Genomic DNA, 270,773 nt, shown 5'->3' on the forward strand with positions numbered 1-270,773 from the left:
AGTTGATACTAGAGAAGACGGTGAATAGGTCAAGGAAGGATTGGTCATCAAGGTTGGATGATGCTCTATGGGCCTACCGCACCGCCTTCAAGACTCCTATTGGCACCACCCCTTACAAGCTCGTTTATGGGAAATCATGCCATCTACCGGTGGACCTGGAACATCGTGCGCACTGGGCTATCAAAACCTTGAATTTTGATATCCAATCCGCCGGAGAAAAGAGGATGCTTGACCTCCATGCCTTGGAAGAGTTGAGGTTAGATGCATATGAGAGTGCAAAGATCTACAAGGAGAAGACCAAAGCATGGCACGACAAGCACATCAACAAGAGAGAGTTCAAGGAGGGTGACAAGGTCTTGCTATTTAACTCCCGGTTGAAGTTGTTTCCGAGAAAGCTAAAATCAAGATGGAGTGACCCTTTCACCATTACAAAGATATTCCCATATGGCGCCATTGAGATTTCCAACGACAAAGGTGAACCATTCAAAGTTAATGGCCAAAGGTTGAAAGCATACTTCGATGGTTTCGTGCAAGAAGAAACAAAGGTAGTTCATTTAGTTGAATTTGATATCCCTCGTGATTGAAAACGTAATATGGTCAAGCTAGTGACAATAAAGAAGCGCTTCCGGGAGGCAACCCGAGTATTTTATTAATTTTACTCAAAAAAAAAAAGGAGAGTAAACGTGCCAAAAGCAGCAACGTCCGTGCCGATTATGGCACGTCCGTGCTTTTACAGGCAGAAAGTTGAGAAGTATTCTGCCAAGTTAAGCACGTCCGTGCCAAAAACAGCACGTCCGTGCCAAAAGCAGCACGTCCGTGCCAATAATGGCACGTCCGTGCTTTTACAGGCAGAAAGTTGAGAAGTATTCTGCCAAGTTAAGCACGTCCGTGCCAAAAGCAGCACGTCCGTGCCGATAATGGCACGTCCGTGCTTTTACAGGCAGAAAGTTAAGCACGTTCTGACTTGAGCTGCACGTCCGTGCCAATGCTGCACGTCCGTGCATACCAAGTATTTAAGGCCGAAACTGCTCGAAAAAAAGAAAAAAAGCCACAATTTTTTGTTCTTCCTCTCAAACCCACGGTTCTCCTCCTTCTCTCTAACCCCTCTTACTCCTCCTCTCAACCCTCAAACACTCAAATTCTCACCCAAAATTCAACATTTCCCACCATAATCAACACTCCTTTTCAACAAAAACGCAAAATACTACTTCTTTCTCCAATCTTCAACCCAAAAATCACCCATTAACCGAAACCCTAAGAAGAAAAAAAATCAATTTGGGGGTTTTCTTTTGGATTGAAATTTTAACAATTGGTTGAAGGAAAAGGTTCAAGCAAGGGAAAGGAAGGCTAGGAAGGTTCATTTGCGGGTTTTACACCCACGTTAAGCTCGGTATAATCGTTCCTTCCACTTACTATTTCCATACTTGAAACTTGTTGTTTTGTGCTTATTTTTGCTTGCAATCTTGGTTGAATTGATAGTTGTTGAGTATTTGTGCTTTATGTAAAGCATTATGGGTTTAATTGAATATTGTGAGGATTAATTGTTTAGGTTTTGTGAGTTTTTGTGATTGTGTGGATTATTCTTTGTGGTGTCCTTTGGTGTGGCTAAGTCTTGGGTTTTTGACCTTAAAATTACTTGGTGAATTGGTTTAGTGTCTTGATCTCTTTGTGTGGCGGGTTTAGTCATTCTAAATAAAACAAAATAAAAACAACCATGCCAAGAAGAAACCAATCCCGAAACACCTCTTCCCTTAGATTTAGGAACCCATCGCCTCCTCCTCCCGTTGATCCACCGCAAGTGGACACAATGGGAATAGTTTTCGCTGACCAGGCCTTTTCGGCCAATTTCCTTAAAATCAGTAGGAGGCGGGTCAAGCCCACCAAATTCTATGATAGTGAGGTGGCGGACGCCTTAGGGGTAGGAGCTGACATCACAATGTTATTCGAGGGAGCCGACCTAGGTTCTTGGCTAGAGTTACATGCCTTAACCTATAGGAGACTGACCCTAGAATTCCTCTCCTCCCTTTGTGTGCACCGTGACACCACAAGATCCCCCCGTTACATGACCTTCCAGCTCATGAATGCCCAACATAGAATGTCCGTAGCGAGAGTTAACCAAGCTTTCGGGTGGCCTGTTTCTGGAACTATGGGGCCTAAGGATAGGCAACCCCGTAACTATATGGCGGGTGAATTTTGGAGAAGAATCACAGGGATGTTTGGGTATAACCCTAGAACTGATAAGGCCACAGCCATTATTCACCCTGCCTTTAGGATCACCCAGCGTACCATAGCGAACACAGTTTTTGCTAGGGGAGACAGTTCAGGGGTCGTGTCTACTCGAGAGCTTTACTTTCTATGGAATCTGAGTGAGGGTAGTACGAGTTTAAATGTGGGGTCTTGGTTTATGGACCACCTAGAAGATGTTGCCATAGGATCAGGCAACATCACCATAGGTGGTATGATTACTATAATTGCTGCTGCTCTTAACCTTGATTTTGCAGAAGAGCAGGTTGTTCCAGGTCCAACACAGTTGGATATGCAGTCGCTGAGAGCCATGAAATGGCTCACGGATGTAGAGGGGAACCACCCCTATTTGTGGTTGGTGAGTAGGCGCCCCTATGCCTACTTACCCGACCCCGAGGCCACCGCCATCTACAACCAAGCGAACTGGATCTTTGAGAGGGACTTCCCTTGGGCTCCCGGTCAAGAGGGAGAGGAACAAGGGCAAGAGCAGCAAGAGCAACAACAACATCATCAACAACAACAATTTCAGCAACAACCAGAATTTCACCAGCAGTACGAGTTCCAACAAGGGTACCAAGAGGGGTACCAAGGTCAGGGCATGGGTGAAGGCAACCCATTCCTCACCTTCGAGCAGCAGATGGCTAATATAAATGCGAACTTCGCCCGCATGACTTCCGAGTTTGAGACAATGAGGAAGTCAAATGAAGACTTGAGGACTTCTTTTGACGGAATGAGGTCAAGCTTTGAAGGTCTTCGAACGGAATTGGGCGACTTCCGCAGTGTATATCACCATCTCTACCCCGGGGGTTCGAGCTCCCAAGGGGGCCCGAACCAATGAGTTAGTATCTCCTTCCCCTTCTCTTTGTGCTTATATTGTTTCAACATTGGGGACAATGTTTATGATAGCTTGGGGGGGGGAGTATTTTCTCATTTACCATTGGTTCATGCTGTGTTCTCGTACGTATATGTTGATTTGCATGCCCCTATTCCCATTTCCCTAACATCCAAACCCTTTGAATCCAAATTGCTTCCTTTGAAATCCAAATCCCTTGAATTGTGAATACTTCTCCTATCCCTTATTTAGATGTATAGTTATTTTATGCCTAGTAAAAAAAAAAAAAAAAAAAAGAGAGAAAAAAATGAAAAAAAAAATGATGAAAAAGTGCCCAAGGATGAAACTCATATGACGATTATATGTTTTGCTTGCTTGACTCTTGAGTGATGAGTAAAAGTTTTTTTTAGAAGAGTGTGTGCACGAGTTGGGGGTCATTTAGAGGTCTATTAATCTTGATTGCATTGGAGTATATGAAATGAAAGCCAATGAATGCTCAATTGCACGCCTAGTATAAGATATTGTCTAATTTGCTCAAGTAGGATATGTTTGAATAAATTTGTGGTCCCTTGTGCCCTTGATGTGTCCCCTTTCCTCCCCGAAATGAAACTCTATTAGGGAATTGGTTCTACTTGTATCATGTGTAATAAGTGGCGTAATAAGCCACACGTTCTCAATAAAGAAAGAGCCGCTCACAGTTAAAAGAGGCGAGGGCATTGAAAATTGAAAAAAAAAGAAGAGCATAAAAAAAGGGGAGAACAAAAAACTACCCCAAAACTTCTAAAAAAAAAAAAAAAAAAATTCTCTTCTTTAGAGGTCAACTCGTGGATGCCTCCCACACCTTGTTTGCATTGTTGTTTCTTATGAAATTCCCGAGTTAGAGTGTAGTTAAGGGGCCTTGGGTGTGCATTTTGGGAGGTGGACTAGCATTTTGAGATTTTATAACCGAAAGAGGGCTTGTTACAACTTTGGAATATCTAGGTGTGCTCTAATGAAATAGTAAAAGGCCAAAGGAAGTATCCTAGTGCAACCTTGTTTAGTTCTCCTCTCTACCCCCAACTCATGTGTACATTTGTATGATTGGTAATTCTTGAAAGTTGTTCACTTGTCTTGCTTTTGAATCACATCCCGATGAGTTGACTTGGGCTATAAAAAAAAAAAAATCGTGTGTTGTGTTTGTGGGAGTTGTGGGTGATTCTCTTTGGAAACCCTCACGAGAGATGGACTCGTCCTACTAGGCGACTTGTAGGTTTAAACGGCTTCTCACTTTTGCTAAAAGTGATCGTTCGGTTTATTGTGTATGCCTACCCTTTCTTGGTTTAACTTTTGCTTCAACCTTCTATAACAAGTTAGTTCCCTCTATTTGTTTTGTCATGACTAGTTTGCTCGAGGACGAGCAAAAGCTTAGCTTGGGGGGATTTGATTACTTGCTATTTTATGCGGTTTTAGGGCGTATTTGAACCTAGTTTACCTGAACAAATTTGTGTTTTGGTTCACTTTTACCCTATTATTATGCAATTTTTGTGTATCCTATGCTTCACGGGTTGTTAGTGTTTTTGTTGAGATTTTAGGTCCAAAGACGACCAAATGAAGCCCATGGTTACCAAACCGAGGTTAGAAGCAAGGAAATGATGGAAAGAATCCAAGTACAAGAGCATCGTAGAAGAAAACACGAAGAAAAGGGCCCAGAAGACCCTGCACGGCCGTGCAAGATGTTGCACGTCCGTGCAGGAGTGCAGACTTGAAGCCATCTTTCTGCCAAGGCCTGCACGGACGTGCCAAATATTGCACGTCCGTGCAGATGATGCAGCACGGACGTGCTTCAGTGATTATGAGGCAGCACGGCCGTGCAAGATGTTGCACGTCCGTGCAGGAGTGCAGACCTGAAGCCATCTTTCTGCCAAGGCCTGCACGGACGTGCCAAATATTGCACGTCCGTGCAGATGATGCAGCACGGACGTACCAAAGGTGCACGCCCGTGCTGCAGCAGGTCGTCTTAAACTGAGTTTCTGCCTTGGTCTGCACGGACGTGCCAACTTCAGCACGTCCGTGCAGACCTACAGTTTACCCGTTTCTTGTTTTCACCGTCCTCTTATTTTAGGGGGTAATATAAATAGCCCCTTTGGACCATTTTAGGGGGTTCCCAATTTTTCCAGATTTTGATACTCCTCTTAGTTTGAAACACAAAAATCCTCAAATTAGCATAGATTTTAGTTCTTGTTTTGAAGGTTTTTCAATCCAATCATTGTAGAAGACAAGTTCCACCATTGTTAGTCAATTATTGAAGCTTCTAGTAATTTTTTCTTACTCTTTCTTTCTCTCTTCTATCTTTAATTCTTGCTTTTTATTAATTGTTTGGTTGTTCTTTGCATGTTTAATTGTTAGATTCTACTTAATTCTTAGTTTTAATTTGTTCATGAATTCCTTGAAATCTTTAATTGCTTTAACCTCCATGGATTGTGAGTAGTCTAAATTCTAGGGTTTGGGTAAACCCTCAATGTAGTCACTAATTACTTGTTGCATGTGCTAATTTGGTTGTTGTGGGATGATGATTAGTTGAGCTTAAGTGGTTTAATTGCTTAGTTCTTGTATATGGCCATTGCTAGAACTATTTATCCAAGCTTTCTCAACGAAGGATCGAGAGATGAACTTGAGTTAGCTCCCTTATGCTTAATTGACCCGAAATGCCATGAGAATAGGGATTACCGGTCAAGGGAATGTTATGTCATCGTGATTATGCTTTAACACTTGTTTTATGCTATGTAACCACGAGAGTAGGTTATGGTTTTGATGTCAAGTAATCCCTCTAACTTGAGAGAGTAGTTGGGTGCATTTGATAACTTCCCCTAATTTATCCCCTAAATCACCATTTCTATGCATGCTACTTGTGGTCCGTGATGAAGTTTAGTGGTGTAACCCATGCCCTAGGCCTTCTTAATATTGTTAATCACCTCTTAGAATTAGTTGATTTGAATTAGAATAGTGTGACGTAATACCAACTTAAAACCCCCGACTTAATCTAGCTTGTTTAAACAATAACATTTGGTGGTTGATTCAACGCCTCTCATGGGTTCGACCCTTTCTTGCCCTTGCTACTAGTTGAGTAGGATCGAGTTAGGTCTTATTTCTTGATAGGTTGACGACGACCTATCAAGTTTTGGCGCCGTTGCCGGGGAGGCAAAGTCACATTGAATAAGTTATTGTTGAATGAGTCTAGATTTGTGTATATGTATATAATCTTCTTATTTTGTTTTTGTTTAAGCGTGTTTACTTTGTGATAGTCATTGCTAACGTTTTCCTTAGCTTTGTTTGACTGTGCATGACACGGAGGAGTAAGCAATCACCGCTTATCCCCGTAGATCCGGAGTTAAATAGAACTTTGAGGAACGTAAGAAGGCTCCTACAAGGCACGCCGGAATTTTCTCTAGCTTATACGGATTCCGAGTCGGAGGATAATCTTGACAACGAGCAAGAGATGGCCAACCCACCGCCTCCTCCACTTCTACAAGACTATGACCACCCCGATGCATTCCAACTTCGGAGTGGCATACTTCTTCCCACCACCAATGCAAACAACTATGAGTTCTCTCCTCAACTCATAAGGATGATCCAAAGTGAACAGTTCGGGGGGAGTGCAAATGAGTGCCCTCTAGCTCATTTAGACAACTTCCTTGAGTTGTGCACTACCATCAAGCAAAACAACCTCACGGAGGAATTCATTTGGATGCATATGTTTCGGTTCTCTCTTAGGGACAAGGCTAAGTGTTGGTTGAGGTCCGTGAAAGAAGGATCCTTAACAACATGGGAAGAGGTTACCAAAGCATTTCTTGGGAAGTTTTGTCCGCCCGAAAAGACCGCGGAATTGAGAAGGAAGATTACAAGCTTCACTCAAGAGGATGATGAAACCTTAGGTGAAGCATGGGAAAGATTCAAGGATCTAAAGAGGAAGTGTCCACACCATGGGTTGCCTTTATGGATGATTATTCAAAGCTTCTACGACGGTCTCACTCCTACCTCAAGGGCCAATCTTGACAACGGAGCCGGTGGTAGTCTTAAAAAGCTACCGGTGGAAGAAGCCGAGAATATGATTGAAGAAGTTGCAAGGCATTACGCCTATAGATATGATAGAAGAGAAAGTCAACCGAAGAAGAAAGGTATGCATGAGTTGAGTGCAATAGATCTCATTGCCTCAAAGTTTGATATGCTAGCTCACAAGCTAGACCAAGCAACCTCCTCAAGCGGTACCTCCTCTTCACAACCACAACCACAAGTCATGTCTTGTGAGACTTGTGGGGGTAATGATCACATGGCTTCATATTGCAATGCTACTAATGAGCAAGTTGCGGCCATGAACCAAAGAAATGAGCAACCTTTCAATCAAGGTTGGAGGCAACAAAACCAAGGGTGGAGACAACCCAATCAAAACCAACAATCCAACTACAACAACCCTCCTCAAAACATCTACAACCAAAATCAACAAAATCACCAAGCCCCATACCGCCATCCAAACCAACAAAGACAGCAATTCAACCAACAACCTCCTCCACCCCAAAAGACTTCCCTTGAGGCCGCTCTTGAGTCTTTCATAAATCAACAAGGGAAGAGCAATGCAGAAATGAGCTCCAACATCCAACAACTTCAAGCGCACAACAAAATAATTGAGAATCAACTAGCTCAAATTGCACAACAAGTTGGGAGTTCTACCTCCAATGCTAGTGGTCAATTTCCAAGCTCAACGGTTGTGAACCCAAAGGAGCATGTCAAGGCTATCACATTGAGGTCCGGGAGAGGGTATGAAGGTCCGGTAATGAGTGAAGATGTGCCACAAAAGAGAGATGAGGGTGTGGAGGTGAGAAGTGAGAATGATGTTGAAAATGAGGTGGTAGAAGTTGAGAGAAAAGAAAAAGAAAAGAGTGTTGAGGGAGACACAAAGAAAGGAGAGGGAGTTGAAGTTGAAGTGGAGAAACCCCCAATGAGAGTCTACAAGCCACCTATTCCTTTCCCTCATAGGTTGGTAGAGAAAAAATTGAATGAGAAGTTTTCAAAGTTCCTTGAGGTCATGAGAGGGCTCCAAGTGAACATTCCCTTTCTTCATGCTATGTCACAAATGCCTACATATGCGAAATTTTTAAAAGATCTCTTGTCCAACAAAAGTAGGCTTGAAGAGAGTGCAACCATCTCCCTTCCAATGGAGGTGAGCGCAATCATTCAAAACAAGCTTCCCCGAAAGCTTGGTGACCCGGGTAGCTATGCAATTCCGGTGAAGATTGGAGATATGGAAGCCATGGATGCTCTTTGTGATCTTGGGGCAAGTGTAAGCTTGATGCCCTTCTCAATTGCGAAAAATTTAAAAGTTGGTGAGATGAAGCCAACAAGAATCTCAATACAATTAGCCGATCGTTCGGTTAGGTTACCAATGGGAATACTTGAAGATGTACCGGTACAAGTGGGAAGAGTTTTTGTACCTTGTGACTTTGTGGTGATGGAAATGGAGGAGGACAACAAGGTTCCTCTCATTTTGGGAAGGCCGTTCTTGAACACGGCGGGAGTGGTAATTGATATGAAACAAGGCAAGCTAACATTGAATGTGGGAGATGAGAAAATTTCTTTCTCATTCTCGCAAGCCATGAGGAAGCCTATGTATGAGGATATCAATAGAATCGATACTCTTGACCGAGAAGTGGAGGAATTGAAGATGATGAACAATAGCAAAGATACTCTACAAGCGATCCTCACGGAAAGTTTGTACAATGATGATGATGAAGCTAAGGGGTACAAGTTGTTGCTAGACCAACCCCTACATGGCAAGGCAAGGGAGTTTGAAGCACTTAAGGTGGAGGTAAAAGAGGAGAGGTCTACGCCTCCTCCTAAGGTTGAACTTAAACCCCTTCCCCCTTCACTTAAATACGTTTTTCTTGATGATAATGAGACTTATCCCGTTATTGTCAATACCAACCTTGATGACACTTCCCTTGAGAAACTCCTAGTTGTGTTGAGGGAGTATAGGAGTGTCATTGGGTATGCCATTGATGACATTAAGGGGATAAGTCCCACGATATGCATGCACAAGATTTTGCTTGATAATGATCATGACTCCTCAATTGAGCACCAAAGAAGGCTCAACCCCAACATGAAAGAAGTTGTTAAAAAAGAGGTTTTGAAACTTCTTGAAGCGGGCATAATCTACCCTATCTCCGATAGCAAGTGGGTTAGCCCGGTTCAAGTTGTTCCAAAAAAAGGGGGCATGACCATTATCAAGAACGATAAGGGTGAGACCATTTCTACAAGGTCGGTCACCGGGTGGAGAATGTGCATAGACTATCGAAAATTGAACAAATCCACTCGGAAGGACCACTTCCCTCTCCCCTTTATCGATCAAATCTTGGAAAGGTTGGCATCACATAGTCACTATTGCTTCTTGGATGGGTATTCGGGATTCCTCCAAATCCCTATCCTACCCGAGGATCAAGAGAAGACTACATTCACATGCCCTTTTGGCACCTTTGCTTATCGAAGGATGCCATTTGGATTATGTAATGCACCTTCTACATTTCAAAGGTGTATGATGTCTATCTTTTCCGACATGCTTGAATCATCAATCGAGGTATTTATGGATGACTTTTCTGTTTGCGGTTCATCTTTTGACACTTGCCTAAGTAATTTGATTAAAGTGTTAAAAAGATGTCAAGAGGTGAACCTTGTGCTTAATTGGGAAAAATGTCATTTCATGGTTGAAGAGGGTATTGTGTTGGGACATGTTGTTTCTAGTAGGGGCATTGAGGTTGATCGTGCCAAAATTGAGGTTATTGAGCGCCTCCCTCCCCCCACTAATGTGAAGGGTATAAGGAGTTTTCTTGGACACGCGGGTTTTTACCGCCGGTTCATTAAAGATTTTTCCAAAATCGCTAAGCCGCTCACTCAATTGTTGGTAAAGGATGCCCCTTTTGTGTTTTCTAATGATTGTTTGCTAGCCTTTGATAGGTTGAAGGAAGCTTTGATCACGGCTCCCATCATTCAACCACCGAATTGGGAGCTCCCTTTTGAACTCATGTGTGATGCTTCGGACTATGTCGTTGGATCTGTGCTTGGGCAAAGGAAGGATAAAAAGCTCCATGCCATCTATTACACTAGCAAAACTCTTGATGAAGCACAAAGAAACTACACAACGACTGAAAAAGAGCTCCTAGCCATCGTCCATGCTATCGAAAAGTTTAGGTCTTACTTGGTGGGCTCCAAAGTTATAGTCTTCACCGACCATGCGGCTTTGAAGTACTTGCTGTCCAAGAAGGACGCTAAACCACGGTTGATTAGGTGGGTCTTGCTCTTACAAGACTACGATATAGAAATTCGGGACAAGAAGGGTGCCGAGAATGTAGTAGCCGATCATCTCTCACGGCTACCGATCGTAGAAGGTGAAATTGAAGCTTTGCCAATTGATGATTCATTCCCGGATGATCAATTATTCGCAATCATTCAAGCCCCGGCCCCATGGTTTGCGGATATTGTAAATTACTTGGCTTGCTCCATCCTTCCTCCCGACCTCACCTATCAACAAAAGCGGAAGTTCCTCCATGATGTCCGCCAATACTTTTGGGATGACCCCTTGCTCTTCAAACAAGGTGTTGATGGTCTTTTTAGAAGGTGTGTCCCCGACGATGAAATTCATGAAGTTATCACAATGTGTCACTCCTCACCTTGTGGAGGACATATGAGTGCTAACAAGACATTGGCGAGAATATTGCAATGCGGTTTCTATTGGCCCTCTATGTTCAAGGACGTATGGGGAGTTGTTAAAGCTTGTGACCGGTGTCAAAGGACCGGTAATTTGTCAAGAAAGAACGAAATGCCTTTGAATAACATTTTAGAGCTGGAAATTTTCGATGTGTGGGGAATAGATTTTATGGGACCTTTCCCATCCTCTTTTGGGAACAAATACATTTTGGTGGCCGTCGACTATGTATCAAAGTGGGTTGAAGCGGTTGCATCTCCTACAAATGATGCTAAGGTAGTAGTCAAGTTGTTCAAGAAAGTCATTTTCCCTAGGTTTGGTGTGCCACGTGCCGTAATAAGTGATGGAGGATCGCACTTTGCAAAGCGATCTTTCAAGGCTCTCCTTGAAAAATACGGAGTGAGGCACAAGGTGTCATTGGCTTACCACCCTCAAACAAGTGGTCAAGCTGAAATTTCAAATAGGGAGATTAAGTTGATACTAGAGAAGACGGTGAATAGGTCAAGGAAGGATTGGTCATCAAGGTTGGATGATGCTCTATGGGCCTACCGCACCGCCTTCAAGACTCCTATTGGCACCACCCCTTACAAGCTCGTTTATGGGAAGTCATGCCATCTACCGGTGGAACTGGAACATCGTGCGCACTGGGCTATCAAAACCTTGAATTTTGATATCCAATCCGCCGGAGAAAAGAGGATGCTTGACCTCCATGCCTTGGAAGAGTTGAGGTTAGATGCATATGAGAGTGCAAAGATCTACAAGGAGAAGACCAAAGCATGGCACGACAAGCACATCAACAAGAGAGAGTTCAAGGAGGGTGACAAGGTCTTGCTATTTAACTCCCGGTTGAAGTTGTTTCCGGGAAAGCTAAAATCAAGATGGAGTGGCCCTTTCACCATTACAAAGATATTCCCATATGGCGCCATTGAGATTTCCAACGACAAAGGTGAACCATTCAAAGTTAATGGCCAAAGGTTGAAAGCATACTTCGATGGTTTCGTGCAAGAAGAAACAAAGGTAGTTCATTTAGATGAATTTGATATCCCTCGTGATTGAAAACGTAATATGGTCAAGCTAGTGACAATAAAGAAGCGCTTCCGGGAGGCAACCCGAGTATTTTAGTAATTTTACTCAAAAAAAAAAAAAAAAAAAAAAGGAGAGTAAACGTGCCAAAAGCAGCAAGTATTCTGCCAAGTTAAGCACGTCCGTGCCAAAATCAGCACGTCCGTGCCAAAAGCAGCACGTCCGTGCCAAAAGCAGCACGTCCGTGCCGATAATGGCACGTCCGTGCTTTTACAGGCAGAAAGTTGAGAAGTATTCTGCCAAGTTAAGCACGTCCGTGCCAAAAGCAGCACGTCCGTGCCAAAAGCAGCACGTCCGTGCCAAAAGCAGCACGTCCGTGCCGATAATGGCACGTCCGTGCTTTTACAGGCAGAAAGTTAAGCACGTTCTGACTTGAGCTGCACGTCCGTGCCAATGCTGCACGTCCGTGCATACCAAGTATTTAAGGCCGAAACTGCTCGAAAAAAAGAAAAAAATCCACAATTTTTTTGTTCTTCCTCTCAAACCCACGGTTCTCCTCCTTCTCTCTAACCCCTCTTACTCCTCCTCTCAACCCTTAAACACTCAAATTCTCACCCAAAATTCAACATTTCCCACCATAATCAACACTCCTTTTCAACAAAAACGCAAAATACTACTCCTTTCTCCAATCTTCAACCCAAAAATCACCCATTAACCGAAACCCTAAGAAGAAAAAAATCAATTTGGGGGTTTTCTTTTGGATTGAAATTTTAACAATTGGTTGAAGGAAAAGGTTCAAGCAAGGGAAAGGAAGGCTAGGAAGGTTCATTGGCGGGTTTTACACCCACGTTAAGCTCGGTATAATCGTTCCTTCCACTTACTATTTCCATACTTGAAACTTGTTGTTTTGTGCTTATTTTTGCTTGCAATCTTGGTTGAATTGATAGTTGTTGAGTATTTGTGCTTTTATGTAAAGCATTATGGGTTTAATTGAATATTGTGAGGATTAATTGTTTAGGTTTTGTGAGTTTTTGTGATTGTGTGGATTATTCTTTGTGGTGTCCTTTGGTGTGGCTAAGTCTTGGGTTTTTGACCTTAAAATTGCTTGGTGAATTGGTTTAGTGTCTTGATCTCTTTGTGTGGCGGGTTTAGTCATTCTAAATAAAACAAAATAAAAACAACCATGCCAAGAAGAAACCAATCCCGAAACACCTCTTCCCTTAGATTTAGGAACCCATCGCCTCCTCCTCCCGTTGATCCACCGCAAGTGGACACGATGGGAATAGTTTTCGCTGACCAGGCCTTTTCGGCCAATTTCCTTAAAATCAGTAGGAGGCGGGTCAAGCCCACCAAATTCTATGATAGTGAGGTGGCGGACGCCTTAGGGGTAGGAGCTGACATCACAATGTTATTCGAGGGAGCCGACCTAGGTTCTTGGCTAGAGTTACATGCCTTAACCTATAGGAGACTGACCCTAGAATTCCTCTCCTCCCTTTGTGTGCACCGTGACACCACAAGATCCCCCCGTTACATGACCTTCCAGCTCATGAATGCCCAACATAGAATGTCCGTAGCGAGAGTTAACCAAGCTTTCGGGTGGCCTGTTTCTGGAACTATGGGGCCTAAGGATAGGCAACCCCGTAACTATATGGCGGGTGAATTTTGGAGAAGAATCACAGGGCTGTTTGGGTATAACCCTAGAACTGATAAGGCCACAGCCATTATTCGCCCTGCCTTTAGGATCGCCCAGCGTACCATAGCGAACACAGTTTTTGCTAGGGGAGACAGTTCAGGGGTCGTGTCTACTCGAGAGCTTTACTTTCTATGGCATCTGAGTGAGGGTAGTACGAGTTTAAATGTGGGGTCTTGGTTTATGGACCACCTAGAAGATGTTGCCACAGGATCAGGCAACATCACCATAGGTGGTATGATTACTATAATTGCTGCTGCTCTTAACCTTGATTTTGCAGAAGAGCAGGTTGTTCCAGGTCCAACACAGTTGGATATGCAGTCGCTGAGAGCCATGAAATGGCTCACGGATGTAGAGGGGAACCACCCCTATTTGTGGTTGGTGAGTAGGCGCCCCTATGCCTACTTACCCGACCCCGAGGCCACCGCCATCTACAACCAGGCGAACTGGATCTTTGAGAGGGACTTCCCTTGGGCTCCCGGTCAAGAGGGAGAGGAACAAGGGCAAGAGCAGCAAGAGCAACAACAACATCATCAACAACAACAATTTCAGCAACAACCAGAATTTCACCAGCAGTACGAGTTCCAACAAGGGTACCAAGAGGGGTACCAAGGTCAGGGCATGGGTGAAGGCAACCCATTCCTCACCTTCGAGCAGCAGATGGCTAATATGAATGCGAACTTCGCCCGCATGACTTCCGAGTTTGAGACCATGAGGAAGTCAAATGAAGACTTGAGGACTTCTTTTGACGGAATGAGGTCAAGCTTTGAAGGTCTTCGATCGGAATTGGGCGACTTCCGCAATGTATATCACCATCTCTACCCCGGGGGTTCGAGCTCCCAAGGGGGCCCGAACCAATGAGTTAGTATCTCCTTCCCCTTCTCTTTGTGCTTATATTGTTTCAACATTGGGGACAATGTTTATGATAGCTTGGGGGGGAGTATTTTCTCATTTACCATTGGTTCATGCTGTGTTCTCGTACGTATATGTTGATTTGCATGCCCCTATTCCCATTTCCCTAACATCCAAACCCTTTGAATCCAAATTGCTTCCTTTGAAATCCAAATCCCTTGCATTGTGAATACTTCTCCTATCCCTTATTTAGATGTATAGTTATTTTATGCCTAAAAAAAAAAAAAAAAAAGAGAGAGAAAAAAAGAGAGAAAAAAATGAAAAAAAAAATGATGAAAAAGTGCCCAAGGATGAAACTCATATGACGATTATATGTTTTGCTTGCTTGACTCTTGAGTGATGAGTAAAAGTTTTTTTTAGAAGTGTGTGTGCACGAGTTGGGGGTCATTTAGAGGTCTATTAATCTTGATTGCATTGGAGTATATGAAATGAAAGCCAATGAATGCTCAATTGCACGCCTAGTATAAGATATTGTCTAATTTGCTCAAGTAGGATATGTTTGAATAAATTTGTGGTCCCTTGTGCCCTTGATGTGTCCCCTTTCCTCCCCGAAATGAAACTCTATTAGGGAATTGGTTCTACTTGTATCATGTGTAATAAGTGGCGTAATAAGCCACACGTTCTCAATAAAGAAAGAGCCGCTCACAGTTAAAAGAGGCGAGGGCATTGAAAATTGAAAAAAAAAAGAAGAGCATAAAAAAAAGGGGAGAACAAAAACTACCCCAAAACTTCTAAAAAAAAAAAAAAAAAAATTCTCTTCTTTAGAGGTCAACTCGTGGATGCCTCCCACACCTTGTTTGCATTGTTGTTTCTTATGAAATTCCCGAGTTAGAGTGTAGTTAAGGGGCCTTGGGTGTGCATTTTGGGAGGTGGACTAGCATTTTGAGATTTTATAACCGAAAGAGGGCTTGTTACAACTTTGGAATATCTAGGTGTGCTCTAATGAAATAGTAAAAGGCCAAAGGAAGTATCCTAGTGCAACCTTGTTTAGTTCTCCTCTCTACCCCAACTCATGTGTACATTTGTATGATTGGTAATTCTTGAAAGTTGTTCACTTGTCTTGCTTTTGAATCACATCCCGATGAGTTGACTTGGGCTATAAAAAAAAAAAAAATCGTGTGTTGTGTTTGTGGGAGTTGTGGGTGATTCTCTTTGGAAACCCTCACGAGAGATGGACTCGTCCTACTAGGCGACTTGTAGGTTTAAACGGCTTCTCACTTTTGCTAAAAGTGATCGTTCGGTTTATTGTGTATGCCTACCCTTTCTTGGTTTAACTTTTGCTTCAACCTTCTATAACAAGTTAGTTCCCTCTATTTGTTTTGTCATGACTAGTTTGCTCGAGGACGAGCAAAAGCTTAGCTTGGGGGGATTTGATAACTTGCTATTTTATGCGGTTTTAGGGCGTATTTGAACCTAGTTTACCTGAACAAATTTGTGTTTTGGTTCACTTTTACCCTATTATTATGCAATTTTTGTGTATCCTATGCTTCACGGGTTGTTAGTGTTTTTGTTGAGATTTTAGGTCCAAAGACGACCAAATGAAGCCCATGGTTACCAAACCGAGGTTAGAAGCAAGGAAATGATGGAAAGAATCCAAGTACAAGAGCATCGTAGAAGAAAACACGAAGAAAAGGGCCCAGAAGACCCTGCACGGCCGTGCAAGATGTTGCACGTCCGTGCAGGAGTGCAGACTTGAAGCCATCTTTCTGCCAAGGCCTGCACGGACGTGCCAAATATTGCACGTCCGTGCAGATGATGCAGCACGGACGTGCTTCCGTGATTATGAGGCAGCACGGCCGTGCAAGATGTTGCACGTCCGTGCAGGAGTGCAGACCTGAAGCCATCTTTCTGCCAAGGCCTGCACGGACGTGCCAAATATTGCACGTCCGTGCAGATGATGCAGCACGGACGTGCCAAAGGTGCACGCCCGTGCTGCAGCAGGTCGTCTTAAACTGAGTTTCTGCCTTGGTCTGCACGGACGTGCCAACTATTGCACGTCCGTGCAGACCTACAGTTTACCCGTTTCTTGTTTTCACCGTCCTCTTATTTTAGGGGGTAATATAAATAGCCCCTTTGGACCATTTTAGAGGGGTTCCCAATTTTTCCAGATTTTCATACTCCTCTTAGTTTGAAACACAAAAATCCTCAAATTAGCATAGATTTTAGTTCTTGTTTTGAAGGTTTTTCAATCCAATCATTGTAGAAGACAAGTTCCACCATTGTTAGTCAATTATTGAAGCTTCTAGTAATTTTTTCTTACTCTTTCTTTCTCTCTTCTATCTTTAATTCTTGCTTTTTATTAATTGTTTGGTTGTTCTTTGCATGTTTAATTGTTAGATTATACTTAATTCTTAGTTTTAATTTGTTCATGAATTCCTTGAAATCTTTAATTGCTTTAACCTCCATGGATTGTGAGTAGTCTAATTCCTAGGGTTTGGGTGAACCCTCAATGTAATCACCAACACTTGTTGCATGAACTAATTTGTTAATTGTGGGGTGTTAATTAGTTGAGTTTAAGAGGTTTCATTGTTAATTCTTGTAATTGGCCATTGCTTGAATTATTTATCTAGCTTCCTCAACGAAGGATCGAGAGATGAACTTGAGGAAGCTCCCTTATGCTTGATTGACTTGATTTGCCATGAGAATAGGAATTTCTAGTCAAGGGAATTTGCATGTTATCGTGAGGATGTTTTAACACTTGTTTCTTGCCCATAATCACGAGAGTAGGTTATGGTTTTGATGTCAAGTAATCCCTCTAGCTTGAGAGAGTAGTTGGGTGCATTTGATAACTTCCCCTAATTTATCCCCTAAATCACCATTTCTATGCATGCTACTTGTGGTCCGTGATGAAGTTTAGTGGTGTAACCCATGCCCTAGGCCTTCTTAATATTGTTAATCACCTCTTAGAATTAGTTGATTTGAATTAGAATAGTGTGACGTAATACCAACTTAAAACCCCCGACTTAATCTAGCTTGTTTAAACAATAACATTTGGTGGTTGATTCAACGCCTCTCATGGGTTCGACCCTTTCTTGCCCTTGCTACTAGTTGAGTAGGATCGAGTTAGGTCTTATTTCTTGATAGGTTGACGACGTCCTATCATGTACCCAAAGAAGCATGGCCAGAAGAGCTTGACGAGGAATCGTCCTCGGACGAGTCTGAAGAGGACGACTCCTCCCCTCTCCCGGAGGGGCCCGCCTTCTCTCTTTGAAAAGGAGCAGATTTGTTAACTGTTAAATTGGAAGGGGTCACTATGACTCCCCCCACAGAATTGCCGGCATCCAGGCCGCCTTGTCTCACTTCAACATCTGGCGCCTGGTCAGATGTTTCACTAATCGGCACCCTGTGGGAGGAGCCGTCTGAATTTGAGATCCTAGCTGTCTTTTTTGTTCTGGCCATCCTGCTCTGCATAGACACAGATACAGTCGGACTTTGTATAAAGGGCAAAGATGGGTCCGGAAAAGGGCAGGCGGCACTCCTAGTCCTAGATTCAGCCGTCCCCGGTGACCGGCTGATCACTAACCTAGGTCGTGTCGTGTGCTTCCGTGGTGCCATTTCAGAAAATAAAAAGAAAATTAAGAGTAAGAGAACTGAGTTACCTGAACGAGTGACGGTTGATGAAGTTCTGGAAATCCGGTGCAGTCGGCTTGTCAGAACAGGCGGTAGGCAGAAAAAGTCCAAAATGTCAGAGCAAGTTCAGGGGTCCGAATGTTCTCAAATAGTTCTCAAAGTGTGAAAATGACTCAAGGCAACTCTCCCTTATATAGGCGAAGTGAGAAGGCGAAGGGTCACTTCCAGAATTCAAAATTTGGGCGGGAAAATCTCTCGTCCATTCGCCGACTGACACCTGTAGCAGGCCGTCGCCCGTTACAGTGCGACACCTGTCACAGGTAACACGTGACCAATCACGTGCCACCTGTGATGGGCAAATGATTAGGGGATTTTGCTCCTACCAATCGGAATGCGCCACGTGGGCCAATCAGGACCTGCCAAGTGTCCCCTAGTTGGAACTGTCAGGGCTTGCCACGTGGCACGCGCTTATTCGTCCACCTTGGACCTGTTATGTCACGACATGTGGCATACTCCATGCCTAATGGAGAAACCGGCCACCCAGGCCCAACTTCCGAGGGAAGCCACCTAAACCTAGGATGGGCACGTTTCCCAAGGTTATAAATACCTCCCTTAATCCTCATTAAGGGGGGGGGGGACAAAAAAACAACACGCGAAAAACATTACGGAACACACTAATAACCGGTTGATCTCGCTAACAAAGCAGATTACCTACATTAAACATTCTCACCTAGAGAGACCTTATTACTTTAATTTCCGCATTAATTACTCCTTAATCAGGTACTAACTTGACCGTTGGAGGCGGAGCTCACAGGAGTCTCCGTTATTTTGCAGGTACAGGCGTCCGGTTCCAGTCTCGGAATTGTAACTCTCCCGCAGGACATCAGAAAACCCCGAAACAGGAGTGATGGATGATTTATTTTCCATGTTTTGTGAGAAATTTAATTTCCATAAATTTTCAATTATTTCATTTTTACTTTGTTTTTATTAACTACGCAGTAAATAACAATTTTATGGAAAAGTATTGACACATAGGTCTTGACGTCTTGTGTATTTGAGATGCAAATATGATGACATTTTTGTAAATAATGGGAATATGAGGGTGGAAAAGACGAAGGTAAAAAGCACCACTACATTTATAATAGTACACAAAAAGTAATATTTAAACAATTTATATTTTAATGATATATTATACATGCATAATAGCATACAAAAATATACCACCAAATGTCAAATTTTCCTCTTATATGCATGCCAAATACATAAACTCTATGCGCCTAGATCCACTCTAAATTTATTTGCAAATTTCCATAAATTTTACGTCCCATAATTTTTAAGGTTAAAGCATTAAAGGAAGCTACGAAAAGGCGGAAGGCCCCACCATCCCCACCATCCCAAACCCTTATGCTTCAACCCTTTTCCGCGCTCTATTCCACTCATTTTCCCGCCTTTCATCCTCCAAAAGGTCCGAGTCTCAAACTCAGTACACCAAGTAGCAGAATAACTTCCGCCAATTTTAGGGTTCAATACCAGAGGAGAGAGAAAGCTTTAGAGAGAGAAAAATGGGGGCGATAACTAGGAAGGAAGTGAGCAAGCAGTTCAAACAACGGCGCTACACTCTTCAAGCTGCTGCTCTTCAAGAAGTGCTTTCCTTCGTCAATCGCAATGGAATTGATGATCCTGAAGAAGCTTTGGAACTTCTCCTTGACCTCCTTGATCAAGAACCTCGTAATCCTTTTCTTCAACTTGTTATCTGTGGTTACAATTTTGGCAAATTAGGTTTATTTTTGTGATTTTGATTGATTTTTTTGGTGGATTTTGATAGTGAAATCGTCGATTTTGGATAAGGAAACTGTTAATCGAGTGATTTCTGAAATGCTTGATGTTGATGAAGTTTCTCCGGCGAATTCTCATTTGCGTTTCATTGATGCTTTCGTTGTTCCCAAATTTCGATTCGATCCTACTCGGAAGGTTTTTTATGAGTAATTTTCTTCCTTTCCTTTTATTTTTTTATTTTTTAATTTTAATCATTTTGGATTTAATTTGGTACTATCTAATAGTTTACATGAGACAATTAAGCTTCAATTTTACTGTTACGTTTTTTTTTTTGATGAATTCAACTAGGTTTAGGGGAGAAATTAGAAGATTTGATGAGTTTCCATCCTTGCCTTAAGTGGAATTATTGCAATTTGTTCATTGCCAAGGATATATCAAGAATTCTCACCTTAAGCACATTGTTTCGAAATAATGGGCTATAGTTTACTTTTGTGGTAGAAGTACAATAACTTGACAAAAAATTGTCAGTAGCACTTTGATATTTATCTTTTACACTTTTGTTGGTAAAACTCTCACATTGAAATTAATGGCCTAAATTGACAAGGTTTGACCAAAAGATTTGAACTTGGCTTATTTTTTAGGGATAGGAAAATGGGGAGTACACAAAATGTCATTTATGTAATCATGTATCATGTTGAAACTTAAATTGTTTTTACCGCAAGGGCATAAGGTATACCGTCAAAGCTATGATTTCAGTTGATACCGTAAAACCTAGGCAACATGGGTTATGGTTAAGATGAATGATAGTGCTTAAAAGTTGCGTGATATGTTGTGTTGATGGTTGCATTTTTTGGTATGTAGGTGTACGGGGGCACTTCCTATCCATGGTAATGCGCCTACAAAGGCAGGTTTGTATAGAGATAGATTTGAGCTATTGGCACAGAAACTTGCTCGCCATCCTCATTTCTCAAAACCTGCTTTTGAAACTGAAGCATCAAATTTTGGATGCTGTGAGGTATGCAATTATCTCCTTTATCCCAGTTATTATAACATGAAATCATCAGTGTATTTCCTTTCAACCTCCGATAAGATGCATGTCCTTATACTATAGGTTTTCCTTTTTCTTCTTACAGCCACAATCCCCATGTATGTTTATGTGATTGTTCCATGATATTGTGGGTTTGGCAGATAGTTCCAATTCAGAACCTAAATTGGCAAACAGGGAGAAGGTGGATAATGGGTGTAATATCCCAGCTGGAAGATGGGCATTTTTATCTAGAAGATCTCACTGCCTCAGTGGAAGTTGATTTATCGAGCGCAATATCCTTGCCATTTGACTAACTGCTTTATTCAATATTGCTCATCGCTGTGGTTTATTTTATAGTTTACTGCTAATGGGGATGAGTGTCAACATTGGGGGGGTTATTTTTGTCATCATTGTTGCTATTTCCTCTTGATGAAAATCATAGTTCTTTGTTGAAACTTTTAAGTAGTGAAGAGTTGCCAAGATCAGTAGCTGGTTAAGTTTCATGTAGTTTACTGCTTAGTAGGTCACCCACGAAGGAGTCTTTATTTGACGGAAAGGGATGTGTAAATGCTTCGGTTACATGACCTGTGTCTTATTCAGTTCCGAACCACAATCTATGTTTCCTTGACATGTATTACAAGGTCACCACTGGTTTCTTTACAGAGAATACAATAGTTGTAGCCGAAGGTGAGAAGCTTTCTGGTGGTATATTTAAGGTAAGCTTCTAAATGCTAATTATTATTTTGATGAATAACCTAATGTTGCTATTTTACTAGGTGCTAGAGTAAGGCACATTGGATGCATGAGTACTTTTAACCCTGTTATTATTAATTTTTTCTTGCTCTTTGTTCAGCATTCTGCCTTTCAGTAAAATTTTTACGTGCTTTTAAAATGTTTGAACCCCGGGCAGCTAGTATAATATATGAGAATATTCTTGTTAACTACTACATATGACCAGCTGATGTATCTTTCTGGTCTTCTTGGATAAAGCAAACAAATTTCTAGAACTGCCAATATAACGCTTCTTGACTTTTGGCAACATTTCATAAAAGCAACTGATAAGAATTTTGCAGCTCTATGTCAACCTGGGATGCAAAGTTAAGGCAATCGCTTGTGTGAAAAGGTACATAAAACACGGAAATAATAGGCATAGAATATACTGTTGCATGAACTATTGGTGATAGAATGATACTCTGTGACTGGGTTGAATTAGTATTATACAGTCCAAACTGCAGGGTAACTAATGTCGGACCTTAAAGTACTCAAAATTATTCGAACTACGTATCATTAAAGTCTGAATTAGAATGATTGGAAGATATGTGGACCTGCAGCAAGCCAGCAACCACATTTGCAAAAGGGGGTGGATGTATGCCAAATTTAGAAGAGTTCTGCGAAGTGATAATCGTTAGAGTTTATAGGCTTTGTTTGATACTCGCTCAAAATGCATGAAAAGTTTAGACCATATACTTGTATCTTGCTGATGCTAGTACTTTTGTTCTGCCTTTGTTAGTTCATCTTCTGAATGTGATTCCATTGGAGCTGTACAGGTCAATACATGTGGCTTCCCTCCCATAGAGAACAGGGAAGAGAGTCTTGCATTTATCTCAGGACTGGACTTTTTTGGTTGCGGCACATTTACAAGTGAGGAGACGGTAATTCTTGCTAACATCTTTCTTTTTTTGGTCAAAATCAATCAAGAAGTACCTGCTCTTGTGGGGCCGCAATTGTTTCAGACATTTTGACCTTTTATATTTTCACAACAGAGGAAACTAGCTGATATGGAAAGAAAAGCAGTTAATGACATGTTTGTGGTACTTTCTGACATATGGCTAGATGATGAAGAGGTAATGGGATATTAACACTTCTACTAGTTTCCTATTTTCTTTCTTTATCACTTTAATGAAGCTCGATTATCCCTGTTCTTAGACTATGGTAAAGCTGAAAGAAGTTCTGGAGGGATATGAAGCTGTGGAGGTGGTTCCTTCTTTGTTCATATTCATTGGGAGTTTCTGCTCTTCCCCATGTAATCTATCATTTCATTCTTTTGCTTCGCTTAGGTAAGGAGTTAATGCTTATCCCTGTTCCTTTCTCTCTTTTAACTTATAATTTACTGGATGCTAATGCATTTACAACTTTGAATGACAAATTTGCATGCAGATCGCAGTTTGGGAAACTTGGTAAAATGATTGCTGAATATCCTCGACTACTAGAGCAAAGCCGGTTTTTATTTATTCCTAGCATTGATGATGCAGGTGATTTCTGTTTATTAATTTATTGTTGCTTGTATATATCATCTCCAATGTCCATTCTTATGTTATATTGTTGTTACTATCAGGCCCCTCGTCTGTTCTCCCAAGGTGTGCTCTTCCAAAGTATCTAACAGAAGAACTTCAGAAAGAAATACCAAATGCCCTTTTTATGAGCAATCCTTGCAGGTAAATTGGTACACTTAATCGTATCTGCAGTTGCTTCATGATGTGAGGCAGCTTTGTCAACACTATTGTGTCTTTTTTATAAGACAGTAATTACTTTATCATTTTTTCTATATTTTTGGAAATTCAACTTCCTTTTTAATGCTATGCTATTATAATACCATCTGATGGAGCTTTTTAAGCATGTAGAATGAGAGTATAATGTACTTTATGACTATTCCTGACTAGTTTCCTGGTTTGGATAACAGAATAAAGTATTACTCTCAAGAAATTGTAATTTTTCGACGGGACCTCTTGTATAGAATGCGGCGTTCATGCTTGATTCCCCCTTCATCTGCTGAAACCAGTGATCCTTTCGCTCATGTGAGCTTATCATTCTACTTGTTCTGACTGTCTTTATATCTGCTGGTCATTTTCTGTTTATTCACATAAATTATTGTTGTGTTTCTTCTGCAGTTAGTTGCTACAATTGTCCACCAAAGCCATCTCTGCCCTCTTCCACTGACAATCCAACCAATCAGCTGGAATCACGATCATTGTCTCAACTTGTATCCAACCCCTCACACGGTATCATTTTTGCTCTTTATTTCTCGCATCATTCAATATCATAACTTGAATATCCTTGAAGAATTAAGAAACAATTTGCACCAAACAAGACTTGCAACCATAATTGGCATAATATTGACTTGATTTTTTGCTTACATTATAATCTGTTCTACAGATAATTTTAGGGGATAGAAGTGAACAAAAGGCATTTAAGTATGGAGGAGTTACATGTTTCAATCCTGGCTCCTTCTCAAGTGACCACACCTTTGTGGCTTACCGTCCTTGTAACCATGAAGTCGAGTTGTCTGCTATTTAACCCTTTTTTGTTTTCGGATAAAATTAACGTGAATAATCCAAACTATCAATCAATTATATTCAACCCACCTTGGAATAATGGAATGTAATACAATGAAATTCCAAAACCTTAGGGTGTCAAATTCTCATGTGATCCCAGCTCCTCAGAAAAGTTTTATGTTAATTTATTTATGTTTATAATCATAGAATGTAACTTAATATTTTATTTTGATTTGTGTTACTGCCCTTCAGAGAAAGCAGCAATCTTTGTATACCTCCTTAATAGAGTTATACTGTGAAATATGTACCAAATTTTGTATCAATGTAGAATTGTATCTTTATTACGTTCTTGTGAAATGAAGTATTTTTTTTTGTACTTTTGAAATTTTGGCTTTATATACTTCACTTAAAAAAATTGCATTATTTGGTTAAAAATGTGTGTTTTTTTTCAAGAGATTTCTGAAAATTTGTTGTTTATGCTTTATTACAAAGCAGGCAAAATTTTCAGAATTTATTTAACACTCAGCCAAAACACCCAAACAAATACGAAAATAACCTCTAAATAGTTTAATTTAGATTCGGAACAATTGTGTTTCATCCTTTATTACGATAATTATTTTAAACAAAATTTTCCGATAATTATTTTACACCCAACCAATGAACCAAACGCTCCGATCACAATCTAGATCTGATATCATTAGAGTCAGAACTCTGCTCTTGCTCGCTGCTGCTGCCCACAGTCCAAAGCTCATTCAAAATCCCGATCGCTTCTTGCACACTCCTTTGAATCTGATCAATCTTCGCCCCGATTCGATGTATGTTCACCAAATTACAAGGCTTACGCATACATTCCCTAACAAAATTGCCATGATCAACAATGAATTTATAAACACCGATCACATTCTCAATTTCTCGAACGAGTTTTTCGATCACCTCGAAATGAGTTTGGAGAAGCTCTTTGTTATAAATGTCTTGTTTCTTGACATCTTTAAGAAAGCTTCGCAGATATCTTAACTTGATTTGTAAGTTGCAGATTTGTTCCCCAACTCCATACAAGTACTTCACTTCTTCAATGATTAATGACCCCATTAAATCTACCACGAAGGCTACGATTGATTCTTTTATCATTTGCTTTTTATTAAAATTTCAGAATTGTTACATCAAATTCGACTGAAGTTGCAAATTCATCTGTAAAACAATTTCAAGACTTTAACAGTGTTCATTACCACACGAGATATTCGTGGGAATTGTGGGAAGTACGGCGAATTTTGTGTCGTATCTTTGTTGATTTGAAGGGAAAGGGGTGTTACATAATGTCCGCCTTTTACGCTAAATTGCTCTACTAGTCAACTGCTTTTTATGCAAACAAAATAAAAGCCAATAATGCAAAGTACAATAATGGCGATTAGTAAGGTTGAGGTGGTAAAGTAATGATATTTCCCACCTTAGATTATTGAGGTTATGACTTATGATGATCAAACTTTATGGTCATTTAAAAAATTAAAAGGTTTCCTTTTATCTCTTCAAATAGTTTGTTTTGCTAGGTATATGAAAAAAATAAGTAAGAAAATATGAATCCTTTGACTTAATTTATTTCTACTTGTATATTTTAATCCCCACCTCTTTCTCTCAATCGTAAATTATAAATAGTTCATACATTGCACAACTTAAAAAGCCAGTGCAAAGAGACCAAGTATATCTCAATTGTTTAAAAATCACACAATCTACAATCGATTAATTGTTACATCCATACAGTCTCCTAAATGAACATGTGGGATTTTCCCCCAAAGTGAGTCTAATTTTAAAAGAATTTTGCAAATTGGTTGTGTGGCAAAACTATTTACCAAACTAAACTTACAAGGTAAAACGCTGTCTCAGACAGCGTTTTATGCCCTGATTTTTTTTTAAAAAAAAAAAAATTCAATTTGTAAAACGTTGTATGGGACAACGTTTTACCTTTTGATTTTTTTTTTTAAAAAAAATTCGTAACCTGTTAAGCTGGAAATGTGAAAAAAATAAAATTAAAATAAGATAAAACGCTGTCTGAGGCAGCGTTTTACCTGTTTAATGAAACGCTGCCTCGGTCAGCGTTTTTATCGCTGAATAGATGCAGTGTCTTCTTCCTCTCATTCCCCTGTTCTTCCTCACATTCCCTCATTTCAATCCTCTAACCCAATCTTGCTCTCACTCAAGCTCTGTCAAGCAACCCAAGTCCCCCCAACCACCGCCGCCACCCTCCGACCACCGTCTGCCAACCACCTGCCGCCGACAGCCCCGAGTAGCCTCACATCACCCCGATTTTGGTACTTGCCCTCTCTTTCTTTGGTTTTTAAAATCTAGGGTTTTTTTAATGGTTTTTTTGTTTCTGGAATTGTGGTTAAAATCTTAATAATTGATGTGAATTTTAGTCCTAAAACTAAAACACACAAAGATATGAATCAAGCTTTATTCTATACAGGAAAATCCACTAAGAATGAAACAAGAAACTAGATTAATCAACTAAGAATCCACCTAATTAAACAATCTAAACGAATGTTTTAACTAAAACAAGCAAAACAACAATTGAAATCCATCAATTAAAACTCAAGTGTTTAAACTCAAAACAATGCAATAATAATCTCTATCTAAAGCCACGAAAATTACCCCTATTTATAAACATAGGAGGCAACTAATTCTACTCCTACAATGACTAGGACAAACCCCTAACCTTGTTCCCCAAGTATCCTAACTAAAATAGAATTACTACTTCTAACTAGAATAGGAAAACTTATCCTAATCAAACTCTAATTACTAACTAAAAACTTTCCTAACAACCTTAAGTAGTTTATAGCAACTAAATGACAAAAATTTAATCTTATCCTAAGTGCTTAAACCAAGAAAAATCCTTTCAAGTGAAAGGTAAAAACTTGCAAGCAAAAACTCTAGAAATAAACTAAGTCTATAAAATAATTCTTTTCATATCGCCGCCACCACACTACCACATGCGCCACCCCTGTTGACACGCGCCACACCAGCGTGTAGCTGGGCTCAGTTCGGTGCCGTGAAGGCGTGAAGCCGGCGCGTGGGCCCCATATCGGCGCGTGACCATCGTGCTCCTCGCCGGAAGTGAACTGCTCTATTTCATCTTCATGCTTCCTTCTTTCCCTATTGAACTAATGGACCTTTCCTTGATTATTTCTTTGTTTGGGCAGCCTATAATGAAGTTATTTGGACCTTCTAAAAGTGTCTTGGACCCTTCAAAAGAATTAGCCTCTTGATTCACATCAATAATGTTGAATTGTTAGTGTTGATAATGTTGAATTGTTATTGTTGATTATGTTGAATTGTTAGTGTTGATAATTGTTGGTATTGTTAGTGTAGAAAATTGTTGGAAATGTTGAATTGTTCGTGTAGATAATTGTTGATAATTGTTGATTTTTGAGTGATTGTGATAACCTACATTGTTGGTTATTAATGTTGATTTAGGGCTTCTAAGCTGTGTTAATTTGAAAAGTATGTATATTGTTGTTTAATTATGGCGGTTTAGGGATGATTTAGTGCCTTTAAGTGTAATGTGTTTTGGTTGTTATGTAGAATATGGCTGCACAAAATGTAGTTATGTTATGTCGGTGGGGAGGTGAAATTTTGTTCGATGGACCCCATGTCGAGTATAGTGGAGGAAATATGGAACCACTAACACTTGAACCGAACATGACTTTCAATGATTTGATGAACGAGGTTCATATAGTATTGTTTCAAACCTAAGGAATGAATGTTGAACTAAACATTAAAATGAGGTTTGAGACCGACAATGGGGTTCAAGAGTTATCTGTTTTTACGAATAAACATTTGAAAGCTTTGAGGAGCGTTGTTGCAATGAAGGGTGTTCCCACTAAGATATATGTAGAAATGATGCCTATATGTACCCAACAAAGTACTCGGCTAGAACAACAATCTACATATATTTCCGGTTACAACGCAGAGCCCTTCCAAGTGCCCTCACATGCCATTCCATTAACTGAATATGGGATGGGATCGTTCAGTCGAATGCTGCACGACGATCAATTTCACATGCCGTTTAGTTCTCATATAGCTTCACTTGTACATGGGGGGGGGCATATGTGGCAATGAATAGCCAAGCTGGGCCTTCGACATCAAACACCGTCACACCTTCACCGGTGCAATTGCATTCATTCTCCTATGCAAGATGATGTTCAAGCATCGCCGTCTCAACTTCTGCCAAATCATCTTGAAACTATTGTGAATAACGAATTGTCTGTAAATGATGTGTATACAGATGATGAGGCCGAGAGCGGAGAGGAGGAATATGGACTTCAAAACATGGATGTTGAACCTGCACACATGGATGTTGGCGAGCCCCTGGTTAGAACTCCCGTACCTTGGTTCAGTCAGGTAAACGAGAACTATGAAGTTAATCAGTATTGGGCCGAATCGGGTAGCCATACATCGTTTGTTCCCGAGGGAGAATTTGAGAAGGGGATGTATTTTGAAAGTAAGAAAATGCTTCAAGAAATGGTGAAGATGTATTCCATACAGAGGAATCAATTCTACACCACAGTGACATCGAATGAGAGTGTCCTTCATTTGCGGTGCAAGAAGAAATGTGGTTGGATGCTACTGGGTACCAAATCAAGTGAGCACTCGCGTGACTTTACCCTAGTCACATACAAAGGCCCGCACCGAGAGAACTGTGTCACTGAAGTACTATCTACTGATCACCCGCATTTGGATTCGTCCATAATATCAGAGTATGTGAAGTCCTTTGTGCGGAAATATCCGTCCTTGAAAGTTGAATTCATATAGGAACTCATCTCCAAGCAAATTCATTTCGATGTTCTGTATCGAAGAGCATGGTATGCCAAGGAGAAAGCAATAGCTAAAATATTTGTTGATTGGGAGAGTTCTTACGACAGACTTCCGCACTTCATGCAAGCACTCCAACAGTCAAACCTGGGAACGTGTGTCGTATGGAAACACAAAGCTCTGGTGGACGGTGTATACTACAGCAACATGGAAGTGCTTGAACGAGTGTTTTGGGCCTTCGGTCCTTGTATCGACGGTTTTAAACATTGTATGCCTGTTATCTGTATCAATGGGACACACTTGTACGGGAAGTATAAAGGAACACTGTTGGTTGCTACAAGTGTGGATGCAATCTTCCAAGTATTTCCGCTAGCATTTGCGATGGTTGAAGGGGAAAACACTTCTAGCTGGTCTTGGTTCCTGGGCTGCATTCGGGTTCATGTCACGCAACGAGATGGTCTCTGTGTTATATCTGATCGACATCCTGGGATCATTGCAGCAATGAATGATCCTAACGTTGGATTTACCGAGCTGCGAGCCTATCATAGGTTTTGTGTTCGCCACATAGCTTCTAACTTGAAGACTCACGTGCGAAGCAACGACATGAGAGATATGTTTAAGGCTGCGGCGTACCAAAGGCAGGAAAGAAAACTTCACGCTGATCTGTGTTTCATCGGTGAGGCATATACCAAGGCCATGGAGTATATTGTTCAAGTCCCGTTCACTATGTGGTCTCTCTTTCACGACGCTAGTCGCAGAAATGGGATATGTACTACAAACTTCTCTGAAACATTTAACAATGTGTTGAAGGGAGCTCGGTTTCTACCGATCATGTCCCTTGTCGAGTTAAATTTCCACAGAGTTAACAGGTATTTCACTTTGAGAAGGGAGTCTTATGAGGCTAGGTCTGAACAGGGACTTCCATACCCCCCCAAGGTCCTTGCCATTCTGGAGAAGAACACCGCAAAAGCCAGATATCATAGAGTGGATGCGTATAACCGCCGATTGCATATTTACCAAGTTACAACAGAAAGGGGAAAGCGACTTGGTAGTAAAGGAGGCCATAAACATACTGTTAACTTTCAGTTACAAACGTGTACATGCAACAAACCAAAGATATTCCACCTCCCATGTTCTCATATTCTAGCAGTCTGTACAACGTATTCACTATCAGAGCGGTCGTAGGTGGACCATGTGCTGCAATCGGAGGCCTACACGAACACCTATGCACCAAAATTCTGGCCTATCCCCTGTGAGACAACCTGAACGCAGTACGTCGGCTCTAAACTCATTCCGGACGGCAGTATGGTACGTGGAAAAGGGCGGCCAAGGTCAAGCGCATACGCAATGAAATGGATGAGACTAACCGGCCCCCAAGCAAATGCAGACGCTGTCACCAGCAGGGTCACAACCGGACAACGTGTCCATCTAGACCGACATAGGACCTAAGTTTGTATTTGTTATTTGTTGTAGTAGTAGAAAGTAGAATTATTTTGTATCAGATTTTCTAAAGTTTGTAACATTTGTAACATTTGGATCATTTCTATTTTCTACTTTGGATGTTGTTTGTAATTTTTTGTCTTTGCCTTTAACTCGTCCAACTTATGTTTAATTGCTAATCCAATAATTGTGTTGGTATTTGGTATATAACGTTTTCAATGAACAAATATCATGGACGAAGAAGATAGGACATCCGGACCTGTTGACCCTTCTGTCCTGACACTACAGGACGAACATCAGAGCGTTGACATAGGGGACCAGACGGTAATATTTCATCCGTTATTTCATGTACTTTTTTCTGATACATTGATATACTATCTAATATTAATTACGGCCATACAATGATTTTTCAGGTTGATGTAGCGAAGATGTTGGTTTGCAGGCACTACACTACCAGGATTATGGGTGACTGGGTTGTCGATCCACGCATTATTGTGTAAGTCGAGTACGCTAGCTTTGGTGGTATTCATCGGATGGCGTTCAGAGAGATAGATCGAGCGCTTGTCACTACGCTAGTGGAGAAATGGAGACAAGAGACGCACTCCTTCCACCTACCTGTTGGGGGAGGCGACTGTTACGTTACGGGACGTCGCAATACTCACACGCCTTCCTATACATGGGACTACGGTGACAGGACATGCATTAGTCGATCCCGTTGATTTGGTAGCCCGGGTTCTCGGGGTTTAGCTGGGTCCCGACGAGATTAGGGGCTCCGGGTTGAGGATCGGCTGGATACGCGATACTTTCCGTGCGCTGCCTGCGGACACTGATGATGCCACGGTTCAGAGACATGCTTGAGCATACTTGTTCCTGCTCATATCGGGCGTGTTGTTCGGCAACAAGAGCGGGAGCCATATCAAGCTTATTTACCTACAGCTGTTAGACCACAACTAGGATCATATCCATGGATACAGCTGGGGTAGTGCCTTTTTGGCGACGTTGTATCGCCACCTGTGTAGAGCCTCCCACCGTGGTTCAGTCGAGATCGGAGGGCCTCTGATTGTGCTTTAGGTAACCCACCTAATTATCCATAAGCTAGTTTGACAATGACTTACGTTATACTTAACATAGTTTTGTATTTTGGTATTACAGTTATGGGCTTGGGAGCACATCCATGAAGACAGATCAGGTAGGCCTGCTGTACATCATAGGGGGCAGTAGGACCGGGACGAGCAGTACCAGGCGTACATTGCTCCAGCGCTCCCTACACCTGGTGAGGCGTACGGTTGCAGGTTTGTAACATTTGTCATTCTTTTTTGCCCCCATACGGTTTCATTTTGCTGGATGACAAACTAAAACAATTTGTGGCCATAGGTGGGTGGTCCCCAGACTCACACATGCGCATGCAGCGAGGGGTCTTCCGTACTACCGAGACACCCTTGACTGACTCACCGAGGATCAGGTGGTAACTTAAAAGATACATGTAAACATTTATGTATTGTGTATACTGTTTGTGGACTAACCTATTCATGTTATTACTGTTGCTGTGTTATTGCAGATGACATGGGATCCGTATGTACTTGACTTGGTAGATGCCATGCCTGCACATCTGCTGGATCATCAGGCAGAGTGGCGTGCCAGGGTCCCCCTAATCTGTTTCGAGGTTATGGAGAGTCACCTACCCGACCGAGTCATGTGACAGTTTGGACTACGCCAGCCTATCCCCCAGTAGTCTGACACTAGTGTATGCCTTCACGGCATTGACCGTCGGGGAAAGGGGGTGACAAACTGGTCACTGGAGCATTGACGTTTCCTTGAGCTATGGCAGCAACGGTTGGAGTTCGTCGTAGGAGGTGATCCGATGCAGGGCGTTATGGATCCTCACGATCCGTACATGGTGTGGTATAGGCGTATTACACGACGTTTCATCAACCCCAGCTACACACCACCATCCACACACCACCATCCACACATTACCATCCGGCATATGACATCATTAGCGGATATGTGAGTTTCTTTTATTCTACTTATTGTCCTCAATTTTTAAATTTCTGTATCATACAACTGACTGATTGATGATTACTGTAGGCGGCGGATATGGTGGCGATGGTTGTACAATATCAGTCGCCGTTGCAGACGGACCCACCAGAGCCCAGGTCGAGCGGGTGCGAGATATGGGCGTCGCTACCTTACAGAGATATGGTCACGGCCATCTCGTTCACCAGCGGGACGGTCATGATGGCCACTCCGTCCATTCACAGTTCGAGCTCGGCCAGAGCAGCGGTGGAGGTGATCCTACGTTACCTAGAGATGCAGAGGATTACATCATCCACAGTACTGCGCCCACCGGTACCCAGAAGGACCCATCGTCCAGTCAGCAGACTCCCCCACCGCCCCGAGACCCATTCACCAACATTACTCATTACAAGCGGCGTCGTGTCAGACGGAGGGACGACAAACAGTATTATCAGTTTTATTTGATGTAGCCGGATATTCTAGAATGATGTATATAACACTTAAATTTAATATAATAAATGTTTTTTTGAATGAATCTGTGTGTGGTTTGAAGTTTAATTTCCTTATTTGTCCAAATCGGACTTATGTCAGTCAAAATAGATCCTTCTAGACCGATATATATTAAACAGCAGACATTTGGGCTCCATAATGAGAAATGGGGTAAAAGCGATGGCCCGTGGTGGTTAATGTGGTGGTTCATGGTGGTTGTGGTGCTGTTGGTGGTGGTTGGTGGTGGTCGACGGTGGTGGTAAGGTTGGGGCTGGTGGTGGAGTTGGTTGTAGTGTTGTTGGGGGTGGTTGGAGTGTTTTGAAGTGCAAAAGGGTGGTCGAAAATGCTGGAGGTGGTGGTTGGTGGTGGTCGACAGTAGGGGTTGGTGGTGGGGGTGGTGGTTGTGGGTGGTGGCTTATTGAAGGCTGGGGGTGGTGTGTTGGGGGAAGAAATTACAGAAGAAGCCTGCTGGCTGCTGGTATAGCAGTCCAGTAGAACAACGTTTTATGTACAAAAAAAATTGTACATAAACCGCTGTCCCAAACAGCGTTTATGTATAACAAAAAATTTGTACATAAAAATTAACAAAAATTTTGTACATAAAACGTTGTCCCAGACAACGTCTTATGTGTATTTGTTTTTTTTTTTTTAAAAAAAAAACAGAAAATAAGAATTTTTTTTAAAAAAAAGTCAAAAGGTAAAACGCTATCCCAGACAGCGTTCAAATTGATTTTTTTTTAAAAAACAGGGCATATACCGCTGTCCAAGACATCGTTTTTGTAAGCTTAGTTTGGTAAATAGTTTTGCCACGCAACCAATTTGCAAAATACTTTGTGTTTTAAGCTCACTTTGGGGAAAAATCCGAACATGTGTCCTATAAAAACAACAAACTTGTGATAATACTTCCTCTTTTTTTTTTCTTTTTTTTTAAAAAAAAAATACTTGCAACACATTTCTTTTCACGCTTATCAATAATTTATTTCAATCACTACTATATTTAATTATGGAAAATTGGCTAAAAATAATCTCAACTATTAACAATGTGTGCAAAATAATACAACCTTAACTATTTGCTATCAGAAGTACAACCTTTTGTGCTATATGTGCAAAATGGTACGCCAACCACCAAAGAAAACATCTTAAGAAATATTCCGTTCATATTTATTATTATATTATATTAATTATAATTTTTTATATTAGAGTATTACTTATTTTTTCAAAATACATTTTACGTTAATAATTTTTTATATTATAATATTATTTATTTTTTCAAAATACATTTTACTTTAATCATTTTTTATATTAAAGTATTATTTTTTTTTCAAAATACATTTTACCCAAATTAATAATGCTCCGCCCCATTGTTAGGCTAGTAAATTAATTTCAGTAAGGAAATTAATTACTACTATCAACCAAAAGTAAATAGGGTATTTAAGTGCATTATTATATGGATATAATTAGTTTCAAAAAATGTTTTAAAAACCAAAATTAACATAATATTCCTTTGTTTTCATGCCTACAACATACCTTTTTGGCATGCTAAGCTATTTGAAAAAGTGATTAGACTATGTAAGTGGACAAATTATGCTATAAATTTAAATCGTACCAACTTAACATGTACATTTTTTTTAATTTATTTTTTCTAAACATAACACTTTCTTCTTATTCATTGTAAAATTTTATTAATTAATTTGTCCATTTATCTAGTCTAATGTCTCTCTTAAAGTGTGTGTCAAGTCAAAGTAGTGTGTTATTGTACATAAAAATGTAGGAATTATGTATTTTGAAAAAAAAAAGTTAATAATTGATATAAAAATAATTTAATAATGAATATGGACGAAATATTCCTTGATATACCTTTTTCGATGGATGGCGTACCATTTTGCACATATACTATAAAAAGGTGGTACTGCTGAAAGCAAATAGCCGAGGTCGAATTATTTTTCACCCACTGCTAATAGTTGGGATTATTTTAAGCCAATTTTCCTTTAATTATCAATACATAAAAATTATAGACATTTGATATTCAAATAGTAGAAATCGATACAAATATAACAAGATCCCACATGGCTATATTTTTTCTTAGTTATAAATCACTAATGTTAGTCAAAGTGAAGTAAATGAATAGTGTAAAAGTTAAACTGTTGCAAGTATAAAAAATGGAGGAAGTATTATGCAACAATCATTTCCTTAATTGTTGTCTAATAATTTTGAAGGCAGCTTTAGTTTTTATATACTGAAAATTAGCAAACTCGGTCAAAACTCGTTTGTTACTTTTTTAAAAAAAAGGGAAAACAAAGTAAATGAGCTAAATGTCCAACTCCTTCATGTCTATGAACATCTTATTTAAGTTCATTTTTAACTTTGTTTTAGTCTGTTAAAAATCTTTAACCATTTATAAGATATTCTATCATCTTTATAGTATATCTTTTACAAAAATCTGTAATCACTAAAAGCTATTCAAACCACTACATTGCCAACCACTCATTTTTTTTCCTTTTTCTAATTAAGTAGTGATTTAACTTGGTCAAACCACTAAAAGCTAATTAAAATCTAGTGCTAACACATGGTCTAAGGCTTGTTTAAGCTTGAGCTCAAACGAGCAAGTTCGTAAACTTTATTCATATTATACTACGTAATATTTTAAAATTTAAAATGAAAAAAATAAGGTTTTTCTATAGAATAACCCTGTTAATTTCACTTTTCTACGTTGTGCCCCAATATATATCACTTTCCACACTGTAACCCCAAATAAATTTTGTTTTCATACGGTAACCTTGCCGTTACCCCGTCGTTAATAATTCTGTTAGTGGGGTACACTCTCCATTTATTACTATTTTTTTTATCGATTTGCGCATTGGAAAATGTTCCGTTAAAGGTTTTGGGGGCTATTATGATTCTTAAGGGTCCAAATTGAGCTTAGATTTGGTAAAAAATAACTTAAATGCCTCTTTTTGCTCATTAAGAAATGTCTCGATTTGCGTGTTCATGTTTTAATACGCGAAACGAGACTTTTACGTTAATCTGAGCTTAATTTGGATCCTTAAGGGCCAAAATAGCCCCCCAAAATCATTAACAGAGCATTTTTCAATGCGCAAATCGATAAAAAATATTAATTAATGGAGTGCGGGCCCCACTAACGGAATTTATTAACGGCGGAATAACGGCAAACTTACCGTATGAAAACAAAATGTATTAGGTTATAGTGTGCAAAGTTATATATGTTGGGGTACAACGTAAAAAAGTGAAATTAAGAGCGTTAAAAAACAAAAAAGAATTATGTAACTTTTTGGGCCTGCTAAAATTATTAGGCCCAAATTACAATGAGCTCTTTCCCTAAATAATGTTGGGAACTTATCTAATTCCCAAAATACAGCTAATCTTTTTTTAATTCCCAATCTACCGTCCACGTCAGCTAAGTGAAAAAAACCGGTTTTTTTTTTATCGGTCCAGCAACAAACCGCTACTTCAAGTAGCGATTTATAAAATTAAAACCGCTACTTTAAGTAGCGGTTTATAAAATAGAAACCGCTACTTGAAGTAGCGGTTTTTGATGTAATTTTTTTTTTAAAAAAACTATCAATAAAATACAAAGAGAAGGGGGAAGTGATTTTTGACCACCACCCACAATAATAAAAAAAAAAAGTGCCGAGTTCTCTACCACCAATTGTTCATGTACTCCAAAATCTGGAAACACAGATAATTTGATACCAAAAAAAAAAAAAAAATCACAAAATTGATTATGTGTGAATTTTGCTTTGCTAATATCGATTTGATTGATCTGGGCAAAAATCCTTCCAGTTTTTTATGAATTGACAAGATTTTAACAGAAATTATAACATTTGTAAACATACAGTAAAAACTACTAGTAGAAATCTTATACTTTGTGCGTTTTGTACAAATTATTTGTAGGAACTATAGCATCTTTTTAAGGCTCAAAACGCTAAGTACGAACTATCAAACCTGAAAATGTCGAATTTTCTGCATGTACACTGATTACTTCCTGCAGTATCAATCGCCAATAGAGTGGAACTAAATTGAAATCAAATCAAATTAACCACCACCACCACAACCTAGTAACCCCCACCTTAACCCACCCAAACACACCCAAACCAAACCAAGATCTACAACCCTAACCAAACAACCACCCAAAAATTAACAAAAAAAAAACATACCTTAACACCGAAATTGAATGTTAATTTCTCATCGAATTTGGTTTAATACGGCCAAATTCGATCATGAAGCCTCTAGATCTAGAGGTTTCATGGTCGAATTTGACCTGAATTACCATGCGACACCGGCGAGAAAGAAGGCAGACATCACCTCCAAGGAGCGTAGGTTGCGTAGACAGCACCTCCAATGGCGGAGGAGAGAGAAGGAGGGAGGAGAGAAGGAAAGAGGAGAGGAGTTCAGAGAGAAGAGGAAAGAGGAGAGGAGAGAGAAAGAGAAGTGAGGCGTAGAGAGAGAAGAGGAGAAGGGGAAAGTGAAAGGAGGTCACTTACCCAGCCTTTACCTCCCATGCGTAGTTGAATGTAAAAAAACTTAGTAAATATAAACCGCTACTTGAAGTAGCGGTTTCTATTAAGAAAACCGCTACTTGAAGTAGCGGTTTTATTCAGTACATCGCTACTTGAAATAGCGGTTTGTAAAAAAAACCAATTTAAACACCTAAAAACCGCTACTTCAAGTAGCGGTTTTCCTCAAAACACCAACAACCCCACTTTGTGAAAATTTGTTTAAATATAAACCGCTACCTCAAGTAGCGGTTTCTAATAAGTAAACCGCTACTTGAAGTAGCGGTTTTTAGTAGCACAACGCTACTTGAAGTAGCGGTTTTCTAATAAACCCGTTTTTAAAAAAATTCTCACTGAACCGGTGACGTGGACGGTATGGTGGGAATTAAAAAAAGAGTAGCTGTAATTTGGGAATTAGATAATTTCCCAACATTATTTAGGGAAAGAGCTCAATTACAATAGGGGTCAAACATTTTTGTTGATAGAAAATAGAAAAAAAAAAAAAAAACAAAAGGAAAATAGGAGGAGACAGTGGTGAGGAGAGAGAAAATCAATGGCGTCGATTGTCAGGAACACCTTCAAGGCGATCAAGGAGAAAGGTTTGGGCAACTTCCTTCGCGAGTTCAGAGAAGAAGGTTATCTGTAAGTATTTATTTTCACATTATCATTTCATCAATCAATTGAGAAATTTCGAGAAATTTGTTGTTGAATTTATAATTAAATTAGGGTTATTGGATCTTATGTCATTTCTTTTCGATTGAAAATTGGATGATTTTTTGTCAAATTGACTCCAAATCATATAATTTGGTAATTTTTTACTTAATTTTAAAAATAGTTTTCTGATTTTGATATTTTCAGGAGATGTCTACCGGACGGCAACCTTCTGTAAGTGTGTTTTTAATTTGTTATTATCTTTTATTATTCATGAATTTTATAGCATGATGAAGTAGAATTTATTTTGATGTGTTATAATCTGTAAAATTTGATGTTAGAGAAGATTGAATCTTATTAACTTGGTGCTACATTTTTTCGTTAAATTTTCAATTTGTTGTTATGAGGTGCCGAAAATTGATCTGATTCGAGCTGATTTGAACTGACTAACTAATTGAATGACTTCGAATCACTTGAAAATGACCCGAACCCCCGATTTGATAGATTTATGTAACTAGTATCTTTGGAGGACAGATGAATTATTCACGAGTATAAGCTTGACATTTCTTCCTACTGTTTCATATTGTGTGGTTTGACATTTTGGCTCTGGATCAACATGTTTTTGCTAGTAACTCATGAATATATGTTGAACCAGTGTGTGTGTGTGTGTGTTTTTTTTTTTTTTTTTTTTTTTTTTTTTTTTTTTTTGCTTTTTTGGCCCAATTTGTCCCCTTTTTTGTTGGAAGAGAAAACCAATTTTTACCTTGAGTTGTTTATCGTATATGTTAATTATCTTGCATTTCATGAAGGATTAGATGGTTTAGATCCAATGGAGTTTCTGCGATTCGGGGTTGTAGTGCTTAGGTGCTACTGGTAGGAATTGGTTTCTACCTCTAATCCTTATTACAGATTAAAGAACCATGGACTTTTTTGTGTTGTAAGAACAACAAAATGATTTCTTTCTTGATGGATGGGGTTAGGAGGCACATTAGGTTGGGGCGTTGGGCTTCTTTAGTTCTGCTTACTTTCTACCTTTTGACAATCTGTCTTTTGGGTTGATAACTATGATTTTTATATGGCCGCCATGAAAATACTTTGCTTCTTACAGTATGTATGTAATTGAGACTGTGCCTGCATTTACAACAAATCTCACATGATATTGCTTCATATCTCTATTCTGCTATTCCAGCCGTATAACACTGCTTGTTGAGCAATTGTTATTTTGTTCATGGATTTCTTATAACCTGGGCATATAACTGACAGTGATAACAGGTATCTTGATGTGCTATGTTATTTCATCTCTGTGTTTGTTTTGGCCATGAATTGGCACTAAAAAGTTTGTTTATAAAGCTTGTGAATCTTCCTTTTATATATGTTCAGGCAAACCAAAATCCACAATCTTGGGGCAAAGGTTGTGGGCGTTGATCAATATGGAAATAAGTACTATGAGAATATGAATGTTCAATATGGTTAGTTCCTTGTTTACTGCCACCCTCTCTCATTGCTAGTGTACTGTCACTACTCACTATTGAGCTTATCATTTTAATGATCTGGTTTTGTTTGTTTGTTTTCCCCACCTTTTTTTTAAAAAAAATATGTGAAACATAAGCTCTTAATTCTTCACAGTGGGGTGTCGACATTTTTTTTGCATGATTTTTCCTTGTTGCTAGTGTTATATTTTGGTAAGGTTATTTGGATAAATTCAGGAGTTATTTGAGAGTATATCATGTTAGACTCCAAATAATCATGAACTTATGCAGAATAATCTGAATATGTGTTACTAGGCTGTATGCATAGTTTATTTGTCTAGCAAAATATTTTTAATTCAGTAATCATTCTGAGGAGTCAGCCGAGTCCGCACTGCACTATGTCTAAATTCTCCTCCATGAATTACGGAGGGATTATTAACTAATATTGTTTAGTGTAATAAAAAAATTCAAGGTGCACTAAAGCAACAAAAGTCCTAGTGTGCCTTGGCGCACCTTTGGGCATGCTTTGGTCTGCTTCTTGAATTGAGGCACACAACCACACACTGTAAACACCTAATTTTTTTTTTCAGAAGTGCACCTCATATGCACCTTGTGCGCGCCTCAGGATGGTTTATTTCATGATACATACGTATTCCAAGCTAAAATTATGGCAAATGCATGTCAGGGTGTTTATGGGAATTCCTATATGGTAATGAGAGTGTAATCTCTCTTGTTTTGCAGGGAGGCACAGGTGGGTAGAATATGCGAGTAAAAATCGCTATAATGCTTCTCAAGTGCCACCAGAATGGCATGGCTGGCTTCACTACATCACTGACCACACCGGGGATGAGGTTAGTTTGACATCAAGTAGAAGAATTTTAATACTTTGTATTATGCCTGATATTGTATAATTGTGCCATTATCTGACTGTATACTATTACATTTGTTGCAGATTCTTATGCTAAAGCCGAGCAGGTATGCCATTGACCACAAGGAGAACTTCACTGGAGAGGGTGATGAAAAAATTTACCACTCCAAAGGCCACACTCTCAACCCTGGGCAAAGGGATTGGACCAGGTACCAGTCATGGCAACCGGGCAAGAGCTAAACTATCTTGTGCTCATTTTTGCTTGGCGAGGTTTTTTTCTCCTGGCAAGCTACCTCATGTGATGAATAATGTCCTGTTATGCTCGGAGCTACTATGGTCAAATCTCAAATGTTTGCTGTAACTATAAGCATAAACCAGGCAAAATTGAAAACTCTGATTATGTTGTCATTTTTATGTTTCAACGCGATTTATTGTATGTGAACCTAGTCTTTTTCTGTTTCAATTCTGTATTGCAATTTGTTCCTCGTGGTCAGGATTTTTCAATGTAAAAGCCTGCGTTATGGCCACCTCAATTCTTTTCCCATGACTCGAGAAAATATAAATTTCATGTGTTTAGAAGAAAAGGATGGATATGTTGTTATCCCATGTCTTGCTATTAATGCATAAACATATTCAATTAACATTAAAGTAGGGTAGCAATTGCTTTAGCTTTCAATTTTTTTTTCAAGGTTTTAATTTCAGAATCAGTGCAGATAAGAGCAAAAGTATGCTTATTTCTTTATGTTGGATTTTTGTTGGTTTACTTCTATCTAGTGAAGGGTAATGAATGATTGAGTGTTAAACCACGTTGGTTGATTTAGTATCATGCTTTTAGGCAAGTTGGTGGCGGAATAATTCTAAAAAGTCTTCTAACAAAAGAATTATTTTGATTTTTTTTTTTGGGTGTTTCTTATATACTTTGTAAATTCTTTCAAATTGGATACAGAGAATTTGTTATGCTAATTTACGGCTTCACTCTATAAAATTCGTAGTACTTTACCGTCTCTGGGCAATAAGGAAAAGGGGCATATTTAATTATTCATAATAGCACTGTACATAATTACATATGCATTAATGATCACGTATCCTATTAAAGGTAAAATTTAGGACTATTTTTAATCAACTCATTTATGCTCAAATCATATTATATTCATGGGTAACCATGAAGACATGATCGCTAGTTAATGCTACTTGGACGCAGATGTGTAGAACCAAGCTTGCTTGGTGGAGAATTGAACTTGTAACTTTGAGGTTATAAGTTCGAGTTCCACCATTTATATATGCTTAGCATATTCTCTTACCTTCAATCTCAAACGTTGAGACATTCTACTCAGAGCCACCAATGTCCTTTTTAATGAAGGTTGTCGGTGTCTCATTTTATTTTTTTCACGGTAAGATCCAGGGTGGGGGGTGCCCCTCCTATCATAGGCGGGGTGGGGTGAGGATCAAACCCAGGTCACTCTTGGGGGAGATGGAGGGATTAACCGTCCTTCCACACCTTGATCCTCGGTTGTAGGTGTCTCATTGTTACTAATAAGAGAGGTTTGTCGTCGAAAATTTTTTATACACAATTCTTCTAGCTTTAACTAAGAAAGGAGAAAATATGGGAAAACAAATATTGACAATGTGAGGAAGTCTCCAAAATCGTTTCCAATACTAGGGTCTTGTTTTATTTGTCTTAATGAGTTATTTAAAAACGTCAAAGTATTGTACTTTTTACCAATAAATGATATTAATCATAAAAAATGTACATAACTCCATAATATTTACCCCGTAAGAACAACCAAAACGGATTAATTTCATACCTATTAGAAAAGGAGGGAGTAGAGTAGATAGTAAACCAATCCTAGTAGGCTAGTATCACAAAATCCCAATCTTTTACTTCGTATATTACAATATGATAAGAAAAAATCTCAATTAGTTCTGATCGTTTTAAGCCATATCAAATCAAATCAAATCAGTCCACATAAGTTTAAATCAGATCAGATAAATAAACACAAGGAGTTGAAGAAGAAACCTTGAATTGTCAAATCAATCCTAGTAATCACAAAATCCCAATCATTGTTTTGTATGATAAGAAAAATCCAAATCATTTTGACAGGTGAAAAAAAAAGACTGGATATAATTTTTTTTTTCCCCCACATGTCTAGAATCTAGAAGACGCTTCTTAAAAAACAAAAAAGTAAAAAATAATAAATTTATACGGAGTATAAAAATGGCGCTTTTGCTATTGAAGAGTTGATCCAACCCAAAGCTTCTTGAGCTAAATATGGCTACCGCTACCTCCGATCATCAACAACCATTTCTTTCTACTTTTAGAAAGGTAGGTTTTCCATTTCTCCAAACTATTTTGCATGTCATTTTTCTCTAAATTGTGCGATTAAATTTTCAATTTTGCTCTCGTTGTAATTCGTTGTGATCGACTATGAATTTCCGCTTTAAATTGCAGGAATTGTGTTAATTTCTTTATATTTATGTGTGTTGTTTAATTTGGAAGTAAATTTAATTTGATGATTGTTTAATTTGAGTTTTTTTTTTTTTTTTTTTTTTTTTTTCAGACTTCAGATGAATTTAATGGTGATGCAGAACATCAACCTCTCTCTAGTGGAGGTCATCCTAATGAGGATTACTCCCTTATTTCCTGCATTTTACCGTGAGTATTTTCTTTATTCTCTTTTTCTGTGCCGAATGAGCTTCAAGGGCATTATAAATTACAATTAGAAAAATGGGATTCAAATATGTGAGGTATCGTACACAGACCCTCCGTGTTGTTTTTTAAGTTAGTAAAAGATTATGTTCATGATAAGCGTGTATGGACTGTTAAATTTAATTTGGAAATTTTGCGACCTATTATGATATTTTCATTGCCAAACACTTCATTTAAGCTAAAGAATTATCTAATTTGGCTTTAATTTGAATGTAACTTCATTCTAACTAAATTACCCAGAAGGTAAATAATCATTATCATTTTGCTCTTGGCTGACGAAATGGTGAGAAAATGATTGATAAATCTAGTGTAATTAAAATGTAAGATGCAAAAAACAAAAAGGTTACATAATGTTGTTTTTGACAATTAATTAAATAATTTAAGGTGGTTTGTATTTTCAAAATGTGTAATTTATATGTTGGTTTCTTGCAAAAATATGTCATCAACGACAACTAAAATCGCAATGAGACACTTAAATTTGAACGGAGGGAGTATGTGTTGCTGTGTGTGAGTTTTGCTTATTACCCTTGTTTATGGGGATGTGGGATGTGTGATGATTCTTAGCTGGAGTTTTTTCCAGCTTGTTTATGAGCTATATATGTGGATTACTGTGGCGCAAGATACTGCTCTGAGTACTTGACGCGCAAAAAAATTGCTTAAAACCTTTGGTGTACTGTTGAGCTTTGTAAACTTGATGCTGCTCCTATCAGGGAAAGTATGGTGAAATGTTTTCCTTTTGTTTTCACAGCTTTTTATTCCCAGCTCTTGGAGGACTACTTTTTGGATATGATATTGGTGCCACATCATCTGCCACAATTTCAATTCAGGTATGAGGATTATATGGAGCGATTTGATCATTTTGGTCATCTGCACGTAACTTTTTTTGCCAACTTGCATTTATTCTATAGTTTGACATTTGTACGATTTGCACCTTAGTCAATTTTTTTTTCAATGTTGAATTTCTAGCTGCAATAAATTAATATCATATCTTTCTTTATAATTCTGAAAGTCGCACCAGATTACATTTCCTTAGCTGAACCAGATAAAGTGCATTTTAAGGTCAGGAAATATGCATGTCTACTATGCTTTTCTTGCTGATTTATAGTTTTTATGCCTGAAAGGCTGTGATTTTCTTCTCCAGTCAAGTTGAAATGTAATACTTTTCTTTTAACTCTTAATTTATTTATATCAATCATCTTTGACACTCATACCTAAATATAACATCTTGCAATTTCTTGTCACTGTCTGTTATTGTTTAGTTGTGGTTTGTGATGCTTGAAGTCTTAGCGTCTCACCTTGGTGGTTAGCAGAATGTCTCACTGGCTTACAAGGGCCTTAGCTTCTACCTTTAGTAATGAAATGATCTCTCTGAGGCCGATGTTAGTGGTCCAAGTTGGCAATTACAGTACAGTATCTACAAATTAAGAAATTTATTTCTTTGTTCTATTATGAGTATTACTTGCATCACTTAGTCAGTATTTTGGCAAAAAGTAATTATATATCTTCAAGACGATATATAAATATATTAATTGATTGTTTTTTTTTTAATTTATTTAAAATGGCTATATTTGAGATTTGATAAGTCAAAGCTGTTAGAATATCATTCTTATCTTTGAGTTCTTGTGTATGTTATTTTGGGATGTAATTACATGGCTACTGTTTGAGTTCTGTCCTGTGAAGACTCTCTGGAGTCTGGACAGTCAAGACTGTGAATTTACGAGGTTCCTGGAGCTGGCTTATAAAATTCAGAAGCTATCTCTACAATCACTTACAAAAAAGGACACAGAGTCATAGGAAACATGATATTTTCACAAGATGTGTGTTGAAATGGAGACTTCATCATTTTGTATGGCTTGCAAAATATTTTCTTCTTTTGGTGAATTTGACAATTCCTACGCAGTGGTGAACGTTAGATACTTTCAAATGGAATTTGGACAAAAGAAACATTGGTTTGGTCATTAATCCTTCCCTCTTCTGTTGCAGTCACCAACTCTGAGCGGAACTACGTGGTACGACTTAAGTTCTGTTGATGTTGGCCTTATTGTGAGTCCTCTGTTTGTCTTGTTCATTATGTTCAATAGGGGAGACTATTTTGTCAACTCTTTATAGGAATATTATGTACAAATACATTGACATTTAACTTGATATATCTGTGGTCTTCTGCAGAGTAGTGGCTCATTGTATGGAGCCCTGATTGGTTCTGTCCTGGCCTTTAAAATTGCCGATTTCATTGGTTTGTACTTATGCATATATTAGAGTCTGACAATTTCTTATCTATTTTCTTTTCATTTTATGTGATATTTTTTTTTAATACACTTTATAGGTAGGAGGAGAGAGTTGATCATATCTGCTGCACTCTATTTTGTTGGGGCTCTAATTACAGCAATAGGTCCCAACTTTGTGATCATGATGATAGGGCGCTTTATTTTCGGCATTGGTATTGGACTGGTAATTATCCTATTCTTTCTCTTGAGTTTGCAGTGAGAGTATGATTCTAGCCGTGCTCACTGATTATTTATGTGAATATTCACAATAGTTACTTCCTCTTTCACTCACTGTTCTTTGCTCACAATATTCATAATTTCATATGCACCTGTTGTGTCTAACCACAGTTCTATGTATTAGCCTTTTTCTTCTGCACTCCACTCCCAGAGTGTTTTTGTTTGTTTATTTTTTTCTTTTTTCTTTTTTTTAGAGAGAGAGAGAGAGGGGGGGGGGGGTGTCTACAGACTAAGGCATACCTGTGACAACCTGTCTTTCTTCACTGAATAAGGATTTAGCATCTTCAAAGATGTTCTTGTTAACTAAGGCTGCTATGATGATGCGATTTTACATAGTTATTCTTTTAAACAGCATGAAAGTGTGTTCGCTTCTGTAATATCGTGCAATATGTTGTAGGCAATGCATGCTGCGCCAATGTACATTTCTGAGACTGCTCCATCTCATTTAAGAGGCCGAGTAATCTCTCTGAAAGAGTTTTTTATAATTATCGGCATGGTTGTAAGTATTCTGCTCCAGTTTCTTTGTTTTTGGCTAGTCCTTCTCATCTAAACAACTTGATCCCCGATGCTCTCAACCTCACAAATTCCTCTATTTGAGTCTTGCAACATTGCTTGATATGTGCAGCTTGGTTATGCCATTGGGAGCCTTCTAGTGGATGTCATTGCTGGTTGGCGTTATATGTATGGCTTGAGCTCTCCTATATCAGTTATAATGGCAATTGGGATGTGGTGGCTGCCAGAGTCTCCTAGATGGCTACTTTTTTGTGCTATACAAGGAAAAGGAATCATTCAGGATTTAAGGGAGAATGCCATTCATTGCATGTGCCGTCTTAGAGGGCCAGCTGTCAGTGCTACAGCTTCGCAGCAAGTGGATGATATCATGGATGAGCTTTCTCTTTCGGGTGAATTGACTGACATCTCTACAATTGAGATGTTTAGAGGAAAATACTTGAAGGCACTAATTATTGGTTGCGGTTTAGTCTTATTCCAACAGGTAGCATCTCTCTGTTTGGGTTGTAGTGCATGAATCTGCTATAATCATAAAATTCATAATAGATGTTCTGACACATCTTGTCCTTATGCTTCATAGATAACCGGTCAACCAAGTGTGCTGTACTATGCTGCCTCTATCTTTCAGGCAAGATGTTTGAGCCGAATTTATTAATGTTAATGACATTGATGAAGTAGTCTTTAGGGGATTTCATGTTACTGTTGATTAACATTTATCCAACAGAGTGCAGGATTTTCTGCAGCATCTGATGCGACAAGGGTCTCAATTCTGCTTGGCTTGGTTAAGGTAGATTTTTCAATATTTATACAGAAGCATATCTTCTTTTTAGGATTGCGACTGAATATGTCTTATCATCATTTGGAATAATTTACCAGCTAGTCTTGTACTCTTGCTAAGTAGTGTTTAATACTTTGATTTAATTGAAAAATATGGCTTGCATTCTATAAAGTAATGTCAATTCCCCTTACGGTACACTCTACTTGCAGCTGGTAATGACTGGAGTTGCTGTTTTGTTTGTTGATAAATTTGGTAGAAGACCTTTACTACTTGGTGGTGTATCTGGGATGGTAATCTTCCGTCCCTCTTTCTCTCTGGTTTCATGCACATTTCTGTGCTTCATACTTTGAAATGCATATTATAGCAAATTGATGCCTATTAATACTGAATTACAAGCCCACATACAGCATAATTGTGAAAGATGTCAACTTATTAGCTATGACTTCCTAATATTATAGTGCTCATGTCATCATGTGGCAGGTGATCTCTTTATTGTTTCTTGGAGCTTATTACACATTTCTTGGTGATGCACCGGCTATAGCTGTAATTGGTCTCCTCCTTTATGTTGGTTGTTATCAGGTAAAGTTAAAATCAATCTTGCATTTCAAGTTTGAATGCTGCATGTACATGTATTGAATTCCCTGCATTGCATGGTGTCTTGATTTTTTTCATGTAAATACTTAAAGGATCTATAGGGCAATTGCTTTGGAGTACAATTTGTGCAGTGCTGTTCATTATCTGATAAAAAATGATTTCCTGATCCTTAACTGATCTTACCTGCGTTTGCCATTTCAAGTTTGTCTGTACTTTTTCTTTAATATGCATGTAGAGCACTCACTTAAAAAATTTCAGTTATAATCCTACTTTAAATTGGGGGATTTAATGTGGATACTTGTATAGTATATATGCTTCCTTCAGGTTCTAATTTATATATGTGAGCCTGTGAGGATGTTATTTGGCTCTGAACTGTGTTATTGACTTTAATTAAACCTTGAACGGTGTTGCACTTTGTAATTAATGTTGCCCCTTTGCAGTTATCGTTTGGTCCGATTGGTTGGTTGTTGATGTCAGAAATTTTCCCTTTGCGCATGAGAGGAAGAGGAGTGAGTTTAGCTGTGCTCGTGAATTTTGGGGCTAATGCTCTTGTTGCTTTTGCATTTTCTCCCTTGAAGGTATCTCCTTCAATCACTATTCCTCAATGCTCCAAAATTCCATATATTGATCATTTGCAAAAATGAATAACAGCTCGAAATTATTTCATGTTCTCTGTTCCAAGTTTTACATATTATTGGATTTGGAGGAAGAATAAACCTTTGACCTGGGTTCTTATTGCAGGATCTCATTGGAGCTGCAAATTTGTTTTTTCTGTTTGGTGGCATAACTTTCCTGTCTGTCATATTCATATTTTTTATGATACCGGAGACCAAGGGGATGACTCTTGAGGAAATTGAGGCCAATCTGCTGTAACTTCTTTCAGCTATTAGCACCTTTTAGTTGAAACTACCGTACAGCCGTACTGGTGAATCTGTAAGAGCAGGTAGTGGCATGCCCTTTTCAATGGTGCAGCCTGCCCTTTTCAATGATACTTGTTGGTTGTGACATAGGATCAAAGTGTAATACATTCTTGTGCATTCTGCAATCCTATAACTAGATATTGGTTGTACATTTGTAGCAAAAAGTACAATCAGAATGACATTTAACAAGCAGCACAGCTGGCTGCATGATCAGTCGCCAAAAATCTCCACAGGAACAACAACCGTTGCTAAAATGGTGAAATCAATTCAAGTCCGTGACTATGATCTCCCTCTTTGTACTGATCAACGCAAACCTCATAAAATTATGAAAATCGCTTCAAATACTGAAGTTCTTCATTATCCTGGTAGGTGCACCGGGGGGCATACCGATGATCCCAGATTCCCAGCAGTGAATGCAAGCATTTTTCTATGATGTCTCAGCAGCATCTCTTTATTGCTCTCATCCACATCATGATATGGTCGTGCGCCATCTCAACTTTATAACCCAACCTCTCCATCTCTTCAATCAATTTGTCCAACCTCAAATAAATCACTGTGATTTGAGGATGTACTTGTTCTCTCCATCCATGAAACTATGGACTTTGCCTTTAATCTCAATTCAACTTTTACCTCTATACTTTTAAATCGATCTCCTTAAATAGCTGCTGCGACTTAGCAACTTTTGCCTAATTTTTGTTTGCTGCATATATGTTGGAAAGCAATACATGATACGCAGGAGGCCATAATATATTGTGGTTCCAAACTTATTTATGTGACTCGGGGATACCCCACAGTTTCACTTCAAATTGGAAATGAAAATTTCTCGAAATTGTTCTGAAAGCTTGGATTGTAGTCTTTTATTTTGGACAATTTTCAACTTTTTCGGATTCGTAAATAAAAGCAGCCGTGGTGCTTCCTATGGAAACCATAACACCACATGACGCCATTTGGGTGGTTGGCCACAATGAAACTTTAGGGGAAGTAGTAATGGAGTAACGTTATGTATTTGGGAGAAGGTCTGACACATAACTCCTATACGTTTGCATATAGAATGGCATTGTAGTAATAATGTTGAAGTTGTAGTGGGAGTATAAAGTACCATTTTAATATGTAAATAGTACCATTAAACGTTGTAGTGGTATAAATATTATGCTAATAGTACAAATAAGTATGTAAATGGTACATCAAAATATTATAACAGTGTGAGATATAATAGTACTACTAAGACATAATGGTACAATTTATATGCATAACAGTACAAAAAATGTACCACTGTAACCATAAAAGTACCACTCTAGATGTCAAACCTCAGTGCTTTTCCACTTTTGCCCTTCTATATGCAAAAAATGCATATAGAGACTATGCGACTAGTAGGACTCATGTATTTGTAAATACATAAGAATGATTAAAATATTCTAAAAACACATGGTAGAAAGAGAAAAGAGGAGAGAGATAGGAAGAGAGAGGCCTGTAGGTGGAACCCACCTATTTTATGGTCAAATTGTCTCACGTAATGGGGGATCGCATGCTGATTGTTCTACTGAAAGTTTATATAGTAACATTGAATGTTCAGTGGTACTATTTATGCATAAATTTAGTACAATTGAATGCATATACTTTCTCCGTTCTTTTATTATTGCATCTTAGGGGTTGGGCACATTTTTTTTTGGTAGTGGGAAAAAGGAAGAGAGAAAGGGTTAAAAGGACAAGATTATTCATGTAAATATAACTAAAGAATCAAGGGTTAAAAGTAAGGGTATATTGGGTATTTGTTATGTGAAGACATATATTTTGTTTCCTAAAATAGATATGGTGCAATATTTGTGAAACTTTCTTAAAAGCAAGAGTTGCAATAATTAAATAATGGAGGAAGTCCTTTGGGAATGCCAACCACCTAAATGGCTTTTCGAGGTCCTTTGGGAATGCCAATCACCTTGATGCATATCTTGCCGAGCTCAAAAATGTTTCTAGAGACCAAATTTGAAGGCTTATTTATTATACACGAAATCGAACCAATTTTGAAGATTTAATAAAATGAGGTGTATATGTAAATGACTAAATTGGCCGTTTAAAGGCAAATTGGTTGATTCCAACCACCCAAATAGCTTCCTAAGAAGTCGTGGGATTCACTAATCCCAAAATTTAAATTGAGTACACGAGATGTCCATGGGTCATATAAGTTGGTTTTTAGGCATAATAAATTTATTAATAGGACTATTTCGTATAAATTGGTGAAAGCTTTCGAATCTGATATTCAAAACCTGAGATCAATCACGGTTCATATCATTATTATTTGCAACTCTCTACTTGACAAAAGAACCAAATAAATAAATAAAAGAAATTGGGGGAAAAAAAAGTAACCTATAAATGTTAGAGTGCTAGCTATAACACAACACGGTGTAGCAAAATCGTCGAGTGATAGACGGCTGAAAGAGTAAAGTTCCGCCATTAAAATTAGGGTTTTACAGAGAGAAAAAAACAATGGCGAAATTTAACGAAGTACAGAAGAAAAGAAGAGCTTTAATTTCCCAGAATAAGAGAGCTTCTCATGGAGATCCTTACACCAAGAAGCTTAAACGCCAAACCCAGCTTCATTCTGTTTCTGGCAAGCGCAAACGAAAGAACCTCAAAAAATGGCGTCGGGTATTTATTTTATTTCCAATTTTTTTTGTTTATGTTGTTTTTGATTTTCGTGTTAAGGATTAATGGATTGAATTGATGATTTTCCGTAAAAAATTAGGAACAAAGGGAGGCTGTAGAAAAGGGTCTTATTACTCTGGGTGATGTTGATATGGCTCCTGCTGATGGTAAGTCTTTCTCTTTCTCTCTCCTTGTTGCTAAATTTCAGTTTTTGATTGTGGGTTTTGTTTTTAACTGTATATTTAGGGTTTTAATTTGTTGATTTAAAGGTTTTTGCTTGAATTTCTGGGTTTTATATTGGAAGAAATGTGTGTTGTTATGTTTGTAGAGTATCGATTAGAAGCTTGAGAATAGTTATGAAATGTTTGTTTGTGAATTGTACCTCATGTGATAAATATTTATGTATCCTTTGGTTGTGAACTCGTCGGCCGTTGTGTAGTTATTACAGGAATGTTCAGCTGAGAATGTTTTTGAAAGGTTCACTCACCATGGGAGAGACTAGAGAGTGAATATCTTAGTACATTATTGCATCATGGTTAGTTCGCGTAGGCGGTTTAGTGTGGTGTCTTCCTGATCATAGTATATCTCCTAACTTTTTAAGGTGCTAATACATGCTGTAAAGAGTAAAGTTTGTGTTGGTTCAATTGCTGGATACTCTTGGAATTTTATCCCGGAATTTGGTTGTTTTATTTTCTACTCATACTGTTAAATGAGGGAGCATGCTTGCTTTTGTGAACGGCAAAAGGCAACTTGGTTGTTCTAATGGAAGTGAAGGGTGAAGACAGTTTCCATATATCCAGATTACAATTGAAACTTTTTAACTTATTGATTGCCAGCTTTACTGCATAAATCTTTGTTCTAGTATAATGTTAGACACAATTTAAGTGAGTTTGTTACTCCCTACTCTTGCTTGAACTAACTTGTAACTGTGAACGAAATCCAGAACCTGCAGAATCTAAGACGACTCCTGCCAAGTTTCACTTGAAGAAGAGTGTAAAGCTTAAACACAAACAGAAAAGGCACAAAGGTAATTCTTCCCTCAATATAAGCATCATTAGGTTTTTTTTATTTTTTTTATATTAATGTTTCAATATCATACATGTAAAGGCCGAAGTGAATCTTCTAAACCTGCTGCTGAAGCTGCTCGTGCTGATGCCATGGTAGAATAAGTATTCAAATTTCAGAAAGAATGCAGCTCAATTCCGCTCGCTGAAAGTTCTCACCAACTAGTCTCTTGGTCATTGTGCATTACAAATTTTGTTTAGAATTAAAAAATTATGGCATTACTCTTTTCACTTGTATTCTCTTTAATTTTTACTCATTATGTTTGTAAGCTTTCAGATTAGGAGAACGTCTTGCTGAGAAAAAAGTAGATTGCAAAATTAATGTAGATTGCAAAATTTGAGCATTTTACACAAGAGATGCCCCTTTTTTGCCTTCAAATGTTAAAAGCTTATTTTTGATGTTATTTTTAAATGAAATATTGCTCCAAAAAATAATTGAAATAGTTAGGACTCTTGGCCATTCCATCACTAATCCTATGCAATACTCTCTCCGTCCTTAATCCTTATGCTTCAAGTATATTTACACTGTATGATATTTAATTGAGGGGGGAGTTGATGAAAAAGTAGAATAGTGAGATTATATTGTTGATGAGAGTTTAAATGGGATCAGTGCCTATTTAGGAAAAAGAGTATAAAGAAAAGGAAAACCGAAAATAAGCAAACTTCAGACGCAAATGCCAATGATACGCCAGTGACAAGTAGAGCTGTCAATTCGGATAAACAGGTCAAGTTTGAGTCGGGTTAGTGTGGGTCGAGTCAACTCGAGTTGGGTCAATTCGGGTTAATGTCGTAATCTATGCGGTCGGGTTCGGGTTGCGTCATACTTGAGTCGGGTCACATCGGGTCATACAATTTATCGGGTCTGAGTAGGGTTTAGGGCGGGTCAATAAAAGGTCGGATTATATTCGGGTCAGGTGAATAATAAGTCGGGTTTAATTCGGTTTTTCACGGGTTAATACGAGTTAGGGTTATTCTCGGGTTCGAGTTCGATTCAGTTCAAGTCAATAATTTGCTAATTAGGTCGGGTCATTCTCGGGTTTGAGTCGGGTTTGGTTCAAGTCAATAATTTACGGGTTATAATCAGGTCGGTCATTTCCAAGTCGGGTCATGTTCGGGTTTGGGTCTCAAATATTGGGTTAATCTGGGTTTTAGGTTGATTTTAGGTCGGGTCATATCGGGTACATTTTTTTGGGTCAGTTTGTTAACAGTTCATGTAATGAGGTTCACCTTTAATCATTATTAATTTCTTCATTTATTGTAAGAGAGAAAATTTTAGATATATTCAAATTCGAGCTAATAAATTCAAATAAGTTTACACACCACTCTCATCACACTAAGGTACTTTAGAGTAAGAGGTGGAGTCAGAGTAAACTTATGCCCAAAGAACAAATGTGTTTAGCTAATTATCTCCTTTGACCATACAACAAGTATATACTATGTTTAACACTTAAATTTGGGGATGATGCTTCTTTCTTTTACTGGACCGACTTGGTCTCGTTGCATCCAAAACAAAATACTTTGATCAATATTAACATAGAGTAGTTTTAGCCTTACGAAGTTACGACTTTACGGGTAGCTTAGAATATATATATATATAGCATATATCTTTATTTAGCTAGTCAATATCTACAATAATGAAGATGTATAAAATAACACGTCGAGTTGATTTCGAGTCAGGTCAATAACAAGTCGAGTTGATTTTGGGTCAAGTCAATAACAAGTCAGTTGATTTCGGGTCGGGTTAGTAACAGATTGGATTGAATTTCGGGTCGGGTTAGTAACAGATTGGGTTGAATTTCGGGTCGGGTTAGTAATAATCGGGTTAAATTCGGGTCGGGTAAAATTCAGGTCGGGTTAAATTCGGATTTTAACGGGTTAAAACGGGTTTGGGTCAATCTCGGTTCAGGTCGGGTTCGGTTCAATCAATAATTTACGGGTTATATTCAGGTCGGGTCATCTCTAAGTCGGTTCATGTTCAGGTCTCAAATACTTGGGTTAACTCGGGTCTAGGGTTCGTTTCAGGTCAAGTTATATCGGGTTCGGGTCACTATTTTTCCGGGTTCCAACGGGTCGATTAATATTCGGATTTAGGTAAATTTTTTGAATCGAGTCCGCTTTTGACAGCTCTAGTGACAAGCAATATAAGGAACTATCTACTTGTCGAATATCATCACAAAGAACATTAAAATAATCAACCTTTACCATAATCAATCATCCAATAACTAAGAAAATGATAACAAATCATTATATCTTAGTGAGGAAAATGAACATCGCAAAATTATTTTAATATTCTATAATTGTTACGAATTACAAGCTCAAAGGCAAATATCTAAATAATGTCATGACAGGTCCTAAAATTATCACCAGACTCCCTGATCCTGAAGGACTAAATTTCTAGTTTGCTATGTCTATTAAGAATGAACAATGGAGACAAATGGAGGTTTCTAACTATAGTTGAACAAGCAACTATCAATCTATTATCATCAAGTTACAATCTAAATCACCACAAACGTCTCTATGACCAATTCCCTGATAACTAAGAAATCAATCAATAAAGTAAAAGAGCTATCTCCTAAATAAACCTGAGCTTTGAAGAGTTCTGCAATAATCTGCAATGGTGGGAGAATTCTTCACCAATTCCCATATCTTTGCAGTGTTTTTCAGCCAGTCTCGTTCAGAAACAGTTCTTGCAAAAGAGGGACGGGCCATAGACAATATGTGATCCCGAATTCTCCACAACATTGAATCACAGCTTTCATAGCCAAGTTCCAATGAGTTATCTTTTCTTCTAGGTACCAAGAACAAGTCCAACAGTTTAGGGTCAACGTTGGTGTCCTGAGAATGGTGAGATTTTGGGATAGACATATGATCATCCGCTGTTGGTCTTGTGAATGAAGACGAGTGAAAATATTGCCCAAGAACCTTCTTCATCTGCTCACAAGTCTGTGGTGAAACATCTTCATCTCGCAGTCTGCATCAAATCAAAATATAGTCTTAATACCCTACTGTGTGTGTGTGTATAAAGTAAACTTGGTTGAAGCTATCTGCACAAGCACAGGAAAGGCTGCATGAACTTTAAGAAACAAAAGAAGCTGTACACTTCTCTACTTATTGTTTTCTTCAAGGCCTTTTCATGAATTTTTTCTTTAATATATTTATTCTCTGGTTGACGATCGTTATCCCATCCTCATATCCAGAGAGGGTGAGAATACTAACTTGGTATGTATGAAAACAGGAGTTGCCATGTATTCTTCTCCGCCCTCTAGAAACTTGTCCTTGTTATCCTTATCCGTGCCTGAGCTTGAGCTTTGCAAGTGTGATGTTACTGACGAAGGATCAGGTAAGCCATGTTTCAACAAGTCCACCTGAGAAACCACACAAACTTTAATTCATATATATTGCATACTAAAGTCTAAATCAATGAAAAGCCAAGATTACTGAAATCTTCTGTTCAACAGTCTTCAAGCCACCCGATGCCTAGTGTCTAAAACATCATTTCAAGGCTGATTATGTTGCCACAAGGCAAGAATTTCATAAATAAAGATCCAGCAAAGTTTGCACATGACATTAACAAAAAAAACTCCACAAATCAAATGCATAAGGATTGGCTGACAAAAGTGTATGCATATATATTAAACAATAAGCATTTAACAAAAGTAACAACACATTCACCACCAGCCAAAGTAGATCCTGACAATGGCCAGGTACATAGTCAAGAGCAGTAAGTCTACCAAAGTAGAAGCACTACTTAGAAAGTCAACAAAAGTAAATTGTAAAACTAACTTAGGGAGGAAAATGGCAAGGTGGTGGTGTCAGCTGCTAAGAGATGTATAGTAAGCACCCTAGATAACTATTTATCAAAGCAGTGAGCTGCCACAGTCAGGTCACTACATGTCTTCATCCTTCCTATAAATGACGCTAGAAGGGAGCAAGCACAACAATGCTAAATGAGAAACTAAAGTAATACAGTAAAAATTACCGTTGACATTAAGCGCCACATATTAGCTTCATGAGCTCCTTCTGATATCACCAGCAAAACATGACAAACAGAAGAAAGTAGCACACCAAGCTAGAAAGATTCCTTGCAGAAACCATAAAGAACAAGTTTAGAACTAGAACTACTCTTTTGCAGATTGGACAACTAGATACTATAATTACCAGAGGTCACGAGAGCTGTATAGCTGATTGCAAGAACAAAAATCAACAGAATCTCAGAAAAAATAACGTTTAGACAAAAAGAATATGTTTCTATTTGTGCTAACCTGGATGCATAGAAGCTCATGAGCCAATTCAGAAGATAGAGTTTCACCTCCTAAAACAGGGACTGTAGATGAGCCATCTGGTCTCGTCATTTCAGCCAACACTGATGGACTAAACACAGGCTGTAAGAGCATATAGTCAGGTATAAAAAAGAATTTTCAATAGCGAACACAATGCAATTTGAATGACCAATCTATATATAACCTAGGGATATTACGACTAAATCCGTTGCTGAAGTAAAAGGGTGATAGAGAACGCTTTGTTACAGAAAAGACTTGAGACCAAGAAACAAGGAAAAACAAGAAGCAGGGAAGCTAGATATGTTGGTAATGCGGAAACAAAAAGAACCACCCGACTCCTTATTCCTTCGGCACAAGGGTTTGCAACTGTCATAATTACCAATTTCTAGCAAGTATAGAGTAATAGAGAAAGCCTAGAGTCTTATTCTAGTGATTAACACCATCATAAACCCATATCATTAAATAAAATATAGCAATCCAAAAAAGAAAAAAACCTGAGTATCAAGTAGTATCAAACGTTCAGAAGAAATCCGAGGTTCAATACCAATTGTACAATGCCTAGCATTTGCTCGAGTTTCCTCGGATTGAATTGCAAATGGAGGTAACATTCCTACAACAATAATCAACCACCATTGATCATACTATATACTACAACATTAACCCATTCATAGCATTTCTCATAATAAGACTGATTTACAATAATCGAAATGAAAAGTTGGCATCATTTCCCTCAATTTCTTCACTTAAATAAACAAGCAATAATTCTACAATATATAGGAACAAATGTGATGATAAAAATTACCAGGAGAGGTAGGATCAAACCCATAAATCTCATTCATAATAGTCGATTTTCCAACTCCAGGAGACCCAATTACTCCAATTACAGTAAAATCAGTATTATCCGTCAAAAACTGCAATACCCATTAAAAAAAAAAAAATCAATCTTTCACAAATTTATTCCAAAATAATCAACAAAAAAAAAAAAAAAAAAAAAAAGCAGAAGAGGGAGAATGAATGATTAATCATACAGGAAGAAAACGATCAAAGTGGAAATCCCATGAATCGGAGAGGAGATTAAGGGAGCCAACAGGAGGAAGACGAGACCGAATTGAAGCTGCTGATAAAGAAGCATCGTCTTCTCCGGCGGAACCTCGGATGAATTTTCCGGCGGCGGAAGGACTTCCGGCGACAAGACCTGGCTTTGCTAACAAGATTTTTGGTGATGGCGATGATGGACCGCCTGCTCCGCCACCGCTGGAAGCCATTATTGTCCTACTACTGTTGAGCTCAAGTTAAGTTTTTAGGTTTTGGGATTTTTGGGAGTGTTTTCAATGTGAGTCTGTGATTGAAGTTTTTAAGTTGGAGAATTGGAGCTTGAGGAAGTGGAAATTGTAAAGGTGTAACATGAGGTCATTTTAGAGATTTTCATAGGAAAATAAATCAACATTTGTAGGACCCGTATATAATAAAAGTTGTTGATATATTTACGGAAATGCAATTAGATAAATATTTTTTTTTATTCTGAGGATAAACTTGTGTTTTCTGTATTTAAAAAAATTATAGTAAATATTGGATTTAGGGCCTATTTTATTCAGCTTCAATTCTGTTCAGTTCAGTTCACTTCAATTCAGTTCCTAATTTCCTTCTCTCATAAACAATTCATTTCAGTTCAGTTCCAATCAGTTCAATTCAGTTAAGTTCAATTGTTTTCAGTAAATCGAAACAGACTCTTACTACATCATGTACTTTGTTTTGTGTTAGAAGCATAGAATGTACTGCATTTTAGAATTATACAATGTACTTTTCCCCTCAAAAAAAATTATAGAATGTACTTCTTTCATTTTTTGTTAGATGCATCACTTTCTAAAAAAGGAAGTTTCAATTTAGATACATCACTTTTTTAAAAAATTAATCCTTTCGTCTCATAATACTTGACACAATTACCATTTTTGTCCGTCCCAAAATACTTGACACGTTACTAAATATGAAATGAGGCCACTAATAAAAAAAATATATTTCCTACACTCTCTTTGGGACCATAAACCCCAAAACCCAATTAAATCCTACATTTCTCTCCTCACTACCCCTACCTCCCCTACTTTTAGTTTTCTTACAATATAAAAATACAAAAGAGAATCTTTTAAATAATAAACAAATGTTTTGAATGGATTCACTTGTAGTTTTTTTAAACTACGTGTCCACCCCAACGTCTCAAATATTATGGGACTGGGGGTGTAATGAATTTTCTCTATCTCTTTCCTATCACACGGGTCTACTTTAATCTTTCTATCTAAGCTTTCTCTCTCATCTACAAAAATTGTCCAGGAGTCCACAATTTTAAAATGATGCAACTAAAAAGAATCGGAGGAAGTATTTTTCTAGTTAACCTCAATAAATGCAGTTAAAAATTGGCCAATCATCATTAGTTTAACGGAACAGTTCAACATAACTCAGAAGCGGGAAGCCGGAAATTGTCATTCAAGATAACACCAACAACCTTCAATGCACACGCAATTTCAACCTTTGGCAATATTAAAGCTTTCATAGTTGAAACACTTGCTCTCCACAAAGGCTTCCTTTTTGCGATTGGAAAATGTATCAAAAATTCAAAACACATTCATATTAAAGGCAACAATCTAATAGTTATCAACTCAGTTAAAAGGTTTTATGGCAACTCTGTGGCAATTGAATCATATTATTGCACACATATGACTTATCCTCAGCAATTTTGATAGGTCGTAGTTGGAATATTCGACTGTATATCGTGTAATCGTGAAACAAATTGAACAACTGATTGAATAACTTATATTGGTCATTTAATTAGTGGTAATTTGAATATTGTACCTTACAAACTCTATTTTATTTCCTATCTTAGTATCAAACGCATTTTGTAGTTCCCTTGCGGGTCTTCCTAATACTTTTTCATCCCTTTCACAAAAAAAGAAAAAAAAAATTATCAATCTAAATTACAATTTTAAAAAAAATAAAAACTAAGAAATTTTGGAAACATTAATTCCTATCACACCTTGATAAAATTCCAAAACTACCCATTTATAAAGACTACATGAGTGAGGATTTGGATAATTTGTAAATTTAAGATTTTTCTTTCATTCCTCCATGAATCGTCACTCCACTCCACATTTCTCCCATGGAATCCCTCCAATCATGCTTTCTCTCTCCAACTCCACTCCTCAAAACCCACCTAAAACCCCAACCCCTCTTCCCAAATACCCGCACCATAGCCAAATTCAGGTGCTCCGTCACCCCTGATCCATGGTCCCTCAGCGACGGCAACACCGCCCCAAAACCCCGCTCCAAAAACCCCAAAAACCCACTTTCCGACGACAACGCCCGTCGCATAATCAAGTCCAAAGCTCGCTATCTTAGCACGCTTCGAAGAAACCAGGGCCCTCAAGCTCAAACCCCCAGGTGGGTCCGCCGTACGCCGGAGCAGATGGTTCAGTACTTGGAGGATGACAGGAATGGTCATTTGTATGGTAAACAGGTTGTTGCTGCAATTCAGGTTGTTAGAAGCTTGTCGCAGAAAACTGAAGGTAGTTATGATATGAGGAAAGTAATGGGTTCTTTTGTTGCTAAGCTTACTTTTAGGGAGATGTGTGTTGTGTTGAAGGAGCAAAAGGGTTGGCGCCAAGTTAGGGATTTTTTTGCTTGGATGAAATTGCAGGTGGGTTTGTTTAATTGCTTTCTTTGTGTTTTGATGGCATTTTGATTGTGTTTTTAGTTGAATTGTATTGGATTTCTGTTGGGGTTTTTAATATTTGGAAATTTTGATGTGAGATTGTGGTATTGCTTATATTATGGTGTAGGCTAGAATGGTTGGACACGGGTATGTGTCCAAGTGTTAGACATGGCCGTAATATAATAACTTAGCATGATTTTGGTTTAGAGTGAAGTGTTTGAGTGTTGTACCCATGTCAGAGTGTTGAGTATCTAACATAGAACTTGAGGTGAATCCAAGGGTCAGACACTGCCATTTTATGAAAACTGCGCATGATCTTGGTCTATAATAAAGTGTGCAAGTGTCATACCCATCTCAGAGGGTATCGGTATCTAATACCGTTAATGAGGTGAATGAAGAGTCTGATTAACATAGTTTGTAAGAATTTAGTTTTAGACTTTTAGAATTTGCGAATTGTCTATTGGGGAGATAGATATATGTGCATGTCTTTGACTGATCTTTTACATGAAAATTATTGCTGTCAAGTTTTGGAATTAGGAAAGTTATGGTGTGCTAGGATTTCTGTATTCAAGAGTTGTTTTATCTTGGTTGTTAATGAATCTATAGGTTGGAAAATTATATGCTGCAGGGTGTGTTGCGATTCTACTCAACTAAGAATATCTTGACTGAGATGTGAGAGTTGAATGCATTGGGAAGCAGCTAGTGATTCACCTACTTTATCCTTGGAACAGTTTGATACCTTTGTTTTTACTTGGCTGAGCTTATCAGAGTTGTATTACGACAGTACAATTATGAATCTTCAATAGGAAATTTGGTGGACAAAGTTTTATCAAAATACAACTATAGTAAAGCAAGTTGTTGTGTGCAGCCAAAGTTGATCACTACTTACCCTAGACCAAAATGAATCATTTTCATTGCTTCATTTGATTTGAATAATGAGTATGTACTGAAGTTATTGATGCGCTTGGAACAGTTGTGCTACCGTCCTAGTGTTATTGCCTACACAATTGTTTTGCGTGCATATGGTCAAGTTGGGAAGATTAAGCTGGCTGAAGAGACCTTTCTAGAGATGCTTGATGCAGGGTGTGAACCTGATGAAATTGCCTGTGGGACTATGCTGTGTACATATGCTAGATGGGGACGACACAAAGCTATGCTATCTTTTTACATGGCTGTGCGAGAGAGGGATGTGCTACTTTCTGTAGCAGTTTATAACTTCATGCTGTCATCCTTGCAAAAGAAGTCACTCCACCAACATGTGATACAGATATATAAAGACATGATTGATAAGAGGGTTGTACCTAACCACTTTACCTTCACGGTTGCCATCTGTTCACTTGTTAAGGAAGGTCATTTTGAAGAGGGATTGAAAAATTTCAATATGATGAAAAGCCTTGGTTTTGTACCTGAAGAGGTCACTTACAGCCTTCTGATCACATGTAACATCAAAGAAGGCAAGCAAGATGAAGCATTGAGGCTTTATGAAGAAATGAGATATCAAGATATAATACCAAGTAATTTTACTTGTGCTTCTCTGTTAAATCTCTATTATAAGAATGGAGATTACTCAAAGGCACTGTCTCTATTTTCAGAAATGGATAGGTACAAAATCCGAGCTGACGAAGTCATTTATGGTTTACTTGTAAGGATATATGGTAAGCTTGGTCTTTGTGAAGATGCAGAAAAGACTTTTGAAGAGGCTGAAAGATTGGGTCTGCTTCGTGATGAGAAAACATATATAGCAATGGCACAAGTGTATTTTAGTTCAGGAGAATATGTGAAAGCTTTGCATACCATGGAGGTGATGAAGTCTCGAAATATACCATTCTCCAGTTTTTCCAATTCAATCTTGTTGAAGTGTTACAAGATGAATGGAGATCTTGGATCTGCTGAAGCAACATTTCAGTCTTTATCCAGTATTGGAGTCCCGGATTCAAGATCTTGTAATGACATGCTCAACATGTTCTTAAGACAAACATTGCTTGAGAAGGCTAAGAATTTCATTCTTCAGATAAGGAAGGACAATGTTATGTTTGATGAGGAGCTCTGCAGGACAGTGATGAAGGTATACTCTAAGGAGGGAATGCTTAGAGAAGCTGAGCAATTCATTGAAGATGTAAGTGGAAATGGATATATGGAAAATAGCAGCTTTATTCAAACTGTTTCCATGATTTTGAAATCAGAAGATGGGAAGTTTGAGAAAGAAAAAGGTCACTCGGTAGTCCCTGCTTCCCTTGATACTAATGCACTGGAGCTTATGCTTTGTCTTTATCTAGCAAATGGTAACAGAAATAAGATAGAATACACGCTTGATTTTTTACTTGGAGCTGCTGATGGCTTATCTGTTGCAAAACGACTCATCGGAAAGTTTATACATGAAGGTGAAGTTGGTGTCTTCTGGAATTTGAAATGGTGTTGCATCTTATTTTAGCGTATTATCAATTGTTCAGTTACAAACTCAAGCAATATTTATCTTGTTGAGTTTTTCTTGACGATTGACATTTTACTTGGTGTAGGTGATGCTTCTAAAGCTGAAATCCTCTGTGATCTATTAATTGAAAGAGACTCAAAGGAAAATGGTGGAATCTTGGCTTCAATGATTAGTTTGTATGGAAAGCAACATAATCTGGAAAAAGTGAAAACACTATTTTCAGCTGTGGTGAATTCTGCTAATTGCGGGGCCGAAATATACAATTCCATGATTGATGCCTGTGTTAAATGTGGTGAACCTAGGGACGGTTACCAGGTTTTCAAGGAATGCACAAAAAGAGGAATTTGTTTGAGTCCCTTTGTCATCAGTGTGCTTGTGAACCATCTAACAAATCGTGGTAGGGTATTGGCTCATCTTTAGTCAAGTTCTGTTCTTTTTGTAGTAGAAATGTATTAGTGTGTGGTTGTATATAGTTGATGCCTTGATCTGTTTCCTTCTTCTAACATAGTTATTCACTTATTCTGCCCTAGGGATGTATCGGGAAGCAGAGGATGTGATTAGCAGAAGTTTGCATGACAACTTGGTTCTTGACACTATTGCATATAATACATTTATTAAGGCAATGTTAGAAGCAGGTTTGGTTGGGGAGTTTTATTTTAAAGTCTTTTTCTGTCAAGTACTTCGATATAATACGAGAAAGACAATGATAGCTGATGCCTGGCATAATACTTTCACAGGTAAATTGCATTTTGCTGCGAGCATATATGACCGCATGCTATCATCTGGAGTTTCCCTGTCAATACAGACGTATAGCACTATGATCAGGTTAGGTAGCCTCCTCACTGAAAAAAATAATGCATTAACAAGGGGAAGGAAAGCATGTCTTACTTTCTTTTGGTGTATTATTATTTGGTTGGTGTAGTGTTTATGGAAGACAAAAGAAGCTAGATAAGGCCGTAGAGATGTTCAACATGGCACAGAATATGGGCATATCTTTGGATGAGAAAGTTTACACTAATCTAATTAGCATATATGGAAAGTCTGGTATGGTTTTCCACGAAGTCTTATGCCTTTTCATTTACTTGGTTTCTCCATGCATATAATCTATGCCCCATAAGTCTCTTTCCTTTTTGGAGCTGTAACTCTTTGCTTATCCACCATATGATTACAATGGAGAGATAACTTTTTTTTTGCAGGAAAAGCTCAAGAAGCATCTGCATTGTTCGCTAAAATGAGGGAGGAAGGCGTAAAACCTGGAAAGGTGAATTTTTCTATGTTGCTTACTTTTTGAATACTCGTTGTATTAAGAAGTGATTCATGACATTAAACCTTTCAGCTATGGGGAAGAGAGAGGGTGGATGTAGTTCCTCATGATATACGTATTACTTAGTATGATATTTGTTAAACTAATGTTGCCTGCCCCTGCTCTTCTAAGGGTGCTGATCTATGTCACTCCAATGTTGCAGATAAGCTACAATGTTATGCTAAATGTATATGCTTCTGTGGGACTTTATTCCGAGGCAGAGGAGCTTTTTAAGATCATGCAGCAAGATGGGCGCTATCCTGATTCCTTTACTTATCTTGCCCTTATTAAAGCTTACACAGAGAGTATGATATACCAAGAAGCGGAACAAACGATTGCATCCATGAAGAAAGAAGGAATACAACCTTCTTGTGCTCATTATAATCTCTTGATATCAGTCTTTGCCAAAGCTGGTTTAATGGAGGAAGCTGATCGTGTTTTCAACACAATGCTTGCTTCTGGATTAAAACCTGACGTTGTATGCTGTAGGACCATATTACGGAGTTACTTGGAATATGGATATGTGGATAAAGGAATTTCTCTCTTTGAAAGGATTCAACAATATGCAAAGGCAGACAGATTTATCATGAGTGCTGCTATTCACTTGTACAAAGCTGTGGATAAGGGTCATCAGGCAGATGTCGTCTTAAAATCAATGAACGACATGGGGATTCCATTTTTGAGAAGCCTTGAAATCGGAAGCAGGATAGGAACTTCCTAGAAGTTAGTGGACATATTTTTGAGTTCGAAATTGCAGTTCTTGTTTGTAGGTGAAAATTTTAGAAGATTAGCTAGAAATACAGAACACCAAGTATACAGTTTCCATGATTTTGTATAGTATCTTTGTTGGAACTCTTGGGAGGATGGTTGACTGGGTTCTATTGGTTTGTTGTTAAGGCTACTCTTTTTCATAATTTAATTGTTTCCAATGATAATGTATGCAGAATTACTTTGTATTATGGATTACGAGTATAATCATAATTTATTCTTGAACATTTGTACATGTATTTTATATATATTTTTTTATTAATTAATAGTAAAACAAAAACATGTAAAATCGATAAACTCTGCTAAGGACCCGTCGAAAATATAAAAAAAAAAAACTCTGATAAGGAAAGAACCTTCGAACCTTAAGACTCGATTGGGGCTACTAAAGGAGACCTACAACTCTACGAGTGCTCCATATGGGTCGGATTACTTCATCACTGTAAGATATTGATTTCTGCTGTATTGGGCCAACAATGAAACTGTAAATGGGTAAATGGATCTTACCTCAAAATAGTAGCAAGACCCAGATATCTCAACACCTTTCTTCTTCCAACTCAATTGGTATTTTTCTCTCTCCTCACCTTTCACTTTCTCTCTCTTCTTCTTCCTTCTGCACTTCGATCAATCAATTGAAGATGGCGTTGAGCTTGCTCAGAAATCTTGCTAAATCAACAGCTTTGCGTTCGAATGCTAGGAGTTTCTGCATCGTTAGCACTGAAGTCGTCATCTCTCACACTGATAAATGGATGCAGGTAAACCCTATGTTTTTCCCCTTTTTTTTTTTTTTTTTTTGCAGATTCTCTTACTTTTCTATAATTTTTATGCAATAATCATCTTTCTAATTGATATTAGATCTGTATTGGTTTTGATTTTGATTTTGATTTTAATTTGATTAAGTTTCCTCCAATTTTAATCTGTGTTTTCTGCTATATCAAATTAAGGTTTAGGATTATTGATTCTGACTTGTAGCCTTTTCGATTAGAACTAATGTTGAAATATTTGTGAATGTTTCTGGGGGTAAATTAGTGCAATGGCAATTAGGTGTTTAACTTTCTTCTAATTTTTCAAGTTGGATACTATAATCTTTTTAATTGTTTGACCAACATTTGGTTTATGTTCTATCAAATTAGAGACTCAGGTTTGACATTGACCTATAGGTACCGTGAGGAGAAATAAAAAGTGAAAATTTTGGTTTTTCTTTGTTAATTAGTTAAGTTAGTGATAAACAGGTTATTGATAAGATGGATTATTCAAGTTATTTGCCAATTTGAAATGAATGCCAGGTGGAAATAAAAGTTTTGTTCGTATAAAACACAAGACAATTGATGATATTTCGGCCTTAGTTAAGCGATTATTGTGTATAATTTTGTTAGCTCCTTGGAATATTTCTGAATCTGGATTGTGATAAGACAGATAATTGATAAGCCCTTGTCGAATGGTTCTTTCAAGGATCGATGTGTCTTCTTTCTCCTAGAACAAAGGAAATTTCACCTTTAATTGATGTGTGTAGTCCTTCGCTTGAGTCATTATTGTCTATAATGTTGTTAGTGATTGATACTTATGTGAATAGTTTATTAAACCCATGTATTTGTGTGTTTTGTTGTGTCTATAATCTTTTCATAGTGTATGAACTCAACCCATTTTCAAGAGCTTGAACAATGAAGTGGACGAGAAATTTTGGCAAAGCTCTTTTCTCTTTACCCTTATCCTGTTCAAAGTTGAGAGCCTTTATCTGATGACATTAGAAAAGTTTCCATTACGACACGAAGAACTACTCCTTTCCTTTTTAAAAAAAATAAAATAAATTTATTTGACAGAACAAATAAAAAGTATTCTTTTTGTTGAACAACTGACTGCAATTCTGCCTCTAAGACGTTAATCTTTAGGTTTTTCTAATTCTTTTTTATTTAAAGATTTGATTTGCTTGTGGAGTTTAAGGTCTGATTACTAGTTAAGAGCTTCAATTAGCAATATAGCATGAAGAATTACTACAGTATATAATTGATATAAAGGCTATCTGAGCTAAAAGATTTACTGTACCATTCAGTTTTTAAGAAAGAATCTGTTTTCTCATGATCATGACAATCTCATTGGGCTCTATTACCTCTGTAAGCTTTCATTGTGGTAATTTTCTTCCAGTTGATATAAATTTCAAGATTAATTTATGGTCACCTTTGGCCAAAAGCTCATGTAAAGGAGATGTTATAGTTTAAAGCCTTTTTTTTTTTGTGTATCTTGCTCTGGTTTTCTCCCCATTGCTCAATATTTTCACTGGCGATTTTGATATTCTTCTTAGCAATCTGTTCTACTTTTAATTTAAGCCATTGTAGCAATAGAAAGTCAGATTTCTCATTTATCATTTTTAAAAGGGCATCTTGTTTCCTTGTGGGTTGTGGCCCTTCATGCTGTATATCAGAACCACTTAATTATTATAAAGATGTAATCTTAGAGTGAATTTTCTGCTAACCCTTTCTGTCTGATAAACTAAAAAGAATCAAACAAAACCTAACCCTGTAAATTTGATCCTTGAAATTAGATTACCTTACTATTGATTATCTATTAGGTGGTGAATTCTTCTGTCATACTTTCCAACCTGTCTTTATTACAATTTCTCTGACTCTCTATTCTTAAAGCACACCACCAGCTGTTCTAGGATCCTTTTATGGTTGTGCATTGATATACGAGATATTATAATGTACTGCATGTTTACAGTATTCATTTGCTATCGTTGTAGGATAAAAGCAAGAAATCTCCAATGGAGTTGATCAATGAAGTACCTCCCATTAAAGTGCAAGACCGAATAGTTGCATGTGAAGGAGGTTAGATTGAGTTGATTTTTTTTCTTTTTTATTTTTAAATTTAATTCCTACTATATTAAGTAGACACTATGCAAAAAAATTTATGCTGACATACCACATAGCTTCGAAGAGCCTAAAATCATTAAATCAATTGACTTGTTCTATTGTGTTTTTTCTTGGTGACAGCTAAGAATCCTCTGGGGCACCCTGTTGAGTTCATATGCCTTGACTTAGACGCTCCAGCAGTCTGCAAATATTGTGGCCTGCGCTATGTTCAAGATCATGGTCATCATCATTAGAGCTGATTTACCATTTTGTGCATGTAATTCCCCGCTTGAATCTGAAATTCGGGGGAATAATTGTCAATGTAGTTTGCATTATTGCATCCTCTTTTCATGTAAGCCTTGAGTGCTTTGGCACTTTGCTTCACAGAATGCCAACAATTTGATTCAATGAACATAGCTGATGCGACGGAAAATAACGAAATACCTATGTCATTTTGTTTTCATGATTGTTATTCTTATTTCCTTGACAACCCATTAAGGTACCTCGTCCATTTGCAATTAATTGTCATTGCACAAGATATTCTTAATAATTTAGGATCCAGTTAACTTGTACAGAACCTTAAAAAATAATTGGGATCCAAAAATGTATTAAATTGAGATTTTAGAACCAATTTATTCATTTGATGTCAAAATTGTATCTGAATCAAAATTTTCTATAATGATTTTATTGTACAAAGTGTTAACAAGCACCATGTCATTTGTCAGATACATCAGAAAAAATAAACCTCTGGAGCCACGTTGAACTTCATATTTCTACACTGTGATGTTAAATATGCCAAAATTTCCCACAAATAGGGGCAAAATTATGACCAACATCAATGTGGATGATGAAAAAAAATTCCTGTGCTTAACCTATCCGTCTTCACAGCGCCAACAAAATAATAGCAATAATCTCAGCAATAAAAGATAATGTGCTTTGCCTATATAAGTCATCTACGATTTCATCGAGTTACTTTCTTCAGTCCCAGCCAATTTCTTTCTTTGTTGGTGTTCTGCGACCTTGTAATCTACAACCTCACGGAACAATTGAGGATCAAGGATGCAATTTTCACTGCCATAAACAGCTGCTTGAACTCCAGCCATTAGCTTTGCTATCTCTCTTCCTGAGAATCCCTCAGTCTTAGCTGCAGCCTCTCTGAGCAAGTCATCAGTCAATCCTGTAATTTCTATCTTTTGCTGCTGCTTCTGAAACAACTGTGAAAACAACCCAGGTTTTCTTGATCCAGCTTGTGCTATATACTTGTCAAGATAGAGTTTTAGCAACTTAAATCTTTCATCCTCTCCAGGTAATGGGAATTCGAGAACTTCATCAATACGATCACCCACTGCTGAATCAAGATCTCCGGGTCGGTTTGTGGCAAGAGCTAGGACTATGTCCTTGGACTGATCACCTGTTCGAAACAGGAGTGCATTGAGTGCACTCCTTTGAGCTTCACTCATGTACATTTTGTTTCGTCTGGAAAATGTCAATTAAGAGCGTGAGAACCAGAGGTAATAAATGGATCATGAAAGCAAATTACTAACATGCATGAAGGACAAGCCAAAACTCTTTTAAAATGGTGTAAGCAGAATCTTTTATGCCCCACGGGAAACCACGACAACATCTGATTTATTTTAGGGTTAATTGTACAGTTTCTTTGGGGGGGGGGGGGATTAAATTCCAACGCTGACAAATAATAGTTTGTATGTTACACAAAAAGTTCTGATGTGTAACTGTGATGAGTTATTACTGAGCATCAAAGAAAATTTCCAGAAATAGGAAGAGTAGCACATTAGAAATGAAGTAACTTACTCGCAAAGGAAAGCATCAGCTTCATCAATAAATAACAATAGACCCCTATTAGACTTCTTTGCCCAGTCAAACAGCTGGTGTATCTTCGTAACAGCTTGTGCCCCTAGCGGGGCAACATCTCCACCAGTCATCAATGCGTAGTCCAATCCCTGATAAGACGCAGAACAAAAAATGAGATCTCTTATGTACGCTGAAAGTTCAAGAAGCATAAATCATGCCTACAATTATTTCCCCTCTTTAATAAAGCATATTTTTGATATACGTTAAATCACAGTAAAAAGGAGCATGATTTGTCCTATTTTAAGGTAGAACAAGACCAGTATTTCAATTATGCAGGGTTAGACATATATGTCAAGTATTAAGAGTTAAAGACTATTAACAAGCTATATTACCAAAAAAAAAAAAAAAAAAAAAAAAAAAAAAAAACCTTGATCCGTGTTCCCAAATAACTCAAAAATTATACAGTAGAATATAATTTTGATGGATTAATCAAGACAATTCAAAGACAAATTGTACGAGTAAGATGCCATACAGATTTACGAGCCAGCTCTCGTGCAGCCATTGTTTTCCCTGTTCCTGGAGGGCCATAGAAAAGCATATTACGGAATGGTGCTTGATGAGCTTTTGTGTTTGCAGTTGCAGAAGCTAGCTGCTGGATTCTCTTCTGGAGAGAAGGGTGTAAAATAACATCTCCAAAACCATTTCCATTCTTGGAAACGTTTCCTCCAGTAGAACGGAGTGTGCTCATGAGACGGGGAACAACACCAGACCAGGGATATTTTCCTCTAGAGGATTCTCTGATTAATGATGGCTGTCCCAGTATCCTGTCTACATAACTCCATACTACTTTAGCTCCTTCTCTGCAAAATGAGAAACAAGAAAAAAAGTCTTTCAAAGATTGGAACACAGATTGGAAGTTCAGAAGGCAAAAGCCATATATAGCTAAACGCCTACACAACCCAAAACATGTGCATGTACCAGTACATACACTCAATCTCCCTCCAAAACTCCATTTTTTGGTCTTTTCCTTTTTTTCAAAACTTATTTACACATCTTTTTCTTCTACTAATGGCAGCAGTCCGCTTCCAATATGGACTATAGCTCAACAAAATAGAAAAAAAAAACATAGGTTGAATCTAGAACTCAAGATTGATAATAGTACAAACCACATACATACAAACAATCACATATACAATACAACGAAAATAGTCTACTCACTGTTTAGTCATAAGGAAAAATATATCAGTCACACAAACCATCACAAAAGTAGGCTGCCTTTCCACATAGGAGTGAGCAGAAAATTTAATTAATCACCTAAAATCATATCAGTGAAGTTGGTGCAGGGAAAAACATCATAAAAAAGCTGTAAACCAAGCTTTGGCCAGCAACCACTAGATGAAGCTCATCCCCCTATATAGACCATGATGGGATGCCTTGAATCAAGCACTTTGAACCAAGCATTGTGTGTGTGTGTTGGGGGGTGGGGTGGGGAATCTTAGAGTACAGTTTAAAATCTCTGCAAGACAAAACCTAGTCATTCTGTATTCAGTACTCTAACCTAATCAATATTTGTCCCTTTGCATGAGGACATAGCCAACAAACAGTTAGTGAACCCTGTCAACCTGTCATTATTTTTTGTTGATTTATTACTTAAGACCCTGAGTTGAGCTGGGCATGGGCCGTGCGGCACGGGCACGGCACGACATTGGCCCGGCACGGCACGATGACCGAAGAGTGGGCCGTGGGCCATGCCGTGAACAAAGTTTGGAAATTTCAGCACAAGCCCGCGGGCAGCACGCCAATTTCGGCCCGTGGCACATCCCGCCAGCACGGCAAGGCTCGGCTCGGTTAAAACGGCTACTTTTCAACGTTAGTATGCGCCAACAGCTATGAAACGGCTAGTTTTTTCCATTTCTACCGGTTAGTTTCTATTCCTAACGGCTACTTCATCTAATTCCCTATAAATACATCACTTCATCATCCAATTTTTTCCACAATTCATTCATCAACTCATTTATTCTCTTATTCTCTTATTATATGCATTGTTGCTTTTTGCTAAATAATTATAAAGATGTATAATAATAAAAAATAAAATTAATTATAATAACGGTTTTTTCACCAAACACCCCTGAGTTTTAACATAATTTACCAGATACCACCAACATTTTTAAAATTCACCATATAACATTCAATTTATGAAAATGTCACAACATGTCATTTCCGTTAACTCAGTTAGTCATTAACGTTAATTGTGCCACGTGGAAGTTTGTAATTGGCTATTTGGTTCTTATATTAATATTATTTATTTAATTAATTAACTTTAGAAAAATTATTTTAAAAACTAAAAAAAAAAAAAAAACACCACCATTACAAGCCACCACCGGCGACAACCCCGACCCCAACCACTTCCTTGCTGGCCGTCGACCATCCCCTTCCCCCGCCGGCGACAACCCTGACGTAGCCGCCACCTTAGCCGAATTCCCTAGCCATCACCTTCGTCGAATTCAACCCCTCCCCGCCTTTCCACCTAAGTCGAAAACCCAACCACCACCTCAAAACCCCTTCGCCGGCAGCCCAAACCCTCTCTCACACGTCGCCATCACCTAACTTGCCGGAAACCACCATCACGAAACCCCAAAACACTAAAATTGAAACCCTAGATTTTGGTTTAAGGGTTTCGGCGTACGTGGTGGTTCAGTGCGGTGGAGATGGCACCGGGACGGGGCGAATTCATTCGCGGACGCGGGGGAGGGGGTTTAGGCGTCGGCTGATGATTGGGGGAGGGTTTTTCGAGGGATATAGTGGGTTTTTCGAGGGAGATGCGGGCACAGTGGTTCAGGGGAAGGGGAAGGGGAGGATCGGCGGGGGGTTTTGGTCGGATTTTGCGTCGGCGCGGGGGTTCAGGTCAAATTTCGTGCCGACGGGGGGTGTCGGGATAGGGTGGTGGCTGGGTTTTTTTCCTTTTTTTTTTAATTTTTTGATAATTAAATAATTATTCTAAAATTAAATGATTTAGAAGGGGACCAATTATATGTTGCCACGTGGCAGTATTAGCCTTAATGACTAAGGGTGTTAACACCCATTAGTCATTAATGACATGTTGTGACATTTTCATAAAACTAAATGTTATATGGTGAATATGAAGAATGTTGGTGGTATTTGGTGAATAATGTTAAAACTCAAGAGTATTTGATGAAAAAACCGTAATAATAAAAATAGCATAAATAATTTTAAAGAACTATAATAATAAAAATAAGAATAATAAAAAGAAGTATAATACTTTAATAATAAAAAAACATAAACATAAATTAATAAAATTATTTATATAATATATTGATTTATAAAAAATAAAATAAAATTTTATGGGCTGCCGGTGCCCGGCCCGGCCCGGCACACCAAGCAGTCAGGTATGTAAGCCGTGCCGTGCTGTGGATTGGGGTGTGCCAATTGGTGACCTGGCACGGCACGGCCCGCCAGGATCCACGCACGGCACGACACAACCCACCACCAGGCACGGCCCATGGCGGCCCGACACGGCGCGATGCCCAACTCTAACCCTGAATCATGATCTAGCCCTTGCATGGGCAAACATAAGATGCAAATGAATCCAAAAGCTTTAATCTTTAGGGTCTTCCACCAGAGCACACAGCACTTTGAATACTGCATGCTAATATTTAGATAGTAGATTCTGATTCACGAACATAATATTCCCAATTAAAATGGAAATGTATATTGATTTGCAAGGAGGGGCAAGAGTCAATTCAGTCCTTAGACAAAGGTCTTCAAATCCTGAAGTAGTTATTCTTAATCTAAGACCAGGGTTGCCAAATTATCAATATAACTCCAATGTGAGAGCCTAGTGGATCTTACAGCTGACACTATAACTCACAAGAACAGGTACAGCCATTTTTAGGCACAGGGAGGCGTCCTATGAGCTAACAAGACTTTTATACATCATAACTTGAAACATTAATCAATGCACAGATGTGCAGTTTGTGCAACCCTAAGATACCTTTAAGAGGGAATACAAACAGAATTATACATGACTCAAACCCAAGCAATGTTCCAAGACAAACAATGCTTTAAAAACTTGGATGAAATGATTTAGCAGATAAGATACGGAGTATAAAATACTCAGATAAAGAATTTCAATAAAATAGTTATACATTTTCTATATTTCGCATTTGATATCTTTCTCTCTCTCTTTCTGATGAGAAGGATTGGTGTGCAACGTTTTCACTGACTATGCATGGGTTTTTTAACTTGAATGTACATATATTGATTTTCGAGCTCATTATATTATTATTCAATTTTCGGAAATATAAGATTATGCACATTATGTTCAACCTTGTGCAGAACTAAGTTCAAGCAAATATCAGTCCTTGTAAATAACTTATATGATCAACTCGAATATACCACCTTGAGCACATTCCACAATGAAACTACCAGGTATGCCTGAAAACTTACCCACTTGTATCAAAAACCATCTCAGCTAATGGAGAGAGAGAGAGAGGCATGTAAAGGGGTTAAGGGAATGCGAAGTGTCAATCTACAGGTGAATCTATTTGGCCTGTTACATATATAATTAGGTAGCAAGATAAGAGAACAAACTAAAAATAAAATGCAACCAATAACAGTTGGACAGCATAGCAGGAGTACATTTATGTAAAATCTAAGCTTCCAACAGACCTTGTGGTGTATATGCCAGCAGCGAGAGCAGTAACCCCGCCAACAGCAACAATAAGCTTATTTTGATCTGTCAATATAGCTCGGAATCCTCCTAAATAAAGTAATAAAGAAACAAAATCAAGCTAATAGTAATGGAGATAAGAAGCTACATTGAGGAAGAGGGATCAATATTTGTACAGCGAGATTGAATTTTCTATACATAAGGAGAAATAAACTGAAACTGAACAGACACTTGATTAAGATTTTGCACAATTTACTTTTCATAAATAACAATAAAAAGGAATTTGATTGAGCAAAGGAAATCAATCAAGCCATGCTCAAGCATGAAATAGCCCTGAGAACATGGCCACTTCATTAACAGAATTTCAGCACAAGACAATCCACTAAAAACTCGATCACAAAATGGCCGTATGGCACTGTAATAAAGAACGGAAAAATTATAAAAAAAAAAATAAAAAAAAAAAAGGAAAGAAAAGACATGATAACAACAACAAACAGAAACCGATATACGATACTTCAAAATTGAGACACAGGATGTACAAATAATCATTTAATGTGCAAAACAAATCAAACAAAGCAAAATAAAGACTAATAAAAATACCTCCAATATGATCAAAAGTGGTGTTTATAGCTGAAACCCATTTCTCTGTCTCTTTTTTTGCACGTTCCCCAAACAAACGTAAATTAACCTCTTCCAACAACTTGGCTTCATGAGCTCTCCCTTCTGCTTCTGCCATTGACTTTACTCTAAGGGTTTCCCGCTCTATTTCTGCCTTCTCTTTTTCAGTTTTGATACGTTGTGCCTGTATCTGCTCTTCTGTTTGTCTCCTAGCAGCTTCTACTCTTCTAGCCATCTCCCCTTGCATCTCCACAAGCTCCCGATTTCTAGCTCTTTGTTTCTCATGCTCTTCCTGTCAAAGGGTAAAATTAAGTTTCTCATACATAATTACATACACACTTCGATGGTAACAAAAGTAATCATATTACATACATCACTACGTTTCTTTTTCAATGAATCTTCATATTTTGCCAACTGCGATTTAATTTCTGCCGTTTGCTTATTCAATTTCTGCTGTTCTCCATACATCACTTTCTGCTTTTCCTGCATGAACAGAGAAACAATGCTAAACAAAATATAATAAAAGTCATTGAAAGAGGCAAACAAAAATTCTAACAAGATCTAAAACTTTAAAAAAGCAAGAAATTCCAATAAGCAAAATACACCACCAACATCTCCTCACCTTCTAAATCTCTACATACATTTAAAAAACCGACCCCCCCCCCCTCCCCGGGGGCAAACAAAATTCTAACAAGATCCAAAACTTTATAAAAGCAAGAAATTCCAATAAGCAAAATACATCACCAACATCTCCTCACCTTCTAAATCTCTACATACATTTAAAAACCGAAACACTCCCACCCCCTCTCCACAGCCCCGAGTTTATATAAGTTCACAGCCTTATTAACATCCTAAGGTAATTATGAAATTAACTTTCTGTTAGCCATAGACATATGATCACCAATGACGGCCATGAAGAAAATCCAAGTCACAGTTCAAAACTTACAGTGAAACCGAACAGGCCTTATGTCAACTTAATACGGTTTAGTTGCTAGTCTTGCTACCATTATTAGAGATATATGCTCATTAAATCAAACTCATCATCAAAAACTACAATGTAATTCCAACATTAATTCAGACAACTAAGTAAACAGTATCAAGAAAAACCCAAATAATTTACAAATTAAAGTTTGTCAACTTACTAACTCAGCTTGATTTGCCATTGCCTTAAGCTCTTGCGTCTTCATTTCAATCTCTTTCCTCTTCGTTTCTTCCTGCTCCTTTATTATCCCAATCACCTATAAACAGCAAAAAAAAAAAAAAAAAAACAACAAATTATTCACCAAAAAACAACAATCAAATAAAACTTCAAACATTGAAATTCGAACATATTTTAACAAATGAAATTTTTACCGTTTTAGCATCTTTAGACTTCTCAATCCGTTTCAAAGCAGCAACACCTCGTTCCAACGCCTCGGGATCGAACCCAGTAGAAGAAGTTCTGGGGTTATCATTTCTCGGCTTCCTTGGCTTCTCCGGCTCGTCAGACGGCGGCGCTTGCGGCGGAGCATTCCCAGGTTGTGGAAGCTGATTCGGCGAGTTTCCGGCGGAGGGCGGCGGAGAAGGAGAAGAGAAAGGAGGGAAGTTCAAACGAGGTTCAGCGTAAGTGTTATTGGAACCTACAGCAGCAGCAATTGCTGTCATTATCCCTGTTGCGCATACTTTCGCAACCGCCATTGTTGAACCTCTTCTTCTTCTTCAGCTTAATTTTCAGCAGTTTTGATTTTCTAGGGTTAGAAATGATTGAATTGAAATGGGGTTGAATTGAATTGAAATGGGTGGGTTTTAATTTGGGGAAGAAGAAATTGGCTTGATTAGCAAGAAAGATGAATTTGGAGAGAGAAAATGTGAGATAATTTTCAGGGTTTTGGTAGGGTTTGAGACATGGCGGTTTGGAATGTTTGAGATTGTGTTTTTTTTTTTTCTGGGGGGGGGTTTTATTTATACTGAACCGGTTTTTCGGTATTAAACCGGTAGATATTCGGTTTTCTTCCTTTTTTTTTTTGTTTTTGTTTTTGTTCTGTGTATTTCTTGTTATGGGCTTGGGCTATAAAGTAGAAGTGGCACAAGTACAAGACACTATCAATCTATCATTGTTGTTTGAAACTTGGAAGTTGGAACTTGTACTCTTGAAAGTGTATGTGTTTTAATTAACACGCATCTTTAAAATCACGATAAATTAAATGGGGCAAAAATTAAAGGATAAAGGGAATATATGTTAACGCAACAATCCAATTGCATCAACTAATACCATTTTGTTAACTAAACACCTCGTTCGGTCGTTTCTAGTGCATAAACTCTAAGCCCCTTAGATCCTAACACAAGTGTGGTACCTCTGGTCCCTTGGGGGGTTAATGCAGTGCTAAGACCATCCAACTATCCAAGGAGTACAATTTCTCTGCAGGGGATGCTAGTTAGCTTTAGTTGAATTTTTAAGAAACGGCATCTAAGTAGTAATATAGTATGCCTATAAGATTGTCCTATTTTCCTCTATGTATAAAAATGCATGTATGATTTTTCCTAGAAAAGTCTTAAATGGTTTGATAGTATTTCTTCAAATGTAGATGATTAACATATTAATAATGTCTACCAATATATAAATAGTTATCTAAAATTGTAAGTGTTTGCATTATTATCTCATGCACTTGCCACCCTAAAGCATATAGAATAGTGGTTTGGTCTACGTGTAAGAGAAATTAAAAAAATCCCCTAAACCCTAACATCGAAATTGCATCAAATTACCTCTAAAAAAAAATTAAAAAATGCACCGGATTACCTTTTCTTGTGATCTTAGATACACAAATTTATTATTAATATTAGTATGATACGGGTACATCATATTTGAATACTTGCACTATAATACGGAGTAATATATTAATGTTTGAAATACTTCATAATTAAAAATATGCCCTTATACTAATAGAATTACCAACTGTAAAATCTATCATTCCAACATCCTAAAGTAAACTTTGTATCTAATCAAGAAGGCTCCATTACATATACAACATGATTATGCATTTATGCCTGCAAGAAATACGAAGTATGTTTATTAATTAGTCAACACGTAAAAGCACAAGTTTGATTAGCGATAAATCAGAAGATCTTCATAATTAAAATATGGATTGCCGGAAATTAACTCATTTTCAAATGTATACAAGTATATATAAGTTGGACAAATAATCTCAACATGTACGTAGTGTATAGGTGTTTGACAAGTATCTTCGTAAAGAATAATTGTCTAGTTGTTAACATGTGCCTTAAGCTAATTAAGGTGATAAGTTTTTGCTCAACCATGTGCAATACTTGTGAGTTGTAATTTTGTGAAAGAGCCTTGTTTTGTAGGATTAAGAGGAACCAAAATTTTCAAAGGTTTATATATACTTCATCTGTCGCGAAATAATTACTACGTTTCTATGTGATTCTGTAAAATATAGTTAGATTTGTTTTAGTTTACTACTAGTATTTTAAAATTTTACTTGCGTATACTCGAAGATAGGAAGTATATATATTGACAAGCATGGAAGTTTAATGCTTTAAGCATATCATCTACTTCGATATGAAGGAAGTATAACATTAAAATAGTGCTTATATAGTTGTATATAATATAATGAGTAGTATGATGCATTACACATTTACACTTTTTTTTTTTTTTTTTTTTTTTTTTTGAGAACCTTACACATTTACACTTAAAGTACACTTTGACCACATTAAATCATTGATACGGAGGAGTAACCATGAAAAATATTATTGAACAGAGAAAGTAATAATAACTAACTTAATTGAGAATATATACTTAAAAATAGACACACAAAAACAAATATATATATATATATATATATACACTTAAAATAGACACAAAAATGTTTAATATTCTTGTTATTTGCATTGTTCCCCTGTATAACTTAATAAAATTATTTGCAATAATACATGGCCATAAGGTACATAAGTCACGATCAAAATCATAATTATTATTTTCTAAGAGTCTAAATCATCTATATGTTAAATATTTATTATTTTTTAAAATAAAGACAAAAAAAAAATGGGGTGATAAAATACAACTGGCAATATTCAACTACAAGCCTACATAATAATTTTCACAGGACGTATATTGCTGGATGATGGTAACCCCAATTACTGCGAAGTTCTCTTCCTCTTTAGCCTTTTGTTGTTGATAGATCTTGGAAGTAAGCACAGCATTGCACCACGACGTAACAATTCACATCAGCTGGTATACTTTTACGACGACTACAATTATACAATTAATTCACATTTTTAACAATCGATCATATGATTAATGATATGTTTAAACTGTAAAGGAAGGTGAGGCAAGGCGTGCTCGAAGCTCCTTTCTTAGAATTTTTCCAGCAGCAGACTTAGGAATGGCATGTATGAAGTATACTTTGTGAACCTTCTTGTAAAATACCACCTGTTTTTCAGAAATATTAAAAAAAATTACATTATTAGCATGTATAATCACATGGTTGGTGCATGGAATCTTGCTTAATCATATACAATAGTATATGGATAGCGAAACAATAATTAAGTAATTAAATACGGAGTATTATTAGAGTAATGTAATACGAAGTATTTGTTTATACCTGTTTCGCGATATATTCTTTAACTGATTCTTCTGTAAGATCAAGTCCATTGGTTGATCTAACAACAAATGCTATAGGAACTTCCCCTGCAGCTTCATCCTTTAGCCTGAAATTAATTTCGAGAACAAGAATTATTGACTAAAAAATCATTATTAATGAGAATAATCTAGTATTATTCCAAAAATAAGGCGGGCTGAAAGATATATATGACTTACGGGACAACAGCAGCATCCGCGATTGATGGATGGTTTATTAGAAGTGCCTCTAGTTCTGCTGGTGGAACCTGAATGTTTGACATACACAGAATCATGTTAATCAATTGGTACTTATTGTAATAAATTATTGGGAGTACACTACGACGTGGGAATTTAAAGGAAATATAGAATGTCTTGATGATAATACTCGTAGTAATAATAAGTACACTTGCCTGGAAGCCTTTGTATTTGATGATCTCCTTAACTCGATCAACAATGTATACTTCATCGTCATCATCTACATAGCCAATGTCACCTGTATGCAGCCACCCTTCGACGTCTATAGTTGCTGCTGTTGATGCTGGATCATTTAAGTATTCTGTTCAACCACAGATATGACATGCCCGGTTATATATAGTGAATCAACGCCCTAGCTAAAAAAGATGTACAAGCCACAACGCATGACTAGAATCACGTATATGTTTTTAATATGTACCTTTCATGATTTGTTCACCACGAATACAAATCTCTCCGGCCTCATTGTAACCAACAGAAACACCGGTGTCAGGATCAACAATCTTCATCTCAGCGTTCCTAACAACAATGCCACATGAGCCTGGTTTAGTCGGAAGAGGCTCCTTTGCGAATCCTGGGCACATCGACAACACTGGCCCTGCTTCAGTCATTCCATAACCCTGCATATCAAGCCATTTTGTGAATTGGTAAGATGTCATTCAATCATATACAAGAACTAAATAGTAGTCTTTGCTAGATAACCTTAAAGTCAATAACTTTTACATGTTTTTCAACTTTTAACCACTACAATCAGCTAATTTATCAGCCATTAACTACTCCGTTAGATAATTTTCAACTTGAAAGTAATTTTCAGATTAAAACAACTAGTTGTCTTGCACATTTTTCATACCATTTCCGTACCAAATGACAAAATCATAATCTTACATTTTACTAAAAGATATAATTCACAAGTCATTATCACGCTCGTAAACTTTACTCTACCAACAAGTAAAGCACAAAAGCGCCACCAAAATTATACATTTATACTCTATAAGATTCCAACCATAATCTCTTTTATCACGAGAGAAAATAGAGAAAGTACCAGTGTTGCTAGAAAAGATAAGGCAAGGTAGGCATGATATGTAATCCATTTTTTGATATAAGCTAATTATTTTAGTCAAGAACATGATAAGGAAATTATAACCAAACAATTATCAATAGTTTTTAAATCAAGAAATGTCCCAACTTGATTATATAAACTCATCAAGACTATATAGCCTCAAACAACTTGATTTAACTTGTCCAATTCATATTATATTGTTTTTTTTTTTAATTATTATTTTTTATTATATGTTTAACTATTGTGGATACAAATTATATAATAGTAGTTTGCTTCAAAACTCCAATATAATTGTTGTCAAATTATTATACTTCATAGTTTGTGTTACCACCTTTGAGCATCTTATAGTATGAGTACACGCAGGTGTTTATGAAAGAGGCATGTGTTGATAATACGACGTATCATACACATGCACATGTTTTACACACACCAACACAGACGATTTAAGGATACCTTGCTCCTGAGTGCACAAATCAGTTTTCCAGTTGACACGTGGAGAGCACCGAAAAAATATAGTATTACCTTGACCAATAAGCTCAAACACTTCTTACTAATCATTAAAATGCACACTAAACTATACTCCTTATAATTTTCATATTTGGTTAGACAATCTTTCCAAAAAAAAAAAAAAAAAATAAAAAATAAAAACAACTAAGAGTTAACGTACTCATAGTAAGTAACTCCTCTGTCTCTAAAAGTTCTTCTGTTATTAACATTTAAGAGATTAAAGGAGTTTTAAATCTTTTAATTATAACTCCGTATTAATGCATTGTTGTAAACCCAAAAAAAGTGTGGCGAGTTAGTTAATTTTTTAACTTGGTAGTTACTAATTTATGTTAAGAATTAAATAAGTTTTTATAGAATTTAGGGAAGGCAAAGGCATGCACAACAGCAAATAATTTAGTGGTAGGCAGTCAACTCTGAGATGGATCTAAATTAGCGGCCCACATTGGAATACCATTAAGGCATTAATTCCAACTCATAATATACGAAGTATTTTGGGATTTGTGATGTGTTCCCACTCTTCCCACAAAAATTAAATAATTCTATTTTCAAATTAAAATAATAATAAAATCTTAGTGGATAACACAAAATGGAAAAATGGTCTATGTATCGTTGAAATAATTAAGATAAGAAATCAGTGCACCCAAAAAAAAAAAAAAAAAAAATCATCTTAGGAAAAAAAATAGTTAGAGAAAATGTTGAAACTTAAAAATAAAATTAATTTCACAATGAATTATCCTAAAAGCCAACACCGGTCTTCAACATGCATAGACTAAGAATAGTCACTCCAAAAGTCCAAATAACATGGAAGTTTTATTTAAACATACATAACTATACAAGGATTCATATTATACAACCAGTTATACCATAGACATACGAAGTAATATAAGAAATTCATAACACTCCGTATTATAATTATGCTTGATTAAACATAGTACATACAACCGGTTATATAATGATGATGTACTCATTTTAAAAGCCTATTTAGAGTATTTACCATTTTGTACCATCTCACATAAGTTACTACTATAATTTCAATTCAATCCAAAAAACACCAAAAGCAAAATTAAATTTTAAAAAAAAATATATATATATATATATATATATATAATTATAATTAAATTTATACAAGTAATTAAGAAGAGTTACCTGTCCCAAAACTGCTTGAGGAATTCTTTCTCTAAGAGCATCCTCAAGCTCTTTTCCTAGAGGAGCAGCACCAGACATAACCATTCTAATTGAACTCAAATCATAATTTCCGACGGCCAGATTCTTCGCCAACGCCAACACTAACGGCGGCACCACCATTGCCACCGACACCCGATGCTCCTGAATCAGCTGCAACAACGAGTTTATGTCGAATTTGGGCATGATCAAAATGGCGCTCCCAGCTCTCAACGCCACCATTAGAACTGAGTTTAGCGAAAATATATGGAAAAGTGGAAGTACACAAAGAAGAACATCTTCGTCTGTTAAATGCATGTTTGGATTCTCACCATCTACTTGTTGCGCAACGCTGGTTGACAAGCTTTTATGGGTTAAGATGACTCCCTTGGGTAACCCCGTTGTCCCCGATGAGAACGGGAGCGCAACGGGGTCGCTAGGATCAAAAACTAAACCAGTTTCAGGTATACTTTCATTTTCATCCGCCTCTGATAAAACAGAGAAATGGAGGCAGTTTTCTGGAGGGGTATCAACAGTTACAACTTTGAAATCCTCCCCGATTTTAAACTCATTGTTTTCTCTTAATTTATCCACGAATTGAGATTGGGTTATGATCAATTTAGCATTTGAAGCTTTGACCTGCTTGAAGATCTCACAGGAAGTGTAGAATGGATTTGCTGTTGTCGAAACAGCTCCGATCATTGAAGCTCCAAAAAAACTGAACACAAATTCAGGGCAGTTTTGTAAAAGGATCATTACCACATCACCTTTCTTGACACCTAAGTTCGATAACCCGGCGGCTGTTTTCCGGCAGAGAAGATGGGTTTCCGAATAAGAGTATATTTTTCCGTTGGCGCCGGAGATCAAACAAGGTTTATGAGCAACCTCGGGGAGTTTTTCGAACAAATATTTATGAAGAGGAAGATGATTAGTAATGTTAATATCAGGTAATCTTGATTTGAATATATGCTCTGTTTTAAGATCCTCTGTTTTTGGAGGTGGAGTTGATTTCAGAGATGGGATTTCTGATTCAAGGGGTTTGGATTGAACAGCTGCCATACTCATTTTTTGTAATCAAGATTGAATTTTGGAAATGGGTTTTGTGAAAATTTTGGTTAAAAAGTGATGAATTAGGAGAGAGAAAATGAAGGGAGAATGGTGGATGAAAGAATGGGAAGAGAGTAGTAATAAATAGTAGGAAATGGGGGAGGAGAGTTAGGTGGGAGAATAGAAAATTCAGAGAGTTAGAAAATTTTTGGGGTAGCTGAATGTTTTTGAGGTTCTAAAGAGGTGGGCAATTTCTTAATGAATGAGGGTACGTACTTAGCAATATTACAAGAGAAATTTTCTGTTTTAATTGGTGTTTGAATTTCAGTTATTGTCTCAAATTGTAATTTTTTATGTTATTTTGCAGGTTGGTTTTGTTTTTAATTATTTGTATTTTGCATTATAGGACATTCCATTGTATTGAGTAGTTTTATGATGGCTTGTCTGCTAAAGTGAAACGGCCATGAGCCTTGGTCCGATTGAACACTTCATCTTATATAAAAATTACTGCAGTAGTAAGTTTGAAGATAAATCTAAAAATTACAACTAATAGATGGATGTAAGTTTAGATATTATTGGTTAAAATTAATTAAGTCAACTACTGTAAGTGGTTAAGAGTATTACGGTACTACTTCAGTCACATTTGGAGTAGGTCGATACCCATAACTTAAAATCAAATTATATATTTTTTTAACTAAATTTGTCATTTGTGAATCCTTTAACCAATCATCTAAAGTGGTGTGATAAAGGTTAGATTAATCTACAAATGTTAGTGGTTTGATTGTCTCTTCAATTGACTAGTTGTGTGATATTTGTACGTGTATAACCCAACCCCATCAAACCTCAAAAAGTACGTGGCCCTTACAATCTTACTTACTTCTTTCTTTCTAACCATTTGTATGAACCTCTTATCCTACCTACCCCAATTGGCCCCACCTCATTCACCAAGTTGATTAAAACGAAGTAAAACGGCACAAGAAATTCAGGAAACTTTTAATAAAACGCCAAGTATTACCCCTAATTTTGTTACTTTACAAATTTGAATTTACATGCTGCATGCTTGCCACATTACTGGTGGTTCAGTTGGGCACGGGCTTGGTTTAGATGCGGATCATCGGATCGATAAGAGCCCATTGCATGGGAGGCACGTTAATAGGTCATTCCAATTGCTTCATCTGTTTAGTTTTAGCTGCAACGTTTACAACTTATTACTTCCTCCATATTTTTTATTTATTTTCATCACTTGATGATGCACGGAGTTTTAGGAGAATTTTATAATATTATGAGTAGGTGAATAATTTATTAATGTGAGGGAAAACAAATATTTTTATTATATAAGTGGGGACCGTGAAGGAGAGAGAAATGATAAAATAATTTAAGTGCGGTTTAAAATAAGAGAAAGAAATGATAAAATATAGTATAAATTTACCAATAAGGAAGTGATGCATTTAAAAAAAAACCTCATTAAAGAAAAGTGATGCATTTAAAAAAACGGAGGGAGTACTATTCACATGTTTGCCTGTGACTATCTTTGGTGATTTATATATATGGCAAGATATAGTCAAGTGAATTCTTATTAGTTTCGTTTCGATTTATATTTTTATAATATTAAATTTTTCTAATTTATATTTATCCATGACTAGATATATGAAGAGTTTAGATTATGCATTGACAAACATAAAAGTCAAAGTGGTGCTAATAAAAGTAAACGGATTGGATAAAGTATATAAAATGTCGCTAAACATGGACTTCTGTATATATGCTAATTTAAGTTGCTAACTTATTTACATACATTTTCATTTGAAGGAGGAAATAATATCCATGAATCATAGGGCTGGTATTCCTCAACTTGACACAAACCTGACCTTATTACATGAAGTTATTATTGAGAGCAACCCTAATTCGAGCAACCTACATTCAACCAATTTGACTTCATATATCATATATTGTACTAATAATTTTTGAAGAAATATTTTGTACTACTATTAAATATTGTGTACACTAAATCTGATATTTTGTATTTTTTTTTAGAATGGCCCAAAATCGACCTGATATATATATATACATAACGTTGCCATAAGTTTACTACGAGAAGACGTGTAGTACAAAACAATAGACACAAGCTAGACAGCATCTTAGGAGATGAAGATAGGACCTACGTGCTCTTCCTCGGATCTGATAACGGGATCAATCTCTTCAAAATTTTCTATATTTTCTTTTTTTTTTGTTAAAGTCTTCAATCCCAACTAAATTATTTGTTCAAGAGAACACGATTTCTTAGATAAAGTCTTCCATCCCAACTCAATTAATGTACTTGATTATCATTTATGAATATGCGCATTGATAGATACATTCGGGTGTATTTGGATTTTGCATATACCTAGAAATGTCTAGCACACGCATTTATATGTGTTAGGAGCACTAGGCATAATACTCCATAGCTCATACATACAACACGTGGCTTGAATTTAACTCCGAATAGAAAAGTTAACAACAATGTATTTTTCCGTTTCTTTATATTTTTTTACATATTAAGTTTATGGTTTATTTTTTAAAATTTAGTACAAAAATTTACTATTATAAACATCAAAATCATGTACGATCTTATTAGATTTAGTTTGAAATAAATTTTCTAAATATCAATTTTTAGAATTTTTATGAGATAACGATAAAGTCACTAATATAACAAAGATCATCAATTTATTTGTATCAACAAGTAGACAATTACTTCGTATTTTCCAAAACATATGGTCAAGCTAGAGGCGGAGCCATCGCTAGGGCAGGAGAATCGTTATTGTGGAACATTGACAGTCATGTCTCTTAGAGACCTTTCTTATATTGTGCAAATTGCAGTAATATGTTCCATTTGTTCAATATTTTTTTACAAATGATTTTGATATACTTATTCACCGTAATAAAAATGTTACTCCCACTATTTTTAATTGATATTCCTACTTAATTTGAAATCCTTAAATTTAATAGAAGTATATAATACTCTCTTGATAAAAGTATAATTAGAAAAATATATAATAATCACATGAAATATCATGTTATTCATTTTATTGTGTAACTTTTTATAATACGTGTTATTAGAAAATGCCTAGAGGATTTACTTTTATTTAAATTTTTTGGATTTTTTTGTTCGAACTTTACCATAGGTAATGTCTTTTGCAAAGAATATATTTGATAAATTAAGTACGTAGTATTAGAAGTAACAGGTTTTTTTTTTGACGAATAAAAAAAAGAGAGAGAGAGGACTTGACTACTAATGTTTGTTAATTGTACACAAAGAAATATGGAAAAGTTATGAATTAGTGTTTGTTTTTTATTAATTTTAATATGTTTTTGACCTGCTAATAGTGTGCATATTATACAAAGAAATATGGAAAAGAGAGGACTTGACTTTGTTATTATTATTTTTTTTTTTTTTTGGAATAAGAGAGCAATTGACTCTTTACTTCAAAATTGGCGGAATATTATTTCTTCTCGCGCACTTTTGACTTGACTCATATACTACTCCATTAGTGCATCAGTAAATAAAATTCTGGCCAATAAGGACCAAGGCGTTTTTAAATTAAGAAATTAAGACTGAATTAATATTTTATTTTAATTTTAGTTTGTGTTAATTTGAACAAAAGTTATGAAGTAGTTTGTTCTATTAGTCCGCTTATTCATACAAAGTAAATAATACTCGACTTAGTTAAGAAATTAAGACTGAATTAATACTTTATTTTAATTTTAGTTCGTGTTGATTTGAACAAAAGTTATGAAGTAGTTTGTTCTATTAGTCTGCTTATTCATACAAAGTAAATAATACTCGACTTAGTTAAGAAATTAAGACTGAATTAATACTTTATTTTAATTTTAGTTCGTGTTGATTTGAACAAAAGTTATGAAGTAGTTTGTTCTACTAGTCCGCTTATTCATACAAAGTAAATAATACTCGACTTACTCGTATTTAATAACAATATTATTAGTTTGTCAAAAAAAAATAACAATATTATTATTCGTAGTATGAGATGCGTCAACATAATTGATACTTACAATATGTTAAAACAAAATGGAGGATGTGGAACAAGAGAGACCAAATATTTCTATTGGACATGTCACAAATGTTTTCTTAATAATTTGTTATCAACTCTAACGCTGATCGATAAGCCTTAAACAGTTTAATTGAACTCCTTCCAACTCGCCTGATTGGTAGTGCAACAAAACTTGGCAAATAGTCAAGCTCACTTGATCGGGAGTGTAACATCCCCATAAACTTGAGATAGTTGATGAAATCCGATCTTGACTTTGTGCTCGCCTGACAAGGCAACTTCATTCGCTCAGTTCAACCGGACAAGACACAAATCAAATGTTTTTACCATTTAGTTTTTACGTATTTTGTACAATTAGTATAATCATTGTACTAATGGTCCCTCTTGTTCTCATCTTCCATTTATATCAATTCTAATAAACTATTAGTTGATGGTGTGATAAATAGCGAGGGTACTAAAAAAGTAAAAATGCATATTGCATACGTATAGGTAGTTATTGACTAGTATAAATAAGCGAGGTTATTGAGTTGGTCGTATAACATGGTATCAAGAGTCAACGTGACACAAAGATTACGGGTTGAAATCTCATGTGAGAGGGAGTGATAGAGTATATAAACCGATCATGGGGTTCAACCATCAGCTTAAGATTTAAGTTGGTTTTCTGACAAAAAGTACTTTCGTTAATGTATAATAATACATTTAGGCAGAATACGTAGCAAGAAAGAAAGTAATCGTTGCTAATGTAAGCAATAATACGAGTAGCCTTTAATTTTTGAAAAACTGAACCAGTCCAGCGTTTATATTTTTCGAGTGGAGAACTGGAGTGTGGACTGTGGAGGATAATAATATCTCTACTTTTGACTACGTTGCCTTCATTCTCCTTTTTAGCCCTCTAAATTGACTATTAATTTTATAAATTACAAGTCTTGTAAAAACCAACATAATTTAATGTTTATACTATTTATATACTTACTTTGACAATATTATTTGCCTATTATTTTTGTAACACTTGTATATAAAATGTTGTTCAATTAGTCTAATTGTTATAAAAAATAAAGCATAGAATTGTGTACAAATTTTGAACTACATAGTTTGTTTTTTTTTTTTTTGGACAAATTGGTTTATATAGTAAACCTTACATAAAGAAACAAAGATAAAAATTACCAAAAAAAAAAAAAGATCAATCTTGATAATTAAGAAATATTACTTCATCTATTTTACGATTGATTGATTGATATTTATACTTTTTTTTTTCTCGACAGAGATATTTATACATTTTTATCGATTGCTTATAGAAAATTTTTGAGTAAACCTCATCAATTCACATTTTTCGAATTTATTTCCATTTTCTAAAGATGCCTACCAAAGATTTTTTGTCTTAGAACACATTAGATTTGAAATTAGTTAGATTTTCTTATTCGTTCATGCAAGTTTAATTCAAAAAAATACAGTGAGAGTACAATTTCTCCTACCCCAATTTCTAAATTTCAAAATGTCACGCCAAAACAGCTTAATCATTGAGCAAAAATGTGTTTTCTTCTATAGATTGATGATGACGTTCGCATATAAAAGTGGTCACGAATTGCACATCATAAATATATTATTAATTGATTATAAGTCAATAAAATACAATTATTTTTCTTCTCTAATAAGTTAATTAAGAATGAAGAGCTAAGATTAGTTACTTGGTAATTTCAGTAAATTCTGAATTTTGATGCAGACTACCAAGTAACTAGTCTTAGCTCTTCATTCTTAACTTATTAGAGAAGAAAAATAATTAATAAATAATATATTATGATGTGCAATTCATGATCACCTTTATATGCGAACATCATCAATCCATAGAAGAAAACACATTTTTGCTCAGTGGTTAATTTGTTTCGGCTTGACATATTGAAATTTAGAAATTGGGGTAGGAGAATTGTACTCTCGCTGGGTTACTTAAAATTAAGGGTTACTTATAATATGGATTACTTGAAATTAGGGATTAGTTGAGATTAGGGGTTTACTTGAGATTAGGGGTTACTTGAAATTGCGTGTGAATGTCAGATTCCATTATACGCGTCAGACTCCGTTATTTTTGCTGAGTTGAAAGGTGATGTTGTATATATGGTACGAGGAATATATTAAATTATTTATGATATTGATCAATGGTTAATTTATGATTACCAAATAAAAGACGAGTAGGAAGAACTTGAAGGAACGTTATTTAGGGGATTTGTGAAATAGCAAGAAATAATTAATACGCGAAGTAATTAATTGACAATGCAAGGAACACCTCCTTACATAGTCTCTCGTTGTACATCAAATCATCAATAACATGAATGCACCTATCAATTAAACATATTCTATTCTTTTTTTTTTTGTCAATTTTTCTTTTTCAGTCATTTTCGGACTGAATTATTATATTAAAAAGTATCTCGTATAAGAAATGAACAAATTAATTAATTAATTAATATTATAAATTAGATACCCTTGCTCTATACAATTTTTTTAAGTTAGCTCAATTTATTTTCTTCCTATGAATTCTTACATAAAACTATACATATTTAGAACCAAATCAAAAGAAAGTTACTTTATATAGTTCTTTCAATTTCCTTTTCTTTTCCATTCAAATCCTTGATCCCAACGCATCGAACAAGTCCTAATTTTTTTTAAAGGTAAGACGAAGGACCCTACTGAACCGACACCTCTCACATGTTAAGTCAGCCTAGTTCCACAAGTCAATGCTTGAGAGTAGAGAGGGGATGTAAGGGAAACCCTCTACTCCAAGCAAATGTAGCTGGTGAAGCTCGAACTCATGACCTCAAATCAAATTCACAAGGTGAGTTCCCCATCAACTCCACCAAACTTTGCTTGGTATCGAACAAGCCCTAATTGATTGAAATCTTTTTATTAAGGGAAAAAAAAACATGAACAACTTAAATATGTGGACTATGGGTATAATAACATAATGTCATAATATATACTCCATAGAACAATAAAATTGAGGATTTGTAAATTGCAAAACCCTAAAATTATCATCAATGGCATCTGATCTGCTAAAGCTCGTACATTTTTCATTCTTGCGGTTGCTTTCGTAGTCTTTTCGGCCAATTTCGATAACTATTTACTTTCTTATCAATCAATAACTATATACTAAAAGACACACCAGCAATGACACGTGTCATTTTCTAGTGTGTTCTTAATTAGTTTTTTTCTTAAAAAGATTCTATTTAAGAAACAAATTAAATCATTCTAAACATAAGTAATAATTACATACAAAGTATAATAGAAGATTTGATGGTTTTTTCCAAAAAAAAAAACAAATATATTGACAACTATTAGCTTAAGAAAAAATAAATAAAAATAATATTCTTAACATAATTTGTGACAATTTCCGTCAAAAAAAAAAAAAAAAAAAAAAAAAAAAAAAAGCATAATATGTGACAATATGGACAGTTTTTTTCAGGAAAAACATATTATGTACTACATACATTATTTATTGCAACAAGATTATATATTATGTTCTTGATTTTTTTTTTTAAATTACGTAATAGAACCTATAAGCTTAAATAATGAAATGCGAATATCAAATCAACAAATGATACTTTTGTCATTCCCTTGAATAATTTTTTATTAGAATTTCAATCAATTAATATTCTATGGATACTTCAATAAAACTTGCCAAGAATGACACATGTTGATTATTCTTAGTGTGATTTTTTTTGTCATTTTTGTTATTATTCAGCATTCAATTGATATGAATATAACATACAAAAGTAAAAAAATAAATAAATTAATTAATTAATATAGTGTTAATTTTAAAAACAGTTAGTTATTGAAAATTACCGTGCATGGCACGACAATCGAAAGAACCCAATGACTGATCCTGGGTTCAATACATGTAGTATATGTACAATGCCTGATTGTTGGTTGTCCGAACTCCCTCATTTACAACAGAATGAAAATGATAGTTTAATAGTGGTTATTGAAAATTACCATAGATGGCACCGAAACTAACCTAGTTTTACATATAAACATGCCACATGCTAATTTTCAATTTTTTATTTACATGAGATGACTTGTTACGTAATTATATGTACACCTAGTTATTACGGAGTATAAGTCTGCCTCACCTAACACTCGTCAATAGCCGAATTATCCCATGCATGAAAGAACAGGCTATGTCCAATAACAGTCAATACTTTTGAGTTTTGACATAGTAAGATCTCTCATTTAGAAATCAAAATTTAGCATAGAAAAAAGTAGTTAAATCTTGGAAGATAGTTGTAAAGAACAGTAATCCAAAAGCATTCAGATCTTTCAAGGGTATGTTTGTTTTTTTGTTATTTTTTTGGGTAATTTTTAAGAATTTTATTGTGGTGGTTGCTTGGATTTTACTTCGTTGTATTATGGAATCTGGATCTATGGATACTAGTATACTACTATCTAGGTCATTTTAGTATTGATTAAAAAGTGCATGAAGTTTACCATTTTAGGTCTTTATAATAATTGTAGGTCTATAATTATTTAAACTTTAACATTTTGCTGTAACTAGTCCAAAATAAGATAATTGTGATGGCTTTTTGAAAGAGAGGTTCGAACTTGATCTTTTATTTTTATTTTGAATATAAAAACAAAAAATAAAACTTGGTCAAATACATGTGCATTCAATAATGAATTATGCCAATGTCCTTATATGCTTACCTAATTTAATACTCTGTAATATGTATCACATTATAGAAACGGCTCAACCAATTCCATAATACCTAATTCAACACAAAACGGATAGTGCCACGAGCCTCATGGCTCAACGTACGTAACGTATCGAACTACACGAGTGGCGATCTGCAATCGATATATATCATATGATCATATTTGCTTATTTCGTGTTACAGAAATAATCGTAGCAGCTCCGAATTGCTATGGAAAATGTGGGACGTCGTACGAACATACGAGTGTAATGTGGATTGTGTTATGAAACATTTCCTGGTAGAGCTAGTGTTTGCTGTTGTCGTCAAAATTAATGAGGCTTTATGCTACTAGTTGATACTTGATATGATTGTTCATCACATCTGGCAATAATAATTTCATACATGAATAGTTCAAAATCTATCGTTACTATTATTATCATTGTTATTATTCTTTTTGTCACTGTTTTAATTATTAGGTCGGTAATGGTATACGTATGTAGTCATTAGGTCGGATTATAAATAAGCATTTAATGTCTTTTTAAATCAATACACTTGTATTTACTGAAGGATTCAATTAAGCACGGTAAAATTATGCATAATCGGTTTTACAAAAGTTTTATTTTATTTATTTATTTCCAATTTTAGCTCCTTATTTGTGGCCCTTGGAGCTTTATACAAAGTATATCAGTGTTATTGTTATTTTTCATTTTCACAATCCAGTTGGTTCATAGATATATTAAATGAACCACTTGGTTGGGCTAGTCTCATGTCACTTTCAAGTTTTTCTTTCAATAACTTTCAATACTTCATGATGAATTTTAATCGCTATAAATTGTAATATCAGAGATTCAATTTTGATAACAATGGTCTTTCAAGGTTTTTTGGGATAGAACACTAGGTGAAGTTAATTCATTTAGCTACATAAGTAAACACAACAAACTGAACCACAAATTTTATGGTAAGCTACCGAGCTATGGTGGTAGCCACCTAGCTGGTAGCCCAGTTGGGCGTGTTTTTGACATCGTATATCATCCTTGACATACGCGCAGCACGCAGGGCAGAAAAAAAAATTCCAAAATAAATTTTCATAAAATTTCTTGCGTTGATATATTTTGACAATTTCATTTGCTTAGTTTATTTTCAAACATGGAATTATTTATTGCACGTTTTCATTTCCCAAAATTGCAAGCCATCAAATTCAAGCATTATTGAACCTTGAATTACAAGGATTGAATAGCATATGCAATGGTATGATTAAAAATGGCTAATTGACAAATGGTACAAATCATATTGATTTTCTTGCTAAATATAATGCAATTGTTAAAACACAAAATATTGGGAAATTATAGAAAGATAATAGCTTCTCAACAGCAACATAATGTGGACAAGTGAATCATCATATTCATATGAAATAGTCCTACAATAGCTAAACTTAAACCACCTAAATAGTTTATAACAGATTCCACCATACTATTGACATCAGAACCCAACTTGACAAATACCCAATTAGACGCGGGCCGGAATCCAAACGAGAAGATCCAGATTTGTGTGGGATGGAATTTGAACCAGCAGGTTGCGGGGTGGCTGCAGGAGCCATATCAAAACCACTGAAACCTGTCGGAGGTGAAAGGGACGGAGGGGGAGCCACTGGCGAGGGTGGAGAGGAAGAATTAGGCAGTGGAGGTGTTTTGCTGATATCCTGCAACACCCCATCTATTCCATGACACCTGATTGAAGACCCAGCAACACAGATGTCAGGGCTGATTATCTTAACATTGTTAAGGAAGAAGCTCTTCCGTCCATTATTCGAGACTTTAAGCATAAACTGGGGCTCTGATGAAGGAAGCATCGACCCTATTGGGAAGCGGATTAAGTAGTCAAACCTCAAAGTGGCTGGTATCGAGTGCCTGAGCAAGAAGTCAAGCACATCATTTTCAGGTATCAGAGCTTTTGCTAATAACCGGTTGTTGGGCATCAAGAAGGTTACGTTACTTGGGATCTTGTCTGTCGAAACCATATTTAAAAGCATGACAAATGCAAAGTAGTTAGCTCTTTGCATTTCTTCGATAGCAGTATTAAGGGTTTGATTTGTTAAGGGGGCATCTTTAGCAATGGCCGAAGGCATCAGCGCCATTACAAAGAGTGAAAGAGCAGTGTATATGGCCATAGGTAGCCGGAATCTATGTTTGGTAAGAATAGAGGAAGTTTCATATGCAGGGAGGAAGTGCTTGAAATAGGATACTAGATCTTAACTGAAAATGAAAATCAAATTATATAGCTAAAGACATGCAACAATGCTGGTTCAACAACTGAAAGTTCACAGTTTCTGCATTGTCGATATTTAGCAATCATAAACTTATCATTCATGAGTTTTACATCTCAAATTCAGACGAGAACATTTTAGCTGTAGTTACTGGAAGGTTGGACAACATGTCACCTACTCTTATTTCATTTCTTTATTTTTTAACCTAGTTAAAAATTACCATGCTTTTGGGATTGTTGTTTAGACAAGATCCTACATCAATTCGCCTGATAATTACACAATAAACTCATTGCAAACATTGACACAATCTGAAAGACTGAAGACGTTACTTCACAATAATATCTTTCTGAAAAAAATGTTTTTACTGAATCATACAAAAATGAACGAATATTGGGGAGGGGGGAGTAGCATATTCTCCCACTCTAGCTCCTGAAGTCATTGGTGAGCCTTAGTAACATTGCTGAATGATGACTCGCATGAGTGATTAACTCATAGAGTAGTCAATAAAGAATATGCAATAAAGTAATTTTATCTAACAGAAATTTTTTACCTTCTAAGGGAACTGAAATGAGCCTCCGATTTGGTCAGTATCTGATGGAGGTTTGATAGCAACCCAGAGGAGGGAAATCGTAATAGCAAGTAGTCCCGACCATACGAAAACAATAGTAGGTGTCCTCCCTCTTCTTCCCATCAGACCTTTAGCAAAAGGGTACAGATGTGCCAACACCCAAAAACTGAAGAAAACCCCACCTATCAGCTTACTCCACTGGGGTATAGTACTGTAGATTGTACGGCTAAACCCAACTGCTATTGCTATCAAATTCAGCATCATGATCAGAATAGGTGGAATCATCAAAGATGTCCATTTCACGATGTAAAGATCAGCAAATTCATCATCGTTCTCATCACCGGAAGATTTAGAAGTCAAGGTAAAAGAGATTTCAATTCCCGCCACCACTTTCAGCAAGCCTTGGAGCACTGCTGCAAGATGAGCACTTGTCCCTCCAATTAACCAAAACTGTTCATTTCGCCACCATTCCTCCAGTTGAATACCAGACCATTTGATCTCAAGAATAGCAAGCAGACAGAGTGTTATTGTAATGATCAGTAGATAGGTGAGGAAAGTGACATTGAGGGTTTGTACGATGAACTGGCCCGAGAAGAGAGAGAGTGCAGGTAGGAAGCAGTATACAATTAGGAATATAGAGGTGAAAGGATAGATACCCACATTAAGGTATGCAATTCTTTGCAATATTTTCATTTTAGGGCTGGCAAGAAGGGCGTTATTGCGGGAGAAGAAGATTTCAACTGAGCCAGTGGCCCACCGAAGAACCTGATGGAGACGATCAGTTAGATTGATTGGAGCAGTCCCTCGAAAAGCATCTCGTTTAGTGACACAGTACACAGACTTCCAACCTCTGTTGTGCATCCTATAACCAGTGACCACATCCTCTGTAACAGAACCATAGATCCAACCTACACGCTGCCCCCATTCTGTCTTGTCCTCATACCAGCAAGAGATGGAATTGATTGCCTCGGCAACAGTAGTAGCATCAAGCAACTCTCGGCCAATTGTGAGAGCGCCAGGTGGCCTTCCATTCTTGACTGCAGGGTGATCAGCCAGGGGACGTCCTTGGTACTCTGCCACAGGGATTGAATCGATAAGGAACCTAGAGTTGCCAAACTTCTTAGGAAATGTGGCAAGAGGCATTTCTTCGTCGTCAGAGTCATCACCCATTCTCAGAGCTCGGTTCTCTTCAGCTGCTGCGCGCTTTTTGCTACGTCGAAAACAGCAATCCCAGACACTTGGAGCACGGTCTTTTGCACGAGGTGGATCAAAGCCATAAAGGGCCATTCTTCGGAATAGACAACCAGTTCCGACATAAACTGGGCCTTGAAGCCCATCAAGGGCTCGCATATTAACGTCGAAGAAAACAGTGTTATTGTTGGCATACCGATCAGAGGGGTCAATACCCTCAAACCTTTGAGGGAACTGCACATAACATATGCGATCCCCACCACGGTCCATCATGAAACACATGCCTTCTCTCATTGCTTGGGCATAGTAAATATAATGGTCACAATCCAGGTTGAGAATGAAGGGACCATTAGACATGATTGCAGATGCTCTCACCAATGCATTCATGGCTCCAGCCTTTTTGTTGTGATCATAGCCAGGGCGCTTCTCACGCGACACATAAACCAGCAGGGGAAGCCGGATGTCAACTTCTGTGAGGTCAAGAAGCTTGGAATCATCAGGAACACCTAAAAGAGGTTCTTCACTAGGAGGCTTGAGCATAACCTGCATCACTTACAAAAGGCCATATCAGCACATCTGATCGTAAAAGCATTAATCTATTTAAGGCTTTAACAATCACTAATTTACTATCAAACAGACTACCTACTCCACAAAATAAGTGCTCGGTTTGATTTTTGTATACTTTGGCCTTTTAACACAGCACAACCATTTAGAGACCCAAACATAGTATGTCCCTAAGATGATATACTAAAGGATGGAGTCCCTCAATTTAGCAAGGGAAGATACTCGTGGTCAGCATTTACACTAATCAATGCATGATTTCCAAATCCAATTGACAAATTTTCCGAATGTACAAAATGGCACATGTAAAGTTTGAAAACATTGTACCCCCTAAAGACTCTTTTATAATCATCTCATCAAATAAATTATGTCCTCATGATCCTCCACCAAAATACGTAGCAAATTATATGTAGAACCAGGGGTGGATCAAGAGACATGATAATTGTAGTGACGATTCTAACCAGTTTTCTATAATTTATGTCACTAGATCTTTCAGTAGATGTATGGGTTTAGCGTTCAATGACATAAATCATCATCGGTCATGAAATGAAGAGTTATCAAATGTTACCTGTATGATTCCTGCATGATCTCCCTTTGAGTGTTCAGGAGAAGGATGATTCCAAGTACCAGGCCAGTGAGTTCCATCAGCCATCCAAGTAGCTTTCGGAATTTTAACAACCTCAAAAGGTTCATCGGTTGGATTTTGTCTCTGAAGTTTAAGGGCTTTGATTTCTTCCCTGGCATGGTAAGCATCAGATCGCCGTCGGATAGACTCGGGCAAACCATTGATCCGAACCTTGAATTCATCATATTCTCTCTTTACACGCCTACGGTCTTTAACAAAGTCTGGGCGAACTTTATTCTTGTATGGATCCTTCTTCAGATTAAAGTAAGAATCAGGATTCCTTGGCTCAATATTATGTTTACGGCAGAAAGGGACCCACATATGGGCAAAGCTTGCAGCTTCAGCCATGGCCTCAAAGGTAAGAAGGGCACCACCATCATCAGAAACATAGCAAGACAGCTTTTCGACAGGATAATCAGCAGCTAGGATAGACAAAATAGTGTTGGCAGTGACAAGAGGAGGCTCTTTCTCTGGATCTGCAGTAGACACAAAAATATCTATTCCAGGGAGATCAGATCTTCCAGTTGGATTGTTAGAACTAGGTGTCTCAAACTTCTCTTTCAGAACATTGAGATCTGTAGCACGATTTATGGGGCAGAGTTTTGGCATCTGATCAAGAAGCCAAGAGAAGGCAAACCAAATCTCACAAACCACAGACATGCCCCACAACCATAATGCATCCTCATTTTTATGTTTGACTCTCCATGCAAGGAAGAAACCGAGAACAACCATTCTCACAAAAATAAGCAACCTATAGTAGTGAACAAGCAGAAAATTAATACTGCAGAATAAACAATGTGAAAACGATTACAGAAGAAAAAAGCTATCAAACATAAACATAACAGAAACATTACCGGTAAGGACTGAGAACAGCAGCAGGAATCTTCACTTTCCGAGTAAGTGGCCTCCACGGTTTGTTCATCAATTCCTGAGGATCGTGCACTTCCCCATCATCTCCATTACCATCATTAGGAGCTCCCTCTTTTGGCCAAATAGCATTTCCATAACCATATGTCCCCTTTGTTTCAAATAACCACCGACTGTGATCAAATTCTGCAGTCTGGCTTCTCATCAACACCGACTTTGTCGATTTCATTAACGACAATCTCCGCTCCATCTTGTTCATTCCGCCTGCAGGTGGAAGTGGGAGCGGTCTTTCACCAGTTGCGGCATCCAACTCAGTATTCTTGTAAGGTTCCTTACAACCAGGACACAATAAGTTCCCAGACTTGACTGCATCAATGTAGCAGTCACGACATATCTTGAAATCACATTCGCAAGGAAGAATATCCTCACCCCTTTCATCACTCATCACATTCCCATCACATCCAGGGATCGCACAAGAGGATCCTTTGGCACCAGCCATCTGCGGATGGCTAGCTTCAGAATCAAAAACCTTGTCCATGAGATGAGCTCTTGTAACACTGTTAAACCCTCCAGTAAAAAGAGAGTTGGAAACATATTGCTCCTCAACCCTTTGTGAAATGGTGTGGTCCATTGGCTGGTTATCAGGCGTTTGAGGTATCTGCACAGTATACTGTGCATATTCTGAACTCGAAAGTTCACTATCAAGATCATCCCTCGAACGGTTAGTATAGCGACCTGAGGAACGTCGACCAAAGCTTACAGTTGGAGGAAGGGGAGGTCTGAGTTGCTGCAACTCAGATGCATCAGTGCTCGCTGATAGATTCGACCGACTTTGCTTAAAAGATTTAGATGCCATTTTTTGCATATACCTATCCAGAATCCAAAACTTCAACAATCAGATACTTCAAAATTTTACTTATTCATTGACATACATAATTCATTTTCTGCTAAATTTCAGCAGAACCAATGATAATAAAATAAACAGAATAATTTCACCCAGATTCAAACACAGGTCAATAATTATCAGTACTGTTGACTAGAAATAAGCAAGAAAACTGAACTGACTCAAGCTTCACTACTATTACTACTATAAATCAATCATATTCATACTAAACTCAGATCTTTAAATCATAATTAAACCACCCTACAATACTAATAAAGCTCTATAATTACTACCTTGCATCATCACAGTAAAAAGAAATCAAATCAAACCCAAACAAAATTCAGATCTTAAAACCTAAATTCAACTGAAATATCAATACAAAAATCAAACCAAAAAAACCCTTTACTAATAATATAGTTTAAGTCACCATTAACACAAAATAAAGGGGAAAAGAGCTAAACTAAAGCAATAGCAGCAAAACAAAAACAAAAAACAGGGGATTAATAAATTATACAAATAAAAACATGGATTTGAAAATCCATTAAAAAAATTGAGAAAAAAAAAAAAAAAAATCTTACCACTTTGAGCATAAAGGAAGAGATCTTTGGTGGGATCTTAATAAAGAAGCTTCAAATTCAAATCAATGGCGAAAAATAGCAGAATGGATTGTAAGAAAAATGCAATAAGAAGAGAGAATGGATTGTAAGAAAAATGCAATAAGAGTAGTAATAATTATTGCAAATAGCCAAGCTAATATGGAAAATTTAGATTTATGGAAAAGTTTCTTTAAACCCAGATTAAATTAAACAAATGGAGAAAGAATGAAAATAAATTTTCTCTTCCCAATAAATAAAATTAAATAGAGAGTATAAAAAATGTGAATTAACAAAGTTTGAAAAAAAATAAAATTGGTGTTTTTGAGAGTAAGGTTCACACGGAAGTGTGAACTGGGAAGTTGCTGCTGCCAGTGGGTTTTATTACATTGTTCATCTGAGAGATTATGCAAGCTACTCTACTATTACACGACACCGTTTTACGCGTTTGTTTTTTTTTTTTTTTGAATATAAAGTGCGGGCTTTCCGTTAAAGTGTACTTTTTCTTACTTAGTTCAATAGGAGTACAATCGGTTTATAATTTTATACCTTTGTTTTGTCATGTAAAAGTGTTTGTAAATGTTGGGTGTGTAAGGTAACGAATAACGATATGATAGTAATGAGTAGAGCATGTGCTATGCAACACAAATAATATAGCACATGAAATACAAGTCCATCAATATGATAAACATATTTCAGATATCAACAGGAGTATAAAAGATTTTTTTTTTTTTTTTTTCATTAAATGATTGGTATTATTGTGTATTTACTAGGCATGACCGCATATGTATTGCGTAGAACTAATGCCGTGTTTGATTACTTCATCAACAAACTCCGTTAACGAAGTAATGTTTTGCTTCATCAACATCTGACTAATACTTCTCCTTCCTCCTTCCTCCATCCTCCACTGAAGCTTCCTCCTCTTCCTTTTCTCGATTTTCCACCATTTTTGACACCATCTTCGTAAATCAAGGTAAATGATAGCTTCAATAGAGGAGATGGTCTTAATTAGTTAATTCACCCTTTATTCATAGGGTTTTCGTTTGATTTGGCGGCGAAATCGCCAAAGATGGTGGTGTCGTCGCTAGAGGGTGATGATGAGGAAGACGGTGTCGGTAAAAGGTGGACACGATGAAGGTGGAAATGGTGATGTCAATGGTAGTGTCTGAGCCCTTTTGTTTATACATTGCTCCTCAATAACATAACATTAAGTGTGACTGGACATAATTCTCTAACTAGCATATGACATGTCAAAAACATTATTGTTAAAAAATAACAATAGAGCCACTAAATATAAACATTACCTGTTTATCTATAAGATCATTGGGGAAGCGGGTCATCCTACAATAACATAATAATCGGTCTAGCTTTCGGCTCATGAATTAAAAAATCATTTCATACTACTACATAGAAAACGACAAATAAATTTAATCTTAGGATTTAAACAATAAGGGGCCGTTTGGTTGGGGGTAATAATCAAAGGGAAAGGGAATGAATAGGCTCCATTCCCTTTGTTGTTGTTTGTTTGTTTGTCATTTCATTTACTCATTTTTATTTTTGATTTCACCCAATTTTAGTCAACCCGTTACGGACCGTAAACCGATAACAAACCAAACTGCGCAAATCCGAACCGAAACGAAACCGAACCGAATGGTTTATAAACCCGTTAATGACCCGAACCGTTTATAAACAGAAATCGTTTAAACCGAAAAAAAAAATCGTTTAAACCGAACCATTTGTAACCCGCTAACCATTTAAACCGACCCGTTTATGAACCGAAACCGTTTAAACCGCACGTATAAACCGAACCGTTATAATCCGCTAACCGTCTAAACAGAACTGCCATAACCCGTTAAACCGTTAAAATCGAACTGTTTTCGAATCGCAACCTGTTTAAACTTATCCAATTACAAACTGCTTAATTCAAATTGAATTATTTACAACCTAAATGGCTAAATAGTAAATACAATTAAATAATTAATGTTAATAAATGTAGATCTAATCAAACGGCTTAGGTTTATACAAAGGTTTATATCACCTAGATCTAGGCCAACGACATTATTAATATCGTTTTAGATTACTTATTTATTTTAATTACAAGATATATCATTTGTATCTTTTCATTCCAGTAATAAAGTCCACCCAAATTATCTTCATTGTTCCTTGATATTCATGATCATCCAATAAGATAACATAAGATTGGAGATAAATAACATTAAAATTAGAGTAATATCAACAAGCAATTAAAAAAAGTCACCATTTTCATTGATTAAAATTCACAATACATATACCAATACATAATGAAACTACTATCACTACTACCCAGATTAGATTTCAGATTTATCAACTGAAACATCATCAAGTTTAGGGTTGCAAAAAATGATACATGATAAGATGAAGGGAGGAGTGAGAATGTGAGTAATTTGGGAGCAGAATCTTGAAGCAGAATCTTAAAGCAGCAGCCCAGCACCCAAGAGCAGAGGAAATAGCAGCAACAAGCAGGAACCAGCACACGCAATAACAGATCAACAACTTATCCGAAGCAAGGAATAATATAAGCAGAAGGGACTCAGCAGAAACTTATTTTTGTTTTTCAAAATTGCTCTCAGATTTACGTTTATCGTATCATCACTGAGCAATGGTTGTTTAACTTAAAACTTGAAAAATGCTGCCAGCAAGTACATATACATTGAAGTCTCAATATAAATGACAAGTGATTAGGGGATTTTTATCCACCAATCACCGTCTGACAAGTGGACCAACCATGTTCCGCCACGTGTCCTTCACGAAGGCCAATAGGAGCCTGCCACGTGTCAGTCACAGATACGTCCTCTACGGACCAATCGAGGCACGCCACGTGTCCACCCATGCCAAATGGGAAAACCGGCCATCAAGGCCCAATCCAGTCTAGAGGCCCGGTCAGCCCTAGGTTTACCTTAAACCTAGAGAGTGGCACGCTTCTCAAGGCTATAAATACTTAATTAATCCTCATTAATTGAGAAGAATAGAAATCAAGCAGAGAAGAACATAAATATTACGGAACACCAACAACCGGCTAATCTCGCTAACGACGCAGATTACCAACACTAAGCACTCTCACCTAGAGAGATCTTATTACTTTAAATTCCGTATTAATTACTCCTTAATCAGGTACTAACTTGACCGTTGGAGGCGGAGCTCTCAGGAGTCTCCGTTATTTTGCAGGTACAGGCGTCCGGTTCCAGTCTCGGAATTGTAACTCTCCCGCAGGACATCAGAAAACCCCGAAACATTTGGCGCCGTCTGTGGGGAGAGTACTTCAGAGATGGCATCCAAGTCTGTACCGACTCCTGAAGAGAGGCGTCCCCTAGACGATCCTCAAGTTCAGTCAGACCATGATACCGAAAGTGAATTTGAAGTTGAAACTCATACAGCTCCAGACGGGACCCTAAGGGCCCGACGTACCCGTCATACCGAAAGGAGGGAACGGGAGCATCTTCAAACAGGAAGCGAGCCAGCAGGCGCACCGCCTGCTCGGCAACAGCCGACTGATGGGTCTGCTCCCATCACAAGGAACGAACTCATGACCTTCATGAGGGACTTCAAGGGAGAGATTCAAGAGTTGATCAACAAAAAACCGCCTGCTTCAGTCAAAGAGCAGTCGGCCAAGAAACCTTCCACTTCACTGAAGAGGAAGCCAGTTCAAGGGCGAGAGGCGACTCCTCATCCTAAATCTAAGAAGCGAGAGCCACCTGCTCTTGATTTCACAAAACTCCGTTATCCTACGGGAAATAGGAAACCGGTTCGTCATATTCAGGCGGATGGGTCAAAGCAAACGTTCACAGATGCTCGGCTCCTGCTAGAGCAGAAGAAGAGTGACCGATTATCAGAGTCGGCTTCTACTTCAAATTTTCAAGACAGTTTGCGAAATGCCTCGATGAGGCATACTCAGTCGTACCATGAGAGTCAGTCAGGCGGCACCTCCCGTCAGTCCGGCTTTCATAGTGCTCAGGCGGTACCAAACTTACCATTTGTGCCGCAACAGTATTTTATGCAGCCACCTCCATTTGGTGGACCTGCAGCAAAAAACGTCCAACCTATGGACTGGCAGCTACGGCTGCTTAGACTTGGTGAACAGCCGTCGGCCTTCTCCAAGGAAATTACTGAAGCCGCTCAGCCGGCCAAAGTAAAAAATGTTCTAGTAGGCGCCTATGACGGCACTACTAATCCAGAAGACCATCTGATGGCATTCACCAACCTGATGTACCTTCAAGGGTTGGATGATCCCACTTGGTGCAAGTGTTTCCCAGCGACTCTCAAGGGAATCGCACAGCAATGGTTCGGCAACCTGCCGACTGGTTGTGTAAACAGCTTCAGGACGCTTGCTTACTTATTTGCCTCCAACTTCGCTATGAACATCCCTGCGAAGAAAACGACCCTTGATTTGGGAACAATTCAGCAGGGCGAGAAGGAGGGGCTTCGTTCTTACATCAGGCGGTTCAATCTGATGAGAATACAGATTCAAGGGTTACCGGATGAGGTAGCTTATACTGACTTTTTTAGAGGTCTCAAAGACGGGTCTACCTTCAAATTTGATTCAGTTCGAAAAAGGGTGGCGACTCTTCAAGAGGCCTTGATTGAAGCAGAAGCCTATATACAGGCTACTGATCTGTGTACAATAAAACAGTCGGACGGGAAAAGGTTCGACAAAAGAGAGGGACGACAGAAACAGTCGTCCAATAAAGATGAGAAAAGAAAAGAGGTCTGGGCGGCTGATTCCTCTAAACAGCCGGCCCAGAAAAAGAAAAAAGAATTCAAACCATACTCCCCAAAGTATGTGTTTAACAAGGATAACCAGTTTATCCTAAAAGAAATAAAGGGACGGTTCTCAATTGAGAAGCCGCTCCCCATGAAGGGTTCTGCAAACAACCGGAACCAAGATAAAATCTGTGCTTATCATGATGACGTTGGTCATCACACCAATGGCTGCATCAGTCTCATGCGGTACCTAGACCGCTTGGCTGAGCAAGGTGATCTTGACACTTATGTCAAGAAACCTACGGGGAACACTTCCTCAAAAAAGCAGTCGTCCAAAAAGAATCAACAGGCTGACAGTTCTGATACAGATGATGCAGTCGTCTACACCATTGCAGGCGGCTTCTCAGGAGGCGGCCCCACTATTAGGGGCAACAAATATAATATGAGGCGGTTAGATGTAAATTCCGTTCACCAAGAACGGCCGTCCAAATATACATTTCCTGAGATTGTCATCACTGAAGAGGATCTAGGAGGGGTAAGGGGGCCGCATGACGACCCTCTCGTTATTGAATGTAAAGTGGCCAACCAGAGAGTTGGCCGAATTCTCATAGATACCGGGAGCTCCTCAGATCTCATCAGCAGCAAATGTCTGTCAAAACTGAAATATCAGACGGACTGCATACATCCGGCCTCCCACCCTTTAATAGGGTTTGGAGGAGGAGTCGTCCACCCACTGGGACGAGTAGATTTACCCATTCGCCTGGGCGAAAAAGGGGAAGGACGACACATGGTAGTCCGGTTCCTAGTAGTAGAGGAACTCTTGGCCTACAACATGATTCTGGGTCGACCAACCCTGAATAATTCCAAGGCTGTTATAATCCCGTCTCTTATGCTGCTTAAGTTTGAGAGGGATAATGGAACAGTCGGCTCCCTAAGGGGAGATCAGAGGATGGCCCGAGAGTGCTATCTCTCGGATGTCAAGCCCACTGTTATGGCCACTGGGTCAAGTGGAGAAAAAACAGACCTTGACAATGTCAAGGAGAGTGCGCCTGTTCAAGAAACAGGCGACAAAAAGAGAAAGGCGTCCCAGACAGAGTCCGCAAGAAAAGCAAGAAAATAGCAATCATTGGCAGAGGAGCGACCGGATGAGTTCCGCCCTCAGCCGGCTGGTGAGCATGCGGACCTGATATTAGACGACTCACGTCCTGACCGAACAGTCAAAGTTGGGACGACTGCTCTGAGAAACCTTGGTGACGACTTTCACAACCTGTTGAAAGAATAGCAATCTTTGCATTTGAAGTCCATGAAATGCCAGGCATTAGTCCTGATCTGGCAGTACATAAACTCGCTGTGGATCCGAAAAAGAAGCCGGTACGGCAAAAGAAGCGGAACCATGGTGAAGAAAGAGGTCAGGCGGCAGCCGTCGAAGTCAAAAAATTACTTGATGCAGGGTTCATTCGGCAATGTTACTTCCCAGACTGGGTTGCAAATGTGGTGCTTGTTAAAAAGCCGAATGGCACCTGGCGAATGTGTGTAGACTACACAGACTTGAACAAGGCGTGCCCCAAAGACAGTTACCCTCTGCCTAAAATTGATAACCTGGTCGACTCAACAGCCGGCCATGCCTTGATGAGTTTTATGGACGCCTATTCTGGTTTCCATCAAATTCCTTTATGGAAGAAAGATCAGGAGAAGACGGCCTTCGTCACTGATCAGGGGTTATACTGTTACACAGTCATGCCGTTTGGTCTAAAGAATGCCCCGGCTACCTTCCAACGAATGATAAACACAGTGTTCCTTGATCAGATTGGGAGAAACGTCGAGGCATATATTGATGATATGATTGTCAAGACTAAACTTCAGAAAGATCATCTGACGGACCTCCGAGAAACTTTCGCCACACTCAGGCGGCACCATGTCATGCTCAATCCCAAGAAATGTGTATTTGGTGTTGAGTCTGGGAAATTTCTCGGATTCCTTATCAATCAGAGAGGAATAGAGGCGAACCCTGAGAAGGTACAGGCGGTCATTGACATGCAGTCGCCTCGTACCGTCCGAGAGGTTCAGAAGTTAATAGGTTGTCTGGCGGCCTTGGGGAGATTCCTAAGCCGATCAGGCGACAAATGCCTATACTTTTTCCAGGCAATTAAGAAAAAGGCAAGGTTCGAATGGGGGCCGGATGCTGAGGCCGCCTTCCAGAAATTAAAGGTTCACTTGCATTCCTTGCCGAGGCTGGTCAGCCCTTTGCCCAAAGAAGATCTCTACATGTACCTGGCTGTTTCTGATCATGTGTTAAGCGCTGTGCTCCTTGCTGAAAGGGACGGCTGTCAGCTACCGGTCTACTTTGTCAGTCACGTACTGAAAAATGCCGAGTTGAGGTATCCCCTAGTGGAGAAATTTGGTCTTGCACTCTTCATGGCTGTTAAAAAATTGAAGCCCTACTTTTTGGCACATGCAGTCGTCGTGTATACCGACCAACCAATCAAGCGGCCCCTTACCATCATGGAGTCGTCAGGACGAATGATCAAATGGGCCATAGAAATACAGAGCCTCGAAGTTACTTTCGAGCCTAGAAAAGCAGTGAAGGGGCAAGCCTTTGCTGACTTTATTGTAGAGATGACTCGTCCTCCTGACTCTCAGCAGTGAAGGGGGCAGTTCAGTATCAGCAGCTGCCGCCTGGTCAGCACTCTTCTTGCTGGACTCGGCTTTAGCTGCACCCTCTTTTGATGCCTTACCCCCAAGTGGCACAAGCGCCACAACCGGCTCTTCCTCCTCCAACGCACCTTCCAACGCCTCTTCTTCAGCAGCCGCCAGGATCTGTTGATTATATGTTTCCGAACACTGGCGGTACGTTCTTTCCCATGAGGCAAAGTCGGCACTGGGGAACAGTCGTTCCCAGGTCATGCGCTGGATTTGAGCGGAGTCTTCCACCATCTCCCGGACGAGCTCTTTCTTCTCTTGCTCGGCCTTTTCCGAGAGCTCTTGGGTAAGACTCTTCTCTTGGCTTACCAGGCGTTCTTTTACGTTGGCCAAAGACTTCTCCATGGCTTCATAAGAGTGCATTTTTTGGCGAAGAGGTTTCATCTCGGCCTTAAGGTTTGTGACGGTCGCCTCCAGCTCGTCAACCTTCTTTTGGGCCGCCTCTAACTGAGCCCGAACAGCGGCGGTAGCCTGCGCCTGATAATAAAGAAGATCAATGGTCAGTACTTCATTTTGGGCAATTTGAAACATTGCCTTATCACAGCTGGAGGCGGCCATAGCTTTTGCGGCCTTTACCTCTTTGTTTTTCCGATCAATCGGCTTGCGAAGGCTGTTGACTCGGAGCAGAGCCTAAGTACAAAGAAAAACAGGCGTCAGCTTCCAAACAAAAAAGATAACAGGCGTCCTGGAACTCAAAAACTCAAAAATATGCTAAGTATACCTCAGCAAGGACCCCTGAAATCCCATCAAGGTCAAGGGTGCCGGCACCCCTGACCGCCTCCCTTTCAGATGGAGGAACTACTTTAACCATGGACTTGGCTATCTCAACCAAGTCAAGCCCCTGAGGGCCGGCTGCATTAAGCGAAAGGAAAAAACAAGTTAGACCTAGTCAAGAAGGAAGCAAGTGTGAAAGTTTTTACAAGTGATTGTCCATACTTCTAGGCGGCCCCGCCGGGGTTTTAGAAGACGTGGCCGGCTGCTTCTCAGCCGCCACTGTTTTCCTGGAAGACCCAGGAGAGCTTGCAACAGTCGTCCTCCGGGCCTTGGGGTCCGGCTGTTGCGAGGAAGAAGCCCTTGGAGTGCCAGACTGAAAACAAAAGGAGTTAGTATATGCATAAGACAACTAAAAGAGGAAGAGTTTTCGAAGCCTACCAAGGGTGCCCCTTTGTTGGGGGAGTCGGCATAAGACTGTTTCATGAGCGAGGCCCGCAACATGGCCGCCGCAGTCTTGGATGCTGTTATTTTACTCATGGCGTCAGCTGCAAGAAATAAACAGCAAAGTTAGTAAAAATCCTAAGTAAACAAGGCGTGAAAAAACAGAGTATTTGTCAGGCCGGCTACCTCTAGAGCACCGACTGCTGAGGCCACAGGCGGCCAAAAAGTACTCGTCATAGAGCCACTTGAAGCTCGGGACGCAGTTTAGGGGTACTTGCTCTCGTACCCCTGACATAGGGTTCACCCTAGTCTCTACTTTGAAGAGTCCTTTGTCTAGGATCTCTCTTTTAGCCTTTGGGGGAACAGGCGGCATGCTTCGGCCGCCTGCGAGAAGAGGCGGATCCCTATTCCACTTGTTAAAACGTTGGTTCAGCTCCGTGTCTGAACCCTCAATGATAAGGAAGGTGTTCCGCCAATCCTTCCATTTGTTCGCCTTACCTCTCGTCATGAGGTAACCCCTATGGCTTGTTAATTGATACCAGCCGGTACCTCCCGACTTAGGGGTCCGGCTGAGATAGTTCATGTGGGCGAAAGCCTCAAAGCTTGGCTCCACCCCGTACATTTCGCACCCGGCCACATAGCCGAGTACGTTTACCCAAGAGTTGGGGGCTAACTGCCATAATCCCAAATCATACCCATCTAAAATCCGCTGAACAGCCGGATGTAATGGGAAGCGTAGTCCAGCTTTGATGGCCGCCACATAGCAGCCAAAGCAGCCGTCATCATAGCTGGTACCAGCCGTCCAGACGACAGTGTCTTCTAGATCCGGCACGAACAGTAAAAATTCCGGGCCCATTCTGTGGTTAGCAATAAAGCTCGCCACTTTGTCTTGCATGGTTGCGATCCGGCCCCGGGGTACCATGCAGTAGTAGGGGGCGTTCTCCTCTCTGTAAGAGGCGGACGGCTCCGCCCAATTGTCCCCCTTCTCAACTGCATGAGAAAGTCTCGCCTCTTGTAGGCGGCTATGTCTTTCTTCTGAGCCTGGAGAACTGTGGCCAGAAGAGCTGGACTCGGACTCGTCCTCTGATGAGTCCGAAGAGGACGACTCCTCCCCTCTCCCAGAGGGGCCCGCCTCCTCTCCCTTAGAAGGAGCAGGAGGAAAATTAGACATGTCAACGGTAAGATGGGAAGGGACCACCTTGGCCCCTCTCTCAGAACTGTCGGCTTGGCAGCCGTCTCGTTTCAATTCTACATCTGGCGCCTGGTCAGATGTTTCACTAAGGAGCACCCTTTGGGAGGAGCCGTCTGAGTTGGATATCATAGCAGTCTGTTTCGTTCTGGCCATCACGTTCTGCATAGACACAGATACAGTCGGACTTTGTATAAAGGGCAAAGATGGGTCCAGAAAAGGGCAGGCGGCACTCCTAGTCCTAGATTCAGCCGTCCCCGGTGACCGGCTGATCACTAACTTAGGTCGTGTCGTGTGCTTCCGTGGTGCCATTTCAAAAAATAAAAAGAAAATTAAGAGTAAGAGAACTGAGTTACCTGAACGGGTGACGGTTGATGAAGTTCTGGAAGTCCGGTGCAATCGGCTTGTCAGAACAGGCGGTAGGCAGAAAAGGTCCGAAATGTCAGAGCAAGTTCAGGGGTCCGAATGTTCTCGCAAAGTTCTCAAATGTGAAAATGACCGAAGTTAGCACTTCCTTTTATAGGCAAAGTGAGAAGGCGAAGGGTCGCTTCCAAATTCAAAATTTGGGCGGGAAAATCTCTCGGCCGTTTGCAAGGTGACACCTGTAGCAGGCCGTCGCCTGTCACCGTGCGACACCTGTCACAGGCGACACGTGACCAGTCACGTGCCACCTGTGAGGGGCAAATGATTAGGGGATTTTTATCCACCAATCACCGTCTGACAAGTGGACCCACCAGGTTCCGCCACGTGTCCTTCACGAAGGCCAATAGGAGCCTGCCACGTGTCAGTCACAGATACGTCCTCTACGGACCAATCGAGGCACGCCACGTGTCCACCCATGCCAAATGGGAAAACCGGCCATCAAGGCCCAATCCAGTCTAGAGGCCCGGTCAGCCCTAGGTTTACCTTAAACCTAGAGAGTGGCACGCTTCTCAAGGCTATAAATACTTAATTAATCCTCATTAATTGAGAAGAATAGAAATCAAGCAGAGAAGAACATAAATATTACGGAACACCAACAACCGGCTAATCTCGCTAACGACGCAGATTACCAACACTAAGCACTCTCACCTAGAGAGATCTTATTACTTTAAATTCCGTATTAATTACTCCTTAATCAGGTACTAACTTGACCGTTGGAGGCGGAGCTCTCAGGAGTCTCCGTTATTTTGCAGGTACAGGCGTCCGGTTCCAGTCTCGGAATTGTAACTCTCCCGCAGGACATCAGAAAACCCCGAAACAACAAGGGCAACGATGATTCAAGAAAAATTAAAACAGCAAGCATAAGAAACAGCAGCAACAAAACTTATCATAAATTCATAACACAAAAGGCAGCAACACAGCACCTCAAGCTGGCAGGAGGCAGGAACCAGCTCATGCAGGCAACAATATAGGCAATAACAACTCAGCAGAGACAACAACCAAAAGGCAAAAGCACTACCAGCAGGCAGCAGCTCATAACAAGTTCAAGCAACTTCAAAATTATAGCTTTTGTTTTTTAAAATTGCTCTCAGATTTACATCACCGAGCAATGGTTATTTTAACAAAAACTTAAGAAATGCTGCCAGCAAGTCTGAAAATAAATGACAAGGGCAACGATTTTTCAAGATAAAATAAACCACAATAAGACACAAATACCAGTTATGCAGATGAAGCACTTTCGGCTTCAATCTCTTTACCAATAAGGAGGACGTCTTCCTCAACATCCGCTTGATAACCACGGCACCAATTTTGGGTGGTAACCAATGCCTCAACATTCTTTGGCAAAAGTTTATCCCTATATTTGTTCAAAATACGACCACCCAAACTAAAAGAAGATTCAGAGGCCACCGATGTAATAGGAATGGCCAAAACATCCCTTGCCATATTAGCTAAAATAGGAAGAGAAGAAGCTTGAAATTCAGAATTATACAACAAACGTGATTACAACATATATCCTAACAGAATATAGAAAGTTATATACGATACAGTCACATATGTGTACATTTTAAGTACTAACTTTAAGCCAATCATATACAATGCTTGTATTCCAACAATATGGGTTAAAAATATAAAGCTAAAATCCCAATAAATAAACAATGCATGTATTCCAACAATAATAATCACATAATTTGAACAACCCATCATCATTACTTTTAAATCGAGCATAATAAACAACAAAACAGCACAAATCTACCATTTTCCCGTAAAAAACAAAAATACAATCAACAACAGATTTTACTCATTTTAGGCATAATTCGACTATATTCAAGCAAGAACAAAAACAATAATCAAATACAAAAACAGAAAAACTGTATTAAAAAAAAAAACAAAAAGGAAAAAGTAATTACCTTTGACGGCTTGAAGGAGATTTGAAGATGGAGAACTACCTGAACTGGAGATCAAAAGAAAAAATCAAGAATGTAGATTATCAGAACTTGAAATAAAAAAAAAAATACCGAAACGAAAACGAAAAAAATCGAATAAATTAACAAAAAAATTACCTTAGGGTTTGACGGCTTGAAGGAGAGGAAGATTTGAAATCAGAAATCAGAAATCAGAACTTAGATCCAAAACAAAAATGAAACGAAAACAAAAACCCTAAATAAACAAACCGAAACAAAAACGAAAAAAATCAAAACGAAAACAACAAAAATTAACAAAAAAACGAGAATGTAAAGCGAGAAATCAGAAATGTAGATCCAAAACACAAATGAAACGAAAATAAAAACCCTAAATAAACAAACCGGAACAAAAACGAAAAAAATCAAAACGAAAACAACAAAAATTAACAAAAAAACGAGAATGTAAAGCTAGAAATCAGAAATGTAGATCCAAAACACAAATGAAACGAAATTGAGCTTGAGATTCTTGAGAATTTCAGAACGAAAGAGTGAGAAACTGAGAAGTTAGAGAGAGAAACTATGACAGATTGTGAGATTGAGAGAGAAACGGCTGAATGAGTGAATGAGAATGGCTGAGAGAGTGAGAGTGGGTTTTTTTTCTAGGTTTAGGTTTTACTTCAGTTGATCTAACCGTCCATATTCAATCTCAACATCTAAGTTAGATCTAACCGTTCATTTTTTTTTTTTTTTTTTGTAGATTCTAGAATATTCATCTAGATCTAACGGTCTAGATTTTCTTTGTGCTTTTCTAGGTCTTTTTGACCGTTTTTTTTTAATTATTTATTATTATTATTATTATTATTATTATTATTATTATTATTGTTAGTATAATTATTTGTTAATATTATTATTATTACTAGTTTACTACTACTATTATTATAATATTATTATAATTATTATTATTATTACTATTATTATTATTATTAGTTTATTACTTATAAGTTATAAATTGTAAGAAACGCAAATGTTTCAAAATTGAAATTGATTCAGTACGACATAGTTAATTACTTAATGAGTTAATGGCTTAATGCTCATCAATATGACAATATCTGACATCTGTGAGTCTGTGATTGTATATCAGTATATATAATAAACTATAAAACTAATAATAACTTAATAAGTAATAATACTAATAACTAATAAAGTAATGAAAATCTAACCATTGTTTTTCATGGGCATTCATTCAATCTAACCGTTGTATATTTGACTATTCGTACATTAGTATTGCATAATGCTTTCATCAGCACTTTAATTAGTGATTTCGTGATTTCGTCCATTTAACTTATTAAGTTGTTTGAGTTAGTAATCTAAATAAAGTAACAAACTAAATAACGAATCCATTTAATCTCGTGTAAGTTATAATTTATAAGAAATGCAATGTTTGGAAATGGAAATTGATTCAATACGATATTGTTAATGTATATGTAATTATATTATTATGTATATGATGTATATCATATCGTACGAATGTACGGTTGGTATCATTATCATACTATCATAAGTATCATTGCCTCATTGAATTATTGGTATGTACTATAATCGATAAACATATTTAGTTATTTACATATCTGATTATTAAAACTTAAAAGTTTAAAACACTTGTTGATCAATCTAATTGAATACTTGTACATTCTTAATTATCGATTTATCGTATTATAAGTATCAACTCATTAAATCATGGTCATGATTTCGTGATTTCGTCCATTTAACTTATTAAGTTGTTTGAGTTAGTAATCTAAATAAAGTAACAAACTAAATAATGAATCCATTTAATCTCATGTAAGTTATAATTTATAAGAAATGCAATGTTTGGAAATGGAAATTGATTCAATACGATATTGTTAATGTATATGTAATTATAGATTAATTATTATGTATATCATATCGTACGAATGTATGGTTGGTATCATTATCATACTATCATAAGTATCATTGCCTCATTGAATTATTGGTATGTACTACAAATCTACAATCGATAAACATATTTACATATCTGATTATTAAAACTTAAAAGTTTAAAACACTTGTTGATCAATCTAATTGAATATTTGTACATTCTTAATTATCGATTTATCGTATTATAAGTATCAACTCATTAAATCATGGTCATGACGCGATCTTTAAAACAATCATGAATTCAATTCATGACCCAAACCGCTTATAAACCGAACCGACATGATCCAAACCGTTCATAAACCGAACCAATTGAACTGTGTAAACCCTCTACTAAACCGGCCCATTTCAAACTGAACCGACATGATTCGCACCGTTTATAAACCGAACCGATATTGACCCGGGTAAATCCGCCCCTAAACCGACCCATTTCAAACCAAACCGGCTTGATCCAAACCGTTTGTAAACCGAACTGACATTAACCCGGGTAAACCCGCCCCTTAAACCGACCCGTATCAAACCGAACCGACATAATCCGAATCGTTTATAAACCGACCCGCTTATGACCCAAATCGAATTTAAACCGCAAAGAAATAAACCGAAACCAAACCGAGCCGTGACTAACCCAAACCGAACCAAATCGACCCGCCAGCTAAACTAAACCGTTTCAATCCGAACCGCTCCAAACCGAAACCGACTCAAACCGAGGTCAAACCGAACTGCCAGACCGAAGTCCCACCCCTTATTAAGGACAGTCATTGTAACATGCACTTTTGGTTTTGAGCTGACCTCATAAAAGAAATTTGCTCTTAACATCTTTTTGTTGCAACAAGTATTTAATCAACTATTCCGTAACATATTTGTCAGCAATTCTTTATTGTATGTTAATAATAACCATATACTTCGTATATGAAAATAAATTATCTAAATATGTCAACTTGTATGGAAAGAAGACATTTTAGGAGGCACAGGTGCAACTACTTTGCCACCTAAATTGAATCCTTCCTAGTTTTTTTTTTATAGTACATACACTTTTCAATTCTTAAAAGTTTGACACTAACTTGTTTGACAATAGTAATCATGGGTTCTAATATGGTTATTTGGCTATTCCTTACACCGTAAATGTTACTCCGTACTTTCTTAATATTTCCTTGGTAATTCATAAGGTAGGATAGTTATATTTTATAAGATGTACTAAAAGTCAATTGTAGTTTTATAAGAAATCAAACCATATCTATCTAAGAACATTACATCGTATTATATACACTTGATATTTTCCAGAAGTCATGTATCTCATTTCTCGCCTTTAAATAGATACAAAGTACTAAATTAGTTGGTATAAATGAAGCACTAATAATGGTCTGATCTCGATCGAGATCAAGAGGAATATACATGCTGGCGTTCCAAGAATTTGCAAATCAAAAGAAAATTAAAGTCGAAGGTACAAAATTCATGTGCACCGCCTTTATAGTCTATGCTACCCTAATCATTTCATATACTTCACTAATTTATAATTTATTAAGGGCCTAATTAAGTCATTATAGTCTTTGCTACCTATATCATTTCATATACTTCACTAATTTACAATTTATCAAGGGCCTAATAAGGTCATTGTCAAGATACATATAGTCAAAATTCAATAATGATCATGTCACGAAAAAAAAAAAAAACAAATCAATAATGATATACGATGAAAAAAGAATATAATATGCTTGCAAGATCTAAGCCGAGAAGTATGGGAATAATGGATGCTGTCTTTTTCATGCGAGGACCATTATTATCCTCATTGTCCTTTTTGTTATTTTTATAGGACTGTCCCCAGTAATGATATAAGCTGCGCCGTTAAATGTGATTATGATTTTATCGTGCATTCCTAAATTAACATCAAACTTAGAATACTCTGTATTTGAGACTGTTTTCGTAAATATTCTGAGTTAACTCAAAGTTGGAATTTTTCAAGTAACATGAAAGTTGACATAATGTAAGAGTTTTTCTTTATCCTGATTAATTTCAATGCAAATGAATGCTAGACTATCCATACTTGACCAATTCAACATCCTTGATGCACTGCAAGACCTGCGGTGGTTTATGATCAATCATCCTTGGATCTAGCCTTGATGAACTGCAAGACCTGTGGACTTGGAAAAACTCACAAGTTCCGGTACTCATCACAAACCAAAAGTAACCGCAGAAGAGAAAATATGGATCGAGACATTAAATAATAAGGTTTAACTTACCCACAAGGAAAAAAAAATGTATTCTTTGCCAAAACAAAGATAAGAATAACATATTACAAATTGGAGATGTGAGCATTCTATTCCTTGATCCAAATAGTAAACACAGTGAGACGTATAACTGAACTATTATGAACATGTGAATCCAAAAAGGCAATTCTACACCAGCAACAAGGAATTACAAAAAAAAACTGTGGAAGGGGTTATCTATGATTAAATTTCAGTCATAGCAAGGGACCTGAGATACTGGAATTCGACTGCCTGCATTCACATGTGCATGTGCTTCTGGATCCCTGAACCACACGTTGTGATCTCCTGATATGAAGTTTGATGTTCACCAGCTTACCAGCGATCTGCAGCATCTTTCTTAAGTTAGCAGAAAATCAATAGGGCAAAGGACTGGGTGGGGGAGCTGTCTAGTACACATTTAACAAGCAAGCCAAAGTTTGCATGGCAAAGTGAAGGGTTGGCGAGAAATAGACAAGGTTATGAGTCATAAAAACGAACCATTCTCCATGTCAAGTCTTCAGGACCCAAAGGTTGTGCTGGATTTGAATATATGAAATGCCTCGAGTACTGAAAATAAAAACAATTTCAGTCATAAATTATCATAAGCAAAAGACAATTAAGATAATTATGCTAGTTCAAAATGGAAATCCACAACAAACCCAAAAACAGTTTAGAAACCAGGGTGAAAATCTCTCCTGTTTCTTTTACATAACGTTAAAGGCAAGATGATAAGTAACGAGCAGACGAGAAGAGATGGTTCAAGTTCAATCATATTAAAAGATGCTTCTAACATTTCTGGCTTATTAGGCAGCCAAAAAATTACAAACTTAAAATTACCATGGCCAAGAATTTTTGTTTCTCTTTGATCTGTGAAGGACTAAATCCTTTAAGGTGTGTTAATAGCCAACCCGGTCTTAAGGCATCATTTGATGAGACAAATACAGCCATCTGCATACATAATGACAAAAAGAATCTTGAGTATAAAATTCAGTTCAAAGTACTTATAACATCAACGGATTATTTGACAACTATGACAACTTAGTGAAAACAGCCAGAAATTTGAAGCAAATAGCGAGCAGCATAGCTTAATAAGATGCTGATTCACATTAATACTTGTGGGTTTCTAATAATAGTAACAAAACACTATTAGAGCCAATTGCATCCAAATTAAGCTATACAAATGTCACCCTTTTGGAATAATGAAAGACACACAGAACTTAGTTAAACATTTAGAATTCAAAAAAAAAAAAAAAAAAAAAAAAAAAAAACAGTTACACACTTAGAAAATTTATGCAAATGACAAGCAGCAGCATAGGCTGACAAAGCGCTAGATGCTAATGCACGTCACAAAATATGTGGGCACTATATACTAGTAGCAAGATAATAGATGATACTATTATGCATGTGGGCAGACTCAGATTCGGCTTGTCAAAGGATACTGGGGATGCACACACATAGGGCCCAGCTGGACTAACCCCTTGACTCGGATAAGAGGTGCAAGCTGGGCAGAAAGCTAATTGGGGATCCTTGGGATACTAATTGCATCCAAACCAAGCTTTACAAAATTCCAAGGAGCCAAGGAGGTCATGCAGCCAGACAGCATACAGTAATAGCAGCTCTTGAGCAAACTTGAGCTATCAGTTTAAAGATTAAAAAGTCAAGAATGTACGACAACAATCAAGCTTGAAATTCAAATCCACCTCAATTTCGTCTTCCAACGGGAAAAAAAAAAAAAAAAAAAAAAAAAAAAAAAAAAAAGGAAACATAAGTCTAATAATTATATTACCATCAGAGAGACGAAGAAGAATAATAATTGAAGAGCTTTGCAAAAATGAATATGCAATATCTATACAATCAGTTCAGTTGACTACTGATTGGTCTATCAGTGTGCAATTAGTGGCTAGCAGTCAGCAATATGCTAAATTACAGTCAATATATAGCACAATAGCAGTAATGGATAGAAAACATTAACACCGAACATTGTGGATGAAAGGAAAAAAAAAGGGGGGGGGGGTAAGTTATAAAAAAACGATATTATGGTTGATAATCTACTGTTAGTCCTTAGCAGTTTAACATGTCAAAAAAATCATGATGACACAAGCTATGTTAAATTCTATTCACTTGAGAGGTGTACGTAAATCTTTTTAGGGTCTAATATAGTGAATATACTATGTGAAACCCAAAAATGACATTTTAATTTGAAAAATTCCTAACTTAAAAATTGACATGTCAAACGCTAAAACAGTCCAAATGGCATTGGCATTGCCATAGCCAATAGCCATACCTTCCGATAGTCAATGATTCCTTCAAATGGAAGCTCCAGCTCGTCACTGACAATAACAGGGATGCAGCCACTAAATATAGCATCAAACAATCTTGCAGATGATGGAGTGTCACCAGCTGGGCTCAGGCAAAAGATGGACCTGCCAAGCATGAAAAACTACTCAGCAACCACAATTTGTAGATGTAAGATACTATTCAGCTAAAAATCTCAACACAATTGAATGTACTGAGAATTAAAAACGAAAGAAAAAAAAAATTAAGGTAGATTGTCTAAGTGAAGTTCATATATCTCACTTGCGCATTCCATTTTGGGCTGCAGCTTTGCCAGCCTCTCCAGATGTCCCTTCCTCAATGACTACACCATCAGCACCAGACAACTCTACCACAAGTTTTGATCGGATCTTTCCTCCCTGAAAAGCAGAACAGCAATATAAGTAAAGACATTTAACACCTTGTGTATGGTATTTCCAACAAATGTCTTTCTTCTTTCACAAGCATTATCAGACAAAAACTTTATTTTCAGCAATCAAAAGCACCATTGCTTTTAAATAACTAAAAAGAAAATCATTAGACATGTACACAAAACATTTGCCTTAAGCTCAAATTTAACAAGGAAGAAAGAATGATAATGAATAGTTACAATATCCAAGTCTAATGTCTATCCACTACCTCCAACTCATAACATATTTCCACTCACATTCCACAGACACTTAGAAAGTTCATTAGACGGCATTGCAAAAGGTATCTTGCCCAAATATTTTAAAGAACATTCAACTTTATAGGGAATGCTATACAATATCATAAAGGTATAGCAGCAAAAGAATTAGAAAAAATGAAAACATGTCGATAGACTTTGTCTTTGATACAAACCCATTTTGGAAATCTTAAACTGCAGTATGCACGACTTACCATGCATAAAAAGAGTAGGAAGTATTTCAGTTCAAGTTACTCCTAATAGTCCCAAAACAACACAAATTATCTATAACAATTCCAAATAAAATACTGAATGCTAGCTATCAAGAGAAGGTTCCTTACAGCATTTCTTTTAAGTCTCCCACGAAAAAATAGCAGTGTACTTCTCTTGGATTCATATTCACGTAGACAATATGTGTCGCAAAAGTCCACATTAGAAACATATGGCAGAATCAGGTCTTTCTCGAGGTAGACCTGGCCAGGCTTGTACCTAAATCCAACACATAGTATCCAAATCAGCCACATTAACTTCTTCGGTGGAAATTAAATCACAAAAACAATCACAAACCAGTTTCCTGTTGAGTCCATGTCAGGTAATAGCCAAATTGCGGTTTTCATAAGTCTACGAACTGATTTAAATGACCAGGGATGATGAACTGGAAGTATGTGGTCTCTACCCCCAGAACGCTTCCATGCCGGCTGATCAGTCACCCATTTCAAAACTTCCTACATCAAAGCATAACTTACAGTTACTTGACAAGAACATTAAGATACAGAAGAAACCATCATCTCAGAGAAAAAGATTGAAGGAGGAACTTGGCCAGCTTCAGGGTATTGACTAAGGCCCCACAACGATAAAATGTCGATTAAATAGTTATATTAGACAAACTACTGCTACTTCAGGAAGCAAAGCTGTCAAACAATTTGTTAAATAGCAAAAAAAAACCTTGAGAGGGGAAGAAACAAAAATGTTGAAATTATGTGCACGAAAAACCTCATCCAAGTGAGCTCCATGCAATTGTGAATAAAATTAAGCATGGAAAAGACTAGATAAATAATCATACAGAATTTGAACATCGGACCTGAAGTCCTGAACTAAAGCTGCATGTTTACAGAAACAATAAATGACACGTTTCAATCTCAAATTCAAAACTGGATTGTCTGATGAGCTCATATCATAAAAAGACTTGGAGGTGATTTAGAATTTTGGATACAATTCTGAAGAATAAAAAATTTCATCAGCAAAAACTTCATTGACAATTTGACATACACATAACAATATTCTCACACCTATAATCATAAAAGGACTCTGAGGTAGTTTAGAATTTTGGATACAATTCTGAAGAATCAAAATTTCATCAGCAAAAACTTCAATGACATACCACATACAGATAACAATCCAATGCAAAATTGCACACACCATAAACCAAACATCAATACGAGGTTTAACTAGAGCAGGAAAAACAAAGCAAAAAACAAAGAAAATGAATATCAGAGAAGCACTCACACCCTGTAAAGTGCTTTGCACTGCTGTTTTTCCATCAAGAAGAAGCTTATAGTGGTGAAGAATGGGATATAGAATAGATCAGCTTCCTCTTGCTTGTGAACGCGTATGACGTTTTTTAACAGCCTTTTTGGCTCTGGAGCAATCAGATCAGCCCAAAGCCAGTAGTCAACAGAATGCTGCGAAAGAGTAAACAAAAGTAGATCATTCTCATCCTTAAACAGATTATCATAGGCAACAGCACTATAAAGAAAACTGAGCCAATAAGCAATCGACACCAATGTACTTTCAAATCACACTTACTAATGTAGGATTTGATTCGCAGTTTCATAATAAGATGCTTGTTATCAACAACCATATGAATTAACAAGCGTAATTAGTATGGTATTTCAAGACAAATCCTTAACAATAATTTCTAACCAATGCAGCAATGCTGCCCACAAAATTGGGGACCGAGGGAGTTCAACTAAAAAGGCAAGTAATTTAAGTTTTGTGAAGCTCTAAGTAGCGAGTTGCTTCAACTTTCTTTCTGCCTTTTTCGTGTTCGAATTGATTTTCGAGTTTAATTGTCGGAAAGCTCACACGCTAAAATTCCAGTTTCAATAATTCTCAGATGATAAACAAATTGATGCTTCAACACACAGCAATAACTAATCAAATCAACAAAGTAATTTCATAAGCAGAATCAAAGACAACAAAATATGCCTGAATCTCAATAGAATAGTGCAGAAATTCACCTGTTCGATAAGACGATGAACAGGGCTACCATTAGAGGTCAAATTGGAGGTCTCTTTATAAGTATTCCGAAACAACCACAACAAATCATAAGTAAATTTCGATGGCATTTCATACACATAAACCCTAATCGGCATCGAACCAACAGAATAATACGATTCATCACCAATTCTCTCATTTTCTCTCTTCCAAATCAAATCATCGAGCTTCTTCACACTCTCATCGTCAGCGGAACTCGCTGTATCATCATTCAAATGCTTGGGGAGCTTGTTCGTGAGGAAATTCTCGAGCGATGTGACGAAAGAGTACTCGAAATTAGGGTTAGGGTTTGGGATAGAGAAAGAGGATTTGGAGGAGAGAGAAGGAGTTGCAGAGGAGAAGAAGAAGACGATGAAGAAGAAAGTGAGGAGAGAGAGAATGATGATGATGATTGGAGAAGTGTAGATTGGTCTTTCTCTTGAGGAAGATGAAGAAGAAGAGTGGAGGTGTTTTCCTGCCATTGTTGGAAGGTAGGAGAGAAAAAGTGAGCAGGAGAAGGGGGAATAGTGAATAGAGTGAAGTGGGAAAGTTTTGAGATCTCTGTTTGAGTGTTTGTTTTCACATGGTGATCAATGGTAAATTGATGGAGTGACGGTAGAGGAAAGAACGACACTAGACCCGTCGGTTGAGCCGTGCTAGCTCACGTTTTGGACCCATTAATAAAAAATCATATCGTGTTGGGTTTTTGATAAACTTAAGTCGGGACAACAATTGAGTAAATGAAGCTGAAAGAGAAAATTAGTTATCATGCTTAAACAAATTTTTAAATAAGATCGTCTTACCATCATAATAAGTTCATATTAACTCATAAACGTGGTCTTACGATTGTAACAAAAGTTGTCTTACAATGGTAACACAGTCTTATACAAATTGGTTACGACTTACGAAACTTCTTAGTGTTTGATGACAATTCGGAATGGGGTAGGGGGTTGGCTAGGCTTTGGGGATTCAAACTTCAATCTTAGTCAGTTAGTTCAAAACCTACTTGCAAGCCTATTTTAAGCGGCTTTTAGACATGATGCTTATGGCCCTAATCATTTGTCCGACTAACCATACTTGTGAATACCTCTAGAAAAAACTACTTTTTTGCCCTACATTTCTGCTTTAACATTTATGGCGGATTCATGGTAACTTAGTATTAATAACTAAGTTATTAATGGTTCTGATATGTTCATTTTATATAGTGATTTATCCCCGTCCCGTGATCATAGTTAGGAGTATTTTTGGCTCTTTAGAGCCAATTTTATTACTAATATGCGTTTTCTAGTGTTTTCGTAGTTGTGGTATTATTCTACAGGAAACTGCAGATTTGGAACATTTTCCGGCATTTAATGGAGCCACCGCGAGCATTGGAGTTGAAACGTATTTATATGATCGTGTTTAGAAGCCCAAGACCGTAATTGATGATTCAATCCGGTGATTAAGGGCTCAATGAGGAAATTTGGAGCTTGGGCAATTCGATCCAAGAAGGATGACGAATTGGGTTAAGGTAACGAGGCCCAAAGGACGAAGAAGTGTAAGCCCAAGTATCCGCCCGACCGGGCAGTGCTCGCCCTGAGGCGCGCCCGGCCAGGCGAGAGGAGAAGGTCCGGGCACGCTTCGCCCGGATGCGCGCCCGACCGGGCGCGAGGAAGCTTTAAAAGAATAAAAAAAGGCGCGCCCGACGGGGCGCGTGTTTCTAAAGGGTTTAATGATTTATTTTGTTTTATCTTTTTAGTTTAATATAAATACGCTTTTGTGAAGCGAGTTTGGGACACTTTTTTTTTCTCTCTCTCTCTCTTTATCTCTCTCTACATTTCTCATTAGTTTTATTTCTTAGTTTTTAGTTTTAAATTTTTAGTTAATACTCTTGATCCCCCTTGACACTTTTAGTTTATGCAATTCTTTACTTCCGTCTACTTTGGTAACGATTTCTTCCCTTTTTATTTTCAGTAATTTAATTGCTTTGATTTAATTATGCTTTCTTTAATTGCCTTGCTTAGTTTAGATTTAATTATGCACGAGTAGTTTAATTCTAGGGTTTGTGGGGATCCATGAATAATACGAAGGGGTAATTTAATATTGTTTATTATTGATGATTGATTAATTTCCTATTGATTAATTTAATGCTATGCAATTAGATTAGGCCTGGTTTAATTGTATGAGTCTAGCAATATTGATTCGAGAGATGAGAATTGATGTTTAAGCTTAGTTTCAATAGGCATGTTAATCTATTAATGGTTAGGTCGAGATTCGAGAGATGAGATTTAATACCAGTAGATTAATTATGTGATTATAATACGTAGCGACAGCCCTTTATAATTTGATTAATTTATGCATTGATAATTGATCGTATGTTTTACTCTGGAGTATTATTTATTGGTGAACCTATACTCTAGAGCTTTTTATTATTGATTATTCTTCTAGTTTATTTGCTTAGTTTTATTATTAGTTCAATTCATACAAATACAAATTGGTTACCTGATAATTTAGATTATAATTGTTGGATAGGAATAGAAGAACATTGCTTCCCTATAGATTCGACCCTACTTCCCTATCTACTTTAGTTAGAGGATTTAGGAATTATTTTTAATTAGGTGATACGACTAGATCCTGTCAGGTTCATATACTCGTACAGAAGTCACTATGATAGAAGATGATGGGTATTCCTTAATTCAACGTAGATCAATGGAATATAATGGTAGGCTAAAGCAAAATAATATGTTTACCCTTTAGGCCCGGAGGCCAGAATGACAACATGCTTTAACTATTTTCCATGCTTAAACAACAAGCCGACCAATGGAACAATAATCAAGTAAACACAAGCACAGCTCCTAGATAATTCAAGATTACTGGAACTAAAAATCCAAGAATCTGAGAAGAATCTACTTACAAAGGAGCGGCCAGACACAATGAAAATGTTATCAATCCTTATAAAATTCACATTCATTTCCTTTAGCCTCAAACACATATCCAGGCATCAAACACATATATATCACACCAGACAGCCACTCATATATGTATATGTAAAGTCAGAAGGAAATGAGATCATCTTTTGCTGAATCCGGTTTCTTTGGCTCAATACCAGAATTTGTCGGGGTGCCAGATTTCGACCCAAAGATCATCTCGTCAAGATCATCCATCATGTCATCATGCAGCCCTCCATGAGAATTTCCTCGGGATCCTGATGGTTTCCTTACAAGCGAATCTTCTTTCCCAGCCCGTGGAGACTCCTCAGGCTCAACAGCAACAGGAATCATGGCTGGTTCTGGTGCTGATGGGACAGTAGAGGGCTTTTCCATATCATCATATTTGGAGATGACTTTCTGGATCTCATCGTTTACATTTAGGGCCTCAAAAAGAAGAGCCTCATCATCACCAGCAGTCTCAATGATTCTCTGAATAGTGAATTGGGACTGGCGACACTGTTGTACCAGCGTTGTAGTCAAGTCATCCTGCCAAAGGGAAGAAACAACTTAAGTCAAGCACATCAGAGCAAGTGCATCAGTTTAAAATGTAAAAAAAAAATCCACCAAGGAATACCAAGTAACAGAAGCAGTGAGTATAAAATCCAATTGCCCGACATGAAGATGGTACAAAATGGTTAAGCTGAAAATTACTTGCTAACACATATCATAAGCAATACTGAGAAGTGATAAAATTAATCTTTATACCAATATGCAAAACTAAAAAGAAATTCAATCTGAATTCAGAAGGCCTTGAGGTCCTTGTACAGACTCCCATGAATTTTACCTAATCAGCCATGAATTTTAATAGTCGTATGCAGACTCCCATGAATTTTACCTAATCAGCCATGCAGCAGACCAGGCATTCTGGTTCAGAAGGGCATGAAAAATTGCTACATATTGAGTGCAGGGAAGAGACAAAAAACCTTTAGAGCAACACAATCTAATTATAGAATGCAAATGGCGTTGTCAATTGTCATGATTCTGGAGTCCGGAAAGGTAATAATTAGTCAAATATTAGTGTTGCTGAGGGATGAACAATGGAGGAACATAATATCTGTGGCATATCTCAATAGGATTTTTTATTTAAAACAAAAGGCCTGAGGAAATTTGTCAGCTGTCAAGGCAATGACAATGAATGTGGATTCTGGACAATCAAATTCACATACTATGATATGAGATGGGACCGTGGGAAGCCTAGAATTAAATCCTAGATGGTCATGCTCATTGGGATGCATCACAACAAAGTGTATCAAAGACTTTGCAACTAGTCAGAGTCTCGGAGAATGCGGTTCCTAGAGAGACCCAAATAGTAGTCAGTTGGGAAACTTCAAATCTGCTATGGATATTGACAGCTAAATATTGTACCAAGTAATCAATACTGATAATAATGCTGAGAGCTGTAACCAGGTGCCCGACGTAGAGCGATTGAAATTTGGAAGAAGAGCTAGTTGGCTCTAGTTAAACCGAAAGCTGGATCTAGTTCTACCGAAAACATGTCACAGCTTGCGATTCTACCATTATAGAGCCAACAAAAGCAATCTTCAATTCTTCATACTCACAGAAAAGGAGTCTAAACTCTAAAACAATCTGAACAAATGGTACAGGGAAACCTTACAAACTAACATTTTTCAAAAGCATCACTATGAACATATTGACCTTTGACACCTCCTGATCTGCACGGAGCATAATCTCAGATACTGGGACAGCAAAAAAAGGAAGTGGGTGGCTGGTTCAAACATAGGTCAGCTAGCCTGATTGCTGGATTCCTCAACAAATTCTAGTTTTTCAATCAATTGGCAAAGTCTTGCAACAATTCCGTATTCTTAACTATATGGTCTAAGCAAGATCACATCACATGCAAATGGCTTGATTCAAAAGTTATACAAACCCTGTTCAGTTGTGTAATAAGCCAGTCCTGAACCGCCTTAACCACTTTGTTCTCTTTACTCTTGCCTAAATTCTTCCTCTATGAACCTCCACAATGCCTCTGTGACCAACACTACCTTCTCTCAGATCAACCACAAGGCCCACAACGCTAGAATGATCCAGCCTAACTACAGCAACCCAAAGGTACAAGAGTGGTGGGGATGCACAATAGACTGGAAACCTAAAAACACTGGTTTGGAAACACAACTGGATCGCAACTTCACTAAAAATTTCACAATTTTAGGTCTTACAATCAAACATCTATACTCTTCTGCCATAAAAATCTGAAGTGGCCAAAATGCAAAATGAATTTCAAAGAAGATTCTTCAATGCTAACATATAGTCATCACAGCAATTAACTGCCCAAGCTATATAATATTGCTCACCAAAATGTAATCATCTTCAAGAAGGGGAAAGAATAAGAAACAGGCACAAGGTATATAGAGTACTAAAATAGCGTATACTCAAATCTCTAGCAACAGAGCAGTGTAGATGAATCATAGACTAGTAAGGAATCTTGGGTAGCTCAGCTGATAGCCTGTTAGAGCTATCTCACCTTTACTGCTGACTACAGTATAAGCATGGCAGGATGTCCAACAAGGGTACAACCAAATGTCAGGGATTATAAATCCATCAAATCAATTGACTGGAATAAATAAAAAAAATTTAAATATAACAATCATGCAAAGTAGGTGAGGCAGTATATACTGAGTATGCATAGGATCCCCAAGCATATTATGCTTCTAATGAAATCTAACACAAGCTTCGTCTCTAAAGGTACATCGAATGATCCTAAAAAAAGTCAATATTCTATGATTTTAGAGGGAGCAAGAGTAACAGAAATTACCTGCAGCACATCTTGTTGAGGAGAAGATGATAAAACAGTAGAAAGAAGTTCAATACAGTTCCGTGCTACATCAAATGCTTCTTTTGTGTCTTCAGCTGAGAAGGTTTGTACAGGAACATCACGTTGTGCAAGAGTTGCATTCAATTCTGCTTCAGAGACGGAGCGTGGAGGGGTAAATAAAGGTGCCAAACTCTCATCATCACGCCCTGGGAACCGGATTCCTCTCGACTTCAAGCTCTTTTAAGCAAAGAATAAAACGTTAGAATGAAAGAGTAGGGTAATATATTACTATAGGTTCATTTATATATTCCAATCTTAAGCAATACAACTATGTTAAGTCTGCATTCCAAAGGAAATATGCCAAAAACTTATGTTTATCTAATCAACAGAACTGCCATGAACTTCCATAACAAGTTAGAAAAAGAGAGTCAAGCAAAAATTAGTATAAGAAAAAGGAGAAAACCTTAAATCATTCTAATTCAGGAGCATTCCTAAGAAAGATTGGATCATTTGAATGATATACTTTTGATGTGCATACAGGAAAGTACAAAGTAAAGAGGTTATAAAAGTTTTTGCATTTCAGGAAGTTTAATAAAAAACTGTGGTATATAGCCCTTTATAAATACTGAAAATTGCGTATGACTTTCAATTATAAAAAATAGTTACACATGAACTTCCAACCTAAATAATATACTGTCTACTTAACATAAGTGAAACACATTATTAAACTACATGTTTTGATGCAGTCTTAAGACTTCAACATATGCTTCCCCCTTCCCTGTGAAGCTAAAACACGGATGGAGGAAACGCCTGATTATAAGGCTTATCAACTTATATAGGGTGAGTGTCTAATAAGAGATGACCATAGCATGTGTAACACCTGAATTTTACACTATGTTTAGATAGAGAGAAATGGAGGGAAAGGAGGAGAAGAGAAAAGAAAAGATGCATCATCCTTTGTTTGGATACCTAATGTAAGGAGAGAAGGGAAGTAAATTGGAAGGATCCATTTTCCTTCCCCTTTAAATAAACCAAATCCTTCCATTGTTGGAGAGATTTGGAGGGAAAATGGAAGGTAACCTCCTCCCTCCCCTCACCTCCCTTTCCCCTCCCTCTTTTTCCTTCCCCTCTCTTTCCCTTCATTAGTGTTATCCAAACATAGTGACAGTATGTTCGGAAAAAGAAAGGGGAAGGAAAAGAAGGGGAGGGAGGAGAAGAGGAGGGGAGAGAAGAATGGCGAGTTTTCCTTCCAAATCTCTCCATTGTTGGAGGGATCAATTTCCTACAATTTAATCCCTTTATTTCCCTCCTTTCCAATTCCCTTCCTTCCTCATTTGTTATCCAAATGAAGAATACCCCATCTCTCCATTTCCCTTCCCTTCCCTCCATTTCCTTCATCCAAACACACCGTTAATCTCAGTCTAAACAAATAAATACTCCATACTTGGATAAGGTCACAAAGAGGGACCGGGGGAGTGTCCAATCTTTTCCCCCATCATTCTACATCTTGAGTTATTGAGTTATATTCTCAAAAAAGAAAAAAAAAAAATCAAATAATAAAATCCACATTCACTCCAATTACTCCGTAATAATTTGAGAACTTCTTTATTTTTTGACAAGCAGAAGACTGAAACATGATAAAATGTATTTTCATTCTGGTAAAAAGCGGGGGGAAAAAAAAAGAAAAGGAAGATGGATATGCAAATTAAAATATGGACATACCTTGTATGTTTCTTCAAATACAGGCAAGTATCTAAGCTCATTTGTGGACTCCCCCCAGGATTCGATTAGCATAAGTGCCTTGTTCCTGTTCATAACAACAGTTTGAGGGTCATCAATCAACTTCACCATCTCATCAAGAACCCTTTCTGATGCCACCTCAGAGAATGCCTTTTCACAGTTCTTAACAATAGTTTCGAGCAACACCATAGCCAAATACTGAATCCTAGGGGTCTTTAACATAATCCGCTTCTTTATTCCTCGAATCAAATCAACACTATTAACTCTCTCTTGATTAACCATGTCACATATCTCAAGATTCGTAGCCCAATCTGGCTCCTCAAGAGTCTCAGCAGTTGCTTCCTCGACAATTTTATCAGCCTGATTTGTTCCCCCTTGGAATAGTTCCTTCATCTTGAAGCTCATCGAGCTCACACCCTCGCTCATCTTCTTACCAACCTCAGTACCGCCGATCCTTAGACGCTCACCCAATGAAGTAACTTTCTCCATCAAGTTATCACTCATCTTTACAACCCCAAATACGACAACCAACTTCAAGGTTTAACCTAACAACACCACTGGTTATCAGAACACAGCACTGGCGTCGACAACAACGACAAATTACCCCTAAATATGCAAAATCAGCAAAAACGGCAATCAATAGAAAATTCCAAGTCAATTTAAAACTCGTCAAGCACATTATAATCTGGAAAAAAAATGCTACAAAAATAGGGTTTTTCAAAGTCACAAATGAACCCAAATTATAAAATTCCACCAAATTTTATCAAAATTTCAACACGGAAACAAAGGAACAAAGAAGATTCAAAGTTGAAAGACCTAGAAAAAGTCCAAACACAAAAAAACAAGAATTGATCAAGAATTTATTAAAAAGACAACGAAATCATCAAATTAGGTACAAAAATCCAACACAAAACTCAACTAAAATACAGCACTAATTCGAACAAATAATTAGCTAAAACACAGTCTAAAATTAGTAAAATCCAACGAAATTGAAGTAATAATACGGTCAAATTAAAGTTGACTAAGCAGATCGAACAGCATACAGGGAAAATGCATCTTTAATTTGCAGAAATATAGCAAAAAAAATAAAGAAAATTGGATAATCTTACCTTGGAAATGAAGGTGGATGATGAAGAACAAGAAACTCGGAGGAGAGAGAAAAAGGGGAGAAAATGTTGCGATAATTAGAAGAATACGACGATGATGAGATCGAAGGTTCTTCCGATGATATTTTTAATTTTCAGTACTTGGTAAAGTACTTGCTTCTTTTCTAGTCTAGTGTGTCGTCATTCGTTCCTTTTTATGCGTTACCTACTTTACCCTTTCTCTAACAACTAAATTTCACATACTAGTACATTCTTGGATTTTTTTGGCAATTTTTATTGTACAATTGGTTGTATTCCGTATTGTGTATGTAGGCTATAGAGTTTTTGATTTTTTTTTTATGTTGTTGATTTATGTTTTTCTTTTGAGGAATAAGTAGTATTTCCTTCATTTTATAAAGTTATTATCATTTATTATGGACTAATATATTGATGAAATGAAATGAATAAAAATAATAGTAAGTAAATATAAATTGCTTGTGAAATTTGCAAATGAAAAAACACTCATGTAAAATGAGATCTAATTTTTTTTTTTTTTTTGGTACTTAACTTTATTGTTGAACATATTATATATGTAGTGAAAGTTAATTACTCATGTGTATATATATAATACTATAATACTATATCCATCACATGATATTGCTCTTTGGATATATCATACAATATTATGTTTTTCACCAAGCTAAGGCCTTGTTTAGTTCAACTTATTTTTACTTGAAAATAAGTTCAGATTAGATCAGATTAGAAAAAATATGTTCAGATCAAATTATCGTTTTATGTGCAATTTTTTATCTCTAAACATCTTTAATTTCGTAATAAAAAAAATTATGAAAATTACATATTAATAAAATACACATTATTACGAATCTAACAAGATCTCACTTGATATATTTTTTCCTTACAGATTATCGTACACTTAATGTCAAAGTTTGGTCAAATCAGACAATAAGATCAGACCGGATCAAATCAGTTTAGATAAGCAAAAATAAGGTGAACTAAACAGGGCCTAAGTTTGATATAGTGGAAAGGAGAGCACCTTCCAACTATGAGGTTGGAGGTACAATCCCCACTAGTGACAATTATTTGGGGGTTAGGATTCCCTTACCTACCCTCCACTCTCCCAAATTATCTAGCCCACAAACCCAGATTGGGTTGACCAGTGAAGGGTTCCGATCTGGTAAGAACCTTCATCTTACTTACTTTAAAAAAAAAAAAAAAAAAAAAACCCATATTATGCTTTTTAATACTTCCTTCGTTTCTTTATACTTGCAAACACACTTTTTACATTATCGAAGAAAAAAGTGGGGATTATATGATTTGATATACTTAAAATGAGGGTGAGAGATGGTTAGGAGTATAATTTAGTTGGTCATGAGATTAAAATAAGGGAAATAGTACAACTTTTAACAAAAAAAACTTTCTAATTACAGAGTGTTGCAAGTATTGTCACATTTCCATTTTAGGGAAGTGTTGCAAGTATAAAAAAACGAAGGAAGTATGATTATATTGTAGGATGTCAAATTTAAAGTATGCTTTTTGAAAGTTTTACACAATTATATTTTTCTTTAATCTGTATTGTAGGATGTCAAATTATAAGATACTGAGTATATAATTAGATGTAATAAACTAATAACAACAAGTTAATTAGTGAAAATAACACTACAAATAAGTGATACTCATGCATTAAAAAAAATTAAAGGAAAATTTTGCACTAACAAACTAGTAACATACTACTTCCTCCATTCCCTTTTGTTTTTGACGTTTAAAATTATGCGTTTTTAATAAGGAAATGTGTAAAGTTGAGGTATATTGACATTAATTCAATGATTGAAAGTACAATTCTATCTAGATAAAAAAAAATAAAAAAATTGTACAAGTGGGGTGACGAAAATAGAAGATCAGAGAGAGGGGATGGAAAAAGTAATAATGAGTATTGAAAACCCATTAAAATACTACAAATAGTACAAATGCACATGGAAATTTGAAGACAATTGAGTTTTTAAATTGTAAAACAAGAGTAATTTTGTACAAAATTTGTCTTAAAAAAAGTCCTAAATGTTAAAAATACTCGTAAAAAGGAACTTAAATGAAAACGTAAAAAACTAAAGGGAATGAAGGGAGTAACATAAACGCAGTGGAAATTCTTAGACATATTAACTCTTTAAGCTAAGCCACATGAACTCGAGGGAGCCCTACTTCCTCAACATAAGAAACATGGGTGTTCCTCAAAATGGCATAGTTCGTTATAAATTAGAGGAATTATATGGTTTTTTTTTATTATTTTGTTTCATATTAATTTTTTGATGTTTCCTTATGCTTCTCGCCCCCATCTAATTCTTCATCCTCATCTTCTTTGTGCTTTCCTCCTCCTCTATAGAAGTGGATCGTGAAAAATCACTTTCACCACCATATATTCAGCCGGTGATTAAATGAAATCCCTAACCAAAAAGGGAGAAAAGAAGGGGATCATTAGCCCTTACGAGGAAGGGTTGCATTCTTCCATTGAAGCCCCTTGAAGTTCTTTGATTTCTCCATCTATTGAAGTTATTCCATTTTCGGTTGAAGTTCTTCGGTGCTCTATTAAAACTTTATGTTATTGTTTGTAAATATAAACATTTGTAGAAAAAAATTACAACATTAACCCAAGTTATTGACAACTTGTATTTTCTCTATGAACACATAGTTAATCTCACAATGATTATTACTTATATTAATAAGAGGATACATTGTACATGAGTACATAACTGATAATATCACTTGAACAATAATTTTTTCAAACTTGTTCAACTCCAAACACTGCTAATGTACAACACACTTGCCCCCCTTTCTCTTAACATGCGACTAAAATATTGAATATAAATAAAAAAAAAATAAAAAAAAAAATTCGGATCCAAGCCGATACGGGTAAGCGGGCAAGTCAAAAATCTTGAAATGGTTTTTGGGTTTGCAGTCTCTCTAAAACCACCATTATTCTCTGCAGCAGTAAAAACCCCTTTATCTCTCCTAAAACCACCATTTTCTCTCTCTCCTCATCTTCAGCTGCCCACAAACATTCAGGGCAGCATGCTGATGATCATTTGATCTTGCAATTCTTCTTCATTCTTTCGATTGAATTTGATGATGACGATATTTTTTTAGGTACTAATTCTTTTTCGAATCATATTTTACTGTTGCAAAATTTTAGTTATTCGTACTCATTCGTAATTTTTCAATTGTTTTTTCGATTTTTGCTTTGTTATTAATCATATTTTACTAGTATTGATTTTTGCCCTTTTCTAATAATTTATTATATATTTGGATTGCGTTAGTTTTAATAAATTCAATAATTAGCTATTGGGTAAATTGAATGGTTAGATATATTTTTTGCTAATATTTTTGGGTGAATGATGGTCAAATATGCTTGCTTTAGCTATATATGTGGTTTTTAGCATATTGAGTTGCTTATTCAGCAGTATACAAATGTGTCAAATTAGAGACTGCAGCAGTATACAAACTTATCAAATTAAAGATGGGTGGCCCTTTTCGATGTCGGTGATTCGTGGGCGTTTGAAGGAGTGATTGAATACCCAAATGTAGTTGATGTATTGTTAGTAGTGAAGTGTTTGGGTACCTAGGTGAAATATTTTATACAAACTCGGTGTACCGTGAACCCAAATAACCCAAATTTAGTTTTTGCTCTTCATTTGATCGTGCACCCGCGTGTATATAACTATATCTCTAGGTAGGCTAAACCATGTCATAAGGGAATTATTGTAGATATCTCCATAGTTATATATTGGATATTAAATTCTTGTCACACGGCTGTATCTTGTCTCGTTTGTTTAATTGTATTGATTGTCAAGGTCGTAGGGAGCTAGTGACAACTGACAAGTAGTTGTTTTTTGTTATTAAAATTTAAAAATGGACCTCATCCTCAGGCGATGAAATGCTTTTCATTGCATTTCCTTCCTTTTGATGTATTTGGTTTCTTAATCCAAGCGCATATGCTGATTATGAATGTTGGAATTATTGCTGTATATAATTAACTTATCTGATTTTATAGGTTATTATTGACTGGTTATAAGATTTAAGGTGCTGCTGGGAGTATTGTTTCGGCCTCATGATGATGGCTCTGACATGGCTAAGTGCAATTCTAGTCGGAGCAGGGTGTCTTGCATTGGGATACTACTTTGGTGCGCGTCATCCTGCTCGTTTATTTGATTCTTCTACTGCACCTAAAGCTAGCGTTACCAAAAGTGGAGGCAAGAAAAATCGTGCTCAAGAGTCCCTTGAGATTGAGAAGCTTGCTGACGTTCTTGAAGATTTTAAAATGGTGCATTGCCCTTTCTACTCTTTCCTTTCGTGAGAGATAGTTGCAGCATAAGCAATTTGAGTATAAAGTCAATATGAAGTCCATGAAGAACTGATAGTCTTTTTGTTTGTATTTTCCAAAAGGTATTGGTTGTGAGGAATGACTTGAAGATGGGTAAAGGAAAGATTGCTGCCCAGTGCAGGTAGTGGCTCACTGGCTCCACATCTCTAATCTTGTGATCTGTAATTTTATTGCTATTATTCTTTATATGTTTATTGGAACATTTCTTCATTAAGAATTGTAAAGGTGTGATAGATTGTTGATTTAGTTCACTCCTGTCAGGTTCTGTTTTGTGCCACAAACTTACTTTGTTAATTGTTGCATCCCCTTAGATTTATTTTTATTCAATCCTTTTGTATTATGCCATTCATATGTTTGTTTGAATACTCTGCAATCACACGACTATCTGGTTCTTTTTATTAAAGCTGCTGTCTGTTCATGCCTCTCTGTGGCATATTATCCAGTCCAGTCCAGTCCTTAGAACCGTCACATTGTGTCATTTTCTTGTGTATGTGTTTTTTTTTTTTTTTTTTTTTTTGCCTTCTATGTGTTAAGTTCATGCATTGGAGTTACAGGATTGCTCCTTTATTAACTTAGTTTTTCAGTGGTTTAATATTGTGTTTTAATCTTCTGAGCAGTCATGCAACATTGGGTCTCTACAAAAAGCTTCTTAATCGAGCCCCAAAAGCATTAAACAGGTGAGTTCAACTGTGAAGTTTCTTTGTTGATATTATTTCCTATTTTATATTCATGTACTATACTTAGCGTTATCATACCTTTGTGCAGGTGGGAGATGTGTGGGCAGGTTAAAGTAGTTGTCAAGATTGAAAGCGAGGAAGACTTGCTTAACTTACAGGTGAGAATGGTTCAATAGCTTTCGTAGGTTAAGAAGTTCTAATATTTTGGTATCTGTTATTCTGTTATTGCCATTTATCTTGGTATCTGCTAGATGTCTCAGGAACCTTTCCTTCCTCCCCCTTTCTATATCCTATATACATAGAAGCATCAAGCACTTCTTTTACTAGGAAAGAGAAAATCTCAATCACAGCCTTATCTTATACACATCCTAAAGGCTATATCTTGCATAATTCCTTTTTCCAGATGGAATTTGTATTACCCTTCTTTGGTAGTTTTTTAGTTTCCCCTTTGTTTTATCGATCCTATTTCGTCCCCCCAGTTATATTAGTAAAGCTGGGCCTTGCTTGATTTCTGAGAGCTACTGTTCTTTTTCCTGCATTTTTTAGTACTCGTCAGTTTCTTTTGTCTTAAGACTCTGTTCAATCCATGTTGCTTTCCTCACTGTAATTCCCTGCTGATTAGAAGTCATCTTATCTTGTATGGTTATAACACTGAATTTTGTACTGGAGTCACTACCATTGACAGTTATAGTGTCCCTATATAAATGCCCATGTGTTGACATGATGTTTTCTGTGGTAGCTATGAACTTCTTGTTGCACTTGTTCTGCTGATTATTTGCGTTATCATAGTCACATTTAGTTATCCTAAGATTCCTAACGCCATGTTAACTACAATGGAAAAATGGAAAGCAGAAAATTAAAGGCCTAATTATCCAAATTCGCTTCTTTCATTATCTCATTCTCTTCCTCAATACAAAATTTTGACTTTTTTGGGACCTATAGTCTCTGGTCCTGCTGTGCTAAGCCTTTTCTTTCTAATGTCTTTAGCTTTTTATTTAATCTTCAGATATTTGTGGCGTTGATATTCTGATTTCTGCCACAGTTGTGCAATATTTTTTTGTAAGAAGGAATATATATCTATTGCTACTTAATTCAAGTACTTATTGCTGGTTGACTACTGACTTAAGCCATTATTTGATTTTGAGTGGTGCATACTTCAGTAATAAATTTTGATTTCATCAGTGCTATGCTCTTAAGCTTTTTGTTATGGAAACCTACCTATCTTTTCATTTTATATGAATTTTTTCTTTTTCCTCTTTTCTTTTCTCTTATCCTTTTTTTTTGCATGCTAAATGAAAAGTGTTCTTCTGAACTATTCCTTACCTTGTTGTTTTTCTGATCATGGTATCTTTCTTCTATTTGCAGGGAAGGGCGAAGTCAATTCATATACCTACACATATTGTAATAGATGCTGGAAGAACTCAAATAGCTCCAAGTATGATGCTGAATCAAATTCTGTCAAAATTTCTAGCATTTATAGTTGTATACACTGTACATAAGTTCCTTTTTTTGATGAAATGTCCCACTTTTCTTATGGGCATGTTTTGTTTAATGAGCTTATTTTCTTCCAAGCCTCTTGGATTTTAACCGTGGTCAAACAATGATTTACCTACAGTACCCACCTAGTGCAGCTTAGCTGTATTTGCATTAGAGAAGCTGCTAAGATGAACTTAAACCTGAAACTACAAGAATTTTTGGAAACCTCATTATTCCTAATTAGTGTGCATGTAGGCTGTGTGTGTGTTGAGTTTGTGTTTTAACAATTACCACTTAGGGGAATATAAATGAATCTCCGGAAGAATAGTAATGAATACTTAAGTGGCTTTACTCTCCATCTTGGATTCAGCCCAGGCATACTATCTTCATATCTTATCAAATAAAACTGCAGATGTTTTTTTTTTAAAAAAAATAAAATAAAATTCCTGGCTACTTCTCTAATGTTTTTCAATGCTGTCTTTCTTATCCTGCAGATTCGCGAACAGTCATGGCTGTTCTTGGTATGTACCCGCTTTTGTGCAGTCCTTTGATTTTCACCTACTCCCTGTTTTAATATTTTAGTATGACCTCCAAGACCACTTGTCTAAATAATATTGCTATTGCAGGACCGGCCGACATGGTTGATGATGTGACTGGAGGATTGAAGCTTCTGTAATTGGTTGCTTTACTGAAGTTGGTTGCCATTTAGGCCTAGCGACAAGGACATGCCTTATATTCTGATATCTGAAAACAGAGACCTCAAAATCTCAAATAGCAGGAGCGGCAATTGAACCACGCTGAAAGTACTGCCACTGAGTTATTACTGAATGGGGGCCGATTTCTTTTCATTTCAATCATTTTAATGGATGAATACTAGGTTGATCCTTTTGTTGGCTTCTTAATATGGCAATAGTGATTTTATCTGGATAAGATGTTTCTTCTACCTTCGCATTTTTTTTCTTCTACTAATAGATTGCTGATGTTGCGGAGAATCATCATGTTGCGGACAATGTATTTTATCATTTCATGTATTGCTTTGATTATTGTCGCTGTATCGGTTTTACTTGGGAAGGTGATCCTTTATAGTGAGGATTTTGAATATCAATAGTTAGAGGAAGAATGGCCATATGCCCATATTTGAGAGTTTTCATTTGAACTTTTTCTTATTAAGGTTAACCCATCTTCTCTTCACCACTCTTATCTAAATCTAATACTCCCTCGTGACTCAAATTGTGTCCCAAAAGAGTACTGTTACCATTTTTCCATACTACTCGATTTTCAAAATTACTTTTTAAGCTCAAACCTCTCTTTAAATCCTCTTTCAACCAAATACTCCCATTAAAATATTGACCGGCTAAACTTCTGTTCATGCCACGAACCCCTCTTCTAGGCTTTTAGCCAAAATCTCTGTATCTCTGTCAATCAATAATGTCTTTGTATTTTCAAGCAAATGGTTGTAAACAAATGATTGAAAGGATAATTTATAAAATGATTGAAAAGATAGTTTATGAAATCAATTAAACATGCAAATTGCTTACTTATATACTGTACTAGAAACCACGTCATTCATGAGGAGGACCCACAAAAATCGAATTAACCAATCACAAACTGTACAGTTGACTTTAGCTAAATATACATCACCAATTTTCATGGTTAAATCTTGTCCAATACAAAGACAAACCAACTTTGTAGGAGCTATAACAACTGTAAGATCAGAGAGCAGCAAATCATGGCCGTTGGATATGAAACATTAACGGTGATGATCTTGACCTTGATGTTGTTAGTTAAGCAGAGTGTACAACTGAGGTCCACTCATCCATTACATGAGGTTGTAGATAGGATAAACCACCATTCTTCTTACATTGGCTTAGTTTTAGCCTTTCCTGCTGAAGAAATCCCCCTTCTAAACTCTGGTCTTTTTGTGCTCAACTCTAGGAATCCCTACATCCATATCGCTGGTATTTTTCTAATTCCCGTCTTCTCTATATGCTTATCTTGATAAAGTCGATGTCTGTTTAAAATTAAATGGGAGCATGTTTATATTACACTCGGATGTACCTGCATGATTGAATACCCTATAGGTTTGTACAATCAAAGCAAAGTGTTTATTGATGTCGTATTACTGGTTCACAACTTTTAGAATATTGAAGTATTATTAAAGTTGTTAGTCTACCTTCTAATGGGTACTTAAAAGAGTTAAAGAATATAGATCTGAGTAAACCTTGGGCATTGAAATTATGAACTTATAATTTGAAGTGACATTTCATTTTTTTTACAAAAAATTTGAAGTGACATTTGAATACGTACTAACGGACCAATGAAAACATAAGGAAAATTAATGACTTGGATAACTTTATTTTGGCTTTTACTAACTAAATATGAAAAAGTATTTTCAACCAAAAATGCTAAAGTCAGGCAAAATTTACATAAAAATCAGCTAACATTTTACAATTTATTTAATAACCAAATATGATCATAAATAAGTATCTAAATTTAACAAATTAAATGAACCTGTCAGTTATTGTCATTATATTTCTTGTCTATATTACTTGTCATTTTTGTCTTCAAAAAAATAAAAATATTACATGTCATTTCCGCCATGTAATTACTTATTAGAGCAAATTCAAATAGTTTGGTAGTTAGCTGAGTTCATATTGTCATTAATTTATTACAAGTTGGTTAATATAATATACAAAGTATCTTAAAATATTTGTCTTAATCTTGTTTATTTTTACGGGTGATCAGGCAGAAAATTCAACATTGGGAAAATCAAAGGTGTAGATGTAATCTATGTCTTAACAGGAGAGCAAACAGTTAAAGTTCCTTCTATAATACATCCACAATTTCATACTAATTACAAGTTTAAAATCTAATTTAGTCTGTATTTTACTCAGGTAAATGCAGCTCTTACAGTACAGGCTCTACTTCAGACTTTTAATATCAGGGGAATTGTTCATTATGGCATTGCTGGATGTACTAATACTTCAATGTCTGTCGGAGATGTCGGCGTGCCACATTCTTTTGCATTCACCAGCTCCTGGAAATGGCTGGTAAGATGAAAGTATCTCCTGCACATTATGCAAATCGTATGTATGTCCTGTGTAATTTATGCTGTTTTCGTGTCGTCGTTGGTATGAAGGATTTTGGGTCTGAAGAAACGAGTGAAAATGAGCTGAAATTTGGGGCTTACAATCTTCCACAATCAGGAGAGAATTTACTAGAAAGAATTCAATTCACCCCTGTACAACTTTTCTCTAATAAGAAGGCAATGCAAGAGCTCTTTTGGTTTCCAGTTGATGCTCATTGGTATAATCTTGCTACCCAACTTCAGGTATAAATGTTAGACCTTCTGCACGAAGCCTTGCTTTAATGTGTTATTGTGTCGAGAACTTATTTTAGTTGTGAATTGAACGTGTCAGGCATTCTTTGAACTTAATTTTTGTCGAAACATATATTTGTAAGGTGAAAAGAACAAAACCGCGTAGTGACTAATGATATATAACACGGGTTTTGAATGATGACAGGGATTGAAGTTGCAGCAGTGTTTAAATGAGACTGCTTGCTTGCCTAAAGAGCCCAAAGTGATATTTGGACTTAGAGGTTCAACCGCGAATGTGTTCATGTCTAATTTGGCATTTGCAAAGTTCCTTTACCAAGAATTCAGCATATCTACAGCAGATGAAGAGAGTGCTGCAATTGTACATGTTAGTATTTTACAAATCAAATCTAAGTTCTCGCTTATTATGACTTGGTCCTATTTTTTAAATGGACAACACTTAAATTGGTTAATGATCAAGATGAGATGTTGAATAATTTTGTGTTTGGTGCAGGCATCACTTTCGAATGGTGTACCATGTGTTGTGTTTCGTGGTGTATCGGATGTGGCTGGTGGAGAGAAACTAGCATTGGCTGGTCTCAGTTCTCTGGCTGCTATCAACTCCTTTAAAGTAGCAGCTAAATTTGTAGAACTTATTGGCAAGAAGAAAGCTACATTTTAAGCATAGCTAGTAGTTCTACCTTAGTCTGGCTTTGTTTCTCCACTCTTAGGGAGTTAGGCAAGTCGGAATTTAAGTGTGTAGAGGCTATCGTTGAATAAATTTGCTAGTTCTTTCAATAATTGGTTTCCATGTAATCTACGCTACTGTTTGATCAATAATTAATCACTTTTCGGAAACATGCAAAATGTGTCCACTAAAAAGAAACAAATGATCGAAATTAGCATCACAAATCGGCTGTGAAGGGAGGGCACAAACGTCTATTAAACATGTCTTTTTTCTTGCTTCATTGTACTTTTGATAACCTTCCTTCAATTTTCTCTTGGAGTTTTCCAATTTTAATGTCAGTCGATTGACATTATTCAAGTGGAATCATTGCAAGAAGATGGAGGTGAAGATTGAGGAGTTGTCTACAAAGAACCGTCAACTTCTTCCCTTTTCCGTGATGACAAGAATGCAAAATCGAAACCGAGAGTAATTATGACTGCTCTTCTTAAAAATCAAACATAGGTCTTGTGTTAGATTGTGTAAACTCCCCAACTTTGAAAATAAAAGGCTTATAAAAAGTTGCAAAATTTAATTATAAATAACAAACTTAAATAGGTTAATTTTGTATTTGGTTACAATAGCTTTTTAATTTCTGTATGTAAGTAAGGACTTTATTGTCTTTGTATAGGATTTTTCCATTTTTATTTTTCCATGATCGGTCATTTTATCCTTAATTAGGGTTACTTTTATTTTTAATCTGGGTTAATTATATTATGAGTATCATTTAATGTCACTTTTATACTTAATTAGAGTCGTTTTTGTCCAAAATGGTTAAAATTCATCTTAAAGACATCTATATTGTCGAAAGTTGGTATAAGAAAAGTAAGAAGATTGACCATATTCTCTCCCGTCTCCACCTTAAAACCATAAGAAATAATATATTTATTAAAAGTAAGTTTAGTTCAGCAAAAATAATTTCAGTTCAGTAAAAATAATTTTTAATCTGTAACTTTAAAGGAAAAATATATAGAGAATCAGTAAAAATAAGTTTTAATTTGTAAAAATAATTTCATTTTAATAAAATCAATTTAAGTTAAGCAAAAATAATTTCAGTTGTATATAAATAATTTTAATTCAACAAAAATAAGGTGATAATATAGAGCAATTAAGTTTTACTGAAATAAAATTTTTATAATTAAACTGAAATTATTTTTACTGATTAAAACTTTTTTTTACTAAGTTATTGATTTTTACTTAACTAAAATTAATTTTATTAAATTAAATTATTTTAAAATGAAAAAGTAGGGCCTAAATGGCACTATGGCACCACTTCATAAAAGGGAAAGTTTATGTATGACAACCATGAACTTATCACATTTTCTTGATTGAGTGAATTTGGCTAAGTATATATTTCCATCTTTGTGTGGAAGATTCTAGGTGCCTTTTTGGATATCTATAAATAGGAGAAAGTGTTTGACAATTTAATCAAGCTTTGTGATAATAATACCTCTAAGAGAGAAAGAGAGCCAATAATAATTAAAGTCAGAGAAATTTGTAAGTTAGTGTTCTACATATAATTATGAAAGTTATCCATCCATTTTTTTTGGGTGAAGTATTCTTGTAATTAATACTACCATTTTAACAAAAGTTTTGGATTAAGTACTAGTCTCACTATTTTTACCCATTTTAGGATTTCTACGTTATAATAAATTATTTTGATAAAATTACGCGTAAATTAATGTAATTTATAAATATTTTTCAGTAATACTTTCATCTTTTAACTTCTTAAAAATAAAATAAAAAATATAGCCCTTATTTTAATAAAACAACCGCCATATACTACAGTACTACTTTGCACCATACTACTATAAGTCTATAACCCATTCAAGATTAATTAAACTTATCATCCCCGCAACGCCATTCTACAATCATCGGCGTAAATCTTGCTCGCTCTTCAATGTATTATTCTTTCACATGCCAGTACGAAGCCACTATGTTGCCGCCTAAGCTTTTTATGGGTATCAAATCGAGCATGACAAATAGGTTGTAAAAGGAGGGCACGTTCGTCTATTAAATATGTCTTCTTCCATTGTATTTTTGATAACCTTCCTTTGATTTTCTCTTGAAATTTTCCAATTTTGATTTCAATTCATTATATTCTTCGACATTATTATTCAACGTACCTTTTGAGATTTTTTGGCGGAGTCATTGCAAGAAGATACAGTGAAGATTTATTTGAAGATGAGAGGAGTTGTATATGAAGAACCTTCACCTCATTCCCTTTTATGTGACGACGAGGATGCAAAACCAAAACCTTTTTCTTGAAAATTAAACAAGAAAACAAAGAAATTACAAAGATTGGTCCGTTCAAAGACTTTTATTAATCATATGCATATCTTTCTCCATTTTCAATCCTCTTAAACAAGAAGTTAAAGAAATAAAATTAAATATTGTAATCTAATCAAGAGTAATAATGCGGAGAGCCGGAGAGTAATAATAATACCTACGTACTATTCAATCTTGCACAATAAAAACTTTGAAAATCAAAGAGCTTAAGAAAACAAAGAGATGAGATTAAGAAAAGTCACAAATCACTCGCACGTATCTTAAAGTTATAAAACTCACCATTTGTTTTCGAAATGCTACGAATAATTTCGCTAACCTATGACTAGTTGTTTATATATGAGATAAAGTTAATTTTAAATGGCAACTTCAATCGGTCAATTTTGTAATACAAGTAGATTTTTCTTTAAAGAAGATCTTTATTGTTTTTGGTCAGCATATTTTCATTGAGTTGGGTTGCATTTTCCCATGATTAGTCACTTAATCCATTGTTAGGGTTTATTTTTAATCCTTAATTAGGATTACTTTTATTATTATCTACTATCACTTTAATTACTCCCTCCGTCCTATAATTTTGTGCCCGTATTCCCTTTTAGGTGTCCCAATATGTTGTGCTTCCATACCTTTTAAGGGGGTGTTTGGTTCATCAAGTTGGAATGGATTGGTATGGAATCTCATACTAGAGAGGTATGGACTCTAAAACTCATGCTAAACCAAAGTTGTTTGGTTTTATTGTTGGAATGAATTCTATCCTTCATTAATAGTATGGATTGTGAATCTTAGGGGGAGAGGTGGGTATGAGATTCATGGGTATGAGGGGGAGTTAGAACCCCTTGGGTATTACTAAAAACCTCAACCAAACAAAAAACTAGATGAAATGGATTCTAACTCCATTTCGACTCATTCCAAATGATCAAACCAAACGACCCCTAAAAAGTATGAGAGAGCTCTTATGAATGGTGTAAGGACATTTATGCCCCTTAAAATGTTTGTTTACATACATAACCCTGTTTATAGTTTAAGAAGCTCTTTTTTCTTACATAAAAATGTTTGTTTACACATTTGCCCCCATTTATAAGTTTAAGAAGCTTTTTTTTTCCTTCTTAGTACATTTTCCTAATAAGTACTCCTACATAGTAGTATATCAGCCTTCAAAAAAAAAAAAAAAAAAAAAAAAAGAGTATATCAAACATTTACATTTACCATCTAGAACTTGATAATTTTTGTCACTTTCTCACTAAATCTAAATAAACTCTACTAAAGGTTCGAAGAATATTGTACGGTTACAACATCTAGCACATTTATCGTCAATATGCAAACAATCATAGTATACCATGCAAATTCACTAGGGACAATTGTAAAAACTCTTTTCAAAGACTAGGTTGCACGCGCTAGAATCCCTAGTAATTCTAAAAATAGCACATCTTTACTTACTTTTTATTTTTTCCATACAAAGTACACATATACCAAAAAAATCGATAATTACTTACTTTTTTTTTCATACAATATTATCTACTTTTTTTAATTTTTTTTTAATTTTTTTATTCTCATATAATATTTTCTACTTCTTATTTTACCAATAGAATATTCTCCTACTTCCACCAATCTCCTTAATTACCGTGTTTTTTGAGTAATAGACATGAAATTATGGGACGAAGGGAGTATTTATTAGAGTCACTTTTGCAGTTAAAATTTACCTGAAAGACATCTATATTTTTGAAGGTATTCTGTACAAAGAAATTACAAAGATTGGCCTCATTCTCTACCCCTTAAAATAATACTTCCTTTGTTTTTATTAATTTGCAACACACTATTTTAGCGCGCAATTTAAGAGAAATATTAGGATAGGTAAACGGACAAATTAATTGGTATAATTTTACTACTAATAAGAAGAAAGTGTGATTGTTACATTTTAAATTTTATAGCTTAAGTTGTCCATTTACCTAGTCTAATCACTTCTAGTGTGCCAAAAAGGCATGTCGCAAGTACTAGCTTCGTTTTTTTTAACTTCTTACTTTCTCTTTTAATATTATTTTTTTATTTTTTAATCTTTCTACTTTTACCTTATATTCTTTTTAGAAAGAAAGATTCCACTTTTATCATTTTTAAACCCACCACATGGTCCACATAAAACTATATATAATATACTCCTATAAATGTTACTAAACAAATTTATCTCCCCTACCTAAAAAGTGAAAAAAAAAACTCATTTTTCAATTACTACTTCTTTTAATGATCATTTTATATGAACAGTGGATGTGAAGATAATTAAAAAAAGAAGGGCCTATAAAAAACAAAGGAAGTATTTTAGTATAAATAATAATATAAGTGCAGTAAAAACAATTCTAGTTCAGCAAAAATAATTATAGTTCATTAAAAATCAATAAATTTTAAGAACAAATAGAATATCAATAATAATAAGTTATAATTAGTAAAATAATTTTAGTTCAGCAAAAATTAGGTGAAGATAAAATAGGGCATTTTCTTAAGAAGAAAACATGACATTTAATTTTATTGAAATGTAATTCTTTTTACTAAATAAAATTTATTTTACTCTTTCTTTAATTAAACTTGTTCATTATACCATTTACTAATTTTTTAATAAATTAAAGTAATTTTTAGTGAATATTATTAATTTAAGATGAAGAGGATATGACCTAAAAGATACCACTTTGTAAAAGGAAAAGTTCATGTATGACTAGCTAGGATCACAATGTGTACCATTAACAACTTGTCACATTTTCTTGATTAAGTGAATTTGATGGTACATTTCTCTATCTTTGTGTAGAAAATTCTAGGTGCCCCTTCGACATCTATAAATAGGAGAAGGTGTTTGACATTTTAATCCACAACAAGCTATGTGATACCTCTAAGAGAGAAATAAAGAGAGCCAATAATAATTTATTAATTGAAGTGAGGGAAAATTCTAAGTGAATGTTCCACAAATAAATGTGAGAGTTATCCATCCATATATTGGTGAAGATTCTTGTACTTATGCTATCATATTATTGGAAGATTTGGACTTCTAGTTTCGCAATTTTTTTCTATTTTGGGCTTTCTGTATCATAAAAAAATTTCTGTAGCACTTTATTTTATAATTCTTATTTTAATTCCCATCTTGATTACACAAAAACTGAATATACCAATTTTCCAACCATGAACAATATTTCGTATAACATAAACTAACTTTTTAAATACACACTACAAATAATTTGATCCAATATCAAAGAAAAGAATTTTTGCATTGCAAAAACATCTAATAATTTTTTCACTACTATATCCAATAACATACACATTTGCAATTTGATTAAAATTTCATAATCACTCATCTACATTTAAAAATATTATTATATGCTTTAAAAAACTGTAACATAGAATAATTAATAAGTACATCTTTGTTCATACCCATAGTGAAAAGGGATTTGTTTAAGTTGATATTTTTTTTTTTATAGTGAGAAAGATTTAAAGATTAGGTAATTCACAAAAATTTGGTCAAACAACGAGTGTATATAAAACAATATGCATGCAAATGCGTGGATAATCTTGTCATAATTTTTTTTTTTTTTGGATAAAATAAATTAGATCAGCAAAATTATATATAGGGATGTGATCCAATGAGAAGGATCTTATAATGAGAAGAATGAGAAGGAATCTTGAACGTTCAATCAAACGAATCCAACGATCCATATTTCACCTTTGCGAAATGCACATTTAGTATAAATATTATGCCCATATAATTCAAAAATTATATATGCACATTTAATTAAAACAAAAATGCACATTTATTTTTCATTATTTGAAAATCAACCTCATATTAATTCATTATGCAACAACACCACCACTAATCTTCCATTACAACTACATCATCATTGTTTGTGGAACGCAACCGTGCTACTCCGAGAGGGAGGGGGCTCACCGTCTGAAAACTCGAACTTAACATTTAACAAGTGCAAAAGTAATAGATGTATTACCGAACAATAATTGTTTGGTGATTATTGATTATGTAAATTATGTTGTAATATCAATGAAAAGTGTGACACCACTCAAAAGAAAACCAACTAATGTTACAAACATACTACTTGCAATTGAATTAGACACATGAGTGATGACTACCCAATACCTATACTGAATAATAAAGATACCAAGCTAATATGATATAGTGAAAAGGAGAGATCTTTCTAACCTTAAAATTGAAGGGTTTGATTTTCACTTCTTAATTAGGGCAATTTGAGGGCGATCTCTTTATCCTATCGTGTTAAATTTTCTCTGTTTTTGTCCCATCTTCTCTCAACCACTCCATTTAAGTGTGAGATGTTTTAAAAATAAATAGATATGGATACATGATATCTGTTGTTATTCTAAAATTGCGACAAATTATTCTAGACAATACTCCGTGTATTATTGTTATTATTAAGCCATATAGAGTGAATACATAACTATAACTTGATAGAATGTCCCATAAGCCGAGTGCTTAGCCAAAAAATTTAGGTGATGTGCACAAACAAATGAAACAAGCAATTTATTAAGATACGTCTAAAGTTAATGATCAAATGAACAGAAATTTTCTCAAGTTGCTAATATGTCACATAATTTGTAATTAGATCATGAGGATGATTTATTTCCCAACCTAAATAATTTCAACTATCTTTTTAACACCTTTATAAACTCCTCCAAATTCGTTTAATTTCCCTCATAACAACTTTGCCTCTCCTAATTAATTCAATATATGAATATGCTACTCATAATCCTAGCAAAAAGGGCAATGTATTTTTTGTTTCTTTTCTTGTTGACTGTCCTTTCTTTTCCCATGTTTATTCACTCTTCCCCTGTTTCAGATCCTGAACTAATAGTTCAACAAGGACAAGGGTATGTTACATTAATTACGTTTCGTCTCCCTAATCAATTATACAAATTAGTACTAGTAGTTTTAAGTGATCAAAAATCACAAATTGTTCGACTAGAAGTCATATTACGGTTCTAGCTAGACGCGTTTTTTGTAGTAACAACATGTATATGTAGCTTACAACCTAGTTTGTTTTCCTTATTGCAGGACGATTAATGCTTCTAGGAGTAGTTTAGCGGCCTCCTCATGTCGTCGGTCTGGGAATCCAATTGATGATTGCTGGCGGTGTAACAAAAACTGGGATAAGAACCGGCAGATATTGGCTGATTGTGCCATTGGCTTTGGTAAGAATGCTGAAGGAGGTAAAAAGGGCAAAGTCTATGTGGTGAAAGATCCAAGTGATGATGCTGTCAACCCAAAGAAAGGCACATTAAGATACGGCGTTATACAAGATGAACCATTATGGATAATTTTCGCTATGGATGTGGTGATCAAGCTCAAACAGGAGTTGATGATCAATTCCTTCAAGACCATAGATGGAAGAGGTGCTAATGTGCACATAGCCGGGGGACCTTGCATCGTCTTACAAAAGGTTAACAACATCATCATACACGGCATTCACATACACGATTGCAAACGAGGAGGGAATGCATATGTAAGGAGAACTCCAACTCAATATGGTTGGAGAAGCAAGTCAGATGGTGATGGGATTTCTATCATCTCATCAAAGCATATATGGGTGGATCATTGCTCTCTGTCTAGATGCACTGATGGTTTGATTGACGCCATTCGTGGCTCCACCGCGATAACCATATCTAACAACTACATGACAGATCATAACAAGGTGATGCTCTTGGGGCATAATGATAATCATAAACAGGACAAGAACATGCAAGTTACAATAGCCTTTAACCATTTTGGAGAGGGCTTAGTTCAAAGAATGCCAAGGTATATATGATTTAATATAAAGTTGAAATAATCTATATATGTCATTTTTATGCACTAAATTTGTTTTTTTGATCCATTTTTCAGGTGTAGACACGGCTATTTTCACGTTGTAAATAATGACTACACTCAATGGCAAATGTATGCCATTGGAGGCAGTGCAGGACCAACTATCAACAGCCAAGGCAACAGATTCCTAGCTCCTGATAATCGGTCTAATAAAGAGGTGATTTTCACAGAATCGCTAACTATTTACTGCTAACTTTTCCGGCCATATCTAAACCCTTACAAAACTAACCCAAGGTTGTACCGTCCCCCATTACCTAAATTAGCTTATACCTGACTTAAATCGGAAGTACCTGGAATGACAAGACCAATTAGTGAAACAAAATCCAAAATCGGCCTGAACCAAAAAAATAAATGCTAATCAGCAATAGCCAATAGACAGTAGCCTTGACCTAAGATGACTTGAACCGAAGCAAATGACTGATTACCTTAATATGACTCGATCCGAATGGCTTGTAACAGGTCACTAAACGGGAGAATGCAGCAGAAAAGGAATGGAAGAAATGGAATTGGACATCAGAAGGGGATTTGTTTCTAAACGGAGCACGCTTTGTAAAATCTGGGAGTGGAGCATCCTCACCTTACGCCAAGGCCATGAGCTTAAGCGCTCAGCCAGCTTCACTTGTGGCTTCAATGACAAAGGAAGCAGGTGTACTCAAATGCCAGAAATACAGAAGCTGCTGATCTATTTCTGAACTCATATAGGCCAATCAACCATAATTTAATTGTTTCATTTGTTTTTTGTTCTTTATTTTTCGATATATAAATTACAAATACAAGAAAATAGAATCAGCTTTCTTCAATGAAATCTTTCATACAGGGATAAAAGTAATCACAGATTCACAGAATCACAGATGTGTTGTTGCTTCATTACATATGTTCAAATGATTATTCTACAGTGTTATTAAACCATGAATTCAAGAAACATGTTTCATCCATATAACTTTGACCCAAATTGTTGGTTTTTGTATGAGAATGCTTGTGGTAAATTCAAGCTGTTGGTAAATTTAAACCCAAAAAAAAAGAAGACAGGCACTTTATATCCTTCCCAAAACTCCATAAAGAATGTTCAACGATATCATACGGTAATATTCATTGCTTCCAAGACGGTTTAAAGATCAGAAAGTTAGACCGATCAAGTCCATGACATGATCGCCTCACCAGTAACTAGTTCATTAGGGGATCCATTTTAGATGAAATACATTAGATGTTTGTATATTAAAATTATTTTCTCAGAAGTATCGCCTGGCGAATAACTAGCAAGGGTGTTTGTTATTTCCTTGCACCCAAAAATCAAAGAAATAGAAGCTCTAAAAATCCAAACCAGTTACGTATTATCTCAACAAATTCTTCCAGTATATTCAAAGCCATTTCTCATTTGTGTAATTAATGTTATTGTTTAGAATCTGCACTCATAAAAATTAGGATATGCACTACAATCACATCAGTAATAGATCACCCCTGCTCAAACACAAACTTGAATACATAAAATCAGCCTTTTAGTTCTGTAATACTCGTACTTGTTTAAATTATGATCAAAGTCTGTAAGTCTGCAGAAGAGAGTCTTAGAATACTCTGTTCGGAAAATAAAGAGTAACAATCACATTGTCTAAACCTTCTGTAATTCAAGATCTACTATGATTACACAAAAAAACCCTTTATAATATGGAGTTATGGTTTTCTTCTTCCTGTAATCTATCCTCTCCCCAAGCCAAATACTCCAGTAAATTTGGGGTTATGAGTTTTTTTTTTTGGATAAAAGTCCTATCAAGAATGTTCTGAAATTGTGTATGTGACAAACTGACAATTATTATATGATGGAAATAGTATACAGATCCAAAAAGATCAAATAGCTGAAGATTAGGTGGAAATTACTTAAAATTCAACTGATATTCAACCTATTAATTCTATTTCTATGCTGGTCCTAGTAAAATTGTCTACGTAGTAACTTTTAAGGAATAATTACATTAGTCTTTAATTGTGTGACATCTTTGAAAAATTACACCAAGATAATTACAATTTGAAGTCAATTTTCAGTTATTTAATTTCATTAGTCGTACTGGTCCATTTTTTATCATCAAATTCAAGGGGAAAAAATAATAAATAAAAAAATAAAAAAAAAGGAAAAAAAAAACATAAGGCAACGCATCAGTTTTTCCCCTTGTTGATTGTAATCATCTTTTCATGTTTACTAGTTCATTTCCTGTTCAAAATCTGAGCTAGTAGTTCAAGAAGTACAAGAGTATGATTCGAAGACATTAACATCCATTGTGAGTTTGCAACAATAACTACTTTAAGAACCTTCAACCTTTAAAATTATTATTAAACACGTTTCACTTCCTTTTCACAGGGCTGTTGCCAACTCCGCTTGCAGAACGGCAATCCCATCGATGACTGTTGCAGGTGTGATCCAAACTGGGTCAATAACTGCCAGAATTAGCTGCCTGTGCCATCGGCTTTGGTAAGAATGCCAGAGGCGGTAACTATGGAAGCATTTATGCGGACACAACTCCTGATGATGACCCTAAGAACCCTAGACCTGGGACATTAAGGTATGAGGTCATCCAGGATGAACCATTATGGACAAACTTTGCTCAGAATATGGTAATCAAGCTCGAGAATGAGTTGATGCTTAACTCATTCACGACCATTGGTGGCATTCTTCGCCCCATCTTTTTCTAAAACTTTCAACTATGTAAATAGTCTCATTTCACTCCCTTAAAAATGGAGTAAAAAGAAGAAAAAGGGAGCCCTAGCATATTAGAGTAGTTAAAAATTTTTAAAATTTCGAATTCAGACGTTACTTGGGCATAGCATAGGTAACCTAGCAAGAACTAAAAAAGGTGTATGTTTCTAAGCAGCAATGAAATGCTTTGATGACTCTCAGAGGTCACTAGTCATTTTGATACAACACAAAGCGAATGGATGAAACAGAATTGGACATCACGAGGGGATTTGTTTCTAAATGGAGCCCATTTTTTGACCTCTGGAGATAAAACCTTGCCGCATTATGGCAATGCCACAAGCTTAGGAACTCCATCTTCACTAGTGACTTTTATAACAAGTGCAGCAGGTGTACCCTACTGCCACCCTCAACCTTAAAACGAAGCACTGTTATGGGGGACACAAAGAAAGGTTTGCTCCATTTTGACTACAACAAAATACCCTATGTTTCACTCTTCTCCTTTATATATCCTTACATGTACTGATGACAAGACAGCAACCTTAGCTTGTTTTCATCCCTAACAAGTAACAACAGGGCAGTTCGAAGCAAGTGTGGATATTGTTGATAGTTTTAAAAGATCAATAAAGAAATTCATTGTAACTTTGTAAGCTCCACGCACAATATTCTTCGTTCATGAGTATGGTTTTGATGATTTGGTACTCTATAAAGCAGCAGCTTCAAATTTTACAGGAAAGACATTGCAGAAAAACAAGGAATTTTTTTTGTTCTGGCTTCTAACAAGCTATTTTATTAGCAATTCTTAGAGTAATCAGCTAGCTCGCAACCAACATCACAATAGTAAGCATGGGAAGAGGAAGAAAAGTTCTTAATACCGTGTGACCTTTCAAATTCCATACTGTAAGAGTATGATCTTCCAAACAGATCATTAGTATAAGTAACAGAGTACTAGATTCCAATACTGTTCTGATTTTAGAAGTCTGACAATTAATCATTAAAACACAAATATCACTACTGAAGGCATACTATCAGGTAAATTTGAACTTGTTTATTGCTCAATATCGTGGAAAACAACCAGCTTAGCCTCCAATACATGAAATGAACCAAGGACGCTGAAACTTTATATAAAACATCGGTATATATACAAACAAAAAGAGCAAGAACTCCAAAGTAAACAATCAATGTCATCCAAAAAACATGAAAAGCAATCCACAGAAACCTTAATCAAAGACTTGAACTGATAGTATATATGGTTATTAAAGGTCAACAACAAATTGCAGAACAAAACCATGTATCCTTTGAATGTAAAAGAAGGGACTAAATACTCACAAACCAGCAAAACCACTTCAATTCAAGTCCACGAATTATCAAAGGCGGCGGAGGTGATCGCCTGAGAGAACTCCTGATAATTGATACAACCATCACCATCAGTATCAGCCTCCTTGATCATACCAGTGAGCTCCTCAGCAGTCAAAGCATGCCCGAGCTTCGCCATCGAATGGGCGAGCTCGGCCGCAGTGATCAATCCATTGCCATCTCTATCAAACATCTTAAATAACTGCTTAAGCTGTTCTTCACTGTAAGGGCATTTTGTTGGAATAAGATCAGGGGATACCAGAGAAATAAATTCTGAAAATTCAATCATCCCATTGTTATTCTTATCAGCTGCTTGAATTAGGGTTTCTAGCTGATCTTCGCTAGGTTTCAACCCTAATGATCGCAACAATGACCCTAACTCTAATTGAGTCAATTTTCCATCGTTGTTTCGATCAAATGTTCGAAAAATTTCCCTCAATTCTGCAATTTGTTCGTCGTCTAGCTTCACTCCTTCCTTATCACTACTCATTTTCTCCCTCCTTCCCCTTAAAATTTCTACTCAAAATTGATCAAATTTTCCCAGAATTCTTGAAATTTCCAATGCGATTGATGAAACCCAGATAACAAAATTCAATACTTTGACCTAGAATTGAGTAAATTCCAAAAAAGTCGGTGATTTGGGGAAATTTCGGATCACAAAAACAGAGTTAGAGAGAGAAAATTAGGGAATTACGGATCTAGAGGCAAAAATTGGGGGAAAAAAAAAAGAAGGTGACGGATGTTTTTCAGAAATCAAAAATTGGAATTGAATGCAATTCGGTGGTAAGTCAACGACAATTGCTACACTATTAATTGAAACTGATTCTGATGAACCCTAATTTTTCAACTAACTTAGAAAAAAAAAACTAAAAAACAATTCCGATTAATAATGTTGATATTTCTTCTCAATCATTAAGAAGTGTAGTAGATAATGTTAATTGACAAATTTAATCGAAGAATTTTGATTATTATAGTGAACAAATTATATTATCTATTTGAATATTTGGTTTATGTGAAAGTATGACAGAGTCAAAAGAGGTATGAATTTTCAAATAAAATAAGAGGTTGGTGATTGGTTAATGGAGTGTGTATGTATCCCGTTAATTACGTTTGAAAAGATTATTTAAATGGGGTTTATTTTTCCAAACATTAATTGAAAAATAAAAATATGTGAATGCCAACCATTATTGACAGTTCAAGAGCTTCAACCATTAATAAGTAAGGCTCATTAAGGGTCCCCTAAAAAATTAGTTTTAATAAGGGTAGGCTCAAGCACTCGATTGGGTCGGATTGTGCTCGTTCCTACTGTAGTCGGAGTACGGCACAAAAATTAATGGGCGTTGTGTGTTCATCGAAATCACAAACATGTCTCGACTTTAAATGTAACACTTTTCCATGAGTTAAGGTGACAAGTAGGAACTAAACTTTTTTATTTTTCACCTTTTGGGGCCTAAACCTTTTTTTTTCATCACCTTTTAGGACCTAGGAAAGAATTTTAGTGAGATAACTATGGTTAAACGGTGGGGCCCACCAATTGTTTTAGGTTCTAATTTATTTGCAGTGAAAATTTTTTGTTAGTTTCCCCCCAAAAAAATAATGCGTGTTAACTCTAAAAATAAAATAAAATAAATAAAAATAAGGCGTCATTTCAACTCCCACTCCTCATCATCAACATCCATCTATTTGTTCTCCCTTTTAAAAAAAATTAAAGCTCCGAAGGTGATTTTGGTGCAGATTATTAGCGGATTTAAAGCATCTTAGCAATTATGGGTATTCATGAATTATAATGCTAAAATTGATGCTTAGTGTTGTTAGTGTGTTTATTTTATTTGTTTGTTCTTGTTTTTTAGAATTTCGAATTTTTTTGTGTTGAATGGTGAATATAGAATTATTTTTCCAAGTATATAAACTTAAGGCTAAGCGTTGAATTGGGGTAAATTGAGAATTTTTTTTCCTAATTATTTAAATTTCGAATCTTGCAAGTAGGGGTGAAAGTTCGGTTTGCGGTGTGGTTTATAGTTCAAACCAAAACCAAATTACATTAATTCGGTTTTGGGATTTTTCAAACCATACCGCACCATATTACTATTGAAACCGAACCAAACCACACCGTTTTAATTCGGTTTTTCAAAAGAAAAGCGAACCACATCGAAATTTTTCATCCTCTTCCTTTTTGCTCCATCTAACTGGTCATTCGCTCCAACATCGCGCACATTGGTTGACATTCTAGGACATAAAAAAACACAAGTTTTATTATTCTTTGGCTTTATATATGTAGGGTAGAAATTATATATATAGGCTAGGCTATAATTTGGATATGGGCCATAATTCGGTTTGAATTTCGGTCGGTTTTGGTTTTTCAAATCTTAAAACTGTTTAGGGTAAAAATACCCTTGACATGTGGACCAATGCACTGCGACACGTGTCCCTAAGCTCAGCGCTCAATGAGCCAATTAGAGCATGACACGTGTCATTCTAAGGGGAAAACAGGCTTTAAGCCCATAATTCTAAAAACCGTAAAACGGTGGGTATCCCATCTACTTAGTTTAAATAACCTAAAAGGGCACCTGTCCCAAAGGACTATAAATACTGATCATTTACATCAATTAAAAGGGGAACTCAATTGAATACACATTCAATCTACACAAATCAGAGAGTGAAAACACTCAGATTTTGAGGTTGTCTCAGACAGTCGGATGATCACTCCTCTCCTAAGAGGAGCCTAATTCCCCTTTACATTCCGCACTTTTTACATCCGAACACGTTCTAACTTGATCGTCGGAGGCGGAACTCCCACCCCCGGGAGTCTCCGTTGTTTTGCAGGTATAGGCGCGTGATCCAGTCTTGGTGTTGTAACTCTCCCGCAGGACGCATAAAAAACCCCGAAACAAAAACCATATTAATTCGGTTTGGGATTCCTCAAACCGCACTTAACCACATTAGAAAAAGAAAAAAAAAAAAAAAAAACGCACCACATTTCTAATTCTGTTTGATTTGCGGTTTGGTTCGGTTTTAAACCGCATTTGTTTCACCCTTACTTTCAGCTAGGGGTGTTCGCGGTGCAGTTTGGATCCTAAACTGCATCAAACCGCAAAATTGTGGTTTGTAATTTTTTCAAACCGCACTTCTAAAAAAACCGCACCAAACCGCATCGCAAAATGTGGTTTGGTGCGGTGCGGTTTGCGGTTTAACCATACTTTTTTAAAATTATAATTATTCTTTTTAAAACAAAACTTTTATTTTATTTTATAATTATTAATTTATAATTCAAATATTAATTTTTTTTTTAATTAACTAATAGTCAAAGATTAGCTCATATATTTCAGTTCTTTTATATTTTTTTTAAAGAAAATATAGTATAAAAATCGCAAATCGCATTAAAGTGCGGGTAGCGGTGCGATTTGGTCTAAATATTTTTTGAAAAACCGCACCAAACCGCAAGCCGCAGTTTGGTCATTTTTAAAAATCGCACCGCAATATTCAAACCGCAAACTGCACTCTGTACAGCCCTACTTTCAGCAATCCCCATAGAGTCAGCTTCCTTCAATTGATAGAAATTTTTTGTTTTGGAGTTTTGGATTGTGGTTTGCTATTTTAGTTTTAGGAAGAAAATTGGAAAATAGAAGGCTATTTTTTAAAATTTATGTGTTTTTTTTTTTTTTTTTTAAGTTTGATGTTAACGATCTTATTTTGATTTGGAATTACTAAACTTTTTTTTTAACTCTAAATAATGCTTAGATTGGTTAGTAAGCTTTTTCAAATTAAATTGCCTCATAATCAACCACAAGTTCCAAAAGGATGAAAAAAAAAAATATTTCAGGTTTTATAAGGTGAAAAGTAAAAAAGGTGAAAAAAAAAAAAGGTTCATGTCCCATAAGGTGAAAAGGTAAAAAAAGTAACCATGAAAGTAAACATATTGCTCCATGAGAATTAGAAGTTGGAGATTTTGTACAATTTCAATCGAGAATTATCGATATTCGACAAAACATGTTTACAAAAAATAGATTAAAGTTAAGCGCACTAATAGTCTAATGCAAAAAAAAGATACACATCAAAACATAAAGCAGGGGTAGACCAAAATAAGAAGTAGAGAGTACTAGTTTAAACATATTCATAGAACATAATCCTAAACTTTGAATCAAATTCTTTTTTAACAATGAGTTTCATGACACGAATTCCTATTGACATTTAGATATGTATATTCTCACTACTTTTTAATAGAGAGTCACAAGCAATAAATGATCCTGAGTCTAAATTTAATCTCTCTCATAATTGTATTTAGTGTACATACCACCCTAAATACTTTAACCAACTAAGTAAGATGACAACAACATATATTCACATGAGTATATATGTATTTAACCAACTAAGTAAGATGACATTGGTGCTAGTTATATTTTTTGAAGCATTGGTGCTAATTATATACTATGTATTTTTTTCTTCAAATTTCATTAATATGCATTCCTTAAATAATTTTCTTTTGACTATTTCAATTATTAATTGTAAATGATGTGGTTCATATATATCCTTAAATGTAAATTATTTTTATATCTAATTATAGTATTTATATACAATATAATGCAACAGAACATAAATTACAAGAAAGCTTAATTCTAACCGTGCATCGCACGGGATAACCTATTTGATAGGCGTGTCGTGTACCTAACAAAAATAAGTTAACAAGACCACTACTATGTAGATAGACAAGTAAAGATCGAATCCCAATGGACTATGGTTTGACTAATTAGACAGACTCAAATAAATACTAAGCAAGTAACCAAAGTAAAAGTGAGAATTAATAACTAAAAATAATTAAAACGGTTAAATCTAAGTAATATGACAAATCAATTGCTAAAAACATCCAAGATCAAGCATCACCACAAATACAATTAACGCAATAGTCGTTCTACCCCTAATCATATAATTCAATTGATTAATGAGGAAAAGTAATCCCTAAATAGTATCAATGGTCTCTCCTGAGTTATCAATGGCTTCTCTAATCACAATCAAGCCTACTTCCGTGCAATCATGTAAATTAAAGACTTTGAGCACATTACTCTAACTTCCTAATCATCCATTCAACTACTCTTGTGATGAACTTCGAACCCTTAATTGATTCATTCAAACCCGTTAAAACTCAACTCCCGTTGTGATAAAAACAATGGATTAATAACAATACTAATTATCCCTAATCTAGTATTGGCAGGAGCACAATCAATTAAACATATCAATTGCAATTATCATTAGAGAATTTAAAGAATTAAATCATGCATTATTCATATTCGGGTTCCACTAGATCTTGGAATAAATAAACTACTTAAACATAGTAATGAAAACAATAACAAGAATTAAGAAAAACATAATTATCAATCAAAGGAATTAAAGAGAATAAGAAAATACCGAATCTTGAATTATTAGTGATAAACGAAGAATCTTGAGTGCATAATCTTGAATTACAATGAAAATAAAGTCTACAGAGAAAAATAGGGCTCTAAGATGATAGACAATGAAATTATAATGCTAAAGAGTATTTATAATAAAGCTAAAAGATAGGATAAAATAAGGAAAGAAATCGGATCAAAATCGATCAAATTCGTCTAGGCATGGGCGTGCCACCCAGGACATGTCCGTGCCTAATGTCGGAAACAATTTTTTTTCAACTTCCCTGGACGTGTCTAATTCTGACATGGGCGTGTCTCGCTGGAATGGCACCCACAGTAGCAACATCACTCGTAAAGGCACAGGCGTATCACATCTTGGCATGGGCGTGTCTCGCTGGGCCAACTCCACTCGACGAGGCATGGGCATGCCTCAAATAAAACTTCAAATTCAACTTTCTGCTTCTTCAAAACACAATGACATGCCCATGCCCTGTGTGACATGGGCGTGTTTGGCTGGGATTTGGCTTCTTTTCGCTTCAACATCAAACATTAGCCTTTAAAATGAATTGCAAGCAATGATCAAGATCCGTAACTTTGTAAATCCTTTGAATAGCCTCGTTAATCCTGAAATACATCAAAAACAACAAAACTACCCATAAAAGCATCTAATGACCACAACCAAACCAAATCAAGTCAAAATAAGGATTTTTTTCCAAACTAAGCTTTATTAGCAAAGTATTTTGCAAAGTGGACTCGTGGCAAAACTATTTACCAAACTAAGCTTCCAGGGTAAAACGTTGTCTCGTACAGCGTTTTATACCCTATTCAACGAGTAAAACGCTGTCTGAGACTGCGTTTTACATGTTGACTTTTTTTTTTTTTTAAAAAAAAATTCGTCTTTTTAATTTTAAAATAAAAAAAATATAACTAAAAACGCTGACCGAGTCAGCATTTTACATGTTAACCTTTTATTTTTCTTTTTTAAATTCTTAATTTGACTGAGTCAGTGTTTTTAGTTAATTTTTTTTAAAAAAAAATTCTTAATTTCAGATTTTATAATTAAAATATAAAAAAATTATGAATTTTTTTTTAAAAAAAAGTCAACATGTAAAACGTTGTCTCAGACGTCGTTTTACTCGTTGAATATTTTTTTTTAAAAAAAAACCAGGGTATAAAACGTTGTCCGAGACAGCGTTTTACCTTGGAAGCTTAGTTTGGTAAATAGTTTTGCCACGAGTCCACTTTGCAAAATATTTTGTTAATAAAGCTTAGTTTGGAAAAAAGTCCCCAAAATAAGCTATGAACGACTAATCTAGACTTAAAAACTTCCTAAAAAGACCCTAAAAATATGCACAAGACACGACTTATCATAGTTCATAGAACATAATCCTAAACTTTGGATCAAATTCCTTTTTAACAATGAGTTTCATGACATGAATTCCTATTGACATTTAAATACGTATATTCTCACTTCTTTTCAAGAGAGAGTCACAAGCAATAAATGATACTGAGACTAAACTTAATCTGTCTCATAATTATATTTAATATATATACCACCCTAAATACTTTAACCAACTAAGTAAGATGACAACCACGTATATTTTTTTTTTTGAAGGGAGATGACAACAACATATATTCACATGATTATATGATGTTTCATGAACAATAAATACTCTGTAAAAATCACTTAATCAATCACTTTTTCTCAAAATGAATGTTCCAAAAATTGAGATTTAAACTTTTTATGTCTAGTATGAACTATTCAATTAATCAATTGATACGTCCCTCTTTCTCAAAATGGTTGTTCCCAAACACGTTCTTCAAACTTTTTTAGAACCAAAGTCATTGTTTATCCTACCAACAATGTACACACATTAAATGCCTTAAATCTTTTTAAAGCCAAAATCAAAATTTAGTGAGACTACGGACTACCTATACTCTATTCATACCCATTTATTTAATAAATCCATTAGTTTTTTTTTAATTCATTGAAAATGTGTTCTATTCACCTGATTTTTACTTATCGGAACTTACCTTATCTTATCCGAACTTATTAAAATTTATTTTAGTTGTAATTTGTACTTGGCTAATCCTTATTAAAACTTATTTTTCCTGATCTGAAAAATTTATTATTCTTGAAATAAGTGAAAATAAAATGAACAGAACAGACCCTTAGTATGAATCAAAACTCAATCCATTTCATATAATTTAGGAAAAAAATATTATCATTATGTGTCAAATTTCAAAATTATGTCAAATTTACAATAACACCAAAAAAGCTATACATATCAAGTCATATCCTACCATCCTAGTCATAAACCATTCATCAATCCAGACATGATCCTCTCCATTTAATTTTTATTTAGAAATTGGAAACTTTAGCTACGAAGTAATTTTTTGAAAATTACGTAAAAAAGAAGGAATGTTCGGAATGAAAAAGTTGAAAATTTTGGGAATTATGAAATAATTTATTTGTTTTTATTTCTGGTTTGTGTGGTTGTGTAACTCAAAAAAATGACTGAAAATAAAGTTTGTGCAATTAAGCAATAAAATTTTGATTCAAAAAAAAAAAAGAAAAAAAAAAGCAATAAAATTTCACCATCATACACCATAAGTCCATAACATATATCATATATTCATATCCTACTATCCTACCATACATTTAAGGTAATAATAATAATTAAATTTTACGCATTATTCACGTCCAGCTATATTATTGTATATACCCAGCTAATGTGACTACGTAATTATAGCCTAATTATCTAAGATATATAGGTGATTTGAGTCTAAAATTATGCATATTATACACATATATAAATATATGTTCATGAACTTAATCTTTTGAAGTTCATTAAAAAAAAAAAAAAAATACATTCATCTCTAACCTTATGCTATATTAGCCAAGAAAAGTTTTTAATCAATGGAGTATGGTAAGCTCCAACCCACAGATTCGGCTAGATTTTCAGAAAACATACCGCGAATCCAAACTCAAACCCGAAAAGACATCCTGGTAAAGTATGCCCTTGTTACACTCCTTGTTTTATTTTTCCTAGTAATGTTATTAGCATCATTAACAATTATCATAATTGCTGTGATGAAACACAAACACTACTACAAAACCACCCTTATCATTCCATCATCATTATCAAATAATAATTCTAGTTTCTCCCCCGGATTAAGTCTAACATCAATGTCGTCCTCATCTTCAATGTCGCTCATACGGATATGTGCCATGACACGGTATCCGGACCTATGTGTTAACTCTCTAGGAGAGTACATGATAAACACACAATTGGTGGAGGAAAGTAACAACCACGACGGTGTTGAGGCGACGATTAGGCATGGTAAGGTGAAGGAGAATGTGGTGGTGCAAGTGTCATTAAATGTTACAATGGAGAGATTAAGAAAAGGTTTAGATTACTTAATGATGGAAATGAAGGGTTTAGATGAAATTAAGGAGTCATTTCAATGGTCAGCTCATGATGATTGTGTAGGGTTCATACAAGATTCGGTGGACTTGCTCACACGTACTCGCCCCCTCCTAATGAAGACGTTATCATCAACATCTAATTATAAAGATAACAATAAGGTAATTAAATTTAATAATTGTTATAATTAATTGAGTAAGTAATTACGTATTAATGTTTGTATAATTTTGGTGAAACTGAATTCTCATTATGTGTTGTTTGATTATATAGTTTTAGACTTCTAGTATTACAATTTTGATGGTTAGTAGTTTGTCTTGTATGATATTAGGGCAATGGTGTAGCTTGGTAAGGGTGCTAGCTAGCATGCTACTGAGATTGATAGTTAAAGTCTTTTGTGTACTTGTGTGGAATGCCGGAGTTAAGTGTTACATCGTCTTAAATTCTAGAGTTTTTAAATCTTGGCGATAGATATATAGTCCAGCCTCTATTAATACTCGTCATAATGAATATTTTAAGATTTTCCTTATAATTTCAACTAAAGTATGGAGTATTATTTCTTTGTGAGGGAATAACAAAGTTTTATTGTTAAAAAAAAAAGAAAATCTTGGCGATAGATATATAATCCGGCCTCTATTAATACTCGTCATACTGAATATATTGCTACTTTACAAGAATAAACTATTAACATAAAATCTTCATTCATTCCAATAATATTACAACATGTACTAGTGAAAAATTTAAGAAAGCCGGTAAAAAAGACTCCTCATGCATGTTCATGGTAAGGCTTAAAAAATAAGGGTATATTATAGTGCATCCATACGGATCACTGTGAAGTAATTTGAAATTCCTTATAAAAGCTTTTCCAAAATGAAACATTACAATAATTGTAAAGTTTTCTCTGAAAAGCAAATATTGTACTCGTAACATTTTTAAATGGGTGGCCTGCTTTTATTTTTACATTTGTATTTCTAATGGTTTCTTTCGTGACTCTTTTTTTAAGATTCGGAGAGAATATAATCATACATGGCTAATTTATTATTAATGTTGAAAAAAAGCTGATCAACAAAGTTAAAGAATAACTAACATGTTCATCCATTATTGATGATGAAAAAAAACCATTTGACAACTCTTAATTTTTGGAACAATGCACATATAACTAAGGAAATAATCGAATCCCAATGCTAATTTTTTCTTCACTTTCTTTCCATAAATATGAAGTTTTAAAAATTAGGTTTGCCAATAATTACTCTTTAAAAAAAATGGTATATTGAATTATTTGAGTAATAATTAGCTTGTGATATTTTCTTTGGAAATAAAAAATAGAGTCAAAGCTATATGGTTGACTTGATGACGTGGATGGCAACTGTATGCTCAAACCAAGACACGTGTACGGAGGGATTTGAGGAAGCAGGTGGAGCAGTAAAACATCAGACGGCTCAGATCATTCAAGAGTTGTGGCAAATAGTAAGCAACCACTTGGATCTTTCAAGCATGATAATAAACTGCGACGTCGTTTCAGGTAGAAGGTTAATGGGCCTTGAGCCCACTAATATGGATCACAAAAATCTGGGTGACCCAAAATGGATATCAAAAAAGGACAAGAAGTTGTTGGGCTCACATCTAGCAAACATTCAGCCCAATGTAACAGTTTCTCATCATGGTATTGGGCCTAATGTTACTGTTAGGTCCATTAAGGAGGCCATTGAAATGGCTCCCAAGAACAGTAGTATTCCATTCATTATTCATGTTAAGGCAGGAAGGTAATAGGCTATGTTTGATTTATTATAAGATCAAATTTTGTCGATTTTGTCCATTGGTTGATGTAATTTTTTTTATATTGTTTTTTTTTCGGCACAGGTATCAAGAGGCGAACTTAACGGTGGGAAAATCTAAAACCAATCTATGGTTTATAGGGGCTGGTAAAGGCAAGACGATTATCACGGGTAATAAAAGCGTTAGAACAAATAATATAACAACTATAAAGACTGCCACTTTTGGTAAATATACTTTATATCCCTTGTTTTCTTAATGTACAGAACAACTTCAATTGATTGTTGAATTATAGAACTCACCATGACACCATCATTCTTACGTAAAATTATGACATGTTCTATTGTTTATCTCGATTATAAACTTGAACTTACCCTGTGTAGGAGTCACGGGTGCGGGTTTTGTGGCTCGTGGTATAACCTTTGAGAGCACAGCAGGACCACAAAATCACCAAGCTGTAGCACTCTTGGTAAAATCCGAGCACTCGGTGTTTTACGAGTGTGAGATGAAAGGGTATCAAGACACCTTGTACATACATTCAAATCGCCAATTTTACCGAAACTGTGACATATACGGCACAATAGACTTCATATTTGGAAAGGCACAAGCAGTGTTTCAAAATTGCACCATATACACTCGTAAGCCTATGGAACAACAAACGAATACGATAATTGCCCATAAACGACCGTGCTCTAACATATGTGCTGGGATATCCATCCACGAATGTCAAATTCGTGCTGCCCCGGACTTGGAGCCTGTGAAATCAAACTACACCACGTACTTGGGACGTCCTTGGAACGAAGGGGCAACTACGGTCTATATGTTATCGTACATAGGTGATCATATTGATCCACAAGGGTGGATACCTTGGAATTCAACAACTACACTAGATGATGTATTTTATGGTGAGTTTCAGAACTATGGTCCAGGAGCTAATATTAGTCAGAGGGTGATATCACCTGGAGTACATGCTAACATGTCAGTTGTCGAGGCAGCGCGATTCACTGTCGATCGATTTGTGGATGGATCGTCATGGATTGGGCATACAAAAGTGCCATTTGAGGCAGGATTAGGGTATTAGAAAAGATGGAGCAATCACCAGATTAGTTTAGAATGTGTTTTGGATGTTTAACTTAGGCAGAATTATTAGTTTGTGAAAAAAAATATTATTAGTACAGTTAATTTTGTAAAATCCAATTGTAAATTATTTGGATACGGATAGCTTCAGAATTATAGCTGAAAAATTAATAAATATTAATCTGATTCCATAATTACGAACTTCATACTGTAATTTTTTCCATTTCTCTTTGTAAGAAAATGCAGCATTTCTGGAAAGGAAAAAAATGAAGAGGATGCAAATAACTGGTAAATATATGCAGAGCTTAGTTAAATTAACATATGACCATACAAACGATACAAAACCTCGCTGTAAAACTGGAGTAGAATAAACACCACAAACTTCACTTGACAATCTATACATCTAAAACTGCTACTAAACCAACCAAAAACATCAAATTACAGTGGGGCATGATGAAACTTCACCAGCTACAAATTTCAGATGAAAAGTCGCATTACAAGATCAAACCCTTGTCACTCACTGGTGACCACTGGCTCTTGGGGAACCAGACTCAGATACCTGAGAATAGCCAGCTGCTGTGTTTCTTCCTTTCTCCTCCTCGGCCATCTTCTCCCTTGTTTTCTGACCAACATCCTCGGCGGCCTTGGCAACCCTGCTAAAAGCACCAGTAACCCAAGAAGTCCCTGTCAAAATGTAGCGATTCTTCATAATGGCAGATCCAGCATTACTAACAGTCTGCTCTGCAGCTGTGAATGCAGATTTCGTTTTTTCTGAGACTTGGAATTTCTGGTCAACTTCCTTCATCTTGTCATTTACCAAGCTTGTGCCCATGTTAAACTTCTCACTCAAGCCAATTTTTTGGTCCAGAGATGCAACTGTAGCGGAAGCAGTAGATGTAAAGCGATGCTTTTCATCGAACCCCCTTGCCTGGTTCAGTGCATCTTTCCCCAGGACAAAGCCCTTGGCAAGCATAGTAGTGACAACATCCTCAGCCTTCTGCACTGGGGACCCAACAGCGCCAGTGTTCTCAGTGGCCTAATAGATTAAAATATTGTCATATCCTCCTATTCAACAACATACGTATAGCACCTGGTTTAAAACACAATGGATAAATCATACCGTTGGTGGTGCTGATGCAGTAGCTGGCGGCTTGTAATCCGGTGCAAGAGCTATTGTTACTGATTGGTCAACTATGGTTGCACCCTGGAAAGTGAAGTAGAATTTCAAATTAGGACTGTACAGACCCAACTATAAGACAATACACCTCCCCACCCCTCTCCTGTCAACCATAACAGCAGAAGAAAAGAAGAGGCAGCAAGAAGGATGGCATTGTAGCACGTATATTCGTATAACCACTTCAATTTGTGAGATTTCTACCATAATAGATCTATATTCTCCCCCTCCATCCCAATGGCCCACACTCCTCCCCCCCCCCCCCCCACAGAAGTTGTGAGGGAGTCAGGGTAGCATGTAGGGTTATAAAGAGCAATCAGTGAGGTTCAAGACCCTACATCTTGTACCAAGGTCAAGACAGGTTTAAAAAATCCCTTGCACAATACAAAACAGCTCAATAAAGAGATCTCAAAGTCAGTTTCTGTATCAGTGGGATCCCAGTGCAGTGCTATTGTATCTCAGTAAATTTTTCCGTTAATTATGAAATGAAAATTCAGTAACAAGGATAATCCCATTGTAAACATTAAATTTGGCCCCCACAAATTCAAGCCAAAACCAGGATTTCAACTATACCTACATAAAACATTATTTTATTCCCAACTTTCAGATCATAATTAGCTATAAATAAAAACAATAATACCTTACAGATTCCATGGGAGAAGAAAGTACACGACAAATAAAACATCACAATATAGCAAAAGGTCTTTACTCAAAAAAGTGTACTTACAGAAAGAAGAACAGCGGTTTCTGCACCTTGAGCATCCTTAAAAGTGACATATGCAGTTTGAGATCGCTCATTCTCACTGGAGGTAAGACAACAGCAAATTTGGAAAAATTGAAATCACATAACTTAGAAAGTAAAGATACAGTACTACATTATCATACCGAGTATAAGGTTTACTTAATTGATTATTATAGGAAACTTCTAAAATCCTCTTTCTAGGGAACCATATCGAGAAGAAACAGAATCAACAAGATAAGCCACACATAATAACCAACCTTTGCAACTCAATATGTTCAATTTCACCAGAAAATGAGAAGAACTCTTTTATGTCTTGTTCTGATGCTCCAAGGGAGACATTGCACACTTTCACACTTTTTATCTGCAAAGATATAGTTTATTCAGCAAAATGCAATGTCGAATGGGTCACATGGTCAGTGTCTCCTAAGCCCTTGTGTAGAGACAAGGTGCAAAAGACCTCAGAATATAACATAATAGTTATTAAGAATGTACACTGAGAATTAACTTATCAAATGTGTGACGAAAAATATAACGAAATACACAGATATCTACATAAGAACACTGTCTTCTTTTATATGGTTTTTTTTAAAAACTAACAAACTAGTCCACCTGGCTCATGCATGTGAGAAGAGACCGCTTAGAGGAAATACACAGATACCTACAAAAGAACGCATGGAAGTGGTCTGAAAATTAAATGACAAAAGGCAAAAAATAATAGACCCCAACGACAATTGGCTACTTAATTAGTTAAAATGATACAGCAAAGAGAAATGGCACCAAATTAAATCAACATCATTTACATCCTAATTAGATCGTCAAAATGACACTTTTGATCCTTAACATCGATGAAATGACAAGATGCATGATTTGAGTTCAAATGACAAACACTGCCACACTGGCTATTGATGACATGCTCGCTAAGGTTAATCTGAAGATGTCAATTTCCTTCTTCGTAAATTTATAATCGAGTAACGGCTTAACACTCAAGCGACCAATTCATTACCTCTTGGACTCACAGGAAAACAACTACTACGCTGTAATGACGTTCAGATTCTCAACATAGTAAATAAAAAAACTGAAAAATAGAATCAAGTTGCCTCATTTCCATTCCCTTGATGTGATCTGCACTTTGCAAGCTAGGTCATCTATTCCCACAGGTCACAACAAGTTAACAACCTTTTTTTTGGCTATATTGCTAACAAATACAAAGTAAATCATCACTTAAATTCCATACATATATTTTTACATCACTACATAATACTACATATTTACAGATTTGCTCGATTAATTAAGAAATGAAATAGCCAAAAAATCCAACAAATCAATACTAAAACTAATTTCTCTAATTACCATTTCAAACCCTAAACACCAGAATCAAATCCAAGCAAAATAAAATAAATAACTTGAACACACATATCAATAGGGAAGAACATATAAAAATTAATTCAAACGCATAAATTAAGACAAAAAATATGATTAATTAGCAATCAAACAAGAAAAAAACAATCACGAAATGATCAAATCAACTAATATTACAAATTAATTTGTTAAACTGAAATTAAATTGAAACGCATAAATTACATAGAAATGCGATCAATTAAAAAGAAATAGAGAGAGAAAACGCACCGACATGGAGAGATCGATCGAAGAGAGGAGAGAGAAAATGAAGAAGAAATTGATTGACTTTGATTGAATTAGGTTTTTGCTGGAATAAGAAGGAATGAGAAATGTGAGACAGGATTATTTGGAGGGAGAGTTTTTTTGGGCGATGGTGGTGAGGAGGTTAAGTTAACGTTGCCGTCACGTATATTTATCACTTTCACGCTTTTCGCCCCTTTTTAATTAAAACGGCTTAAGTTAAGCATTTGTATTATGGGAGTTACTAATTGAGGGTCGGCTATATTATTGTCCTTTACGACTGTTTTACAAACCCAAATTTGGTGTTCCTTCCCAAAAAAAATACTCGTAAAAAAAAAAAGAAGGTATTCTTATAATTCATTTATTTTGTTGCACACATTCAAAAAATATTTTAAAAATAAAAATAAATAAATAAGATCTCCTATAATAGTCCTAAAAAAAAAAATCTCTTATAGTAAGGAGGGAAACATCAAGCAAATATAGGTAGAGATATAGGTTTTTTTTTTTTTTTTTTTTTTTTTTTTTTGCAAAATGAAAACATTAGGTAGTACTTTATATCAAATCAAGATCTACCAAAGTCATAAGACTTTGAGGGAACAGTCCCAACTCCCAAACAAACAAACTCATAACAACCTCTAGAACTCCATCTTGCGACTAAATGAGTTAGAGTGTTTCCCACCCGTTTTACATGAGAAAAAAACATAAAGCATATAAAAAGAGGAGTTGCGGTCTTGTGTTTTTTTAATCATGAATTTACTCTGGACCCTGTTTGGCAATTAGTTGTTAGCTGTTAACTCTCTTGACTAGTTGTAAATTGTTTACATTATTTGTCTATGTAAAAGTGTTTGATAAATAGCTATAAGCTATTAGTTGTTTTAGTAAAACCAAAAAACTAAAAAGCTCTTTCAAAATCTCTTTATATAGCTTTTGAAATGACCAAACAACTCTTTTTGTCCTAAAAACTCTTAACTAAACACCTATTTAGTCAGGCTCATGACATTTTTTTTTTGAAAAGTAAGATACATGAAGGAGATTAGGTACGTCTTCTCGCAAGACCGTGATCTAATCTATCAAGGAGTAAAAAATAAGAAAATTTACTATCTAAAATCCGGATCTAAATCTTGATGAATCGGAGTAGAATAGCCGAGAGAGGCAACATAATCTACTGCCCGATTCCCTTCCCGATAGATATGTCTTGCCTAAAAGCTCGAGAAAGAATCCAAAATAGCCTTGACATCTGCCATAAGAAGATGAAGTTTCCATAGACAGCTGAAATGACCCTCCAAAATATTAATAACTGTTAAATTATCTTCAATAAAAATATCGGAAATATTATATTCCCTAGTAAGAAAGTGTCCATTGTGAAGGGCAATAGCTTCTGCAAGGAAGGCCAGACAAGAGCCTAAATTATAAGTACGATTGGCTACATGATTACCTAAGTTGTCTCAATTGACCACACTTGCGGTAGCAGAATTCTAATTAGCCGAGTCATCAAAATTAAGTTTACAAAAACCTAATGAAGGAGGAGCCCAAGAGATGACGGGAGGGGGGTAGGAGGAGGTGGCGGAGATGATGAAATAGTAGGACTATGTATGACATCAAGAAGTGAGCGAGATTTCCATTCTTTAAACAAAGAGAAAGCTCGTATAAAAACACTATGAATATTAGTAGAAGAATTCTTAAAAATAATTGCATTAGGATGTTTCCAAATACTCCAAAACAAGATAGCTATCTTAGGAAGGAATCTAGATGAAGTGACTTTAAGAAAGCGAAATAAAATCGTGTATCTGAGTAATCTGGGGGAGGATACCAAGCCACTGACGGACGGAGGAAGAAGACCAAAGTTCCACAGAAAAGGAACAAGAAAAGAATAAGTGATCCTGGTATTCAAGGTGATTATTACAAATAGCACAAAAACTAGGGACATCAATATGACGGGAAGATAAAGTATGACAGGTAGGGAGACTATTAAGGAGGATTTGCCAAAGGAAAATCTGAATTTTTGGGGGAATATCCAATTTTTAAATCTAGCTAAATTCCCATTTTGACGAAGGATGAACATGGGAGTGAGCAAGCCAAGTCACAGATTTTACAGTGAATTGACCATCTCTAGAAAGATCCCAATAGGGTTCATCTGAAACAGGGGAGGAGGGAAGGGGGATTCCTCGAATAATTTGAACTATAGTTTGAGGAAGAACCGTAAGAAGAAGAGGGACATCCCAAGTTAGGCTCATGTCATGCCTAGTGGGTCATTAACCTTACCCAATTACCCAACCTAGTCCCAAACGTCTCAAGTCATTCTACGTAAAAAATCACGAACTATATAATCAAATTAAAGCGATCCGATAAGTAATTTAGAAGTTTAATTTGGCGGGTGGATGGGGGTTTCGTTGACAAACAACACAACTCTTGATGCGAACCAGCCACGCCCACGCATTTGACAGAAAGAAAGCACAACCAAACAGACCAAAACTCAAGAAGAAAGAGAAAATCAACAAGATCAAACCACAAATTTTATTTCATTTCTTGGTACGAAGACAGCGAAGTTGCGGCAACTTCCTAATTTGTCTCCACCCTATCCGCACACAAACACACTTTTCAGCACTTCATCGTCAACCCCAAATTATTCCAACCCTTCCATTTCTTCAATCAATTTTGCAGAAATCGACAAGAAGATGAGTTTTGCCGATTTAGAGGCAGGTAGACCGTTGCCTTCTATACGAAGGCAGCAGCAGCAACAAGATCCTTCTCAGGCTGTTGCAGCGGGTATTTTTAAGATTAACACGGCCGTGTCTTCTTTTCAACGTCTTGTTAATACCCTTGGTACTCCAAAAGATACCCTTGATCTTCGCGATCGATTGTGAGTTTGCCCTATTTAGGTTTTTTTTTTTTTAATTTGACTTTGTGGGGTTAGGGTTTTTGGGTGATTGGGGGTGTTAATTGAATTGCTTATGTTTGTTTAGGGTTGGGATTATTTTGATTCATCTATTTGGGTTGTTTGATGGGATGAATTTAGCTGAATTATCACAATTTGTAGTTGTTGATTGAATAAAATTGAAATTGTTGAAATGGGTTATAATTGGGATGCATTGTGGCTTTGAATTATGAATTTGATTTTCTAGGAAGAGAACTATTTTTGATGGTTTATAAAAATAATAACAATAACAAATTGTGGAGGATAGGAGGATTTGGCAGTAACACTGCTCCCCCATCCCCATTTCCTACCAAAAAAGAGAATAGGAATTGCTAGGTATTGTAGTCTATTGGGTTTGACACATTTCTAGTTTGTCGAGCTAGAGCAAACGGGTCATTCCCTGAACTTGATTCATTCATAGGACATGATATTGGATCCTAATCCCTAAATCTGGCCAGCTTGTTGTAAATGGCGTTTACTAGCTGATTTGTACTCTATTAGAGTACTATTTTATGGATCAGCTTCTTGCAATTCGGGTATTATAATAATTATTTTCACAAACCAAAGATTAATGAATTGTATACATTTGGGAGTTTAGGGACTCTCGGAGTCAGAGGATTTTCATTATCTGGTGGATTGTGTTGTTGATAAAGGGAATCACCAAGTGCTACGAAGGATAATGTTTCAGTTTACTATCATAGTGCTAAATTGTAGTGGTTTCATACAGTTGATTAGTCTCCGGATAGCACATAACTAAAATGTTAGTTGCTAGGATAAATTGTTTACTTGATGCTTTTCATGCCACTCTATCCTAAATCAGTTGAAATTCGTTTACTCACAAGAAAGTTGCAACCAATTTGAGATGGTAAGAAAGTGTTGCTAATGAGTAAAGTGAATTGCATATATTCTTTGTATATTCCTGTATTCATTTTATTTATTCTGTTATTGTATTTATTTGTCTAGGCTTTTTTTACCTTATTTTTTCTCCATTGATCCCAATATAATTCCATTTTCATTAGTTTTGACATGGCAATACAATATTCCTATACACAGTAGTTTATATATCTCCTGTGACCTCTCATTAAGAATTACATTATATGCAGACATAAGACGAGGTTACATATTGGGCAGTTGGTAAAAGAAACCTCAGCAAAGCTTAAGGAAGCCAGTGAAACTGATCAGCGCTTTGAAGTCGGTGTAAGTGCACATTTATGTTTTCATATAGCGATATTTACTTCCCTGAAATCCGTTGCCTATTTGCACCATCCTGTATATATGTTTTTTTTTTCCCCCTCTTTTCTCTACTGTTGTTTTCAACATCTTTAGCTTTCAATGAATTTAGTCCTTTGTATGCTAGCTGCTGCTTCTCTTATACTTGGAATTTTCTTTACTTAACTGCAGGCTAGCAAAAAAATTGCTGATGCTAAACTTGCTAGAGATTTCCAAACAGTTCTTAAAGAATTCCAGAAGGCACAACGACTTGCAGCACAGAGGGAAACTGCATATTCTCCCTTTGTTCCAAAAGAAGTTTCAGCTTCTGGGTAATTCATATCTGCTCACTTATATCTCTTTTGTTGTTTTATCTGCTTAAGATTCAAGTGTGAGTTGTGGAAGCTAATCATGGAATTTTATTGAGAGGAAGCCATTATTCCCTTAATATGTCTTTGATTGCCGATATGGATGATTGGACATTGAGTGATTTGAGTCTATTTTTTTTTTGTGTTTAATTTTGTTTCAAGTTCCTAGTGATATGATAATGTATGTTGAAGGAAATAGTCATGAAATGTGTACTTAATGTGTTGATCCACTATTTTCGAAATTGGGGTGGGAGAATTAGTGGGTAACTTTATTACTGGAAAGTAGCCTGTGTGTTCCCTTGACATGTCAGATAGTTTAATTGTACAAGAAAAGGTTTTATGGGCCTTTTAGGAATAACTAACACAGATTAAACACTGACTACCTCTCCCATTCTGTCTCTCTCTTATGACCTTAGAAGATTTTAAATCCCTCCTCAAGCTCTATCAATCTCCCCAATTCCTCAACTTTTTTACTTTGGTTTTTCACTCTCCTTGTAAAATTAAAGTTTGCAGGGTAATGAAACAAAACTTTTCAAGTTGAATTAGTCCACATATTCCATATTTGGGATGGTGCAAGTGAGTTGGAAAAATCGTGCAGGGGTAGCTGGATTGGGAATAGAGTTTGGGTCTTTGAATTTGAGCAATAGGACTTTTATGTCTATTGGTTCTGGTTGGTGTCACAGAGATCTCCTAAGAATGGAGTGAGGTGAATGCAGGTCTTATATGAGGAATAAAGGAATGTCAAGTCATATTTGTCATTCGATCTCAGGAGGAGGTGTTCACATGTTTCTTAAACACTTAATTAATCAAATCAATAAAGCGTGTCAAGGTTGGTCCCCGGTATATGGTTCCTCCGAATTCTCTTTCAACTTTTTGGCTGAATAAGGGTTCTTGAGATCCAATCTTGATTCTTTCCTTTAAATTCTACTTGTGTTATGTGAAAAGTGTAGCTTGGGAACTTGATTTGAGATGGAGTGAAATATTTTTCTTATGTATGATGGGAACGAATTGAAACTAAATGTTTTTGCGTATCTTGAACTAGCTTTGGAGTTCTACTCAACTAACTTGATATCCCATGATAAATTCTCATGATTTCTTCTTAATTATGGATAACTAGTTTGGCCATCTTGTTGAAAAGCTATGTAGTTATGTATAAGTTCTTACCCATTATGCTGGCTCTAGGAATGAGTAATTGAGTATGGAAGTCTTGGTCCTTGTACAAAGTTCTCAGTAGTCACTTGATGTAACATTCAAAGTTATGAGACAATCTATCCTAGGACTTCAAAACTTAGTATTGTGTTTACATTTTTAGTTTTGGGCCAATATTAGTATTGTGTTTCTGATCCGGGATAATGAGTAAGGCATTTATCTGCGACCAGGGCTGGCTTGAAAGTGTCAGGGTGTTTTGTGGTTGGGGTGTGAGCCAGTGAAGAGGTAGAGAGATAATGGATTACTTGTATTAGACACAAGGAATGGAATAAAATAGCCTTTCTCCTCTTTAAAGTCTAACGAAACAAAATGGGAATGGAGGATGTTAAGTTAATAATTTCCTTTCCTTTGCCTTTCTTGAAACAAAAGATTACTTTAACAGTGCAATATTACTCACTTTTTAATTTTTTTATTACAATTTCAAGAGTTAAGTGGTGTATTTATATTAGGAAATTTTGACTTTTACCACCTCAAAAAAACGACTTATTGGCTTTTACCACCTACATAATTTAAAGTTTTATTTTACCACCACATAAAAAAAATAAAGTTGGCTTTTCCCATGACGGAAAAGTGATGTGGGGCCCACTTTTTTCTATTTCCCTCCAAATTAAATGCTCTAAACACGATTTCCCTCTCTCTCTTCATTACCCTCACCTTCCCTATTCAATTCCTTTCACTTTCTCACCTTCCTCCCATTATTTTTTCTGAATTTCTCACCTCTCTCCTTAGATTTTTCATCTCTCTGTAAAATTGAAACCCTAAATTTCTCACCTCTCTCCTTTAATTTGTCATCTGGTAGTTGAAGAAGAGGTGGCACCACAATAGCGCAACAACTCAGCACGAGTTCGTCATCTTCAATAGGGAAGGGACCAAAAGCTTGTTCCAATTCAACACAATTATCATTCCCTAGCCCTAATTTTTATAACCAATTACTATTTCGAAAACCCCCAAATTAATTTTTAGTAAGATGAACCCTAATTTTTAAACTCTAATTTTTGGGGTCAATTCATTAAGTGATAATCAGAATTTCATTCGAACATAACATTTGGAAGAAATTACGACATCAATTGCTACAAATAAACCTAAGAATTCATGATGTGTGTTGCGAATTAAGTGAGATGCATACCTATATCCAATTTCTCTTCAGCTGACCCTTTTTCAACACAAATCTGGACGAATTGATGGGATTATTAGGCTTGAGCAAATTTGAGAATTTGGGGAGAAATTCGGCAAATTCGATGTTCATTCAACGTTAATTTTTTGAGAAATGAAGAAGTTAGGTTTATATAAAGAGGCCGGGAATCGTGATAGATTGGGGGAAAATTTAAAAAGTAGCCATTACTGTGGGCCCCATATCACTTTTCTGTCACCGGAGTTGGGTTTTGGTGGGAAAAGCCAACTTTGTTTTTTTTTTTTATTTTTTTTTTATTTTTTATGTGGTGGTAAAATAAAACTTTAAATTATGTAGGTGGTAAAAGCCAATAAGTTGAGGTGGTAAAAGTCAAAATTTCCTTCATATTATAGTAATTTTTACTCTTTCAAATTAGGTTGATATCATCGTAATAAATTCTCTGAGCTAATGTTTTGTAGTTAAAATGATATGTCTGCTGTGTAAGTTGGTGCAGTGCTATGTCTTTTGAATGTGTATTTGATTATCTTGTATTAGGTGCAGGTCTAGTGGAAATGATGAAGAGATTAGCTCATTTCAAAGGCAGGAGCAGCAGTCCCTTTTATTGGAGTCTAGAAGGTGAGTGATGGTTCTCTAGAATGACTGTTGGTTTAACCTCTATTATGTTTTCTGTTTCTATATTTGAAGATTATCAAAGAAAAGTTACTACCTAATTATGACCTGATGGAAGTTGGTGTCAGATTTAGGGTCTTAAGATTTTAACATAACACATTCCTCCCTCGTCCATGAAGTATAATGGGGAAAAGAGACTGTACACCTTATCTTTGTCCTGCCTGGAGGCCCAGGACTAGTGCTCCAATATCCAAACACTTATAGAGAACACATACAGCGTGAGGAGTGAGGTGGAGGAGATTATTGTCAATGGCAGCTTAGTTAACATAGTTGATCCTTGTGCATGGTTCACTCCCAGTCTTCCCTAGATGTGACCGGAAAATAAAGACATCTCATTTAAATTGTAACTATTTTCTTTGATTTTTCCTTTTTTTTTTTGAAACAAATTTTTCCTTTTGAAACTGTACTTAAATGGTTTTTACTTGAAATGTCGCGGATCTTCAGAAAATAGTGTTTAATCTGTAGAGGAATATTGTTGTCATGACTGGAGCCGTCAACAATTTATATTTTGAAGTATGATGCTTTAGCCAATTGTTATATTATTGCTGTTTTTTTAAGTTTGCATAGATATTCTTTACCCATTATGTTTTAAGTTTCATAAGACAGATGCTTTAAGTTATAGCTGCTTTGAATGCTGTGTGGTCAGAAAGTTCATTAAATGTCTGTGTCAGAAATGTGTTCTTGTATCTATCCATCACCAATTCGTTTGGCTTCCTTGATATTTTACAGACAGGAGGTAGTGCATCTGGATAATGAGCTGGTTTTTAATGAGGCTATTATAGAAGAGAGAGAGCACGGGATTCAGGAAATCCAACAGCAGATCGGTGAAGTGAATGAAATTTTTAAAGATTTGGCAGTGCTTGTTCATGATCAGGGTGTTATGATCGGTGAGAATTTAAATTAAAAAAAAAGTAGTTACATTTCCTTTATAATATTATTACTTGTTCAAGTGAAGTATCTCCTGCATCACTTGTGAACCATGGTAACAATTTCTAAATCTTTCAGATGATATCAGTTCAAACATTGAAGGTTCCCATGCTGCAACTACGCAAGGAACTACCCAACTTCTAAAAGCTTCAAAGTACCAAAAATCTAGTTCTTCTTTGGTAAGCTGCAACTTGAGCTAACTAATTTTATTTAAAATGTAATCAATACTTAGGCTATCATTTGTTTTTCATTATGTGAGTGGCAAGGATTAGCGTTATGATCAATAGGGAGATTGGAACAAGTCGATTGGTAGATTGATGCTCTTGTGTTTGTATTATGTTATTCACTAAATAAAAATGTAGGAAATTAGGAATGTTGATCTCTCAACTCTCTAGATGACGTCAATATTGCTACATGGATTCCATAGGGGTCTGCAATTGAAATAATTGTCCCTTGATTGTGTTATTGGTAAATTGGGTTTTAAAAATTAACCTTCTTGATGTGTAACATGCATTCACTTTATATTTACTCACAACTTTGTAATATACTTAGCTCTAAATAGACTTTTGTTGCCGAGTCCTTGATTGCTGTCTTTTGTGGAATGAACATCATTCTTGATAAATTTTTGGATGATTAGCACTATATTTTTCTTAATTCTTGACTGTTGTTATCTTTCTAGCTAATTTGACGACGAAGTTCTTCTGAATCTGCAGGTTTGTTTGCTCTTGGTGATATTTGGAATCATCCTTCTCATTGTGGTCATAATTGTTGTGTTTTGAAGAGGAAAACACCTTCAAATCTAGTGTTGAATTTCAAGCAACCAAATTTATGCCCGCACCATGTCTTTGAACCAACGGTGCTGCAAGAATGTTCAGGAGTGTTAAGGTTGCTCTGTGCTGGTAAATAAAAGATTGACCTAATACTTGTACAGTCTCCTAAAATATTATCTTGTCCGTTTCTGACCTGTGTCAATGGATGCTATTACTTAATAATATGTACAAATGAATAGTATATCCATATATGTATGTGTCTTTTTTTTCTTGGTTTGAAAAATATGCTGAAAATGGGTTTAGAATTTTTGGAATCATGGCTCTTTGCCTCTAGGCATCAAACAGCTTGTTTCGGTTTTTAAAGATGACTACAGAGGAAATCGAAGAGATTAGAGCTATGTATATTGTTTCTTTTATATCCATTTCCGCGTAATTTTAAGCTCATAATACTTGCCTGAAGGATATTGGCACTTTGGCATGAGGGGAGTTGTAGTTACAAAACAGGTTTCGCCAGATATTTTGCTAATTCTACATTTTCCATAAAATAGTTTTTTCGTTAATTGGGTGTTGTGAGGGGCTATCATGTTTCCACATCAGTCCTCTTGTCCAATAGGAATATTGGTCGGACTCCTGCTAAAAATACACATGTGGTATATTACGTATCAAATCTTGTAGCCCCCTAAACCAGATATTTGTCTAATTTACTCAATTATCAATAAAATCAAAGGCATGTTGTCTTCGTTGGTCACTTTGAACTTGTTCAGTACACCTCTCATCTCACGACTTCATTCTTATTTACTTCGTATGTATATAAGATCAATCAAAATTTGATCATATTAGACCCTTAGATCACTAAAAAAAATTGAGTTTAAATCAATTAAAATATTGTGCTTAAATTTAAAAAAAATTGAACTAAAATTGAACTTGTCGTATGATGTGACAGATCACATATAAGACTATAATTGGCATTAAATATCGTACTTAGCATAGACATTAACATAAGGATAAGAAATCAAAAGGCAAACAGTGTAAGAAAAGATAGACATTACATTAGGGAGGTAATGATTATGAAATTAAAAAAGCATTGAAAAAAGAAACAAAAATATCCAATAATTTTTTTTTTAAATAAAGGGAAAAAAAGAAGAAAAAAGAAGGGAAAAAACAACCCAAAAAGCAGTGTAATTGCATCCCCATTCCCCCCCATTGGTGACTCTTTCGATACCGCCTGCTGCCAGTCTCTTCAAATTCTCACTTTCTCTCTCCTCTTTATCACAACAATTACAATTCAATCTTCAACCCCTTCAAATTCCCAATTCCAATTACTATTACTTTTTAGAACCTTAAACCCTAATTATCCCCACAAAAATCTCATCTATTTCGATTTTTTTTTAAATTTGGCGAATTGTATATAGAAATCAGTGAATTGTTCATCTAATGGGAGAATCGTCGTTGACGGCGGCTATGGCGGCGAGTAACGGTAATAGTAACGGCAGTAGTAGTGTAAATTCGCCGGCGCCGTTTCTGAGCAAGACGTATGATATGGTGGATGATCCTTCAACTGATTCTGTGGTTTCATGGAGTTGTAATGGTAACAGTTTTGTTGTTTGGAATGTTCCTGAGTTTGCTAAAGATCTTTTGCCTAAGTTTTTCAAGCATAACAATTTCTCCAGCTTCGTTCGTCAGCTTAATACTTATGTTAGTTCTCTTTTCTCTTATTTAATTCTTAGTTTTTAATTATTGTTGGTATTGATTATGATTGAAATTGTTGAATTTGATTATGTTTTTGGGATTGAATTTTGAATGGGAGAAGATTTGAATGGTTTTTGAATCTGTGACTAGGTTATTGAATTTGTTTGGTGTTTTTAGATCATGTTTGGCGCTGTTTTAAAGTGATTTTTTGGAGGTGAAGTAAGTTTGGATAAGGTTTAATAAGTTCGAATAAGGGTTACCGGAGTTTAATCTGCCATGTGCAGTACGATTAAGTTCGTTTGGATAAGTTTAGGTAAGTGAATTACAGGTGAAAAGAACATATTTGGAATAACTTTTTGTGAATTAGGAGGTTTCTGGGTTTAGGGTTAAGGAATAAAGTTATGATCAAGGATCTTTTGGGATTTCTGGGTTAAGGACGGTCTCTTCAATGGTGGGTTACTACCAGCTTTATCGTGTGTAATAAGCCCCTGAGGTAGGGTTGAGGACCGCTGTGGCTTTTGGGTGGGTACTGTGGGTCTGTGGCATTGCTTACTAGTCTTAATCGAGTGTCTTCGATGATGCATACTTACTGCGTGGATGGTGTCTTGATTCGTTAGCATACTTTCTGTTCATTATATATCTCGTCTTAATTCGAATCCATTGTCCTCTTTAAGCACAATATAGTTTCACAAGCAACTACCTGATTAACATTTTTTGAAACAAGTACCTTGTATGATTATATTGTCTAATAAACACTACTATCTAACTGTTATCACGAGTTCAATATTTTAAACATTACATACGAGCATATGACCTATAATTCAGCCATACTAGTGTAGAAATAAAGTGAGAAAAAGAGGGAACCGCTTTTTGGATGTATTGGATAATTCATTTGTTGCTTATTAATGTCTCAATATTGTGTGTTTTAAGTGTTGCAACAGTTCATAGAATTTGGATATCTTTATGCTTTAAGTAATAGTGGCTGCATGCTTCCATGGGTAATGAGGGGCAGGTGCTCGTCTTTTCAAACACTCTATACTGTGATTTATGATAACTCCTTGTAGAATCTAGTAGAATTTATGAATTCTAGGTCTTTTCTCATGGATAAAAGATAAGTGAGTTGGTCTGGGATTAATTTAGCTGTATAAAAAAACTATGAGTAATATGGGGACTTCTTTTTTTACAAAAAGAATAATGCAGTTGGAACAGGGGACTATTATACATTAGACTTGAGACATAATAGAGTTGTTTATTTGCATACAGAACTGTGTATGTGCTCAGGATACATACATGCCAATTCCAGTACTCCTGGCAGGATAAGAAAGAGGTTACTGGACTACTGGAGTGAAAGCTTATTGTTGCATTTGATATTAGGAGCTTAGAATTTCTTTCAAGTCTTTCTATTTTGCCTGTTATGTCAGAGGGCTTTTTTTGCTGAAGTCTTACAGACCATATAGTAAATAATTGGAGAAACTGCTGTAACCATATGGAGTATGTATGCGTGCCTTGTGTGTGTATTTTTTGGAGTGTAATTCATAAGAATTTGCAAAGGTCTTATACGAGTATATGCTTTTTTGGAAGCACTGAATGACGTAGACAAGCACTGAATTTGCAAAGGTCTTATACGAGTATATGTGCAATTAACCTTATATATTTTACTTAAATATTGTATGCATAGTGCGTCAAATTATCATCTGGCCGTAAGATTGCAACCTTTCATTTTTTTTTCCTGCTCTAACCAGGGTTTTAGGAAAGTTGATCCAGACCGCTGGGAATTTGCTAATGAGGGATTTTTAAGAGGTCAGAAACACTTGTTGAAGAGTATCACCAGGCGCAAACCAGTTAATGCTCATCCACAGCAGTCTTCAATTCAAAACACTTCTGTTAAATCATGTGTTGAGGTAGGTAAGTTTGGCCTTGAAGAAGAAGTTGAAAGGCTTAAAAGGGACAAGAATGTTCTTATGCAAGAACTTGTTAGGCTGAGGCAACAACAGCAAACAACAGATAACCAGTTACAGAGTGTTGGGCAGCGCGTTCAAGGCATGGAGGAGAGGCAGCAGCAGATGATGTCGTTTCTCGCCAAAGCTATGCAGAGGCCAGGCTTCTTGGCCCAAATAGTGCAGCAGCAAAATGAAAGCAACAGACATGTCACAGGAGGCAATAAAAAGAGGAGACTTCCTAATCATGATGAAGAAGGTGGTGGAACAGAAAGTATGCGCACTGACTACTCTGATGGTCAGGTTGTTAAATATCAGCCTTTGATAAACGAAGCTGCTAAGTCAATGGTTAGAGAAATCTTGAAATTAAATGGACCCCTGCTTGACCAGTCGCCCAAGGACCCTAATAATTTTTTGCTTGATCATGTGCCTTCTGCGTCCAGTGTAGTAGACTGTGGCAGCTCCTCTACTCGAACCTCAGGAGTGATTCTTTCTGAAGTAGCACAGTGTTCTAAGCAGTCCCTCATTCCTGAAGAAACAGGGTTCTCCAGCAATACTACTTTAAATTCAGAGATGCATTCTTCTTGCCCTGTGGGAAGTGACCCAGCTAAAGAAGTTCGAATCCCAGAAATTGATTTGTCAAGTTCTCAAGAAGATGCATTGATGTCAGAGTTAAACCAAGTGCTTCATCCTGAGAGCAGTCTTAAACTTCCTGATCTAACTTTCTCCGTGACCCAGAATCCTGATGTTGGTTTTACAGATTCATTGTCAACGGTTCAAAATGGGACATTACCAAAAGATTCAGAGGAATATTCTCCCAGTCCTGATCTGGATGTTTGTCTTCCTGGAAGTAATGATGTATTCTGGGAGCAATTTTTCCCCATGAGCCCATTGGGTGAAAATATAGAAGAGGTTGATTCTAGTACACCAGAGGCCGGCATTACTAGAGAGCTTGAAATAGGCGAAGATAAGGGATGGGAGAAACTGCACCATATGAATCATCTAACTGATCAAATGGGTCTTCTTACAGCAGAGATGGGAAGGATTTGACCTCAGCAGCCAACCTTGTATATCTCAAGTCATTTTGAGGTAATTGTACAGCTCACAAATTTTGCTTGTCATTTTGTTTCTTCTAGACTTGTTGATTTAGTCAGGCAATGTTCTAAAGCTCCTGTCCCAGTGTCAATAGTTATGAATATTACAAAGATGTGAATCATATTTTAGCTTTGTAAATCCTTAGCTGTATGATGTGACTTCTGCAGTATGGAGTCTATTGCCTGATAGGAGGCTAGGACAATTTTTTGTTACTGAACCTCGAAGAATCTATTTGCTTACAACAAGTCCTTTTCAGGTTTGTGGTTCATGCTGTTGGCTGAGAAAGATATCATATACCCAAAGCTCTGGTGATGGGAAGCGTGAAAGGGATTTAGTTATTTTTGAAGTTGTATTAATAAGTTTCTTTTTTTTGTTCTTGTCAAATTACCCTTTCAAATCCACATGCATCCTTTCATCTTTTTATGAGATAATGCAATGAATATATCCTGATGTATGTTGAGAGTGAGGATATTTGGTTGTAAAATATGATGCAGCAAGGTTGTCCATTAGTCATTCTCATACCTTTATAAAATTATTAGGTGTTCTATCCATTTCACTTCCTAAATTTGGCAAAGGATCTATACTTCTATGGTCGCCTTTGAAGAGCTGTTGATTTGATGCTATTTTTGAGGTATGGCTCAGCTTTCTTAGTCTGCCAAAAATAGAAGATTGGCCTAGCCTGTTGAATTAACCCTGGCAGTTCAGGCTGTGGTGTTGTCCTAACCTCACTAGAGGTTTGTAGAGGGATGGGTAGCATAGGTTGTTAGAGCAGGTGGGGTTTGCTGCGTCATGTCAAGCACTTGGAATTGGTGCCAATCTGAAGCTGTGTTATGATAGTAGGAAGTTTTGTGGTTTATGACTTTTGAGTGCCTTGGATCACTTTCCTAAGATGGCAGAAATAATGTTGCAAATGGGTTTATTCACGTTCTGCAGTCTGCACTCACTCAAAATACGAAGTACACTCCTTAGTGTCAGTTTTAAGGCCTAGCAAGGCATTTCTGAAAATGTGACCCAGTTGGAGTTGGCTTCTTGATGGATTATTGTTGTGAGTTAACATAAAAGATATTTGAGTAGTTTTGTTACTGCTTGTTCTATTCTGTACAATGATTCAATGTGGTTGGGTTTTTTTAGCAGTTTATACAGGAATGCATTGTAAAAGTGCAGACAGGAGGTAATTGGTAATGCTTTCGTTATGAGCACGTTTCGTTTGAGTAGAAGAGAGATACATGAAATACGATTGCCAGTTAGGCTTTTATCATATTACCCAATGTGTATACAATATACTCCGTACAAAGTCTACAAACAGTCGAACACCCAAGGTACTCTGTAATCCAAACCCCTGCCATGACTGCTCATACTGGATTAAGTAGACCTTCAGCATAAAACAATGGTTAACCAAACTAGGGTTAGACATCTTTGATGTTTACAGGTATGGAGTCTAATATATAATGACCAAGTCTCCCGGTTCGAAAAAGATTTAGTAATTTAACTGCAACTTTGTGCTCAATATCCTCCTCTGGCCCTGTTGGCAATTTAAAAGCCTTTTTCAAAACGTCAAACTCTGCTTTTATAAGCCTTAACAGTTCCTCCTCTTCTCGTAAATTACCTCTGAAGGATGTAACAGCTTCAAACAGACTTCTACGAACTGAGAGTACTACTGAATCCTGTACACATCAAAACATATGTCATATAATGCTTAATGCTCTAATTGGGGTCAAACCTAAGTTGCTAATCTTGGGTACATGTTCAGGTAAGATTCGGCTACTTAACGAAAATATTTTGTTTTCCAAAATAAAGTGCTAAGTGCCCATTCTCATGTTACAGTATCAAGGATCTAAAACACATAATGAGTCAGAGTAACACAAGAAGCTGGCTCTTTTAAAGCTTAGACAATAACAGTCTAACAGAATCATGCTATGAGACCAAAGACCTAATACATGCCCAACTTTATTGGTCAGTGATGAAGTTGAGTTGCCTGACAGCCTGAGTATGGTCAGTGATGAAGTTGAGTTACCTGAGTATGGTCCGTGATGATTTCTGGTGTTGAGGTTTTGTTTTCAAAGCTACCAATGCGTGGCAAAACATTGTCATTGTTTCCTGAATTGGGAAGCTCAAAGGTAGATAGCTTCTCCCATTTCTGGTACTCATGGTTAAAGTTTAGGACAGAGAGAAAATATTGTGCAAGTGCTTTTTCGCCTGCTAAATTGTCTCTGAGAGCTCCTGCAACACATCAAAGGGACAAGGATGTAAAAATTACCTCCTTACAGTACAAGTCTCAAGTTAAGAGGATTGGTTCATCAATAATTAACTGAAAGCGTCTAATGCATACAATGTGAAACAATGTTCCGTCCACCATTTCTTTGTTCGGGTAGTTACTAGTTAGACTAGATTCTGTCTAATCAAGACCATACCATGTATTCAAATTCCTTTACTTGTTCCCCTTAAGCTTCATGTCAACCTTACCTGTTAAAGCTAACTTGGCGCAGACTTCCACATCTATCAGCTGTGGTGGTAGAATACCGGGGGTATCCAAGATATAAATGCTAGGATGGCTAGCAACCTGGAAACACAATAGATCAGTTCATCATGACACAAACTGATTACAGAAGAATTATAATGTTGAAGTCATCGGAGTGTTCGACAACCTTCAAGCTGCAAATACCCTTCGTCTCACCGGGAATAGGGCTGACAACTGCATGCTTCAGATTCCCTTTCTCTGTTGCAAGGAGAAAGATGTGAAAAATCAGAACAATTGACAAAGGAGACAAGAAGATAACGCTGCACAACTAAAGTAGATAGATTTAAACCTGCAGCACTAATCCGCCCGATGTGATGCAAGGAATTTGCAAGAGCCGACTTCCCAACATTGGGGATACCAACCAACATCATTGTTATGGTATGCCTTTCAGGCTCCGCTTTCTTCAAAGCTCTCACTTGGCTTTGTAAAAAACCTAGGAACTGGTTAACACAAATCAATATACTAGTATAAGTGATACTAGTTTCTTGCGTCATCTTTGCAAACCTTCCCTTTGAAAGTACATGCAACATGCTTCTTTTGATTCAATGATTTATGCACTTTGTATGATTAATTTTACCTCTTGAATGTTATCTTTATTATGTGAATTCACACCGAATGTCGGAAAGCTTTCTCGTTCGAAATACCTTGTCCATTCCTGAAGTTGGAAGAAACAACATGAGTATATAAGCAAACACATATCACATTCTACTACAATAATATGTCCGGACGAGGAAGATCAAATCACCTTGACATTTGAGCGACTAGCAAGATCCACCTTGTTTAAAACTACAATGCGACGTGAAGACGAAGAAGAAGATAGTCTCCTAAGTAGCTCACATTCTGATGACAATGGTATCTACATGAACGTGATATTAGTAATTATAAATGGTCGAAACGGAGAATAATCTTATGAGGACTCTTTATATCACTTAGCTAGATTGGTCACATTATATATAGAATATGGACACTTAGAGGTTGTTTGTTTGTAGGGATAAATGATAGAAAGGGATTATTAATCTCTTGTTTATTTAATGGGAATTGTTCTATCCCATATGAAAGGGATAGGGATAAAAAAAATAGAGTTATTTCTCTATTTTTATAACAAGAGGGCTGGTATAAGGTGTAGGGATTAAAATTGAAAAGTAAAAGACAATTTTACCCTTAATAAAAGGGAAGGAAGAGGAGTGAGGAGAAATGTTAGTAAGGATAGTTAAGTAATTTTACTACTTATCCTAATTTAATTCCCAAATCATACCAAACAATGGATAACATAATTTTTATCCTTATTCCTAGGGTTGTTCAGAGTGCGGTCTAGACCGCACCAAACCGCTATTTTGGAGTTGGGTGCGGTTTGCGGTTAAAAAATTGCGGTGCGGTTTCCGAAAATGACCAAACCGTACTTTTGTGGTTTGGTGCGGTTTTCAAAACATTTTAGACCAAACCGCACAGCAAACTACACTTTGATGTGGTTTGCGGTTTAGATCGTCAAACTGTTACACCAATTTTATACTATTTCTATTAAAAAATATATAAAATAGCTTAAAAATATGAAGTAATTTTTTACTATTAGCTAATTAAAAAGTTAAAAAAAGATTTTAATATTTAAATTATAAATTAATAATCATAAAATAAATATAAAAAGTCCTTTTTTAAAAAAATATTTATAATTTTAAATAAATTGTGGCCAAACGGCAAACCGCACTGCACCAAACTGCATTTTGCGGTGCGGTTGGTTATAAGTGCGGTTTTGTGCGATTTGAAAAAAATGCAAACCGCAAAATTGTGGTTTGGTGCGGTTTGGATTTGGATCCAAACCGCACCGCGAACACCCCTACTTATCCCACCTATTAATTTCCTATCCTTATCCTACCTTCTTATCCTCGTTATTACTATTCTTGTTGCCAAACGCCTTATTAACACTTCATTTTGGACCAAAAATAGGAATTTTAATCGAGTTCTTATTAACACTTCTAATAAGTTGGCATTTCACCAAACAAATTACTCGACAAGATTTGAATAATTAATCGAGTTCGAGTAACATAGATTACGAGAATAACAAACTGTCATTTCATCAAACAAAGTTATACTCATGAACTAAAGAGAAGAAAACAATGAAGCAAAAGTGTAGTGGCATTACCCGAGCATCTCGAAGATCAAGGACAAAATCAACACTAGCAATACGCTGAGAAACAGCATTAGAAGCTGCCGCCATGAAAGGAGTATACAAGCTTTTACCATCTCCCGCCATTTTTCTAACTGTATCACCTACTCGTTTCGCCATCAACAGTAAGCTTTCCTGCTTTGTCATTTTCTTCTTTTTATTTTCCGCAACTTTCTTTCACACTATAAATAAAGCCGTCCAAACAAACCTTATCCAGTTTTAGAGAGAGAAAATTAAATGAATGGTGGAAAATTTTCAATCAAAAAGCTAATAATTTCTTGTTTCTAGGTTGAAGAAGAATGTTAATGGCGGCGGAACCACTGAATTCGATTTCAAAGGGGTTAGGGTTAGGGTTAGGGTTGGGGAAATTGAATTTGAGAGGTAGAAATGGAGTATCGATTAAATTGGGGAGAGGAGAATGCAAATGGAAAGCGAGTATGAATTTGATTACAAATCCTGATGCTTTTCAAGTTGGTCCTTTTCTTGGTAGCTATGGCTTCTTCAATGTTACCAGGTTTTATTAGCTTTTTCTCTCTCCTCTAATTTTCCGCCATTTTTATGCTGCATGATACTTAGCAAAGCTTTGAGTTTATAACAGTTGGAATTGTCTTGCCTTTTCTATTCTGTTATGGTGGTGGTGTGGTGTGGTGCTATGGTTGCTGGCCGAGTCGTGGCCGAGTAATAAAAATATTACTCTAATTGTTTTTGTTACGGAGTATGTGTTTACTAGTACTCCTTCCGTCTCAAATTAACTGGGACACTTGATTTTACTTGGTTTACGATTTCTGTCTTAACTATTACTAATATTTCTAGTTACTTATTAATATAAATTATAATATTTTTTTAACACTAAACGAGCAAGGCCTTTGATTAAATTTACTCCTTAATATGTATTGGAAAGTGAGTATATTGATTTTAAGGTTGATTGAACAAAGTCTGGGATTAATATAATAAAATTGATTTAGCAAGATCCAATAGATGAAGTTTTTTTTTTTTTTTTTTTTTTTTTGGTCAGTTTAAAAACCACCAAAATATTAAAAATCAACTTTGTGGCATTTCAGCTATTCAGGGTTTAAAAGTGGTGTAGATTATGATTATCTGTCAGAGGATGTGGGGAAATTGAGAACTCAAGATGTTGGCGAAGGTGGCGTCAATATCAGGTGTGTTCTGTTATCATCTGTATTACAATCATTATGGTATTATTTATACTTGATCACTGCATTACATGTTGCTTCCTTTGTGCTACTTATTACTTGATTACTCTGAAGTTTGAGGGAGTAATGTTGTCCTTGGCAGTTCTTTGCAGGCTCTATGAAGGAAGAATTACTCAAGGTTCTTTGAGAGGCACTTCTGTTCTTTTTAAGGTACTGTAACAAAAAGGAAGAGAGCTACTAATTGCGTTAATGGTAGTGCATTTGTGTCATTTTATAAATACTATCTCTTGTCAATGTCAATGGTATTGCAACTCTTATTTCTATTGTGGACTTTGTGGTCTCTTTTAGAATTTCTCATTTTTCATTTATTACTATGATTGCGAGTATTGAAAATTCGAAATATAAAAACTCAAACTGCTAGATCTATTTTAGACAATCATCTCATGTCAATGTCCCTGACTCCCTGGTATTACCGTGGACAATGGGTAATTGGTTTGAGGATTTCCTTTCAATAATATTACACACATATGTATTTCTATTATCATTTTTCCAAAAAAAAAAAAAAAAAAAAAAAAAAAAAAACACAAAGGTATACCAAGTGGGGCAGTAATCTTCTCGTTTAAAATACTCTATTTAGTTTCCTTATAGGTGTATAACCTGAAATCTTTACTCTTATTAAATAAATTATGAGGGTAAAAAGGTAGATTTTCTCTGTTTTTAGAGCACAATTCAACTCCACCTCACCTTATTTTCAAGGATTTTCTTGTCAATTTTGTGAGCATATGTTCACCATTTATCGTTCTTTCTTTCAATTTCTTTTATCACTGTGGAATTATGTAAATGTGTTATACTCACCAAGGATTTGGTCTGTGTCAAAGCCTTTGGGTTTAAATCACAGGACCATCTACTTCAAAGTATGCATTGTCATATGACTCATACCAATATAACTAGAGTAACTCATTCATGGACCTGGTTCTGTGTGTTATTAATATTGTTATCATAGGTGAAGTTCCCAAGTATCCGTATTGATTGTCTGTTTGAAAATTGTTTAAGGTATATCCTGGACAAAGGACTGGTGGTGCTGAGGCCGACATGATGGCTGCCAATGAGCTAAGTACTCATGTTTTCCTTCAGGTAAGATGAAGTAGTTATATGGACTTTAAGTCTTTTGAGTTCACTTCAGAGCACTTTGTTTACAAATTCTATGAATTGAGAATTTGAGATATCTATATTTCTTGCAGAGCTGCTCAAATGAAACATGCCAGAATCTCTTAATGTTATTAGGTGGATTTGAGACAACTACTGGTGAGCAGGTATGTTGTGTTGAGCTTCCCTGTTTCTACTTCGCTTTTGCTTGTCACGAACTAAATATATATATCTGCCTTTTGTAGTGGCTTGCTTTCCGCTATAATGGAAAATACTCTGCAGCAGACTATGCAAAGATTTCCAGTGAAAAATTGACAAAGAATAAGTCTCTTGATCCGCAATCATATTGGAATCCTTTTGAACAAGGGCAAACATTTAAACGCAGAAGATATTTTGTCATTAAGATGCTCCAGGGAATTTTCAATGGCCTGGTCTATATGCATGCCCATGACAGATTACACCAGAGTCTTGGACCAGCTTCTGTTGTTCTCAAGTATGCCGTCTGACATTATCTAACACTGACGAGTACTAGCTCATATTATGTGATTATGTCACTTTGGTAATTTTTCCTGTGCATAATTTCTGAGAAACTTGTCCTGTAATGGCAGTACAATATCTGAAAGGGAAGCACCTTACCTGGTTGCAAAACTTCGAGATTTCGCGTTTTCAGTTGATATAAGGTTTGTTACCTGTTTCTTCTTTTCTTAAATTAGTTCCAATGATTACTCACTCATTCTCTAGATAGATCCGAAAGTTATAACATGTGTGTCAACAACATTACAGATTTACAGCATCCATTCTTGTTTTTTTATCTGATGTTTGCCTGGTAGGAATTCAGAAGAGCGTATATCTAGGTTGAACATTCTTTATTATCATAAACTTGAGCACATAGAACCTCCAACTTTATCATCATAACTTAAGCTCATATTCTTAAACTTGAGCACATACCTTTGATATATTTAATTAGGGCACAAGATGAAAAGAGTGTTAAGAGGTTAATTATTTTGTTAATATGTGTTATGTAAACCCATGATTTAGTTGGATCCATCGTTTTCTCTTTAAATGTAACTTATTTAAAATATGTGTGATGCTTGAGTTACTCTTTTTGATGTAATTAATGGTTTCTTTTTCTCAAGATTGAAGTTTGTATTCTTTCACTCTTAACAACAACAACAAACAAACAAACAAATCCTTAGTCCGAAAATGGTTTGGAAATGGCCAACATGAATCGTCATAAGGAACCGTCCAGAAAATTAAAGAAATTCTTTCATGCTTAATGTAAGAAAATATTCCTTCCGTTCTCAAATCAATTTCCTATAAGATTTAAACACGCATATTAGGAACCTAGTAGGGGCTAGTAGATGCTTAGGTAGATAGTATGGAAATAAGAATAAATAATAATTCAAAGATATTTTACGGGGAAGAGGGCCCGCATGACATGGAATTTAAAGAGAGAGTGAAAAAATAGAGTTAGCGGAGGGGTATGCATCACATAGGTTGAGTGTGTGAAACTTCTGTTTTATACACATTAATGTAAACCCATGATAAGGTTACATCTTTAATTTTCTATTTAATGTAACTATTTTTAAATTTATGCGATAAAATCTGATTGAATTATAAATATATCTAAAGTGAATAATAATGGGGAAGAGGAAGGGAATGTTCCTTATTTAAATGGAAATAAGGGATGGGATCAAGGGTGTGACACGTGGCATAAAAAGTATGTTTTGAATCATTAGTATAAATTTAGATATTGATTGTAATGGGTGCAAGCTTAATGCCTTTTTCCAGCTATTCGTCATTAGAGAAAGGTCCTGGATCTTTGTCTGAAGGACTTTGGAGACGAGCTATTGCAGCTGGTGCATATAATACTATGGAGAAAAGAAACTTTGGGATTGCAGATGACATGTAAGTACGTGAGGATAGTCATGCATGATTTGTTTGAATGTAGCTTAAAAATGATTTTCTGACTGGCATTATGAAAGATTACCTGCATAATTACTTGGAAGTTGTCTTTAAATTCGATATGCAGTTATGAAGCAGGCCTTCTTTTTGCATACTTGGCTTTCGCTCCATTTTGTGAAACTGACATCATGGATAGTCTTTCTTTACAAGTGAGTTGTGCTACTTTAGTTGTAGGCTTGTAGCATTGCAATTTACATATGCTGCTAGCCTGCGGCATCCACCTTTTTAAATTGAATGAGTACTGAATGAAATAAATTAACCCAAATTGCAGAGGCTAGTGGAGAACACTTTTCAGCTTGATCTCCAAGCATTCAGAGAGTATGTCTGCAAACTTACTATCTAAGCTTAATACCATAAGCACACTGCACATTATTAGGTTTTATTTTTTGTAATTATTATTATTTGCATTATATTCTGTATATGATGGTTGTTCTACGACAAATCATGATTAGAGATAATCTGCAACTGTCTGATCACCAACTGGTATCCTTTAAGGACGTAGATTTGTAACTTTTAGGGCATTCCTATAGTAAGTACATGTAGCCTAGTCACATGTTGATTCTCGAAGAGGACATAAAGATTTCACATTCTAGACAGAATGTATGTGATTAGTAAATGTTTTGTCTGTCTTTTGAATTTCCATGGGTTTTCATGGACTTATATGCTGTAACATTGCAGTTTGGTACTGATCCAAATGTGGCTTTGGCCTTTGGGTGAGTTCATGGTAGGCGGTTGTCTGCGATCTCCTATTACGCAGATGACTAAGCTTCTTGCGATTAATGACTGCACTACACTCGTTGTTTTGCAAAATTAAATGTGGGGATATAAAATCTTACTTGGGCATCTAATTAGTAGCAGTTGCCTTCAGCCTAGTGCAACCATAGTAAGGACCCTTCTTCAGTGTTACATATTAACTTCTATGCATTAAACATGCTTTCAGATACTGTTCAGCTGATGATCGCTTGCTAGAGGCTGTCCAATTCTTAGATCTTGGTGATGGTGCTGGATGGGAGCTACTTCAGGTTAGCGGATTACTCTCTTTTACCTGTAATTGTAATTGTCATATATTTTGTTCTGTTAAAAGTCTGTCTGGTGCTGGTCTGATTGCTAATCACTCAACTCACAATTTATCTGTTCTGAACTCAGTTTCTTTTATATGGATTAAACACTTATCTATACTGTTATGTGTTATAGAATCTCTGACAAATAATATGATCATGCTAGATGAAATAACTTCAATTTGCTATTGTGGCAAGTTATAGTTGACTAATGACAACTATCCATTTCCAAGTATTTAATCTATATATTTACGTCGCAGTTAGCATGTTATAAAAGTGATTTATGCATCACTTATTTTTTATTTGCTATCTTCTGAATGCATGCTGGGTCTAATGTCTAAAACTCTAAATTCACCATAACCGTGCTGTTATTTTATGTTCATATCATCGTGTAAATGTGGGTGATGTGCTGTTGCGTTGATCAAATTTGGTAATGTTCACCTTTATATCATTAGTAGTTGAGAGAATAACACATTGTTTGCTTGCCACAAATTTTGAGCAATACTTTATGTTTTTATTACAACAAATATGTCAAGTTAATCACTTTTAATCTTCCCAATTATAGGCGATGCTAAATCCTGATTACAGGAAGCGCCCAGTTGCTGCAGCTGTGCAGAACCATCGTTTTGTCACTGGAGCTCTTTTGTAGAAGGTTGGTGGAGTTTGGTATATTATTGATCTGTGATCAAGCTACAAAGCCTTGTAAACTACTAGATACAACCCCATTACAGTATTTCACGAGTGCTTCCTCTTCTTCCATGCACCTTCCTCATAATGAAATTGAACTGCAACTGTTTTGAAACAGGGACAGACCAATTGGACTTCGACTCTGCCTCACCGGCTATGCTCTTAATATCTTATGCAAGTTTGTAATCATTAACTTTATAGGTGTCTTAACATTCGCAAAGAAATGTGTAGATTTAGACTTTGCATTTTCTTTGCTTTGGACCCCAACAAAGCTTGAATACTATATTGTCCGTGTTGCAAAATTTTAGGGTGGAACATGTGGTTGGATTTCCAATTTTAACAACACCCCAAATTTGACATCTTCTTAATACAACATTGTGGCTTCAGTACTTTTTATTGTTTCATAAGAATTAGGAGCTGCATAAGATTGTAACTTTGTAAGCAGTCTTAGTACATAATTATACATTATACAATACAACATTGGAAGGTTGAAGGGGAATTTTAGACCTAATGCCTCACAACTCACAAACCCCAATTAACCATGCCCTCGTGAAAAACCTCATATGCATAATCTTGCCAGGTCTATAAATGTTCTTTAGTAGCCAAATTTGAAGACTATAATCTATAACTAATACTAAAATAGAAAACGCTGACATTATTTCCTTCTTAAATTGTACACATTTTATGCTCTTATAAAAAAATTTCCCGCGCTAAATGTATTGATGATATCATTTTGATAATTTTTTTTCTTATGTGCTAAATCCTTATGCCTAGAAAATAGTACTATTCTCATTCCCCCCAACTATTGAAAACCCTTATTGCTTTTCTTCTTCCTCAATTACGTTGTTTTGTTGCCTATTTCTTATTTCAATATTTAAATTTCTCTTTTTTTTTTTTTTTTTTTGAATGTGTGTAGTTATTGATTCTTCTGTTTTATAATTTTGATTAATATATATTCATGTAATACAATTGTTTTATTTTTAAAAGTATTTTAATTAATTGAAAGAAATTATGATGCTTTTAAATTTGTAATTATTAATCAATTTGTGTTCTTTTTGTTAAACCGTACATCGTAAGGAAGCTAAACTAGTAATACATTAAATTGGATCACTTTTGCCTTTTTGGACATTTCGGGACCTAGTGTCAAAAACTGAAGTGATGGTAGGGAATCGGGGTCATATAATGTTGTTTGAAATCACATAAAGCTAACAGTTGGTCACATAAAGGCTCGTGGTGGCCTTGAGTGCTTTTTTTTTTTTTTTTTTTTTTTTGAAAGCGGGTGGCCTTGAGTTAATAAAGGGAGGTTCGTACAAAACTGGCTATATTGACACTTCAAAAACAAACTGGACAATGTTAACCACTCAAATGATCCCGTGGGGTGGAAAGTATCATTACCTTTTTTTTTTTCCTTTCTAGACCCAAAATATTCTAAAATTGTCTAAAATTGAAGGTTATAATCCACAATTTTGAACCAACTTTGGGAAATTTTTCTAAAATTAAAGTGAATGTTGTGAATGTCTCTTAAGATCATACAAGTTGGTTTACAACCATAATAAGCCTATCAATAAGTCTCTAAAGCCCCAAAAGAGTGAGTTTGGTTAAATGATGTGGATCATTAACTTGGTATTTCGAGGTATTATTAAGATGTAGGAAATCCTTTATGATATTTAAGATCATAAACAATACCACATACAAATTACATAATTAAGAAGTCACCTCTTATTTTCTTTTTTTTTTTCCTTTTTTTAACAAAATAGTCACTAATTCTTGAAATCACTAGTTCTTCCTTTTTTTTTCTTTTTCTTTTTTTTTCATCTCCTGTAGTTCAAAAAAAAAAAAAAAATTAACAAAATTCTTTTCAAGCAACTTAGGTTCTGTTTGGCAAAACTAGCGGTAGCGGGTAGCTTTTGGCGATCGAGTAGCGGGTAGCTGTTAAAGTAGCAAATAGTGGTCAAATAGTAGCGGGTAGAGGTTAGCTGGCAATGTAACGATTAATAGTATGAGTGTTTTGTAAAACTAGCGGTTGAAATGTTAAAATACAGTAAAATTACATGCATAATATTTATAAAGTAAACAAAATTTGTCAAAAGCTACTTGTTACTTTTCAAACGCTAATATTATTAACGTTTGATAAAAGCTACCTAAACGCTACCTCTACCGCTAAGGCGCTAACCGCTACATAAATCGCTAGCTAATCATACACACTTATTTTTTTCTACTAATGTTTTGATTTAGTCCAAACGCTAACCGCTATCTAAAACGCTACGTCAAATAGCGCCTTTAAGTTACTTAAACTTCAATTGAAGGATAAACCGATAAACCGTAAATGAGCCAAACTCAAAGATGTTAATTACAAGGGATAGACGTACAAAAATTGAAAAGTCAACAAAAACAAAACAGGAGACAAAAACTACTGAAGATCAAAAGAAAAGTATCAAACTCAAAACACAAATCTGGGAATTCTCCAAGGTTAAACCCTCTCCAATCTTCATCATTTCTCTCTCTCTTCAAAAGTTTTTCTTTAAAAAAATCGAAATTTACAAATACTTCTTCTACAGTTAAACGAATCTAATAACCTTAAATTCCTGTCACACTCAATCCCATTTCCTGTCGCAGGTATTTTTCTGTCGAAAATTCAATTCTTGAAGAAGATTTTACTGTTTGTAATTAGAATTTATTCTTTTCCATTGATTATAAAGTATTCGATACTTAATAAAATGTTTAATTGCTTGTTTTTTTGTATTTTAATTAGTTAATTATTACTGTTTTTTTTTTTTTTTTTTTATTTTTTTTTAATTTGGGATAAAATTGATGTTGCTGCCTTGTGATTTGATTCGTATAATCAAAACGATTAGTTTTATATAAGAGAAGGGATGCTGATTTTTTATTTTTTTTAAAAAAATCTATTTATTATTGGTGGTAGATAGTGTGAAGATAACGAAGTAGACGAGATTTGATCCTAGGCTATTACAGGCCGCCCAAAACATTTGTAGTCGTTTGTTTGATTGTCTGCTGTAAATTGGGTTTCAAAATGTGAAAAATGGCTGTAATTTGAAATGTCAAATGGCCAAATTGCTAGATTTTCGAGTATTGATTTGGAAATTGAAGTTGAAAACTTTTAGTTCTAGATTACTTTTATTTAATCACTTCAGTTGCTTTGAAGAGAGTTAATATATAAAGATTGCAAAACTTGGGCTTGATGCGGTCATTGGCTTGAGTCTGGTTATTACTTATTACAACCTTCCTTTTGTAAGTTTTTAAAGGTAGCATTAATATGAATGAGGAAAAGTCTTTAATAGGTAAATCACAAGAAACCATCTATGATACCATCAAAGTTTGTGAATTGTATGAACATAGGGAGATTCATAGATAGCGTCATTTATGTGTTTCCGTTTGACAGATGGATTGTGTCTATAATTTGTGAGAATTGTCTTGGTTTGATGTGCAAAATGTGCAATAGTATATGGCTACGTAAAGTTATTTCCATAGATTCTGAACTAAATTAGCTTGCATATTTCTTCTTGCCAATTCCAGATATTTTGAACTATGGAGATATTTGAAAGCCGAGTGATATTGTCAGGTTGTGGAAATTATTATGTCAGATTTTTTAGCTGAAGTCTCATAGATGGAAGAAGAAACTGTTATCCGTTGTCTCAACATATATCAATATATTACAGGAGATTAATGCTTTAGAGTTCCATGATAGGCCGAAAGATATCCCACCGTCCATTTATTGCATACAGACCAATTGGACCCTCTGATTTAGGAATTCTCCAACAACTTCATGCAGATCTCTTTCCCATCAGGTGGATTATCCTTTCTTTACTTAGTTAGTTTTTATGCAATTATCTGTTTTTTTTTTCCCCTTTTTATGCTTATCTAACTTATGTAAGCTTTGTGCAATAACCTGATTTTGATTCTTTAAGGTATGAGCCTGAGTTCTTTCACAATGTTGTAAATCGCCGTGAAATAATTTCATGGGGAGCTGTTGATCGTAGTAGACCCGGTGCTCAAAGTGATGATCTTATTGGATTTGTCACCATAAAGATCGTTCTAGCAAGAGAAAGTGAGGTATGCCTCTTGGTTTGCGTTGGTGTGAATGTGTGACAACTAGCATGCCAGATATTTGAATGTTGATGCTTCTGTAAAGTTGTAAATGAGTGTATGATTTATGCAGCTGCTTGTCACGTGCTGACTAATCCCCCTAGTCTTAAGCACGCTAGCCCACTAACTTCCCTCCCTTGGATGCTAGTCAAGGCTTTACCCCGAAATGCTTTTAAGCAAGAGTGTGCAGCGAAAGCTAAGAGAATGTGAGAATACAAGAGAATATTAACTTTGAAGGCTTTTTGATTGCTTGAGAAAGAGTGTGTACAAGTGCTTTTTCTGAGATGCCTCCAAATGAAGGCCAAGTCCCCTATTTATGGGGCTCTAAGAATGGTCTAGAACATTCACTAACCTCCTCCAATGGAGGGTTCTAGATCTTAGCCTTTCTAGAGTTTTCTATACATTTCTTGAGTACATTCCTCCTATGTACAAAGTTCCAGAATGCTCTATACAATTCTAGTATTTACAGATTATGCAAGGATAACCTAGGAGGTTCTAGAAGCTTCCGAGTGTATCCCGAGCCTCCTTGAACCTTCTGGAATCTTCCGGGCCCCATCTTCAAAATCCAACACTACCATGAGGTTCATTAGACCCAAAAATGGTGATCCCCCAAGTTTGGGCTCCATCGGACTTTGTTTGGGCCCCAAATGGCCAATTATTGTGTTACTGTCACTTGGGTGTTCACTAGGATTACACCACCTGGGCTAAATAAAGCTCTACAGGGGAAGGTGCTCAACTGGGCACCAAGGGCAAGCCCCTAGGCCACGATTGTTGCTTGCTGCCCAATGACCCTAGTAAGGGGTGGGGATGTGTGGGTCGTGACATGCTGCTCTCTATTTTGGAACTATATTCTTGATTTAATAGGATTGCTTAATGTTGTTGATTGCCTGATATAGTTGGAAATTGAAATCGTATAGTTGATAAGTGTTTATTGAACAACTATTTTTAGTTCAGTTTGATTTGTTAATTCCTACTGATAGTGTGATAGGTAGATGATATATGGCTGATTGGGTGATCAGGCTACCCTATAGGGGTATAGTCCACAAGGAATATCGGATGAGATTTTGTTTCTGATAGATATATCAACAGTAATGGGCAAGCTCAATAATCAGCTACATGGATTCAGGAAAACCTTCTGTTATGTTTTGACATTTGAGCTACACTAGCTATCACTTGTAGTTTGTTATGTAATCAATTAATTTATCCAATGCAATACTGTTTGTAATTGTATGGGGTATATCTATGTAATATATAAAGAGAAGAGGTGTTTTTGGCTGGGAATTTTTGAGTGGACCGTTTTACCCCTCTTCAAAAAATTTATTATAATTAATAAATAGTTAAAATTTATTTAAAGTTTAATCTTAAAAAATAACTTCCATTTTTAACTGGTCCATAAATTTACAATGATAACTCCTTTCAGGGTAGTTATTTAGTGATATAAATTTCACACTTAGTGTTTTAAAAGTTAGTAGTATAATTTAATTAGTAGTACGAATATTTATATTGTGCACATATTTTACAAGAATGTTTAATTTAAATGATAGAAATATATTGAAACTTATTTTATAAATATGTATGATTTAAATGATAAGTAAATACAATGAAATTTATTTAAGACCGTGTAATGCTTAAAAAAAATATTTAAGCCCGTGTAAAAGTAAAATCTAGTCCCTCCGTCCCTAAAAGATCGACCCTTATGGGCAATTTTCACGGGTATTATGAAAGTTAAATAAGTAGTAAAAGTGCATTGAAAATGTGAGTTTACATGGGATTTGCAAAAAAGTAGAGAGAGAAAGTAATAAAGTACATGGAAATACAAAATTTTACATGGGGAAGCTAATTTTGCTCAGATATTGTTGCAAATTGGAGGTTATTATAATGCAAATGGGATGATCATTTTGGGACTAAATTTTGGCCATAAGAGTCGAACTTTTAGGGACGGATGGAGTAGGATTTTTTTTGCATGGTATTCTTTTTTAGTTCATCCCTTAAATGGATTTTTACATCTACTAATCATAAAAAATACGGAGTAATAAATTATATCAATATGCCATTTATGCAAATAAGTAAAGTATACAGATAACTTTATGTACGAAGTATTAAGAGCAGGGAGGATAATTGTGCACACATTGCGTGCGCCTCTAAACTTGTGCTACCTAATGCAGCCTGTTATATCAGGTTGGTAAATTGAAGAGAAAGAGGGATATATGGTAGCCATGGCCTAAACCTTGACTGCTATGCCTTAGTCAAATTTGGACATGATTCTAGGCTTTCGTGTAACTCATTGATAAAAAGGAGAATCCCCACCCACACCCCTGGTGGAGGATTCTTACAGGCTGATAGTGTAGCTCTCTTTCATGAGTTTTGTGAGAATAGGGGCTTTATACAAGTTTGCTGCAAATTTTGGCTCCCAAAATTTCATGAGCTGTGATATACATGTCATGCAGTGGTATATTCATGTAGTATTCTTAAATTGTGTTCCTATGATTTGCAGATCACTGATTTGGTTAAATGTGACTCCACCCAGTCTGATCAAACTCTAGTGTATATTCTCACCCTGGGAGTAGTTGAAGCATACAGGAAATTCGGCATTGGTATGTGCCTGCTCCTCAAGTCCTCACTGCATTTGCTTACTGATTTATTGGCAGATGTAACCACATTTTGCCTTTTTCTTCAGCTTCAGCACTGATCAGAGAGGTCACAAGATATGCTAAAACTATCCCAACATGCCGAGCTGCATATTTACATGTTATATCTTACAATACTCCAGCTATCTATCTGTACAAGAAAATGTCATTCACATGTGTAAGAAGGCTTTATGGGTTCTACCTCATTGAGGGTCAGCACTATGATGCCTATTTGTTTGTGTACTATGTAAATGGTGGCCGATCTCCTTGCTCACCGCTGTAAGTAAAAATCTACCCAAGTATTTCTTCCCTGTTAGTTGACAACATTTTTTCCTTTGACTTGGAGATTTGAGCCGCCAACCCCCCCACCCCCACTCTAAAAAAAAAAAGCCATTTGTTGCGTGTACAATTACATTTTTTATTTTTTTTTAACTAATAGAAGTTTCTCATACCATATAGCTTTATTTGAACTTCTGCCCCATTTGATTTATAGCTTTTGAAATCTATGACCTGAAGCTATCAAATTATGACTATATTTACTCAAGTTGCTGTCTTGTATGATGGCTGATTGAGAAATTTATATACTTCGTATTACTGTTAGTTTCAATTGATTTTCTTTTCAAAGTTGATCTTTGTAGACCATTAAAAAGTGCACTAGGACAGTCGAGGTGCAGTAAGGAGTGCAATAGGGAGAATAAGTTAATGTATGTTAAGGCCCACCAGAATGGATTATATACAGTTAAAAGAGAGATCCTGATTGGGATTAAGTATTTCTTCCCTTTAAAAAAAAAAGAAAAAAATAAAAAAACGTGTGCAAGGTAAATTCTACCCAACCTCCAAATTTTGGGCACCTCTGCTGGGGACTAATTTTATCATCCCTCCTAAAATGAAAATTGAACCTAGGGCTTTGCTATGGAGGAGGGAGAGGCAGTGCTTTCTAGGATTCTCAGATGTTTGCCTTTTTTTTTTTTTCCTTTGTGTCTAGGTTGACGTTTCTTTGTTGCTTCAATGTTTTACTGAAGATGGAAAAAAAAAATGTGAAGATGACTTTTTGAGGTCTTTATTTTCTATATTATTCATTCCTTTTGGCTCGTATGCTAGGATTAAATAGTTTAGACATCCAGAGAGGTCTATTGGATGTTTTGAAGGGTAAAAGGTGTTTATCTCCTGAAGGCGTTTCTAGTGAGGATTCAGAACCGCAACAAAATCCAAGCCATTTCTAGTGAGAAAACAGAACAGCAACAAAACGTACACATAGAAATCACTGCTGGTTAAGAATTTTAAGAATACACATGTTGACCTTTTAACGTTAGCATGCATGATAACAATTTACTGTTGAAGCTTATCAGACATTCTAGGACTTCTCCATATTATTATTTTTTTGGTCTATAGGGATCCACAAAAAGCAGTGATACGAAGGTGGTTCAATCCCAGGTCTTGGTTACCACGACCCAACCCCAGCCCCAAGACCTTACCAAATAAGCTGATTGGCGTTCGTGGATATTTTTGATGTTGCACATATGGGGTTACCTTCTTCCACCCCTTTGCTTGGATGGTTTAGGTGATCTAGCCTAATTATGTTATTTTTGTTTTAAAATCTTCCTAATAATAGAGACTTTGTTTGAAAATTACTCCTCTTTTAATTTTGACAGATCAAGGATACCACGTACTTTATAGTCATAAATGGAAACAAGGCGTTTTTTTGTTGTTTAGATTTTAATGTTGAGTCTTGTTACCTAATTGTGCAGGGAGCTTGTCATCGGGGCAGTCAAATATGTAAGGACTAGCTTGAATTCAGTAGCTAGCAGGCTGTGGAGATACGATGAAAAAAAGCCCTGGAGATGGACAAAGTATAGAGAAAGCTGTGGTTTTATGACACCTTCTCAGAGCAAGAGGAATCTCGTTAACGAAGGCTCAAGCGAGTTTCAGTGTGTGAGTTGTATTAATAGACGTTATACATCACCATACAACTCAAGTTCGATAGAGAGGTGTGGAGCTGCCAATATGTAATCATCGCAGATCATCTGTTTTATATGAGAGCAGTCATATAATCTCTTGTTTGCTGTACATTTCAACGTGCCAAAGAGCTTACCGCCTTTTCATTGCAGGCAGGTGCTCAATACATATGTAAATCTTATTAAAAATTTCTTTTTCCACATACAAACAGGAGATTATTGTGTAGCTATGTTCATCTGGTGCATCATGGTGAATGTAAAGCATTGAAACTTTCTTCCTATTTCATCTTAATAGATTTTCAGTTGACAAAAAAAAAAAAAAAAAAAAAAAAAAAAACCTTGAAACTTGTATGTTCGATAGGCTACAAAATCAGGTTTATAGTATTGACTATCTACTCTTATTAGTCCACAACCACGCTTGAATTTAGCTATCATGTTACTAGTTGACAAGTAATAGATACAAGATAGTAATTTCATCATAAATTAATACGAAGTACATATGTTTACATAATATGATATATATGATGTATTGATGTACCTAAGACGAATATACACAAGACTTTTTGGACGGTGCATGCATTACAAGTGCCACCTAGGTGCACGTCCAAGTCTAAGTAAGATACTTAAGAGACTAAAACTTGGTAAATTTAGCCATAATCATCAGCAAATATCCTATATTAACCATAGCTTTACAAATTAAGCAAATGTTATTATGACTAAATGAAAAGGGAGGAAGAGATGAGATCTAAGGATAAGATTAACACCCATATCAATATTATTCTGAGCATATTCTTTTAAAATTCACTTTTTTCAACCTACTTTTATAAAATTTCGAGGACAAAATTGAGACCTAGACCAATAAGGATTTGAAAAAGAATGAATTTGGCCATTCTAAAAATGGTTCATTTGCCCATTGTATAGCCTTTTTTTTCATCAATTTTTGTTATAAAACGTGCTTTTATTTCTTACAAGATTTGCCTCATTATTTCTAGTAATTGGAATACAACTTTATTGACTATTTCCTTTTTTGGTTGAAAGGTAATTGAAAAGTCCTACTCATTTTTGCAGCATTTTACAGATGATGAACAAATTTACAAGGGTGATCAATATGGCAATAGCATCTTCTTTTGTCTCTTTAATTAGTACTTGGTTTGCTACATCATCATGCTTATCGAATAACAACGAACCATATTTGAGACGCGATCTATAAATGGTTATGCTTACACGCATTGGTAATTTTTGTTATGTTTTTAGTGTAGTTTTTATTGTGTTTTCAGTATAACTAATACTATATACGAAGTACATAGTAGTATGTGGTACTACATATACTTGAAAAAATGAGTTCTCGCTTAGTATTTATTTATTAGAATCGATTACAATAACATGATCACCAATGTTTAACTATAAGCTTATTGTAATTGAAATTTTCTGAATGGTCACTTTGGGCTTTCAGAGTAAAAACTACTTTACAAATTACAATTATCCCCATATTAGAAATAAAAAGAGTACAACAAAACAAGCTCACATCATTATTAGGGATATAATCATATAAATTATGGAAGAGTAAGTTCAAAAGGTTGGTAGCTGTAAATCTGATCTTTAGGCATGAGAAAAAAAAATAAATTGAAATCAAAGTCAAGATACTAGCTTGGTACAGTTACCTTATGGTGCAATTCTTGGAAAAGTTTCATGTTTCTTATCCTAGTTAAAAGAAATCACTTTACTCTGTATCAATCAATGATAAAGGAATTGTATCAACCAGATCTCCCTATATTTTAATTTATCTCGTTATACTTCTCTTGTCCAAAAATATTAGTCAAATCCGAAAAATTTGTAATATTTCATAAGATAGTCCTTCATATTATAATTGAGTGATGGGGAGAATATACAATTACTATACATGAGTACTATATATATGGTGATCCGACGATTATTCTACTAAAGATTTTTTAAGTAAAATTGGGTCATATACTTAATTATGAGATGTTTGAGAAAATGCGTGCATATGACTATATTTTTAATCAGATGGAGTGTAAAACTCATTTCTTTCTTGTTTCATAATTAATATTTTTAAGTCTTAGATTTTTAGTACTCTACTCCAAAAAATTAAAGATTTTATAACTCGTACATATTAATTAACTGATACACACCAATACATTTGTACATAATGTTAGAAACTTTTGTGAGAGCTAGGATATGATAAATCAAATAAAGCATAATTTAATCTCTCGTTGAAAAAATAGGAGCTAGGAAGCAAGAATTCCAAACTAATTCTACCAAAAATTGTTAATATTGTTAACTATATTCCAAAATTAAAATAAGCAAAAGTATCAAAGAAGTGCCAAGCTAAGTATCCGCGTGTTTGCTGTCCTTAGTTTATTTAAATGTTCAAGTTATTAACTAAAAAAATTGTAATTTACGCCATTGTTTTGAATTCGATTAGTCCTCAAAATTCCAAACAAGGAAATCTAGTTTAGCAAGAAATCTATTACTAGTAAAATCCTTGTTATTTGACACTCTCATATTATTAGCATGCAATTATTTACTAAACATAGTAATTACGTTAAGGTTGATTTGTTATATGTAGAAAAAACTTGAGGATGAAGTTTAAGAATGAGGCTAGGTAAAATGGGGAGATTTGAGACACATTACCACCTTCTTAGGCAAACTCTCCGTTCTTTTTAACTCCTATATTGACTTATCAAAGATCGATGATGTCAATCATGTCATACAATCCGTTTATGTATAATAACACCCCGTGTTCTAATGAAACAGTCAGACGAGATATAATCTTATTTCATGTGTACGTACCATATATCTAGTATTATAACCAATTTATATGGCATCCTATCTAAAGCCGAAAAAGAAAAACTTATGTCAATAGATTTTCCTTAATATTTCACATAAATAATGGTACTACTAAAGATGGAGCTTTGTGTCAAAAAAAAAAAAAAAAAAAAAAGATGAAGCTCTTCCACTTTATAAACATTCTTTAAGGATATCAACTACTAGTATCTTTAGTTGATTAAAGTCTTGAAAGTCAATATCAACATTAATTTCATTTATATCATTACCCTTAAAAAAAAATTATTATGGTTTGTTTAATCTCGCATAAGTATTCCTGTTATAATTTTCATTTCATCAGTATTCTCGTATGATGATAAGAATATACAATGTATATACTATACCTAGTTACATATTTTTATTATGCTAAATTATTAGAGTTGTCCAACTATATATCGCATTAAGTCAAAGATTTTCTTGGTGCATACGTCAACAAATTTTATAATAAATTTATACTCATGTACTGATGTACTCCTATATTGTTTGTAAGCTGACCCCAAACAATAATGAGATATATACTAATATGCATTATATTTGAGTAATAATGATCTTTTTCATCACAAATTTCTTAGTGTTTTTTTTCCTCCTTTTTTGGTGAGTGAAGATAATGTTTGAGAAAATTACGTTCATATTTTAGTGAAAACCAATAACTATACTTCCTTACTCGTAGCATCATTATTATATTTGTCAACGCAAAATTTTATCCATTAATATTTACAATTATTTATTAATAATGTACGGCGATTATATAACACACACATTTATACACAACAACTCTAAAACGAAATATAGAACCAATTTGACTTTGCGGGAACCCACACATTCACTATAGTGGTTATACTGTATACGTCCATATTGTCTTTAAATTGTCAATTTACCCATTATTGTAACATACGCCCCATTGTACTTCAATAACTCAAGGCCACCAGACGATTTTATATGACCGACTAGTGATTACATACATATATGATTTCACAACATTATATGACCCCGATACACATCCCCTACAATCCTACGATTTTTTGACATCGGATCCAAAAACCTAAAAAGTGGTCGGGGTTCTTCCCACGGATTCCACGACACCATTAGGAGGCATTTGGGTGGTTGGAACCATCCATTTTTCCTTTAAACCGTCAATTTAGCTGTTTTTGTACATGCCTCCCGTAATTAACTTAGGGCCACCACAGGCCTTTCTATGACCGACTTGTGGTCATATATGGTTTCATACAAAATTATATGATCCTAGAATGCATCCCCTACATTCTCGGGATTTTTTGACACTGGATCCCAAAACCTCCAAAATTAGTCCAAAAGCGTGAATTATAACCTTTAATTTTAGACAAATTTTGAATTTTCTGGACCCAGAAATGGAAGAGGCCAAGGTGTTTTCCACGGGTCCCACAACACCCGAGAGGTCATTTGAGTGATTGGAATCATGCATCCACTTTGCATTTAAACGGTCAATATAAATATCTCTGTATATGCCTCTTTTCAATGGCTAATTTTAAAAATTAACATATTGAACTCTACAACATATATAAGTGACTAAGTTGTCTAAGTATAAGTTCTATCAAACACCGCGAATCCGGGTCTATTCCGCTAGATTCGACCGAGATTCAACCCATTATCATCTCTAGGGTGATAGTAAGTACGTAGGTTCACCCGCTCACACACACATACGCACAAGCGGCTCGACACATAATGTGCATGGGTGCATACCGGTGCTACCGGCCGGGTGCACATCTAACTTGTCTAGTGGACAGCCACACCGTACCATAAAGTGAACAATGAACATTGTTATAAGACTCTTAAGTAGTTGTACAAGCAAGGCACAATATAGAAAGAATAAAATAAATGGAGTAACATGTGCGTCATAGATTGAAAAATTATACAGAAAAGATGGAAGTAAGGTTAAACAATTGGTGCACATAATAGTAATAAACAAACAAAAATGATAAGTGAATGTTTGGTAAGAAGAAGATCAACTGTGTAATAACGACACTAAAGGAGCAGTTAGAGACTATTTATTTTATCTTATTTGTGTCGTAAATTGAAATTTTATAGTAGTTCAACTGGAGATCAAAAAGAACACCAAATTACAAGCTAAAATTTGTATAAATTATTTATATTATTAATAGAATGTAATTAAGTATATCTTTTGATGTGATTTGTAGGATTACCTACTGCTTTATTGTTTTCTGTTGGATTTTAAATGCTGCTTTTAGGCTCAAGCAAGCTCTTGTGCATGAGTTATTATCATCAATATATTTTCTTCCCTTTTCTTTTTTCTTTTTTTTTTCAATTATACTAGTGAAATTTTATTACTGTTGATCGAATTACCGTGGTGTATATATTGATAATATACAAAATCAATACATTAGGGTTTAGGGGATAAAATTAAAGCGAAAATTCAAATATATGTAACACGAAAAAAAAAGCATTATTATTAAACTATTTTCCATATTAAAACATTATAATTTATGTTTTTAGATTTAAAAAAAAAAAAAAAAAAAAAACTCTTAGATAAAATAATCTCACACTAAATCAATGTACATAATCTCTTTTTTTTTTAATAAGATACAATCTTACCATTAGATCAAATATTATTTGACATTCCGTAATAAATATTTACTCGTATAGTCGCATGGATTATGGAGTACGTAAGTAGCCCAAAAACGAAGAAAGTAATCAGTCCTGTATTTGACTCTATCAATCGTCAGCCACGTATCTAAGTAAACACCTCCCTCCAAAAATAAACAAGGACAAAAGTCTACGGTGACAGCGTAAAGCTTCACCTTAATCATGTTTTCATGCATGCATATTTCCACATTCTACTATTTTCGCTGCTTCAAAATCTTCGTGTGGTTCTAGTACTTACTACGCATTTAGTCATGCATTTGCTTAACACTAATCTTACGTATCTTATCCTATCCAAGTCAAAAATTGAATCGTATATCCGGCCTAAAGCATGTTTTATACCTAATATTAATATCTCGTTGGACATAACAAAAAAAAAAATAGGGATAAAAGATTGTGAAAATCATAGAGAATTAGTGATTGTTAACAAGGATAAGACGCATGCTTATTCGCTGGGAATAAAAAAAAAATGAGTAGTTGTATCTAAATTACTCTTATATATCCTTACTAACTTATTCATTTTCTTCGAGAGATAGGTTTTATCCTTATCCTTATTTTTATCGACTTATCGCTTCTTTAGTTTTCACCTCCTAACAAACTTATGACTTTCAATCTATCCCTTGCCCCTTCCGGCTTTCTTCTTTATTATCCCCTTAGAAATTAAATTCTCACCTCATACATGGATGAAGTCATTGTAATTTTTCTAAGAACAAAATTTAATTTGTTACTTTAAGTGTATTTTATTAGTAACACTATACTTCCCTTGTATCAAATTTTCCGTAGAGAAATTTGGTTATAATTTTCTTTAATCGTGTTTTATTAGTCATTACGCAAATATTTATGTGAATGTACTATAATTAATTTTTGAAGGCCAATGCAACATATCTTTAACATTAACTAAGTTTTTAGTGTTTCCTGGCTTGACCACTTAAAAAGAGTTGAAAAGAAGATTATTTTGTGACACAAATATTTAATTTGTTAGAAATTCATTAACAATTATCACTTAATTAGTCGTGGGAGTAAATAATAATTAGTCCTAGGGTCAATATCATTATCTAATTAATTTGTAAGAATGACTGCTATCAAATCCGAATTGGGGAGAAAACATGATATAATGTTCAAAGGGAGAAAACATGTGATTAGGTAACATAACACACTAAATTTATGCACAAAATTATAATTAGTAGCATTACCCTACCACATAGTAGTAGTTAATTTTATAGAAATTAAACTCTACAATTGGGTGATTAGGTAACTAATTTGATTTTATCCTAAGTAACTATAGTCTACTTCATATACTACCAAAAAATAATTTCTAACAAGGACAAAATTGGAATTTAATTGTGATGAATACATCTAAGCTTAAAGTATATCTAGGAAAGCTTCTTAATTACACTAAAGTAAAGGCAATTAAATTAAAGTCAATTTTCCATAAAATATGCCAACACATACATCCTATAAAAACCCTCCTTACACTATAGCAAAGAGATTAAGATTCCTAAATTCAATTGCTATAATTTAACTCCATCTACTTCTATGTCCTCCATTTCCACATTCAAATCTTCCCTCCTCAACACCGCCTTCAGACACATTTGAGCTCGAATTACTGGATCGAAACTGCTGGTACAAACATATAATCAGACTATACAAACTTGTGCATGTATATAACATATGATAATGATTTTAATTGCTTAAATTTTGCTCTAGATAATAGTTCTATATGTGATGACACAGGAATAGGAACTGATATACAAGGATAAATGATGGTGAGATCACCGTGCTGCGATGAAAGTGGTCTAAAGAAGGGTCCATGGACACCAGAGGAAGATAAGAAGCTAGTGGATTACATTGACAGACACGGCCATGGAAGTTGGCGAGCTCTCCCTAAACTGGCAGGCTTGAACCGCTGTGGTAAGAGCTGCAGGCTTCGCTGGACTAATTACCTTCGCCCTGATATCAAACGCGGAAAATTCACTGATGAGGAGGAGCAAACAATCATCAACCTTCACTCTGTGCTTGGCAACAAGTATGACCATCATACATGTTTTCTTTACTGTTAACAGCAAATTTACTGCATTGTGTCTGTTACCTTCTAAAGTTCTAATGCATGTATATGTATTGTTATCTGATGATTGCAGATGGTCAGCAATAGCAAGCCACCTTCCTGGGAGGACAGACAACGAAATAAAAAACTTCTGGAACACCCACCTGAAAAAGAAGCTTCTGCAGATGGGTATCGATCCTGTGACTCACAGGCCGAGGACAGACCTGAATCTGCTAGCTAACCTCCCTCAGTTGCTCATGGCTGCCAACCTCAGCAACAGTCTCATGATGAACAACAGTACAGGCAATGGAGTTCCTAATTTGGAAGATACTCTTAGGTTGATAGACTCTGATGCCACCCAACTCGCCAAATTCCACATACTAAACAATATGCTGCAGGTGTTAAGCCCAAGCAGCAGCAATCCACCTGCTGTATCTTCTCAGATTACAAGTCTTCTTTGTAATTCAACCATGCCCTTCCAAAACCAATTGAACGATAACCTACTTAGAATGGCTAATTCCCAGATGGTAAACGGACTTACTGGTGCTATCAGCAGTCAGTTCCCACCTTCAAATCCTTTAGCTTCCAGCAGCCTTGAAAGTCCAGCAACTCCTCAATTTCAACCAAATTTCAAGCATGGCCGCCACAGGAGTTATACTAGTAATGAATATCATGACAGTAAACAAACTGGTGTTGAAATTCTTACACCCGACAGTTTAATGCCTGGTCTAGTGCCGGCCTCACCAGACCACTGCAGCAAGCTAATTAGCCAAAAGGGTGATGCAATAATGGCATCAAACCCTTCCTCAGCCACAACTACTGCAACTCCCTTTGAAGCAGCTGCTGCAGATTGGACCAATGACCTTATTGATGATGCTGCACACTCTTACTGGAGAGACATTATTGAGTAAGGCTCTATCTTTACTATAGCTTTTGCAGATAATTTTTTCTTCTTTTCCCCCTTGATTGCGGCATGATTACCTCCATTGGTTGTTAATATATTATGTGATCATGCTCATATCTGTTTTCTGTTTCATTATTGGCAGCCAAGCATCCTCCCCTTCCTGGCCTATCTCATCATAGAGAATGTAAATTTTGGTCAAATATATCCAGAGATGAATAATTTTTACAAAAGAAGATTTTTAAATTAGTGTAATCTGAGTTTTACATCCGGACAAATATAGTTGCTATCATACAGATGGAAGAAGACTCTTGTATAAAAGCTATGCCACTTCATTCCGGCCTCTGTGTTGTACTATCTATCTGGTTGCAGATTTCAATATTGTTGAGATTAGCATTTTTCTGTTATATAGAATATCAAGCATTCACAGTGCATCATTACTAATGCAGCAGTGTCCAGATAACATGGAAACAGGTCAAAAACATATACTGACTATACTGTGGCCGGCTCGTGCACACACAAGGGCATGGATGGGCACATATTGGTATATGCTAGATTGGGTGCATCATTCTAGGCACTACCAGCCAAGTACATGAAATAATTTGCCATAGGTCCATTTCAATCAACAAATAAGACTCGTTAAAACAGAACATATTTTGTTATATTAACCAATCTCCAATTGCGCCAAAATTGAATTTTCTCTTTTTCCACCCCAATTAAAATTTAAACAGAGAGCAATATTCCACATGAAAGTTACATTACCAAATGAGCATAAAGCGAGCCTCAAAAAATACTAGTTATATTCTGGCTTAACTGACTGATAACTCCATATACCTTCTGAGTTCTTATAAAAGAGAAAAGTCAAAACAATTTGTTAACCATTAGGTAAGACTATTTTTCTTATGGTGTTACAGCAGCCAGCAAGAAAATGACTTTCCTAGGCATCCCTCTTTGTCGACTTCCAATTTATTTCTAGAATATGAAAAATAGTAATAAAGCTACATTTTTATCATTAATGAAAAAGATACTACAAGCTAACTTTCAAGGTCCAATATCTTGACAAAGAGGCAAGTAATTACTCATATACAAGCTATTTGATCATATTATAGCAGTAGGTACACTATTTCAGCGTTGACCCTGCTTAAGCAACCAACTTCTTACCTACTATTTCCAAGTAATCAGTCTGCATGATGATGCTCCAAATGTTAAGGACTTTACCAATGTACGTTACCAAGGTCGCATGAAGTTGGTACACATCAAATACCGTAGATGCCTAGCACAATCCGAGTCCTGAAAATGATGTCAAAAAGAAGAGAGGGGCTAACAAATTCAACTTACAATCAAAGCACACGGATTATATATATTTATTGTATGGACTCCACCATTCACTAAAAAAGAGTGAAACATTTCATAAAAAATATTATTCTCCTATCTGCAGATGATATGGTTCACAGTAGTCACAGCCAGAATTGAGAAAGGCAGTGTCACAAGAAGAAAGGATTAAGAAGAATGGCTTACAAATTTATTGCTGCTGATAGCAAGATAGCATTTACCCAAAATGCTTATATAAGCAAAGACATTGCTCAGTTACTGATAATAAGTAAGGGAAGTTATCAGCGGACAAAGCCGACACCCACTTAAGACCCTGGCCTGTTATTAGTTACAGGGCATCGGTTAGATGTTTGCTTTTCTCGCATAACTAACCACAGGATATCATAATCTTTCACATGTGTTCCATGAAGAAGTAAAATTCTAAGGTTCCATCCTTGAACGATGACCCCTTGAACTATTTTCAACAATAAACTATAAGAAATATCAGGACATCAAGCTTGCTACCTGAGGTTAATCTGACTATATACTTTAATAAGATGACACTGGAAAAAATGGGATACATATGTTATCAATACATCTTTACAATTTAATGATAAAACAGAATAACAGGAAGTGACAGGAATCAGGAAACATCAAAGGCCACCAATTGGTCTAATCACCATGGAAGTCACTAATGATCATAGATAGTGTGTGACAATTCACAATCAAAAATCTCAAACAGGACACTTATCTTCAATGCTGCTGCATTGTCTAGGTTAGCAGCTTAAGCTACATTCTACTTGGCCTCCTTTATGGTGGGTGACATCCCCAAACATAACCATGATGGACTAGAATTAAGTATGTATCAGTATTGTCAGAATTCAGAAGAGAAGATTGCAAATTTGTGATACATTATGGGTCAATCCTGCCTAAGTACTCGAAACAACCTAAGACTGAAACGAAAATGCAATGAAGGGTTTCTTCCATGATTAGTAGGGTAGAACATTAACATTGCACCAAAACATTCTGGCTAAACTGGCAATATACCCGAGGAGAAACAAGAAAGTCTGAGCTAATGTCCAATATTGATCAGTCTCACACACAAGAAGAGACAGGTGAAAAGTAAATGTAAATACACGATATTAGTCTCACACACATAAATAGTAAAACTGTGTTATGTATGGGATACTCGCAATAACATTAAACAAAGACTTGTTAGAAAAAGGGACAAAAACAAAATGCATTTCATTTATGTGATTTCAACAAAACTACACAGGACAGTAAGCAAAATTGAACAAGTTACATGCTAAACATTGGAATGCAGAACAATGTTACAGCATCATTTTATCATACAGCAGCACCATCTCAAGCCTTTTCAGACACCGGAACGACTGCTGTTAACAACATCCAAAAAGAAATGAGTCAACATAGCTTCAAACTCCGGCAACTTAGCATAACCCGGGAAGTAATTAATATCAATGATCAAGTACTTGACACCACTCGATTCGGACCCGTCTCGAATCAGATCAAAATTAAACAAATTAAGCTGTGCACCCTCTCTCATCGCACTAGCCAATCCATTGACAAACTCCATAGGAGGCATAGCAACATTATCAACCTGCAGTTGTTTTTCAGTCGTTGGCAAATTCGAAATCTGCGAAAACGGCATTACACCTTCATCCTCAAAATGATCAGCTGTTACATCAAAATCTGGAAGCGATTTCCTTTGAACACACCTAACATTCTTCCCAGCAACATAAACCTTAAACAAAATTCCGCCATGATTAACAAACTCCTGAAGAACAATTGGGGTTTGATTCTTCAACTTCTTCAATCCATTTGAATTAAAAACCAGTGACATTTGATGAGATTTAATGCTTCCATTCGCAACCACTGGTTTCGCAATCACCGGAAATTTCAAACCCAGATTCTCAATCTCATCTTCATCCATCAACAAAACCTGCTTCGGAATCCCCACACTCGGCGCCATCTCCGCCGTAGACGACGGAATTACAAGATTTTTGACGGCTTCAAGCATCGAAATCCGATCATGAAGACGCTGAATTGCGGTGGGAGAATCAATAACTGGAATACTAGGGTTTTTCGAAGCGAAATCGAGTAATTGACGACTCCAATCATCGTCGTAAATCTTGTGAAGAACGCAATCAAATGGACCTTGATGAATCAAAGGTTGATTGACATCAATTGGGATGAAATCAACACCATGGTTCTTGGCGTAAGTGAGTAAAGATGGGTTCAAGATGCTGTCAACTTTCTTTGGAGGTAATGCGTATCCTACTAATATTCTTGTTGTTGTTGTATCTCCATTTTTATTCTGATTTTCTCTATCCTCCGCCATTAGAGAGTTCTGTGATACTGTCTTTGAGGTGGAATATGTAAAGAATGGGTTTGTTTGGAAATTGTAGTTTGTGAATGAATTTATTGAAGGAGGAGGTGAGTAAAAAGGGTAGGTGTGATTCGGGGTTTGAGGAGAATAGTGACAAGTGATGTGGGCGTGCTACTGACTTTTGCGTCAGCGGTCCATTCCTTCTACGGCGAATGGTTTACATGTCGGTCAAACTTTTCCCGCTATTAGATTGCCTTTTCTTTTTCGGGATCGAATTTTAAAATTAAGGACTATTGGTTAGTGTTATAGGAATTATTTTGTTACGGTTATAGAGGTTGTTATATCAGAGTTTTTTTTTTTTTTTTTTTTTTTTTTTTTTTTTTTGCGAACGAGGAGCTAGGCTCCAAAGAAAACAAGAAAAAAAATATTAAGGCGGAACTAAATGTGGCATAGCCACGCTAACAACATCATCATACAAAATTCGACCCGGTAGTGGGGGGACTTGAATCAACTCGATCTTATTGTTCTAATTTACGCCTTGATTTTCTAGTCAATCCACGGCTCTATTTGCTTCTCTATAAATGTGATGGACTTGCACTTCCCACTTTGTATCTTCTAGCATCTCTTTACATCTGTTGACAATGTGCACACTTTCGCCTCCATAGTTGCTTGTACCATTCAAGGCCCTTACTAAGGCCTGGCTATCTATTTCCACCTGTAGGTTTAGAGGCTTCAGTCTAACAGCCAATTCCAACCCATAATGAATAGCAAGGGCTTCAGCCATATAGGCATTACTTGCCCCAAGTTTAATTGAGAAGGCATACAACAACTTTCCCGTGCAATCTCTTATAACCCCACCCCCTCCGGCTAGGCCAGGGGCACCCTTCGTAGCACCATCTGAGTTCAGAGCTAGCCAACCTTGTGGAGGGGCAAGCCACTTGATGAAAGCTTCACTCCTTCTCCCTGGTATTGAGCTAGCATTACTCTCCCCATCCCCTAGTACACGCCATGCCTCTTCAAATCTAGCGAGTAAGAATTGGCTAACATCAGTTGGATTTTCTTGAGTTCTATCAAAAATAATGTTGTTTCTCCACTTTCAATCCACCAACAAACAATAGCAAAATAAGTGGGCTAAAATTCAGGAGAATAATCATTTCTTACCTGAATTTTGATGTTCTAATAACCCATTGTTGTAAAGTGCCCTGCTTCTAATGCTAGCAGGACCACCAATTTGCTTCCAGATATCCCTAGCCATCTTGCAATCCCTGAGATGGTGAAGGGTGGTATTCATCATGAATATTGCAAAGCTTACATCGAGGATCATCCATGAGATTTCTTTTGAATCTATTTGCATTTGTCATTATACGGTCGTGTAATACCAACCAAATAAACACTCGTATTCTTTGAGGCACCCGTAATTTCCAGGCAAGCTCCCAACTACCATCAACTGGAACTTCTTCCTCCTTTCGAATGATCCTCATAGCTGATTTGATTGTGAAACGCCCCTTTGTTGAACCATCCCAATAAAGCAGGTCACCAACACTCGAGTCAGCTTGGATAATATAAGCATCTATTTGCTAAATGATCTCGCCAGGTAACAAGTCTGCGAAAGCTTCCCACCTCCAACCCAGGTTATTATCCCACATTTCACCGACTGTAGCACCTTCAATTTCTTGGGGTATGATATCAATAGCAAGGCTTCTTAGAGTGTGATTTCCCACCCACCTATGATCCCAAAATAGAGTGCTTGCTCCATTATTGACAGCTACCCTCGCACCTTCATACATATATGTTGCATTTTCTATTATCCCCCTCCATACGTTAGACATATTTGACCTTGGTTCAAACATATCTAAGTCACACCTCCCTTTACAATATTTGGCACGCAAAACAGTCGACCATAAAGAGTGAGGCTCCGTAAGGACTATTCACCCTAATTTGGTCAAGAAGGCAGAGTTAACATTCCTCAAAGATCGCATCCCGAGGCCTCCCTGATCCTTGGGTAGTTGAAGCTTGTCCCAAGATAAGAGATGGATCCTTCGTTGTTCTTCACTTCCACCCCAAATAAAGCGACAAGTTCTTTTATCAATTTCATCACAAATTCCCCTAGGAATTTTAGCAGTCTGCATTGCATAAGTACTCATGGTGTTTAAGGTCAACTTAGCTAACGTTATCCTTCCAGCAAGAGATAAAAATTTTGACTTCCACCCCGAAAGTCGCCTGTCAATTTTTTCACATAAATAAGCAAATGTATCTCTCGTTACTCTGCTAGTAATCGTTGGCATACAAAGGTAGGTACCAAAGTCATCCGTTTCAGCAATTCCCAAGGATGTAAAGACCATATTTTTATTATCAGGAAGCATATTATTGGAGAAAAAAGTGCAGGACTTGGCATAACTAATCTTCTGGCCAAAGACACCACAGAAGCGAGCCAAGCAATCATGAATAATTCCAACCTGCTCTACCAAGGCTTCCGTGAAGAGAACAATGTCATCCGCAAAACACAAATTTGATAATTTTAGCCCCTTGCGACTTGCATAAATAGGTTTCCGTTTATTATTAATAATGGATTCCTCAATAATTTGGTTGAGCCTTTTGATATGTTCATTTTATATATTGTTTTACCCCCGTCCCTTGGTCATATTTAGGAGTATGTTTTGCTCTTTTTATATAGGTTTCCACTTTTATTACTAATATGTGTTTTCTAGTGTTTTCGTAGTTTTGGTATTATTTTATAGGATATTGCATATTTCGAGCATTTTCCCAGATTTATGATAAGCCACTACGAGCATTGGAGAAATATGACCATATTTCGTAGCCCAAGACCGGTTAGAGTCATCAAATCGGTGATTAAGGGCTCGGCAAAGAAGAGACCGAGGCAGTGGACCAAGTATTCAAGACCCAAGGTGGAAACCCAGAATTGGGCCAAGAAAGTGGCCCAACCGAAGTCCATGTTTGCCCGAGTGCTTGCCCGACCGGGAAGGCCCTCGCCCTGTGGCACGCCCGGTCGGGCGAGGAAGAAGGAAGAGAGCAGCTCTCTGCTCGGAGGCGCCCGACTGGGCACGAGCAGAGGTTCCCTTATCAAAAAGGCGCGTTTTTTTGAAGAATGTTTTGCGACTTTTAATTTTCGTTTAAGTTTAGGATTTCTAGCTTAAGTATAAATACGCTTTTCTAAGCAAGGGACGAGGACGTCTTCCATTGGTTAATTTCCAGATTTTAGTTTAAGCTTTTGGTTAATACTCTTGTTTTCTCTCTCTACACTTTGTGTTTTATGCAATTCATTATTTCCGTTTATTTTGGTAACAATTTCTTCCCCTTTTATTTTTACTAATTTAATTTCTTTGATTAATTATGTTTTGTTTATTGGCTTTGCTTAATTTAGATTTAAATATGTATGAGTAGTTTTATTTATAGAGTTGTGGGGATCCATAAATAATATGAAGTGGTAATTTACTATTGTTGACTGTTAATGCTTTGGTTGATTTCCCATTGATTGATTTAATGCTATGCAATTAGATTAGGCCTGGTATGAGTTATGCAATATTGATTCGAGATTCGAGAGATGAGAATGGATGTTTAGGCTTAGTTTCAATAAGCATGTTAATTTATAAATGGTTAAGTCAAGATTCGAGAGATGCGATTTAATACCGGGTAGATTAATTCTGTGATTGTAATACGTAGTGAAAGCCCTTTATAATTTGATTAATTGATGTATTGATAATTAATTGTTGTGTTTTACCCTGGAATATTATTAATTGGTGAACCTGTACCCTAGGCTTTGATTTATTGATTTCTCCCTTATTTAATTTGCTTTATTTTAATTATTCTCCTTAGTTTAATTCCCATAAAAATAATTTGGTTACTTGATAATCTAGATTATTTTAATTATTTAGGAATAGAAAGACTTGTTTCCCTGTGAATTCGACCCTACTTCCCTATCTGCTTTAGCTAGAGGACTTAGGTAATTCTTTTGATTAGGTGATACGACTTTAGCCTGTCACCTTTCCATACAAAGAACAAATAAATAAGGTGATAAGGGATCACCTTGACGGATACCTCTTCCCAGCTTAAAAACTCTTGTTGTTTCACCATCCCATAGCTCACGCATGGAAGATGTAGTAATGCACTCCATGATGACTTCAATGATAACAAGGGGGGGGAATCGGATTTCAAGCAAGGTGTCATGAATGAAGTCCCAACGAAGCCGGTCATATGCTTTTTTGAAGTCAATTTTGATAGCCAAAAAACCAACTTTTCCAGTTTTGTTCTTCATGGTGTGTAGGACTTCTTGGACGATAATTGTGTTGTCGGTGATTTGTCTACCTGGCACAAAACTTGTCTGCTTACAAGAGGTGAGATGAGGCATCATTGGTTTGATACGATTAACAATTGCTTTAGTGATGACTTTATAAATTACGTTGCAAAGGCTAATCAGCCTAAATTGCGAAGCAAGTTCCGGAGAGTCGACTTTTGGTATAAGCACTAGAAAGGTGTCATTTAAATTTTCTGGAATTCCCTTCCCTGCTAGAACATCCAAAGCAACCTTATAAACATTTTTAGCCATGATATCCCAATGCTTTTGAAAGAAGAGCGCCTGATAACCGTTTAGACCGGGTGCTTTCAAAGCACCCATATTCTTAATGACCCTCTCGATTTCACACTTAGAGAAAAGGCGAGACAAAAATTCCCAATCCCTAGTGGTGAATTCAGGGAAAAAATCGGATGGGAGCTCAGTTGGGGTAACATCCTCGTCTTGTGTAAGCAAATTCTGTAAGTACATCACAATATTTTCTTGTACTGCCTCTCTGTCATGCAACCAATCACCATCGACACTCTCTTTGATTGCTGAAATTTTATTTCTCCATCTACATGCAATAGTGCTTAAGTGAAATAAGGTAGTGTTTCTATCACCATCACGTATCCATTCGACTCTCGATTTTTGATACCACAATAGTTCTTCTTGTCCAAGAACCTCATCAAGCTCAAGCCGCATCTTTGCTTCTAATTTATTAAATCTCTCGATTTTTGTTGTGCTAGGCATTTTTGAACCCCTGCTATTCTTGCCAACAGGTTTCTTTTTTTCTTGAAAGTATTGAGGAAAACCAGTTGGTTCCACTCTTGGAGATCATTCGTAATTTTTCCCAAGTGAGGGACTAAAGGAGCTTGTTTATCCCATTTTTCTTCAATATACGATCTGAAATTTTCATGTGTCATCCAATGCCGCTTGAAATCTAAAGGGCTTGTTAATTGATGAAACCGGGGCAAAGCCGTTTGGTGATATTAGGATGGGGCAGTGGTCTGATTGAACTGCTGGAAGAACTTTAGAAGTCACATCAGCAAATCCCAAGCTCCAATCACCATTACATAGCGCACGATCCAATCTAGCACTAACTCTTGTATTGATGTTATTACCCCGAGCCCAAGTATGAGAAGGGCCACTAAATTCCACTTCTAAGAGACCCATATCTTCAACCCATTCATTAAATCTCGCAGATCTCCTCGAATTTTCAGCACAACTTGAACTCCTTTCCCAAGAGAAACGAGTGTCATTAAAATCACCGACAAGAATCCAAGGTTTATTATGTGAAGCAGCAAAATCCTTGAGCTCTCTCCATAAATCAATGCGTTTGACTAGATCTGGGCTAACATAAACAGCCGAGAAGTACCATGGCTCCTCACCAACCCTCTTAATCTACATGGATATATGCTGACCATGCTTAATAATTGGCTCAACTGTTACTAAATTCATCCTCCAAAAAATCCAAATACCACCACTAAAGCCTTGAGCATCCACCCTAGTATGCCCTTGATAATTAATGATGTTAGCAATATTTTCAGCTTGTTAGCCACCCATATGGGTTTCAACTAAAGCTAAAACACAAGGCTTGTTTGCACGAACCACTTCCTTTAGAGCCGTAACAGAGGCTCGATTTCCAGCTCCTTGCACGTTCCAAACCATGCATGATATCGGAGTAGAGTTTGGGGCTAAATTTGGAAATGTATCTCCCATAGAAACAGGAATGGAAGTGAGAGAACTTAAATAAGCATCTGATCTTAATCGGATTAAACGATTAATTTCATTGGGAATTTGTAGGGTGACCACTAACTCCATTGACTTCGGAATCGGTTCCACCCAAGAGTCCATGTATAGGACCTCCATTAGCTGTCCAACACATAGTGTTTTCATCGGGGGAATCTCTAGAAGAGTCACATTCGAAGGTGGGGGAAATATGTGATTGTTCATTGGTAATATCAGTTAGTTGAACAACTTCTTGACAATCTGTGATAGCTTCTGATGCTCCTTATTTCGAACTCTCAAAAAGGCCGCTAGTAACGTTTACTTTTCCAGTGTTAGGGGATTCTTTAATCACTTCTCTCGTAGGGTTTAGAGGCAAAGTCGATTACCTGGTCAAAGACTGCTGACTTTTTTGAGAATCCTTATTGTTATTTTTGGATGGAGTCCAAATCTTTTTTCCTTGATTATCTTTACCAAAAGAAAAGGGAATATTTTTTGAAATCTTATCAAAAGGATTTTGGGAATTATCTCCTAGATTTACTGTAACAAATTTATATATGGGAAGTATGAAAATTTATAGGAGACAAATTTGTTTCCTTATCTTTCTCCCCTGTTTCCTTAAGAATAGCACCTTGATTAGCTTGATTCAAGATATTCCTTTCTTGGTTGATATCATCATAATTCCCTTCCTGAATTAGCTCCCCAAATCTTGAGCCCGACCCGCTAGCTGCTACTTGATTCACGGGATTACTTTTGACCTTAGGTTGGGGATCTTCCTTCGAATTAGTACCACCATTTTTTCCGGCCACCTGAGCTGTCTTTTCCGGCCTGGCATTTTTCTTGCGCACTGGTTTTTTCACAAGCATCCACGAGCCAAAGTCATCCACCTCTTCAGGTCTCTGCTCTGGAGGCTTTTTCACCTGATTTTTGACAATGGATTGCTCGTTAGTCTTATCAACTGCCATCTCTTCATTCGGATGATTTGATTCACAATGTTCCTCCAAGTGCCCAAGCTTTCCACATTTGTAGCATATCATCTTAATGCCTTCATATTCTATCCTCCAGAATTTATCTTTAAGCCAAAATTTGGCCAACAAAGGTTTAGATAAATCAATCTCAACACTCAACAGTGTAAATTGACCCATCTCCGCATAGGTTGTTGAGCTATCAACTCTAATTACCTTACCAATCTTTGCTCCTATTTTTCTTAAGAAATCTTTGTCAAAATATTCGACAGCAAGATTGGGAATTCTCACCCAAGCTGTAAGGACACTAATGGAAGCTTCCTCGGATAAAGTTTGGTGTCCATTTTCTAATCGTGAGATACTTATCATCAATCAACCATGGACCCCGAGTGAGAACATAGTTGTAATCATCAACATTGTTAAATCTTGCTATGAAGTACTTACACCCTATGTCAGTAAGGTTCAAGTCTCCCTTGTGTTGCCATTTTCCCTTCAGACATTTGATTAGACCCATGTAGCATCAAACATTCTGATAATTAAGGTATGCCTCAAAGGCTTGCGCATGGCTTTCTTCTCCTCCTTGGATAGCAAGATAACAGGGCATCTTTCACTATCAATTACATCTGCTGGCGCTTCATCATCATCAGAGACATCCATGTCATCATCCAAATCAAAATGGTCAACAGTAACAGCTTGATCCTCCAATTGAGTGTCTCTTATCAAATCCCTAAAGGATTTTTGTTGTGAACCATTTTGTAGAACAGGAGGGTTGAGATTTCCCCTATTAGCTTCGCTATTGCTGGGTTGAAACAAGTTCTGTATTTCAGCATTCTCTATCTCCATATATTTCTCCATGTTATCAGATTCTTTCCCAAAAACAAATGAGTGATTTTCCGATTAGGTTTTTTATTGGATCTTGCTTGCTGATCAGTCGTTTCAAAGGGGTTCGGAGGTTGGCTGGAAGGAAGCCATTCGAAAGAATTTATATAAATTTTATGAAAAAGAGAATTAGAGGTTGTTATGTCAGTGTTGTATGAGTTACTTTGTTTATTATTTGAGGGTTACTCAATGAGTATAATAAGGGTTATTTTGTCTATTCAAAATAAAATAAAAATAATAATAAGGGTTATTTTGTCAATATAATACTCATTCGTGTTTAAATAAATAAAACATTTTGACTTTTTGCACTATTTATCTAATTCACTTTGACTAATGTTTGTGATTTATACATAAGAATAAATATAGTCTTGTGGTTATTAATTGGAATCGTCTCATCGAATAGTTTATTAATATTTCATTGTTATAATTTTTACTTATTGATAATCAAAGATATTATCAGTCAAAGTATTGCATTGGCATATGTGTACAAGAAAAACGTTTCATTTATTTAAACCACGAGAGTAGGGGTTACTTTGTCATTGTTATTGCGGTTACTTTGTTTTTACAGAAATTAATAGAGTATAAAACATATTCCTGCGCCTTAATCATCAGCAAACACATTGATATCAAATTGATAATATCGTCGAAACTAGTGACAATTGCAAACAAAACTTTGTTTTTTTTTCTTTTTTCTTGGAAATCCAACATAGGAAAAATTTTATACCCTAGGGGCACCTCCATAGGAAAAATTTTCTCGAAATTGGCCTAAAAGCGTGGCTTATAACCTTAATTTTAGACAATTTTCTACTTGTTCGAACACGGAAAGAAAAAATGACAAGATATTTTCCACAAGCCCCATAAGGCCCTAGGAGGCCATTCAGGTAGTTGAAAGTTTGGAACAATTTAGCCGATTATGTACATTTCTCGTTTCATCAACTTAAGGGAAATCATGGGGCTTTATGTGATTGACTAATGGCCATATATGGGTCCACATCCACACTACATTATATGAATCTAGGATGCACACTCCTGGCATCACTTAAGTTTTTGATGCAAGACTCTCTGAATCTCCAAAGAGGGGTCCAATTTCATGTATTATAGCCCTTAAATTCAGCTTTCTGATAACATTTTTGGACTCGTTAAGATTAGGCATCGAGGTGCTTTCTGGAGTTGTCAAAGAGCCCTTAGGCCTATATAATATCCAAAACCGTCTCATTCATGTGTTAGTTCGCCTTTTATTAATCATTTCTTCAGATGTCTTATAAAAGAATGGAGGGAGTATTTAGATAAATAACTCAACAGCTTTATCCGGTCGTTATCACTGCGCACCCACTTTAAGAAACAAGTTATGAAGTATTGATTTATTTACGAAAATGACGTGCGATAAAAAAAAAAAAAAAAAAAAAAAAAAAAAAAAAGAACCAACATTTCTTGCTTGCGGGTGGTTTGGACAGGGAAGCGGTAGTGACTGGTAATTAACCATTGGCGTCGCCGGAAAACGTAAGATATACCGGAAAAATATAGAGGAAGAAGACGATAATGTCACTGTACCGCAACTTCCGGCGAGTTTTTCTCTTACTCTATCTATCTTTTCCTGTTTTTCTTTCGTCTCTTCAAATTTTTTTCTGGGGTTTTCTCTGTTTCTGCTAACATTTGAGCAGGTACTTGTTTTCTCCGGAAGCTCCGTCACCAATTAGCTTGCATCACAGACCTTACCGTGTAAATTTTCCTTTCTCAATATTACTATTGTTGAAGTTTTGATTTGCCAATTTATTTTTACAAATTGGACTGAAAAGGGAAACTATACCTGAAAATTTTGATATGTATGTTACTCCGAGATTAATTTGTGAAAATTTTGTATGTTTTTGGCCCAATATGAAGGGTTGTAGTGTCTATACCCATGTTGGAGTGTCGAGGATTTGACATGAGTACTTGAGGCGAAATGAAGTGTTGAGTAATGTAGAAGTATAGAACCATAATGTACGCAGATTATTATATATACGGAGTATGGATTTTGGGATAATGGGTGGAAGTTGGCACCACCCTCTTAGCTCATGGGTGGATTATGTTAGGCACTTGGGAACTGGTCTTTCTTCTGTTGCAAATATCTAGATTTTTACTCAGAATACCTCATAATCAACCAAATGATCACAAATTTTTCAAGGTTGTAAAAAAGTTTTGGTAAGTTTGTAGGTCAGCTTTATTCCCTTGGCTCTTTATGCCACTGTATTTGGAGGAATTAGTTGAATTGCAATCAAAGTCTGTGACTTGTGTTGAAACTGCTATCAAAGATGGGTGGAGCTCCCACAAATGAATCATGGGCAAGAATGTGTATTTGTTCAGGTAGTGAGTGATGAGGATTGATTAATATAAAGGATTACAATTGCCAGTAGGATACATGGTTTTACTTATTGAAGTTATTTTTATCTTAAGAGGAGGCAATCACACAACTTTAATTTGCACGTATTGGCATGTTTGTTATAATTGTAAGAAGCGTTTGGGTTATGTAACTTTTGATACATCTCCTTCATTTTAGACCATGTTGTTTGTTCTTGTACCCCCTGAAATGTTTCCTTTACCCCATTTTTTTTCTTCTTATATTCCCTGAAGAGAGACCCCGGAGCGTATGGCCTGCAGTCAGCTTTGGCTGCAAGAGGTGTAATTGTGGAAGACAAGTTTTTTCTGAACTTGAATACATTTGAACTAAAGCAGAAAGGTGCAACCATTACAGGTATCAAATTGTTGCCCCTTATTTTCCTTCCCCATGTTTTTAGCATAATAGCTCAGAAGCTTCTGCTTTCATTTCATCTTTGCAGAGTCTCTATCAGGGCTCCCGATTCATGTCAGGGGAACTGTGACTGGAGAATGTTCAGAAATTTCGAAGGCACAGTTCAGTAAATTGCTGAAACAGGCATGTGTGAATCTTTTACAGCTAACTGGATTTTCTCTCTCTTTTATTGCGATTATGAATTATATTATCATCACATTGTTTAAATGAAATATCCAACTTAGAATGTTAAGTGGATGGCATATTAATGGTCAGGTTTTGATTTTAGTCTTTTGTTTGTTGAAATGAGATTTAGGTCGCTAGTCATTTGTCATCAATCTCAAACATTTTTATTCACGATGGAGCTGTTGGATCATCATCGAGGTGTTCTGCAAAAGTCCGTGTGATAAGTGATAGTCCATCAGCTATACTCTCACTATCAAATGTTCTTTGGAGTGCCTCAATTCGTGCAGTTTCACATGATACCTGTCCTGTAACAACTTATGTTGCTTCCTCTATAAGGTGTGTTGATATAGACTTAATTAGTTAGAGCATTCCACGTGGAATTTATGAATTGGTCTACTGATGTTGTGATGTATAATAGTGGAATATATGTGAATGACTGCCTGTAGTTTGAGGGATTATTTTCTGTTAATAAAAAAAACTAAATTTGAAAATAAGGGCAGTTCTAGCTAGTTTCCCTCCATTAGTTTTGATGTAATGAGTTTCCAAAACTGTTCAATTCTTACTCTTGTCTCTGCAGTACTGAAGCAATAGAGAGTGCAATTGGTCTTGGTTCTAAAGGAAGTATGGGGTTTCTAGCTGCTGACACTGAGCGTTCTTCTCTTATTTTATGTGGTAAAGCATTTGCTGATGCAAATGGAGTCAAACGAAGTTTGGCAGCTTTATCAGAACCTATATTAGCAGCTCGAGGAGGCATCCCACTGGCAGCTCGGTAAACTGTTCTGCTTCCATTGGCTTTCAAAGTGTTTGAAATGTAAGTTTTGTGATTGCTCAATTTTATACAAATACAGGATTGTGGAGCTGGGAGAATCAGTAGTACTCTTGTTCGCACCAGAAGACATTATTCAGAGCTCTTCAGATCTGTTGGTGTCTGCAGATCCAGGTGTTATCCTTGCTCCTCAAGGTGTTGCACCCTTTTTCCGAGCCAAAATTTCCAACCCTGACACACCAAGCTTGTACAAATTGCCTGCTGCTATTATCCTTGCATGTTCTGATAGGTAAAGAAATCATTTTATTGCTGCTGTGTTTCTGTTACGTTTCATGGCTACATGTTCCTTCCATATTCTTATCCTCAAACTAAAAATTCTAACTGATACAACAAAATATTTCATAGAAATTAGTCGAGTGCCATTTGATTCACAATTACACATACAACCTATGATGAAATGTGCCTTTGCCCCAACAGTGTGTATTTGACATTTTGACCGTTTAGATTTCTCCAATGTCCCAAGTGCGCTATTCTCATTGGGGAAGAGTGTTGAGTTCATGTCCCTGATATTGCTTCTGGCCTTGTGTGAACGTCAAAGTCAGTCTCTGTACAACAGCTGAGTTTGCTTTGTTAATTCGTAGGCTACAGCCTACAGGCTTTGTTGTAGTAGAGGAAATAAATCCATAGACTTCTTCTGTGTTTACTTATCAAAGATATTTTTTCCATATTGTCGTTGAAAACAACTTCCAAAATTTTCTGATGAATAGATCTTTTTTTTGGATGCCTTTTCCTTTTGTAATCAGCTCCAGAGTCCTTCCTGCTATTTCAAAGCTTTCTCCAGGTCAAGCTGCTTTTCACTTCCTAGCTGGATATCAGAATGGCAAGTACATTCCTGCATTTAATTCAGGCCCGTCATGTATTGATCCCTTGGAGCTATCAAAGGCTCTTTTTGCCAAGGTTTAAGAATTTCCTTCGTATAAATTCAATATTTTTAGAAGCTTGATGCAACTCTTATTGCTGTTGTTGCCATATACTATCTTCTGATATCCGGGGTTATGCCTTCGCAGATGAAGGAAATTACGATAAATCCTTTATTGATAAATACCAATGTTGGAGAAAAGCGTATAACTGGTAAGGAAAGCAGGCAACTTTAAGCAGATGTGTTTACAGTTTCTAAATGTTCCCTGAGCTTGTTCCAAAATGTTGTCAGGGAAAGATCTTGTGGAAGTAGTTCGGTCAAATCTTTCAAATGACATATCATTCTTCCAACCTAAAGGTAACATGAACAAGCTTCTGTCTTATGTGTGAAGATATTGGAATAAAGACTCGTGATTTTCTCAATTTTTTTGACCGTATTACCTTGGTGAGCAGGTAAAAACCTGAAACAAAGCTTCAAGAGGTATCTGTTGGTCAAATATCAAGAACTACCCGAGGAATTCTCATTTTGACATCCTCCTGAAGACGTGAATTCCGCAATCTCCTATATGTACAAAAGAGAGTAGTGACACGATCACAATCTCATTCAGAGCAAGGATCAATCCTGAGGTAGCCAAAAATAAGAAACCAGGCTTATAATTTGAGCTACTGGATGCTTTCCAAGGCGTCACTTGTTTCTCGGATTAGTGAGGCCAGCACATTATGATGAATCACTTAATCACAGTCCACATACAATGGCATTGTTTTGAAGTTTGTGGCATATATAGCAGTAAAAGTTTTAACTGACCAAATAGGAGCATCTCGAGACCACACACCGTGCTGGATTTATTCTTCTGGTTCTCTTGAGATCAAAGTTAGCTTCTGAGCTTGCTTAAGTTGGTATGATCCTATCACAGAGACAGGTTTGGATTTTGCAACGACCGACACCCTATTGATGCTTGTAAAATAAGGTGAACTAAACATAACCTTATAGTTATATGAAGTATGTACTACTCAAATATAACAATTACTAGTTTATTTTTTAATACTCCGTATTATTCAATTTAGGTAGAACCTGATCAATTTATGTAGAAATTCAGGTTAATTATTGATTTCAGGTCATAAATAATCCTGTACACTTTGCCTCAAAAACATGAGAACTTTTGCTGTATTCCTGTTCACGCTATTTCAATTAATTCAATGTACTGTAGTTTAGTTGTCTATTTTACTAGAAATGGTATAAATTTGGACATAAAATTAGGTCTATTTTGTCGCAATAATAAATTCTATGGACTACTATTTTATGATTACTTATGAGTTATGACTCATCTCTTTTATTTTCGTATACAATTTAAGCACTTGTACTTTGTTCAATTGTTGAGAGTTCTTCATTTCCTCTAGTTTTAGTTCCATATTCACACGTAATTTTGACATCCTTTTCTTTTTCTCCCTTTTTATAATCTATTTTTGTTGTTTACCTGTTCCCTAATTATGGAGTTTCATATTGATAACTTGGGTAGATAAATATACAAGACTATATCACATTGGTATTCATGTATATTGACTATTTCAAGTCATCGAATACTCCTCTTTTTTGTGTTTTTACAATCGTTACGTATTTTTATAACATGCATTTTACAGAATAAATAAGAGAAGGTAAAATATTCGTAGATACATGTATTGAAATAACTTGAACACCTTTTCCCTCAACCCTTTACTCTTCACCTCATCGTTGAAATATATTTGTACGTGTTAAGAAAATATATTGCGATTATAAAAAAAAATGAAATAACATACACTAAATTTCTAAGATACGGAGTAGTTTTAAGTATGCAAGTTCAATAACTTTTATATCAGAAAAAATCAAATGTGACCGACTGACCAACTACGAAACGGAGATAGTACCAACAAATAGTTGCCCCAAATGCTAAAAGTATTTTCTTGGCCACAAAACTTCTGTATTAATGCTCTAATTCGTGGCAGAAAATAAGCAAAGAACTATTTGATTCCACGAGTCATAAAATTGTTGGTTTAATTTTTTCATAATAAATGGAAATGATAGATTTATTAAATAAATAAAGAGTAATTAATTAAATGGGTCAAGACTAGTATGTGTTTCTCTTCATTTCCCGCTTCCTACTAACTACCAGTCCCCCAACTAACCAAAATTTCAAACTAACCAATCTCAACTTAGTGAAATTCCAAAACTACCCCTGAAGTATATGTATTTAGGCAGACATCAGCCTGTTTGAAATGCTGGTGTTAAGGCTGTCAGCTAATCTATCAACCAAATTCTTCTACTCTTTTCTCTTCCTTCCTATCAGTAAAATTCCTAAAATGGCCCCACAAGAATCGGGCGGAGGCGGCGGTGGCAGCGATAACGGAATGAAGAATCAGCTCCCTAATTCATCAGTAATGTCAAGGGAACAAAAGACAGTTGGTGTAATGGATGCTTCAGGGTCACTTGGGTCTGAACTTGTTAAAAAACTCTTGCAAAGAGGTTACTTTGTTCATGCTGCTCTTCAATCTCATTCCAAAGGTTTGATTCTTTCTCATGATTTTAATTTTGTCTATACTTTCTTACTTCGTTTGATATCTTTGGAGGTGGTACTCAAAAGTCCGAGACCTATTAAAAGAATTAATGTTGTCTACGTGACTATATTTGTGGCTCTCTATACACCAACACAAGATTTGTAACTAAGTTCTTTATAATAGTGTATTTAATGATTTAGTTTTAGCTTGATAATCAAGATGCTGTTTTTCATGAGTGAAATTCGAGGGAATATAAATATATGATATAATATGCCAAATTTATGTGAAACGTGATCAACAGTCATATTATGTCTTTTCATGTGGGAATTTGATTCTTTCCTCTCTCTAATTTTCAATTAATTGTTGATTGATATTGTTTCAATTGCTTAGTGTCTTATTCACTATTTCCAATTTCTCATCCCCCACCAAAGAAAGTAAATTACAATAATTTATGGGCATATTTTTGTTTATTTATACAATTACATCTAATCAAATAATAATGAGAAATATCTGGAATTAAAACTAGAGTACAGGTTTTTGTCCTACACTTTACATTATCTCACATTCGTCGTACGCGAGTTTAGAGTTTTTTAGAGTTCTTGTGGGGCCATTTTAGATTTGGTCCCCTCAATGAATACGAAGGGGAGTTGAATTTGTTGCCAAGCGACAAATTCTTGGCAACAAATTCAGCTTTTCAGTCCTCACCACTAGACCAAGACTAATTAAGTACGCGAGTTTAGAGTTTTTTAGAGTTCAGGATTTTGGCTCTAAATACTGTTTTTAAGCCTCTTAAATATTTTGTTATTTATAAAAGTTATCTTTTACAGGGAAGTTGCAAAGCATGAAAGTGCAATGTACTGGGGACGAAAAACAAAACCTGAAGATCTTTCATGCTGATCTATTGGATTATCACAGTATCCTTGACACTCTTAGTGGCTGCTCTGCCTTGTTCTACATATTCGAGCCTCCGTTTGAGCATCCTATTTATGATGTACGCTGCTTGCTGATGCCTACTAGACAGTCTTATTACTTGCTTTCTGGAAGTTAGATTATACTTGACAGCATTTGGATTGGCACATTACAGGAACATATGGCAGACATAGAAGTGAGAGCAGCACATAATGTTCTGGAAGCATGTGCCCAGACACCCACCATAGAGAAGGTCATCTTTACTTCTTCCGCCACAGCTGTTGTCTGGACAGATACCCGTGATGGTGCATCATCGTATTGTGATGTCGATGAAAAGAGTTGGAGCGATATCAACTTCTGTAAGAAATTCAAGGTACTCACACAGGCTAGCAGCGTTTCTGCTTTTCATCAAGGCTAATTTCTAATATGTTCTTAAAGTTCAAGAACGTTGCAACAAGAAACATGATCAACTGATTTCAATTTAATATGAATGAACTGTAACAGTTATGGCATGCATTGTCAAAAACACTAGCAGAGAAGACAGCGTGGGCACTTGCAATGGACAGAGGAGTGAGCATGGTGTCAGTTAATGGAGGGCTGTTGTTAGATAATAACTTGCGTAAAACTTCTGCTGCTCATCCTGCTGCAAATAACAGCATACAGAGTTTTCCGTCATACCTAAAAGGTGCAGCTGAGATGTACGAAAATGGAGTTCTTGTGGCTGTAGATCTCTGGTTTTTGGTGGATGCCCATATTTGCATCTTTGAAGAAGTCTCATCATACGGACGTTATTTGTGCTTCAATCATGTCATCAACTGCCACAAAGACGCTGTTAAGCTTGCCTCCATGTTTATGTCCTCTCCCCCTCAAAGGTAATTACACTAGCATTGGAAACAAGAGTGCTCTAACTATACCATAATAATACAACTTTCCTCTCTGCCATACTATAATTGCCTTTCTTTAGTATTCCTATTTTCTGATGACAGAGAAGAGTCAAAGAGTTAAATGGTAAACCGATTAGATTAGCTCATATCTTAATCTTAAGCTTAATTATGTGCAGCTCAGAGGATACAAGAGTATATCCACAACGGATAAGCAACAAGAAACTCAATGAGTTGATGGTGAATTTTAATGGTCAATTCCAGCTGCACTAGTAAGATGCCACCGTCCAAACTGAATGGAGTTCATGTACATATGGCCTCATTCTTTATTCAGCACCAGAATATGATTGAAAGCTTGTAACTAAATGAAAATTCATTATTTTTCATCTTCTTGATGTAATTTTGAAGATTAAGTGCAAAAATAACTTCAGCAATGAAAATCAATATCAAAATCCCCTCCCAACCATTCTCTTCTATGGTTGGTTTGTTATATATATATATATATATATATCTTGTAATTACAATAGAGCAGATCGTTTTTGGAGGGAAGAACCCATCGATCAGCAAAGCAGAAGCAACTAGCCACAACATGAACCTCAACTCACATTTATCTAATCTTAAGGAGAGCCATACACTATATGACGATTTATTTATCTATTTGCAGCTCAAGTGCAAATCAAGATTTGTACTGCACCCATACAGTGATTTTTGGCAAACTATCACTAGTTCTAACCTAATTAGGAAGCACCTAAGGCTCAAATGCTTAATGGTTAAAGGAGAACAGAGAGACCTCTAGGAAACAACGAACGCCTTTTCTAGTAGAAAGTCTATACAGAAGATTGATAAGAAGGTAAGTGCTAAAGATTGTTCTTTCTTTGAGCCGTTATGGGTGATAGTCACTACAAATTCACATGCAGTCTTTCCCACAATAAATATATGGCTAACATCCCAAACCCATACCAAATCAAAATCGGTTGGCTACTGCTCGTCTGCTCTGCCACCAACAGCCAGAGGATATTCAGATAACACACATTTTAAAAATAATTGCAAGCAAAGAGACTAGCTTCAGAGACTTAAGCAGAAAATCGACTAAAATAAGTACAGAGGAGCAATAAAGGAAGTACGGAGTATATTATTACGTTGATTGTCGCGGCCTTTTTCCGTGATTAAGTACATCGGGCAATTCATCTGGTTATATTATTGCTCGAAAGATCTAAAGTATACCAATTGAAATTCAACATTCAATATTCATATCATACAATGATAAGAGTCATTGGCATAGGATATTACAGTTAAGACAAACCTAGATTCCTCTCAAGTAGTCAAGTTACCTCTAATTGAGAGCAATGTACTGTCCTTAGGCACTAAGTGTCAGAGAAGTAATAGCGGATAACTTGAACTTCCTGACTTTCTTGGCATTCTGGGGCTGAAATACAACTTCAGTACTTGACCTGACAGTCACCTCCTTCCACTCAGAAGATGAAGAGGCTTCAGTTCGATAATCGCGAAAGCAGTACAAAACTTGAAGCCTTGTTGGAGCTGCAATACAAAATATTAAACCTATGAAATGGAAGCAGCCAAGATGAACCCAAAGAAAATTCTAATGGTATAACTCAGAAAAGCAATCAACAATCATCGCAACAGGACAGCTCAATAATTCACACACAAGAATATCATTCATAAATTTCACACATACCAACTTAACTTTACTGTCATCATTTTTCTCCTAGCTTTTTAGTTGGTAGGGCATAACGTGTATAATCACAGTGTGGAGGGGAACCTCAGTCAGTAAGTCCAGTGGTTTAAAGTTTGCACACTATATACATGAACAACTAGCAATACATAACATGGAAAAGAGCCAACTAATTTTGTCTTTCGTATTCAAGCCATTCATTTTTTTTCCTGCACAAGGACCTCCTTTACACTGCAGCTAACCAGTATACATTTGCATTTTAGCACACCCCTACCCACAAAGTGAGCCTGGGTAGGCAAGCTTCAGGCAGACAGGCACCATGACAAATCTTTAACTTTGTTTCTTTTCCTGATTTCATTTGTTTTTTTTTTAACAATGTTGTTACATTTTTCATCTTGAATGTGTCATCCTTGAAGTTATCCAGGTTTATATTGAATGTGCCATAGTTGCCCCTATAAGTAATGCTTAAGCAATCAGGCCCAACCAAACCCAATTCTATACTGGCAGAACTGAAATAATCCAAGCCCATACTGCGCTTTGCAGCCTGGAAGCTCACACTCAGGCACTCAGCTAGTCAAATTAGCCTTATGCCTCTAGCATAAGGCCAAAATAGTTGTAATACACCAACTTTCAGATCATAAATTCACTGTCAAATCCCTCTTTTAAAACATTTTATTCTTAATTTTATCTTATTATCTTTTTTTCAAGTAGGCAACTTCAAATGAATAACTCTCTTGCATGCAATCCTTGGCGCCTTGTGTTTTATACAAAAAATGATATACAAGTGAAGAAACATTTTTGGATGAATTAATGAGCCGCAAAAGCAGAAAGCTTACCAAAGCCAAACATTGATGTTTTCTGTACAATCATCTGGCCAACTTTTGACCTCTTGATGTATTGTAACTCTTGAATATCTTCATTCTTGCCTTTGAACTCCAGAAATTCTCCTAACACATATTTGCTGGCTTTGAGCTCCAGCCTATGCAGCAAAAATAAATATAAACAAAAAAGTTAATTTTACATGATTTGTGCAACTGGAACATTATATGTTCAAGTACTTGGCCAATTGCAGGCCAATGGAAGCCCCTGTGACTCCATTCTCGATTGTCAGTTTTTTTTTTCTTTAAAAAAAAGCAGTAATAATATGCAAAGAATCAAACTATGTGTTTGGATACATTTCTGCAGCAATAACTTAGTATAAACACTGCCAAAACAGGGTCTAGAGAGATCCAAATGTACACAGCTCTATACCTAAATAGTAAAATACTGCACTACAGGAAAAATGCATACCCCAATACACACACACACACACACACACCAACCACAAGTCCACAACGTCAAAGCAAAACCTACACAAGTGAACTCATTGAGAGCTGATGCACATTTTCACCAAGTTACAAAAACAATGGTTGGAAGAAATTCAGAAAACCAATTCAGACACCAGTACACCAAAACATTTTGATTTTAAAACAAACAGACAGACAACATAAACTTTTTCAGAGTACCATTGGCATTCTTTGTGTGTAACAATGGGCTCAAGGACTCAATGAGAACTAGAGAAGTCAAAACCTCAAACAGGTGAGATACGAACACCTCACTCGAACTCCAAAGCCCTAGAATTTCACTCACACACATCCCACTCATCATGAGAGCCAAAATATAATTGCAGTAAATTTTAATCACAAACAAATACTTGTATACTTCTACCTCCTGTGACGGTAAAATCAGGAAAACATATAGCATACACCATACTTGAGCTTCACATTTCACATGTTTTAGGCCATCACTTGTAATGAGTCATAAGCTTCTCAAGTAAAATGGAAGAAAGATGCTGCAGAAAAAGGTCCATAAATATATAACAGGCAAAAATAGTGATTCGGAAACATACCTATCCCACATTGGAGCAGTGCTAAGAATAGATTGAAGTTGCTGATGTGTAGATTCCTGTATATCTTTCTTTCCAGCACGAAATGCCCCTTTAAACCATCCAGAAAGCACGCCTTTTGATTCTGGTTTCAAGTTTACCCAATTTTCATACTGTATGACTTCTGGTGGGAAGTGGTCTGGATTTAATGTTCTGTATTTTTATTTTATTTTTTTTTATACCATAAAAGGAAAAATTAGATGTCTTAAATGCTACAATGAGAAAAGGACCGCATGTCTATCAGAAAAGATTACGTAGTGCGAAATTCACAAACCAATAATTATCTTCAAAACCAAGAAAGCATGCGATATATACGCAAAATTCTTCTTTCCTTCATTTTCAGATTTATTGAAGTAAAAAATTAAACTAAAAAAATAAACACAATGTTGGACCATGATGCAACCATCTAAAGTTGTGTAACCACAATCTAGAATATTTCTCTAAAAACAATTACAAAAATCGAAGATAAGTTCCAAGGGAAAGGAGGTAGTTTACAGTATATAGGCTTCAAAAGGGATAAAATTTATAACAACAAATGACTGGATTTGCTTTTAAGTATGGTACAGTGTAACAAACAAAAACAATATAATACAACAATGAAATATAGATTACCGGAACTTTGGGTTGGAAATGATGACTTTGGAGGAAAGATATCCTTCAGGAAGAGAAACTCCTCTTTGTTCAAGATATGCTTCTAGAATAGAGGCCTGCTGTTTAGCTTCTGCTACCTAGCAGGGGGGAAAGAAAAAAGCATAAAATCATATCCAGAAACACAAATCATAAATTCTGAACCAAAGCAGCCAACCAACAAGCAAAAAAGATTTAAATTCCGCAATGAAAAAACAACGCCATAAATTCACATGGGTGAAATGTTTACACAGTACCCCATCACAAATGATCAGACATCCTATAAATTACATATCAGAAAGAAAATCCAATGCATAACATTAACAAGCCACTGTACTGCCCAAAGTAACATATGTTACACTTCATTGAAGTTCATGAAATACATTATATATTTATTTTTAAGCAGCTACCTCCTCAAACAATATTATTAAAACACTTGCAACAAAGTCACAATCACATCAACGTGAAGTTGCACCAATTATACAGCATAGAGATCAATTGTCTTCATGAATTATAACATCCGGAAAAAGAAAAACATTTCGATATCGAATTGGAAGCCAACCTCACAAGACAACAAATGCAATGATTAAACAACTGCACTCCAAAGCAAAGTATCACATTCCTTTTGAAATAAAAATAGTCGACAAGAAGTCAATGAATGCACAAAGTAAAGCGTCAGCTTATTCTTTCAGTCAAATGAAAAAATGTTTCGATATCAGCTAACAAAAATTTATTACTTCATATATAACTTCACCAAATTTTAAATTTGGTTGTCTTCAACTGTAAATAACATTTTAAAGAATAAACACACACACGCACACACAATCAGACTTAGTAGATATGAAAAGTAGGCCATCAGTTTTGGGACATCCCGAAACAGAATTATGGCCTACTACCGAGAGATGAGGGGAGGGGGGGTAATTTGTGCTCAACAAACACGCAATAATAACTCTTGGCGTTTGTAACACAAACTATCAACAAAACAAAACCCTTTTAGCAAGTAAATTGTGCAAACTGAATCACATGACTTACAGGATTGGGATGATGCTCTTCCTTATGTTTGTGCTCACTTATACAAAGCCAACTTCCATCGGCGTTAACAGAAACAAACCCTGCCAAATTCTTGACACAAATCACCACTGCCTCCCTACAAAACAACCCCAAAATAAGGCTTTATATAAACCCTAAACAACTAAGCGGTGTATAAACAAAATTACTACAACCAACAAAGTTGCATGCATAAATTCTCCCTTAAACCACACCACTCCTAATAGACAGTACATGATTTGATGATCACGAAAATTAATACTCCCTCCATCCGAAATCAATCAATAGTGACAACGATAGCGTAATTTGAACTAATAGCGGGACAACTAAATTCGGACCGAGGTAGTACACAAATTTAACACAGTAATAAAATAAAATAAAAATAAAAATAAAAATTGAAAATTACCGTTTAGTGACAAGAACCAGATCAATACTTTGACGAGAACCGGAATCGGCGTCAGGAATCCGAAGACCAACATACGCCTTTCCACCATACAATTTCTCTAGTCTGAAAAACAAAATTCGTTAATCAAATTTTTCAAATGAAATAAAATTTGTTAAATTCTTCAATTCAAAATTAGAACAATCAAATTGATCGACCATAATAATCATCACACAATAATCAAACTTAAATACGATAATAATAATGAAAAGAGTAAACAAACCTAGTTGCGACGGAGAAAATGGCGTTGAAATCGGAGGTTTCGATGTCCAAAACGTCGTCGTTTCCGAAGAACATACGGAGTACTTTGTAGAGTATTACACCACAAATTACCTCAATCCACATTTTTGAAAATTGAAATTGAGATTGTGAGATGAAATGGTTGAAGATTGAGGAAGACGAGAGAGGAGAGAGAAAGAGGGAAGTGAGAAGGAGAATTTGTGTGAATCTTAAGGTCCAAGTAAAACAGCTGAAACGTCGACGGACTTTTCAGGGAATTGCGGAGACTTTGGATTTTGTACTTTTGTAGTTGGATTGCCCAATTTTAGGCTACGCGCCGACGCGGTGTTTGTAGTTGGAGAGCAGGAGAGATGCCTAATATGGAGTATGAACTCATTTCGTTCCTTAAAACTTGCTCTACCCGGTTCACTCTTTGGACTAATTCAGATTTAAGATTAGTTTTGGGTGGTTAGGTTTCAATCCCATTCTAATTGTTATTGCAGAGGATCGAACCTGCGGTCCTCCCTACCAAGTGGTAGGAAATACTTCGTATTAAATATATACCTCCCATTTGTTCTGGATGTAACTCGACAACCTATATCCAAGATCTGCGAATACCCTATCGTCTAGCTAAGCACCTACACAGTCAAAGTAGATTGGCTAACCCCGGAGTGAATCCGAGAATAACCATTCCGATGATAAAGTTAGAGATGATTTAGAAAGAGGCAGAAGAATGAGATAGAGAGATTGCAATTACCTACAAATGAAAGACTTAAGTGGCTATTTATAGGAAATCCAACTGCCAGGTGGCTGCATGACATGTAACTAACATACTCCTTCCATTCCCTTTCGTTATTTACGTTTTCATTTTAGGAGTTCCTTTTTATTCTTTACATTCATCTTTCCTTTTTTAGTCATAAATTTTAGACAAAATTACCCTTGCTTTACAATTTAAATACTCAAATGTCTTTTAATTTTTCATGTGCAATTGTACTTTTTGTACTATTAAGCTGGTTTTCCAATACTTATTATTACTTTCTCTTTCCTCTTTCTTCTAATTTCTTTAACCCACATGTACAATATTATTTTTTAAGATAGAATTGTACTTTCAATGATTGAATTATTCCAAAGTGCCTATACTTTACACAATTCTTAATAACCGCGCATAATTCCAAACGTCAAAAACAAATGGAAACGAAAGGAGTAGATGCCAAGTGTTGGTAGTCACCCGCCACGTGGCAGGTGAAGAGTGACCATATGATGTGCCGTTATGAAGTGCTGACCGGTATGCCTAATTGGTATCTTGACAATAACCCGACCCGTATTTGGGTAATATGATATCGGCACCGATATCACCCCATACACGGATACACCATTTAAAACTCTCAATAAAGTGAGAAAGGGGAATGAGGAAATTTTTAAGAGACAGGAGGGATTATTAATGGTCTTTAAAAACATTTTGTTGATAGTCGGGGCTGTTTGTTTAGTAGGAAAAAATAAATAAAAAGTAACGGTGGAACATGAGGTTGTTCAGTTGTTTGACATAGATTATGTAGAGCAATGGTTCAAATTTGAGGAATGCAATAATGGAATGAAATCAAATTCAAAAATAAAAAATACTGTAATAAGTTAGCTCTAAATGCATCTATTATGACATCATTTATAGGTAAAATTCATCATAAAATACACTCAGGTATTTCACAAAAACAAAATAAATGGTTGGAGTGATGGACAAATTTCCCTATTATATACTTTGAACTAACAAAAACGGTAACAAAATCCATTCTTGCAACTGCTATATACATTGAAGGACTGTAAATTACAGAGAAATTTAGATTACAAATTAGTGAAAATCTATTACTTATCGCATATACATTCATGTGAGGTATACATCAAACCATATGCACTTAGAGCTGTCTGGCATACAATGTACATCATTCATCATCATTCATCATCATTCATCATCGGTAATTCAGTATAGCTGATTTAACATTGCATTCTCACCAGGCATTATAAAAGCAATCATTGGTGCAGTACTGCTCAGCCAACTTTATCTACGTGCATAATTCAGTTGATAAAAGTGAGAAGCACAGAAAAGGAGACAAAGATGAAGAATTTGGTGAAGGGAATTATGCAAACTTTCATTCTGAATTCAAAATCAACCAAGATAACATGATAGATTGTAATTAGGTAATATAACATGACTAATAGACCAAAGCATTGCTAATAGCTTAGGTTTGATACATCATGCTAGCTTGCTTTTGCATCGTTTATACAGTTTTGGTGAAATAACTGGTACCACCAAAACCTAAAATCAAACATACCAATGCTTCAAGATTTACAATTATGTTAAATTTGGTGTAGGCTTGTAATTCATATACATACAATGAATTTAAATTAAAAATTAAAAATTAAAAAAAAAGAGAGAGAGAAGCTTCTGATTGCAGTGCTGAAAGGTTTGCTTCTAGGAAGGCAAACAGTTGATAATACATGTAGCAATATATCTACCAGCACAACAAATCACAAAGCAGGGTGAGTGTTCCAGTGAAGTTTTATTTAGATATTGAGATACAAGGGCTCCAAGATTGATAACCGAAAACAGCCACAAGAGACGAGACTATCGTGCAACACATCAACTAAATCTGAATACTCTATTGACTTAATTCTTTAAAACAAATAGATTCTTCCTTCTCAGAACTAATTTGATTAAGATAGAGTTCATAGATTTACACACCACCCCAATCTGACTCATAACTTAACAAGGGACCCAAATCTAGAAGAATAATACAAGAATAATCAACTTCTTTATCCTTAAAAAGAGACTCATAAAAAGAAGAAAACACCCACTCAATAGCATCATGTTCCCTAATAATAACTCCAATCTCAATTTAGTTCTTATCTTGGAAGGGTCTCATCTCAGTAATAAAGTAAATTTGAAAGCAAAAACCTCCAAAATGTCATGACTTACAAGGATACTTCCGACCAAACTTTGAAACAGCATGTTAATTGAAAGAAAGTGAGAGCACAAAGAAGAGGACAAAGATGAGGTGAAAATGTGAAAGCAACTATGTGAGCTTTTCTTCAACAACTTAAAATAAACGTATATAACACGGTAGAAATTTGTAACTAGTGGATATAGCATGATACATAGACCCAAGCATTACTGATGACTTAGGTTTAATACTACATGCTAGCTTGCTTTTGCATTGTTTATCTATTTTGGTGATATAACTGTACCACCAAAATCTAACAAATCAAGCTTAACTAATGCTTCATAATATACAAATAATATACATTCAATGATCAATGAACATTGCTAAAGGTTGTGGGCACCATATCAAGTCAAGCTCAACCAATGCTTCATGATATACAAATATGTTAAATATGATGTCCATAATGAAGAGTGCTAGAGGTTTATTGCGCTATTATCGATCTTCCTTATTTCATTTCTTTACAATTACATGACATTATTCACCCACAACTACTTAAACCAATCATCAATTCATCACAAAAAGATGGTTCTAATCAAACTACAATGAAGACAACATTGATTAATCCTATAAATTAAAAGCCCCTTCTTCAAATTTTCACAAAACACTATCACAATCACCCAATTTATATCATTTCCACATAAACAAAACCCAGAAAATTTGTTAACATGCAATACAATAATACCCATTTCACAATAACACATTCATAAAATGACAAAATACAGTAGTAGATTAGAAAAAGGGAAGATTGGAGAATACCTCTTCTGATCATCGTGACGACGACAAACGAAGAAAGAAGGGTGAAAACGGCAGGAAGAAGGGGTGTTTGAACAAGGGTTGAAGCTTGATTTGCATCTCTTGCAAACCTTTTCTCTCTCTTCTTCTTCCTTGTTTCTTGTAGTCTCCTTCATTTTGCTTTCCACTCGACCTAATTTCTTCTCTCTGTGTGTTCGTCTCTCTCTCCTTTTTGATGTTGGCAGCTTCCAGAACTGGAAAAATGGACTGGTTTAAACGCAAGGGGTGAGTTATATAACCGGGCATTTAGTTTCGGACCCGACATCGATTTAGTCGGGTTCGGTTTTAGGTTTAGAAAATAGGCTAGAATTACTACTTGATTTCAATGTTTAATCCATAAGTGAAAAAATCTTTTCTTTGATTCACAGATAATTTTGGGTGGTATAATGGCATAGGGGGTGACTGAATAATGTGTTTTATACTTTATCGCTTCCTCTTATATGAGAGCCCTAGAAATGTGAATGCAGTACGGGTCCTTTGCATATCCTGCGGCCTACGCGAAATATTCTCTTTCACATAGAGCCCTTGAAATTTTAACCCGTGACCTTTGTGTCACACTGGTTTCGATACCATGTTAAAGGACCAACAGAAATATGTTTTATACTCTATCACCAATATCTTTTGTTGAAATTTATTAAATAGAGACTAGACAAATTAAGACCTTACAATTAACATGTGAGAAAGCAATACTTGAACAACTCTTATATGATACTATATCAACTAATTAGCCTTGTTTTATGCAGTTTACTCCATATTATTATGTTTTCTTTTAACAAAAATTGCAATAATGCAACCAAAGCAAAATAAAATCGTGGATGAATTACTTGAACAACTTATGAAGCATGCTGTTTAGCTTTGCTATATTACCCACTTTCATGGGTCATGGGTCATGATCCGACGTCAGCAGGCAAGAAAAAGGCCCATTTCCTTTTACTGGGTTCAATGAGGCCAACTATAAAGGGTAAATCAGAAATTTCCACAGAATTACTTCGTAGTTGGATTACTTGGGCAGGTAGATTTGGATACTCCGTATAAATATAACAACGTTTCATACTTTCATCCACAAATCCAAAAAAAAAGAAGGGAAACTTTGAAAGGATAAGCAAACCTCACAGATTACACCATTACAGAGGGAGTTGAGCGAGGAAATCCCTCTCTCTCCTCCACTGAATGTAGCTGATAAACCTTCTAATTCTGTTCTATCCTTCTAACTTTAAGTAAGTTACAACTATTATATAATTCCGAGCCTACTAAATTCCGACTAATCTCGACTCAGACCTGAATTCAACCTTACCACATTCTAGATAGATTAAAAAGTTTCATTGCATTTTTCGCAATGTCAATCTCTCTCCAATTCTTAACCACTACTTCCCCAACAACCGCCGCCGTTGTCGCCGCCTCATCTTCTCTAATTCCGCAGTCAGGAGCACTCTTCCGGTTTCTCCGGAATCATCATAAACAGATAGTTAATTACTCTCATGGAGTTGGACCCTTATTATGCGGAAGTAAACTAAATTTAATTAGACCCAACCCCGTTTTATTTACTTCTTCTAATCAATTTATAAAGGGTTTTGAAGATTCTCGACGTAGTATCGCCGCCTACTCCGCCGCTTCTGACGGTTCTGCTTCTACCGAGAGTAGTAGCAGCGCCGCCGCTGACGATGAGCCTTTTAAAGATGCTGCTGAAATTGTGAGTGATGCTGAAGAAGAAGAGTTTGGGTTTAATCTTCCTGATGTTGACCGTTGGGATGTTTTGGGTCTTGGCCAAGCTATGGTATTATCTTTATCCTCATTTTTTCCCCTGATTTTATAAGTTTTTTATCGAGTTATTTTTGGTTCGGAATTAGTTGTCGCGTTGATAGTGTTAATATGAACTAGTAATGTGACTACTAAACTGAGACGATGGAGTATTTAAGTGAATGTTGTTGTCTATGTATTCAAAACCCATTGTATGATTTAGTGGTTGTTTTTGTTTATACATTATTCACTCCCCTTCCCGGCCGGGACCGTCGATAATGCTAAGTTGGTAACTTCATATTTCAGCATTTGTATGACATGATCATGTAAAGGAGGTTCTGCTTAAGTAAAATTTGGCTATTGAATTGCTTTCAAATAAGAAAAGTGGAGTTTTGATTGTGTTTGTGTATATGCTGTTCTGATGCAAAAGATGTTGTATTATCCTTAGCAAAAAGAGAATTACAAGTTGTTTTTACCTTTGAACTCCCTTATTCTGCCATTATTTTATCATGGGTACATTATAAGTTCATTCACTCTCTATGTGTCTTATATATAGGTTGACTTTTCGGGAGTTGTCGATGAGGAATTTCTTGAGAGGTTGGATTTAGAAAAGGGGACAAGGAGGCTTGTGCATCATGAGGAAAGAGGTAAAGTTTTGCGCGCAATGGATGGTTGTAGCTACAAGGCTGCTGCTGGTGGATCATTGTCCAATAGTTTGGTTGCTCTTTCGAGGCTTGGTAGTCTTCCTGTTGGAGGGCCTGTTCTGAATGTTGCCATGGCGGGCAGTGTTGGTAGTGATCCATTGGGTGGATTCTACAGGTGAGGGTTATTCTCTTTTGTATTTCCCTTCAATTGATTTGATTAAGTATAAAGAAATATGAGATGCTTAGTGAGTCCTTCATGGATGAGGTATAAGCACTTTATTAAATTTTGGATACTTATTTATCTGGATGATCCTCAAATTTTTTGCTTCTGTTGAAAATTTTACTGAAAATACAGTTACATTATCCAACTATATATATCAAAAGCAAGTTAGAATATACAAGTTGTCTATTCATCTATTGCAAGTTTAAGTCATTCGTAGGTTTTTGTCAGTTATTACTTGTTGCTGTTGACTTAGTCTAGTCCTTTATTCAGATCTGCTTCATGTTGCAGCCTATGTATTCTTAGTAAAATTTGTATTCCTACGATGAATAGTTTGTGGGTGTATACAATGCGGAAGACTGCTCTTGCTGAAGCTTAGGACTTTGCTTAGTACAACTTTATACTAGTAATATTGACGTTTCCTGGCATTTTTGTAGGGCCAAATTGCGTAGAGCAGGTGTTGATTTTCTGTCTACACCACTCAAGGATGGGATAACTGGGACAGTTATAGTTCTTACTACTCCTGATGCCCAGCGCACAATGCTTGCATATCAGGTATTCAATCGTTTCTCTATATCTTACAGTAATCGGTCAATGTTTGTCAAAAGCCTAAATCAATATAACTCCGAGGGTTTCTAGCACAGCCACTACTTTCATGATTATGAGGCAGGTCTTTGTCTTGGGTTTACCCGTGTAAGATTTACAGAGTTGCAAATGGTTTGGATTTTATTTTATCATCTGCTGTAGAGGGTGTTATACTGAATTACAGATATTTTATGCTTCTTTAATGTGTAATTCTTGCCTTCTAGCTTGTGCCTTATGCAATTTGTCAGACATCGCAGACATTGTATGTTTCTTTAGTTACCATTTGCTGCGTATGAAACTTCCTCGAAATCAATTTTTAAAAGTAGCTAATAGATCTGCGGCTATAACTTATACTAATTTTAGAATAAAAGTTCCCAAGAAAATAATGCTGTTGATACACTAAGCATCAACAATGACATTTTACATCAAGTAGCAGTGTAGCCCTTTCTCATTCCAAACCCTCTCATCACCAAAATCATTATCAGGCTTTGCCATAGAGTAAAAACAGCAACAACGACAAAGAAAAGGATAGTGTTGTTCTTTGATTATGTACTATTTTCTGAAGAAAGCTGAGTTATGTTTTGACCCTAAAAAGGATTAGGAATACACCAAATATCAAATTTGAGCTGGAAGCTCAAAGGGAGTTGGAGGGAAGGGTACTCTTCCCTTTAGGTGACTGTCAATGAATTAATAATTTTTTTATATCCCTGACAGCTCAATTGATAGGGTATGATTGCAGGAGACCTTTTAGGATTTGATTGGTATCTTTGTGATTTCTTGCTTATATCTCAATAAATTATTGATACCTTCTATGATCTTCTGTCATTAGCTTTATATTTATAAAAGAGTATTTTAAACCAATGCACTAACTTACCGACGTGCGCACATGCTTGTCTTGAGTTATTTTGCCTCTCCAAAGTGTTCCTCGATCCAATTTTTTATTGCTTAGTTTTGTCATACCGGATTTTTGCACTTTCTTAAGATTTGTTTGAAGCACATCTAATCTATTCAAATTTCCAGTTTGAAAGACTTATACATCTATATCAATCTGACTGCAGGGAACGTCGTCCAAAATCAACTATGATTCTGGACTGTCCGACATAGTTTCCAAGACAAGCATTCTTGTTGTTGAAGGCTATTTATTTGAACTCCCTGATACTATTAAATCAATAACAAAAGCATGCAAAGATGCACACAGCAATGGAGCCCTTGTTGCAGTTACAGCATCAGATGTGTCCTGCATTGAGCGGCACTATGATGATTACTGGTTAGACATTTGCTATGCCTCATTCACTAATTGCATGGTTCCTTTAGTACATAGTTTATGGTACTAATGTGCAGGATTCATGATCAGTTATGTGTATTTAGGCATTTGCTATGATTCATCCCCTTGTCTCTTGGTGGTAATGGGATGGTTCAATGGTGATGAAAATTGATGAAAACGCATGGTTGCTAGTGGATATGCAATATCTTGGATATCAAATAGAATATTCCATGTTAAGTTACATTCAAACATGATTAAGATATCTTCGTTATCTCATCTTTCTCAACCTTTCGAAGTCATATGAAATTTACCATAAAAGCAGCTTGATGTATTTGCTTATAATTGCCTGATATATTAGTGATTAAGCTATAATTTTAGTTCCACATGGGAAGAGAAAGGGTTGCCTTCCATGCAGCTGACTACATTTTGCTGTAATTTGGTTCATAAGGTTTGAAGTCTAGAATACTGGATTTATCAGAGTAGTTAAGTAGTATACAGTGTACAAAGTATATGCATTTGCTTTATAAAAGTGGCTTTTTCGGAACTTTTGATTTTGCACCAACATTTATATTAAGCAGGTCATGCGGCTATTATTTAATGTTGTATACTTGTATTTCAACCAAAATTACCTCCTCTGATTTTTTTTATTTTTTTTATTTCATTTAATTATTTATCATGCCTCTGTTTACATTAAATAATTTCCATGACTGATATATGGCACCTCTTCATGTTTCCAGGGAAATAATAGGGAACTATGCTGATGTTATTTTTGCAAATAGTGATGAAGCTAGAGCTCTGTGTAATTTTTCATTGAAGGAAAGCACAGCTTCTGCAACAAGGTATCTAAGCCATTTTGTCCCACTTGTGTCTGTGACCGATGGACCCCAAGGATCCTATATTGGGGTGCGAGGAGAATCTGTATACATCCCTCCATCACCTTGTGTACCAGTAGACACATGTGGAGCAGGAGATGCCTATGCATCAGGGATTTTGTACGGTATATTGCGAGGAGTATCAGATGTAAAAGACATGGGTACATTAGCAGCTAGGATTGCAGCTGTAGTTGTTGGCCAACAGGGGACTCGGCTTAGGGTTCAAGACGCTGTTGAATTGGCGGAGTCATTTGCTTTCCATCTTGAAGATTCCTCAATTTGACTGGAATATATCTGTTCCTCTGTGCCTTCTTGTATGTTGAATACACCATCATTCCATATTAGTTCACTTGTTCATAATAATGTTTATTCTTCATTGTACATCTCCGATTATATTCCAAAATAGGAAATCACTTTACTTTCTTCCCTTTGTCCTCCATTGTAATGTCCTCTACTCCTCTTGGCTAACTATGTTGATGCCCTTAGGATTTAGCACTGCCTTAGGTAACAAAATCAGTTGTATCATCTGGACATAATGTATGATAAAATGAAGGTAACGTGGATGGTACGAGTAGATGAACTATTGGGTTCTTGCTTGGTGCCTTCTTGTACATCTGTTCATGGCACTTATTTGTATGAAGATTAGCTCTGTCTTTATCTCTATTTCCTTAAATATCTTCTTTTTCTACTTGATGATCTGATAATTGTAATAAGCAAAACTCCAAAATACATGAATAAAAATATCAGTAAAACTTACCTGTAATTGTAGGAAAATGAGCAAGAGCAGTAATAATAGCACATTTATTCAAGATTATACATCAGGGATTGATACCTTGGGTAAGACTAGTAACACAATTTTCATGTATGAGAAACTTTTGAAAGTAAGCTCGAGGGTGTCGACAAGTTTCTATCAAATCTTGTATACAATGTCATAAGACTCATAACTATGCATAATACAAGGTTTTTTTTTTCGACCGGGTAATTAGTTATCTCCATATGACATGATTCATCACAAGATTTTACACACTTCATCTCTAACATTGAATTCTTAAATGTGCTGTACAATGTCAAAATTTTAAAGGATACAAGACACTTTCTTGTGACTGTAATTAGAGGTACTTAGTCTATTATGAGAATTTACTCACCTTTTTGGGACCGGGTGATTAGTGTGACATGATTCATCACGATATCTTACACATCTTCATCTCTAACATTGATTTTTTATTTATTTAATTTTTAATTTTGTATTTTTTTTTGTTTTTTTTTTTTACAAACTCTAACATTGAATTCTTAAATTTGTTACGAAATGTCAAAATATTAAAGGATTCAAGACACTTTCTTGTGACCTAGTCTATCATGAGAATTTACATGCCTTTATATCTAACATTGAGATCTCAAATCTCTTATATAGTGTCATAAATTTGAAAAACAAATGTAATTTTTTCGTGACTTAGATTAATTAGATATAGTCCTTGAAACTAAATGATTTTATAGGATAAAGCTCATCAATGTATTTTATAAGCCTTCAACTTTGTAATTGTATTTTTACACACATGTTAAACAATGGCAATATGGCATAAGTTTGACAGATAAGGTTGAACATAACCCATCACGTAATTTTTCACTTTATTTAATGTTCATAGATATGTTTGGTTCAAATTTCGCAATGCTAGTCAAATTCAAGTCATCCTCTTCTTATTACATTTGGAACAATTTAGGTCGAGTAAATTTCGTCAAGTCTAACATTTGCTAAGACAAAAGATATTTTCAAGAGATTTGCCTTATCCAACCACAATCCCTAAATAGCAAAAACAAAACAAAAATTTCCATGTAATAATATAATTATGTCAGTGTAGTAATAATAAAGTTATGGTTTACTCATAATTCGTACAGAATTAAAAGAATATCTACTGCTATATTATCTGCCATATTTTCTACTTCCTCGCGCTCTCTTCATCATCACTGCACCAAACAACACATCCTTGAAAATGGTACAATCTTAATGTCAATCTCTCTCTTTATCTTCATTTTCTATCTCTTCTCTCTTCAAGTTTTCAGCCTTCTCGTACATCCCACTACCATTTTTCTGCAACTCTAAGATTTCTCTACTATATCCTCGATTTTCGCAAACTCCCAATTTTGGGTGGAATCTGCTCATCTTATCTTTAAATTATGGTAAAGTTTTCATCTTTTACTATCTGGGTACTTGTAAATGTGAAATTTTCTTGAATTTCATGTACATTTTGCAGTTTAGTTGAGAATTTTTCAACTGTAATTTCTGGGTTCTTCACATTCTGCTGCTGGTGACTGATGTGTGGGTTCTTCTGCATTTGAATGTTTATTGCTTTGATTTGATTTTAGTTTAGTTTATAGTGTTGTACAAAATTCCCCCAAAATCTTAGCTATAATTTTGCCCTATTGCTTAATCTTTATGTTCATGGAAAATTAGGGCTTTTAGGTTACTTCTCCTAAATTGGGGTGTAGAGAATTAGGTTTTGTTTTGGGGGATTTTTTATTGTGATTTTTTGGATGGATTTTGGAACTGAACCTGGGTTTTCGGAAATGGGTGGATCATTTGACAATTGGGGTGGGATTAATCCAAATGATCAGGCAATTTGGGCTACTGAAGATGAGTATAGAAGTTGGAATGGCAGTGAAACACCAAGTTCTAATTATCACCTAGCTCTGCCCCTCCGGTCGGGATCGGGTGCCGGAGCTGAGCCACCCAATAAAAAGACTAGGAGCTCCCAGAGTGGTGACTCTGCGGCGAGCAGCCGCTCGAAAGCCATTGGAAAGATGTTTTATAAGACTAAGCTATGCTGTAAGTTTCGTGCCGGGGTTTGCCCTTATGTCACTAACTGTAATTTTGCTCATGGCTTGGAAGAGCTCCGGAAGCCGCCTCCGAATTGGCAAGAGATTGTGGCTGCTCATGAGGAGGAGAGGGGTGTTACTGTTGAGCAGAGGGAGGAGCACCAGATACCTACTATAAGCACCACTGAATTGCGGAATGAATCGCCGAAGACCTATAAAGGAAGGCATTGTAAGAAGTTTTATACTGAAGAAGGTTGCCCCTATGGAGAGAATTGCACCTTTCTTCATGATGAGCAATCAAGAGCTAGAGAGAGTGTGGCAATAAGTGTGAGTCCCACTGTTGGCGGCGCTTTTGGTGCTAATGGCCCAACTCAGAAGCCTTCGAATTGGAAGACCAGGATTTGTAACAAGTGGGAGACTACCGGGAGTTGCCCATTTGGGAGCAAGTGCCATTTTGCCCATGGATTAGCAGGTATCATTTGTCCGCATTTATATATATCTGTTTAGTGTACTTTGCTTTGATTTCATATAATGATACTTTCATGTGGATAGAACTTGCAATGAGTATATTTAAAAAGCTGGTCAGATTTTGTTAAACGTCTAATTGGATGCTATCATCGTATCTGAGATTGCTCGACTTTAACAGACAAAAAGTAGGAAATGCAATCCATGTTCCCAAATCAGGGTGAAATAGCTTTCTTTTGGGTTCCAATGGGGGCTTAAAGATACAAGTAACATACTTTACTCTTACATGTTGCTGTTCTGGCAGTCCCTACCATTTACACTAAACTGTTGCTATTCTGGCACTCACTTCATTGTAATTTGAAAGCAATCCCATTTTAGCCATGGCTAAATCGCCATGCTTCACTTGATAACTATCTTCCTCTAGATTCTTAGTCTCTTCTACCACAGCAACGCTGTCCCATTTAAGAGTCCAGTCATATACCATCATTTTTAATAAAATGGTTTTTACTTGATCACTTTGCATATTAATTGAATTGATGATTATTTGATAATTTCCCTTTAATGATTTTGTATTTTTTTTTATTTTTTATTTTTTATTTTTTTTGTGTGAAAAAGTTTGCGAAAGATTGGGAAGGTGATCTCAAGTCTTGATGAAAAGACTGTTGTCCATAATTTGGCTTCCGTGACTTCAATTGTCCATAAATTAGCAGCAGTTGGTGGACTTGAGTTCCTTCTATAGATAGTGGTTCTGTGTATCTGACAGTTAAACGTTGTAAAACCTGATCGATGCTCTTTATGAATAGTATGTAGTATACTAAATTCCTAATGGAGTCACTTCTTAAGATTTTTATAGAACAGATAGTACTCTTCTGCATAGCATGTGATTACTCTCAACATATACTGTTTGATCTTATTTGACATCGAAGGTTCATCTACCTGTTAGCACCTTTCCTGTTATTTGTAAATCATTTGAGAGTTTTCTCTTATCTCTTATGAAAGATTTTAATTCCTCCTTTGAAGTCATGTTTATTTGAGTCTGTGACATGTTTGTTCATGTTCGGTTGCATCTCTTCTAATTGTTTGAAGCTGAAACTAGTAATTAGTTGTTTCTCATGAAATCTTTTTCCTTTTTGTACTTCTTTGATCAATTGCTTGGGATTTTTTTTCAAGCTTATAGAATCAGAGGCATGTGCTTTTAAAATTCCTTCCTTAAAAACTTTTCACTCCTAGAGATCCATTGAAGCCCCCACCACCCCCCCCCCCCCACCACCCAATTTGATAGTAGCACATAATAAATTAATAATAATTGGATGGTTCTGTGCATACATACTGAGGGAGTTCTGTGCATACATACTGAGGGAGTTCTGTGCTCTATGCTATGAAGACTTGAGCTAAGATTTTCCTGATTCCTCTTGTTATTTCCCAAAGATTTTCTAGCTTGGTTGTGGTTGTGCTGAGAGAGGGGGCATTGAAAAAAAGGTTACGAAGAATCAATCAGCACGTATGTTTTGTAGGTTTACAGCTGACTCAAAGCTTGTATTTCTAGTTAGATTTTAGCTAACTTGTTTTACAAGGGTCCAAACATTTTCTAAGTATCTGTAGAACAACTAGATTTGCATTTGTTGACCAAATCATCAAAATATCTTTATGACATATGGCTGGGAGCTTTGGAATCAAATGACCATGAAAATTTGTTTGCCATATTGTGTAACCAGTAACACTGTTTTGGTTTTGTACACTGACATGTACTGTGCGATCTGTCTTTTCTGAAGCTGAGTGCTAGAGATCTCTATGCTTCTATCTGCACTTTCCTAATTAGTGTAAAAGAATTTTTATTTTGGATGCTTTCTTCTAGCTCTATTGGACTATTTAGAAATAAAATCTTCGCATGTCTTGGACCTCAATACCCTACTTGAGACAGAATATATACTGGTGCCTTTTGTAATTGTGTGAATGACATTTAAGGATGTAACAGGATTACCAAATTAGTGCCAAAAAAAATAATTCTTTGACACTGTAGAGGATTACTTCCCTGGATATGGAATTTGCAATTTCTATTCTTGGACCGTATACCCCTGCCCCCTTCCCTAAGTAACTCACATCTCTATCTTGGGCTGTCCAAATTCATGAATTATTTTACTAAGTCAAGCTACGGACTTTCTCATTCCTTAATATTACCTTGGACTTAGAATTTCAGGGGAACCTATCTTGTACATGTTTGAGATTATAAGCTCTAAAGAGTAAAAGACAGCTATGGAGTACGGGGAAATTGGGGAGTGTTTTATCAACAGTGGCTTCTTGATTTGTCTCCTCTTGATCCCCAATTTAAAATAAAGAATAAAAAGAGTTGAAAGAAAGAGGAATTAGGGCTGCATTTCATGGTTTATCTTTTATCTAGGGGATGCATATGGCTAACATCTTGTTGCTGTGTTGCAGAATTGCACAAATTCACTGGAACCGAGGGGGAAGGCAGAGACTCCTCTGTGCTGACAGAAACAAAGCCAAGTGGTATGACCACAAAAACAGATGCATCTCCAAGTTTATCAACCCCTCGTCAGGAATATCACCATGTCGGACTAGGAATTCCATCACAGAGGACTTCAAGTGTGCCTCAGGCAGTTGGGCAAAGGCCTGCCCAGAAATGGAAAGGACCTGACAAGATAAGCAGGATATATGGTGACTGGATTGATGACATTGAATAACTTTGTGATAATATCTTCTGGTTCATCGAGGTTTTCTGTTCTATGTCTATGATTACAAAGGAGGGGCTGTAGATTCTGTAGGTTGGCCCAGGAGGTCATTGTGAATCTGTCGTGTAGTTTGTATTTTGTGTAATGAGCTGTTGAGGTTTATATACATATGTGACTTGTGTTCAAAGCCAAGGCCGAAACTTTTTGTGTCATGCGTTTTCTCTGATGAATCAATTTTATCTTGTATTTACCTGTGCTTAACTTAGTGCAGTCTGCTGTGCTTAAGAAATTCGAGAGATTTATCTTGAATTACCTCCTTTTATACTGTTGTTAATCAGCTAGATCAGTAGGAATAAAGCTGTCATTAAGTTTTGGGGCAGAACCTCTTTGCTCAACTGTAAATATATATTTTGGCTAAAGACTTTGATTTTGCCTTTTAGATTTGATTGTTGATGGCTATTGCAGAAGGATATATTGCTTCGAATTGATGGGTCTGAGTAGATAGCTTCGGACACAAACGATGGTGCTGATCAGAGCAGTCATAAAAGCGTAAGAGTTAGAGTGGCCTAACACCAAGGAATTCTCCGTTCTGTTCTTGTATCCAACCTCGGAACCACCAGCTTAGCCAGGCATCAGCAGGACAGCAGGGGACCAAAGAAGCTGCTGGGAGATTGAAAACTCTTTCCTCCACACCAGTGCAGCAGCAGGGCATTAAGGAACATCAGTTACCTATCCGATTAGTGTACGTTATTATGGAAATTTGCATTGATTAATACACTAGGGTCCTTGAATTACAACTTTCTTTCAAAAGAAGTACGGAGTACATGAACTTTGCACCGAGCCACCTATCTCAAGTATACTCCCATGAAAATCGACCAGATGAAGCATGGAAGCTCTTACTAGTGTTACCATTTCAACTTCCGAATGGTTAGTTACCCTATTAGTCATTAGTTAGCTACTTACCCACCTTCAAAAAAAAAAAATATTAATAAAAAAAAATAAAATGAAATTTAACAATTTAGACTTTTTGAAGGTGATATAAATGTAACTCTAAAGTAAGTCATATTTGGTATTGAGAAGGAAATCACTATCTCAGGTTAAAAGGAGTACTTGTGAAATAAACTTTTGTAAGCTGACTATATTTTTTTTGTCACTGTTTTTATTATGTGTAAAATAGATGAGGGCATATATAAAAGTGTGGTGTGCGTGGAATTATTCTACTTTCTGAAAAGAATAGCATCAGAAAGCATTTATTCCAAGTCACATGCCATTATTATTCATTTTTATCTCAATTTCTAAATAGTGTTGTATAAATCATTTTATTATCATCCAAATATTAGCATTGTCTGATTACTATTTCCACTATTCTTAAATGATGTAAATCAATATAGAATATAACAAGAACTTGTATGACTTTATTTTTCTTAACATATATTACAAAAAGATATTAATTAAATGATATCTAGTGATAGAATCTAATATTGGATCAATTATTTGATAATGGAAAAAAGGATAAAGCACAATAAATATTATTAGAAATATTTTTGGCTTTCAAAAGTGGTATTGTACCCTTGTGGTTGATCGCCTAACCAACGAAAGGGCCTGAAAGTACAATTGATGTTTAAGGGTATTTTGGCGTTGCTTTTCAGCATAAGTTGCAACTAACTCTTTATTTCCAACGATGTATAGGCCCTCCTATATCTAATTAAAAAAAAAAAAAAAAAAAAAAATCATCTCCTGGACCGTCAATATACGAGCCATCAAATTAAAAGTACTCGTACAATGAAAGTTACCTAATAACTGGACGATCCAATGATTGAAGGGATTTTCATTTTCTTTGCTATCTATATGTATGTCTGGATAATTATTTATTTATGTAAAACTTATTTGAAACTCAAAAAATGCATGGGAGAAGATGTATATGAATTAGGCGTTATCAACGTTTTGTGTCCTTGAAAAGGCATGGGGCCGGGCAAGCTGGCTCAGGAAGTTCCGAAAGGCTTAGAATGATAAATATCTATTATGCATACTTTCTACTCTTTCCTAGGCTTCTTAAACTACTAGGTATAAAGATATGATAAATATGTGGTGAACATTAAATTGAATTATACTATTCATTCTAAGATGGGACATTATTATAAGCATAAAGTAATTACGAGATGTTGCTAATTACTATTCTAGTATTAATTAATTTTGTGTTAGTAGTTATGGTAACTGCAGCATGGGAAAAGCATGCATGGAGGAAGACACACAAACGAGTGATATGACGCATACTTAAGGCTACATATTGATTTATTATAACCACTTGTTTTAGTGTTCGTCATTGATTTGTACCATCCACAAGAGGAATAGTGTCAATATTAATGATTATTCCATACATGATTCGGTATTTGTCGGTAATGTGGATGTAACAAGCCTATTAAGTATAGTCACGTAGGTGATTTAGGATCGAACATCGTATCACTTGGCAAGAAGGCAAAGAAACATCATACACATTTGCAATTGAAGAAACAGAAGTCTAATAAGGTGGCCGAGCATTTAGATTAGTGAATCGCTAAACATCGCCCGCAAATCTCCACATAAAACCCACAAATGACCTTATTGCCCTTTTCGTTTTTAAAAAAACCACTCACTACATCTCTCTAAAAGCGGCAAGGGAAAGAGATGGCGGCGGCGGCGGAGGAAAGGCGGCGACTTGGTGGCAAGGTAATTATTTAAATTATTTAAAAAAATAGTAATAATAATAAGCGGCGAAGGTGGGGCGCCTGGCTAGGACGCCCACCCACTGGCGGTGGCGCCAGCTCCGGCAGCCAGTGCCGGTGGCGTGGCGTGTGGCTTGGAAGCCCAGCCAACGGTAGAGGCGTCCAAACCAGGCGCCTGCCCACTGGCTATGGCTGCCGGATCTGGCGCCACCGCCAGTGGGTGGGCGTCCTGGCCAGGCGCCCCACCTGCCTTATATATATATTTTTTTAAATTTTTTTTTTTTTTTTTTTTTTTTTTTGGAAAATTAGAAAATTTGTGTTACTTTTAAATAATTTTGTTTTATGTCTATTTTTTTTTAATGTGTTTGTTTTTTTTTTTTAATATTTATTAATTTTATGTTTTATTTTTTATAAGTCTAGTATATATATTTTTTATAAAATCAAATAAAAAACATAAATTTCCACATCCTAACTCAAAACATAAATTTATTAAATATAATTTTAAAAAAAAAAAAAAACTGTTTTTAATAGAATTTCGGATTTTCAATTTTTTTTTAAAAAAAAAAAACAAAAACAAAATAAAAAAAAGGCAAAAAAAAAAAAAATTAAACGGTAACGGCGGCGTCTGGCAGAAACGCCAATGCACTGGTGGTGGCGCCTGGCCTGGACGCCTGTGCACTGGTTGAGGCGCCTGGGTTGGACGCCAGTGCACTGGTTGTGGCGTCTGGCCTGGACGCCAGTGCACTGGTTGTGGCGCCTTGCCTGGACGTCCTTGCCATGGTTCCGGCGTCCAAACTAGGCGCCACCTCGTTTTACGTATCTCCGGCGTCCCTCGCCTCTCCGGCCTCCCCTCCAGTCTCCCTGGGCAACCCAGTACGACTCCACATTTGTTAGATCGAGATTTGTTCACTTTAGGTACGATTTTAGAAATGGGCAAAATTGTCAAACCATGTCTAATTTGTGGGCTTTATGTGGAGATTTGCGGGCGATGTTTAACAACTCCCTTAGATTATACCTCATTTTAAGAGAAAAAAGTCGAATACAAACTTTTAAAATGTAGCTAAATTGCAAATCATATTACTTTCACATCTCACTAATTCTAATCTTGGTCTACAAGAAAGATCAGTGCTCATCGAGCTCATTTATTGTATAAATATGTTCAAAATGCATCACTACAAGTAAAACTTGATTCATTTTTTTTATTTTTATTTTTTTTTTAATAAAACTTAACATTTTTTTCTTTTTTTGAACGGAAGTAAAACTTAATTTACTTTGATGTAATGTATGTAACACATTTGACTGATATACGTAGATGTTATCTATAAATGTCTAAATGATTGAGTCTTTAAATCTATCAATATTTTTGCAATCAATTATTAATATTATACTCGTATTATATTAATATTGGTATTTCGAATGAATAAATAATTGCATAGGCAAGAAGGCTATTGTTGGACTCGAAATGTGGCAACGATTAATGCCAACGAATATAGGAGCATGGTCAGCTGTAGGGTGGATTAGCTAACCACATTACGTCTTCCTCTCAACTGGGCCCCACTTTCTCACTCTACTCTACATTCTCTAGAAGAGCAGCTCCTACAGTTATAGAAGGCTACTTTTACCGGTATTACCGGTAATGTTTATACCCTTTGTTGCTTTATTATTAGTGTGTACAGGTACAATGTACTACACTTGTCTTTTTCCTCGTCCTAAATTTCCTTAAGAAATTTTTTTTTATAAACCCGTGAAGGTATTAATATAGATTAATAGACAGGATTTAATCTCAGGTCTCGGATATTATACCTGATCTCGAGATTGTATCAAGAACTTCCGAGAGTAAATGGTGATCATCCCAACTTTCGGATCTTGCACTTTCCTTGTCACCCAAATGATTAAGACAAATCCAATAATTTATGTGTATAGTTAATAAACTTTTTGGACATAATTATATGTAACCAGCTAGAGGTAGATGCTCTACTTCTCTAGTGTAAAAGCAGTTGAACTTGTTTAATGCTCTGCTCATATAGTGCTTGTAAAAATAAAAAAAAAAAAAGTTGCAAGAATTAAGCCAATCCTAGAACATAGATTCGGAACGAATTGAATCCAAACATAGATGATTATACAATTACTTTAATCATTCTTTTCTTATCACTGATTAAACTCCGTACCATTGTGTGTAAATCACCACTTGTACACGATATGTCAACTCGTTTCCTGTATAAAAATTTCGAAACAATCGAGGTAGATATGTTTACCAAACTTGAATGTATCCTAGCTTAGCTAGGCATAACTAAACAACCTAACTCTCCCGGGAGACGATCATCACCTACTCCCACAATCTTGCTTTGCCAAAAAACCCCAAAACAACAAATAAACTGAAACAATTCCACCAGTTTTAGTTTATGGATTGCTTCTACTTCCTACTTTCTAAGTTGCGTGCTTCTGTTTTCGCGCACTATCTACCAATAACATGCTTTTCAATCACAAATCCAACTTCATAAATTATTGCTAACACTTAAGTTACTTTCATCATTCAATTATATACAAACATACATTACATAATTGTTTTCACATTACCTAAAGTATTATGATCGATTTATTCCATTTTCCTTTCTTTAAGAAATTAAGAGAACCTCCCTGTATCCGAACAAGCATCATACCTACACCATTACATTACATATATGTAGTATATCGGTATTTACATCAAAGACCGATCTCCTCCCCACATACATATACCTTTGTGTGTATAAAAAAAAAAAAAAAAAAAAAAAAAAAAGGCTCTTAAACTTACTTGTATTGCTTCTATTCATATCTATAAGTCTTTCCTAACTACCTATATTTATGTACATATACAATACTCGAGTGAGAGTACCTGCAGCTATTAGTCTTGTGTAATTTACAGAGCGCACTCCTGCACGGAGTAGTATATATCGCGTTAACTAGCAAAGATGCAGCGAGCTGAGGCAGCTGTGTAGTAGTAATATTGTAGTGGCAGCAGTTTTAGTACTGTATGAGAAGTGCCCCGAGAGGGGCTCTATGAGGTATACCCTTCCTGCGCTTTGCAGACCTGTAACCTGCACCACCTGAGCCAGAGGAAGTTGTTCTTGGCGGTGTTGATGGTGAAAAACTCTGCAGCTTCTTCCTGTAATTGTAACTGTGATTATAATTATTATAAGCAGCAGTTCCCTTCTCATTGTAATAGTTATTCAAGGATTCTTCCGAGTCTGAATTCGAATTTCCTGTCTCTCCAGTCCTTCTCTTATTATCAGTCCAGAAATTTTTTGATGTCCCATTTATCTGAAAAGATGAAACATAAGAAAAAAGATTACATTTGAGAAAAATCTTACTAATGTAACAATTTTGCTCTGTAAATTTTATCAATATTGATCCATTATATCAGTTTAGATCAGTTAAAAATTGGAAATTACATACTCTGTAGTTTGTATGTGCAACACACAATGAGCTAGTAAATCAGCATAAATTGAGTTTAATCTACATACACAAGTCATTCACTCAAGGAAAATGTTACAATGCTACAGTTCACAAACAAAAAAAAAAAATCTATACCATTGATCTCAATGTATTAGTCAATCCTATTTTCATTCAACAATGTTGATTTGTTATTGCAATGGCCACTATAACATTGTAGTCACTGTAAGAGATTCCGTCATACAAGTAATAAAAATCCATTGATGACGAGGTAACATTGATTAAAAGAGTAGTAGTGCAGTTGGGAAAGGTCATGATCAAGAAGATGGGAGTTGTCGCCACAAGAATGGTTGAAGCGAAAAGTCAAAAGCTTAATAGTATAAGCAACCATACTATAGTTAGCAAAAAGTAAGGTGACCTTAATTGAATAGGACGCTTGTGGTTGTGGAAGATTAGAATGCCTAGATTGTGCAACTGCCGCCGCCCTAATCACCTAATCAACTAAACTAATAAACTTGTTGCACGATCCAACTTAGATTAGGTTATCTAAATGTACACGCACATTCTATCTCGAATCATCTACCAATTGATCATGATGAATCGATAACCAGGAACTATATTCGTTTTCCCCCAAAAATTGGAATCAAGCATATACCTAGCATAAAGTTAAATCAATTTCTTTAGCATTTTTATTGATTTTACCTAAAATCACTAGGCCGTTTCTTTTTATTCTATTGTAGCACAGAGTGCGCAATAGGCAATAACGTGAACGAGATTCGATCCTAGTACATTTCAAGGGTATAGACAGTCAAAAAGAGCAAATGATGCAAGTAAATTCAATACCCGAGTACCACCCAATACTTAAACCAACTACGTTTCATTGGGGGTACATACATGAACTCACATTGATTAAGGGTAAACATACTAACATAGTATACATATACACCTCTTAAAAACGCTATCAAGGATTAGATTACATTGAATGGTTGTTAACCTGTTATCCTATTATTGTACGGTGAACTAATCATACTTTACCAGATTTAGAACACAATTAACAAATCAATTTCTTAATTTAATTAGTGCTGGACCAAATTCATACCAATATAACAAACAACATTAAATTGACCAAGTAAAATTATAAAAAAATAAAAATAAAAAAAAACAAAAGAATCTAACCTTGCAGGAAAGGGAGCAAAAGGAGAAGGAATCAAGCAGACTACGGTGGCAAACAAGGCAGGTATTAGTAACGCCTTTGCCGGGCCGAGGCTGCGGCCGCTGGTTCAAGAACACGATGCGGGCACTATTGATAATGTAAGTCTGTATCCCAGTTATGTCCACATACTTTTGTATCTCCGTTACCCTTATCACATCATGGTAAGACGACCGCCTTATCTGTTAAAAAAAAACAACATTCCACCGCCTCCAAAATGTCAGCAACGGCTCTGCTCAACGAGCAATCAATCAATCAGAAATTAAAAAGTACCTGGATTGCGCGGTGATCCTTGTGAGACGATAGACAAACAGAGCAGAGCCCGCCGTCCATACAATCCAAGCAATACATATTACATTCACTTTTATGAGCATCAGGATGAGTCTTACATTGGCCAAAGAAGCTAGTTTTCAAAAGGGGCTTTAACCAAATAGGCCATTTTATCTTCTCTTCATCTTCTACTACTTCTGTTCTCATCATTTGTTCCATTATTTCCTTTTTTTTTTCTTCTAATCAGATAAAAATTCCTGACCTTAGTTTCTAATTTATATAGTGGGTATTTCTATTTTTTTTTTTTTTTTTTTTTTTTGGGGTGAAAAAAAAAAAGGTGTTATTAATATAGCCCACAATTGGTTAAGTAAGAGAAGATAATGATCTAACGATCAAAAAAGAAAGGAAGAAAGTATGAGGGGTGTGTAGAAAAAATAATAAAAACTTAAAAGACGGTGTGAGAAAAGAAAAGACTAGTGAAGTGATGAGATGAGGTAGTTATCAATTATCAAGCATGAGAAAGAAGAAAGTGGGGAGATTAAAAAGACTATACTTTCTCTTTCTTATCTTATTATTTCATGTTTATATGTGTGGGTCTTGGTGTATGTATGGGACTTGGGTGGGTGGAATTTTTACTTGTGCATTTGTGCTTATCTTCTCCTTCTCCCAACCTTTTTTTTTTTTCGTTTTTCAATACCCTCTCTTTCTTTCACACATAATTATTAAATTTAATTAATTAAACGTGGAGTATCGAATAAATCCAAAGATTTTTATTGTTCGGTATCGTCATTGCATTCTTTATATACTTTAGTTTTAGTATATTTCTTCCGTTCTAGTAATATTGCAACAACTGAACTTTTATATTATTCATCATGCTTGTTTGACCAAATATTATGATTTATACGTATAGTAAAATATAGTCATATGGAGTCTTGTTAGATTCGTCTTGTAAAATGCTTTCACAATATCAACTTCTTATAATTTTTACTCTTATATAAATATAGATATTTAACATATAAAATGTATTTTAGAATGCGTAATTTCATCCTTATTGCAATATTGGTGGAACAGAGGAAGTATCTTTTTAGTGGTGTATAAATACGATCGTTATTGTGAAGGTAAATATTACTCTGATATATTAATACATACTTTCAATATATCAAGTTTTAATAATATATACGAAGTATATGTACAATATTAAAGATATTAGTGAATTTCGTATATTAATCAATGCACACACATAAGTATTCAAAATGGTGTTTCTAGTCCATTATATGTATGCACAATAAGTTAACAAGTGAATCGATGGTGGAACTAGAACGTTATATCAACCATGTTTGGAGAACAACCAAGTTGTCTTCCTTATCATGCATTTTCTTCCCCTAAATTTATCTTTAACTTATTAAACTTAATTACTCATTACTCATGACTTTTAGTTTTCACCTTTATTTTTAAAATTGATTGGAATTATTTAACCCTGTTTAGATCTAATTAGGCTTGGAACGTATTTTTGCTAAAAGCGAGTCGAACATACCCTTACAGCCTACTCGCGTCACTTCTTGAATTAACTTGATTATTGTCAATAAAGCAAAGAAGAGGCAATGGAATTTTATACGAGTATTTTGTTTTTTCATTAATACAAAGTCAAACTTACATTTAAGTCCATAAAAAAGTTAGGGTACAATAATATTCTGGAGACAATTAAGTGAGGTCAAATAATATGTACTCATATATTAGTCCTAGATTGGGCAAGAAGGCAAGAAGCTGGCACTCTTAATTCTTAAGTATTTCCAGACGCATGAAATAATTCACGAATTAAGAACTAGACACCAGTTAAGGATTCTCGAGCCAAAAGTGAGTAAACCAATTATAGGCCACGGGGGGAAGAGTCGCGTTCTCTTAAAGGAACTTCATCTTCTCACGTGCTACATCCTCCTCTCTACTTTTCCTTATTTTGTCGCACATTTCTATATTCTTATTTATTTATTACATTATTATCTTTAAAACAAATTCATAATTAAAAAAAATTGTTGGAGGCTAAGATTCTTTTTTATTTTTTTTCAGTATTTATTTATTTATTAAAGAAATTAGTTAATTGAAGGCCGCATTATTTAAGTTAGGTTGGAGGGCTAATGGCCACAACACATATCCACTTGCAGAAACTGACAAGTGTCCCATTCAGTTTTGCCACTTGATCTCAAAATTTGACACGTACTCATCCATTACTGCTTCCTTTTTTAAAAAAAAATAAAAAAATTATGCCTCTTCAAAATAAAATACTCCAAAGCTTTTATAATGGCTTATTTAATAACAAGATATGCTCCATTAAAAGTTAATACAAACAAAATTAATACTACTAACATAATAGATAATCTTTAGATATAGTGGTCAAGATATCCTCGAATCCAACTACGTACTATCCGTATAAACTTTGTTTGCAACCATGAACTTTAAACAATAAAAACATCAGTGAAATTAATGCTTCTTGTAAAGATTGAGCGCATGTGTAAGATATGTTTACGTTTGATCGATCTTTCTTCTCATTATAGTTTTTGGTTTTGTAATGATGTTGCACCTCATTCGATTAACACAAAAGGAATGAATTTAAAAGAAAATCAAGAATACGGCATATGAAAAAAGAGGGAGCATCAAAATGAACCAACATTTTAAAACCCTAATCTTGAGAATGTTTTATTTGTCCCCAAATTAAATTGCAATTTAATATCGATGTCTAAAATGATTGATGATTCACATTGTTTTGTCCGATTCACTGACTCTTATGTGTTATACAGGACCAACTCTCGGGGAGCCTGATTGGAGCCGGTGAACGGATAGATGGACTATACTACTTCCGGCGTATTCCTAAAGTATGTGCGGTGACAGATGCAGGAGTATCTACATTTGAGTTGTTGCATCGTCGTATGGGACATCCGTTGGAAAAAATTATCAAGTTAGTGCCTGCTATTAGCGGTAGTTCTAGTAGTAAATCATTGAATAAAGCTTGTACTGTTTGTCCGCAAGCTAAACAATCACGGGATAGCTTTCCTGATAGTGATAGTAGAGGTAGTCGTATTTTTGAAATGATACATTGTGATTTGTGGGGGTCGTATAAGACACCTTCTACTTGTGGTGCTCACTATTTTTTTACCTATTGTTGATGATTATTCGAGAGGTGTTTGGGTTTATTTATTGAATGACAAAACTGAAGTTTATTCTTCTTTTTGCTCTTTCTTTGCTATGATTAAATGTCAATTTGATGTCTCTATGAAATGTGTGCGGAGTGATAATGGTACGGAATTCCAACCCATGCTCCCTTATTTTGATAAAAAATGGCATTCTTTTTCAAATTTCTTGTGTTGGTACACCGCAACAAAATTGGGGGGGGGGGGTAGAGCGTAAACACCAACATATCCTAAATGTTAGTCATGCTTTGATGTTTCAAGGCAATTTGCCGATTACTTTTTGGGGAGAATGTGTCCTTGGGGCAGTTTATTTAATTAACCATACTCCATCCCAATTATTAGCCAATAAAACCCCATATGAAATTCTTTTTAGCAAAGAACCCAATTTTGGTGAATTACGGGTGTTTGGTTGTCTTTGTTTTGCCCATAACAAAAAAGCTAAGGGTGAAAATTTGCTCCTAGAAGTCGAAAGTGTGTGTTTGTGGAATATCCTCATGGCAAGAAGGGTTGGAAGGTATATGACTTAGAGACGGATGATATTCTTGTCTCACGTGATGTTATGTTTCTTGAAAACGAATTCCCATTTATGCATAGTGTTGAACCGAATGATTCTCATCCGAGTGCCGAAAGGGTGGCTAGTGTTGATAATGGGATCGATGTTGATTTTTTGGATGATCTAGAGCATGTGGTTGAGATTGGTGAGGTCTCCACCGACCATGCTTCCCATGACAGCAGCCGCATCCCTCTCCAGCCATTGCTACTGCCGCTGCCTCGGGTACGGCTGCTGTAGGCAGCATGGACCGCAGCTTCCACGGCTGACTGTAGCCCCCCCGCAGTTTCTCCTGCAGCTGCTACTGTAGGCAGTTCTGATAGTAGCATAGGGGCTACTCCGGAACCTCCTGCTTCTGATTTGGGCCGTGGTCAACGCCCTCGACATCCTCCGAGTTGGCACAAAGATTATGTAGCACATATTATCTCCAGTCCATCTATCTCTTCATGTTCATCGTCTACTCCATGCTCCTCAGGTACTCCCAATCCTTTAGCACATTTTGTGAATTGTGATAAATTTTCTGTGCGACACCGTGTCTTTATTGCAGCTGTGGATACGGTGGCTGAGCCTCGAAATTTCAATGAGGCAATGCAACATGAGGGGTGGCGCGAGGCTATCCAAAAGGAGATTACTACCCTTGAAAATAATGAAACTTGGGTAATGGAAGCATTGCCTCCGGGTAAGAAAGCTCTTGGTTGCCGATGGATGTACAAGGTCAAGCTTGACTCAGATGGCACAATTGAAATATTGAAGGCTCGTCTCGTTATATTTGGTAATCATCAGGTTGAGGGTATCGATTATAACGAGACTTTTTCTCTAGTTGCTAAAATGGTCACTGTTCATGCTTTTCTTGCAATTGCAGCTGCGAAAAATTGGGAATTACACCAAATGGATGTCCATAATGCTTTCTTGCACGGTGATCTTGATGAGGAGGTCTATATGAAGCCCCCTCCTGGATTTCATGGTTCTCGATCCGGCTTGGTGTGTTGTCTTCAGAAGTCTTTGTATGGGCTACTACAGGCACCGCGATGTTGGTTTTCAAAGTTGGCCACTTCTCTGAAAAGGTACGGATTTTTGCAATCATACTCTGACTACTCTCTATTTACTCTGCAAAATGGTACTATTCAACTTAGTGTTCTAGTGTATGTTGATGATTTAATAATTGCGGGTAATGACCCTTCTGCAATTTCAACATTCAAATCATATCTTAGTGACTGTTTTCATATGAAAGATTTGGGTGTGTTGAATTACTTTTTTGCTATTGAGGTTGCACGAAGTCTGGAGGGTATATTTTTATGTCAATGGAAATATACTCTTGATATTATTGCATAATCTGGTCTACTAGGGGCACGCCTAGCAGGTACTCCCATTGAGCAAAATCATACTCTAGCAAAATCAGAGACACCTCTTATTTCTGATCCTGAAATGTATCGGCGTCTTTTAGGTCTGATTTATTTGTCTTTCACTAGGTCTGATTTGGCGTATATAGTTCATATTTTGTCTCAATTTATGCAACAACCTCGTCAAGATCATTGGGAGGCCGCCCTACGTACGATCAAGGTTGTCTAGGTCAAGGTATTCTATTAAGTGTAGTTTATGATCCACATTTGACAGGTTGGGGTGACTCGGATTGGGCTAGTTGCCCTTTTACAAGACGGTCCATTTCTGGTTGGTTGGTGTTTCTTGGTGGTTCCCCTATTTCTTGGAAGACTAAGAAGCAACATACTGTTTCTAAGTCTTTTGTAGAGGTAAAGTATCGCTGAAATGGTTGAAGGCTCTACTCAATAGTTTAGGTGTTTCGCATCTGTGTGCGATGAGTTTGTTTTGTGATAGTCAATCAGCGTTATATATTGCGCAAAATCCGGGCTTCCATGAACGCACTAAGCATATTGTGGTTGATTGTCATTATGTTCGGGACGCAATTCAGGAAGGGGTTATCAGTCCGTCATATGTGAAGACAACGGATCCGTTAGCGGATATTTTCACAAAGGCATTGAGTAATCACCAATTCCTGCATTTACTTGGCAAGTTGGGCATTTGTGATTTGCATGCTCCAACTTGGAGGGGGGGGGGGTGTTAAGCCTATTTAGTGTATGTAATCCCCCGTATTTTTAAATATTTTATAAATGAAATTTTATTTTATTTATGATATTTATTTGCATTTTTCCAGAATTTAATTTTCAAATTATTAATTTGGGTCAAAAATTATTTTAGGCTAAATTACTTTATGAACCTATATCCTACAATCCATTATTATAAAAACAAAACCTAACCCATTTGTTTATTTAATTGACCCATTATTTTCATGAGACCCAATTATACCCTACAATTCTCTCCTATAAATATCTCATAAATCCCCAAATTTCCCCCCACACAAAAAGGTTAGTTTTATTTTCTTCCTCCTTTATTTCTTATTATTTTCATAAAGCTTATGTAATTGATTTTTGGGTTTTGGTTTTTTATTGCTTGAAATTAGTTTATTTAGTATTAAAATCATGTTTTTGATGTTTTAAACTAATAATTTCAGATTATAATTGTTGTTTTAATTTTCAGATTTTGTAATTTTAAACCTAGGGTTTTAATTTAGTTAAATAGGGATTTTAGGGTTCTAATAATCAATTAATTTAGGGCTTTTGTTCCTGTTGAATTCTAATGATTAATTAAGCATAAAAATAAATTTTCAGTTTTCCGTAATCAACTTTGATCTCCGTTTTTAATTTTTTTTTATTCACGTTTAGATTCTAACTCGGTCGATTTTTACAAAAAAAATAGTGTTTTTCGTGTGTAAACAATGTTTTAATCAAAAGGTAGTGAGTACCACCCTCACGTGGCCAAATTCAGCTTCTAAATATGGTTTTCGGGCAGTTTTTGATTTTTAACGAAGATTTAATGTTTAAAATAAATTTTCAGATTTTTATAAAGCTTTAAACTTGTTGTAATTTTATGAATAAGTATGTATTTTAATGTTTTTATGTAGGAAATTTTGAGTATAATATATAAGCTTTTGATTCTAGCCAAAAGGAAGGTTTTAAAGTGTTGTTTAATTGAATTTTGAAGGTTTGATTGAGTTTTTATGAAACTAATTGAATTCTAATTATAAATTTCAAGTTTAGATTGTTGTATTCATACATTCTACTATTAAATTAAATTTTCAGATTTTTAATCTTGGTTTTAAACTAAAAATTTTGAAGGTTTATGATTTATGATGGATTTTTAACATACTAACCTACTACATAATGATTATTTTTAGAAGAGATGTTTATGAGGTTGTTTTATATTCTTAAACTAAATTTCCAGATTATAATCCTTACTTTAAAGTTGCTGGAATTTTATATTATAAGCTATATTTTCATGATTTTAACATATAGACTTATAGTTGAACTATTGAATTATTAACTTTGACTATTGTTAGTAATTTAAAAGCATTATTTCAATAGTTTAAGGGGTTTTAAAGTAAGTTAGTATTGTTGTAAATTATATTGCTTGGGTTTTGAATGAATTATTATTGTTTGGTTTAGGAGAGGACTTTATAGAAGGCGATTTTTAGTTCCTAGAGTGGCCAACCAACTCGTTTACTCAAGGTACGTGCAAGGATACGAAAACCTTGACTCTAGAAGCATGTTTAAGGACTTAGAAGACTCATAATCATAGAAACTTGTGGATTGGTTGGAATTGTATGGTAGTAAGTTTGATTGGTGAATAATGTGATGATTGGTTTTGTTTCATGTATGAGAATTGCGTATTAATTTATCTTGTAAGCATTACTTATGCATTAACTTGCAAGATGAGCTTAGAGGCAAAGGTACCTGAATATATAAAATGAATATTTTATTACTCGTTCATAATTAATGAAATGGAATGAGTAAAGGGAGAATTAAAGTCTTATAAGACGAGGTCGAGGATTTGAGGTGCCTTATGCACTTAAGGTGTTTATACACCGAGGTAGTTAGAGGATTCAATACTAAATATTGTTTGTCACTAATAAATCAAGAATAGAATTGGAAAATTGAATTGTTTGAATGATTGATGTATGATTGGTTGTATTGTTTTGCACTTGAGTCATCACCAAGTTTAAACTTGTAAATCGCGTAAAGTGCAAGATGGATGAGCAATAAAACTCTGGATTTGTGCACATCTAGAGTATTGACAATCAGAGGATAGGGTTCACGGGGTATTAGCCGTGTACTTTCTAGAGGTCGTCTGATCTACGAGTCTCTTGTTTACAAATATTTTTCTAAACTATAAGGAGTTAGATGAGATGTCATACTAGCTATGGCCACGGAGTCGCGCCCGTCTGCCATTGGATGTTTATTAATGTTTTCGAAAGGAGGCATAGGGTTTTCTTTTATTAATGTTCCGAAATGGAGCATAAGGGGACAACCTGGTCTATTGCTTAATCCAATCAATGAATGAAATGAGTTATTTATTATTAATTAGTGAAGTCTTAGTAATGTTAACAGTTGAGACATGTGCCTGAGTAAGTAATTAAATTGTGTGTGTTGATTGCTTATTAGTAGTATGCTAGGAATTCTTTGTTATATTTCGTAGCTTGTATGTACTCAGCGTTGCTGATTGCGTGCTTTTGTGTGTCCTTTCTTGGTCATGGCCTTCGCCTATCAATGACCCTGTAATGATCCAATTTTTACACTTGTAATATTGGGGAGCAGATTAATTACAGGTTTATACATAATCAGAACTTGCATCAAGGTGGTGGGACTTTGAGTGGAGTGTTGGGTATTTTCACAGTTTATTACAACTTTTAAGTTGGATTTATTTTAACTCTGATTTGATTTATTTACTACTTTTAATTGGGTTTGAATAAGGGCCGTAATGGTTCCAGCTTGTAAGACTAAATTTGGTTTTGATTATTGATTTTGGAAACTTATTTATAGCTAAGTTAGTTTTCCGCTGCTAAATTCTGAATTAGCCTTAACGTTTAAACACATGGCGGTAGCATGTCCGTAATTCTCTTGCAGATTATTAAAGGTGTTTACAGGTTTTAAAAGAGAGAATTATTGGAGTGTTACAGTGTATAGCTCTTGGGCCGTTGTTATGAGCCCTAATCTCTTTAGGTTGTATATATACTTGTGCATACTCTAATACAAAACACACAACTCTATTCTCTCTATTCTTGACATTATTTCATGCCTAGGTAGCTAACATATGGTTTCACTTGAAAGTCTAATGCCTACTCATTTTAATGCAATTTTGTTCATATGCATGCATGATGCATGACAATTATTCCCACGAAACTTAATTACGTTACATTCAACATTTGGTTTCTATTTGAATATTTAGATTATTCAGTATTTCAACACTTTAATTAGTATCAGCTACCATAACAACTACTTTTTACGAAGAGACCTTTATGCGATAAAGAAGAGACAAACAAACAAGTATTTACAAGAGGCAGAACTTAGGGTCAAGGTCCTTAAAGTACCTTAAGCTCCTTAAGAAACAGGGTATATGCACTTTTGGATTCCATGATGATTACGATGTATAGCTGAGTTTGCTATCTACTTTTTCTCCACATCATTTTGTAATTCAAAAGCAATATAATACATGTAAAAAAGTAAGGGAGGACATGCAATTGAAAGTGCCAATTTCTTTTAACCCTTTGAAGAAGTTTGATGAGGTGATTTTTGGTCTTAAAGTTGAAATACTAACTCATGAAAAGTTTGTGTTTGATTCAGGTGATCAAAGTTAGAGAGTCTAACTTTTACACGCTTCTTAGCAAATCCCTTTAAAACATTTTTTTAAGAAGAAATGTCCCCCACCAAGCTGTCAGTTGGAATCTCAGCTCGTAGGTATTAACCCGACCCAATTAATAAATTAAGTGTGTTTGGAAGTGGGAAAAGGGTAAGGATTAGAGATTTTCATCTCGATTAAAGTGCTTTAAGCCGGGATTGAAACTCTAACGTCGAGATTATAAATTACAATTTTTGTTACAGTGACAATTTTAGGTTTGATATTGAAAAGGCCAAGTAGCTAGAAGCCATATCAAAGTAAAAGGCTTGTACTACTATGCAAAAACAGGTGTTCCAAGCTAATAGGAACCCTTGTAGTTCATCTGATAAGGCCTCGCCATTCAACTCTTCTTTTTTCTTTTTTCTTTTTTTTTTCTTTTTTTTTTACCATTTTCTAATGTAGTGATTTTTCATTAATGGTGATTAAGATTTAGATGAGAGTGTCTTATTTTCTTGTAACTTCTTTTTGGAGGAATATTTTCTTGTAACTTTATCTAATATAAGCTAGATAGCCCAAGGAACAATAAAAGAAATAACTGTTATGACTCTTATGAGAAAATGTTTTGCAACCATCATAAGCATGTCAAATTTTGTTATATAATAAAAGGTTTATAATTAGATTTCAAACATTTCTCACTATAATAATAGTGAGAAATTAAGGGAAAAATAGAATCCAATTTTGTTAAAAAAAATTGAAAATAAACGTCTACAGCATCACAAATGTATTGTCGGGAATAAAGACAAGAACAATTTGACATGTCGACTCATTAAACGATCATAATCGATTTCGCATCAACAAGTAAAGATCAATAACTCAACTAAACCTCTGCTCTAATAATTAAAAGAAAAAAAAAAAAAAACACCTAATCATTCACTTAGTCACAATTCCCTAATGGAAAATAAGAGAATTGAAAAGAAAATCTCATTTCATAGAGTTTAATTCCTAGAAATAACTTGTACATATAACCTTAATTTTATCTGAACTTATTTTGTCTAATATAGCTTGAACAAATAGTACCTAGGTGTCAATTCAGGTAATTAGATTAGATTCATTTAAAAATAGTCGAGTCAGATTCAGTTAAATCTAGGCGGGTTAAGTGTGAGTCATGCTTAAACATTGTGTTCATATAAGTTGGAATCTTAACCGAGTGTCTTTCGAATTAGGTAAGATTTAATTAGATTGATGGAGTTGATTTTTAACGCCTCTACCGAGATCGAGCATATCCTAGAGAACTAGACTAAGAAAGCCTTAGTATGTCACTATCAATTTAATCAAGAATGTTCAATATCTAAATATCGTGTACTACCAAAATAGATAAAAAAAAATAATTTTAATTTTCTTGAATTTAATGGGAATGCCTTGTGAAGAGTAGCAGTACTAATAAATAACTTGGTATAATGGTCAGACTCAGCCATCGCTGCATTCATTCTGCAAGTTGAAGACAAACAATTCAAGCACTCCATCTTTTATTTAACGTCATGATTCATGCTTTCTTTTTTAATTTGTCAAATTTTTTGTCACCCCTTTTGAAAATGAAATGAAGAAAAAAATAAATATTACCTCCGTTTTTTTTAGTTAACATGTTTTGACTTTAACACTATTCACACTCCCCTTTGATTGTATTTTGTGCTTTATATGTAATGAGAAATATTGTCATGTGAAATTTTGTCAGATTTGTCACGATATATATTTTCAAAATATCAAATTTTCATAATTATTGCTTATCGGTAATTAAAAATATAAATAATTAAAGTTGTGCATTGACAAATACGACTAAAAAAACGTGTCAATTAAAAAGAAACGGAGGAGTAATACGTAATCCAATTGATATGAACTTTTTAAAGAGTTGACCCAACTATAATTCTGGCTTTTGCCATGACATTTTATCATGGGCTTATACTCTTGCTTTTAATTGATGGACCTAGTTGGGCCTGATTGTTTCGTTATTGGGCTGAAATCCAATTTGGACTACTTTCTTTATTTGATACTAAAATGGACCCACTTTGTCTTTACGAATAATTTTTTTCTTCTTTTGGGGAGAATTCTAGCATGAGACGGTTTTATTTCATTGACGGTATCACCCTCTTTCTCAATGATAGTCCATTTTCATAATAAGCAAATTCATCCATTGTGAAAAGTCTCATATTATATTTTTGAGGTGAAATAGAGGGCTATAAGAATAATAATGTGGACGAGATTTGATCTTCTCCCAACAAAGTTACTGACATCCACAAATAAAATTCTAGTATAGATAGTTGTGTTAATATTAGATTACACGTGTGCTCTTGTTTCTTTTATACGGATCTTAAAAGCTTAGAACCGGTTTAGCAAACAAACCATCCTACAATTTTAAGATTTTCAGTTATTTGCTTATTTACTACTCCGTAGTTAAGATTTATAATAACATTATGTAATCTCAATTCTCAAATATGAGTGTCATGCTTGCAAATTGTTTCAAAAGGATCATAATTATCTTACCTTATAATCAACAATAATTGTACAATGATCTATGATGACAGCCAGGCAATGATTGGTGGATATTGAAGTTAGTTGTACAAATCATAAAATATATATTGTTCTTAGTGACGGCAGGCAATATATGAGGAGGGTGTATTTTATGGAATTTTAAGTTTGTAAGGAAGAATAATTGTTGCTTCAAGTCATTCTCAATTTTTTAATTAGTGAAGCAAATTGATTCCTTAATTTGAATAAGATTACTTACGAAGTGAAAGATTGAATGATGAAAATTTCAACAATTCTTTAAAATATGTGGATAGTAGAGGTCTATTATTGGTCTTTTCAGCATGATGCATGACAAAGATAGAGTGAATTTGATATGCACAAATAGGAATTGCAAGTAGGCTGTTTTAATTCAGGGTAATTTGGTTGTGGTTGTAAGCGAATGGTGAGTTAGTCGATTTAGGTCGTGTATGGTTTTGAGTTGACTAATCGAGTCGAGTCTACTACGGAGTAGTTTTTAAACGCAATGTTATAGTG

The 270,773-nt window shown here is 36.0% G+C and overlaps 33 protein-coding genes and 1 long non-coding RNA gene across 50 annotated transcripts; 21 read left to right on the forward strand and 13 right to left on the reverse strand.

The window, feature by feature from the left end:
• Positions 1 to 6,347: 6,347 nt before the first annotated feature.
• LOC110717866 lies at positions 6,348 to 11,940 on the forward strand. Its single transcript, XM_021896650.1, has one exon. It carries the CDS (start codon positions 6,396 to 6,398, stop codon positions 11,859 to 11,861), a length of 5,466 nt encoding a protein of 1,821 aa, XP_021752342.1. The 5' UTR covers positions 6,348 to 6,395; the 3' UTR covers positions 11,862 to 11,940.
• Positions 11,941 to 19,331: 7,391 nt separating this feature from the next.
• On the forward strand, positions 19,332 to 24,436 carry LOC110717949 (DNA polymerase epsilon subunit B-like). The gene is made up of 13 exons (XM_021896748.1): positions 19,332 to 19,728; positions 19,826 to 19,982; positions 20,638 to 20,791; positions 20,965 to 21,096; positions 21,442 to 21,519; positions 22,351 to 22,455; positions 22,567 to 22,647; positions 22,730 to 22,860; positions 22,961 to 23,055; positions 23,139 to 23,238; positions 23,484 to 23,598; positions 23,692 to 23,802; positions 23,957 to 24,436. Exons 1-13 carry the CDS (start codon positions 19,563 to 19,565, stop codon positions 24,095 to 24,097), a joined length of 1,566 nt encoding a protein of 521 aa, XP_021752440.1. The 5' UTR covers positions 19,332 to 19,562; the 3' UTR covers positions 24,098 to 24,436.
• Positions 24,437 to 28,254: 3,818 nt separating this feature from the next.
• LOC110717511 lies at positions 28,255 to 30,063 on the forward strand. The gene is made up of 2 exons (XM_021896230.1): positions 28,255 to 28,776; positions 28,879 to 30,063. Exons 1-2 carry the CDS (start codon positions 28,255 to 28,257, stop codon positions 30,061 to 30,063), a joined length of 1,707 nt encoding a protein of 568 aa, XP_021751922.1.
• A 7,754-nt stretch (positions 30,064 to 37,817) lies between these two features.
• Positions 37,818 to 40,926, forward strand: LOC110717646 (probable NADH dehydrogenase [ubiquinone] 1 alpha subcomplex subunit 12). The gene is made up of 5 exons (XM_021896399.1): positions 37,818 to 37,979; positions 38,196 to 38,222; positions 39,369 to 39,457; positions 40,199 to 40,308; positions 40,410 to 40,926. Exons 1-5 carry the CDS (start codon positions 37,891 to 37,893, stop codon positions 40,563 to 40,565), a joined length of 471 nt encoding a protein of 156 aa, XP_021752091.1. The 5' UTR covers positions 37,818 to 37,890; the 3' UTR covers positions 40,566 to 40,926.
• A 1,530-nt stretch (positions 40,927 to 42,456) lies between these two features.
• LOC110717631 (D-xylose-proton symporter-like 2) lies at positions 42,457 to 48,548 on the forward strand. The gene is made up of 14 exons (XM_021896378.1): positions 42,457 to 42,648; positions 42,884 to 42,978; positions 43,781 to 43,859; positions 45,016 to 45,075; positions 45,199 to 45,265; positions 45,356 to 45,480; positions 45,931 to 46,032; positions 46,159 to 46,527; positions 46,624 to 46,671; positions 46,768 to 46,830; positions 47,031 to 47,111; positions 47,302 to 47,400; positions 47,856 to 47,993; positions 48,157 to 48,548. Exons 1-14 carry the CDS (start codon positions 42,595 to 42,597, stop codon positions 48,286 to 48,288), a joined length of 1,512 nt encoding a protein of 503 aa, XP_021752070.1. The 5' UTR covers positions 42,457 to 42,594; the 3' UTR covers positions 48,289 to 48,548.
• A 2,160-nt stretch (positions 48,549 to 50,708) lies between these two features.
• On the forward strand, positions 50,709 to 52,393 carry LOC110717906. The gene is made up of 4 exons (XM_021896693.1): positions 50,709 to 50,978; positions 51,076 to 51,142; positions 51,919 to 52,002; positions 52,083 to 52,393. Exons 1-4 carry the CDS (start codon positions 50,817 to 50,819, stop codon positions 52,142 to 52,144), a joined length of 375 nt encoding a protein of 124 aa, XP_021752385.1. The 5' UTR covers positions 50,709 to 50,816; the 3' UTR covers positions 52,145 to 52,393.
• Positions 52,394 to 54,303: 1,910 nt separating this feature from the next.
• LOC110717770 (protein SMG9-like) lies at positions 54,304 to 57,833 on the reverse strand. The gene is made up of 7 exons (XM_021896540.1): positions 57,348 to 57,833; positions 57,122 to 57,230; positions 56,814 to 56,929; positions 56,302 to 56,421; positions 56,019 to 56,108; positions 55,256 to 55,404; positions 54,304 to 55,010 (listed from the first exon to the last, which is right to left on the reverse strand). The coding sequence occupies exons 1-7, from the start codon at positions 57,582 to 57,584 to the stop codon at positions 54,605 to 54,607; spliced, it is 1,227 nt and encodes a 408-aa protein (XP_021752232.1). The 5' UTR covers positions 57,585 to 57,833; the 3' UTR covers positions 54,304 to 54,604.
• A 1,140-nt stretch (positions 57,834 to 58,973) lies between these two features.
• Positions 58,974 to 64,748, forward strand: LOC110717482 (pentatricopeptide repeat-containing protein At5g27270-like). 3 transcript variants are annotated; one of them, XM_021896194.1, is made up of 8 exons: positions 58,974 to 60,004; positions 60,993 to 62,400; positions 62,536 to 62,847; positions 62,981 to 63,085; positions 63,188 to 63,275; positions 63,373 to 63,494; positions 63,647 to 63,711; positions 63,917 to 64,748. In XM_021896194.1, the coding sequence occupies exons 1-8, from the start codon at positions 59,468 to 59,470 to the stop codon at positions 64,472 to 64,474; spliced, it is 3,195 nt and encodes a 1,064-aa protein (XP_021751886.1). In that variant the 5' UTR covers positions 58,974 to 59,467; the 3' UTR covers positions 64,475 to 64,748. The 3 variants fall into 3 exon arrangements, with proteins under 3 accessions (XP_021751886.1, XP_021751888.1, XP_021751889.1); XM_021896196.1 differs by having other exon boundaries at positions 59,919 to 60,004; positions 60,648 to 62,400; XM_021896197.1 differs by having other exon boundaries at positions 59,926 to 60,004; positions 60,626 to 62,400.
• A 221-nt stretch (positions 64,749 to 64,969) lies between these two features.
• On the forward strand, positions 64,970 to 67,827 carry LOC110717484 (NADH dehydrogenase [ubiquinone] iron-sulfur protein 6, mitochondrial-like). Its single transcript, XM_021896199.1, has 3 exons — positions 64,970 to 65,273; positions 67,256 to 67,340; positions 67,506 to 67,827. Exons 1-3 carry the CDS (start codon positions 65,007 to 65,009, stop codon positions 67,616 to 67,618), a joined length of 465 nt encoding a protein of 154 aa, XP_021751891.1. The 5' UTR covers positions 64,970 to 65,006; the 3' UTR covers positions 67,619 to 67,827.
• A 92-nt stretch (positions 67,828 to 67,919) lies between these two features.
• Positions 67,920 to 76,746, reverse strand: LOC110717483 (ATPase family AAA domain-containing protein 3-like). Its single transcript, XM_021896198.1, has 8 exons — positions 75,838 to 76,746; positions 75,627 to 75,722; positions 74,857 to 74,967; positions 74,467 to 74,776; positions 73,866 to 73,956; positions 69,709 to 70,036; positions 69,177 to 69,325; positions 67,920 to 68,840 (listed from the first exon to the last, which is right to left on the reverse strand). The coding sequence occupies exons 1-8, from the start codon at positions 76,159 to 76,161 to the stop codon at positions 68,318 to 68,320; spliced, it is 1,932 nt and encodes a 643-aa protein (XP_021751890.1). The 5' UTR covers positions 76,162 to 76,746; the 3' UTR covers positions 67,920 to 68,317.
• A 1,599-nt stretch (positions 76,747 to 78,345) lies between these two features.
• On the reverse strand, positions 78,346 to 83,593 carry LOC110717359 (4-coumarate--CoA ligase 2-like). Its single transcript, XM_021896032.1, has 6 exons — positions 82,065 to 83,593; positions 79,773 to 79,971; positions 79,510 to 79,655; positions 79,298 to 79,365; positions 79,083 to 79,188; positions 78,346 to 78,910 (listed from the first exon to the last, which is right to left on the reverse strand). The coding sequence occupies exons 1-6, from the start codon at positions 83,142 to 83,144 to the stop codon at positions 78,788 to 78,790; spliced, it is 1,722 nt and encodes a 573-aa protein (XP_021751724.1). The 5' UTR covers positions 83,145 to 83,593; the 3' UTR covers positions 78,346 to 78,787.
• A 9,528-nt stretch (positions 83,594 to 93,121) lies between these two features.
• LOC110718153 (cellulose synthase-like protein D3) lies at positions 93,122 to 100,093 on the reverse strand. Of its 5 annotated transcripts, none has more exons than XM_021896954.1 (5): positions 99,379 to 100,093; positions 97,905 to 98,786; positions 96,994 to 97,801; positions 94,656 to 96,407; positions 93,122 to 93,569 (listed from the first exon to the last, which is right to left on the reverse strand). In XM_021896954.1, exons 2-4 carry the CDS (start codon positions 98,780 to 98,782, stop codon positions 94,659 to 94,661), a joined length of 3,435 nt encoding a protein of 1,144 aa, XP_021752646.1. In that variant the 5' UTR covers positions 98,783 to 98,786; positions 99,379 to 100,093; the 3' UTR covers positions 93,122 to 93,569; positions 94,656 to 94,658. The 5 variants fall into 5 exon arrangements, with proteins under 5 accessions (XP_021752646.1, XP_021752648.1, XP_021752645.1 ...); XM_021896956.1 differs by lacking the exon at positions 93,122 to 93,569 and adding an exon at positions 93,576 to 93,696; XM_021896953.1 differs by lacking the exon at positions 93,122 to 93,569 and adding an exon at positions 93,576 to 93,749.
• Positions 100,094 to 115,695: 15,602 nt separating this feature from the next.
• On the reverse strand, positions 115,696 to 121,592 carry LOC110717803 (probable arabinosyltransferase ARAD1). The gene is made up of 9 exons (XM_021896580.1): positions 120,912 to 121,592; positions 120,180 to 120,353; positions 119,239 to 119,396; positions 119,013 to 119,160; positions 118,272 to 118,387; positions 117,979 to 118,117; positions 116,532 to 116,642; positions 116,193 to 116,261; positions 115,696 to 116,038 (listed from the first exon to the last, which is right to left on the reverse strand). Exons 1-9 carry the CDS (start codon positions 121,407 to 121,409, stop codon positions 115,910 to 115,912), a joined length of 1,542 nt encoding a protein of 513 aa, XP_021752272.1. The 5' UTR covers positions 121,410 to 121,592; the 3' UTR covers positions 115,696 to 115,909.
• A 2,037-nt stretch (positions 121,593 to 123,629) lies between these two features.
• Positions 123,630 to 129,673, reverse strand: LOC110718313 (TOM1-like protein 1). Of its 2 annotated transcripts, none has more exons than XM_021897156.1 (4): positions 129,519 to 129,673; positions 128,392 to 129,015; positions 126,670 to 126,906; positions 123,630 to 124,382 (listed from the first exon to the last, which is right to left on the reverse strand). In XM_021897156.1, exons 2-4 carry the CDS (start codon positions 128,911 to 128,913, stop codon positions 123,960 to 123,962), a joined length of 1,182 nt encoding a protein of 393 aa, XP_021752848.1. In that variant the 5' UTR covers positions 128,914 to 129,015; positions 129,519 to 129,673; the 3' UTR covers positions 123,630 to 123,959. The 2 variants fall into 2 exon arrangements, with proteins under 2 accessions (XP_021752848.1, XP_021752849.1); XM_021897157.1 differs by having other exon boundaries at positions 128,392 to 128,954; positions 129,519 to 129,665.
• Positions 129,674 to 132,213: 2,540 nt separating this feature from the next.
• Positions 132,214 to 137,185, forward strand: LOC110717388 (peptidyl-tRNA hydrolase 2, mitochondrial-like). Its single transcript, XM_021896073.1, has 8 exons — positions 132,214 to 132,650; positions 133,555 to 133,824; positions 133,947 to 134,005; positions 134,502 to 134,561; positions 134,650 to 134,719; positions 135,927 to 135,996; positions 136,532 to 136,558; positions 136,664 to 137,185. The coding sequence occupies exons 2-8, from the start codon at positions 133,612 to 133,614 to the stop codon at positions 136,711 to 136,713; spliced, it is 549 nt and encodes a 182-aa protein (XP_021751765.1). The 5' UTR covers positions 132,214 to 132,650; positions 133,555 to 133,611; the 3' UTR covers positions 136,714 to 137,185.
• Positions 137,186 to 137,681: 496 nt separating this feature from the next.
• On the forward strand, positions 137,682 to 140,211 carry LOC110717386 (bark storage protein A-like). Its single transcript, XM_021896072.1, has 6 exons — positions 137,682 to 137,995; positions 138,783 to 138,850; positions 138,932 to 139,087; positions 139,177 to 139,368; positions 139,562 to 139,741; positions 139,868 to 140,211. The coding sequence occupies exons 1-6, from the start codon at positions 137,767 to 137,769 to the stop codon at positions 140,033 to 140,035; spliced, it is 993 nt and encodes a 330-aa protein (XP_021751764.1). The 5' UTR covers positions 137,682 to 137,766; the 3' UTR covers positions 140,036 to 140,211.
• Positions 140,212 to 147,031: 6,820 nt separating this feature from the next.
• LOC110717385 (probable pectate lyase 5) lies at positions 147,032 to 149,156 on the forward strand. The gene is made up of 4 exons (XM_021896071.1): positions 147,032 to 147,229; positions 147,414 to 148,154; positions 148,239 to 148,377; positions 148,680 to 149,156. The coding sequence occupies exons 1-4, from the start codon at positions 147,090 to 147,092 to the stop codon at positions 148,899 to 148,901; spliced, it is 1,242 nt and encodes a 413-aa protein (XP_021751763.1). The 5' UTR covers positions 147,032 to 147,089; the 3' UTR covers positions 148,902 to 149,156.
• Positions 149,157 to 151,923: 2,767 nt separating this feature from the next.
• On the reverse strand, positions 151,924 to 153,351 carry LOC110717871 (probable calcium-binding protein CML18). The gene has a single exon (XM_021896654.1). It carries the CDS (start codon positions 152,744 to 152,746, stop codon positions 152,252 to 152,254), a length of 495 nt encoding a protein of 164 aa, XP_021752346.1. The 5' UTR covers positions 152,747 to 153,351; the 3' UTR covers positions 151,924 to 152,251.
• A 9,070-nt stretch (positions 153,352 to 162,421) lies between these two features.
• LOC110717514 (probable pectinesterase/pectinesterase inhibitor 61) lies at positions 162,422 to 163,916 on the forward strand. Its single transcript, XM_021896234.1, has 3 exons — positions 162,422 to 162,825; positions 162,923 to 163,008; positions 163,219 to 163,916. Exons 1-3 carry the CDS (start codon positions 162,422 to 162,424, stop codon positions 163,914 to 163,916), a joined length of 1,188 nt encoding a protein of 395 aa, XP_021751926.1.
• Positions 163,917 to 164,194: 278 nt separating this feature from the next.
• On the reverse strand, positions 164,195 to 167,664 carry LOC110717615 (binding partner of ACD11 1-like). The gene is made up of 5 exons (XM_021896361.1): positions 167,455 to 167,664; positions 166,086 to 166,189; positions 165,814 to 165,889; positions 165,033 to 165,116; positions 164,195 to 164,948 (listed from the first exon to the last, which is right to left on the reverse strand). Exons 1-5 carry the CDS (start codon positions 167,458 to 167,460, stop codon positions 164,430 to 164,432), a joined length of 789 nt encoding a protein of 262 aa, XP_021752053.1. The 5' UTR covers positions 167,461 to 167,664; the 3' UTR covers positions 164,195 to 164,429.
• Positions 167,665 to 169,861: 2,197 nt separating this feature from the next.
• On the forward strand, positions 169,862 to 177,062 carry LOC110717378 (syntaxin-22-like). 2 transcript variants are annotated; one of them, XM_021896056.1, is made up of 7 exons: positions 169,862 to 170,326; positions 171,484 to 171,577; positions 171,782 to 171,921; positions 174,833 to 174,913; positions 175,697 to 175,854; positions 175,973 to 176,073; positions 176,608 to 177,062. In XM_021896056.1, the coding sequence occupies exons 1-7, from the start codon at positions 170,142 to 170,144 to the stop codon at positions 176,671 to 176,673; spliced, it is 825 nt and encodes a 274-aa protein (XP_021751748.1). In that variant the 5' UTR covers positions 169,862 to 170,141; the 3' UTR covers positions 176,674 to 177,062. The 2 variants fall into 2 exon arrangements, with proteins under 2 accessions (XP_021751748.1, XP_021751749.1); XM_021896057.1 differs by having other exon boundaries at positions 169,864 to 170,326; positions 174,839 to 174,913.
• Positions 177,063 to 177,589: 527 nt separating this feature from the next.
• LOC110717375 (heat stress transcription factor A-1-like) lies at positions 177,590 to 181,936 on the forward strand. Its single transcript, XM_021896048.1, has 3 exons — positions 177,590 to 178,359; positions 180,096 to 181,379; positions 181,642 to 181,936. The coding sequence occupies exons 1-2, from the start codon at positions 178,099 to 178,101 to the stop codon at positions 181,338 to 181,340; spliced, it is 1,506 nt and encodes a 501-aa protein (XP_021751740.1). The 5' UTR covers positions 177,590 to 178,098; the 3' UTR covers positions 181,341 to 181,379; positions 181,642 to 181,936.
• A 128-nt stretch (positions 181,937 to 182,064) lies between these two features.
• Positions 182,065 to 186,234, reverse strand: LOC110717377 (DAR GTPase 2, mitochondrial-like). Its single transcript, XM_021896055.1, has 8 exons — positions 186,041 to 186,234; positions 184,649 to 184,759; positions 184,481 to 184,558; positions 184,193 to 184,343; positions 184,031 to 184,101; positions 183,849 to 183,945; positions 183,400 to 183,605; positions 182,065 to 183,049 (listed from the first exon to the last, which is right to left on the reverse strand). The coding sequence occupies exons 1-8, from the start codon at positions 186,209 to 186,211 to the stop codon at positions 182,792 to 182,794; spliced, it is 1,143 nt and encodes a 380-aa protein (XP_021751747.1). The 5' UTR covers positions 186,212 to 186,234; the 3' UTR covers positions 182,065 to 182,791.
• On the forward strand, positions 186,059 to 192,463 carry LOC110717376. 5 transcript variants are annotated; one of them, XM_021896052.1, is made up of 14 exons: positions 186,059 to 186,189; positions 186,353 to 186,578; positions 187,126 to 187,224; positions 187,371 to 187,428; positions 188,272 to 188,352; positions 188,460 to 188,531; positions 188,610 to 188,857; positions 188,973 to 189,044; positions 190,156 to 190,272; positions 190,397 to 190,478; positions 190,601 to 190,647; positions 191,270 to 191,351; positions 191,953 to 192,039; positions 192,193 to 192,463. In XM_021896052.1, exons 2-13 carry the CDS (start codon positions 186,364 to 186,366, stop codon positions 192,034 to 192,036), a joined length of 1,257 nt encoding a protein of 418 aa, XP_021751744.1. In that variant the 5' UTR covers positions 186,059 to 186,189; positions 186,353 to 186,363; the 3' UTR covers positions 192,037 to 192,039; positions 192,193 to 192,463. The 5 variants fall into 5 exon arrangements, with proteins under 5 accessions (XP_021751744.1, XP_021751746.1, XP_021751741.1 ...); XM_021896054.1 differs by having other exon boundaries at positions 187,361 to 187,428; positions 191,953 to 192,463; XM_021896049.1 differs by having other exon boundaries at positions 191,953 to 192,463.
• Positions 192,464 to 194,405: 1,942 nt separating this feature from the next.
• Positions 194,406 to 201,097, forward strand: LOC110717502 (histone acetyltransferase MCC1-like). 5 transcript variants are annotated; one of them, XR_002510755.1, is made up of 7 exons: positions 194,406 to 194,690; positions 195,609 to 195,880; positions 196,001 to 196,145; positions 198,673 to 198,772; positions 198,856 to 199,084; positions 200,198 to 200,366; positions 200,554 to 200,690. XR_002510755.1 is itself a non-coding variant. In XM_021896216.1 (7 exons), exons 3-7 carry the CDS (start codon positions 195,774 to 195,776, stop codon positions 200,813 to 200,815), a joined length of 843 nt encoding a protein of 280 aa, XP_021751908.1. In that variant the 5' UTR covers positions 194,411 to 194,690; positions 195,609 to 195,654; positions 195,752 to 195,773; the 3' UTR covers positions 200,816 to 201,097. The 5 variants fall into 5 exon arrangements, 4 of the variants coding, with proteins under 4 accessions (XP_021751908.1, XP_021751909.1, XP_021751907.1 ...); XM_021896216.1 differs by lacking the exon at positions 200,198 to 200,366 and having other exon boundaries at positions 194,411 to 194,690; positions 195,609 to 195,654; positions 195,752 to 195,880; positions 200,554 to 201,097; XM_021896217.1 differs by lacking the exon at positions 200,198 to 200,366 and having other exon boundaries at positions 194,411 to 194,690; positions 195,752 to 195,880; positions 200,554 to 201,097.
• A 6,564-nt stretch (positions 201,098 to 207,661) lies between these two features.
• On the forward strand, positions 207,662 to 209,593 carry LOC110718102 (transcription factor MYB39-like). Its single transcript, XM_021896900.1, has 4 exons — positions 207,662 to 207,864; positions 207,976 to 208,267; positions 208,380 to 209,192; positions 209,332 to 209,593. Exons 2-4 carry the CDS (start codon positions 208,002 to 208,004, stop codon positions 209,366 to 209,368), a joined length of 1,116 nt encoding a protein of 371 aa, XP_021752592.1. The 5' UTR covers positions 207,662 to 207,864; positions 207,976 to 208,001; the 3' UTR covers positions 209,369 to 209,593.
• A 2,129-nt stretch (positions 209,594 to 211,722) lies between these two features.
• LOC110717936 (inositol-tetrakisphosphate 1-kinase 1-like) lies at positions 211,723 to 213,606 on the reverse strand. Its single transcript, XM_021896735.1, has one exon. The coding sequence runs from the start codon at positions 212,854 to 212,856 to the stop codon at positions 211,873 to 211,875; it is 984 nt and encodes a 327-aa protein (XP_021752427.1). The 5' UTR covers positions 212,857 to 213,606; the 3' UTR covers positions 211,723 to 211,872.
• Positions 213,607 to 223,770: 10,164 nt separating this feature from the next.
• On the forward strand, positions 223,771 to 225,871 carry LOC110717521. The gene is made up of 7 exons (XM_021896244.1): positions 223,771 to 223,993; positions 224,235 to 224,426; positions 224,506 to 224,712; positions 225,227 to 225,380; positions 225,491 to 225,554; positions 225,634 to 225,699; positions 225,795 to 225,871. The coding sequence occupies exons 2-7, from the start codon at positions 224,281 to 224,283 to the stop codon at positions 225,869 to 225,871; spliced, it is 714 nt and encodes a 237-aa protein (XP_021751936.1). The 5' UTR covers positions 223,771 to 223,993; positions 224,235 to 224,280.
• Positions 225,872 to 227,465: 1,594 nt separating this feature from the next.
• Positions 227,466 to 230,116, forward strand: LOC110717943 (cinnamoyl-CoA reductase 2-like). Its single transcript, XM_021896741.1, has 5 exons — positions 227,466 to 227,877; positions 228,698 to 228,861; positions 228,955 to 229,152; positions 229,284 to 229,651; positions 229,840 to 230,116. Exons 1-5 carry the CDS (start codon positions 227,592 to 227,594, stop codon positions 229,931 to 229,933), a joined length of 1,110 nt encoding a protein of 369 aa, XP_021752433.1. The 5' UTR covers positions 227,466 to 227,591; the 3' UTR covers positions 229,934 to 230,116.
• A 655-nt stretch (positions 230,117 to 230,771) lies between these two features.
• On the reverse strand, positions 230,772 to 235,975 carry LOC110717601. Its single transcript, XM_021896343.1, has 7 exons — positions 235,617 to 235,975; positions 235,358 to 235,459; positions 234,937 to 235,051; positions 233,890 to 234,005; positions 233,242 to 233,430; positions 232,190 to 232,332; positions 230,772 to 231,199 (listed from the first exon to the last, which is right to left on the reverse strand). Exons 1-7 carry the CDS (start codon positions 235,736 to 235,738, stop codon positions 231,018 to 231,020), a joined length of 969 nt encoding a protein of 322 aa, XP_021752035.1. The 5' UTR covers positions 235,739 to 235,975; the 3' UTR covers positions 230,772 to 231,017.
• A 1,362-nt stretch (positions 235,976 to 237,337) lies between these two features.
• Positions 237,338 to 239,711, reverse strand: LOC110717961. The gene is made up of 2 exons (XR_002510825.1): positions 239,362 to 239,711; positions 237,338 to 237,666 (listed from the first exon to the last, which is right to left on the reverse strand). It is a non-coding gene; the product is annotated as an uncharacterized LOC110717961 (long non-coding RNA).
• A 734-nt stretch (positions 239,712 to 240,445) lies between these two features.
• On the forward strand, positions 240,446 to 245,330 carry LOC110718133 (uncharacterized sugar kinase slr0537-like). The gene is made up of 5 exons (XM_021896929.1): positions 240,446 to 241,171; positions 241,691 to 241,953; positions 242,436 to 242,553; positions 243,642 to 243,850; positions 244,585 to 245,330. Exons 1-5 carry the CDS (start codon positions 240,734 to 240,736, stop codon positions 245,000 to 245,002), a joined length of 1,446 nt encoding a protein of 481 aa, XP_021752621.1. The 5' UTR covers positions 240,446 to 240,733; the 3' UTR covers positions 245,003 to 245,330.
• A 1,209-nt stretch (positions 245,331 to 246,539) lies between these two features.
• Positions 246,540 to 251,067, forward strand: LOC110718134 (zinc finger CCCH domain-containing protein 56-like). The gene is made up of 2 exons (XM_021896930.1): positions 246,540 to 248,002; positions 250,432 to 251,067. The coding sequence occupies exons 1-2, from the start codon at positions 247,249 to 247,251 to the stop codon at positions 250,695 to 250,697; spliced, it is 1,020 nt and encodes a 339-aa protein (XP_021752622.1). The 5' UTR covers positions 246,540 to 247,248; the 3' UTR covers positions 250,698 to 251,067.
• Positions 251,068 to 256,027: 4,960 nt separating this feature from the next.
• Positions 256,028 to 258,921, reverse strand: LOC110717348. Its single transcript, XM_021896012.1, has 3 exons — positions 258,300 to 258,921; positions 257,993 to 258,208; positions 256,028 to 256,684 (listed from the first exon to the last, which is right to left on the reverse strand). The coding sequence occupies exons 1-3, from the start codon at positions 258,513 to 258,515 to the stop codon at positions 256,388 to 256,390; spliced, it is 729 nt and encodes a 242-aa protein (XP_021751704.1). The 5' UTR covers positions 258,516 to 258,921; the 3' UTR covers positions 256,028 to 256,387.
• Between the last annotated feature and the right edge of the window lie 11,852 nt (positions 258,922 to 270,773).

This window comes from Chenopodium quinoa, unplaced genomic scaffold (genome assembly GCF_001683475.1).
Source record: "Chenopodium quinoa cultivar QQ74 unplaced genomic scaffold, ASM168347v1, whole genome shotgun sequence".
Lineage (NCBI taxonomy): Eukaryota > Viridiplantae > Streptophyta > Magnoliopsida > Caryophyllales > Amaranthaceae > Chenopodium > Chenopodium quinoa.

Coding starts and splice junctions, on each gene's coding strand:
- LOC110717871 (XM_021896654.1), bottom strand. CDS start 152,746: ATGAGTAGTGATAAGGAAGGAGTGAAGCTAGACGACGAACAAATTGCA.
- LOC110718133 (XM_021896929.1), top strand. CDS start 240,734: ATGTCAATCTCTCTCCAATTCTTAACCACTACTTCCCCAACAACCGCC. Junction 242,554..243,641: donor GCACAATGCTTGCATATCAG/GTATTCAATCGT, acceptor ATCTGACTGCAG/GGAACGTCGTCCAAAATCAA. Junction 243,851..244,584: donor CGGCACTATGATGATTACTG/GTTAGACATTTG, acceptor TCATGTTTCCAG/GGAAATAATAGGGAACTATG.
- LOC110717514 (XM_021896234.1), top strand. CDS start 162,422: ATGGCAACTGTATGCTCAAACCAAGACACGTGTACGGAGGGATTTGAG. Junction 162,826..162,922: donor ATTCATGTTAAGGCAGGAAG/GTAATAGGCTAT, acceptor TTTTCGGCACAG/GTATCAAGAGGCGAACTTAA. Junction 163,009..163,218: donor AGGCAAGACGATTATCACGG/GTAATAAAAGCG, acceptor TACCCTGTGTAG/GAGTCACGGGTGCGGGTTTT.
- LOC110717803 (XM_021896580.1), bottom strand. CDS start 121,409: ATGGCAGGAAAACACCTCCACTCTTCTTCTTCATCTTCCTCAAGAGAA. Junction 118,388..119,012: donor GGAGACTTAAAAGAAATGCT/GTAAGGAACCTT, acceptor TCTGCTTTTCAG/GGAGGAAAGATCCGATCAAA. Junction 116,262..116,531: donor AACAAAAATTCTTGGCCATG/GTAATTTTAAGT, acceptor TTTTATTTTCAG/TACTCGAGGCATTTCATATA.
- LOC110717521 (XM_021896244.1), top strand. CDS start 224,281: ATGGGGTTTCTAGCTGCTGACACTGAGCGTTCTTCTCTTATTTTATGT. Junction 224,713..225,226: donor ATCCTTGCATGTTCTGATAG/GTAAAGAAATCA, acceptor TTTTGTAATCAG/CTCCAGAGTCCTTCCTGCTA. Junction 225,700..225,794: donor ATCATTCTTCCAACCTAAAG/GTAACATGAACA, acceptor CTTGGTGAGCAG/GTAAAAACCTGAAACAAAGC.
- LOC110717482 (XM_021896194.1), top strand. CDS start 59,468: ATGGAATCCCTCCAATCATGCTTTCTCTCTCCAACTCCACTCCTCAAA. Junction 60,005..60,992: donor TTGCTTGGATGAAATTGCAG/GTGGGTTTGTTT, acceptor CGCTTGGAACAG/TTGTGCTACCGTCCTAGTGT. Junction 63,086..63,187: donor TAAGGCAATGTTAGAAGCAG/GTTTGGTTGGGG, acceptor ATACTTTCACAG/GTAAATTGCATTTTGCTGCG.
- LOC110717943 (XM_021896741.1), top strand. CDS start 227,592: ATGCTGGTGTTAAGGCTGTCAGCTAATCTATCAACCAAATTCTTCTAC. Junction 228,862..228,954: donor TTGAGCATCCTATTTATGAT/GTACGCTGCTTG, acceptor GGCACATTACAG/GAACATATGGCAGACATAGA. Junction 229,153..229,283: donor ACTTCTGTAAGAAATTCAAG/GTACTCACACAG, acceptor GAACTGTAACAG/TTATGGCATGCATTGTCAAA.
- LOC110717646 (XM_021896399.1), top strand. CDS start 37,891: ATGGCGTCGATTGTCAGGAACACCTTCAAGGCGATCAAGGAGAAAGGT. Junction 37,980..38,195: donor TTCAGAGAAGAAGGTTATCT/GTAAGTATTTAT, acceptor TGATATTTTCAG/GAGATGTCTACCGGACGGCA. Junction 39,458..40,198: donor GAATATGAATGTTCAATATG/GTTAGTTCCTTG, acceptor CTTGTTTTGCAG/GGAGGCACAGGTGGGTAGAA.
- LOC110717770 (XM_021896540.1), bottom strand. CDS start 57,584: ATGGCTTCCAGCGGTGGCGGAGCAGGCGGTCCATCATCGCCATCACCA. Junction 56,109..56,301: donor ATGAGCTTCTATGCATCCAG/GTTAGCACAAAT, acceptor GAATCTTTCTAG/CTTGGTGTGCTACTTTCTTC. Junction 55,011..55,255: donor CCTGTTTTCATACATACCAA/GTTAGTATTCTC, acceptor GATTTGATGCAG/ACTGCGAGATGAAGATGTTT.
- LOC110717388 (XM_021896073.1), top strand. CDS start 133,612: ATGATGATGGCTCTGACATGGCTAAGTGCAATTCTAGTCGGAGCAGGG. Junction 134,006..134,501: donor AAGATTGCTGCCCAGTGCAG/GTAGTGGCTCAC, acceptor TCTTCTGAGCAG/TCATGCAACATTGGGTCTCT. Junction 134,720..135,926: donor AAGACTTGCTTAACTTACAG/GTGAGAATGGTT, acceptor TTCTATTTGCAG/GGAAGGGCGAAGTCAATTCA.
- LOC110717484 (XM_021896199.1), top strand. CDS start 65,007: ATGGGTAAATGGATCTTACCTCAAAATAGTAGCAAGACCCAGATATCT. Junction 65,274..67,255: donor ACACTGATAAATGGATGCAG/GTAAACCCTATG, acceptor CTATCGTTGTAG/GATAAAAGCAAGAAATCTCC. Junction 67,341..67,505: donor AATAGTTGCATGTGAAGGAG/GTTAGATTGAGT, acceptor TCTTGGTGACAG/CTAAGAATCCTCTGGGGCAC.
- LOC110717511 (XM_021896230.1), top strand. CDS start 28,255: ATGCAAGATGATGTTCAAGCATCGCCGTCTCAACTTCTGCCAAATCAT. Junction 28,777..28,878: donor GAGAGAACTGTGTCACTGAA/GTACTATCTACT, acceptor GAATTCATATAG/GAACTCATCTCCAAGCAAAT.
- LOC110717378 (XM_021896056.1), top strand. CDS start 170,142: ATGAGTTTTGCCGATTTAGAGGCAGGTAGACCGTTGCCTTCTATACGA. Junction 171,578..171,781: donor ATCAGCGCTTTGAAGTCGGT/GTAAGTGCACAT, acceptor ACTTAACTGCAG/GCTAGCAAAAAAATTGCTGA. Junction 171,922..174,832: donor AAAGAAGTTTCAGCTTCTGG/GTAATTCATATC, acceptor ATCTTGTATTAG/GTGCAGGTCTAGTGGAAATG.
- LOC110717348 (XM_021896012.1), bottom strand. CDS start 258,515: ATGGAACAAATGATGAGAACAGAAGTAGTAGAAGATGAAGAGAAGATA. Junction 258,209..258,299: donor AGGATCACCGCGCAATCCAG/GTACTTTTTAAT, acceptor TTTTTTTAACAG/ATAAGGCGGTCGTCTTACCA. Junction 256,685..257,992: donor TTTGCTCCCTTTCCTGCAAG/GTTAGATTCTTT, acceptor TCATCTTTTCAG/ATAAATGGGACATCAAAAAA.
- LOC110717377 (XM_021896055.1), bottom strand. CDS start 186,211: ATGACAAAGCAGGAAAGCTTACTGTTGATGGCGAAACGAGTAGGTGAT. Junction 184,102..184,192: donor CGGGCGGATTAGTGCTGCAG/GTTTAAATCTAT, acceptor TCCTTGCAACAG/AGAAAGGGAATCTGAAGCAT. Junction 183,606..183,848: donor CGCCAAGTTAGCTTTAACAG/GTAAGGTTGACA, acceptor GATGTGTTGCAG/GAGCTCTCAGAGACAATTTA.
- LOC110717906 (XM_021896693.1), top strand. CDS start 50,817: ATGGCGAAATTTAACGAAGTACAGAAGAAAAGAAGAGCTTTAATTTCC. Junction 51,143..51,918: donor TGATATGGCTCCTGCTGATG/GTAAGTCTTTCT, acceptor AACGAAATCCAG/AACCTGCAGAATCTAAGACG. Junction 52,003..52,082: donor CAAACAGAAAAGGCACAAAG/GTAATTCTTCCC, acceptor ATACATGTAAAG/GCCGAAGTGAATCTTCTAAA.
- LOC110717375 (XM_021896048.1), top strand. CDS start 178,099: ATGGGAGAATCGTCGTTGACGGCGGCTATGGCGGCGAGTAACGGTAAT. Junction 178,360..180,095: donor TTCGTCAGCTTAATACTTAT/GTTAGTTCTCTT, acceptor TGCTCTAACCAG/GGTTTTAGGAAAGTTGATCC.
- LOC110717936 (XM_021896735.1), bottom strand. CDS start 212,856: ATGGCGGAGGATAGAGAAAATCAGAATAAAAATGGAGATACAACAACA.
- LOC110717483 (XM_021896198.1), bottom strand. CDS start 76,161: ATGGCGGTTGCGAAAGTATGCGCAACAGGGATAATGACAGCAATTGCT. Junction 74,777..74,856: donor TGAAAAAGAAACGTAGTGAT/GTATGTAATATG, acceptor ACCCTTTGACAG/GAAGAGCATGAGAAACAAAG. Junction 70,037..73,865: donor GCTGGCATATACACCACAAG/GTCTGTTGGAAG, acceptor CTCATTTTGCAG/AGAAGGAGCTAAAGTAGTAT.
- LOC110717386 (XM_021896072.1), top strand. CDS start 137,767: ATGGCCGTTGGATATGAAACATTAACGGTGATGATCTTGACCTTGATG. Junction 137,996..138,782: donor TCCCTACATCCATATCGCTG/GTATTTTTCTAA, acceptor ACGGGTGATCAG/GCAGAAAATTCAACATTGGG. Junction 139,742..139,867: donor AGAGTGCTGCAATTGTACAT/GTTAGTATTTTA, acceptor TGTTTGGTGCAG/GCATCACTTTCGAATGGTGT.
- LOC110717359 (XM_021896032.1), bottom strand. CDS start 83,144: ATGAGTATGGCAGCTGTTCAATCCAAACCCCTTGAATCAGAAATCCCA. Junction 79,189..79,297: donor GCGGATGCTGCTGTTGTCCC/GTAAGTCATATA, acceptor AATTAATTTCAG/GCTAAAGGATGAAGCTGCAG. Junction 78,911..79,082: donor AAGAATATATCGCGAAACAG/GTATAAACAAAT, acceptor TCTGAAAAACAG/GTGGTATTTTACAAGAAGGT.
- LOC110718313 (XM_021897156.1), bottom strand. CDS start 128,913: ATGAGTGATAACTTGATGGAGAAAGTTACTTCATTGGGTGAGCGTCTA. Junction 126,907..128,391: donor TATTTGAAGAAACATACAAG/GTATGTCCATAT, acceptor TTTGCTTAAAAG/AGCTTGAAGTCGAGAGGAAT. Junction 124,383..126,669: donor CTCAACAAGATGTGCTGCAG/GTAATTTCTGTT, acceptor TCCCTTTGGCAG/GATGACTTGACTACAACGCT.
- LOC110717631 (XM_021896378.1), top strand. CDS start 42,595: ATGGCTACCGCTACCTCCGATCATCAACAACCATTTCTTTCTACTTTT. Junction 45,076..45,198: donor CTGTTGATGTTGGCCTTATT/GTGAGTCCTCTG, acceptor GGTCTTCTGCAG/AGTAGTGGCTCATTGTATGG. Junction 46,528..46,623: donor GTTTAGTCTTATTCCAACAG/GTAGCATCTCTC, acceptor TATGCTTCATAG/ATAACCGGTCAACCAAGTGT.
- LOC110717866 (XM_021896650.1), top strand. CDS start 6,396: ATGACACGGAGGAGTAAGCAATCACCGCTTATCCCCGTAGATCCGGAG.
- LOC110718134 (XM_021896930.1), top strand. CDS start 247,249: ATGGATTTTGGAACTGAACCTGGGTTTTCGGAAATGGGTGGATCATTT. Junction 248,003..250,431: donor TTTTGCCCATGGATTAGCAG/GTATCATTTGTC, acceptor GCTGTGTTGCAG/AATTGCACAAATTCACTGGA.
- LOC110717385 (XM_021896071.1), top strand. CDS start 147,090: ATGAATATGCTACTCATAATCCTAGCAAAAAGGGCAATGTATTTTTTG. Junction 148,155..148,238: donor TTAGTTCAAAGAATGCCAAG/GTATATATGATT, acceptor TCCATTTTTCAG/GTGTAGACACGGCTATTTTC. Junction 148,378..148,679: donor ATAATCGGTCTAATAAAGAG/GTGATTTTCACA, acceptor GGCTTGTAACAG/GTCACTAAACGGGAGAATGC.
- LOC110718153 (XM_021896954.1), bottom strand. CDS start 98,782: ATGCAAAAAATGGCATCTAAATCTTTTAAGCAAAGTCGGTCGAATCTA. Junction 97,802..97,904: donor GCTGTTCTCAGTCCTTACCG/GTAATGTTTCTG, acceptor TCACTACTATAG/GTTGCTTATTTTTGTGAGAA. Junction 96,408..96,993: donor ATCATGCAGGAATCATACAG/GTAACATTTGAT, acceptor TAAGTGATGCAG/GTTATGCTCAAGCCTCCTAG.
- LOC110717502 (XM_021896216.1), top strand. CDS start 195,774: ATGATAGGCCGAAAGATATCCCACCGTCCATTTATTGCATACAGACCA. Junction 196,146..198,672: donor TTCTAGCAAGAGAAAGTGAG/GTATGCCTCTTG, acceptor TATGATTTGCAG/ATCACTGATTTGGTTAAATG. Junction 198,773..198,855: donor ATACAGGAAATTCGGCATTG/GTATGTGCCTGC, acceptor CTTTTTCTTCAG/CTTCAGCACTGATCAGAGAG.
- LOC110717601 (XM_021896343.1), bottom strand. CDS start 235,738: ATGTGGATTGAGGTAATTTGTGGTGTAATACTCTACAAAGTACTCCGT. Junction 235,460..235,616: donor ATTTTCTCCGTCGCAACTAG/GTTTGTTTACTC, acceptor TTTGTTTTTCAG/ACTAGAGAAATTGTATGGTG. Junction 231,200..232,189: donor AACATCAATGTTTGGCTTTG/GTAAGCTTTCTG, acceptor TTTGTATTGCAG/CTCCAACAAGGCTTCAAGTT.
- LOC110717949 (XM_021896748.1), top strand. CDS start 19,563: ATGGGGGCGATAACTAGGAAGGAAGTGAGCAAGCAGTTCAAACAACGG. Junction 22,648..22,729: donor TATGGCTAGATGATGAAGAG/GTAATGGGATAT, acceptor CCCTGTTCTTAG/ACTATGGTAAAGCTGAAAGA. Junction 23,056..23,138: donor TCCTAGCATTGATGATGCAG/GTGATTTCTGTT, acceptor TGTTACTATCAG/GCCCCTCGTCTGTTCTCCCA.
- LOC110717615 (XM_021896361.1), bottom strand. Junction 165,890..166,085: donor GAACATATTGAGTTGCAAAG/GTTGGTTATTAT, acceptor TCTTACCTCCAG/TGAGAATGAGCGATCTCAAA. Junction 164,949..165,032: donor CTGCATCAGCACCACCAACG/GTATGATTTATC, acceptor TTAATCTATTAG/GCCACTGAGAACACTGGCGC.
- LOC110718102 (XM_021896900.1), top strand. CDS start 208,002: ATGATGGTGAGATCACCGTGCTGCGATGAAAGTGGTCTAAAGAAGGGT. Junction 208,268..208,379: donor CACTCTGTGCTTGGCAACAA/GTATGACCATCA, acceptor TGATGATTGCAG/ATGGTCAGCAATAGCAAGCC. Junction 209,193..209,331: donor TACTGGAGAGACATTATTGA/GTAAGGCTCTAT, acceptor CATTATTGGCAG/CCAAGCATCCTCCCCTTCCT.
- LOC110717376 (XM_021896049.1), top strand. CDS start 186,364: ATGTTAATGGCGGCGGAACCACTGAATTCGATTTCAAAGGGGTTAGGG. Junction 186,579..187,125: donor GGCTTCTTCAATGTTACCAG/GTTTTATTAGCT, acceptor GTGGCATTTCAG/CTATTCAGGGTTTAAAAGTG. Junction 189,045..190,155: donor GCGTTTTCAGTTGATATAAG/GTTTGTTACCTG, acceptor GCCTTTTTCCAG/CTATTCGTCATTAGAGAAAG.